The sequence below is a fragment of the Polyodon spathula genome, chromosome 12 (genome assembly GCF_017654505.1).
Source record: "Polyodon spathula isolate WHYD16114869_AA chromosome 12, ASM1765450v1, whole genome shotgun sequence".
Lineage (NCBI taxonomy): Eukaryota > Metazoa > Chordata > Actinopteri > Acipenseriformes > Polyodontidae > Polyodon > Polyodon spathula.
The window spans coordinates 7,638,959-7,890,354 of record NC_054545.1 but is presented as its reverse complement, the minus strand read 5'-3'; the positions used below and the strand labels follow the sequence as shown (position 1 = coordinate 7,890,354).

The window sequence follows — 251,396 nt, the reverse complement described above, 5'->3', positions numbered from 1 at the left end:
TGGAATGAGTAGCAGAAGTGCAGACAGAATCTCAGACTGATATTAGTGGTTCGCTTAGTGTTGGAGCAGAGATTAGCAGCTTTGGTGCTAGCATGCTAGCTGATATAAATAGTGCAGGGAGGCGCTTCTTTTATGGTAACATTAGACCAAGATTATTGCTAATTAGGAGCTGTGACACCAATCTTGTAGATGGAATGAATGTTGTCTCAACACCTACAATTTAATATCTTTTCAGATTTATATTTGCAGTGGTAGCTATGCATATAATATCATCCATATCTATACAAACTCAAGGGTAGAATAAGGAATAACACTAATAGAAACTTAATAAAATAATAATGTGATAATAGTTTGGATTAGAACTCTTTTATACAGACTCAGTTTGTCAGACTTTTTAGTGTCGTCGTGGTTATGAATATTACTTCACCCTAGTGTATGTATTTATGGGCCGCAATATAAGGTTTTAAAACCGAACAAAATTCATTCTAACAGGTATAAACTAGAATGCACCAAAATCAAATACAAACAGCTGAAAATGAATAATGTAGCCTATTAAAAATACAATAACAAACAGTGGGAGGGAAAGACAAAAATGTTTTAATTATTGACGGTACTAACCTCTGTCTAACAAATTAAAGCTCTTTGGTGTAATTTACAGCTAGAAGTAAATCACAAAGGACACGTGCGAACTGTATTTGGTAATTGACAGTTTTTAGAGCAGTTTTGCCAGGAGGGTATTAAGAATATTGAGAGTGCTAGAGTGCAGCAGCAGCATTTATTAAATCTCAGCTCTTGGTGACTTTCCTCATTTCATATCTGACTGTTATCATTGCAGTGCAGTGCTTCACTTTGCATTAACTGTGCACTGGCTTATATTTAATGTTAACTAAGGATACAGCTTAAATGTGCTTTGTGGTGCTGTGGATACATTATTTAATGGAACTGCTGTGTTACAATATGTTGCTGCTGCCAGATGGCAATCTACCATTTACATGGAGGTAAATTAAAAGTAATTTCCAGTGGTTAATATTCTATGGTAGTCAACCCCAGTCTAGTGTAGCTGCCAACAAATTGGCAGCTAATTAATACACCGGTTTGTAACTAAAGATTTTGCTGGCCTTTTACAAAATAAAACATCCAGTCTTTGCATTGGAAGGAAATTATTGATGAATCAGGCTCCATTTTCTTTATCTCCTTAAACACCACTGGCATTCAAAAGAACTGATCTAATCCCTTATAAACTTGTGAACAAAACGATAAACTTCCAAGGACTTTCCATAGTCTGTGGCCCTCTAACCTGTTTAGATTGTGCACCTCAGTGATGGTTAGGGATAAATCATGCGAACTGTGCCTGTGTGACTCCAGGGATGTCCTTAATAGAACAAGGGTAGAGATTAGGTTATAAACCTCCAGCATCTACAACTATATGTTTGTCCTACATATTGTGTTCTATATTTTCTTTAGTTAATCTTGCAGTGTGCTAGAATCCAGTATAACTTTTTTAACTTTTAGTTTATATATTCCATCTTCCCCCTGAAAAAGAAAACAACACCTTAAAAAAAACATGCTTGAGCATTAATAATATTTTTTATTTTATTATTTTATTACTGGGAATACCTATAGAACTGACCACCACCCCCCCCACCACCCCCCGTAATGTGGCTAAATCAATTCTGAAATCATTACTGTTTCATATTAAAACACTTCTGAGAAAAACTGTAAGTGGAGTCTGTGAATCAGTAACAAAAATACGTAGGCCTGTCAAATAACAGCAGCACTGTATAGTTCTATATGAAGACGTGTATAGGCCCAATAAAATTCACTTAAAAAAAAATTCTATAATATATCCATTGTGTTTGGAATTGCTCATTAATAAATAAAAAAAATAAAAATAAACATTAATTCCTGGAACATATTAACATAATATAATATTATAACATATAATAACATGATTATTAGTGCCACTGACAATATTAGCTCCTTGTTTGTACAGATCCACCCCTGTCACTAAGCTTTAGTAGGCTGTAACCCTCAGTGGGTTTGATGGTTTGCAACACAGTGGTCTTTACAGTGAAGGAATTCACTTCCTAATACCTCTTAGCCTCAACAAGTCCATAATATATGCATTTCTAGTGAAACTATTTGAAATGTAATCCCTAAATCCATGGGCTTCCTACATACCTTTATACAGGCAATGGTTAATTAAAATATGCCTTTTCCTTGTTTTATTTAACCAGAGGTTGTTTTGTTTTTTGTTTTTTTTTTTTTTTTTTGGGGGGGGGGGGGGTTGTATAAATGATCACACTGTTGGGTACTAATAACCACTGGTCTACTCGTTAGGTAGTTTAAAATTGACTTAGTGAGAAATTAAGTAAGCTTTTACCTTACAAATACCTATAACAACCCACTGAGAATACTACATCGAAATATTGCAACTATTTTTGTTATAGCAACCTTCTGAGAATTGTCCCTATGGGTGCACAGACCATAATCTCTTAACAACTGCAGAAATAGTTTAAAGAGCTGACCTTTTTTATGCAATCCCAGTGTTCATTTAAAACCCAAGTTTACACATTGTTCAAGCATTTTACATGGCTTGATTTGGAGGGGGAAACACTGAGCTTAAATGATCTCAACATGAAGAAATTCATCTTTAAAATGATGTCATACCCCTTTGCTAATTAAAATTAGAATGGAATCTGTCCAAAGCACAAACTCAACTAAAACAATTAGTTCCACTGGTTTTTGTTAGATTGTGGATAAGGATCCAGGCTGCAGTGCACCCCCTGATCAGAGCAGTATACTGCGGACTCCCCTTTGCTATGTGTTCTTTATAAATATTACTTGTGACATGTGCCTCTCCCTTTGTAGAATCTATTGACCTTTCTTGGTGTGCATCACTTGTGCTAGCTCATCCATCCTGTTGGTTGCCACATCTTCTCTGCAGAGATTCTAATGCGGCACTGAAGCTACTTTATCAGTGCTGGAGTGTCTAAATAATTTACACAAGGCCAAGTAATTATGCCAAGCCTGCTAAAAAGGAAGGGAAATTAGATTAGCTGAGATACAATATTTGACAGGTGAAAAGGCAGGTAGTTTGTTATTGGGATCTACAGGATAGTGGTATGTTGCATATAGCAGTCCTTGTCTGGGGGGGGGGGGGGGGGGGGGTTACTTTCGTTTTTGGTCAGAAAACTGAATGATACAGAAGAACAAAACAGCCTAATCTCTGGAGGTGTGTTGGGAGTCATTAATTGAGCTACTGCAGGATGCAACTCTGAGCCTTTACCTTCAGTTACAGTGTGTGATACCAGACAGATATAATTGGATGAGTAAAAGTACAAATGATATTCCACTGCTGTCTATGTGAAAATGCAGCTAAAACACAAATATCCCCTACGTTCCCCACAAGTGAACTCAATTATTCCATTTGGAGTCAGTTAGAGCAGTGGATCCCAATCCTGGCCCTGGGGACCTCCTGTGTCCTTGTTTTCATTCCAACTGAGCTCTCAATTACTTAATTAGACCTTTAATTTAACAGATATTTAGCTTAATTAGACCTTTCTAATTGTTTTTTTTTTTTTTTTTTATCTCTTTTGCAGGGTTCAAGTTACTTGTAAACTGTTGTCGCTAACAGTTTATAAGTAACTGAAATAAACACTACAAAACAACATTTTTTTACACAATGCGTTTTCTTCCCTATGAAGATCGTTTTAAAAATTGTTCTCATGCCTGTGATCTCTGGAGCTCTGGGTCTGAATTTGGCTCATTAGTCCAAATCACAATGCCACCGTGCAGTTTGTCATAATATGCCACAATTGGCAGCCTAGGACTGAATGACAAAGGGTGTTCTAGTCAGGACAGGGGGTGCAGGAAAAAGCTCGAAAATCTCCCTGCAGTGGTTACAGATCTCTGTCCTTTGAGTTCATTGTCCGTGAGGAGGATATGAAACTTTGGAAGGCATTTAGGCTTTGAGGAAGAATAGTAACACTTAATTCAGACACTGGAAGTGTTAATGAACACAAACTCTCTGCATAGCCCAGCTATTCTATACACTACAGTACCTGCTTACATAATACTGTGACTAACTGACAGCACCCAAACACACACACACACACTCGCAGGATAGCTGAGCATGGTCTAATAAAAACAGAAGTCATCTCTGTGCTGCTGCACAACTTGTCGACTTTTAACGTCTTTCTGGAAACATGCCTTTGTTGTGACCGGCTCTTTAGCAGGAAGAGAACTTTATCTCAATCACCAAGAAGTAGATTTTCAGTACTGGTATACATACGTCTATCAATCAGATGACATATACTCAAAAACAGTTTCTGTTTGAAGGAAATTGCAGTCATGACACAGCATATGTCATGTTTACAGATGGTTAGGGTTAGGTTTTGCACATTAAAGCAGTCCTTTCATTGGTTTGTGATGCCGACAGCTTCATGTTTCTTTCGTAGCAACATTTAACACGTGTCACGCAGTTTCAGTAAATCGGGGTGGTCTGTGATATATTCCATTTGAACGGGGAAAACTGTTCAACTGAAAGCATGAGGACCAATGTGACAATTGGGTGCTTATTGGGGAGTGGCCCCCTGTATAAAGGGGAGAAGGAGTTATGTGAGTGTTTAAACTATTTTTGAGCATTATGTAGTGAAGGGGAATGTTCAGACTGTATTGCTTTTGTGTAGCCCTTTTGTTTTGGCCTTTCTGCAGCTTCTGTCTGAGTCTCTAATTCCTGCTGGTAACATCTTGGGCCACAGCACTATCCTGTCACAACCAATATGTAGGATATGGCTATTCTATGGTTTTGTAAATTGAGTTTTCAAATTGAAGTAAATGTACGTGAAATTAAAATCAAGTAAGAAAATAGATTTTAACACATTGATTGGTGCATATTAAAGATGTGGACGTTAGACTAATTCCACACACCACAATGACTTTTGAAGCAAATCCTGCCTCTATGTACTGAACATTTGATTAAAACTTTTTTGTAATGTAATTAGTAATGTGTCTGAAATGGCAATCCCTTTAAAAAGACTTTTAAAAGGAAAATTAATTCTGCGCAGTTTGAAAACCTAGTATGACACAAGACCATTTAAAAGTGTATACATTTATTATTCAGTGATGTCCATTTTGTTTTGGCAATTTCATTTAAAATTGTGAAATGCAATACAGCCAACATCAAAGTAACATACTAATGAATGTCTATGATGCCATCTTCTATTTAATTCTATAATTCAGCTGAAAGAAACAAGTTTTTCAATAGCCAATTCAACTTAAAATCAGCCAATAGAAATCTGCCAATTACAAAGGAATCGTTTTTATTTAAGTAAAAGAATAATTTTTGTTAGTTCACAAAGTTTTTTAGGCAGCATTAAACGACAATGAAAACAGTGTCTTTTTTCACAGTTTATGCGTTATGGAATGTGAAGCGTTCAAAGGAGGTATGAATCATATCTGGAATTCAGCTTTCATTCTGTTGTGCTCAACCCTATCATTTTTTTTACAGGCTGGAACAACCTGTAAAATACTTTGTTGTTTATGGCTGTGAAAGTAAAAAACCTAACACTGCGTTCAAATACAGTTGCCAGTGTTTGTAAACAGCTCTGAGTAAGAAAGAATAAAAGGGTACTAATAAACTGCTTCTGAGGGCTGACTCAGCAGCTTGGAAAGAATAGGCTGTCACTTTTTTCTGTGAGCTGTATTAAGAGAGTCAATTAACAAGTGAAATGTGACACCATTCACCTTCAGCGTTTGACAGCGGGTTTTTTAACAATAATTGTATTGCTTGTGATTTTAAAATTGATGGTTGAAACCACCTGCTATTGTTTAAGTTCAGTTGATAGATCGAGGCTCAGCATTGCTAGATGTTAGTGTGGGATTATTAAACTGTTTGGCCCAGCTTGCATTTTGGTCCGGTAGGAAATACAGGTGCAAAGGAGGCAGTGGAGGGATGGGGGAGAAAGACTTGCAGAACATTTAGTGAAAGGTGGGCTTGTTCTGTATAGTACAGGGTAGCCAGCAGGGTTAGTGTAGCAGGCTGAGCCTCGCCCATAGAATTACAGCACGCCTTCATTTAAAAAGGTTACAGTAGGTTGAGGAAAGTCTCTATAGGCACGGATTCCTTAAAAAAGTGATTTTATTTGTATTTTACTGTGAAACCATTTGAAACATAAAAATGTTGTCAAAATGCTAAGGCCTCAGAGGGCCTCAGGGGGCTTCCGAGTGGCGCATCCAGTAAAAGCACTCCGCGTGGAGTGCAGGATACGCCCTATAGCCTGGAGTTTGAGTCCAGGCTATTCCACATCCGACTGTGGACGGGAGCGTGTCGCCCCAGGGTGTGGGGGGGTTTAGGTCGGCCAAGGTGTCCTCTGCTCACTGCACCAGCAAATCCTGTAGTCTGGCGGGCGCCTGCGTGCTTGAAGCTCTTGGGTGGCTGCATGCAGTCCGCAGTGTGAAAAAAAAGCGGTCGGCTGACGGCACGCACTTCGGAGAACAGCGTGTGTTCATCTTCACTGCTCCCGAGTCAGCGCAGGGGTGGTAGCAGTGAGCTGAGCCTAAAAATAATTGCATTGCACATATCAAATTGGGAGAAAATAATACAAAATAATTGGCAACGACTAAAAAAAAAAAGAAAAAAAGCTAAGGCCTCTGACAATAATACTTTTAATGACTACCTACTATAATAACCTTTAAGAAAAACATGATGGAATGTTCACGAGTGTGTGAGATCTTAGAATGTGATTGGATGAAGTACTTTGATTGGTGAGGAGCTTTTTAATAATCTTAACCTGTCAGCACCATTAGTTCAGTAGTAGCAAACCTAATCCTTAGTTTTATACTTACTACAGCATACTATTACACAGAACCCAGAAGATAATACCAACACTGAGTATTAAGCCTCATGAGGATGGCAAAAGAAAAGGATATTTTTGTTTTTGCAGCTCAATATTTTATCTGGCATACTGTGTGGCCAATTAGTTCCAGCAACAATTAAAGACTTACTTTGTTATTGGCTTGGGGTACAGATTTAGAAATGTAGATGAAGGGCAGAAACATCTAAGGAATAAGTGCACCATGAAGCAAGATCAAAAACTAGACAAATTGATCAAAAAATTTAATTGACAAGCAGGAAAATTAGCACCCGTCAATACCGACAACAGTATTACTTGATTTTGAAAACTACATTTGAGAACAGAATATGATTTTGTGAGATGGTATTTGTTCCTAACCTTCCTGCTGAGACAATACTATACTACTTTTTTTATATGGGATATGTTGAAATCTGCCTAAAACAGTAGTTTTAGGTTCCTGAAGCAATGTAAAATATTTAGCTTTAATCTCTGTTGAAACAGCACACAGTAACACACTTACTCCATCACTCCACAAACAGAACACTGGCAAAGACAGCTGGACAATGTTATGTGCAGCTTCTAAAAGGAGGTGACGAGACGTCCGTGGCAGTTTTCAACAATGTATTAAACAGTCAGTGATCGCCTTTACACCCACTGTGCTTTGGTAATGAAGGTGCTATAAAAGCAGCTATTAGAAGAGGCTCATTAGTATGATAATTAATGGTTTACTAGGCCGGGTTTCAGCTTCCTCGGTTACACGCAAGGGAACAGTGACAATTGTGCTGCTGTAACTGTATCTATTAATGGCTCCTCCGCTTTCCATTCACTGCAGTGTGTGGGGAAGGGTGGCACACAGAGCTGGGATGGACTTGGCATTACCAACTGCGGCCAAAAGAATGAGCAGGAGCACCACACAGGACTGGGCTTTTTAAGACTTAAAACCTCTTTAATTGACATAACTCATATTTGATACCAATCTGTATTTTTGCAGGCACAGTCCACGTACATATTTTCTCCTAATAAAAGTAACAAACTGAATTTGTTACAAGAGTAAAAGCAAGCTCCCACATTGCTCATAAAGGGAGTGCCTATCTGCATTGTAGCAGCAACAGCACTCCAGCTTGTTGGCAGTTTGCACACCAGATGCATGAATGCACTCTTCAATGTCAACCATAAAGCCTACTGGTACTGTCTTTGTGTTAAATTAACTATGGTTAGCAAATTTGCTTCTTTAATTGCAATAATGTGCATTAGTGCCACTGTAATGAGATGGCTGCCCCTGATCTTACACTGTGTAAGATACCTAAAATACTGAAATGAGACATTCTGCTACTAAGTGACAGAACTTTAAGCATTCTCCAAAAGGTTCTGTATTGTTTAAAAACATTAAATCGCTATTTCAGTAATGACATCTCTCAAGTAGGTGGGGAGGCTCTACCATCTCCCATTTGCTATTGAGAACTAACCACCTCATAAATACAACAAACAAAATTAATTTGTTATAAGTACCTCAGTGTATTCCTAGGGTATAGTCAGGCAGACATTTAAAACTAAAAGTGGACTGCGCAGGAGCCCGGAGGTTACTACAGTACACTGGAGAGGGATGTATCTTCGTCAAGCAGATCTTGAAGATCTTGTGTCTTCCATCTCAATTGCTGACAGGCATACCTGTAGATTTCTGTTTTCTGCTCAATATATGTCCATGGGTGGTAGCCACATATACGGATTCTGTCAAGGGAATCCACTTCCTTGTGGCCTTTCCAGAATAGATCCAGCCGGACTTCATTACAAACAGAAAAGCTTTTTTTCTTCCAATGATTTGAGAAGGACAAGTTACATAGTGGCACAGACATCAGAGCGAACATCACCTCACCTCTTAAAGAACCAAACTCAGGGCTGTTTTACAGATAACACTGTGTTCTGTTTGCAAACAAAAAGCTAATTTTGACCTTTTTGTGCTGTATGGTTGAATTCCAGTCATGGAAGGCAACAACTGCTGTCCCTACAAGCACAACTAACAACCTCAGCCCTTGAAAGCATCCTTCTAATTCTTAGATGTTGACCACATGACTTCCTTTCTCTTTCAAGATATCTTTTCCCAAATCTTATAATCCTGTGTTGCTAAACTATTGACAGAAATCAAGTGTTTCAATAATCACCTTTGTAACTGAAGAGGCATGTGGATTATAATATTTAAAAAGGCACCGCAGTAAAAAATAAAAACAATTAAAAATCAATGCAGTAAATACCACTGAAGGCTCACAATCACTGCACTGTGACTCGAGAAAGTTAGTTTCAATTAGAACATCTTATTTCAGAAGTGAGCCTGTCCTTGATGGAATACACTGGTGCACTAATGTTTATTTCTCTTTCTTCCCTGTTAACTTGCCATAACCTTTAATGTAAATCCTACTGAGTAAATGAAGTGTGGATACAGGCATTCGTTGTTATTCTTGAATTACTCTGCATTACAACATGGGAGTTTAGCAGCTGGGCACATTTGAAAAACACTGCCCTTTTAAAGAAGGGCTGTATTGAAGCATTCTCACGTAGGATCTGTTATAGCCTCTGCACAAGCTTTATTTGCCCTGATGAATTGTAAATGCTTGGAAACCTCAATCCAGATTAAGATTATTGGTTACCACGTGGTACATCCATTACTCCCCTTTTAATCCTCTGAAATGTGATTCGCCAGTGGGGTAGTGCAGCTGTGGACAGTCCAGTGGGAAAGCCCATACAATTGCTAATTCCACAGTTCCATCCATCTTATCCCAATTAACTGCTATATAATAATATAGAAATTGTATTAAAACTAAGACTATGACTACTACTACTACTAATAATAATAATAATAATAAAACTAAAATAGACAAAGGGTCAATGTTTACCAAGTGGACTAATACTACAGAATGCAGATACTGCACTGTGTTTTTGTTTCTTCAATTATTTGACTTCACACCCTTAAACCACTTTTTACAGTCTGAAATGCTTCATAGTTACTCCACTATGAACTACGAACTATGAACCTCACTAATCTCAAATGGCAGTGCTTAGGCTAGCTGGATCAAAGTTTCAGGCACCATGGTCAACTCTTAGCTTGTATCCCCTTCAATCGGTTATCATTATCTTGGTCTTAGCCAGATTTATGAGGAGGTGGAACATCTGCTGAGGTTGCCTGCAGTATGACATGTGATCTGCCAAGGTTTCAGAGAGGTCAAGGCAGACACTGGAATGTGGAAACTGGGGGTTCATTTGCACCTTGAGTGATAATGACGAGGACACTAAATAATTTGCTAAACTGATATAAAATGAAATAGAGAGGAAGGCCAGACCCTTGCAGCATTTAGCTACAGTGTGCTATATTGCTGATATACACTGGAGTGGAGATGCTTAATATGTGGTACATAAAGGGAACTTTCAGTTTAGGACCCATTATTAAGACCATCATTTCTGATGACAAAAGTGCCATAAGTGTGAAATCGCAGCTCACAGGATTCTATGCTTACAAGCAGATACATGTAAATATAATGCAAGCACACAGGCATTCACACATAACAGGAAAATACACACAGCTCCCATTTATTAGGGGACGCTTCCAAGTTATTGTACTTTCAGCACTATTTACTGTACAAAAGGCATTCCTAAAATGTTTCAAACATCCCCTCCCTACTTGAACAAATTAAAACACTGATTCTGAGAGCAGTAAGCCCATACTTAACAGACTGAATACCATTTCCTAAAAGGGTTGATAATGACTGACAGAAATTGGAGAGAAAAATGTTTCCAAATAATTCCAAATTTAACCGCAAGTGGAAGTACAGTCGCATAGTGTTATTTAAGAGAGCAGGGATTAAAGTGCCCAGCTTTGGAGAAGGAGGGATCATCAGCTGTTTCTCCAGAAAAACCTATTTTTCTGATCCCTCTAGAGAAAACAGCAAGTTTGACAAGCTACTGCTTCAATCCAAATCTACCCGTACAAAAGTGTAAATTACAGAACAGCATACATCGCTAAGGATAACAATCATACAACTCAAGAGCTTTAAAATAATCAAGGTTATCTTAATATTGACATGAACCACCCCTTGATGACTAGTATGTGTTAATCCTGACCTGCGCAATATGTTGTATGTACCTCTTGGATATCTGTTCTACAGAGCGGAAATCCAAGATGGATGATGAGGTAGAATCCATTTCAATAATGACTGGTAAGATCATGCATCAAAAAAACAAAACACATTTCTGCTTGTAAAAATGAAAATCAGAAAATGCACCAAAAGAGGTCACTCTTCTTCATTCTGCTTAGACGTCGTTCAAACTGTCAAACACTGCACAATGAAGTCATGTCTACTAAAGCAGTTGTGCAGCAGTGTTACTGCATTGCTTTAACACAATGAGTGTGTTATGTAAGGGATTTAGTTGATTTGTTATGTATCTAAACCCATGTGTTCCTTTAAAGTGACATTTCTCTATGGGATTTGCAACATCCTTCTCCTGTTTATATTCACTATCTAACAACTACATATGCCTGCAGTTTCCCAGATTGAGTGCAGTTGCTTGTATTCTCTAAGGCATCTAGTTAAGATATAATTTTAATGAGAGTACATAGAAAAGGGTGATTCCCTAAACAGCACCCCTGTGTTTATTTGATTCTGTTTCTCCTGGTTTCCTGTTTTCAATAGGCATCTACTAGTGTGGCAACGTGACTTTGAGTCTGTTCCAGCCCCGCCTCCTCTCTGCTCCAGGGGCTCACCGCATAGGAAATGATTAGATAACAGAAATAAACAGTTGTCTTTCTGTACATCCTATTATAAAAGAAAAAAAAAACAAAGAACCAAAAATATCTTCAACATCAGAATTAGGGACGAGAGAATGCTGTTAAGCAAATAAGAGGTAAGACAATTGATTTTTAATCATGGCTTGCACTCTATGGTTGCACAATACTGGCATTAAATTATTGCATGCAATGTGCTGATACAGTAGTGATACAAATAATATTCTGTTTCATTCTAATTCTGATATGTGGACAGTCGTTAAGTTAGGGATGTGACACTGAATACACATGGCGTAAATAGCCAGTAAAAAACAAAAACGTTATACAGTACTTTTGTCAGATGTCCAGTACCATCTTTGTATTTTGGGCACCTATCGTCATTTGGGAAGTATTCTTTCTTACAGGGTAGTAATGACTTTGCCCCTTCTGGAATGAGGAAACATGCTGAGCTTTTGTTTTTTGTTTTTGTCTTTTGGTTTCCAATACTGGTTAAGGTGTGAAAAAACGCCCCCTGCCAATTGATCCCATTGACTGGTGCACTTGCATGAGATTTCACCTGCCTGTCAAAAAAAAAAAAAAAAAAAACCTACAGTAGATCTCCATCAGGGAGCTCCTGATGCTCCAGTTTCAATGCCCTGCAATGCAGACAAGACTGCTGTGCACTGGGGCTGTCATCTCCAGGTTCTTCCGTAGTCTGGCTGTCAGCACACCTCCACAGTGCAGACAGACAGAAAGGGAGTGGGGGTGTGAGGTGGCTGCTATGAAGGGTGGTGCTAACTGCAGTACACTGCCGCAGCCCAGCCTGATTAGCAGTTTCTGTGTAGCAGGGAGCATGCTGCTGATCGCGCTGGCAGATTAAAGCTAAAAACAACATCAGGTTGTAAAAACATGCACTGTTAACTCAATCTCTTCTCTGCCAGTCTGCCACACACCAGACAGAGGACAGCAGGAGCACCTACAGCGAGTGCATGGTACAGCAAGCGAAATCTGTAGTACACTTAAAATGTTAACTACAAACTATAAACAAAGGTATAAGTAAGCAAGACAAAAGCAGTTTCAAATGTTGTCTATTTTATACACAATTTACTGTACTGAACAGTAGCAGTTGCATTATTTTACAGCGCTATTCAATATACAGTTCATTATTACCACTGTGGGAAAAAAAAGTTATCCAGGGGTGGTACATATACATGAAATCACCAGCTGAAAATGGGAAATGCTACAATATTGATTGCTGGTGTGCTAATAAAATATGATGTAGGTTAGTGAATTATTATATTTACTAACTATCTTATCATATCACAGTACAGTATAAATTACATTTCTTTGTTGCCAGTGTATGACCACGTATGCTCAAATTATGGGATAGGTGGGGTTGTAAAACCTGTAACACAAGGAACCCAATACAGGTCTATCTATAGTATATATTTATATGTGGGTGGTATTATTTTTACCAATAACAGGCTTTTCATGCTGGGATATGATGTAATACAGTACACAATAGCCACTCTGATTCATGACTGCTACAGATCAGCAACTTCCCTCAACTGAAAAGGCCTAATGAACTGCTATCCCCTTACTGTGGCTGGCGTGCTGTGCTTCATTTACGTTTGAAATATTTATGCAGAGTCTAATTTAACCCTCTGGAGCTGATCTATCTGTCACTCACAAGGAGAAAACTTGATGTGCAAAATTGTACCCACTACGATAGAGGAGAGGCAACTGGCACACGGGATTGCGACATGTCGGCTATGCTCAGCAGTATTATAACTAGATTTGTGTTAAACTGTGTGTGGGGCCTATCCATATCTTACCGGTATATCTTCGAGTCTGAATTATTATTTTATTAAGAATTTAATTTATCTATTCAGCTATATGGTTGTTCATCAATCTGTACTATGCAAGGATAAACCACAGTCAATAGCTGTGGATATTAAGACAGGATTACATCAGCCACCCATTCAATAGTTATCTCATGACTACCTATGAAAATAAGGGGGTAATGCAATCCAGTTGAATACCCTGGTGCTATAAACAGCTGTGGCTTATCCTGGTGTGGTATAAATTGACCCCAAAGAAATCTGAATTTACAAGGGTCATAGTTTACTCACTCAGTAACATTCTCAGCTTAATATTCTCATATGTCTTCCAATGATTTCTTTCTGAGAATATTTTTAAAAACAGCAATCTCATTCTTTTCCTAAGCAGCCATGCTCAGCCTTGCACATTTTAGAGTCCTCCATACCCTAAAGTGTGATGCAATTGAAAGGATTATATTATGGTTATAAAACATCATAAATCTGGGTCGAGTTGAGATATTGACACTTGCCTTATTTAGGATTGGCAGGGAATCTGTCTTGCAGAACAAGTGTACAGTACTTGACAGTTTGAAGAAGCCCTTTTCTGCTGGGGTTATTCTAATGAAGGTAACTAGATAAATTGGGCACACAGTTTGCAAAGCTTTGATCAATAAGGCTTCCTGAAAACCTGAACTCAGTGTTTGGGTTATCCAATCAATTTACCATTTATTAGTCAGCTGAGACCTCTTTTTCAAAACTTGTAATCTGGATAACAGTAATACGGACTTTGTAATCCTATAGTCTTGTAATTATATTATATTCTGAGCCCTTCACACACACACATATATATATATATATATATATATATATATATATATATATATATATATATATATATATATATATATATATAAAATCTGACCCTTTTTAACCAAGTTGCCATTTATTGAGGATTCAAATTTAAAAAAGCTCAAATTACAAATTTCCACCAGAGCAACATGATACTGGGAGAAGCTGCATTAATAATTCAAATGTCTCACCTGGAGAAGCAGGTGCATTGCTGGAGATTTTTAGCAGCACAAAGCTGCTTCTGTAAGTGGCCTGTGAATATTGAATGGATAAAGTCATACTTGCCTTACCAAGCTTTCTTTGAAAATCATGCACAAAGTGCCTCTGTCATTAGAGATTAATCTTTAATACACTCAACCAAACAAATGCAGAACACATTAATATGCAGCAGTGTGTGATGAACAGATACACGCAGTCAGGAGAAGCTGTCTTGCACAATTACAAACCAAGAGTTCCTTTTACAAGAACAAGCTGCGTTCCCAGCTCTGTGGGAGTTAGTAAACTGCTTGTGTCTGTTAAAATCACCCTGGATTACTGTGCCAAAATTAAATGTCTTACAAAATAGGAGGAGGTGGCGTGGACGTTGATCAGAGTGTACAACAGAGGAGAAAAATCTAAAAAAGCAGTGGATTGCATATTTTAAAATGGCCTAAATTGTATTGAGCTGTTGATTATTTCTGCATGGCACCCGCCTCCCCCATCCTCCATGAACACTTACGGAAACAAAACACAAATTATTTTTCTGTTGTTGTTTAACATGACTGCACCAAATCTCAATGTGTTGACTTTTGTTGTCCATAACTACAGTACTGTATAAATACTCAATTGTAGTTAATACGGTCTACATTGAAGAAATTGTGAAAGACTGCCAGTTGATGTTTATGATTGGTTTTATCCTATAAAGAGTTTAGGAAAAAAAAAAAAAAAACTGAGACAACCTTGTAGACTGTTTTAAGAAGTTTGGGTATTGTTACCACTCTTTTTCTGTGGTAAATTAAAATGTATACTGAACTTATTGTATCTAAAGCCTTTTAGCATACTCTATGTGTACTGTATCAGCATGCCTTTATTTCTTTCAACACAAAGTCAAATGCTATTATAGCCTCCTATTGTATCCTGTTGGTGACATTTTATTCATGTGGTCAGCCATCTCTTCAGATTCTGTATTGAAATCTCTAATTATTTCATCAAGTCTCCAGTTTCAGTCCAACACAGCGACCTTAACAGAATAATTACAGATAATGTAATTGCCACAAAGCACACCAAAGGCAAAAGTGAATGCAAAAATGTTGACAAATGTTCATCACGCAGGTTTAATTGTCCGTTTTTTTATTCAATAAACATCTAGCTGTACTTGACTGAGATTTAGGCATAAAGAACGCCAACCACACAGCTCTCAACAAAAGCATGCCGTCCCTGCTCTAGCCAAAGCTGCCAGCAGGCGTGGGTTAGTAGCATCATCACAAGCCTGTGATAGACTCGCCCCCACACTCTACACTGGTGTGTAACATCATTAGTGGACATGATTTGTGAATATTGTACAGATCAAGGTTTAGTGTTCCCATGAAAGGATCATACTGGGGCCCTGGACAGAACCAGACACTCCTAACATTTCGACCTGGCTGAGCATGTGTAGAAACAAAACTAAATTTTTATATTCTTTCAAGAGTCAAATTAAGACAGTTTCCAGTCAGGGTGGGGCCTGTACACTAGTTGAAGAACTCCTAACATCATGGACATCCCATTTTCCTCAAAGTTTTGGTCTAAATATTACTCCATTAACCACATGCTGAATATATGGCCAAGACAGCAGTTAAGCATCCAAAACAGAACTGTTTGGTGTATAAAATGCCTTCTTTATCTAGACATATTCTATATATGTTAAGATATAGGTGATAAGAGCTGGATTTCAACAGTTGGTGGTAGGCCTAGTCATATTACATTATCCATTCATTTGTTTTTGACTGAAATTTTTTTTTTTTATTTCGTAGAGGTTAGAACATTATTGTAGGCAGACAGAAAAATAACAGATTACGTAAAACTTGAAATACATTTCAATGACATTTACTTAAGTTTCTAAAATCTGTTTCAAAAGAGCATTTTTCCCCCTCGCTTGTTACTGCTGGGTTTAGATATTCATGGCCATCCACTCATGCAAAATACACCTGCCTGTTGGTGTGTTTACCAACATTACTGCCTTTCTAAGTTCCAGGTTTGCTTGCAAGGCTTAATCACTTGGGGACTATATAGAGACACCTTGTTAATTTGGTTGTACATTTGTAGAAGGCATGTATTAAGTGTTTTGCCATCAAACCTAACCATCCCCGGCTGGATTCAGAAGAATCCAAATATTTTCATTTCATCAGAAGTAACAAACACAAACGTACATGCTCATATATATATATATATATATATATGGTCACAGCTGGGCACCTCTTTTCACTATAGTGCACTGCAGGACATGGGAACAATTTTGAAATACCGACATGCCATCCATATTGTTCTTTCATTATTTCTTTATTGTTTTGCGCACGCTGAAAATTCCCATTCCACTTTTGGAATATTGACAATATTATTACAGCCTTTTGTTTCTTTTCTGTTTGCATTTCATTCTCAGGTAAACCAAATACAACTTGTACTATACCCACAATACAACATTGAGTGGAATTAGCACATGTTTTAAAACGTCAGGACTGTGCTCAACTCTCAAGCTGCATGCATGAAAAAAATGGCCAGCCCAAACAGTATTCCTAGCATATTGAACTGCAGAGTTCACCAAGTGCTTTGTTTTTTTTTTTAATATAGTTTTTGTTAAGGTAGTATAGAAATTTGTATTTGATGTTTTACTGATTTCTGGGGACAAGACCACCAATCATTACATGCAGTTTTTTTTTTTTTTTCTTTTTTTTGGAGAAAAGATTTTTTTCTTTTTTTTTTTTCCAACATTCAATAATGTTTTCTATACAGAAACAGTATGAATAAATGAACATTTTTGCAAGAGGTAAGTAAAAGATTCAACAGATTTTTCTTCTAAGAGGGACAGGGGAAGGTCAGGAGGGCTTCATTTTGCAGTCATCATTTGTACAAATTCTGTAAACAGAGAAAAAAAAAAGTACAAACTTTACATACTATTTCATTAACAAAAATAATAGGATTCCTTGATGCAGAGTTTTTTTTCCCATACAAGTCACTTTAGTCAAAGGGAGAAGAAATTAAGTGGCTTGTGGTATTATGCACTTGCAATAACCCCACAACATTGATTTTATATATCTTTATATGATTGTGTTTTTTCTATAAATGTACACATTTATCTGTACATATTGGAAAATATTGCAGGTGTAAATATGATAGGGGAAATATAACAGCTACATCACAGGACATCAACACATTAGCTGTACTAAGTTATAAAATACTGGATTTTGATAACCATGACAAACTAGCTATGAGCCATGCTTAGCCATTTTAAAACATGTTACACATGGATTTCCCCCATTACAGACATCTGATGTAGATCTTCAGTTAAATATCTGGCCAATTAGACAATACAAATCAAATAGGATTGTAATCCCAAATAAAACTAGAAAAAAATATGGAATTATTGTAAGCACTTTATTAGTATTTTGTTTGCAGCAGAGCTGTGTCTGTCTCAGATTGTTTAAGCTTAATGTAATAGTTTTCCTTCCACGTGTGTGTGTATATATGTGCGTATATGTATGTGCAGATATATATATATATATATATAAAGCATTTCATAAATAAAATAAAGAGCAAGCAAGTACCAATGAAATGTATAACAAACACATTACCCATAAATTAAAAACAACAAAAAAAAAAAATCATTCAAATTCTGTGATCTGTTTTGTGCTTTAAAATCACATAGGTCTTGTAAATTGTTAGTGCAGACATTACAATACCAAATCAAACAAATATCTGTATCACGGAAACATCATTAGCAAAAGGTGCACCGAGCACACTTCAGCCTGACTGTTTGAAAAGATATCCTAATAAAAATGTACCTTCATAATTGACTTGGCCATCTCCGTCAATATCTGCTTCTCTGATCATTTCATCTACTTCTTCGTCTGTTAATTTTTCTCCTAGGTTTGTCATGACGTGACGCAATTCGGCTGCACTAATGTAACCATTACCATCCTGAAAGAGACAAAACATGTGATCTTGTTTGCAGATGCAGATCTGGCTGTGCACAGATTACAGCAGCACGCACATCTGAAATGATTTAGTTTGCAAACTGCATCATGGACTGAAAGCTAGTTTATTAAATATAAAAACACTGTTCCTTATAAAAACAATGTTTTGTTTTTTCTTCGTATGCACCTTGTCAAACACCCGGAAGGCTTCACGAATCTCCTCTTCACTGTCTGTGTCTTTCATTTTCCTGGCCATCATGGTCAAGAATTCAGGGAAGTCAATTGTTCCGTTACCTTGAACCAAAAACAAGAACCTTATTAGCAAGTCAAACACATCCATTGAAACCCTGATATCTACCAGCAATGCACCCGGTCTTATTTTAGCTTTAATCATCATCTTACTGCATCCCAACTTGACCTACTCAAAATACACACAATGGAAATATCCAAAAGAAAGAGGTTTATTTTCAGGATTGCATACATATAGAACATCAGATATCCTATACTTATCTTAATTGTAGTGCTCTGTAAATATTCCCCGGAACATAATCTTCAGAATTTTAATATGAATGAACATCTGCAGTGCTTTGTGTAACAGATCTGTACAGAGGAACACTTGTATCCTATCAGCTTTTTGCAGAGCTGCAACACAACTCATTTCCATACTCAAAACCCACTCTTAAACACCTACTTATACTGCCATGCATTTTCAATTAGGTTACCTAACAAGGCAGAAACAAAGACAAGCTTTTGATGTAGTTAAATGAACTTTTAAACTGAATGTGAGGCAGGTCACGTGCAGATGACATCATACCAGGTGAGAAATGAGTGCCACATACTACCCTATACACTACTTATAACCTAGTAGATTGAAGTAACCCTCTCTAAACCCACTTAGATTATGTTAGCCACACACACACACACCAAGAAAAAGTGGAAAACCTAGACCTGCACTCAATGTATGTACATGTAAAAATGCAACATGTGGACAGACAGGTTCCATTTCTCTCAATAACATGCAGTAAAAGAAAGTCAACCACAGTTGGATACAGAAGGCGGTTCTCTATCTATAATTTCAAAGTTTATGTTTACTGTACTTGAAGGTAGGCAGGCTTCTCCTTATTAATCTTTGTCACCCTCAAAGAAATGCCCAAACCAAATTTCATTAAAAATGGATACAAGGTTATCTCGACATATGTAAAGATGTGTCTAGATATAATCCTAACTTCCAAAACCAAAATCCTACCAGTTTAAGGCTCATGGAATGTCACTTGACAATCCTGGAATAGCACCCTCGTTTGTTGTGGATTTCTGTTCACATGCCAACCTCTGTCTGTATTAGGTATCAAGTCCTTCCACAAACTCAAAGCTAACAATTTAACACTGTGATTTTCAGCAAGATCCTAATGAAATCTGAAGCTTTTGGATTCTAGCCCAGGTTTTTTCTCTTTGTTAGGTTTTTGTTTGTGGTTCTAGTCTAATTCCAAGGGGCAATAAATCCCAGTAAAGCTAAAATCAACACTGACTGAAGATCTACAGTAAGGCAATTGTTCTAGCAAAAAAAGGCCTTTTATGTCAGTAAATACAAGCTTGAAAAGTAGACCTGTGTCACAAGTAAAATATCAAGTTAGTGTGCGAGAACCTGAAAGTTATTTGTGCTACAAAATCAGTCATTCCGAAGTAATGGTAAACTGGTTTGAAAATGGTTGAATGTGCTCTACCCCACAGCTTTTAAATACAGAAGGTATAAAGCTGTTTTTACACCACTAGGATTGAGGGTAGGAGAGAAGGTATGTTTTTTAATATATCTGCAGCATCAGTTCTCTACTGTTAAGCTTTACAAATAACCCTTACCCAACAAGTCTGCTTAATTCTCATTAAAAGGTTGCCTGTGGCGGATACTGTTTTCACACACCCTTTTAGTCCCCAAGTTGTAATTCTGTGTTCCCATCGCCTGGTGAACAAGCAAATCACTCCTTCATACCACAATAAGGAACTAGTCCAAAACTCACAGCGTGAGGCTATATGGCGAAATTATCATGGTTTCAAAAAGGACCACTGAAATCAAGCTACTGTAATTTTGATACAGACAACTTTTTTTACGTTTAAGATTCAAGAAACTACTCTAGCAATACAATCACACACCAGAGCCTATGGATGACCAATCAAACACCAGAGCCCTACGGATGACCAATCAAACACCAGAGCGCTATGGACGACCAATCAAACACCAGAGCGCTATGGATGACCAATACCCAGTCGATCATATGCTTGAAAATCGGTTCAAATTGTTACTGTAGTAATGTTTAGCAAATTAAATCAGGTTTTTACTAACCCTAATCATAAACCTAACCCTTAGCTAAAAATTAACAATGTTTGTTAACAGTTAATAAACTAAAAAAAAGATGACCCTTAAAATAAAGCGTGACCCGCTCTTTAAATAACTATTAAGTTAGGCACTCAATTATATTCCAATTCCCACTTTCAATTTAGTTTTACTATCTTAATTAGTCTACACACTTAGTCACTATAAGACCTGGGCAACTATCCAGATTCATATATATAAAAAAAACATTTAAAAATCGTAGTTCGTCCCAAATCAAGGAGTCCTCACCAGCCAGGAAATTCTTAATGTTCCATATCATGGGATAGTGTTGAGCAAAAAATAAGTAAGGCAAAAACATTCCACTAGTGGCCTGACCAGATTCCACTGGAGTGACTCGCAGTAAACAAAACTGAAAGTCAGGAAAGTGAACTTCAGTATTGAAGTGATTCAGCATGGCTGGCTTTCCACCCTCTATTTCAACACAAACCTACCATCTGCGTCCACTTCGTTGATCATGTCCTGCAACTCTGCCTCTGTTGGGTTCTGACCCAGTGACCTCATGACGGTGCCCAGCTCTTTAGTCGTGATGGTGCCATCGCCGTCCTTGTCGAATAAGGAGAAGGCCTCCTTGAACTCTGAAAGGGAGGAAAAACAAGGACATCAATAAACAACTAGTTGTTTCTGATAAACCAATGATGCATGAAGTCAGAATGCAACCCAAGCAGATCTGTTTTGACTGCAACGCGAAATAGGCCTCATAGTGCTTTCTGCATTGATCCTGACGAAACGAGCCACATAAGCAAGTAAGACTGTAACAAGAACAGGAATAATCCACCAGTCTTAAGAAATCATTAACTTCAGGTTCCCAAGGAGATCCAAAGGTCACTGATCTGTAAATACTGATTAACATTTCAAATTAGGCTTCTTGTAAATAAACATTCACTTACCAGCAATCTGCTCCTCAGTCAGTTGGTCAGCCTGCAAAGAAAGTGAAAAGGACACATTATGCACGGTAGCTTCCAAAGATCTCATTAAGAGATCACCACATTAAGCCAAAACCACAAGCAGATACAGTAGAATCTCATGTCACCGCAGGCACGGGAAGGGCTGGACTCTCCCTCTGGTAGGCAATAGCAGGGTGTTCCTCTCTGCCTTCCCCTCTAGGCCTGCCTAGGTAGCTGCACTAAAGATTAGGAGATTAATGCTGCCAGTTCTTTTATTTGCACATCTGCCTCACTCCAATGTTCACTTTATTTGTCAAGTTTTGAATAATAAAATATAGCAGGGCTGCTGTTGAATATCAGGTTTGTGTCTAATACTGTGTGTAGCTGGTAATCTGGGGTTGCGCTGCTAAATGCTTATGAAAAAAAAAAAGTATTAAAAAATATTAGATCCAAGGAGCTGTGCTGTTGAACCTCACACCTGCTAACAATTCTGTATTAAACAGAACAAAAAAAAAGTGTAAAAGTAACCATTCCTATGGTGCCTAATAACAGTAAAATGATATGTTACCTATGGACCCTGTAAAATCTGTCTGCAGTGTGTACTTCTGTTTTCACTTTATGGATTGCAATCCATTATTTCCAAAGAGTGTTAAGGGTTTCTTTTTTTATATGTCTTTGGGGAGCACAGTAGAAATTGGTACAGTATTTCACAATACAGCTAAGCAACCTCACACTTCCCGGCAACAACAAAACCCACAAACACTACCAGCTACACAGCAACTACAAGAACGCCCTGTGGCACACAACACTTAAATCAAACCTTGTACCGCCTCACCCATTAATTACGGGGAGAAGACTGGTTACTCTTTTTGTCCTTTCAGAAATTCCAATGGTGAAATAAACTTACATTTCACATCAGTCATAAAAAGCCTTGCGTTTTTTTTACTTATCCATCATTACATACCAAGCTAACATGTCTATTACTATTTATATGAACTGGGTACAATACAGCAAACTATTCAACTTTTCAGATAACGTGGCTTGAACCCGGCCAGAAACTACTTAAAATATTTCAAAATATCTTTAAAACCCTACTAGACGGATGAGAATATAGAGCGGCATGCTGGTTAAGTGTGTGATGCTCACAGACGAAACACGCTGTCCTGCTTGGTTTGGTCAATCAGACCGTTCTATCTTTTTCATTCATCTTTATTAAAACCAGTTAAAAACGCACCCAAAAAAGACTTTTTCTGAAACTTGCGCACTGCACATATCCGCCCTGTTCTGTCCATCTGTAAAATGTATTTTATTTCTAGCAATGCATGAACGGTACGCATTTCGATCATCTAACGGATTTGTTTTTTTACATATATCTTCTTACAAAATACAGTAAATTCAAAACGACGGTCGCCACTGAATGATCAAAAAGTAACAATCCACCTCTAGCAGAATACAAAAGAATGTGGAAAAGCATACACTCCCCTTGCGATAAAACGCATTGACATCCGTCGTAAAATCACAGTCAACGGGTACTGACTGTACAGTATGGGAGTACCAGTAATAGTTTTAAACCCGTATGCAATTTCTTGATTACATGCAATACCTTATCACTTGATAACATCGGAATTATTTTCAGATTTAATCGATACATACCATGTTTGACTGTTCTTGTGCCGATTGCTAAACAGGACTAATATATACAGCTTGCACACGTTGGCACCAAGACCTCCACAGCGTACTGTAGGTGTGTTAGCGTTCAGTCTGTAGCTATATAACAGTGTATTCCTCCGCCACGCAGACAGTCCTCACTTCTTTCTTACTTCTTCACTGCAGGAAAAGCGAAGTCTCCTCCCACTACAACACCAACAGGGCGGGAAACAAGCTTATTTCAACATTACAGCAGCGGGTGGGCGCGTCATCGTCATCAATACAGCATAATTACTTGTAAACCATTACCTTGCATAAAGTTTGCTTAGCATGTAAAAAATACTAAAGTGTCACAAAAATGAACTCCACTTCGATACAGCCTGCAAAAAAAAAAGAAGTCGTTGTTATTGTTGTTATTGAAAGCTGGAGAATATGTGTAAGAAACCCTTTTTAAAAGGGTTTGTATTCTGACATTAGGTCTGTTTTCCCTCGTATAAAAGTTAATCTAAATTAATCTAATTGCCATTGATTTGACATATACAGGCCAACTATACTGGGGATCTGATAATAAGTGTGAATATATGTGGATTAGCATATAAATCTGTTTAGAACATGAAACTAATACATATATTAACTGGATGTTTAAATCACGAGATTCATATTTAAAGAAGACGGAAAACTAGAAGTAAAGGTACTAATTCAGTTGTTTCATGGTATATCTGAACAAAGCAGTGACTGTTATTGTCCAAAAACAAAAAATATATCGTTTTTTGTTGCCTACTGCAGCACATACTATAGGGTTTTGATTAGACCAGTTACATTAACTTCAAATCTCCAATCTATATACATTTATTTTTGTATTTCTTATCTGTCATAAAATAGAACCCTGCCTACCAAAAACTATTGCATTGTAACAGGGATGTGCTAACTGGAAAACACTGTAATAGGTTAGCTTCAGTATATAAGTGATCTGTTTTGCTGTCATGTCAGTGTTAACAGCAATGTGTTGCAGTGCTTTTACGTTTTGGACTCTGCACCCACCAGTGGAGAAGAAAACTATACAAAATACCAACTACTGGTAACCATATTGTTCTAACCAGTGTGAAGCATTTCCTCTTTAGCTGTGCTTTGTTGGTGAGCCCTACAGTGCAACTAATGCATGCTGTTGGTGCAATCTATTGTAATCTGTGTTAACACATAATTAGAAAATATGGGCTTGTCCTTTACAATGTAAGTAAGCTTTACAGTTGCATGCATTTGGCTTCTAGAACAATGGCCAAGGCCTATATAATGTTTTCTATCAACTGTTGTGTTATACTATGTTGTGAATTGCTACAGTACATGTGTTCACACAGCTTTTAATACAGACTTCACTACTGTATTACATAATATCCTTATTCAGAACACCCAGTATTCATAGTGCCCAACACAGACCATAGGTGCACCTTTTTAAAATGTATTCTCCTATTTGTACTAACCTATTTCTCTGTCTTTTGTCAAACATTAAGGTACCCAGGGCACACATAAACTGCTTGCATAAATGCAATGAACAAACTCCCCCCCATATATATATATATATATATATATATATATATATATATATATATATATATATATATATATACATACATACATACATATACACACACACACACACACACACACACACAAAATTAAAGGGTATACATTCTTAATTACTACAATACGTAACACGCGCCAAAAAAAAAAAAAAAAAAGGAAGAGAAACCGCGTTTTGTCAATTTCTTGAAATTAGGGACTATTTCGGCGGAAGGGTACACCTTGCGGTTCTCAGGAGAAGGTTTTAAGCACCATTTACTAGTTGACGCTAAGAATTTGTTACAGATTATGTGACGCATTGTTTGATTGGTGTAAACGGACCCGCAATTTTTAGCTGGATGTGTTGCTTCCTGTGATTGGCTACGTTGGACCTGCAATGCGTCAAGTAATGATGGTTAGGGCGAATCCGAAGCGAGCGTGTTGGATATCAATGGATACGAGTACAAGTGTGTAGTGTTCGGGTATGAGAATATTAAGAAGTGTAGGTTTTGCAATATGGGTTCTAAATATCATATAGCTTAATTCATAACCTCCAGCACCTATTTTGTTGCGAATTGTAACCCTTTGAAAAACAAGAAGACAAGAAAAGAAACTTGTGACTGGGTATCATAAACTTAGCCTAAAACTTAAGCAGTAGAGTATATCAGAGAAGCATCATTATTCAGAAGAAAAGTATCTTGATGATACTTTATAAATATTTTATACTTACTAATTCAAATGTGCAACTTCCGTTAATTATTTTCAAGTTTTGTTACTGTGACAACTGACTGATACCTTTTTGAATACGGCACACATTGTTTTCCATAAATTAATTAGGTGTGTTTATTTTTTTTATTTTATTTTTTCTCTCGCTATACATATATGTTTGCTGTGAAACCTAAAGTACTGCACTGGTAAAATTAGTATCTGCATTTTCCCCAGTGATTGAACGTTATTTTTATAGTTTCCTTTTGGAGTTTGAACTTTGTTTTCATTTCAACATTACTTTAAAAAAAAAATAAAAAAAAATAAAAGCTTGCATAGAACTAATGAGCTATACAAGCACTCAAGAAAACTCTAAGTGTATATATTTCGAAGACTACTAACTAAAAGCCATTCACTACTCCTATTCAGAAGCTCTGCGTATTTTTTTTTAATACAGGAACTTGCAGATGGGACTTTGATTCAGTAGTTTGGCATTCCACCAGCTAGAAGAATGATGGCTGTACTGCAGTATTCAGTATACATTTACTACTTTACCACTTGACCGCATACATATTGATCGAGACCAAAGTCAAAAGCGACTGATCGCTAATTCTTTCAGAATTGAGTAAAGTTCAGAGCATAACCACTCTTGTCAATCAATTTTAAGTGATGTATTACACTACCTACAGGTACATTAGGGACATGTTTAGCAAATCAGCATTTAAGAAATTCGAAAGAGACGCATAACTTAAATTTGTTGTAGGTCCCAGAGTAATTTCTGACCAACCGTGCATGTTAATATGTTGTAATTTGCTGGAATACTTTTGATTAAAAAGAAAGCTGGGAATTTCTTTCTTTCTTCTGACCTCTAGCGGACTTTGCATGTACAACTTGATTTTCGGCACTGAAACGTCAAGCAGAAGACATAGAGAATAAACCACTCCGCTATTTGACGTAATTATTCGGTCAGGTAAAAAAAAAAAAAAAAAAAAAAAAAAAAGTTTTATAATGAATTAATTGTGATAGTGTAATTGACATACATTTGTATGGTCATATCAAAACAGACCCATAATGACAGGACTAAATTACAAAACACCCTAAACAAGAGCTGTAAAGAAAATGAAAGTTGCCGAAAAACATTGAATGTACATGTAATTCTATACTACACAGCTATCTGAGATAAGCACTGCTACATTTTACACAATATCTATGAAAATCAGATGCATTTACCTTCTACAACGTGCATTTATTTAGTTAAATACATCTCTCTCAGACCTACTCCAGTCCTGTTCTCTACCTTAAATGCACTCCACTGAGCAGCAAACAATAGCCATTTCCAATAGGACAATAGGACTAAAAACAGAAAGCAGTAATGAGTTCATTCATTTATAATATATTTATATATATATATATATATATATATATATATATATATATATATATATGTGTGTGTGTATATATATATATATATATATATATATATATATATATATATATATATATATATATATATAGAACTATAGATACTTGACACTAAAACGTTAATCGTGGTACAAACATAGCAAAGTGGGGCAAAACAAAAATGAATTAATTGCTCTTTACTGATTACTGTTTTTAGTCGAACTGCTAAAGATTGGAAAGAGCCGTTTAAATTTAGAAAATGTAATTGCAAAGCAAAAATTAACATATATCATTATAAATTGTTCATGCGCCACCATTCATTGTATAAAGCAGTTGGTAACTTGGATAATAATAGCTGTTGGCGGTCTGGTGTAATTATAGAGATCTCACTACACAACAAGGTTTCAAAGTATTAATATAAGAAGGAAGCTCGTTTATAGTCAACTTGACTGCTATGCAAGTGTAACCAGTCGGTTGTATTGGGACACGCACACTCCTTTGATATTAAATATATTACAAAACATCGTTGTTCTCATCAAATATTTAAATAACACATTTTTTTAACTGCTGTAATTTTACACATACACGCAGAATTCATTAAAATGTATAATTTGTTCTCTGTCATACACCACGTTTTTGTTGATCTATTCATGCATGTAGGATACCTCCTGCATGTACATGCAGCTTTATTTCAGATCGTACGTCTTATGAATTTTAAACAATTCACTAGACTACCAATGTGTAAGTAAAACATCATAAAGAACTACAACTCCCATAGTGTCCCTATCCAGAGGAATTTCAATGACGTTAAAAGTAGTCGACTGTTGATATGTTTAAGTGGCAATTGCTGTATGAGTATGGCACTTTTTCCAGCTTTTGCGGGACTGTCAAGTAATAATAACCTGAAGAATGAAAATTCATCGAAAGGTAACTAAATTGAAGTAAATAGAAAATCGCGATCACCTTAATGTAGTACTGTTTGTGTTGGTCAAATCGGTAGAGCAGCGCATTCGGCGATGTGTTGCTGCTTGAACGAGTGTGTACCAGTTGGATGCACAGTTAGGGATACGGAATAGCCGGGTATTTAATTCCAAACAAGTTACTTAGGCAGAAGGCGAATAATCATATACGATGTATGTGATTCAAGCCACCGAACCCCAGTCACAGTACTGTGAATCCGGAGATATTTTAACGTGAACCCCGAAATAAACTATAGTTAAGAATTTTTCATATACACACGCTGGGTACTCAGGACTGTGCGGACTACCCCGAAGCTGAAAAGCAGCATTTAAAACCGACACATCCAAAACGTTAAGGCGATATTTTTTGACAAGCTACCTAATTAGCGACGGGTACCGATGTTTACTTACCGGTGCATTGCCACATACGCATTATAGCTTTAATAATTCATATCCTATATATGCCATTTATATCCTGCGTCATTTGTGCCAAAATCTAATATTTAACTGACCCCTTTAAGCAGTACCTATTAAGATATGGGTATAGAGATTGATTTAATGTGTTTATTTATTGCCAGACATTATTTTATCATTTTGAGGCTGTAAGCTGTGTTTATAATTTTAATGTGTTTCTGCAAAGGTAAAGACTGGAATTAAAATATTTTACATATATTTAAAGAGACCGTTACAATTTCAGGGTTTATAAAATATATATTTACTAGGCAAGTGAGTGAGGGGAAATGCATTTATGAATTTGTTCAAATAAATATTTTTTAAAAATGTGGGCGAAAATACTGTTTTTATATGAGGTATTAAATGAAATGTACATTAATATATCTGTCTAAAAACAAGTTGTTTTGTGTTATTCCAACTCAGGTGGGTTGCTTGACCCTCGATGTCAATGTCTTGTGACTCTGTAGCCCCTGACAGCCCAAGTTTAAGTACCTTTTAGTTCCTTTTCAGTGTATAAGTTTCTTTTTTTAACATTGTATTTAAAGTCTCTGGTTATCAACCATAAACTGAGGTAAAAACTCACCAACATTTTTTGTTTTCATTTGATTGAAAGGGAAAGAATATTGGAATATCCATCTTGAATTTGAAAGAAATCTATGTAGTTCCTGCACCAACTGTACATAATTTTAAATGTCCTTTTTGAAAAGTGCTGAGCAGGACCATGTGATTGATTAATTAAGTTTCTGGAAGACTAATTGAGAGGAGGTGAAGCTCACAAACCTAGCACACTTTCCCTCAGTATGACAGCAGAGGTTTCTAAGAAAACAAGATTAAAAGTCTGTTACAGAGTATGGAAACCTGTCAGTTTGTTCTGAATGAGATTTCCCATAGACTGCTCTATGGTGCCCTTGAACAATATAAATGACTGTGATATTTTGTTTTGAAATGTGCTGCCGTGAGAGCTGATAAATCCTTGGCTTAAAGAGCTCAGGGAGCTGATTGCGATTGATTTTGCATTCTTCTTTCTTCCCGCAGGGTTGGACTGGCTAAGCAATCAAAGCTTCCGCACTGAGGATGCGTTAACACTGCACCAGCACTGTACCAAGGGGGAGGAACGGGCTGTTCAGAGTTCAGCCGACCCAAGGTACAGCATGCAAACGATACTCGGCAAACATATTTTAAAGACTGCCTGTCTGTAGTGACCCCTCTGAAAAATTGGTTCAGTACATGATACGTTATTATGACATGCTGACTGAGATGAATCTGGTTTTTACATACTTCAAATGTAATTCAGTCTCTGTAAGGCTTAGGAAGCAAATGAAACCAGCACACTCACTTACTGGTTGTCATCAACATATGTATAAAACACATCATATGCAAATGCACAGGTGCTAGGAGTCCACGAAAGATTTGGACAACATTGGTGAAAATTCAAGGCAGTTACCTTGTTCACAATGTAGAGCATGACAGACAGACACAATCAGTGCATGGGTTTATATTTCGAATGAAGACCAAGGTGGCTTGCCTTTTAGTTTTTTGATAACATTTTACAGGAACTACCTACAGATCGAATATTTTCAGTGTTACAACTATCTTTTTTGTTTTTGTTTTTGTTTGTTAGTTTGACTGTTGATCAACCGCCATTGGAAGAACCTAATGAGGATGACTTCCCAAAACCTAAAAAGAAGAAAAAGGACAAAAAGAAGAAGAAACAAAAGAGAAAACACAAGAAGAAAAGCAGAGAGGAGTCAGAGAGCAGCAGATCTGGTTCTGACAATGATTCCCCCAGGGGTCACGCGAGTGAGGCTTCAAGACTTGAGCAAGAAACAGAGAAGCCAAGGTATTGCATTCACTGAGGTCAATTACTGGACAACCTTTAATATTAAAGAGCTTAACATTCTCCTAAAAACATATACGTGTTTAACATTCCCAGTAAATATGGAATGCATAGTTTTGTTAACCGCGGGATGACATCATGCCAAATTTGGCCGAGTGCACTAATGTAGTGTAATATCTCAACTGTCTCCTGGAAAAGAATAAACTGTATTATGACTCATTTCTTTACTGAGGATCTTGTATTTAAAATACATTCTTGTGCCATTTAAAAATTCTGTCAAATAAGAACTAGTCAAGCCCATCCCATTATCCCAGTTAAATGAATGTAGGAATTTTCATTACAAATCTGTACTTGGAACTAGAATGTGTGATGCCTATGCCTAAATGCATTATACATGCTGTGCCTTGGCACCAAATATCCCAGTATTATATTTCAATTAATATTTCTTTCTGTTCAGATTGAAAATGTTTGTTAATGAAGTATGCTTCATTTAACTTGAGACTAACAATTAAAACCCATCCTACTCAGCTGAATTTGACCTATTTTCTTCTGGGAAGTACAAAATACCTGCAGCATCTAAATTTGCTGTCCCACACATGACATTTTATTTTTGTTATGTGAATGGCATCCCTGATGCACAATATGTAAAAGCAACGTATCCCAAGTACGGTTGCATAACAAATAATAAGGCTGGCTGACTATAGCGCTGATAATGTAATTGGCACATGGTATGTGAGGATTGAACTTAGTCATGTTTTTCAAGGAGCATTATTAAAAGCGCAAAGACATTCTGGAGGACAGACTTACCTGCTGATTTCCTCCCCCAGCTAAAGTATTGGGAGGCGGTAATCATCGAGGAATGAACAACACATACCTCTTCCCAACACGGAATTATTTTTTAAATGCACAATATCCTTCCCTCCCCTTCTGGGAGTACTAAAATGTAACAATGTACATTACAAATGTAAGTTAATTAATGTAAATGTTTGAGACAGTACTATTGACGTCTGTGCCTGAGAGAACCTCTTGACATGTCAACGACTGCGACAGTCAGGCTATCTTCAACTTGTCAGTGCAATTCAGTCCTGCTCTGCTGGGAACATGCTGTCAAAGAAGCGTTCCAGCTCTTTGGTGCATCACATAGAAAACTGCCAAGTGTCTGCATTTCTAAGTTAGTGCACAGGATTCTCCTAGACATAATACAAAGCAATTCACTCAGTGAATAGTTATTTTGAAGCTGTTAAATTTCATGTTAATTAGATTTATAAGCTAAAAATATTATGACCCGTCTATTTTTTCTTTCTTTTTTTGTGTTTTAAGGCAGGAGCAAATAAACCTTCAAGGTTGCTTTGTTTGGCTTGATGACCTTCAGACCCCAACAGATCGCCCTTTCTGTGTTGATAAGAAAGCAGACCATGCCAACTGGGAGTATAAATCACTCTATAGAGGAGACATCGCTAGGTAAAGTGTTTTTATATGAAGTGGGATCTAAAAGATGACCTATCGGTTAAATGGGCAGCAGTTATTCAAATGCTGTTTTCTTGTTCTGCCTTTAAATAGGAAAGTGACACTTATTCCCCAGTTTTACTGTCCCTGTAATGCATTGCTTTTTGTCTTTCTGCATGTATAGCAGTACTTCTTTCTACCCATTACCACAGTTTAAAAATAGACACTGGATTAAGACCAAGTGTCAGAGGTGTTTCATTGTATACATCATTGCTTCTATGGTATAGGTCTTGAAAGTTCCCACATCAGTGCTGAAATATTGGCTTATAGAATCTATTTTACTGGTGTAAGTAGAGGTGCATATAAGGTATATGTGATTTAAGAGTGTCAGTGTTTAGATCTGACGCTGTTAAGACAATTAAAGCAGTCTTGTTTAATCACAGTGGTGCAACGTTCACCATTGACATGTTTAAATGAACTCTGCACAGCACACTTGCTTCTTGGAGAACCGATAATGGAGCATGTTCTAGTTTTATCAATAAAAAGCCAAAACATCCCACTGGAAATGTTAATTAAGATTCTGATAATGAATAAGCGGTCTATACTAGATTGTGTTTTTTTTTTTTTTTTTGTTTTTTTTTAACATATCTTGTTCTGCTAAAGAAACATCTGCTCATATGGGTTGTTCCCTATCGCTTTTGCTTTGTTGAAGGAAATGATATGGCAGCAGCACTTCTGAGCATGTTAATGCTTATTGAATGTGGCTCACAATTAGTTAAGCCCCTGTGCTGGCAGGTTAATAGTATCAGCAAAGTAAGCTTTTGTTTAGGTTCAAACTGTTTGGCCTGATTTATTTCAGGTACAGGAGGAAAGGAAACTCCTGCCTGGGCCTAAACCCAAAAAGGCATTTTATAACTTGGTTGGATTCAGCATCGGAGAAGAAAAAGACAGAGAAGAAGCAGGAGCGGTACTTCAGCAAAGCGGGGCGTCTGCTGCTGAGCACAGAGGGGTTCCCAGTGCACCCCGGTGACGTGGGCCCAGGTGCCAAGCAGACGCCTGTCACTAGTGATTTCATGGCAGTCTCTGACTGGAAGGAGGAAGATGTCAGAGGCCCTGCTGCCCCAGCCTGGGTCAATCCCCTGGGGGTTTATGATGCCTCCACCACCCTCTGGCTTCAGGGAAAGGGTCAGCCAGAGCCTGAGAACCAGCAGGCCAGGCCAGCGGGGGCGGCTGGGAATGTAAACACTGCGATGATCAGTAAAGTGGAAGAATTCAACAGGAAGCTAAGAGAAAACCCAGAGGATGCCAAAACTTGGATGGAGTTTGTAAACTTTCAGGTACAAAGTCATGAGAGGAATATATTTTATTTATTTATAACATGTAAAAGAGCATTCTTAAAACCTGCTGGAACACCAGTGCCAGTTCTTCCTTTAGATTAGCTGTCTCTTTGTGGCATTTGGGTAGAAAGAATAACTTCTGCATACCTGATATATTTTAAAATGTTTTCTAATTTCATAAAATTATACCAAAGTATAATAAGAAAAATAAGGACTTATTTTTTTTGTTGATCTGTACAGTTTGTTTCTGTTTAGCAGTATATTATTGAAGGTGGTTTAACATTGAACATTATTAAATTAGATTTTGAGAAAATTGTTTAAGGATTGTAAAGTTGTTATAGAGTTTATTAGTTCCTAATTAGTATAGCAATGAATGTAGCAGCCAAAAAATTTGTCTACTTGACTGCTACTTATAGTTTTACCATGGTTTATTAATTCCTTTACACAGTAAACTGAGAATTTATATTTATCCCTGCTTTACTTGTTAAATTGAGTAAAAGTCTTTTGAGACAAACTAAATGTATTGCAATTTTAAACCCTCAGTTTGCCTGCCTGTTTAACTAACATAAATAGTACAGCTTGAAAAAAAACAACACTTTAATTAACATTAAGAGACAATCAATTCCCATAATGCACTATGTATGTCCAACAGTCCAGCAGGAACATAATCAATTGCTGCCATCACTCCCCAGTTCCTGTCTTGATCTGGAAAGTTTATTCCAAATTCAACTTCATGATGAGGACTGCAACTCTAGCATGCATTTATTAATAAAAACAGTTTAATTACAAAGGCAGGCTTCAGCTAAGGGACAGTTGCATCCTCAAATAGGCTTTGCGAGAATCCTGCGGTTCAAAACAGCCCCGGTTTTAAATGTGAAGCTCCATGATTCAATGCCAGGGGATTTTGATACTGTACTGTGTCCTGTCTGATATGATTCGTCTTACAATAGTTGTGGGATTATTTTTTGGTTTTGGAAATGTCAATACACACAGCACAGACAATCGCTGATTTTTCTTTCGGGGTTTATCTATAACTTGATTTTACTCTTGAATCATAAATTCATGAACATTTTCTTCTGTGACATTTTACAAAACAAAACCTTCAAAATGCCTTCAGTATTTTATATCGAGTTTTATTTGTTTCAAAGGAGAATGATAGCTGTTGTACTTGATTATCAGAAATGTGGATAGATTTAATCAGACAATGTAAGTCCATAAATACAGAGATACTGTGTCACTAAGTTTGAACCATTTTGTGTCAGTAACTTTATAATGCTGATGCTGCCATAGTATGAAACAAAAATGTCACTCAGTCGGAGTTAGTGTCTTTACAGAGTTGGTTTACAGCTGTGTAATACGATTTGTTTTACACATTCAGTAAAAGTGAACAATTTCACTGCCATGTTGTTTTAACCTCTGATCATATTAATGATGCAGATCTATTTGACAAATTTCCGTCCCCTTTACATTAGGCTCTGGGGTGTTTCGTTTTTGTTCACAAAAACAAATTTCTATTTTTTTCAGTAGCAATAATAGCTTTGTTACACAAGTTGTCCACGCACTGTATATGAATCGTATCGTTTCTTAAGTACTTGGGTTAACACTTTTTTAATTTTGATCCTGTAATTAGGATGAACTAATGACAGGACCCAGTCCTTTCACCATGAGTGAGAGGGAATCAGAAAAGCGGAAGACATCCCTCAAGGTGACTCTTGAGAAGAAAATCGCCATTTTAGAGAGAGCCATTGAAAGCAACCCTAGCAGTGTGAAGCTGAAGTTAGCCAGGCTGGAGCTGTGCAAGGAACTGTGGGAACCCTCTACAGTGCTCAAAGAGTGGAAGAAGCTGGTCTTTCTGCATCCAAATAACACAGAGCTGTGGAAGAAGTACCTTCTATTCTGTCAAAGTCAGTTTAGCACCTTCTCAGTGTTAAAAGTCAATAATATTTATGGAAAGTGCCTTACTACCTTAGCTGCAGTTCACGATGGCTGTATGTTGTCCCACCCTGCACTGCCTGGTACAGAGGAAGCCATACTAGGTAAGAATCTATCTAAGAATATATCAACGTGAACAAAAAAAAAAGCATTTACATGTACAGCACCTAATGTGTAGATTAAAATTCCTTAGTTGTAAAGGGTCTTGTGCTTAGCTCCCAAGTAAACCAATATATGTGGCAGCTAAAAAACATTGTGAAATAGTTGGGTCTTGAATAGTGGAGGCAATTACTGCACACTTGAAAATAAGATGCATATCATCAATTAAAAATCTGCATCCGAAAAATGGTTTTATTGATTCAATAATATTTCCTTAATATTTAATTTCCTTCATGTTTAATATCTTATCGTGTTATCTCTGTTGTGTTTTGTATTTTTGTTTCTGCTTAGGTCTTTATCCACCTGGCACACTGACTAATCTGCTCACTTCAGGGCTTTGTTTTAGTGGTTGAATATTAGTAAGTAAGCTGGTAAAATAGTGATCTAATAAGAAACAACAATAGAGACTGATGGAGAACACGCTTAAATGGATATAAAGCAGATGAGACATTATTAAGAAAATGTAGATGATGTTAAAGCAATTGTATCAAACAAAATAATTCCATAAATCGTCAATCGTAGCCATTTTGCAGTTCCTTTAGCTACACAGGACTAAAATGTGCTGTTTTAAAATGTACACATTATAGTACAAATGTGTTTTTATTTTTAAACATGACTTCTGGAGCTGCTTTAAGAAAGAAAGCTTTCCGTTTTAAAGCCTTATTCTTGGGTTATCAGTTTGCACTGACTGGATCATCTAACCTCAGCAACGTTTTGAAAGCCTGTCAGTGAATAGGGGAAGCAGTTGATTGATTATTGACGGGAAATAATCCAGTAAAGGGACGGGGACAATTTCATTCACGTGAAATGACCCAGGAAGTACAAGACCATCTGAAAGCATGGTTTGTGAACAGAGTTTTGTCTAACGTAGTGTAGTACCAGACATCAAGTGTTGAAATGAAAATCCATGTTTTCTATAATGTGTTTTATTTAATTTTTTTCCAAAACTGCCCATTTGAGACCTATAAAATGAATAGGTGGGCAAGGTGGAGAAATTATATGGAATTATTGTGTTAGCTACAATTGCTTTAAATATCCATTTAATGTGAGGCAAAAGCACTAACTATGCATTTCATATAATGTGGAAAATCTATTGTTTTGGGATCCTTTTATGTTTTGCAAGAAGTCTGATACGAAGTCCATTATGCACAAGTGCTATAATAAATTGGGTGAGACTTTAACCTGTACATAGACCATGTTAAAAGGAAGCCTCTTGGGTCTAGTTACCATTGGCACTTGTCATTTTGTCAGGGTACACTGTATATTGAATTGTTTGCTGTACTATTTCATGTTTTGAATACCAATTATTAATGAGCGCTCAAGGAATGAGAAGATGCAGGGGTTTATGATGTAAGTAATGTGTTTTATTGTGTTCAGGAAGCTGAGAATAATTCTGCTTTTGAAGCAAAGAGTGGGTAACGGTTTTAGGTTGATTGCAGAACAGAATGGTGCTGACAATGTTACTGATCCATGCAATGACTGAAGGTGGATCACCAGAGCCTTAGGCTGAAGGAATGGCCCTGCAAATTCAAGTAATAATGCCTTTGGAACTAGCGCAAAGTATCCACATCCATTAACAGAATTAAACTATCAATCAAAAAAAAGTCAGGTTTCAATTCTGCCAAAAAAAAAGAAGGGTAGCTACAGGGGTGCTGGAACTACGGGTGCTGAGGGTGCGGCACCCCCTGGATTGAAGTGCTGTGCACCTGCTTCCATCATATACAGGGGTTACAGTTTTCTTCATTGGCTTTCAGCACCCCCACTATAAGAAATACCACTGTTATCAGAAATATCAATAGATTTAATATAGCATTTAATATACTACTTATTCTGTCATGACAGTTTAGCAGTGTGTGTGTGTGTGTGTGTGTATATACACACACACACTGTATTTGAATGTTGTTAACAGATGCCACCTAGTGTTCCAGATAGATATTGACTAAAGTAAAAGAAGGAAAACAGTATACTGAGTCGGTTCTTTAATGTGTCATTAAAAAGTTTTTTTTCTATTACAGGATAACTTTCATTTAACAGAAACATAAGCAGGATTATTTCCTGAATTGCTACATACAGAAATGATGCTTTATTTAACTAAAACAAGCAGTAGGGTATTTCATATACAATAAGTAGTTTAATTCACAGGTGAGATACCTTCTTCTGCATGAAAAGTTTTTTTTTTTTTTTTTTTTTTTTAAAGAAATATTTCTTCAGCAGTGCCACTTCCTGAGACAAGCTGGCCACTCAGAGAAAGTGATTTCACTCTTTCAGGCTGTCCTCGACTTTACTTTCTTTAAACCAGATAGCGTGAAAGATCTGCCGACCAGAGAGCAGGTAAACACATTCCTTATACATTCATTCAAGTCTCTCCTTTGCATTTACTAGGAATTCCAATCTGCTTCTTTTCCACATAATTATCCATACAGATATTGTTCACAGTTTATACCTAGTTTTAAACACTTCCTTTGTTCTACTGTGTACTTATATAATGTATGTACTTTCACTTACAGTAGGTCCAGTGGTGACTAACGGCACACTTAACTATATATATATCTCTGAAAAAATATATTAATAATAACATTAATAAATCTTTTTTTTTTTTAAAGTGCACTAACTATTTTTGACAAATTAGTAGTTGGTCCACCCCTACTGAGTTCCCTTGACAATGTGAGTATTTGAGTTGCTTCTAGCTAGAGAAGCTATAATCTAGTTGATGTCTACTTTACACTGGAAAATATGCAAGGCCTTTTGAATGCTTCACTGATTTAATGTGGTTGTTTAAAACCTGGGCTGTTTTCTTACAGCATACAACTATACCTCAAGCCTATTCTAGTCCCTGCTGAATGTGGAGTCAAAGAGCTCTATAGCAAAGATTTGATCTTCATTTTTAAGCAGCTGAACAATAGATACAAGGAAACTAACACAATCAGCCTTTTTGAATTAACACACAAGGCAGCCTGGAGAAGTTACTGAGATTGTATTAGCCTTTTATAGAACAAGTAAGACCATGAAGTTGTTATACTATCATACTTGAACAGATACAAGTATTGTATATCTGGTTTAAAAAAAAAAAAAAAAAGTACATTTAATAAAGCACAACACAAACACAACTTAATGTGCCCTTTTGAAGGTTGTGTGTTCATATTCTTTCTCTTGGGGCCTTTCTGGTTTCGAATTACATGGTGTGATCTTGCATATTCTGTCCTGTAATGAATGAATATTTTTCTAGTTTGCATGCGGCAGATATTATTATTGTCCATTGAAGTTGACCTTTATAAGCCTTAGAACTTTTTGTATCAATTGCACGTTTCAATTGAGGACTTCAGTGCAGCCCTTGGGACCGTGGAAATTAGACTTGTAGCTTCAGAGTGTAATTACTGTAATTTAAACATCACTGGAATAAAAAAACATACCCGTGCAAAACTGTTCCATAGTATAATGCACTCTTCTGGAGAGAAGTGTTTGATATTTCACAGTATTTTTTACCTCCTTTTTAATGGCCTCCCGAGTGAGAGCTGGGATTATGGGAGTGAATTCCTTAGGCTAAACAACAGACTATATTTACCACAGGAAGTGTTATGGTAACGGGGAAATTTCTTTTCTACAGTATGTTGCTTGGAAAATGTAGATCCTCACGTAAAAAAAGCACAAAAATATATTCGGCATGATCTGTGATAATGTTGCTAATGTTGATGTAAGAAAATGGATAGTAAAGCCTTGGTTTTGACTCCTTTGTTATCTGATTTAATTAGGGTTCTGAACAGTCAGAATGTTGTTTCGTTGCAGCTAAGCTACTGCAGTATCTATGCTTCTACCGTGATGGTATTTTTTGTTCTTTGTGAACAGGTTGAATTTTTGGAGCCGTTCTGGGACAGCGGGGAGCCCCGCTTTGGGGAGAGAGGAGCTCGAGGCTGGCAAGCCTGGATGCACCAGCAGGAGAGGGGGGGCTGGCTGATACCAAACGAACAAGGTAGGGGACGTTATAAGGATTTTATATATGTACATCACGTTTTACCAACTAACATTTCCAACAAATAACTAGGAATTGTGTTTATCCTACGATACTTCTAATGCCTATTGCTAGTTTTTTTTTTTTTTAAGTTTTTTTTTAAAATTTTATTTAATATGCTATCCAAAAACATTGGTATGACTGGTTTGTTTTCTGTTGATAGATGATGAAGATGAAGATATTGAAGATGATACTGAAGTGAAGGATAAGACTTTGCCAAAGTGGCGTATTTGGCTAGATGTTGAGGCCTCACGGGAGACAAAGAACTGGTTGCCATGGAGACCTGACAAATCAAAGGGTCAGTCAGAGGAAGACTGTGAGGACCCTGATAGACAGGTACATTTTGCCATATTTGATTATGAGATACATATATAGTGTAGGTCTAGTGTATTACATAGTCCCCTTTTCAACTATGTGGTATTGATTGTAAGCTTTTTTATGATGCATAACTTTGTTTGCCTTACAGTATCGTTAGCAGAAACAAGAAACCAGTAAAAAAATATTTAATTTTTCACTATTACAAAAGTGATAGCACCACGAGCTACATACCTTAAAATGTGTTCCCGGTAAATACTAAATAACAAACCTTCTATAATATCAAACCTGTTATTTCTAAATGTTTTTTTTTTTTTTTTTTTACAACAAAAATATTTCCTTTTCACAGGTTTTGTTTGATGATATCGGCCCCTCCATGATTAGAATTTTAAAACCAGAGCTCAGGTTTCAGCTGATGTCTTCCTTGCTGCAATTCCTGGGGATTCCGTCTGGATGCAGTTGTTCTGGTCCGGACTGGAGTATAACACTGGACGAGTGGTCTGTGTTTGACAGTGGACTGGCAACAGAAAGGCCTTTGACTTCACTGGACCTTCAGAGCTCTGGGGTGAACTGCATCGGGCACATGACCACTCTCCACAGTGTGAAAAGGAAGATCGGTCACTGTAAAGACGGGGAGGAATTCATACAGAATGTCTTCCATCAGGCATTGCCACTGTTCTCTAAAGAGGAAAAGTCTCTTCTCTCCCTCTATTGGCTCCAGTATGAGAAATTAAAGGTATTTTAGCTTCTAAAACCTCTTTAGAAAATTTTGCAATAGGAAGACCTAACATAACAGCTGTTCCAGGATCTCCATTACTGTTTTCATTGTTTTATTAGAGTTGCATTCAAATCATTGTGAGTTGCTGCTTGTCTGCGTCAAAAGTTCTAGCTTGATAGGAATTGATAATATAGTAAATTCCTATTGTTGATATGATGAAACTGGTGTTGATTCTCACCCTTATTCTAGTTTTTTTTTTAACTTGCCTCTCTATAATTGCCCTATAGGTTCTCCATTATCTTGAAAACAAAAACAAGAAGAAACTGAAATCTCAAGGGAAGAAAAGTAAGAAACTGGCCAAAAATCTCCTGAAAGAGGCTGAAAACCGGAACAACCTGGCTCTCTGGAAAGAGTATGCTCATCTTGAATGGTTGCTTGGGAACCTCGAAGACTCCAGAAAAGTGTTTGACACTGCCATTGCACTGGCCACAGGTCAAGGACTTGAGAATCCTGTACTGTGCAGTCTGTGCTTGCTGTACACACAGTTAGAATTGGAAGCCATGGAGGATGCTGTTGGGGGGGCTGCAGCTTCTCGGGCAGTTCATATTTTAACAAAACTTGCAGAGTGTGGACCGTACTCCGCCTATAAAGGACAAGTGTCTCCTGTTAATATCCTGAAAGCCCGGAAAGCTTATGAATGTGCATTCCTAGGCTGTTTAACAGAAAGCAGTCTGCTGTGTGAATCCACGGTGAGGGCAGATGTAGCAGCCTGTTTTGCTCTATTTCAGTATCTAACAGTGGGTATTGAGGCAGCTGACAGAGTTTATATGCAGGCTATTGAGAAAACTTCTGAGCTTTTCTCACATAAAAAGACAGAGATTACCAGTATGTGGACTCAGCCTACAGGGCTGGAAACACTTACTCTGATGCGCTCCATGCTGCTCAGGTATCACATGAAGGCCAATGTGTACCCATTAGGCCCTCTTCGAGAAACACTTACCAGTGCTTTGAAGCTGTTTCCTGGCAACCACCGCCTTTGGAGGCTCTATGTGCAAACGGAAAACAAGTACCATAACGCCAGCCGAGCTAGGAGGTTTTTTGACAGTGTCACAAGAAGCACTGAAATGATTACTCCCCGATTGTTTGCCATATATGCAGAACAGAAGAGAAAAGAACTGGTAGATTCTGTTCAAAGGTAAGAATTAAAGAAATAAACACATCAAAAATATTCTTCATAGGGTGGATCTTTTTTTTTTTTTTCCCCAGTTGTGCTTTAGGTGAACCATGAAGCATTTTAGAATCTCATTCTAAAAAGTTTAGCGTAATGAGATCATGATAAATTACAGATAAGTCTTTAAACACGAAGAGACAACATATACAATATAGGGCCTACAGTGACCTATCAGTATTTACAATTTTCCTTTTCACATACAGGCAATGAATTAGCTTACAACACAGAACCCAATATGATTAAATGTTGTGCTTGTTGGAAGTAGTTCAGTAAGGAAAGGCTTGCCAGTCTCTGATCATTGCTAAGCCTATATGAACCATTCTAGTCATGCTATTGTTTGTTTTAGTAGGGTGGATGTTGGAGTTTGTTCTACTATACCAGAAAGCGGACTGAGCAACCGGATAAGGCTGTTGTTTGAACATGCTGTGCAGAGCGACAGTGGAGCGCACTGTCCCTTACTGTGGAGAATGTACTTGCACTTTCTGGTAAGAGAAAACATTGGGACTTTCTTTCATTAAACCAATTTCAAAACAAGTATACTGAATACACAATACATTACCTAATGATTATCACCACACATATCTCAAGGGCACTTCAAAATATTGAATCCCCTGCAGTAACTGTGTAAGTACGATCTAACCAAATTATTCAAGGCAGCTTTTTTGTGAAATGTGTCAGCTTTGCCTACTTTAGCATGGAATATTGAAATTCTATTTAAAGTCAATCCAGAAAATCATCTTGCCTGCTTTATTGAATGTTTGCAGGTTGATTTTGTTCCCAACAGGAACTTTGTTTTGATAACCACTCCCTGTGTTGTTTTTTTTTTCTATAGGTGTCCCAAGGAAACAGAGAGAGGAGCAGGGGAGCATTTTACAAAGCTCTCCAGGACTGCCCCTGGGTAAAGGTAAGGAATCTGGATAGAGGAGGGAGTTTATTCATCAATCAAGCCATTCCCAGCATCTTCACATTCAACCTTTTGTTATACACAGGAGACTCACTGTAACATTATTTTTGCATTATTCTTTATTTAATAGGTAGGTTTTTTCAGTTAATTTTCCAATATTCATTCCTCGTTGGTAAAAGCATGTCGTCTTTCAACAGGGTCTGTATATGGATGCAATAGAATATTTCCCAGATCACATGCAGGAGATTATGGATCTAATGACCGAGAAAGAATTGAGAGTGAGAGTGCCATTGGAAGAAGTGGACATTCTCCTTGAAGACTGAACACAGAAGACTGGGCAGAACACGGGGACTTCATCATGAATCTGCTGGGGAGAACTGGTATATCAGTGTTTGGGTGATTACTAAAAGACTGTATCATATAATACTAAACATTTAGTTGTGCTTGTAAGATAGAGCATCACCAAAATCACTCTCTGAGCTTTATTTAAGGGAACAGACCTGTCCGAAAAGTCAGATTGATTACTATGCAATAACAACAGATTGAAGAAATTATTATAACGTTTGTACACCTGTTTTTGTGTGTTAAAATATGGTACAGTTTAAATATGGTAAATATTATTGAACATATACTTTTTTTTAATACATTATTTTGTATAATATGTACTGAATGTAATGGTACTATTTGTTATTAAATACTGTTGAAAAAAGGTTGTTTGTCTCAGAGTGGTTTCCTTAAAATGTTTCAGACAGCTTGCCATCCGCTTCTATCTGACGGTTCTATCAAGGGATCCTCATCCTTCAAACCGGTACCAGAGACAATGACCGCCTTGGTGTCCACCTGTAACAGACATGCCAAGAGAGTGCCAAACTTTCACATTTAACACCAGCTTGTAAAGACGTGTTTGTTTTTTTTATGCTTATACTCGGCTACCTTGCAGCTTTTACTCTTCTGTGTTTACCTGTTGCTGGGAAGGCAAGTAATTAGAGGCCAATGCAAATCACTAAAGCTATTTCAAGCGGGTACATTGCCCCAAGGCTTGAGGTATTTTAGCATCAAGCTCCCTGTGTGAATAATTCAACTTTAAGATATAATGACAAACTAAAGTGTTAATTGACCAGAGCTGACTGGTTTAAGATAACCTACTGCAGAGTGTAAAGGTGAGTCTTTCTGAAAATTGGGGACTCTCTTCTAATTTAGTAGTGCTGGATTTAGTAAAAGAAGCCCTGCAGAGATGAAGCTGAAAACACTCTTTATTATTTCTGTGTTGATCTTTCAAAGTACAGTTGCTGTGTCTGCAGTGCCAGGTGAGTCTGTCAAGAGTTCTGCAATGTTAAAACATTACTGAATTTAATAAAAAGTGTACGTGAAAGTACAGCTCTAGAATGTTTCCAAGATTAGAAATGGTGGCCCAGTGCTGTTACATGCTGGTACATTCTTTCATTTTTTTTTTTTTTTTTTTTTTTACTGATGCTGTAATCTGATTTTTGTGGTATTGCAATGCACTTTTGCATTTTTTTTTTATAGTTATTGTATTTAACACTGCCAGTAAATGATTGGGTAAAATGCACTGGAATATCTTTTTAGTTGATGTGTGAAAACTGAAATTAGTTTCAGTTCATGAATGCTCTATTGAAATGCTTCTGGTTTGTCATAGCATTCGATAAGTTCCTGTGAGTATTACTAAAACACCTTTTTATGTTTGTGTAGGAATCTTGAATAAAAATGTGTTTTTCTTATTTTAAATATTATTCCAGGTTATCCGATTCAGATACTCTAAAACTGTGAAGGGGTGATTTTAAAGTTAATTGCTTAAAGAGAAATTCAAAAGCTGGCTAAGATGGAATTCTTTGGTTGTGCCAGTACTTGGGAGAAGGCATACAATTTATTTATCTCTCATATTTTACTGAGAAGTTGACTGTTTTTCTCTTCTGCTTTTTAAATATTATTGTTCAAAAAGGGAAAACGTGTACTTGGGGAGAGTTGTCAGGGATGCTGAAGTTTCCAGTTGCACCAGTTTGATATCAGTATTATTGAGCATTGCCGTGGGTGTGTAAACCAACAAAGATCAATTTACTGTCTGTTGATGGAAAACATGCCGATAAGCTTGAAAGGCTTCTGACAAAAAGCAAAAAGAAAAAAAGTTAGCTATTTGATACTAGAAAACAGGTCTCTGGTCACAATCAGCATTAGCATTTACATTAAACAACACTTGGCAAATTGGACATTTTTTACAACAAATTTCTTCAATTTTTAACAAATGATCAAAACCCCACACACATCATTGTTTTATTAATACAACTTCTATAGTATATGCTAATGTACAAGTACATAATGGGAAATGCTCTTTAAAATGTAGCAGAATATGAGAGCAAATGCACCCGAGGTGTGGCGCTAGCCCACAGTTTCACCACCCTGTCGTGCTATGTTGCTTAAACACCACTCTGTTCTAAACTCCCCAGACCACAGGGAAATGTCTTGTGTTTTTATATTGCAGATGATGAATGCCCTGATGCCTTCCCAGCCCGGGAGAACTGTGAATTTGATGAAGTGTGCGAGGATGCCTTTTGTAAATATAATGAATATGTCACCTGTCACTTGAACAGGTGTGGGACCTGTGAGGCTGTTTTCCATGGCCACGATAATCACACTGTCAACTGTAACCAGTGTATGTTCAATGCTCGCTCCTCTTGCCTGTTTTCTTCTGTTAGATACTAAAACGTGGACCTCTGTGGGTTTTCAGAACTGGTGAAGCAGGCCAGCTTGAACTGACAGCAGGTTTAGTGACAGACCCTTTCTCTAGAACATTAACAGTTGCCTTGCAATACTCAGCCAGCTGATAAAACAGACAATTTGCTGTGCTTTTAAATACCCAAGTGTGCTCGTTGGATCATGAAAAAACAAACAAAGAAAAATACATTATTTTACTATAGAAATGTACCTTATTAGATATCAACAATATAATTAAAATACTGTTACAGCCAGCCAGTCCAAGTCTGTTGAAAAAATATTGTTTCAATAAAGATATTAAATTGCATTTTTAGTTAAAAGAATACTCTTGGAATTAAATAATAATTTTTCTGTTCAATTGTATATATTTACTACAGTGCAGAATATTGCAATATTACAGTATATTTATTTGTAAACAGGCATTGTAGTATACTCAACAGTACAGTTTTATTTTAATGTTCTAACATAAACCTCTCAGGTCTTATAAACCGGTGTGGTGTTATTTTGTGGTACATACAAAAAAAGTGGTACACTGTGTATGCCTGGGCATGCACACATGATTTTACTTAAGAACACAAGGAAACGACCATCTGCAAGGGGTGCGATGTACTGAGTTTGGCCCTCAAAATTCTTCTTAATATCATTTTTTTTTCACAATTATGCAAATGTATGTGACTTCAATGGATGAGTAACAAATTAGGTTATCTAAAATTGTAAACGTATATCATTTTGCAGGTGAACTGCAGTCTGTCTTGTTTGCAGTGACTTGTGCAGTACCATTCTCCATTGAGTGTATGATTTTTTGCCGTTAAACTGGTACGCGTACCACTTTCTGACAATGTACCACTTTCTGACTCTACACTGGTACTAATCCCCAGCCATCTGGCTGTTGGTGTGTGTGTGTGTATATATATATATATATATATATATATATATATATATATATATATATATATTTCCTCTAGTGACGCCAAAATGCAGGCTGATGCACCTGGAGATGCTTCATAAGAGTAAGCACGGGGGCAGTCCCCACGGGGGTCGCCTGGATATGGACAGTGTGTACGACCCAGAGTGTGAGAGGAATGGCACCTTCAGAGCCAAGCAGTGTGACGACGACTCCAACCTGTGCTGGTGTGTGGACAGCGCTGGGGTCCGGGTCACTGACAAGACTGGAGACGACCCGAAATGCGATCGACTTGTACGTGTTCAGTAAGTAAGGACGTACATTAAATGTATTGTTACAGCCTTGGATGTCACATGACCATTTTAGATAGTGGTGCTATTGTCCTGGTAAAGATGACACTGGATCAGTGTCCAAGGTTGTTTCCCCATTTTAATTTTAGTTTTGGGTATTCTTTCCCAGACATGTAAGTTTACTGTTGTAGCATATAAAAAAACAAACAAAAAAAACACTATTTGTTTGCTTTTGTATGAATAGTATAATCTATTTAACCGCCTGTAGTGGTTTGTAATGGTGCTTTTTGCTACACTGTGATTCTCGTTAGAATTGAATGGTCTGGATTAGTATTATTGTTAGGCATTCCAATGCTGTGTTAACCCACAACGTGTTGCAGTAGGAACCACTATTCAATGGTAGTTTGTCCAGCATTTTATCTTTATAAGACAAACCAAATAAAGGTGATCTATTATGAGAGCAAAACATTTATGAATGTAATTTTCTAAATCCACAGCCTCATCGAGATTTTTTTTATCTTCAAAGTTGAGTTTATGTTTTACACAGGAACAGAAGAGGAGGTACGAAGGTAGGTAAAGGTTCTTTTTTAGTTATTTATGACCTCAAAGATATAGCGCTCAAACGCCTAGCATAGAATAGAATATTTCCGGTTTCACTGTATGGTTAGTCACCAGATGTATAAGAGTAAGAATCTGTCACTTCAAATGAGATTTTCATATGTATGCATTGAGAAATTGCAATTACAGCCACCAAGAATCATTGCAAACATCATAAAAAGGTAAGAAGAAAAAAAATAAAGTATGTCATTTTCATTGTCTGACAGATTTAAATGTTTTAAGTGGCACAAACCACACAGGACCACACCTTTAGCTGTTTTACCCTAACATACGCAGTTTGTAACACTAGTTAACAACTAAGTCTACAGTGCAATATATTTAAATGTGTTTATTATTTTAGATTATAAATAAATACTAATTGTTGTTTTTACTGTTTTTTGTTTCAGGAAACTGGCCATTAAACTGGTCAAAGAATACACGTTTCCGTCCGTTTGGTTTAAGATCTTTTATTCACATCCAGTGTCATACAGGTACAAGATATATATAATATATATAATTATATATAATAATATATATATATATATATATCTTTCGTCTAGAAAAATAATATTACCGTATGCTTTTTATATTCATGGCATATATTCTGATATTTCAGTATTTTTCAGCTTTGGATTGTATTTAGTGTATCTTGCTCAAGCTGTAGCAATGCCCATGTGAGTATTTTCATGTTAGACAGGAATGAATGTGCTGGCAAACACACTAACCATGGTGGAAATCCCAATGTGTCTTTTCTAGCACCCAGTTTTTAATCTCACTGTAAACACTGGCATGGAAAGCTCCATACACTGGTGAGAAATTATTTTTGAATAAATTACAAACCTACAAAGATAAGTAACACTTTTTAATTTTTTTATTTTTTTATTACATTTTGGCTCAATATTATACTTTAACATTTTGTTATGGTAATCAAGATGTTAGGGATATTGTAGTTACAGCATCTCCCTGGATAGTAACAGTGAAGCAATTCAGATGCATCCCAGGGCATATAGAATCAATACAGGATTGGGAATAGATGCCATTGATAATCCCCTTGTGTGAACCTTACACAGGCCTTTGCTTGTGAGTAGATGGTTCTATACCACAATGGGTAGGGTCTGCTGGTTTGATTTTATAATACATTTTTACTGTCAACCAAATGAAAACTTGTACATGCCTCCTGAGAATCATTGGCAATTATTGGTAATTGTTTTTCCTAGCAAGAGACAATTTCTATGAGGCTTGTGTTTTGATCAGGGTTGTGTGACTCATTGATTTATAATTCTGTTGTTCCTGATGGCTGCAGATTCAAGAGCTGTCCCATGAGGTGTCAATCAGACTGAGTGAGAATGGCACCAAAGATCCTGTAGATGTAGCTACAGTGGCCTACTACATTGAGAGAGATGTAGGTATCACTAATGGAGGAATTAAGTAATAATACTGGATCACTGAATTATCATTAACATATTTTTATGTTACCTAAGAAACATACTTGATGTTATAGTGCAACTTGATGGTGCATGGACCTCCACTAGCTAAACCAGAGGACACAGTTACTGTTCTGTACTTTATCACTGATATCAAGCTGGAGTAAGCTAAACTCCAAATTGTTGAATCATAGCGCCCTATTAACAAAACTTTACGGGACTGTTTTAAGAAATGTCTGTTTTTGTTTGGCCCTTTTCAAATGTTTTAGAGGGGGTTAGTTAATGTTCAAAGCACCGTTTAACCTAAGTTAATGATTATAAACATAAAAAAACCTTAAAGTACTGATTTAAAAATAATGCCTACTCTGTACTCCTTTATGTGAAAGTGTTTATCTAGTGGTGTGAAACAGCTCTTATGTTACTTCTTATTTTCACCACTAGATGGACAAACCTACTAATGCCTTCATCAGCATGCAGTTTAGTCTCCATGCATGTGCTTCGCCTCACTTTCAGAGTCTACCACCAATGGTGCCCAGTGTCAATGGTGCTGAATTGTGTGGTGGCAAAGTTGAGACCATCGGATTAAAACGTTATGCAACCGTCTTTTGCTTACAGCTGAAGAAGAGCAAATTCTCCCTTGAAGTTGATGGCAGGAGCCTGGAAGTTGAGCGTGATTCAATCAAAGTCCTGTTCTTTGACAATGAGCCCCCACGCATCAACATGAAGACCATCTCCCCAGGGTTTGCTGCCATCATCATAGTCATCGCCTTGGCTATTCTGACAGGAATTGCAGTCTTTGTGAGTAATTAACAGTTTATACTTGTCACGGTGAGACAGGAGCACTGGGCTGCGTCCTGTTTTAATGGTCGTGACTTGGTTTGAGAAATAGAATCATGCCAAATGCCTAGCCTAGAATGGAGTATGATTTTCCTGTTTCTCTGTACGGTTAGTGTCCACATGTTACAGAGTAGGTAGAGATCCGAAGTACATAGGATGTTGCAGTGTGTGGTATTATGTACAGTTTCTACTTTATCAACCTTGCAAAATAAGATGATGTCATCAATGAAAATGTTAGTTCAAATAAACACCCCTTTCAACAGATTACAGGATGGAGTTCGTTTTTGATAAATACATATTCAGAGTTATCAGCAGGGGTTGCCCCAAACACATACTTTAAAAACAATAGGGAATCAACTGAAGCTCAATAGTGTATATTTCTGCTGTCATCCTCATTGAGTTTTAACAGTTTATTCCCACTGTTTAATTACCCACTGCCTTTTATTTATATAGATTTTTTTTGTAGGTTGTGGTGAGAAGGAGAGCAGAACAAGAGAAACAGAGGATGCAGTTTGAAGTCATTGAGGTAAGAAATTCTGACAGATATGAGATCTGGTTTGTGAACTGTATTGCATGTCACCACAATGTTTCTCTCAAATGATACCTCCATTATCACTCAGCAACTTTTGACAAGACCATAACATAGACATAATTGTCAGAAACTAATTAGCTAGTTTTTTTTTTTCTTTCAGGGCCAGGGGCTTGATGATTATCACCTTACTCAAAGGGAGACAATGGGCTACTACTACTACTGAAGAGTCACTAATCTATTTCATAGGCTGATATCCAGTTTGTACAGACCTGAGGTTGCAAACTTAGTTCTTCGCAATGCTATGCGGTTATTAAATGTAGAGTTATTTGTACTTGAGGATTTGAATAATGTTTAACAATATCTGATGATGCCCAGGTATCCAAAACTTTATATAATTCATGATCAGAATGTTTAAAAATATCTGTATAGGTATAAATATCAACTGTGCTGGTTTTGTGTGAATAGGGTTTTGTCTAGCACTCTAAAAAAAAAAAAAAATAAATAAAAAAGATTCTTTATAAGAGTTTCTTTCTTTTTAAAAGTAGGTATTTTTTAGTGTATTTAGAATTTTCAAACACACCAATCATCTACTCTGCAGTATTCCAGATTTTGATGATGAAGGGTTATTCACAATGATGTCAGCAGGTGGCACCACAAACATAGACTTTACAAGGGGGTGGATTCCAAATAAACTTCCCTTCAGAATACAAAGACAGGAGATCATGCATACCTGACCATTAGTACTTTGACAGATCACATTCACAGTATATGGAGCAACTTTAAACATTGTTACACTTCAAAGCAGGGTTTCTGTTGCATCATTTTTATTGGGCGCAAATTGCACTATACTGGGTGCTCCAACCTATGCTAACATTGCACAGATACAGCTGTTTCAGCAAGATTGTGTTTGGACATATATTAACAGATGCACTGTTAATGCTATGACAAGTAGGGTTAGCAGCACAAATTTATAAATCCAATTTTCTAAAGCTAATGTGATGTTTGCTAAAAATTGTTTATACGAATAAATGAATTTCAGAATGTATATAAATGCTAATGCTGTATGTTTAGATGTCTGGTAATTATTAAACAAAATCTGGGTAAAAACAATGATTTGTGTTATTTTCACAAAATAAAATGCTTGTTCGAATCAAAGACGTTCTAATCCAATATACTATTTATACTACAAACTAAAATAGTTCTTGTAAAAGTTCTCCAATCCATACAAATCACGAAGAGTTTAGGAAAAATTTTTTTTTAGTGAAACACTGTGGATAAGTAAATATTTAACATAAAACCTGACAAATGTTATTTCTGAAATGAAATATTTTATTGTCAAATAAGATGCTTTACAATGACTTAAAACCCTGCCCCAGCAAGGATATCACAATTCATGCAAACACTGAGTTTTATCAAAATCTCCTTGGTCATACAGACAACAGTGCTTGCTTTAATATACAGCGGTTTACATCCTTATGCAACGAGTATACTGTCAATACTATGAAGAGAAATGTAAAGGTTTCTTCCTTAAATTAAAGATAGAGTCCCTCTGGTGTGCCCTCCTGTTTCTTGTAAAGAACATTTTCTTTGGACTTTTTAAAGTCTTCATTTGTCACTTTCATTCTGCGTTCTCGTAATGCCATCAATCCACCTTCTGTGCAAATGGCCTGAAACAAAAAAACAAGTCATAACAAAAGCAATTCTCTCTCTCTCTCTCTCTCTCTCTCTCTCTCTCTCTCTCTCTCTCTCTCTCTCTCTCTCTCTCTCTCTCTCTCTCTCTCTCTCTCTCTCTCTCTCTCTCTCTCTCTCTCTCTCTCTCTCTCTCTCAGGAGTCTCTAATTATATATATATATATATATATATATATATATATACCCCCCTTGTCCGAAACACAAACCTATAATTGAGTTAAATTTAAAGCAAGCTTTGTGTTTGGATATTAACTCAATTTAAATATTCGTTCAGATAGTCATTCATTTTCCAAAGGCAATAAAAGCCAACTTATTGCACAGAACATAGGCAGCATAAGAGAGCATAAATTGTACATAAGTTGATCCTGCATTTTAACTATTTTTTATTTAATTTTTTTCTCATTCCTTGCCATTGCTGTTTCTTCACAGTAAGCAGTGGCCACAGACACGTTTTCATAAACTAATATCTTGAGGTTTACTTGTGCCTTTTTGTAGCTGAACAAGCAAACGAAAACTGAAATGTAACTTTAAAACACTCCAAATAAAACAAAACGTGGAAATGACATTGTAAAACAAAAAGGAAAAAAAAAAAAGTTTTGGTTCTTGTTTATTACATTCCCCATAAGTCACAACAACAAATATATATAATATATACAATCTATATATAAATCACTACACAACATTTCCAGCAAGTTGGGCACTGTATAAGCAAGGCATTTCAGAATGACGTGCTTGTTTTTTTTTTTCTGTCCCATGAGATTCAGACTCGCTCTAAAACAGCACAACAATTTTTTGACCTAGGTAGCTTTCCATGGAGATCACTATGCGTGTCCATGCATAATCTGGTTTGTTTACTTTTTTCTGTATAAAACTTTTAAATAGAGGCTCAAGAGCTGCTGTGTTGACCCTGTTTTTTTATATATTAAATTTTGCATATCGCAGAGCTTTTTTATTTTTCATTTTCAACTTCTGGTGAGACGGTAAATAAGTGCAAGGTATTTCTGTCATTTCTAGCAAATGCAAACATCTGATTTTTGTATCCTGACACATGTTAAATATTCGTTCAAATATTCGAATATTTGTCCCAGCACTGATTACATGATTTTGAGTAATTACTTTAAATCAAACTAAAAGGAAATCTATGAAACGTAAAGCATACATAATTTCACTGAATTCTGTTCCAAAATACAGAGTTAACATTTAGCTTCATGTAAAAGCAACAGCACACGTTGTCAGCTTTGCTTAAATCTATGCCCATCCTTATTCTATGTAGATGAGCTTATGTTATTTACCAGACCACTCCAGTTCACAGGGCACATGTAGTAGCCATTGTACTTTATACTGTGACTAACAAAGGCCACAACATTATTTATCAACATATTTTTTCTTTAGAAACAGTTAAAAACTTGCTCTAGTTCAATCTATGACAAAAACAAAACTCTGGAGATTTTTAATTTTACTACCTTTATGTCTGCCCCAGAAAGATCATCTTTTGCCAAAATTAAGTCATCCAAGTTTACATCGTCAGCCAGCGTCATTCTGCTTGTGTGGATCTGAAAGATTCGCTTCTTGGTCTTTTCGTCAGGCAATGGGAACTCAATTTTACGGTCAATTCTTCCTACAATGACAGGGTTAAATACAGGAGATTGTAACATCCACACCCAGGCACAAGTATAATATTCATTGTATGAAACAGAAAGGTTCAACTATTCAAATTTAACATCAGAAATGTATTAGTTAGTATTCTTAAAACATCTGGGTTATCTTTAAAATACAGATATAGTTTTAATAAGGATGCAGTAACATTACACAGGTTTACACAAATTGGAACTGCATTACTGCATCTACGTTTTCCTGTTATGTACCTGGCCTGATAAGGGCTGGGTCTAGCGTTTCTATCCTGTTTGTTGCCATGATGACCTTAACATCACCGCGGGAATCAAAACCATCAAGCTGGTTGAGCAGCTCCAACATTGTACGCTGAATCTCTCGCTCGCCCCCAGAATTTGAGTCGTATCTGAAAACAAAAAGCAACATTAATAATTGTGTCAACCTCATGTTTCAGAAAAACTACTGGTTTATTTAGGGGATGTCAATTATTGAGTGGTTTATGTTATGATTAGGGCTTTGTTTTACCGTTTTTATTAATTTCATTTTTTGGTGATTATTTATAATTTATTTTTAGCTATTTGAGTTCTATATAAATTGTTTTTTTCTGGGCTTTCGTTTTTTATATACTGTATGAAATTATTGTTTTGGTTACTTTCATTAAAGTTAACGTATTCGGAACGAATCAATGTGAAATACAAGTCAGGAAGGACAATGCCTAACTGCACTGGTAAAGTTTTTTTGTTTTTTTTGTATTGGGGTGGGGGGTGGGGGTTTATCGGTTAAAACCAAAAATCAGAAGCCCTAATTATGATCAATACCAAAGAACAACCAAAGAGAAGATGTGGGATCGACTGTTTAATAACTGAAATAATTTTAATGTCAAATATAGCATACAAACCAATCACAGGATGTTATTACACTTAAGTGTTTCCGTGTTTTTAGACATTATTGGAAAGTAAATGGTAATGAATCATATTGTACCTGCTATCTTATTATTTTGTAATGTCTGTAAACTACATCATACAATATTGTTCAATTATCCAATACAAAGTGTGAGAGGAAAAACAAGGCACAGCCATTGCTTACCTCTTTGTACCAATGGCATCGATTTCATCAATAAATACAATAGAAGGAGCGTGCTCCTCTGCCACTCTGAACAGCTCCCGCACAAGTTTTGGACCATCACCCAGGTACTTCTGAATTAACTCAGACCCAACCACTCGAAGAAAAGTAGCTGATGTCTGATTCGCAACAGCTTTGGCCAACAGAGTTTTGCCTTTTGAAAAAATATAATTGTGTAATTAGCCTCTCAACACCCAAGTGCTACCAAATTGAAGAAAAATAAATTAAAAGAGGATAATTGATAACTATTTTAATTTCTTACCTGTACCAGGAGCCCCATATAGAATAACTCCTTTTGGAGGCTTGATACCCATCTCTTCATAATATTCTGGATGGGTAAGTGGAAGTTCAACAGATTCCTGTGAGAGAAAAAACACAGTAATCAAACATCTATTCAAACGTGTACCAAGGCTGCAAATACAAATTAAAAGTAACAAGTATCACGAACAGGTCACCATGAACCTCCAGCGTGTGCAAAAGAATGTCCTAACCAACTCTTCTCTGTACATGCATAAAAGTGAGACATAAGGACAGAGGTATGCTTCCACTGAATCTTTGCCGTCGCTCCCCTCCCCCCCAAAAAAGAGTAAGCTATAACGTAAGATATAAATTGTCCTTACTTTGATTTCTTGAATCTGGTTATCTAGCCCTCCAATGTCTGCATATGTCTCTTGAGGGGCCTTCTCAACCTTCATGACAGTGACCAAAGGATCTGTGTCATCCATCAGAACTCCTATGACAGCATGAACCTAGCAAACAAACATATGCGTCAAGTGGAATCACAAATATGTACCATTTTCAAATGACAAAGGTTATATTCTGCTTCATCAGCAGTATTAAAAAAAAATCACTGACAAGCTTGTCAATAAAATGAAATACCAATTAAGTATGCCGATTTAAAATAATGAGTTATCAAATATTGCATTAATATTATTACCTTGTGGTTAAGTAGGACAGAGCAACCAGGCTCCAGCAGATCCTTGTCTACAAATGACAGAATACTGACATAGTGCTCTGAACCCACAGATGTAGAGACTATGGCATGGTTGTCATCAATGATCTCCTCCAGAGTACCCACAGACATTGGGGTTCCTCGTAGATCATCTACCTTTGATCTCTCTTCCTGTTCAAACAAACAAAATATGAATGTTTTACTGAACAACACATGTAATGGAACTTGACTGAGAATAACAGAAAACAACTGTGATAGACAGATATACTGGCACAGGTATAGAAGTTATCCACTGTAACACTCCATTCCAATCCATTTGTTTAAACTGAAATACCTCTTGCTTCTCTTCTAGGGGTTTCATTTGTTCTTGATTTCGGATAAATTCTTCTTCCATTAGCAAGTAATCTTTAATTCGCTCCAATTTAAGAAGCTTCAGTCTGCACTGAGTGTGAGGGGTCACTATGACAAACAAAGGACAATCATAAATCCTTAACAAAAAAATAAACCACATTTTCTTTATCTTTTACCTTTTGCAGTCGTGTCCAGACATGCTAAAAAAAAAAACAAATCTTGACAGAGAGATAGAGATGCTGTATATGAATTATGGTACCTATTTTCCCCAAACTATACAGTACTTTGATTTAAAAAATAAATAAATATTATATATATATATTTAATACCCAAGGGTAACTTGCTAGCCGCATCTGGTCCTTTTGATTTCTTCTTCCTTTTGCCAACTCTGGTTGGAATTGGTGGTTCATATTTCTTCTTCTTATCCTTCAGATTAAAATATTTGTGTTAGTCAAAATGGTTTCTACAGATTACTTCACAATTTCCTTTACTAATGTGAGGTGTACAATGCAGTACATAGGGAAGATCAAGTTGTTTAAATTGTTCTTGGGTTATATTTGTCTGGCTTTTCAGTTTTGCCAAAGCAAACAGAATACATTTTAATAATTCTATGACACTTAATTATTATTTTTAAACTGCAACTTACAACAGATATTATAAAAAGTGGATATAATTTCAGATATCAACTTAAATGTCAAAAGAAAAACTTTTTTCACCTTATCATCCTTCTTGCCACCACCAGGTCCATGTCCCCCACTCTGGCTTTGACCCTGAAAAATACATTTTAACAATGAAAAGGGAGAACTTCAAATTTCAATTAAAGGCAATGCTGAATTTAAATCTTGAACTTTGGTTTCCCAGTATAGATTTTAATCTTCTACACAGGTAATGTCATAATCAAATGCAAAATACATATCACAATGCAGACAAGGGCTTTAGAGGTAGTATAATGATGTACAATAAGAAAAACTTCACCCCGGTCAGGAATTAACAAAATTCGATCGTAGACTAAAGCGTATTCTTGTACCTTAACAACGCGTGCTTTTGTTGACAGCTATTTTACAATGTTTTATCAGACCATGCGAATGAATCCAGTTATTTGCACCCGCAAGTATATAGTTTTCATTTTGCAGCGTAAAATAAAACTACAGCTACTTTATTTAAAACAAAACAAACAAAAAAGTCAGATTAAAAACCAATACACATCGTGTTAATCTGTATACTGAAATGTTGGCCCGCTCTTTGTTTTTGTTCCTGAAACAGTACGTCATGGATATAATGTGTCTCTTATTTATATATACACAAGACATCGTGAGTTACAAATAAAATAATACGATATCTTACTTCAAAATAGCACCCCCCAAGCTACCAAAACATACCCGTGTAAATTGTTAAAATGAAGTACAGTACAAAATAACATCGGTAAGAGCTGGAATGATTAGACAAATCTGAGACACAGCCGTGTGGTTAGAAAAGAGCAATTATTTTGATATTCTAATTAGTCTCAATGGACGCCGTTCAATAAACAGAGTAAACGCTGCCACACCAAGTGTTCTTATTTTATTTCTAAACTAAAATATCTTCCTAGATCTCTGAATTTGCTCACTCACCATCCTTCAACGAAGCGGACTGTCTCTCAGGAAGTACGTCACTCTACGGCAAAGAAGTCTGGGACAAACTAAACCACAACAGGGTGAATGGTGAGATTTTTGAAAACGCGAACTCAAAATAGTTTTGAAACCTAATGCATTGACGGAGATTAAGAAACGAATGTGCTGCGAATAATACATTTAAAATCTACCAGTAACATTTCAGGAACACAAAAAAAAGACCAAGACAGGTAGAAAATAATATTCACTGTTTAGAACAGGTGACATCGGAGATAAACATGATGAAGCAAGGTTTCGTGCTTGAGCTAACAATGGCATGCTCAAAATCAAAGCTTATTGATGTGAATTATTACCTCGTTTTGGTAAAGGTTTTATTGTAAATAAAGAAATACAAAATATATAAAAAAAAAAGAAACACAAGCAAAAACGACATTTCTGCGTTCTTTACAGGCGTTTCCAACAATATGAAACAGCTGCGGGCACGAATGCCATCAAGAATTTACAAAAAACAAAGTGATTTATTAAAGCAAACAAAAAAAAGTAAATACATTAGTTAATAAATAAAAGACAAATAGTTTTCAGTTAAGCAAGGTCAAATAATACACTTTGTTTTAAATACTGTAACTTGTTTAATATTTTTTCTTGAATTCTAACATGTCCTTTAAACGGGCATATATTACCCAAAGGAGGCGATATTTTCAACTGAATTCAGTGCCTGGAGGAAAGAAAAATAGCAACAGAAGCGGCATTTACTCTGAACGAGTTCGATAATGAACTTGGTTGGCGTTGGGTATTTACTGGAACTTGGGGGCCTTTATTAATTAAACAGTGGTGGGATTGAGATCCCCAGCTGTTTAGATCAATCACATATACCCCATACGCTGTTTTAGTAATTTACACTTGTGATACTTTATAATGCAACTTGGCAGATGCTGTCTCTCATGGTAATAGTACATTTCCAGGAAATTGTTTCTACCCATTTTGAGTCTGTCTGATAAATACAGTATTTATAAAGCTGTGGTTTTCTGTAAACACCAGTGCCTGAAAAAGTAATCCTACTTCAAGCACTGTGTGTCTTTAAATGTTTTTAAAATTAATACAGATACCTTTTCTCTTTTTTTTGCAACAGAAGTCAAGTTTAGAATTTATTTATTTTTTTGCCTGCCAGAAAGGAAGGCACTTTGATAAATACAATATTTATGTCACAGCGTTTTCACTAACCCGCTCTATATTACTCTGTACTACTCTGTCTCCATGTCAGGGACAGAAGGGAAATGCAAATTAAAACCATACAGATGCCAATAAAATAAATCATGCTGAGCTTGCTGAAGAGGGTGCTTATCTGTTTATTTTGAACCCACTTTCATTCTTCTGGGAAAATTAATTTATATTCTGAAATGTTCTCTACATTTAGCTGAATACACAAACAAACCTGAATCATATTACAAACAGATAGACGCAGGTGTATTTCAACAGAGAGATCATTTTTTCTTCTACTTGACTGAAAAAGTTACCTATTTGAGGGCAGGGCTGAGCATCTCTGTAAAGAGTTTCGTGAGAAAACATGCTTTTAGAACAGGTGTCATTAATTCATTAGTGTCATCTAAGATGTGCTGACCTACATAGAAAATGATGGGAGAGCAATGTCTGGTTGTTGTATAATAACGCTTAATCACAGGGAGATAAATATACATTTCATGTAATAAGGTAAACATTCATAAATATCAATATGCAAAACCTTAACTAAAGTGTGTCACGTTAATCTGCTTCTATCGCTGCATTTATTGCATCCTTATTAAAAAGATGAGTCAATATGAGTCTGGATGGGTACAAAAAGGTACCACAAATGTGGATATCAAGACATCATGGTGCTCAGAGATTTGGTTTGCAATACTAGTATAATCATGTGTAGATGTCAGTTACATTCAAGGGTTGATACTTTTATTTATTTTTTATACTTCCACTATAGAGATTTAAGTTTCCCAGATCTTTGCAAGTAGAGAAATGTAGGTGATACTTGAAAATAAATTTAAAAAATTACATTGAAATGTGACATTTTCTTTGAACATACCCCAGTATGTGTAGCACTAATGCATTCTCTGTGATAATTACCCCTGCATTCAATATGAAGCGAGACCACTGTTTTCTTTGGTTCAGCAGATCTCAAAGTAGTTTAGATGTCAGTGCTAGAAGCACAGGAATGATAGTAAAATGGTTTCAACAGAGTTACTGTTGGTTAGGTGTTCCAACATAAACGTTTTCAAAGGTTTGTCTGACTCCTGGAACATTTCCTTCTATTTTCACCTGTTAATGTTATCTTCCAACTTTCCAGCTAAACAAATGCATGTCTATTTCAACATCAGGCACTGTAAGTTTCTTCGGATACAAATTGTTACACAATAAATATTTCATATTCATTTGTGGCTATGCTGCTCTTCCACACTAAGCACTATATTCTGATTCTTGTCATTTAAACTCTTTTGGGGTGATATTGGAGTCAAAGAAATATACGAGCAAACTACTTAGTGTTTGCATTTGGAACATTTCACATGCAGTAAGGATCTGTCATGGACCTTATCTGAGTAGCTTTTCCACTTGAATGGGAGCTGAGCTGTTAACTGTCTAGTTGTACTGATTTTACTCAAACACTTTTTATGAAGGGCTGTAGGGGATGGTTTTGTGTTGGGTCTGATGCTGGGAAGCTCAATAATAATTGAGTTCACACAAAACATGTTTCTTATATTAGGAGTCCTGGTAAACTGCAGTAAAAAAAACTGCAGTTCTGTCTATTATACAGTCAGCTGTCCGATCAACAGCTAGCTAGTAAAGCTATTAACCAAAAGAATAATCACAATATTATGATTGATTTAAAGGAATGGGAGTGTTCAAATATGATTAATTCTTGCAACATCCTACACAAATTTACCATAATGAAGAATAGAGATCAAGATTTTTTTGGAAAGATGGCCTTTGGCATGATCGTTGTCTACAAATAATTTCTTCGAATGGGGTGGTCGACTGTTTTTCCTTTCCTCTTGTTCAATGTGTGTTGATCTGTAGTCACTGTTGTTTCAGGTTTGATCTTTAAATGGTAATCCCCAAACCTAAACGTTATCTTTGAATTCTCATCAATATTGGCCTCCACAAATGAAACAAAACTATTCACTTTTAGAAATGACAGAATATATCATCGTCCGTGTTGAAAAAGAAAAATCTATTACAGTATATTCAACATGATAATCATAGACATGACAGGTACTGGCCTTTACTTGTTTTTCTCCCTTTACACCTGTTAAATATTTGAACTCATTTAAATAATACTTCCATTGGTACAAAATATAAAATATTTAACAAACTGTAATGCTAGTTTTACTTTGGTTAACACCAGCACAAAAAAGTATGACATTTGTAATCTATTCCATATTTCACAGAGCCATTCAGTATGTGGCTGCATTATTAAACAACCACACAGATATTTTAAGCTAAAGGAGAGCAGACTATGATTATTTACACCAGCTTAGCGTTTGATAGAGAGCAGATTTAAGCTAATCTATTCCCTGTTGGATAAGATTAACAGTCAAATCTTCCTGAGTTATTACAGGCTAGAGATGGAGTTCATGACCGATACACACTAAGAAAGATAAATGTCCCTCAGCATCTTAAATATTGTAAAATTTCATATTTAAATATTTATGTTCTTTTTGTAATTTCATTTACAAAGACTGTAGGCATTACATATCATTCAAGATGTTTAAGCATTCAAATGGTTCAAGTTTATTTCAACAGTGTTAACTTGTTCATAAATGAAAATGCTCAAATAAAATGTTTGTATACTAGGCCTGCAAAGTTTTATGCACATTTTCTTTTATTTTGCAGTGATTGATTTTTAGTTTGATACTGGCTGAATGATTAAGCAATGTAAATCACTGTTTTCCAAGAAAAAGGAGAGTTTACAGATTTCAAGCAATGTTTGTCCCCCTCTGTTCAATAGAAATGAAGATCTTAGATGTTGTATTAAAGTCAAGTAGTCTATCACAATGTGTTTACCAAGTGTAAATCTGGGTTGGAAGTATTATTTTTATCTAACTAACTTTTTTTTTTTTTTTTTAATCTTGCCAGATTTATTCAAGGTTTGACAAACGGGGACCATTTCACAAAGCTCCTGATGTAGAAATGACAATCATTGTAACCTGCTTAGAACCTGTCAAGAAAGAGCACATAAGTATGTATTTGAGTAGAACAGCAGTAGTGATTAACCAGAATTTCAAGGCAGACCTGTTTTTCATTTTTACTCAGTGAAACCCTGACGGCCTATTCACACCAGATGCAATGTGATTTGTCCTGCGATAGTGATATTTTTGCTGCAACATTACCTTTCACACCGGTGGTGGCAGACGCGCGCAATGTGATAGGCAACTCTTCTCAGATTGGTCATTGGCAATTTCCCTAGCTGCCACACCATGTAATTGCAAAAATAGACACCAATCCTATGTTTTCACATTCACTTGCTGAATCAAGTACGGTGTGAATAGGTCTTTTCAGTACACGGCTCCCTCCCTACGTATTTAGAAGTAACCAGCTCCCTACTGCCATGGAGTTAAATAGGCCAGCTGTGTAGCTTGAAAGGTATGTGAAATCCTTAATGGATGGTCAACTGGTGATCTACCTGATTAACCAAGACTGTAGACAACCACCAAGCAGCATGCACATAATGTCTCAATAATACAAATCAAGTATCTGCATGGTGACAATTCTATTTGTACTGCATAGTCTATTGGTCTCAAGTCTATAATTTCATTATGTGTTCACCCATAATTGTACTCCTACATCCATCAGTAAATCAAAGCTGTTTCTATACCTGGATTCATTGTTAAGTTGGTAGACTGTGAGACATTAAAAAAAATATTTTTTATAGAAAATTTCAGCAATCAAATTCTTGGGGAATTGTAATGACGGTGGGAAGCTAATATAAGTATAATAACCAAAGGGTTTTGCTTGTTAGAAAAGCAGATTATTTCAGTTTGCTGATGTATTCCGACAACATCCAAAGGAATGGATTTGCAAGTTTCTTTCCTGAGTCTAAATTGGAAGGTGATCTCTCAAAAGCATGACGTTAGAATTTGTTAGCTGTCCCAAAGGTCTATCAATCAGTTGACCAATCTCCATGTGCTAAGCCCTGGCTGCTTTAATGGACAGCTGTTTAATTACCCTTGGCAATCTTCAGTGTACCTTCACTTTAATTGTAATGCCTTGGAGACTGAGCTAAGCACCCTACAAAAATGATAGCAAACACGAAAAAAGAAAAGGAGGACACAGGGGGCAAGGATAAGTCAAGGGCAATTTTACTGCCAGCTGCAAAGCTAAATTGCTGATTTATTAATTAATTAATTTTTTTTACCTTACTTCCATCCACATACAACACACAATAAAACACTCACAGCAACTTTACAAACAGCAGGTAGAAAAACAGATCACAGCAATTTATGATGTGCCTTTCAGGGTTCATCATTTCTGTTCTAATGTCATTTTTTTCTGCCTCTGATACTCTGTACAGACATGATCTGTACAAATGTGTGGGTGTTTTAAAGGTCAATGAACTGGCAGATCATCGATTCTGAAGTCCCTAAAGTGAGGCTGGCTAGATTAACTTTTTACGAGCTGAACTCATAGAATGAACTAATCTATTTCACGTTTTTAAGTCAACACACACACACACACACACACACACACATATATATATATATATATATATATATATATATATATATATATATATATATATATTGCCTTTGCGGCACTCCACACTGAAATTTTGAAGTAAACAAAGCCATATGCAACTCTGCTGATTCATTTCAGGAAGAGGACAGCTGTATTAATCTGCAGTGTTTTTACAGATAGATCTTCTGTTTATTCTCAGCTGTCTAAATCTGCATCACACACTGTGGTTGCTGGAAGGGCTTTTGAAGTGTTGGTAATACCCGAATGCATTAAGTTTTCCACAGTATTGTATAAAGCAGCTTCTCTCTTCAGGATCATATTGATAATTCTGCCCAGCTGAAGTAAATCTAATTTCAAAAATCATACACAGTCTATTGTTTTAATTGTTATTTTTTTGTACAGAGTGGGTCTATAAAGTCAGTGCTTTGAAATCTCGCAGGTGGAGACACCAAGCACTAGTACTTACAGATCGTTCTTACAGAGCTAATCAATTCAATGTTTCTCAACTGTTTTACTCCGTTTTGTTTGTATACACCACATATTAGCTAACAGAATTTGCCATCTCATTCAAGTCAATACACAGTATTTCTTTAAAAGATTCCAATAATGTTTGTTATTGAAATCGATTTTTATTTATAAAGTCACAGAGAATTCTGCTAACTTTAAAGGAGGTGGTACAAAATGAAGCAATCTGACACAAAGTAATCGGAAAATAGCTAAAACCTGTAATCATCTCAATTTATTTTCTGGTGCCTTTATCTATTCAGGCAATGATTTGTGCTGCAGGAGAGGTTAAATGTTAAAAAGCTGGCATGGTGTATTATAATGGGAATGATAACGATCCTCTGCAAGACTTTCCTCATACAAAAAGAGAAACATTTACAGCATGATAACTAGCTGACTACATGGTCATTTTTAAAATTCATCATCATATTCTGAATAAGCCTGTCCCCTCAAATTAACATGAACCATGTGGCACAGTGGATTAATTATCTAGCCTATCACCTCTGGAGGGTCACAGGTTAGCCACTGCAGTGGACATAACAAAGACTGAAAAATCTCCTGGTTTATCATCTCTTCAAATTCAATCTCTGAGCTTTATCATGGAAAAATCATAGGGAAGAAGCTGGATCTTTCAAGAAAAAAACAAAAAGTGCAAAAAAACAAACAAATAAATAAGACAAGGCCAGCCATGAGGTGCCTTTGGATTCATTTAGAGAATGTTGTGGATAAAGATTTGACATTATACTTCAGGTATAATTTCCATATGTTGCACATTTATCACCTGTCAACACTGGTCTCTGCCAATCTGTTGTTCATGATTGCCAGGGCCCCTACTCCCTCTGAAAAGCCATTGTGTTGAGAGTTGGAGCCTGATTGCCTTGGATTACCATTGGCTGTCTCTGAAAGCTGCTTCTGCATGATGGCCAGGGACACCTTGTTAGCAGCCAAGAAGTCCTTCATTGAGATCATCTCACCAGACATTCTGCGGCCGTCAGTCTCGCTCTCATGGATTATGTCTGTTTCAATGGAATTATTCCGCCTGTTCCGGAAGTTACCAGGCATCACGACGTTCCTTCGAGACCTGAACACTTTTCGTCGGCACCGATGGCAGCAGCGGCAGTCTAGCTTCTTTAAAATCCAGTTCAGAATCTGCTTTATAACAATGGATATAACGTTAAATAAAGAGTAAATGCAACAGACCCCCATGAGGATGAAGACAAAATTACCCAACCTGTAGAGGCTTTGGTTCTCGTACCTCATGTGTTGGCTGCTGACCAGATCCCCAAACCCAATGGTGCTAAACGCCACAAAGCAGAAATAAAGTGAGTCAAAGTAAGTCCAGCCCTCAATGTCCGTGTACATGGCAGAGGCACAACAGGAGATGATAATGGCTGCCACACACAGGATGAGCATGACATAATAAACAGAGGGCTTCCAGCCAGCAAGGCTGTCCCGCCCTTCTGAGTTCCTTCTGTTGTCCTGGGGCATTCCCCCTTTCCACCGTCGCTGCCTCTCGTAGCATGCCTTGAGGATGTATGCCAAGACCGTGATCAGACGTTCTAGAAACAGGTTAAAGAACAGAATGGTAGCTGCACATCCGATAAGGCCATAAAATATCAGGAATATCTTCCCTCCAATCGTTGCAGGTGTGGTCATTCCAAATCCTGCAAAGTGTAAAAGGATAAGGATGGTAAAAAATGTGTTGAAATTAACATCATTAAGACTTTATCCCTGCCAAATGGCTAACTTATAATGGTCCCAAATTGTTCATTAATTAGACACAATATTGTAAGTTTCACAGTTTAATGGATTTATTTAAAAATGAGAATGTCACAAGTAAACTCATTTTTAAGTAGAGACGTTAAGCAATAATCTACTTTTAGAAAGCAAAAGTAATGTTTTACAGGCATCCCTCCTTCATTTTTTTTTTAAACCATCTCACTCAAATAAACATCATGGCTGGTATTAGCAGTTCATAAGTTTCTTTTAAGCTTTAAAAAGAAAATTGTCTCACAGGCAGATGAAGTTTACATGCTTCCAGAAACAGCAGACAGTCATGCACAATCACATCGAAACAATATCAAATTATTATTTATATCGGTGAGGCGAGAATTATCTTAAGAGAACAGTATTCCTCTCCTGCAGTTAATTTCTGTTCAGGAGGCAATGTGGATAAAAACAGCATATTAGTTTCAGACATATTTAGCTTCATATTGCCATTGACGACAATGACCATGGCCCTATTTCAACCTTACTGATGACTGCTGACATCTCAATGGGCAACTCTAAATCTAAAGGTAAATGTGTAACTTTTTGGATTAACTGATATGAGACTGCGCTGGTAACAGGGTTTGAACCTGAGATTATCTCCCACTGAGTTAGAATCTCTGCTGAAAAGAGTAGACTGTGAAATAAGAAGCAACCTAGCAGTTACCAAACTGGGAATTCATCCCGATTGGAGAAAAGCTTTTTCTGGGCTCAAAACCCATGATCTCATTTCACATGCTGTACAGTATATGTAATTACAATGTATAAACTGCCTGTTACACAGAGATGACATAAAAACTCTCCATATATATTTTTTATAAGCGTTACTGTTAGTCATATCCTCTGGTTGGTTATTGAATTTATGTACTACTGCAGGAACAACTGGCAAGGATGATAAGAATGGTGGAAGATACAACCCTATACCTGAATAATCCTTTCACAAACTTTATATTTATTGAAAAATACAGGTATTTAATACCATTACTGTTGAATGTAAATGAGAAGTAGTTTGTGGAGCAGATTCCCTTATAAACCTATTCATTGCCTGACAGAGACGACAAGGCATAACCCCCCCCCACCCCCCCATAATAAAATGGAACGAAATAAAGACTCACATAATAAAAGTCAGTTTTCCCACTGTGGAACACATAGGGATGGAATAAGTATTTTTTTAGCCTATTTAGAAAAAGAAAAACACAGGGAAAAAAGCTGCAGTGCTTCAGTCTCATTATATGTGGTGTCAGAAAGGAACATTAACAAGAAAGTGATGATCTGCCAAATTGAACTAGGCTCTGGGGCAAATATCTGGTGTCAGTGGAGCAGTAGATTTATACATGCAGGCCCTTAATAATACCAACAGGGCACAGAACACTATTACTGGTACTTATTTTATGGAAGAAAAACAAGAAAGGCACAGATGTTTTCTGTAGGCCAAGGGTTTAAAAGAGTTATGAAGAGAACATACAACAGTATAAAATTTAAATATGAAATATTTAATACATACATACATACATGTCATTCAATCCACAGCTTCCTACACTGATAGACATGACAATAGCCTTAACAAAGGAAAATTTCCATTGCAAATGTCTGGAAGCCTTGAGATGCGAAACACCACCACCCCCTCACCACGGCTTTTGCAGTGGCTATAACTGGTATTCATCAGGGTTTCCTCGTCATTGGTAGAGGAATACATAAACTGGCCTGGAAGCACACAAGCATGATATGAATTGGCATGGGTTCCTATTCTAATTGTTTTTTTAACCCCTGTTCCACCCTAGCAGGGACTGTTCTAAAATTCTAGCCAAACCACCTGTGACACGAGAATTGCAAATTCTACTTACAACAAAATCCAACTCCCTTGAGTTATCACAGAGCTTGTGTAATTGACCTTAACAACATCAACTTCCTAATCCTAATAAATATAATCCAGCCTACAATGAATGAAGCAAATGGTCAGCACAGAATGAATGGCAATGGCTGTGAGCAAGGAAAAAACCCTTCTATGGTAACATTTGTTTTTTTTCTTCTACTAATAAACATAAAACCTCATTTGAAACTAGAAGGCGGGTAGCTTATGAATAAAACTCTCTGATCACCTTAAGTCTCAAGCATTACACCTTTACATTTTGAAGTGACACACCCACGCAAAAGAAACACCAAACAGCCTCCCCTGAATAGCAAAATGACACTTAAAGGAGTTGAAAGGAATATTTTCTATCCTCTGAATTTTCATAAATTACTGCTCATTTGCACTCGCACTCTGACCAAGCTTGAGAAAGGTGGATTACCAGTACCTATTCTGAGATCCTTCTTTAAGAGTAAGAGGATTAATTAGGCCGCACAAGTTTCCATGAATGAAGAGAAATGTAATGAATGCTCTTCTATCTGATTTTATTGTACTGTACATGTTGATGTTTCCAAGAATCCCTTCCAATCCCGGTGTAATTAGTTTGCATCAAAACCTGTTCACTGGAATCAATGACTCTGGCAACTTTAATATTTCAGTCCACTGGTTTTCTTTCTAATCTTCCAGTTGCTGGACTGTTGTTATTCATTCTCTGTACTGTGTCTGTTTGAAGCTAATTACCATAAACATTATACAGTCCCACAATGTACATTGCCTACACAACACACGATGAATTCCCAGTAGATCGCTGCTGCTTTGAAGCTCCTTCTTTTCCCTTACAGACTGAGAGAACAGAAGCGTCCCCATGTTAAGTAGCTAAGCCAGCCCTGAATAAATTAGATATTGATACAGTATATACAGGCAGTTATTAATAAAGTAACCAATGTATCATGCATAAGAGAGCTGGAACCTTAAATAAACGTTCCCATGGTCAATACAGCTATTTTTTCTACGCTGAGTGTGTGGGCTGCTGTGTGTACTGACTGACTACTTTCAAACTTTAAAATCCCCTGTAAGTGTCTTCTTCCCTTGTTTGCACCATCAATGCAATCTGTGACAGCAAGGAAATATCTAGCAATAGAACAAAGCCTTTAACAACAACTCATGCTCTGTTAAGCAATAAATGCAGAGATGTTAATAACCGAACAAAAGTTAATGCAAGGCTGGCTATTAGACCTACTGTATGAAGTACATTCAAATACAGTATTACGCATGTTGATTCTTAAAATGAAGGGATCCTTTGAACATATTACTTTAAGGGATGGCACATTAATCGATTACAGTGATTTTATTGATTTTTTTTGTATATCGATTATTTATTGTAATGAACATTTTTATTAATAATCACAGTTATCATTATTGTGTTTCTGTCATCTGAAACTAGCATACATAATACAGCTGTTAAGGTATTTTATGCATCTCTCTTCCTGTATGCAAAGTACACCTTCCTGTGTCAGATTTGGTCATATATTTCAGCTACATTAATTGGCCAAGGGAAAAAACAAACATGTAGAGTCCACTGCAACACAAAAAACTCTGCTTAGAAATATGACAGTGCACAATAAAATCTATGGCATAAGATTCAGTAACTACTGTAAAAGCATGATGTGTTAGACAGCACACAATAATCCGTCTGCAACAAGACTGATGCTAAGATTGCAGGGCTGATAGAAAAGAAAAACAGGACATTCCAGAGCAGTTCACTGTGTATAGGAAACAAATGTAAATGAAAATGAATTCAGAATCCTGAATACATTAGGAGAACTGTCAAAGCTATTGTCAGGGTGTAGGAAAAATTAACAAGGCATTTCTAGATTACATTGACTATTGATAGTTTACTGATTTGAGATCCAGTTCTCTACTATATGGAAAGAACAAAAATATAGATTGCACAGCTTTCAGAGCACAACCTTAGCAATCTGTGACCCTTTTGTAAGAAGTTACTGTAAAATGATCAATGCCTATGCTACATTGTAATTGGCATGTTAAAATGGGAAAGCAGGACCTGATATTTCATGTATTTGAAATCATTATCCAAAGTGAACTGTGTGTTCAGGCTTCCACAGTTAAATACATGTCAACCACTAAGTAAAAGTATGCATTTAGGTGGCTGAGTTGTTGCTGTAGTTTTTCATTTCTTCAGGGTGCAAGCATGTTAATCTAAATCTTTATTCAAGCCTGCTTGCTTTGCATTCATTAGGTTTCCTCAACACTGGGGAGATGCGTTGATATCTTATCATTATCACTGATTAGAGTATTGGTGCATGAGATGAGAGGGTCGCAAGAATTGGTACAGGAAATAAATATTTTTTTTAAAGATATGCCTTCTGCATTTAAAACAGTGCAGTACATCTCTTTTCTTATTCACATGTTGCAGTGTTTTATGCAAGAACACATCTTGTGGTGTAGCATTACAATCTCTTTACCATAAAATGTAGTCGAGGACTATATGAATCAGTCTAATCAAATCAAATAGGATAACTAACCATTAAAGTTGTAATTCATTTTGTTAGACTAATTTGTATCACTTAATCTTGTAGACATGTTGCTTCTTCAGTGGTCAGTTGCTGATTAGTAGAGCCCTTACTCATTTTGCTGGTACATATATGTAAAAAAGGTTGATTTGTACATTGTAACACCTCTGTTCACCTTTCAAATCTTAGCAACGGAGGAAATCAAGCTATTGAACCCTGGAGGAAAGGGTCCATCTGGGGGATTCCTTGCCTGAAATCACTGGGTGCTTGAGCAGCAGGGATCATCGAATCCTCAGGGTTTCCTCCCTTACACTACTGGACAGCAAAGACTGCACTGCCAGTGAGACCCCAGCCAGACACATCAGGAACTTAGCATGGTCAGATCCACTGAGGGCCCATTAAATATGACATTACACATGGGAATAATACACTGAAGCAGCTCTGTAGTTTGTAATTGAATCCATCATTAAGTATCAATTATTTAAGTGAACACCTGCAAGCACTTCGAGATAAATAAAATGGAACTGGTTTGTGTTTTTAAAGACAGCCGGACCACACAGCTCTTCATTCCAGTGTGACCCTGTACCCAAACAGGTACACATGTGCATTGATTAAAATCAAAATGCCCAGTTTACAGAAGCAAAATTTTGTTTTAAAAAAGGTACCTGCAAGAATGTAAGCTTACAAATACAGTAGTAACACACATGTAAATGATCAAATTATGCATTGTTTATTTAATTATTTTATGTGAATTTTGAACTGGTTTTAAATACATTAGTAATCTATGTCGCTGATTGGAATTTATCTTAATTGATTGCCTTTTGCACTTAATACTTCTAAGCTCATTTAAGGAAAACATTAGTATTCAAATTAGTTTGCTAGCTTAACTATAATCTACATCACAAAACTCACAGGTTGGCACAATTGTCATTGATTAGTTGGGCCAACGATCAATTGAACTTGAAGAAATCTGCTCTCTCCCCCTTAATGACATTGGGATATGCTTGGGGGATAACGTGTGAAGCTTACATTGCATTGCAATATCCTGTACTGAGGATTTCAACTCCGGTTCTGCCAATCCTGCACCTTTGATGAGCACCAAAAAGGAATGAACATTAACTCTGCTTTCTCTGATCGACGTGTATGCCTAAAAATAGCGGCAAAACAATGCACGGTCACACAATCATTATAACAGACAAAGGCATAGTAACATGTAGTTCAATATGAAAAAATCAAACCACACACTGTACATCATACCTTTTGTTTCAGATCTCAACAGGTCTGTCAGTTTGTTTCATTTGTGAAAAGGAAAGAAGTGTGATAGATTTCAAATTGCATTCAATTCAATCCCAATAAAGTAGCCTACTCTCCTAATTTTAGAGATAATACTAGCTTCTCATTGGCAAATGAATTCTTACTTATGCCAAATGAGAGGATATAGCTACATTAATTACACTAGCAAAGTAAAAGAAAAGGACAAATATTTGCAGAATATAATTGTTGTTTTACTAAATTTACTGAATGCTGATTGATAGGAACTGCCTCTAGAGGTTGTTTGCTTGTATATTTATCTCCTATAAACACAGTGAATACATGTAGTGCATCTTTTAGATGACAACATTCTTGCTTGTTCTCTTTGTCTTTTATCTAAAGTTACTGTGCTGCCAGTGACTCCACAAAAGATCGCATGTAATTTAACATGTGGTGGAAGAAAAGGGGAAACAAAGAAGGCAGGCAGCTGAAATGTCACTTTACATTATCTGAATATATTCACAACACAGGATTTCCTCCTCAGCTCCAAATACATTTGCATAGAAAATTATAAAATTAGCAGGATACAGATATAGACGTATAAAGTTCCTTTTAGTTATTAGCAGTACTTAAATTGTGCAATGTACTTTACATTACATATACTATACATATAATTTTTAGATATATACAACTGGGGGCAGTTGTAACATTTTTTTTTTTTTTTTTACCTTTCTCTTCATTACACACAGATGGTTTGAGCTAGTTTGACCAGACTTTGATACAAACAACTTACACCTGTCCTCTACCAATCCCTATAGTTATCATGCTTTAAGAGCTGATATACATATGACAAGAGGACTTGAAATGTAAGGTTTCCGATGTTACATTTGACCCCATTGTCATTGTCATTTGTAACAGGGGGTAGGGTCAGATGTAACATTCTGTGAAGTATAATTAAATAAACAACAGCACATTTCATTGAACTCAAGAATTGAATATTTTATTGAATAAAATCAATTTTCAAATGAAGCAAATATGTTTGTTTTTATTTAACCCAAAAACTGAACATCTTTTTGAAAAATAAAATATTTCACATAAGGCAATTTTTTTTTTTTGTCATACTTTTAAAACGTTTTAACATCCCTAAAATTACAGGCCTTATCAAGCAAGAATATGTCACTCTGAGTCACAATTGTGACATATGAACATTTTTTTTCCTTAGGTGCAGGATTCATGTGCCCAGATAATACTGTAGTTCAGCTATTGGTCTATGGGGGCAATTGTAACACGTATTACAACACGTGTCCCAACCCAGAGAGCCATTACTAAACTTTATGTTCCAGTAAGAAACAACAAAACTAAGAGCAACCAATTGTGCCAATTGTAAGTACAGAGATTAGGGATGAGAATGCTAAAAGCATGGATCCATAAACTGGATAACAAAGATATAGATCATAAAAAAGGAAAGTGGGGAAAAAAATTTACTACTAGGTTAAAAATCCATTGATGTAGATAAAATCTCAGGGCGCTTCCACAGCTAGAGACATAAACTGAGCATGCGTCGAGTAACTGATGGCATTCTAGCTTGCTTCTGATTGGAGAAATTCAAGGTGTTACAACCGTCCTGTGTTACAACTGTCCCCGGTCTCCCCTATATATATATATATATATATATATATATATATAATATATATATCAATTATATATATATATATATATATAGGATCATACAATTATTTTTCACCGTAAGGTTAAAAGTGGTGGCATCCCACGTTTTTATTTTCCCTACACTTTACCAACTTACCTATAGTTGAAACCACCGTCCCCGCAAAATAAAAAGCTCCAGTAAAATCCCAGCGTGGTCGAATGTGATCAACACGGATCCCAGCAACGTTGGCGTCTTCATAATCCCTCAGAAAGTTCACCAGCTCAGCTTTACTAAGATTGTACTTCTGCGTGAAATTGTCAAACTTCTGCGCCCACTTCTCTTTTGCCTGCTTTTCTTTCGGCTGCTCCAGAGCTGAAAAGACAGCGGCACCACAGAGGAGGTAGAGGATGATCAATAGTGCCAGCAGAAAGAATCTTGCATTATCCTCGTTCAATGGACCAAAACTGCAGCAGCAGCAACATCGGCAAGCCATTATACCCTTGCTTATTACGATTCATGGATAGAGGCGTCTTCACGTTTAGCGCACAAATTGCACGAGAAACCTGTTAGAATTATTTCATTCAGCCAGGGGAATAAAATGTTTATTTTCTGGATTCTAAAAAAAAAAAAAAAAAAAAAACAACAAAATAACAAAAACTTGCTATTATTATTATTATTATTTTTTAATTAGTTCAATTCTGAAAAAAATAAGACCATAAACAAAACAAAATGTTATCCACCGAGTTGACTGCTGTGATTATTTTGCTTCATGGAAATCACCGTTATTAAGAAAAAAAATACAACCCATAGGATATTTTGTTTGGTTGATTTATTACCCCAATGTAGGTTTATACATCTTCCTTAATTCAGTATGATGAATTGGTGACATCTTTACAGGAACTCCCGTCGTTCTTGCTTATAAATTTCTTACATAATCACACAATCCATTCAAAACAGAAAGGGGGTTTAACAACAGTTTCCAGCCGAGTTAAAAATACGCGCATATCCACCGATAGCTTCTCATTGTTAGCTCTGGTAAACTCCACCGATCGCTTCTGTCACGGTTAGCCCTGGTATTAAACTTCACCGATCAATTATCTCTGGGTTATCGCCGGTAAACCCCACCGATCGCTTTTCTCTGGGTTAGCCCTGGTAAACTCCTTATATTTGTAGCGTAGTATGTTGCTTCATTTGTGCTGGATTCTGATTATTTTATTAACTATTCCTCAGGATGATGTTTGCTTTTTTGGTGACCTGCGCGTTTAGAATTTTTTTTCTTTTTTTATCCTTTGCGCAAATACATTTGCAGTATTGTAATGCTGTTTTTTTTTTTGTTTCCATATAGTGCAGCAAGCCCTTCCGTAACGAGAGCTTCTTTTTTATGCAGTTTTAGATGACTATGAAGCTACCGCTATAGCTGAACTTCCTTTTTTAGTTCCTCCGCTGTTTCGAGCATATTATTGTCCAATACGTCTGATTTCACCTGTCTGCTGGATGCACGAGGACTGTGCTTGAGACTCACATTTATGGCTCTTGCTACTGTATGCTAAGACAGCAGGGAATACCGTTGTAGGAGGATGGTGAATTAGCATTTAAAGAAAGCATTGGTCTTTTTTTTTTAAAGTATAAAATCATTGTTTTTTCAAAATTTTAGCAAAGACATATACAGACACAAAGTACCTTGAGAAACACATTACTCGGGTTTGAACCAGTAAGAGCTAACATATGGAAATACAATACGATGGTAAAAATGTGTTTCTTTTGAACTATTTTCGCGGATGAAGGATTTTGTACTTCTTAAACTTAATTGCACGGTTGTTTCCACTTCAGTATTTTATTGAATTGCATCCAATAGCTGTGGCTTTATAACATCTTATTTTACACAGACTGTATAGGGTCTTTTACCATCATGGTTCACCTTCAGGACATATAGGTCTGGCTGAAATACATTTGAAAGGAAGCATTTATCAGAAGGCTGATTGCTACAATCGAGATTGGCTTTGGCATCTTGAAAGTAACAAGCCGTTTACAAATAAAACGAGTATCTATAAATAAACAGGCAACTGCATTGTGTGGGTGTAATAGTTACACAATGTAAAATACATTTGTATAGTATATTAGATATAAATGATACTTTTTCACATTATAAATGTTTTCGTGTCTTTTAATGTACTGTGGTTAGCAGAGGAAGCATACCTGGTACAGACTGCCAGTGGACCTAGAGGCAGGAATAAGCAATTTCCTCTCAGTATTCAGAACATCGGTGTGGCTGGTAACATTATGTAACACAATTTTTGTTCCTGGGTAGTAAGTGTTATTTCCTAATTGCTTATGCCTCAAAAGTATAGAAAATGGCTATTGTTCCCCATGAAATTTACGTATTTTCAATGAGAAAGCGGGCAAATGTGTGTCTTTTCGTTCACATGAAGTCAGAAAAAAACAACATATGAATCCAAATTAACATGTATTTATACTAAAGTAATACAAAAATGACTACAAAAGATTTAGAAGTGAGTAGTTTTTCAGGATTTACGATTATACTGTTGTCTTCTTCCTCCAAGTACGCTCCCATGTTCTCCTTGAATTTATCAAGATGAACATCAAGGATATGGACTTTGAGGGACATCCTACAGCCCACTGTGCCGTAGTTCTTCACCAGAGTCTCAACCAGCTCCACCTAGTTTTCGGCCTTGTGATTGACCAGGAAACCCCGAACCACTGCGACAAAGCTGTTCCAAGCCTCTTTCTCCATACTATTGAGCTTCTTGGGGAATTTGTTGCACTCCAGGATCTTCTTTATCTGTGGTCCGACGAAGACACCGGCTTTGACCTTTGCCTCAGACAGCTTAGGGAAGAAGTCTTGAAGGTACTTGAAGGCTGCCGACTCCTTATCTAGAGCTCTGACAAATTGTTTCATAAGGCCCAATTTGATGTGCAGTGGTGGCATCAGCACCTTCCGGGGGTCCACCAGTGGCTCCCACTTGACGTTGTTCCTCCCCACAGAGAACTCGGTCCGCTGTGGCCAGTCCCGCCTGTGGTAGTGCGCCTTGGTGTCCCTGCTGTCCCAAAGGCAAAGATAGCAGGGAAACTTGGTAAAACTGCCTCGGAGACCCATCAGGAATGCCACCATTGCAGCCTCTTGATGCCATCTCAGAAAAATGCAGATATGTATCCACTTAGGCAGCTGGAACTAAACTGAACTGGTGAGCTTAAGGCCCCTGTATTTATACTACTATTTATATTACTGGAAAGTTCTAGAAGTTACTCCAAGTTTACTCAGCACTGAATCTATCTGGAATGTTCTGGAAAATAGGTACATTTCAAAATATCACTGTCCTGGTCACAAAAGCAAAGTCTGTGGGGAATAATATACTTATACTTTTGAGGCATAAGCAATTAAGAAATAACACTTACTACCCAGGAACCAAAAAAAAAAAAAAAATTGTTACACGGTGTAATCAAAAAGGGTGTCAGGGGTCATTGTATGCTCGTCAAAGAAAACATGAAACTGATTATAAAATGTGACAGGAAAAAAAGGCACAGTGTTAATAAAGGAACCTTATTAAAAATACTTTTAATGTGAAAGATTTAAGAAACAACTTTCAGCGACTGATCTCAATGAAATACATTATTTACAAACCACAAGAAAATTAGAAAAGGCATGCCAAATGACAATTATACAAAATAACAACGTATGTTTTTTTTTTTTTTTTTTTGCACATTATTAAAAAACAACAACCAATACTGAAATAGGATGTGCTGTATAGTAATTGTATAATTACAGTATAACCTATATACTTAATATACAACGCTGTGACAATGATTCATTCATTGTATTAATGTATTTATTGATTTATTTCTTTTTACAGCACCAGTAACGCAAATCACTTGAATGAACGGTTCGGTACTCCTCAACCCAGTCTTCCATTTCTCGTTGGTTCAGAGAGCGTTGGATGCAAAGCACAAGTGGTGTTGCATGTGAAGCAAGTGATTTATGAAGGAACCCAGATGTTCCCATGTGTATCTGGACCGTAGGTGTATGGGATGTTCCAAATCCAGGGTTTATCTAAGGACAGACAATTCAGGCTTAATACAATTTTAAACATATTAAACATCATACATTCCAGAGTTTGACCATGCATAGTATTGCTAAACCAAGTCCAAAGATATTACTTGCTGAAGCTTTCTATACTTGACTCAAATTAAATGAATGTTAGTATTCTCAATTTATTTGTGATCTGCACTGTGAGGAATATCAGGTTTAAAAATGTTACTAACACTGAAAGGACTAAAATAAATGATTCAGTGAAATTGACTGGAACGTGTTTTTTTTTTTATCCTGCAGAAGAATGTCATATTCTATGCTGTTTGAAGTATTTCTTTCAGTAGATTTTGTGTGTTCTCTCATCCACAAACAAAGTAAAAATCCGACAGAGAAATTAATATGACAAGTATGGAAACAAAAATACAACTGATAGTCTTTAATTGACCAGTCTGAGGATGTGGACCTGAAGAGCAGGATATGAAATAAACACAAGGTAAGTACTGCACATACAGAAAAGACACGGTACGAGCAAACACTTTCTTTAATTGTTGGCTCTGGGGTGCACAGATTTTGTGCATTATATACAAACACAGAGATCTATCCTCATTAAAGGTAACATTAACATTTAAATTAATACGTTGTTTTAAAAAAAAAAAAAAATACAAGCCATACAATATATTTATATAATGTACCCAGAAACTAACTTTAGGTGTATTTGACATGCAGGTTGACATTTCTAATTTACTCTAATTTTGTTGAAGGTAAAATCACTGAAACACAGGCAAGGGTCACACTAACCCCTGGAAGTCAAGGAACCTGTAAAATGTAACATCGAAAACTCAGAACCGTGCAGCTGCCAACTCCCAATCGCCTGCACCAAAAAGCGAACAACATTCAAGGAGCTTTAAACTCTTATTACTACTCTTTCAGAACATAAACCCAGTGCCCATGGTATCTGGTAATGCAAAACGGTATTAAAACAGAGAAGCAATCTGCTGAATAGTTAAAAAAAAAAAAGAGGCACAAAGCAATCAGAGGATGCTTCCAAGCAAACCTCTCAGTAAAAGAATGATTCACAATTCCATGATAGAAAGTGGAGGACTGTTTCTCTTTGTTTCTGTTGTTCAGGCTTTTCTATTCATTACACTGTGTAAAATTAGTGCCACAAAATAGTTCCTTTTTATTGGATGATCCTTAAACTGGCCTAGAGAGTCCTGTATACATCTGTGTAATCAATGTCAAGCCAATGCATTTGGTCTTGGACGCCAAAATGTCAGATGGCCACAATATGGCAGCCATATAAGGTCAAAGGTCAAAGTAAAGGGTGCTGTTACATTTTTCCCCAAGGATTTTACATATCACTGAAAATATGCAGACTGTATCTCAAATGCTGTTTGTGAGTTGTGTTTTGATATAAACAGAGGCAGTGAGTCTACTAATTTTTTAGGATGCTAAGAACTAGACTTTTTAGCACTAGGGATTGAGAGTTCCAATTCAGACTGGTTTTCTTCCAAAATGCTCTAAATATTCAGACTAATCTTTTCCAAAATGTCCTACATGTTTCAAAACCAGTGTGGGGTTATAAGCCTAGATGTACAATGGCATATTTACCTAGTAAAAACAAAACAAACAAACAAAAAAACTTCATTATCTCGTCTCTGCAATGTCAAAACATCCAAAATATACCTTCTAACTGTGAAGGTGAAAATGACTCTACTTACAAAATATTCTTGCAATAAATCTTATAACACAATATGTGTCCTTAAGACAATTCACTACAATAATGAAGACAATTACTCTTATTAACTGTCCTGGCACTGGACTAACATAATCAACCATTTCCTTTAAGAAATTGCTATATTTCAATACAATTTTTACTGCCTGGAGATGGTGGGGCGTAAATTGGTTACATCTTTCACTGAACATATCGACTGCAACAAAAATCCAATGGCAACTACTTAGGTAGATAGGCAAGGTAAGGTTTAAAATAAAGTATGTTAAACATGTAATTTTAAAGAGACATTTTGTAACAGAAAAATATGAACTGCTTTATATTTATCTGACTACCATGAGAACACTTTATTTATTGTTGTCTGTGTCATTTCAAGAAATCCCAGTCCCAGTAATGCAGAAATATTTTTTCACAACAAATCTAATGGGACCGCAGGAAGCCTGCTTCAGTAGTTTTGCTTCTAACACTGTTAAGCTAATGACAAAGCAAGAAATGTGAATATAAGTCAAATGCACTCATGCAAGTCATTTGGAAGTATTGTTGTTAAATGTAGTTTTTTTTATTGTAAAAAACTATAACTAAGTCATACAAAAAGACTTGAATTAATGTTTCAAAGGATGAGTGGATTTAAATAGTCTCTGATGACTGTTGCTATCATACAGTAGAGCTGCCCTGATGTGCTCATTGGCTCCACTGTATCTCAAGAAATATAGCAAATGAATGCAAAAGCCTTTGATTGTTTTTGTTACCCTAAATCAAGCCAGTAAATATATTAAATAAAGTCAGTATTTCAAACTTTGATGTACAATTTCCACTCTTCTATTTCTCCAAAAATGAATTACAAACCTCCAATCTTGTATCCTGAAGAATAATTTTATTGATTCCAAAGTACCTTTTTTCAATTACCAGAATGCTCTACAGCCGAGTTACAAAACCGCAAAAAAAACAAAAAACAAAAAACAAAAAAAACACTTAGGTGCTGCCATAGTAACAAGAAATGGTTTCTTATCTACTTAATAGTTTGATGTCTTTCTCTACATTGACATTCAAAGAGCTCACCTGTCTAACACCAGAGAACATGCACAGTAAGGGCAGCACAAGGGCAGCACAATGGTGCACAAGCAAAAGATATGCCTAAACTGGTGGTTTGAGCCCATAAAACACTGTCTGTAATGAGCCAGCAAGCTGGAGAATACACTTTGTGCATTGCATGCAGTTTCTTTCTTTCAATTTCCAAAATTTCCTTAAATTATTAAAATACACAACAATGCATGCAAAACAATATATATGCATGTAGTTGGTGTTGCCAGTGTGTAGCACTGAAATTCAGGATTCAATCTATCTAATGCATTCTTACATTAAATCACAAAACAGATTTCATAGGTTTGCCTGACAGCAGCAAAGCAAATGCAGGCTACCTTGATGACCTGCGAATCAAGATGTTATTACTTTAATCAAGAACAAAAAACCCAAAACAAAACAAAAATAAATACTGGAAGGTTCCAATCCACTGATATCATGTGATAAAAGTATCCAAGAGGGAAAGGGTTAATTTCTCCTCTTGAGTCTCCTAAGTCAGTGTCAATCAAGGTGATGTAGTGTACTTCTACTCCAGAACCCATTTTATGTACAGTGGCTTTCAAAGGCTATCAGATTGAATTGATTCCAATCACATTCCCTCAAGAGGTGTTGAGAACTCGGATGTCCAAGGAAGCACAGTGCACAACGTTTTCACGTAAAACTTCAGAAATGAATACCAGTCCCACTCATTCCCAGAAAATACCTAGGATACGGTTCTCTAATGTTCACATGGTAATTTAAGAAAAAAAAACGTGACATTTACAAAATTGCTGAAAGAAACAAGTTTATTATAACTCTCCTATAAGGAAATGGAATGCAACAAATATAAATGTGATTTATACTGAGTCCTAAATGACTATCAATGCAAACAGGCTTTGAAGTGCAATTGTGATGTCATTCTTTGAGTGGGGTTTTGCATTCTTGGAGCAGCACATCTTGATTTTCAAACAATTTGCATTATAACATTGAGGCAAAACTGTAAAATATTTTTTGAATAGGAGGTGGGGTGTCACAGCAGAACTACCGCAAGGCCTTGCTTAAACGTGGCTATACAAATGAAATACATGTGGCAGTGTTCACATCTAAAAAAACATCAAGGTGTGGATTAGCAAGGAAACTATTTTTAGTCTCTACTTCACGTTACTGTGGCTAAGGTAGCGAGTGGTCGTTCAACAAAAGCCCTTTCAGAAATTTCGTGACTACTATGATTTTGTAAGTCCTTTCTCCTTCCCCATAATTTCATGATCAGATCACTCCCTGGCTTTCAGAAACACACATGCTGAAATTATGAGGATTACCTTTGCCACTATAGCGCTCAGGGGGCACATCAAACGGAACAGGAAAAGACATGGCTGAGTTCTTGCTGCCTGAAAATTGATTTTTCTGAACTGTGAAGGTTTTCATATTCTGTGGAAAAAAAAAAAAAACATGGTTTTAATCATTTGAGGGGTTGCATTTTAATAGAAAGAGATCCTTTTGGGAAAAAATAAATGTTAAAATGCAATAAAAATGTTGTAAATGCAATGCCTAGCTTACACCTAGTAAAAAAAATATATAAAGAAGTAGGGTGTGTGCTATTTAGTATTTTTTGAAATAGTGTATCATCTTTAATTTTAGAGACAAAAAAATGTCTCTACTTCTTCAAAAGGCACATTCCAGTCAGTATTTCCTTAGGCTTTTAAGTGGTTGCAGGGTAACTGAAGTCTATCTCTGGTTAATTCACTGTATAGGTTTAGTTTATTTGCAGGACAAACAGACATATTCACAGACCCTTGCGCAATACAGTGCATTTGGAAGGAGCCTCCACATCTAAGAGAATGTGCCATTTAAATATCTTGCATACCTGCACGATAATGTAGTCATTCTGGTTGCCCATGATGGCCCTAAATCCTATTGGCATGGAGGTGACTCACATTTTTTGTCCAACTAGTATACCGTATCATTATCTCATTCCTTTTTCACCCAGCTCATTATAAAATTCTACAAACACTCAGATTTTCATGAAGAAAAAAGAATGTTTTTGTGAGCCTCTTGCTCTCCATAGATCACAGCAGATGTTTTCCCACAATGCCTCACCAAACTTGCCTCATGATCTTGCACATCTCTGGGCCAGACATGATTAGCCCATCAGGTCTGGCCTAGAGACTGCTAGAAAAGAAGAAGTTATGATTGTAGTTCTCAGCGTAAATACGCTTCCAATAAGAACCAAGATGAGGGCGTATAGAGAGGAAATTACTTTGAACCAACTTGTGTTGGATTTAACCAGATATGGCCAAATGTTGTTTTGAGACACATTTTTGTTTCCTCATTTATACTCTTATCTAGAACAACTTGCTTTCAGAGCACCAACCAGCTTGGGAATATCAGATAGACTGTACAATAAAAAAAGGAACATAAAGCAAGATGTATTTTATCAACTTACTGCTTACTGCACAAACAGTTAAGGAGCCAATCTGGAGAGTCTGACTACAGATCTGATAGTATACTGTATTTTTGAGTGACACAATTTGGGTAAGTAAAAATATTTAACTGCAGTTCCTTTAAATGTATAATCACATGGCCAATATGAAGATCATGTACAAATCATTAAATACAAATCTGTCATACCTGAAAATAAACAAGTAAATAAGATGTATGGAATGGAATCTATACAAATTTGTATCGAGCCAGAGCCAATGTGAGACTCCATCCAGACCCCAGTGACGTCCAACTACTTGGCACTGCCAGGATGCGAACCTATGCTCCCTTGACTGTATGACTCACCCTGCATATAAAAGTGTACTTTATATACAAGACAATACTGACCAACTGAATACACATTTTACAACAGAGTGCATGATAAAAGGAAAACTACATCAAAAAATGATCTTAGAGTGTTTTCTCAAACACCCACTGCACACAGTTATGCTGTGGAGTTTCTCTGATGAACAGTCTTTTTTTAAAAATCTGATATATAGAAAGCAACTGACTTTTATTCTACCAAAGGACTGTACTGTCTCATGCAGAAAAAAAGGTTCTGCATTGTTTTCTAAGTGTGGGAGACTGTTTATCATTTTTAATAACCATCTAGCATTCTTTATAAATAAATAATGAGGTGCTGTGGTCCATTCCCTCTGCTGTGACAAGGATTATTCTTGTTTGGTTACATGCAACATAGTTGTAAAATACTCATAACATAACTCATATACAAATCAGTAACTGCCAAAATACAATTTTGCTTTGGAAAGAAAATGACATACGAAAATGAAGGTCAAAGAGCCTTTCAGGAAACTTTAGGGAAACTTATAAAGAAATTACAATGTTCATATCCAACGAGGTTGCTCACTTCACTCAGATTCTAAGACCTTATATAAAGTGTCAAGGAAAAAGTGCTGGGCCACCCCAGATGAGGAGCACATAATGCACTGAACCACATCAGGCGGTGCTGATCTGCAGATTACCGATGGCAGTTATAAAAGGCAGTTTGATGCCACGTCTCGAAGAGAGAGCTGTCTGACTTCAAATGCGGTGTGATAGTTGAAGGCCATTGTAATTGTGGGATACAACACAGAGAACATTGAGCTAACTGGTCATCCCAAATAACAATGTGGAAATTCCACTCTAGACATTCTGCAATCATAAAGGGATTACCCTTTGGTTTTCCAGTGCTATCCACAAAATACTTAATGTGTATGGCTGGTAGCTGTCCAAAACTTTTCAAGACACTATATAATACTACAAATGATAACATTTAACATATATATATCTGCAAATTAATAAGGTTTATAAAAAGTTGTACTGGAGAGTTCGTCCAAAACTCTGCATGAAAAAAAGTTGACATTCAAGCAATTTGTTGTCAAATACTTCTTTGAATGCCCTCGTAAGTATTACATTTTCCTCGAAGGCTTGCAATGTGGTCGGGAGAACACATCTCAAACCCAACAAGGCACTTACAGTATAGACTGAGACTGCTTTTTAAAGTCTGATTTCATATCATAACCATTTTCATTGATACACGCTGATGGATGCACCTCAAAATTGCATTTGTAGCTGCTAAAAGAACTCTTAATAACATTTAATACATCAGCTGCTTAAAAAGTTAAAAGGTCTTTGCAAGGAGTTGTAATGCCTCTGAGAGAGCAAATATTTTGCTACGATTGCATCACAATCTCCTGTTATGTCATGTAATGTTCAGACATTAGATATTACTTTATTCAATTGCTTTAAATGCAAATTATAAAACATTGTTTAATTGAAAAAGAAACACCAAACGGTATTAAATGCATGCTGCAACACAAAAATATAGAATAGCCTAAGCTTGTGGTACTGTTGATAGAGAACTAGACCGACGAATATGGAGTGCACAGTGGATTGGCTACATAGTTACTTAATATCAGAATTTGTTGAAATTAAAAGCGCCTATCATTTTAGTTTTTACAATGCGTTATATTTTCTAAAGTCTGACAAGTTCATGGAAAGATGGAAATGTTTCATATTAAAGGACAATACAGTGCTCCCCCTTTTATAAGGAGGTTATAAGGCAGTACGGTCATGGCTCCCATTTCTCCCATAATGCCATTACACTAACACTAGTATTCTCATTACAAGGTGGAACACAAATAGCACAGTCTCTTAACTATGGCTCCCAACTACAGCATTATAATGGGGAGCACTGTATTGTGGTTGATTTCTCCAGTTTACCTTGCCACTAATTTTCATCAGAATATGAGTAAGTGTGTGTCTCAGCCATGGCATCTTCAGAGCATTATCGAGGAGCCCCCCCCAAATGAAACAATGCATATTGTATGTAATAATTTCCTAGCCCTGCACCAGCAGTAGCAGGCACTAAATGTATGTCTTCAAACTAGGATGCTCACATTACTAAGGCATAGATTCCCAAGATTTGGAACATGTGGGGGCAGGGTGGGGTATTTTTTTATACGATAAATGCACCTAAATTAAAATCATATTCTAGCATAGCCAATGCTTTTGCTTTACTTCCACAACCTTACATATGTAACAATACCCCCTTCTGTTCATCCATAAATCATTTTAAACTTCCCATACATTTCTGTAATCCCTTTTTGGAGTTGGCTCTCCCTTTCATTCAAATGGGTTAACAGGAGAATGAAGTGGTTGCTTAGCAACTTTTCAAATGGTTCTGAAACCCACTCTGATAAAGAGGCCTAATTACACAGTGACAGCAAGGTGTGGCGTAATTTGCAACAACTGCAGTGGATCTTCCCACTTCTACAAAGTGAAATGTATTGTTCTATCTGAATCAAGAAAGAAACAAGTATCTACAACAGACTTGCACCAAGGTACCACCAAGCCTACTGCCTGTGGTAAACAGGCAAGTATAAAACAAAACCTGAACAAGGAAAGTGCATCAGCAATAAATCTGTGGTCTGTAACACTCACTGCAGATCTCCTGCTGCTACAGAAGATACTTACAAATGCAGAAGGCAGGAAGAGAACACCCAGTTCATATGAACGAATCATTAGCTGGGTGTTGTTTTTCTCCATAGAACCCCAGGCAGCCTTCGACAGATTTGCACTGAAAAATAAGAGTTGATACCTAGGTTTTAGTATTGGCAGGCAAATGTTAAGTAGCATCTATCATGGGTACCTACCAAGGAGAGAAAAAGTCATCTTTGTACCCCCAAAATGTATTACAATTATCATAGTTGGGAATTCGTTTATTTTTGCTACACCACCTTTACCCGACCAAAGTCATTGTCATGTTGACAGTGCATTTCTTTCCCCTATTCAATTCTGAACACTACTGTTGCCCTGCATTATAACTGAAATGAATATCATTGTTGGTCCAGCTCTATACAGAATAGCAGAGATGTGCAGATTAATTATGCCAGACCATAATTCCAAAGTCTGTAAAGAGATAAGAAATCGACAATCTTAGGACTCTTACAACTTTTGAAAAACCTCATGTTTATTCACCAAAAAGTAAACCATGCTTGATCTGAGATGATCTGTTTGGAAACATGCTGTACCCCCACCTCATTAGCATGCTCTAACCAAGCACAGAACAAACACAGCTGATATCATTATTTAATATGCAAGTGAAGAGGTCGTTTAAGAACTGCTGTAAAAATAATTGCTTGGTTTCTAATGCATTAAATAAGAATCTGTCCACCCACTTCTTATTATTACACCAGTACCAAGAATACTGCCTCCACACTACTGACCTTCAGACCTGTATTTTTCAAAAGTGAAACACCCATTTAATTATAATTCAGTTTAAAGTATCAATTCAAGCATGCAATATATTAAAACTAGTATATCAGACTGTCAGCCTCAAGGAAAATATTCTGGTGCGAATTTATCAAATCCCTAGAACTTTAAACACTACATCCAAATTCTGCCTTCCCCTGAGATGCACAAGATTGCCTCATTAGAAAAGACAGCAGCCTCAATGGCAGGCACAATTATAGCAATGCAAAGCGTGGTGGCCTGTTGCTTTGATTCCTACGAGGACCCAGAGAACTTTTTCTGATGCCTAGCAATGAATGGTAACACCATGTAACAATTTTTTATTTTTTTTTGGTTCCTGGGTAGTAAGTGTTATTTCCTAATTATGCCTCAAAAGTATAGAAAATGGCTATTATTCCCCACAAACTTTGCTTTTGTGACCAGGACAGTGATATTTTGAAATTTACCTATTTTCCAGAACATTCCAGATAGATTCAGTGCTGAGTAAACTTGAAGTAACTTCTAGAACTTTCTAGAACTTTCCAGTAATATAAATAGTAGTATAAATACAGGGGCCTTAAGCCCACCAGTTCAGTTTAGTTCAGGCTGCCTAAGTGGATACATATCTGCATTTTTCTGAGATGGCATCAAGAGGCTGCAAGCATCCGGCAGACGCATTTTGCTATGTCTGCGGCCAATTTATCTAGACAAGAGCGAAAAAGTACTCCGTGGAAGCATCTGCTAAGATGTGTGAGGCCTACAAGACATATTTCGGCATGCCTGTCGGGGATCAAGACAAACCCTGGGCACCTCATTTCACCTGCGAGCACTGCAAAAAAACTCTGGAAGGTAAGATGGACAATTGTTGCTCGGAATTTTATATTATAAAATTTGTTCAAATTTTTAAAATTGTAAAAGTTTTTAATTCTAAAATGTTTTACAATTTTCAATGTTACTGAAAAAATATATCATATATGAAAAATGTTGCAAGAATCTCTTACACCTTAGTCATGGGTGAAATAATATTTCATATTTTTGTAGGATGGTACAGAGGGGAAAAGAGAGACATGAAGTTCGCTATCCCAAGAATTTGGCGGGAACCCACTGACCACTCAAGCAACTTCTACTTCTGCATGGTGGACCCTTCCAAACGTCGGACTGGCAAGAATGCACCTGCTATCACGTATCCGGACCTTCCTTCATCCATCGCCCCGGTGCCACACTGCCATGAGCTCCCCATACCCACTCCTCCGGAGAGAGAGCAGCCGTCTTTAGAAGAGAGCAGCAAGTCAGAGAGCGAGGAAGACATTGTAGATCCAGATGACAATTTCAGAGGTGGAGCTGAGGAGAGAAACCCATACTACCCCAACCAAAAAGACCTCAATGACTTGATTAGAGATCTTGGTCTTACCAAGTCCAATGCCGAGCTTTTGATGTCTAGGCTCAAGCAGTGGAACTTGTTGGATGAAACTTGTTTTTCCAGCTTCTTCACCCGTCAAGATGGGCTCTGCTTCTGCCACAATGTGACCACTCTGTTCAGGGCAATTGGAATCGCCTGTAACCAGAATGAGTGGCGCCTCTTCATTGACAGCTCATCCAGGAGCCTCAAAGCCGTGCTGCTCCATAATGGTAACAAGTACCCGTCTCTTCCCCTGGCTCACTCGGTGCACCTCAAAGAGGATTACAACAGCATCAAGACCTTGCTGGACGCCTTGAAGTATGATGAGTACGGCTGGGAGGTCATAAGAGACTTCAAAATGGTGGCATTCCTGATGGGTCTCCAAGGTGGTTTTACCAAGTTTCCCTGCTGTCTTTGCCTTTGGGACAGCAGGGACACCAAGGCGCACTACCACAGGCGGAACTGGCCACAGCGGACCGAGTTCTCTGTGGGAAGAACAACATCAAGTGGGAGCCACTGGTGGAGGTGCTGATGCCACCACTGCACATCAAATTGGGCCTTATGAAACAATTTGTCAGAGCTCTAGATAAGGAGTCGGCAGCCTTCAAGTACCTTCAAGACTTCTTCCCTAAGCTGTCTGAGGCAAAGGTCAAAGCCGGTGTCTTCGTCGGACCACAGATAAAGAAGATCCTGGAGTGCAACAAATTCCCCAAGAAGCTCAACAGTGAGGAGAAAGCGGCTTGGAACAGCTTTGTCGCAGTGGTTCGGGGCTTCCTGGGCAATCACAAGGCCGAAAACTAGGTGGAGCTGGTTGAGACTCTGGTGAAGAACTACGGCACAATGGGCTGTAGGATGTCCCTCAAAGTCCATATTCTTGATGCTCATCTTGATAAATTCAAGGAGAACATGGGAGCGTACTCGGAGGAGCAAGGCAAGCGCTTCCACCAGGATATATTGGACTTTGAACGCCGCTACCAAGGACAGTATAACGAGAACATGATGGGAGACTACATTTGGGGGCTGATTCGTGAAAGTGATTTACAGTATAATCGTAAATCTCGAAAAACTACTCACTTCTAAATCTTCTGTAGTCATTTTTGTATTACTTTAGTATAAATACATGTTAATTTGGATCCATATGTTGTTTTTTTCTGACTTTATGTGAACGAAAAGACATAAATTCACCCGTTTTCTCATTGGAAATAGGTAAATTTCAAAATATCACTGTCCTGGTCACAAAAGCAAAGTTTGTGGGGAATAATAGCCATTTTCTATACTTTTGAGGCATAAGCAATTAGGAAATAACACTTACTACCCAGGAACAAAAATTGTGTTACATAGTGTAATCAGACAGATTCTGACGAGCACTACTGTACCTGTTTGGTTTTCATTGATTTTTGCAAGACAGTAGTGTGGAACATCAAAAACACAGCAGTGTCTCAAACAGTAAAATTCAAGTGTCAGTGTTAGATTGTAGCAAAAGAAGGGCTTTTTTATTGCTGTTTCCAAAATCTGTAGTTCAGAGCAGTCCCAAGTGATTCTTACAGCACAAAGTAAAACCAACACTGAACCACAATGTGAGGCAATGTACATCTGACAGTTGAGCACAGCTACACTTCTGCTTCCTCTGATGTAAGATAAGTTGCTTGAGAGTAACACATTACAAGTCCAAGGGAATAGGCAAATAATATTGTCCTAAGCTTTGTGCGCAAACTACACACTCTATTAAATGCATACTGACTCAATGTCTTAAACACAGACCTAGATCATTTTATTGCTTATTTTATATACACACATACATTTCATGACAAGAAGGAATTAAAAGTGTTTTTTTGCAGTTTGCTTAGGATTGCTGTGTTCTTGCATGTGCTGATGTGTTCTTTTATATACATTGAGTACACGTCAAAGATGATACAAAAAAACACCATCAAAGTAAAAAACCAGAGAGAAAGCAGTTAAACATACAATTCAAAACAGAACAAAGCCCACATCTCTCTTTTTGCAAATGTCCTCTTGAGAATGGAGCAGAACAGTCTTTTTGATTGCTGCATATTCTGAAACAATTTCCTATTACTCCCAGACAGAGACAAGATAGTCATCTTGTTAATGAATTTTCCACACCTCAAGTTTTCGTTTCTAAGCAACCACTGTGGCCAGGCACTTTTTTCTTCCTGATACCCTGCTGTCAAATCACATGATTCTAGTGAATGCAATGCATCTAATTTCCATGATTATTATTACTAATCTTTTTGTGATCGGCTTGGGGTTGTCTTGCGAATGACCCCACCGTGATGCTGAAAATTAACTTTACCCGAAGCTACTCTCTTGGCTTATGATGTCACATGACCTGTCAATTAAATATCATGTGTAATTCCCTGGAACCCAACACTCAAAGGGCTCAAATGCTGCCACAAATTAGTCCACTAGGGTTTGCTAACACTTGGTTACTTACACATTAACTAATTTAAGAAACAAGAATTGTTTATTAAAAAAATTATCAGCAGGGCAAGCTCAAAAGCTTAATGCTGGCGACAGGGTTTTTGCCTTTAAAACACACGCTGAAATTACCACATTTGGTGGCAGGGTGCGCCAAGATAAAAAAAAAAAAAAAAAACATCACAGGAGGTCACCATGGAGAACACGAAGCACCTCACATAGTTGGTGATGTAGGTCTTAAAAACGAAAATCAGAATCCATCAACACCAGTCAATTAAAATATATTTACCTAGTCACAATAAACCAAGCGAGTTCTTTAAAGTGTGGAGAGATCCTGGTGTAGGTCTTTATATGTGGCATGGCATGGGTTCTTCCTGTCACATCAGCTGACCATTTACTAGAAAACATTAGAGTTATACAGCAAGGTGAATTGGTTACATACATCACCCAGCACAAAGACAACAGAATAGCATATGATAACACAGTTTAATAAAAATCATAAGACAGTTGTGTTATATATAAAACTGCAAACAACAGCAAAATAGAAATGCAGGCCTTTAAGATGAGCCATAAACTGATGGTTAAAAAAAAAGAATCAGTACCAAATTAAATATGACACTTCACTTTTGTAATAAAGGAAAAATATATTTAAAAAAGAAATGCTCAGGCAATTATTGTTCTTATTATTCATTGTACTTGCAAACCTCTACTCAGTGAGAAAGAACACATTTGTTTAAGCAGTTCAGTTTCTATGGATGACTAATCCTGGTTAAGACACCAGATGCATTTGCATCTGAAATCAAAGCCTGCATATAAAATAACAATGACATGCATATTCAGTAATGGACACGGACACTGATGTGATTTAAATCAGCCTTGCAGACAACACTTACACAATTACTGAGTTCTTGTGCAGATTTGAAGTGCTGTACTTTTCTCTTTTCATGTTAACAAAAGGGTTTCTAATTAAGTTTAGATAAATTTTCTTTGCCGAAACAGGAAAAAAAAGATCACTTTGCAAATGCAAGACCAAGGATTTAATGTGTCTCACAAATTCTAAAGATAACACTATGGAAACTATCACAAAATATAAATATCCCTTAGGGCCATAGGGATGTAGAGGAGGCAGGTGTACTGTCAGAACTACTCCTTCAATTGTACTGAAATGACCTTCTTTAGCAAAAGCCAATCAGCGCATCCCAATCTGGGGAGACAAGCCATCTGACAGTCTGTCTGTATGTCACAGTGACATTTGTACATATCTGTAGAAGCGCTTATTTAATTCTGATGGAACTTGTGGTCTGAACATTCTTTAGCAGTATCAGAGTAATTTTGCATTTAAAGATGTGGAAGGGGATGAATGCCCCATATCAGTAATACACAGTGGCACAATTTTACTTCAGACACTTTCCCAGAGTTTCAATATCAACAGTTGTATGTATTATGGTTTCAAAACAGTTAAATCCCAAAAACAAATTTGAAAAACAAAACAAAACAAAAAAAAAACATAATATAAATATAATGAGTGCCAGTATTGCCTTTTCTGAAGTGCTTTGCTGGCAAGCTATGTAGCTGAGACTCTGCGTAACAGATTATTAATGCTTTGAAGAGATGTTGCACCAAGGCATAAAAAGCTTTGCATTTTGACAGCTACATATAACTACTCTGGGCTGGCAGTTCTCCTTAAGACTTCTATGCAGAGATGTGTTATTTTCAACCCTGTTAATAAAGCACATCTGCTGAAATGAGGCACCAGTATGACACAGAAGAATACTAAACACACAGTTTCTTCAGTGCGAGAAAATCACGAAATGTGTCTTTTATGAAATTATCAGCATTTTCATTTTCCAGTCCCCACTAAACCAAAAAAACAACATTACACTTCAGTTCCAAATTGAATAAGAGAAAGTTTGACAAATGGATTGTCCTTTGAAATGTAGCTGAAAATGTTATGTGTTATAACTAGTTAGCACATTTTCTCATATTTTGTCAATAATGACAATATTGTGGAATATACACAACTGACACTTATTAAATAAACAAATCTAATAATTTCATGATAAAGCTAAACAGTGTTGATGCTACCATGTTAATTCATACATGCCTGGTTTCTTTTGGGAGTCTTTCTAGACTCGGTAACCATAAGTTAGCAAGGAATAATAAAGGAGTAATACAAAATGCAATGAAACACCTTTTTTTCGGTGATTTTATTTAAGGAACATGAAGCCAAACTCAAGCAGCCTGTGCCACTGTGCCAATCAAGGACCTGCTGTTTAATCCAGTTATTGATCCCACAGTTTTTTTTTTGTTTTACCCTAGAAAAAGTAACATCAAATAATCTGTTACAATATAGCATACATTTGTCTTGTTTTTTTAAACTATATTAAATGTATAATGGCCCAGTCCCCCCAAAAAATCAAAGATCTTACTTACTGGAAGTATGAATGAAGCCAGAGTTGTTTCTGTGCTGTCTGTATACTGTACGGTAACGAGCCACCAGCTGTGGAGCGACAGAAACAACGTCAAATTTGAAAACAAAAAGCTTTTTCTTTCTCAAAGCCATATACACTCTCTTCACAAGTATTTTAACTGACAGAAGAAATCTCTGTAACTCCTGCAATTCCAAATGTAAACTATAGTATATATAATACAGGGTCATTGCAACTCAAGTGGACCAAATTCTACAGAGGCGTTTCATCCGTTTCTGGTTGATGAAACATAAACCAGAAGTGAACGAGAAAATACTGCCGGGCAGGTATGCAAATAAGTGCTGTGCAACTGAAGGTGAGAAAGTGTGTGAAGGACCTCTGCCCTTCTCTCTGCGTGTCGGGTAATAACATTTGTCTCACTTTAAAGCTTGTTTCAAGGGCTTCCCAACACAAAGTAATGAACTGATGTAAGTCACTGACCTAAGGGTGAGTCATTTCCATGGGCCCAACTGATCTGGTCTGAGCATATAGCTATAAATACATTTTTAATTGAACTTGTATTGCAAATATGGAAAATCAATGTACTACATGGCATTTTTCATTAAAAAATAATGAACACAAATGCACATTTAATTAGGTTACCTGGATAACCTTGCAAACTTGTTCTGACATTCTCCACCGTTGGATATATCTATGTAAAAAGAAAAAAAAACAACAATTATTTAATCCAGGGACAGAAAGAGCCGTAAAGCATACAGCAGTTTCAGCCATACTAAAACTATAACATAGTTTTATTGCAAGCTGGATTAGATAGGTAGCAAGGCTAGGTGTGCCTTCATTTATTTTTTCATGTGTTAAAAAAAAATATTAACATTTAATTATCAGGAAAAAAAAACACTCCTATTTTTAGATACAACAGCAAATGAGTTAGTACCCTGTTCTATAGTGGAGGCAGGTATACAAAACTCATTTTTGTGAGCCATACCTTTAAAAACTTGTGCCACCATCAAGCTTCATTACAATTAGATGAAGGCCTCTCAAGGCAGTTCGAAGTGTAAGCGTTATATTCGTATGTGCTTTCACTATATTCCTGTAGCTGGGACAATTCATCCACAGAAGGATAACACCACCTAAGGGAGTAACTGGGTTCTTTTTTGTTGAATTGCTAATCATTTTATAAGAATTTGCCTCTGGTTAAAAGTTCATTCGGAAGGGATAAAAGCATTTTAATGTTTCACTACAGTATTTGAACTGTGCAGATGCAATAGGTCTGAATGGACATGGAATTGTATATGACAACAAAAGCCTTAAACAGTTGACAGCTATCTTAAAATCAGCTATCATAAAATCTATCGGCAAAAGGGCTCTTTTTTAAAAATGTATTTATGAGCAACATCCATCAAGATAGGATGATCACTATTCTCAAGTAAATAAAAATGTAGCACCCAGCCCATGACCCGACTGAAGCTACAAGAACACTAATTTAGCCTGTTTTGACACTTCCTAGAATTACTTGAAATAAGTATGAAAACAAAAAGACAGACACATGTGTCAAGGCTCAATTATTAAGTTCTGAAATAGCTTATGTATTTTGTTTCTCACACAAAAAGAAGCTGTTCATATTCACAGTATTAGTAAGCCACACAGAAGGAAGACTATGAATTTGCATAAAGAAAGTTCATCAACACCTCTAAGATTACATCCTCTGTTCAACTGCTCACCAAGTGAAGTGGGATCTCGTGGTTGGGTGGAAATTTAACCCCTTTTTGAAGAGTCGTGAGAGTCTGCTGAAATTCTGAAGTTAACCACTTGGTTTTATCTGCCCCCAGTGATCCAATACTGGAATACTGACCAATAACAGGCCAGGTCTCCTCACCAGAATCTGATGATGCATGTTCGCTTAACAGCTTTTAGGAACATAAACAAATACATAACTAGATCAGGTTTATTCAGTTCATAAATCTGGTTCCCTACCATTATCACTTCATCATACGTAAAACATTATACATCTTCAATTCTTCCCCCAAAAAACAACCAACATTTAAAGCATAAAATACAGTACTTTTTATAGTTAGTTCATTATTTATCATCATTTAACATGTTCATTGTTCCCTCATGAAAGCGACTATGTTACAGCACTATCGCAACAGCCAAGACAGATGCTGAAAAGACTGAAGATTTGAATAGGCTACTGAGAGGTACCTTCTAAACTTCAGCTTTTCTATAGCCTGCACTTACACTTGTAGTGCAGTAGAGTTTTTACCTCATCCAAGGTAGTATCTAAATGTGAACAAACCCACACTTATGTAGCAGATGTATTCTACTTAGTCCTCTAGTACAGGCCTGCCGCGGGCACCACTTTGAGGACCACTGCTCTAGTATGTAAAGATCTGTAATAATATAGCTTATGTCCTACTACCTCATTTCTCCAGCAGGGGTCGGCAGGACCAGCAACACAACCCGTTCTATCACCATGCTTGACCTTTCTAATAAAAGGTTGCATTTAAAACATGGTTTACAAATAACAGTAAATCCAAGAAGAGTAAAGAAATTGTGAATATCTGTTATAACCACTTATTTGATAGATCATATCACTATATAATATCCACACCAGACCTTTAAACAGTTATACCTTCCTGAGTTTGAGGTGTCCCCACTTCTCTTTCTGAGCGCCTTGGTATCGCCCTGGACTTGACCCAATAAGGTAAACCCTGACAGAAGTTAAACAGCGATGAGTCAATGTGTTAAACATCCTTTAACATACACACTGGATATATGTGTAAAAAATAACAACCAATCATTTGGAGAGCAAGTAGTGCTGCAGTATGTTCTCTTTTTCAGAGATTCTTCAGAGATTATCTGCGCACACCTTGCAACGGACATTTTTATATGACCCTCATTACTGAAATTCCACCTTGCTCGGGCTTATTCGGAAAATGCTCAAAAGTAAAACATACTGGTGACTTAAACATTCCAAATATCCATGTGTGCAGAAACAGTAAAAAACGGATAACATGCTAATCCAGAGAGTACTCCTTTAAATAGGCCCTGTAGTAAGATTAGTGTAAATCAGGGTCTGTGAAACCAGGCACAGTGGGATGACACACTCTAGTCCTCTGCAATAGGGAGTGTTAATAACATAATTATTTATATATGAGATCTGATTATTACCTAGTTTCAGATAAATCATACTCCTTAATATGATTTATCCACTCATTCAGGGTAGGAGAGCGGTACGATGCAAGGTACTCAATCAGGTCGTGTTTGAAGTTTGTACAGGATTCCCCAGCTGTGTCAGAGCTTCCTTCTGGTAACTTGGGATATAGTGGACTCAGCCATATCCTAACAAAAGAAAACAGTTTAATATATACCACTCCGGGTCTCCAACCTGCTGACCCGCTATGTCCCTGCCTGCAAGCTGAGGTCCTTTGACTTTCCGGTTATACCCAATGCTTCCGGTTATACCCAAGCAAAAGCACGCAACACTGGGAGAGCGCTCTTTTAGCTTCATGGCCCCGACTCTCTGGAACTCTGTCCCAGTTCTAGTGCATGTAGCTCCCACAGTCGCTTGCTTCCAATCAACTCAAAAAACCCATTTGTTTTCTCTTGCTTTTAATGCTCTCTAAACTTGGTATCTGTTACTAGTTGTTGTCTAAATTGCTATTTCAGGTTTTTCATCTTATCTGTATGATTCTGCTTGACACACGCATCCACAATGTTTACAATTCACATCCTAGCCTTTTATTTAATGTATTCTGGCTATATTTAATGTGTTTGCATAGTTTTTTAATGTTGTACTTAATGTACTATGCCCTGTATTTCACTGTATTTAACGTATTATGCATCGTTCCTCACTATCTTGTAAAGCGCTCTGTGATGGTGGTCCACTATGAAAGGCGCTATATAAAATAAATATTGATTGATTGATTGCTTTCCCGCTGGAGACATGCAAATCAGCTCATTCCGTAAGCTAACAGAATTCATTCTCTCCAATACAAAAAAACTGCTAACATCTTTAAACAACTGGACGTAGCCCTGCAACACATACCGGTATAAAATCATCCAACAATCCTGAACAGCTGTGACAGTAAACACCTTGTTTTAGTTCAACAGTCGTGATGGACAGTTTCTGATTTTATGAGGCATGGTTTCAAAATAGACCAGCTTCTGTCAGTTATAAACTCCATCTACAAACCTGGAGTTGTTTTAATAAAGATCACTAGGAAATGCAAGTTTCACCGACACTAGAGTTGTCCTCTCCTGGCCCCTAATGCTTCTGCATCCTTGCCTTGTATTATTTAGGCAGCAAGGGTACTTCCTCTAGCATGTCAAAAAAACCACAGAGATTGCTGAACCTGCATTAGGATTACATTATTTATAGATATACTGTACATACTTAGTGAAACCAGGAAAAGCAGCTTTGATGTTTGTTTAATCGTGCCTTTCGAAATGCCTGTGAATATCTGAATTTTTAAATGCACTGCACCCTACCTTCATGAATACAGAGGGGAATTCATGAAGTATAAGTGCATCCTTAATATATATATATATATATATATATATATATATATATATATATATATATATATATATATACACACACACACACACACACACACATCTTATATATATATATATATATATATATATATATATATATATATATATATATATATATATATATATATATATATATATGCTTTAACAGCTTTTTATTTTTACATTTCTGTGAATAGAGAGTTGGTTGTGTTAGCATCCCTGAAAAACCATCCCTGAAATTGCTTGGCATAGACTCTTCAAGGAATGGCTACAACAGCCTCCCAGTGTGGTTTACTGGTATAAGATAATTAAACCATTGCATTTTTACAGCATGTATTCGGATTACTACCAATAAATTCAGGGATTAATCTATCATTGGGCATATTTTCAAACCAAATTTGCTAGTCACTAAATTGTACAGTCTAGTTGAACTCTGCAATTCACCACTGCCAACGTGACCTACAAATGAAACTTCATGACATGCCCCCTGGTGTCTGATAGTTAAATTAAAGAGTTTACCTTGTTCTATTAACATCATCGTTTAAGCATTTTACAACCAAGCATGTTATAATTCAAGTATTTCTATAATCTAAAACAAATCATACCTTTCTGTGACAAAATACAGACTATACTTATAATTGAAACATATTTACTGGAATTACTCACCCTTGTGTTTTCTGATACCAGTCATCGTGGATGAGGTTTGATGTATGAATTACAACTCGAAAACCTTCCTCATATAATAGCAACATCATCTTCCTGCAAGATGACAGAACAATTTAGAGACAAACTACTGAACACTTCATTGTATTTTGACAACAATTTTAATCCAACAACATGTTGATGCCTAAACTGTGTACAAGTGAATTACAATCTTCCTCATCAATTAAAAAGATAAAACACACTTCACCAATCTAGTCCTAACCTCCTGTATGCATGTAGATGATATCATTTAGCATCAAACTGTAAATGTGTTTGCAGTCTGTTTCCATAATCTATTAGAAGCATATTCTTCCAAATAAATGAAATAGAGAAGTTTCAAACATGAAAGAACTGACTGCTTCAAGTCTCACAATAGAAAGTACAGTATATACATTGTACAAATTTAATTTCTTAATTATACTGCAAATCTAACAATAGGGGTTTCCAACACAAGAATAAGCTATATGGATTGTTAAATCAGTGTTTCTGAGTCCAGACCTGTGCTGGTAACTGGTACACCAATATTCTGATTGTGCATAACACTGTATGGTACTTTGCAGTGTAAAGAAGAAAAAAAAACCCCCCCCCCCCCCCCCCCCCCCCCCCACTCCACTTCATTACTTTCTGTTGATGTTACTGTCATTGCTGCACATTACAAACACATCAGAGCACTTTGTGTCTGCTGGCATGGTTTTAACGAGCATTGCCTTTGAAAAAAAGTATCTGCAATGCAAAGGAACCTCTTCAATTAATAATCAACTGAGTAAGCATTTCTGTATTGATAAAGTTACTACTACACAATAATGAACAACTTAGCATTAAAAACAATTAATAAGCAACAGGTGTGCTTTTATTCTGAAGGGTCATTATGGCCTAAGTCAGTCATAGTTCACTTTTACTTTGACCTGCAACTGCTGCAAGTTGCAATAAAACTCAGCAGGAAGGAGCTGACATTAACTTTATAAATATTTATGCAAGGATACCCAGGTTTATTTCCATTTAATGGCTACCAGTATATCATGTTGACTGACTGCTGAGTTAAACACATTAATGTGTTATACCTTATCGAAAAATCAATCAACCGGTTTTATGTTTTATTGCCTCCTACATTGCCATAAGAAACAGTGCTTCAATTCTGTAATTAATCTTTAGATTTTAGAAAAATCTGAGAATCCAGTTAAGTTTGACAGTGTTTATAGAGAACATTAATATGCAGGTTGTGAAATTATCCTCTGGGGTATTACTGAAATACTTTATCATACAATTGTGTAGATTGTATTGTGACCCTACAAGCAAATAAGGGTAGTGAAATCTGAACTCACTACCAACTGATAATCACTCTTTTATTACTTTTTTGAATGAAATAATAAGAACAAACTAAAGAACAAAAAATATTAATCTCTTTTTTTGCACAATTAGTTGGGAATCTTGTCGTTTTTAGAACTAGACCAAACAGATTATTATCAAGATAAAATACTTACGTATGATGAGTCCCAAATGCTATATCTAACTTTGCCTGTAAAAACGAAACAAGAAACAGTTGGTTAAGAAGTTCTAGGTGAAGCAGAGTGGCATATGATACCTATCTCTGTGGTTGATTACAACACTGGAAAAGACCATGTAAAATAGATGGTGATTCAATACCACCCCCTGGTGGAGAAAGAGAATGTATACAAGCACTAAAATGAGGATAAAGCTCTTCAAAGTAATTCGTTCAACAGAAAAACTAAACATATCACATAATACATTAATATATTTATTTACTAAATTTATTGTTTAGTTCTACCAGTGGTGCATCACAGGGATCGGTATTAGGTCCTCTGCTATTCCTAATCTACATTAATGACTTAGATTCCTGTATAGTAAGCAAACTTGTTAGATTTGCAGATGACACAAAAATAGGAGGAGTGGCAAACATTGTTGCAGCAGCAAAGGACATTCAAAATTATCTAGAAAAGATTCAGAACTGGGCAGACACATGGCAAATGACATTTAATAGAGAAAAGTGTAAGGTACTGCATGCAGGCAATAAAAATGTGCATTATAAATATCATATGGACAATACTGAAATTGAAGACGAGATCTATGAAAAAAAGACCTAGGAGTTTATATTGACTCAGAAATGTCTTCACCTAGACAATGTAGGGAAGCTATAAAAAAGGCCAACAAGATGCTTGGATATATTGTGAAAAGTGTTGAATTTAAATCAAGGGAAGTAGTGTTGAAACAGTACAATGCATTAGTAAGACCTCATCTAGAATATTGTGTTCAGTTCTGGTCACCTCGCTACAAAAAGGATATTGCTGCTGTAGAAAGAGTGCAAAGAAAAGCAACCACAGTTATTCTGAGTTTAAAAGGCATGTCATATGCAGACAGGCTAAAATAATGGAATATGACTACGTGAACAAAGAAGACCACATGGCAACCTGATTCAAGCATTCAAAATTCTAAAAGTTATTGACAGTGTCGACCCAAAGGACTTTTTCGACCTGAAAAAAAAACAAGGACCAGGGGTCACAAATGGAGATTAGATAAGGGGGCATTCAGAACATAAAATAGGAGGCACTTTTTTACACAGAGAATTGTGAGGGTCTGGAATCAACTCCCCAGTAATGTTGTTGAAGCTGACACCCTGGGATCCTTCAAGAAGCTGCTTGATGAGATTCTGGGATCAATAAGCTACTAACAACCAAACGAGCAAGATGGGCCGAATGGCCTCCTCTCGTTTGTGAACTTCCTTTTGTTCTATGTTCTTACGTGAACTCTACCAGACACAGGTATAAAAGCAGTCTTACCTGACAGAGACGCACGTGTTCATAAGGATGAGCTTCCTTATGCAGTCGAACTTTTGACTCCCGTTTCTCCCCATGGACAATCAACAGAGGTTTTGACCTTAAAAAGAAACTTTTAGTTGGAATATATTTGAAACTCAACTGAAGTAATTTCAAATCTTTGCTGTTGTTTATTAACATCATGTCTTAAGATATACTGCAATAGAATTTTTACTGGGATGCGATTAACTTTTTGGACTCCCTGAGCCAATGATGTAAGCACAAATAAAAACATGTTTCATTAAATGCATCTGTGAAACAAAGCCCTAGTTTTTAAATCTTTACAACAGAACACATACTGTAACAACGGAAGACTTACCTGAACTCAGGTGGATACTGTTTTACCAGCCATTTCACATCAAAGCAGTAATTAAACTAAAACAAAACAAAGTACAATTAACAAACCATAAGCAATAATAAAGATCACAGAACTATTGTAACATTACCAGCATCTGCTTTTACAAAAATAATTTGTTAACCTTTCATACCTGAACAGATGCTTTGAGTGTCCCAAAGAAAGGCGACAGAATGTCTGTTTAAAACAAATTGAAAAGTATGTAAATATGTATAGTCTGTCAAATAAACAACACCATTTGTTACAAACGTGATTCAGATCTACATTCTACCAATGTAGGTGTTCTCTTGAGTGCAGTTGGTACTGCATCTTCATTAACTGTTCCAGGTAAACAACGAAGAGGCAAGTTACTAAATGTGTAACATGCAGTCATTGTTTGCATCGCTAAGTACTTGGGCAATGTGACTGTCAATCATCTACATGATTCACTTTTGTTACCATCTATAACAGTTTTCTTGTCAGCTTGGGAAATAAAATGTCGATCTAGTGAAAAAGTAATTGACAGAATGTGCTGAAATTTATTGTGGATTTTTTTTTATTTTATCAATGATATATCTATCTATATCTACATATATTGACCGCAAAACACAAAAATTATACAATCACTATTCAAGTCAACACGTCTGTATTGGTTCTTACCTTTAATATTGAGAGCCCCAGCATTGTACCTGTTTGATATGCCAGTGACTTTATTCAGATAAAATCTGAAAGGTTCCCCTCCTTCCAGCAAATCCCAGGAGCTGAAAGATTCATCCAGCTGCTGCGAGTCCCCTGGGCTTGGGGAACGCCTCTCTGCTTCGGATTTCCTTCTCTTGGGACTTGGACTCTGCCGCCGAGTGGCTCTTTTACCTGCATGTTCAGACTCTGTCTCCTCATCACTGCTGGAGAGACACCAGCCAGAGTCTTCGCTCTCTTTCTTTCTTTTGACAACGGGCGTGGTCGTTCCAGAATCTCTTGAAGTCATAAATGAAAGAGGTTTTTGTTCACTGGCAGGTGCGTTCTTTCTTTCCTCAGATCTGGAACCTAAAAAGTTAGTATAAGTCTTTGCAGAAACCGTTGGCTTATTATGTCCACTTTCCATGTAAGACCTGTTTTTATCTGTCTTTGGAGAGCGTCCAGGTACCTGCTTCTCATTAAACAATGTTGTCTGTTTCCCATGACTTGTAGCTCTGTCTTTGTCAGGGTGCTCCTCTTTTTTCAAAGGCTGTAGACTCAGAGGAGCAGGGTCCTCCTCGTCACTGCTTGAGACAGTCCATTTCCCATGCAGACTCTCTTGAGACATAGCTGATCTGGAAGGACAAGGGGAAATGTTGTGTACATCATAGGAGAAACTGATGAGTGGAGGTGCCTCAGATAAGACATAGTTAGTTTTAACTTCAACTATTAACTAAAATTAAAAAAAAAAAAACATATCAGTGATATGCACTGAGGAAAATGGGTAACTGTGTAGACAACATCTCAAAGTGTTTGGTCTGCAGTGTGGTATTGTCAGATGTTAAAGCCATGTGACAGCGATGGATCGATGTGATCAATAAGGGTGCAGTGAAGGTTCAATCGGTTCGTTCCTCAACGTCATGGCAATATTTGCAAAAACAAAAACAAAAAACACCACGTGAAAGCGCACAACTCTAGTTGAAAGGTCAAGAACATAAAAGGACCGTGCAACCTTCTGAGACAAACAGAACTGCAGCGCTACAAGATGATACTCTGCGCCTGTGAAGCATGGCAGGGGATGGGCTATCTCACCGTGATTCGCGCCGGGTGCACTTTCACATTCCACACGGGGGATCTGTCATCAGGGACGCGCGACAGCTAAAGCACCCTCCATTTTTGTCCAGTCAGTATAAATCCCATTTTGACTTGAGAGTAACAGTGTTATATGTGCACAATACGTACAGTCATAGCAACACTAATACACCTGCTGTAATGCGAAACAATCTTGTTTGATACATATGATTGATATGTATATTTTTTACACAGTGCATTCATCATTTAGCTGCAATCATTTGAACAGAAATAGTGTAGTTTCTGTAAAAAATAAACTACGAGTCAGTATCGTTTTTATATAGTTAATATACATATGACAACTCAAGTGAACTTACCACTGTGTTCACAGCAAAAACAACAAAAGAATCATATAATTAAATGACAATGAACTCACGAAAAAAAAAAGTTCTATTAAAATTGGTGGCTACTGGTTCATATTTAATTTGACTAACATTGTAACGTTTACCAAACAAACATCCTTTGAATTGTAAACATTGGAGATTTAGAAAAAGCTCCGAATCACAAGACATCCATGCGTGAATTGGGTGCAACTACGTTTTACTTCCCCCGGAAAACAAATAACAAGAATAATATAATACTGAAGAGATGGTCAGAGTACAACAGTTCGGCGTTCTCTATGAAACTTGAGAATTAAAAGAAATAATGTTTATAATTCTATGTTAGTTATGTTAACCGGCTGTTTTGACCAAGTCGTTTTCTAGTGATATTTAGCGAAAAAATACCATTGGGAAAACTGACACAGTAGCGCATGTATCAACTACTTCATCATGATATTTGAGCCTGCCGGTTATCGAGCTAATGTTTTATGCTTTGTTAAATTACCAAATATAAGTGAGTCATTTGTGGCCCGAGCCACATTCATTTCTGTGATTTGTGTATTTGTTTCTTTAAGACGTGATGTGCCATTCTGACCAACCAGAGTGAACTGACGCTAAATCAACCTACCAGTACATTTTATAGTTTCTAGGCAACTCTTCAAAACTTTCGGTTGCACTGTATTGTGCTTCTTTGTGAGCTGTCTTAGTAGGCCCTATTTTGTTTTTTATTTTAAAATGTATTCCCACATCAAAGATTTTAATAGGCATGAGACAAAAGTAACCGATATTGAAAAAAATAAATTCGCTATGGTGAGTACCTAAAATTTGTTTACCGTACACTTACAACAAACAAACCAACAATTAATTTGGTATTTGGGTATCGTGTGATAAATAATACATCGTAGAATTATTTCTCAAACAAAGTACAGTAAAATGTATTATGTTACATGCTACTATATATTTAAATCGAAATAAACAATTAAACATGTACAAGTAGCATTAATTTAATAAAAAATTCCACGGTCACAAGCCTTTTAATGACTTTAATATTTTTTAATACATACTGTTTTATTAGTCTTTTCGTCATGAATATAAAAGGTACTTTTCTTCAAAATGCAAGGTATTCCAACATTGTGATGAAGATAAAAAAGGGTATCTCAGCAGAGAAGACGTTAAGGTCGCTGTTGTCATGTTATTCGGATATAAGCCTTCTAAGGTACAGTAACCATTTATTTTTCCATACCTGACTAATGGCCTATGGTTGTATCAAAAATGTTTATTACTGTAGAATTCTTTTTTTTTTTTTTTTTTTGGTTAAAGAAAAGTCCTTGTAACCTTGTCCCCGGTTCAAATCCCGGCGCACTAAGTCACTGTGTGGCACTGGGCAAGTCATATTAACCTCCTTGTGTGCGTTTCGGGTGAGACTGCAGATAGTTCATACACCCTAGACTGTAAGTCGCCTTGGATAAAGACTTCTACTAAATAATAATAATAATAATAATAGTATTGTATTTCTGTTTCTCACATTCAGCCTCTTTTGTGTTTTTCCTTAAGGGATATTAAGTATACCTCTTGGACTAGAGTTCACATTTCCATTCTCCAGGGAGAACACCCTTGAGATGCATTATGCCATTAACAAGAGGAAAGCAAGCACAGCCGATGTAGTTACAACCTGCCTACACAGGCTACACAGTCATCTGTATTTTTTAATAAAAGTATAAAAAACACATAGCACACCATAGCAAAATATGGGCACAGTTTCGAAACCAATAGTCAAACTTGAAAAAACGTGAAAAACGACCTTTGTAATACTTGGTGGAAAATACAAAACACTTGAGGGATGTCCATCACTATGACTTCTTTTTTTTCGTTATATTCCATGACAAAGACAACATTACAGACATTTCCTAGTACTGAAACTTAAATAGTATTGCAAATAATGTATTCAGATAAATTGCTTGCAGTGCTTATTCCTTATGCTTTCTGGTTGTATGTTCAATGAACTTTGCAGATGCTTATTTTGCACATTCAGTTCTGTAAAGACAAATGAGAAATATCAGCATATCCCAAATTAAACAAAGCAAAGAACCAAAAAGATCTTGAAAAAAACAAATAAAAAAAAACTCATCTTATTCAGCACATTGAAAAACAAGAGAAAGTCTACTATTGTCTGCGTAGTTATATAGTACTAATTTATAACATCTATAGACTGTATATACTCTATACTTATTGTATTTATCCACTGGGTGGCGCCAAGAGATTAAGACTATTTTGATTCAAAGGTTTGCAACAACAATTTACAACTCTGATATTCTCACACAAAGCTGGAGATTATAATCTATTTTTTTTCTCTTTTTCTGTTGCAGACAGAGACAGATGTAATGATGGCTTCAGTTATGCAAGCAAACATCCCTGGTAAGATTCCTACAAAATACAAGATTCATTTAATTATAATACTTTTACGAACTTTACCTTCCAGTAAACAGTACAAAAGGGCACCACTTATTTAAGGTTTTGTATTGTTTGTAGAATAATGGGTGTGTGTTTATTGAAACTAAATGGAATGTATTGTATTTTGTTTTGACAATATTAGAAGCAGATGATGACATTAAAACATTAATTATGAATGTAAAAAAAAAAAAAAATTCAAACAAAGGGTGAATTAATAAAATCTTTAGGGTTTTAAGTGTGATTATAATCAGGGATTATTTATATCCATTGCAGGTGATTTGACAAGCAATACCTCAGTAAATAAACCCAAGTATAAATGTATGGACAGGCATTTTAAAGAGGGATAGTAAGTGGTTGAAGGTCTAGATTAATAAGTAATTGTATCTTGTTTTAAGTCGTGAGAAAATTGCTTCGGTATACTGCCCTGTAGGAGAGCTCTGAATAATCTAGTTAAAACAGCATGCTGGTGTGATGAAATATTCTACCATGAAATCTTTCTTTGAGGAACCAAAGAATGAAATTACTGCTTGTATGTATGTTTGTGAGAACTGTTATCCATGACTTCTGTTTTCCGATTGGTTTGTGCCTAGATTGTATGCATTTTTGCATAGAAATTTATTACAAAAAGTTATTTCAAATTCCTTTTAACATATCACTTAAAATAATCAGTCCTGTTTTCCGCTCTGCTGCTAACACAGATAAAACAGTGCTGTTGTGTCTTTGAATGTGACAGTGAGCAGTTAGAAAAGTGTACTGATAATAAAGGCATCTAGGCATTCTCATGTGGTGTTCCTTGTACCCAGTTTTAAACCTGATCAGAAAATATTGGTCCAATATCAAGCTGCTAAACAAAACAAAAGGGCAAAATAATGTTGCTTACTTTGACTTTTTAAAAGCAATTTTGAGATGGGCGACTCCACAGTCTAATAGAGTGATCTACTTTATGCCTTACTGGAGATATGATCAAATGGTCAGTTTACTTAAACATGTTGTGGGTGAATGCACTGAATGCTTTTTGTTTAATTATTATTATTTATATTTTATTTTGCCTTGATTGCAATAGTGAGTGACTATAGTTAAAGGTAAATGTATCTTTTTCTCCATGGATGCTGGCATTAATATTAACTTGGTATTAATATTCCTTAGTTATTAAGAGTGACTGAATCTTGGTCATGGTCTCTGACTAGTTTAACTGTTGAAGGCTATATATTGTGATTGTGGTTTTGATGATCTATACATGTCTCAAAATAGGGCATTAGCATAGCTTTATCAAAATCAAGTTGTAAGATACTATTCTAAACTTGCAGGTCTTGATGCCAGTATTAAGCATCCCTGTAAGAGTTTGTTAATCTGCCACCACTGCACCTTCTACTGATTTAATATCTCATAAACCATTTAAGATGGCAAGTTCACATTTTCAGTGTCACGGAAACTGCAGGCAAAATCTAATGACATCCTTCACTTTGACCTGTGACCTAAGATGACAGCCATATTAGGGTCATTGTTTCTAACCTGGATATATCAGTGATACAGCCATTTTACTTTGTTTACAAACCATTTGAACCCATGGACTATGGTAGCACACATGCATTGTTTAGTTTTTCATAGTACTGAAGCCTGTGTCGTTTACTATGTCTGCCTTTTAACCTGTTCTCTCACTGGACTCCACCATGACTATATTTGTTGCCACTTGTCAGAGCATGAGTATGATTACGTGTGTAGACAATTTCGGAATAAGTATTCCCAACATTCTCAGTACGGTTCCCAACACAGACAGAATGGAGCCAGTTAAAAAAAAAAAAAAAAAAAGTTTTGCTTGCTTTTAGCATATGATGACTTACTTGATAAAAATGTCCTATTCCATATATAAACTGAATTTAGACTGCATGAAAATGTAGACGGTGAACTGTGTATAATTCTAAAATAACTCCAATCCCTTTTTTTTCTTTTCCCAAAGGTATGCCTTTGGATCATTTTATAAGTCTCATGGGAAGAAAACTGGCAGCGCAAGATAACTATGAAAAGACGAGACAGATCTTCACAGGATTTGATATCCATTGTATGTTTTAAAATAAATGTCATAAATAAATAAATATATGAACGTACATTCCAAATCAATTTCAAGGTGGTAGTATTTAATTAACAGCTTACTAACAGGGAATCGGATGTTCTTGTTACATGCTTCAGCTGTATTTTAATTCTATGATGTGTTCTCCTTTACTTAGCTAGCCCATTTCCTTAAGATTTGCTGTGACATTTGTTATTAATACACATAGGCTTTGGCAAAGAGAGTTGATACTCTTTTAATTCCTCATTGAATGCTTCTGTATCGCTGCATACTGTATCTAAATTCTAATCATTCTCTACATGTAGGCCTTTCTGTTACATCATCTCCTTAGTTTATTTATATGTACCACAAGTCTGGTTTGGTCAGTATGGGCTTACTGCTTAAGCTATATTGCATTTACAGTTTCAGTCATGTATTGTGTGTATGAACAGATTTAGTCTGCATGTCTTTCAACACCAAATTTGAATTGCTTTGTCTTGCCTTGCCTCAGTATTCCTTGCAATATGATTAAAAAATATCAGGTTCAGTTAAGACTATACATTCCTTTAAGCATTGCATATGTAGTAAATCCAGTATTTGGTTACAAGAAATATGCCTTTTGGCATCTTTATGAAAAGTAAAAACTAAGTAAATTCCCCTGAGAGAAAGTCAAGTCTTGGCTGTCCTTTTTCTAAAACAGTGAAGACTGCTGTCTACCACCTTGGGGTCAGATTATGTTGGTTCAGCCTGGTCATTACTTAGTTTAGTGACTTCCAATAAAAACCTGGTGCTGCAAGATATATTTTTGTGGGTCAGTGGTCCAGTAGGAGCTTTTGGTACTGTACTTTGGGTAAGACTCCTGCCTACTCTGTGGATATTAAAGATCCTGTATCATTCTTTCAAAGAAGAGCAGGGTTTGGCTCACAATGTACAATATATTGTATAATAAATCATGTAAATAATAGTAATCTTCAAACAAGGGATAGAGACATGTTAGGAGTGAAGTGCCACTGAACCCACAGTGCATAGTTTTTTGTGTACATACAAGAATTTAATTGTATTTTACATAGACAATACTAGGGTTTGTTTGACCGTAAGATTTATTTAAAGAATTATGATGGGTAATGCTTTTGTTTTTTCCGACGTTAATCAAGCTTCAAAAAATCTTTCCATATCTGTTGCCAAAATATGACACTAAATCTTGCATTGTCTTTCTACAATAAATATTTATTATATCAACAGCTTATATGCTTTTGTTCATGGGCCAAGTTAGCTCAAACTAATGTCTTTGCCTTTTTTTCATTTTAATCATTGACAGAATGCCAAACCCCTTTTCACTGGCTATATGGAATATGCCATTGGCATTGGCAAAGGTTGAATACTGCTTCACATTCTTTTTAAACAATGTAAAATTTAAATTCTAAATCCCCCCCCCCCCCCCCCCCCCCACACACACACACACACACACACACACACACAAATATATGTATTATTTTACTGTATATGGTATTCACATCAACTGTTAAACCAAATCCCATGATACTTCAAGTACAACACCTTGGTATCTCCTGCTAGAGGTGGTTAAGAGTGTAGTGCTTGACCTTTTCTTTAGCCATTATTTCTACTCCGTTGGATACTGGATTATATCTAAAAACACTAGTGAAATCCACACACCAGTACATTATCTATTGAAGTCCATGCCTTCTGGTGAATCCGGAGGAAATGGGGTGTGTGATATCAGATTGAAGGAGAAGGAAATATGATATCTTCTTATAATCTTAGATTACAGTTAAGGTTCTCTGTCACCACAATCACTTCTTATTGCTTCATATTCTTATTGCTTTGTACTCGGTACGCCAATCAGTCAAGGTCAATCACATTACACCTGTAACCTGGGTCTAAAACCTAGCTGAATTCTGAATGCACAGAAAGTACATTATCGTTTCAATTGGGATTTATTCACCACCTCAAATTGAATTGAATCAATCTGTTTATTTTTAAGGTCGTGGATTTTTGACTATGGAAGACTTCAAAAAGGCATTTGCCTCTGTTGCACCCCATTTACCCGAGCGGACGGTACAGGAAGCGTTCAGGTTGGTTACATGTTAATTACTGTATTTTACACTATTTTTTTTTTTTTTTTTTTTTTTTTTTTTTTTACTAACAAAGGCATATTTTCTGAAAGAAATAAGTTATAACATTGCAGTTGCAATTTGCCTTTTTCACTTCCTCTTTAAAGTAGAACCCATCATATTTACTTCTGGCTGAGGGTTAAACTTTAGAGAAATGTGCCTTGCCTATTAATCCTTACATGTGTCTGACCCGAGATCCTCACAGTGTAACCTTTGTCATTAGTAGGCACCGATATAGCTGACTGTCTTTCTCACAACTGTTTTATGACCTAAGTTTTTATTAATATACATTACCGTCCATGCTATGTATCACACGCACGCGTTAGTAAAGTAATGCTTTCTGCCATACAGATATGCAAACCACAAGCATGCTTTAGTGTTGGGTTCACATAGGTCTTCCTGTGATTTAAGTCAGGTTGCTGTTATGTGCTGAACTAGTCCACCTCTGAGCTGTGTCATCGTTGATTTATTTTGAATTAATGTCAAAGTACCACTGATGTCAGATTACCAGGACTAGCTGTCTGGTTAGTTCTTGGCAAGGATTATAGAAAATCTAACAAGTGGGTTCATTGTGTACACATTACAAGTTAACACTCGTCTTTCTCCCTGCTAAAAGCCTTTCCTATGCAGTAAACAGTGTCTGATCAGTTAATGTTCTCAGAATGTCAACAGTAAATATTATGCATGGAACATTTTAGAAAGCAAAAATGCATGTTTTTAGAATGCTTTTTTATTTTGTTTTTTTACCAAAGGGATCCGTTGTGGTTTCTTGAATTTCTTAGAAAAGCAAAGAAGGTTTAGTATTTCATTTAACTGCAAGCCTTTACAGAATTTCCTATAAAGGATAATCAAAAGTATAAGAAATCAGATTTTCATCAAGTGCTGTTCCTGCTGAAACAGCTGAAACACAACAAACACCTTGTGGACACACCAGAAAAATGGTTTGGGTGAACTGAGATGGTTACCGGTGGATGACCAATAAAAATGCTTAAATTTGAAAGAGTATTCAGACAACAAAGTTGTATATTGGACAACATAAACGGTTGCCGTGGATTTGTCCTTATTTTGCTGCCTATAAACGTTTGTGATTTGCAGCGACTGTCGTGCTGCATGAGGGGAAGAAAACAAATTGATAAAGTACTGCAGTGTAGATCTGCAAGCTCAGTGCTGTATTTAGGATAGATTAATAATAAAGTGAAAAATAATATTCCTTCTGGTGGCTCAGCAGATGAATCATGTGGTTCAAGAGTGTCCAGCTCTCTCCATGTAACCTGAAAGCATGAACCTTATGTGTCTTGTATTTTTTTTTTTTTTTATTTATTTCTAAAAACAACACCCAAGGCCTATCCTTTTTATCATAATTATAGGGAAACAATGGACTGCCTTTTGGCTTGGTGTGATTAACAGAAAGCTGGTGTCTTTTTTATTTTGTGTGTTTTAGGTTTATAGACATGTGCTAAATGAATGTAGCACATTTGTCTTCCTGTTGCTAGTTGCTATGGTTACAGAGTATACAGTGCTGGTATCGTCACACCTTTGTGGGCCCTGCAGTAGTTTGTTCTTTTGTAATTCATGTTTCCTAAGCAACTATCTGTCATCAATTTTCCATAAATACCTGAAATACAGAATCTCATAGTCTGTGAAGCATTATAATCAAGCTCAATTTTGTTGTTCCAGTTGTTAGGTTTCTTTTCAAAAACTGTTATTGAGCAATTTCTTATCAGAAATGTTATATAAAAAAGTAAGTATTTTTTTTTCTCCCCATGTATAGCCACATGTTTCTGTGTTTTTTAAAGTGACCGTGTGTATTACCAGAAACTGACAATTCTTGCTGCACAAGATATCAGAAACGGATGATGCCACATCGACCCTACAGGTCAGGCACAAACCAGTCTTCCAGGGTTTAGTTGCTTGGCAACATATGCTACTTACGCTCACCTGGTGTCTGGCAAGACAGCGGGAAGATGCCTGTTGATCTACAGTCCTCCTGGGCTGGTGTGTGGTTTACAGTTGTGAGGGGATGTTCAGCTGGCAAATTTGGGGGAAAAGGGTGTATTTTGTTATTTTTACTGTAAGGTTGCTTCTTACTTGTTATCCATAATTACCTTTTCCATGATTTATTGGACCTGCTGCCTTGCTGCTCTGGCTTTTTCTCCAGAACCATTTCTAGTATAACCATCTTTAAATCTAACTCTGACCTTGTGACCTAAATGCATTATAATAAACATGGTGAAATTGGATTCAGTAAGCAGTCTTTTGATGTACACGTATAACTTTGTGTGTTGCAAGAATAAATGACCTCTTCAAGTGAAGTGTTTATTATATTCTTTCTTCAACAGCAAGGTAACACTATTACATTAAGTACAAGCCCCAATAACCTGTGTGTATGATTATTATCAAGAGCTGTAGTGGTGAAGAAGATTGTGTGTCTTTCTAAACTGAAATTATTAACCTGTTTTACAGCAAACTACTTTCCTCATGTTTATATAAACACATGCCACTGTCTCGATCAGGGGTGCATAGTGATAGATCCGGATGGCCATTCCATTCAAGATTTAAGTGCAGAATGGAAATCTTAAAAAAACAAGGGTTTTTTTTGTTGTTATTGTGGACTAAAGGTTAGATGACTAATTTAATTACAAGTTTCACCTTCAACACCTGTGCAAACTGCCTTGAGTGATGCATTTTTTTGGGGGGGGGGGGGGGGGTTATATATATATAGTATAGTAGTTGCCTTTTTTTTTTTTTTGTATTTTCTCCCAATTTAGAATATCTAATTATTTTTAGGCTCAGCTCACAACTACCACCCCCGCGATGTCTCGGGAGCGGCGAAGACGAACACACGCTGTTGTCTGAAGCATGTGTCGTCAGCCGACAGCTTCTTTCACACTGCAGACTCACCGTGCAATAACCTCAGAGCTAGCGGAGGAGGACAACACAGCTCTGGGCAGCTTACAGGCAAGCCCACAGGCGCCCGGCCAGACCACAGGGGTCGCTGGTGCTTGGTGAGCCGATGACAGCCTGGCCAACCTAATCCCCAACCTCCACTCCCCTTGGGAGCCAGGTGTATGTGTTGTTTTTTGTTTTTTAATACTTGGGGAACAGAAAAATGCAGCAATTGTATTATTCATATAATCATATTGAATCTCGAGTACTTGAAAAAACACCTTACTGCCTCTCGTTAACAAAGCAATTGTCAGTAAGAAAGCTCACAGGTGTTGAAGGTGATGAAATTAGTCTCACTAATTAATCTCTAACCTTTAGTCTCATACTGATGCAAAAAGCCCTTGTGGGATATTGAATCCTTCCCATTCTAGCTAAAAATATAACAACTAAGTGCTGTACTCTCAGACATGGGGATTAAACATGTTTAAATGTCTAAACTTCACATTGGATGTTTTTGTAACCAGTTTAAAAAACCATAAGAAGCAGCCCTCCATTGGATTGATTTTTTAAATGATTTACTACAAGATTGTCAGACTACATGTGTATATCAATTATGTGTATATGGATAATACTTTTTTCTAAAACTTAAATATAGTAGCTAAAGAGGGGGGATATTATCAAAGTCCCATAACCACCTTTGCCAACAATACTCATACAATAGTATAATTGGCTGACAATTCTCCACAAGGGCTGTTGAGTTTCGGAAATCCTCTAAAAGATCACTAGCAAATTACCCTTACTAGTGCTCAGCATGAGCACATTTATTGCATATTCAAAGTTTGCCCTTTTCTTTTGCCACAGTATCAAGGTAATTAAATCTCTTTTGTACTATTGTGAAAGAAAGTATCACCACCCCTGTAGTTTAACTTCTTGCCTGTGGGTGCTGTGAGTTCATAAATCATGTAAAGTACCTTTTATTTATTTATTTATTTATTTATTTATTTTACTGTTGACACAATGAGCTTAATGAAAGCACAGTAAAAGGAGTCCTGTCTGCAATACATCGCCCATTAAAAAGACCACTAATGGATCATTGATGTGTGGCTTTTAATACCCAAGTAACTGATGAGTGAGCCTCAACCTAGCTTGATTTTTAATATAATAAATTGTGTAATATTTAACAGTTGTTGAAAAATGTATAAAGGTACCTTTCCATCTCTAATGAAAGTAAAAAATGGGTTCTGTTTTAGGTTGTAGCTGAGAATGATTTTGTTTTCAGAAACCAGAATGCATTTAAATATACCATGGTGGTTTAGGGAATTGCTGTTCAATTACAAAACTGTCACAACCATGAAGCCTTTCACTTTTTAATAGAGAGTGCATTTGTGTATTTACATTCTTCATGTATGAAATATACTGCATTTAACTTTCTAGCTGAGAGACTTGTTCTGTCTACATAAATTTAGATTTTGTTGTTTGTAATAAAATATGACAAATACCAGGTGATTTGTCATACACTGTCCTGCATTCCCAAAGCTATCGGTCAGAGGGCTATATTTTACTGTGACAGATCTTTATATCTACCTCTGTCTTAAAATATATAAACTGCTTTTCCAAAAGCTATTGCCAGATTTTAAGCATTGGACATACATTTCTTATATTCAATGTTGTCCATTTTAGGAAGAATCACCTTTAATTAATGTTTTCACAATGTATTTTAGTAGGTATAAAGCAGAACAAATCTAATAAATCTAAAACCTCTAGATTAGCTCGCAATAATGAATATGGTGGATCTACAGTACCATATATTCTCCTTGTATATTTAATGATAAAAATACATTAACTATAGAGCTTCATAAATCTTATTTTCTTAAGGGAAACTTATGTTTCTAATGAAATTATCGGTGTAAATGAGGCAGATGCCTACTTACAGAAGGTGGAGGGGAGGGTTACTCTAATAGAGATATTAACGGTAGGTTGATATGTCTATCAAGTAGTACTTTAGGTGGTCTTTTGGATTTGGGTGAAGTACACTATTATGAAAAATCTAAAATACCAAAAAAAGTGTACATTTTAATTTACTTTTTTTATGACAGAGCATTTAGTGTTTCTTTGAGGCACATGATCATTTCTATCCATCTCTTGAGAGAGAGAGAGTTCTCAAACATTTTTACAAGGAATCAGCTTGTAGAAAATGTAATGCACATAATTTTGTAAAGTGATATAGTATTTCTGAGATTTTCCTTAACTTCTTGGTTTTAGTTGGGTACAAACTTTGTTTTTATTTTTTATCTTAATGTAAAAAGTGTGTGCAGTCTAGCACACACTGTAAAATCCTGTCTACAGGAACTCCCTGAACTGACCGTGGTCCCAATTGTTCAGTGTTCTGTAATGTTAAGGATTGACTAATTTATTACACTCAAAGTGATTCTGTAACTTCTCTTTCTGTATCTATAGTGGTTTCATATTTGAATACTAAGAAAAAGCAAGAACTTTGAATGAAACTTTGTTTACCAGGGTAGATAGAGAGTCACAAAGAGTGTATTCTAATATACATGACAGCCATCGAGGTCCGTAAAAGAAGGTACTGTACCTGATATTTGGTCTCCACACTTGTGAACCTTTTGTACGGTTTATATATTCATGTGTGACCCGGGGGGGTGTGGGGTGGGGTGGGGTGGGGTGGGGTGGGTCGGTTTTGGCCAAAACCAACCCCTTGGCACAATCACATCAGATAGCTGTTCCATGACCAGCTCCATATTCCCTTCTTGCATATCATAACATTGAATATCATAATATTGAAGCATGTGTTTTATGACAAGCCCTATATCCAAGCTTATGAAATGTTTGCTTTTAGACATGAATAAGTTCAAAACATGATTTAAATAAAAATAGAAAAACGGCCTGTAAGGACTTTGATAGAAGATATCTGGTCTGTGTTGTGTTGTACACATTTCTCTCAATTGGCCAGGCAAGCAGTTATTTCTATATTGGGAGTTAGAAGTAAAAGTGTCCATTACCATTACATTCAAACTTGCAAAGGTCACTGTTGCCTTTATTAGAGCCGTGTACATTTGAGGCCATGTGGATTGGCGTTCCACACTGAGAATCATATTTAGGAATTCACTGCAGGCTTTCACAAATGTAACAGTGAGATGGTTTAACATTTTTTGTATTATTATTCATCTGTCTTCACTGTCAACAGAATTTTGGATACAAGCAGAAAACCTCATTTGATCCAGAGATTATAAGGAAGCAAGTACATATCATTGCTGTTACGATAAGCATAAAGCTTTTTTGTGAAGGAGAGTAACACAGTACATTCATTTAAAATGTTGCCAGGCTTGTAAATGAATCCTTTCTCCTGTACTGTAACTGTTTACTGTAGCTGTCATGGAAATGGACCATTCATTTAATTAAAATGGTAATTCATTACCTTTTGGGTTTCAGTGTATGTAAACATATATCCATCTCGCTCTATTAAAGTACATAGACTGAAAGAGCTGTTTAGATGAGTAGGTAGAGAGGCATAGATTCAATATTTGCGTTTAAAAATGATGTATTCTCCTCATTGCTAACGTAAAGCATATATCCGCTCGCTTATGAAAGGTACATAGCCTTGAAAGATTTGTTTTGCATATCCAATATATGGTTCAGCAAAAGTATAATCTATCATGAGTGCCAAACAAAATAAATGTGTTGGTGGAGGGGGGTCCCAATAGATTTAATTAGCTTAAAAAATAGCACTGTTCAGCCTTTTACTTTTGAAGTTTTTACATAATTATTGCCAGATATCTGAGTGAATTTATTTCTAAAACATTTTTTGATAAAACTAATTAACTATATATTAATTATATATATATATATATATATATAATATATATTATATATATATAATATATATATATATATATATCTAGATTATATATATTAATATAAATATATATATATATCTATGGTTTCTTTGAAGAAATCAATAAATTTGTGATCTTTCTTTTTTAAAATAGAAGAAGTCAGAGGAAGTATCTTACAGACAGGAAAACAGGCCCATTACATATTTTAGTCATTTTAACAGCCCAGGGTATATGTTAATTTTTCTGTGTGCACCTGGACCCAAAGGGTAAGTTAATTGTGCACAGTTAGATACTATACCATAGAAGATCAGGTGAAATCACCTGCGAAGTGGAGACGGTCCTATGTACAGTTTGTATGTCACATTTCATATTTGTCCAGATATCTGGAGAACTGCACAAGGAATTGTCGTGAAACTTGGTATTAACATTATTTAGCAACAGTTATTGTTGACCTGTTTACTTTAAACCTGATGTTTATTTTATTCACTTTAAATGCCATTAACTTTAAAGAAGGATACACCTTTGCCAATCAATAATATTGGGTCAGATTCATGTTTTGTTTCTGTTAAATTAATTGAGAAGCAAGAAGTTTTTCCATGTGCCTGAAAGATAGAATAATTGACTAACTCTTTTTTTTGATTTTTTTTTCCAATGGTTCTATTGTGACATTTATTGAACTTTTCCATCACCACTGGATTTGCTGCAAAAATGTTATTATTATTATTATTATTATTATTATTATTATTATTCGTTAAATAATTTATTTTTTATAATAAAAAAACTCGTGAGTGGGGGGGGGGGTTTGGGCAGTACAATTCACACCATACTGTCTGGACATAATAATAATAATATATACTGTACTTCTCTCCTTGAGGGGAGTCTGTAGGTGCAAACCCAGTGCCTCACCTACTAATGCTATTATCTCATGAATAAATTAATTTATTTTTATTGCATTTATATAGTGCATTTTATACAAAAGTATTGCAAAGCACTGTACAGTACATAGCAGAAAAAAAAAACATTGATATATAACATATTTAAACAACAGTATACACAATACAAAAGCAACAATTTTAGTTACATTAAAACCCACTAAAATATAAAGCCATTTTATAAAAGTGCGTTTTTATTCTTGACTTGAAAACTGTAACGGTCCCAGCTTCCCTGACAAACGAAGGCAGACCATTCCATAATTTATGAGCTCTACAAGAAAAAGCCCTACTTCCCGTGTTGCTTTTGTTGACCATAGGAATAACCAGCAGCCCCTCATCTTGTGATGTTAGAGTGCTGTTTGGACGATACAGGGTCAGTAACTTCTGCAAATAACTAGGTGCTAATCGATTCAGGGCCTTGTAAGTGAACAGCAAAATCTTAAAATAAATACTGCACAGGGAGCCAGTGTAAAGAGGTGAAAACAGGGGCAATATGTTCTGGTTTTAGTCAGAATTCTAGTGGCAGTATTCTGAACAAGGTGCAAGCAGGATACCACGTGTTTTGGGACACCAGAAAAAAGTACATTACAATAATAAATTCTAGATGAAACAAAGGCAGGCATTAGTCTCTCGGCATCAGATACGGAAATAATTGGTCTAAGTTTGGCTATATTTCTCAAATGGAGGCAGCTGGTTCGAGTCAGGCTATTCCACTGCCAACCATGGATGAGAGTTCCAAAGGGGCAGCACACAATTGGCCAAGTGTTGTTTGGGTGGGGAGGGATTAGGTTGGCCAGGTGTCCTCGGCTCACCGCGCACCAGTGACCCCTGTAGACTGTCTGGGCGCCTGCGGGCTTGCTTATAAGTTGCCTAGAGCTGCATTGTCCTCTGAGGTGGCTGCATGACGGGCCTGCAGAATGAAAAGAACTGGTTGGCTGATGTCACACGTTTTCGGAGGACAGCGTGTGTTCGTTTTAGCCGCTCCCGAGTCAGTGTGAAGGTGGTAGCGGTGAGCTGAGCCTAAAATAATACAATTGGCTATGTCAGATTGGTAAAAAAAAAAAAAATGGGTAAAAATTAATAGGAAAGGAATATACTACTAATTTTAGCTGACAACTTCATATGTTCAGGGTTGTGGAAAATCCTCAAGCACATTCTAACAGCACCCTTCACTTTGGCCTTTGATCTAAGATTGCCAAAATTTTATACTCTAGTAGCATTTTTTATCCATGTTGAAAACCATGATTTATAATGGCAATTGGAGAGAATACATATTTGCCTGTTGTAAGACAAAATGGTCATTTGCTTTTCTTCATAACAGTGATATCCCACGTGTGTAACATATTATCAAGACTGATATTCTTTGTATAGTAATTGGTCCCTTAAGGTTAAGCTATCCATGTTATAACATGTTAATCAGTAGAGTGTTTAAAATGTTGCAAAGGGTAAGAAATACGGAGTAATTAATAGTTCCATGATGCCAATCTCCAGATTACTTACCCTTTGGACCAAAGAATAAAAAGATAAAGGAAACGGCTTTAATAAAACCTAGAAATTATCATCATATCAATTTCAATCAAATATATATTTTTTTAATTTTTTTTTTATTTTTAGGAAATAGTTTCAGTGTTTGCCTAATATGCATCAAAACACTCATTATCATATAATAGACATATCCCCCCAACTCAACACGACACAACCATCATGACTGTTAAAATAGAGATAATGAAGCTTTCTTACCTTTGTATAAGTTAGTGATCAGCAGATGTGTCAGCCGCACAAAGAGCACAGCATGTGGTTTTTACTAACTCTACTGTGCAGAATATATATTTTTTTTCTATAGGTAAATATCGTGACTTTCTTCCTATGAATCGGGACACGGGACTGTCCCGACCATATAGGGACCATTGGAATATATGTGTAACTTTTACAGTATGTAATACTTTAGTGTTGTACGGTATGAGCATGTTTGTTTTATAAATTCATGACAACTTTTTATTTTTAGTTTATATGTTTGAAACACTAGTCTTGCCATTTATTAGTTAAGAAAAGTAACATTTATTTTGGGTTGGTGACTACGGATTTATAGGCACAATATTTAGAAATTAATAAAAGCAAATTGGTTTTGTTTTTATTCTAGCATGTGCTGACCGTGAGTTACACTTAGTCGCTTTCACATATGCTTCAGTTCTTATATGCTTGTGCTGGGTCCAGGGTTTCGTGCCTACTAATTGTTGGTAGCTGCATGCAGATCTTTGCCTAGCCATGTTATATAATCTTCAATTTTGAAAAATACCATTTTTTTCTTCTTTTTTAATTCTGTAAAAACATTTTACATTGTAGAAGAGATAAGACAGTTAAAATAGTAAATTTGAATTTATAGATAAGAAATGTAAGTTATTGTAAGTTACAAATTACAGGTGGAACCCCAGTTAGACAAGCTGTTTAGAAAGATGTGATACTGTATTGCTTTTTTAATTTTAAATGTCAAATACTTTGTTTTTGTTTTGGGGGAAATATCCACACAAATGTAAGCATAAAACTGAAGGACCAAAAGCACTATGGAATACAGCCTGCTGTTTTGAGAATAGTATTGAAATTCGTTTTCAGTACTGTATTCAGTTTATAGTTAAGTTTATAGTTTTTCCTTTTTTTAATGTTTAAAAAAAAAATTGTGAAAGCAATGAACTGATATGTATGTGCTTACAAATAATAAAACAGTGCTTTACTTGTTTGAATCAGTTTTACATTTAATATACTTGTATATAACGCTTCAATACCGCTGTCAGATGTGCTTTGCAAAGTGATGTTGGGGCAGAAAAACACTCATTTTTAATTAAACCTTTAGAGTGTAATATATGTACATGTATTGCTATTTTTGTAAACCTCTTAACACTCATTAATGTGAACCATTGCTATGTTCCCCAGCTGTTCCGATGAACGGGCTTCTACTGTATATTATTCTTAGTTAATTTTAAACTGCTGTTGAAATGTTAGAGTGCGTTCCGGCACATTTTTTGGTGGGACTCGAGCACTGGCACCAATACATATACACCAACATTAGTCCACCATATGCAACATAAACATAAAATACACACAGGGGCGGTGCACACTGCCACATGGCAATTTCATGTTTTCTTTAAAAATGGCTTCAGCAGTTCAAAAGTGAACATTAATCATCTGTTCCAGGTTGTAGGTTGCTTCCCTATAAGGACAGGCAAGCCTGTGATTTGCCTGTTGGCTCGGTAACAATCACAACATACTGTAACAGAGAAAAGGATGCAGGCTGCAGTAGGTGTTTTAAGAATTTGTTAGACAAGCCCAGCAGAGAGTCTGGGGTCTAATGGGTTAAATATAATATCCTGTATATTTTCAGTTCAATGACATGCAAAAAACATAAATTTAGATTGCAAAAAGTAATGGCTCTTGGCGATTGTAGAGTGCATGAAGGTAAGCTCAGTCAGTCAACGTTTGTGCAAACTACATACAGATGTTCCTGTTTCCTGTAAATGTAAAATTCCAAACCTTTCATAAAGCGAATAATGTTTTTATGTAGAAACAGTCTTGTGTTTTGTTTTTTTCACTTTTGGATGACTAGCAACATTTGTTGCTAAACAAGTAACTAAAATTTATATGTGTAAAAATGAGTTCCTCATCAAAATTAATTGGAAGGTTGCTAAAAATTTGCAAATTTCTGAGTTTTCTGAATTGATTGGCTAAGAGAATTGTTCATGAAGACAAACAAACTATTCTTCCTATAGCACTGACTATGCCTGTGTACATTGTCAACAAATGACCTCATCCCTGATAAAATATCAAATTATAACAATCTCTAAAGTTCAATAACTCCCAGGCCTGTTACTAAGCATGAAAATAATGTTGCACCTTTTTAAATACACTTTTTATTTATATAGTACTTATCTATCGTAAAACTCTTTTGCTTCTATAATTATTAAAACAATGCGTTAAACACTATAATGAATCCATGTAGCAAAGCCATGGAAACTGTAAGCTGCTCTGCAGTGTAATAACAAGGATCCCAGCAGAGGCCTCCTCAGCTTGCAGAGCACTTGTCATTATAAAGCAAACTTGTTTAGTGGTGAACAGGCCATGCGAGTGCTTGTTGTTTATTTGATTTATGTAAGAAATCATTTTTTTAGAGAAATATCACTAGAAGCGTGTATACTCTTCACATCCTGGCTATGGCGCTGTATAAACTGTATGAAATACATCTGTATTTATTTAAGTAAGCTTTTGGCTATAGTTTACTAATTGTCACTTGCTTCAGTGTTCACATGTGGTGGCCTAACTAGTTGAATCTTTTTCCGTGTTTTCTAAGTCTACAAAAATAATAAAAAATGATCTCTTTGATCAACTGATTAATGATTCTAACTGTGAAACTTGTTGCTGTGTATCTAGATTGTTTGTCCAATTATGTGTCACCAAGGTATGAAGGGGCCCATGGGATATTAAAAGGTACTATATCTATGTTGTTGTTGCAATGATTAATATTCTTTTCCTATTAAGGCTATCCCCATTTGACCGCTTGTACCTCCCCAAACACCGGAGGCATGCCTAAAACGCCTACAGGTTTTCCTGGAATAAGTGCCAGTAAGCTGTGCAATTGGCACACACCCTTTGAGCTACCATGTGCAGGTTCCCCAAAGGAGACCACTAAATTGGCATTGAGAAGTAATTTATTCTGTCATTTGGAAATTGCAGTCCAGACCACTTATATTTGATCCAAACTATTGGCATTAAACATGTATTCCAAGATCAGTAACTGTGGGTAAAAAAAGATACAGTAATTCTCTTGTATCTAAACTCCAGATGGAAATTAAAGGCAGTCCTAACAGAAATAGAGGCCAGCTACAAGGTAGAGTAAGGTTTCTGTGTAAGAAATCTCCACTCTTCTTCAACAAGGTAAACATACACATTTTACTATATCGTGCAACAGATTGTAGTTTTGCAACTGGAGTGTTTTTTTTTTTTTGTTTTTTTTTGTGCACCTGTTTAAGCTTGTTTAATCTTGCAGGACATTGCTACATTTCAGTAACAAGCTTATTGTTCACTATTAATACAGGAAAAGGTGCAACACCATAAAATGGATCATAGATCAATTTTCCATTCTTTGTTATTTAATAAGAACAAAGTAAAAACAGCAAAGTTTAAGCCTTCATCAAGCTGCGAGAAGCTTATGGAAATCTTGCGCTACCTTATGACTAGCTTACATTTCTATGGTGTAAGGGATGGCTTTCTTTTGTTGTTTTTCCTTTATCATGTCTCCATTTTATTGTAATTTCGCTGATTTTGCCAAGACTTTAAATGATCTTAGCAGTAAGGGTCAATGCACATCACTCTGTTGCATTAAGTGATCTTGCAGAGAGACAGACTGATGGGTATGTCTTTGAGCATTAGAATCTGCTTGCACTTTAGATGCCAACTCTTTCCAGTGAGCGAGTGTCTTTCATTTCTGTTTACTTCATGTGTACCATGAGAACTTGACTAGCTGGATCATATCCCCCAAATTAAGTGCTAACCTTAAGTATGTTAGCTTGTGATCATTAATGTTCTAAACAGATAAATGCTTTTAGAAAAGAAATTGCTCAAATCAGACGTGCTTCTGCTATAGATGAAATTCCCACTGTCCCATCTGTCTTGCTGACACAACATTGGTTGCCATCATTGTTTTTTACAGCTTCCTGCTCCCCCTCCTTTGTCATTTTATACTTAAGCAGATGGACGCACAGTATAATGGGTTCCCATTCTCTGTCCAGTCGATGAGAATGAATGACACAGCTCTCCATGAAGAGATTTGGCAGATGAATTCTCAAAGGACCTGTAGTCTGTTAGAGTGCCCCGCACAGTGGCCTGCAACCCTTCCTAGATTGTCTCTCTTATATTTGGAAAATGGTTTAGGATTGTTTATGGAAAGACAGCATTACATTTCATAAAAATAACTTGTTTTTGTTTTCAAGCTTAAAATGTTTGCTGAATACCGACGATTGGAATTCTATAACTGGAAACATCAAATGCTTGAGAAATCAAAAGCTCTTCTAGGTTCTTAGAGGATTAAATGATTACCATCTCTCACTGCTCTTATAATCAGGTTCAAAATGGCACACGATACATCTACTGAAGTGATTATGTGTTTGTCACTGATGCAGCGTAGTGTAATCTGAACTTGGACTTTGCAAAATGTAGAAGCAACTTTACACCTGCTTTAATAAATAACAAGAAAACTTTGCACTTCAACATCTAATGAAATTTCAGTTACTGTATTTCTGGCTATTTGTTTTATATCAATTATGCAGGCTTCCTCTGGACTGAAGCAATGGTGCTTCAAAGGATTAGAACCATGTGGGCTCGCACTAAAACAATCATCATAAACTGAGCTGTGCTGCAACGTATTTTTATTTCATCTATTTTTGGGGGGCGAGAAACGCTTTATGCTTTACTGATCATCACAGAATCATGTTTTAGAACAGTGGCATACATCCTTACTTGGCATATTAAAGCTAGAGATTCAGTAAGTGGGGGGGTGGGAGCTGTTTGCTTTGCATCATTTTAGTTTCTTACCATATACATTTGCCATGATAAAGGTACGTGCTGAAGCAGATATTGCTTCTGTATAAAACACACTGATTTTCTACAGATTTATTTTAATTAATTTAGCTGCAGCACATACCTAAAAGTGATTCAGAGACATGCATATTCTTATGACACTGTAAAAATATTTCCCAACATAAAACCAATGTCACCTTACAATAATTGAGTTTGAGTTTAAGTGTTTTAAAATAAAATATCAAACAGAACGAAATTTCAATGTACCATTTGTAATTCATTAATATGAGAGAATTGGTCAGGGGTCTGAATACTTTTGCAAGGCACTGTATATATAGATAGATAGATAGATAGATATAGGACAAAATGTGTGTGTGTGTGTTTAGATTGATTATAGGACAAAATGCATATTTCTAGATTGTTTTATTGTTTAACTGAAACATGTTTGTCTTTTACTCTTGTGCATTTGAAATGAGTCCACAGTGAAATGGTTTGTTCCACTTCATCCTCCCTCTTGCCTGCAAGACATTATGGGGTGATTTCCCACTGTGAATCTGTCCAATTAGCATCCTTGAATCCCTGAAGTTGGTTTCTCTGTGTCTGTAGACAGTCAAGAGTAAACATCAAGATGTTCTGTGTTATGAGCCACGAAGTTTGATAAATACAATGTGTAATTAAAAATGATAGTACCCATTCAAAACAATGGCATCTGTTTTTATGATCATTTGAAAATACACACATTTTAAAATGAATCTTTTGCAATTGTTCTAGATACATAGATCTTCCACCATACACACTGCTTGTGATATGTTAGCTATGCCATTGTTGTCATTTACAGGTTTTGAATGCATTGATTACCTATGAACATTACCTAGAACAAAAAATCAAAAAAAGGCTACGCCATAAAAAAATATGCAAATGCTTAAACCAGTTAAGAGAAGGGATTATTAGGGATGTGTTAAGCTGTCTAGACATTACAGTGACATTAATACACTAGTATGAACACAAGACTAGGTGATTGAATAGAGGGCAGCATTTGAAAGGACAATAAAGAGCTGTACAGCTCAAGGCAGATGATTGCAGTAAAAACACTGTCCAAATGTGACAGTTTTATTTGGAATAGTATTCTCTGGGATTTTTTAAGGCATCTTTAGCTTCTCTAATATAATGCCAGGATACCATTACACATTGAACTATGTTCTATTTGATTTAAAGTAATGGTGCTGAACAACAGACTAGCTTTTAGTGTGGCAGTCTTTAACAAATGCTGTGTATTTTCTAAGGCTCTGTTCGTTGACACCTAATAATACTAGCTGTGAGACTAATCTTTTTACATTTTATGTAGTTCAATTACATGGGCATAGTTGTACCTCCTTCCAGGCAGAGTTTGTGTCTGTGTATCAGATTTCTGTCTTCTTCACTCATTGGGGATAGTATTGTATTCAACTGGGTGATGTGGTCGACAGCATTAAGAGCTGTTGCCAGTTTATCCTTTACTGTGAACACAGTAGAATGATAAATTAATGACTTCTGTTCAAAGGTTTGTTTTTTTAAATATAAAAGTCATTGAGTCATGTGGACCAAGGAGGGTTGCATGATTCTTGCATTAATTAATTATTTGTTGTTGAAAAACCCTTTTAAATGATACTAATATTATCAGCCTAAGTCATCCCGTCATGGAAAAAGGAGATCAAAAACAAATGTTTTAATCATGTGAGTTCCACAAATCTAATTTATCTTGTTGTGACAGGGCAGTCCTCGCCCCTGTTTGAGTCTAGGCACAGTCTGCACGTGAACTATTTGTGAAACACCCAAATATACATTTTAAATCACCCATGCTACATAACCCAAACTTAAAATATGCACAGGGGCAGGTGTACCCCATCATACGTGAATACAAGACTGTGGAAGGGGTGTGGGTAATTCACTGACTAGGAGACAGACAGGTGTACTTGAAAACACCACACAGGTGCCCAGTTTTATTTTCAGACAGTTCTTACTTTTTCCGGCAGAGGGCACTGTTGACCGTGGGCTGCCTATCAACGATGATAGACAGCACCACGGAAATACCACAGCTGGTACGTGAACAGGACGGGCACTCGCAGGTGCTCAAAGAAATAATAATGAAAACAGAAGGCGAAAACAACAAGGGAAAATAAAACAGTAATAAAACTTCAAATAAAAGGTGCTGCACTCGGCAGCGTTATCCCGGTCGCCGCTACCCGCATGACCAGGATCACCGTCCTACTCTATCGGCTATCTAGCCTGCTCTTTCACAATACGCCGGGGTCTGCCCAAGGATTCCCCGCTCTCTCTCTCTGTCTCGCTGTGATTCTTTATTTTTCTCCCGGCTGATTCCCGGTCCCGAATCAAAGCTTCCGCACTCTTAGCGCGTCTAAGTGGGCAGACCTGAGGAAATAACAGAGCGTTATTTTATAGGACCGACAATCATCCAAGACCCGCCTCTCAGCCATTCAGAGAGGGGGAAAGTCCACACACACACTTTCCCACCTCCCCGTGTCACTGCCATGACTCACAGGCGGTTGTTGGGCGACTGCCGCCCTCTTCCTGCAGCCCGTGAACACGCCAGCAGAGTCAGCACAGATCTCTCCCTGTTACAAAGACCTACAGTACCTGGGACCCTGTTAACCAGCCCTGTATCGTGTCATGTATCATAAACCACAAAAGGGGAAAACACATCCCAAGAATCTGGGCCTCTTAAGTTGGAATGACTTGTTTGCTCAAAATCACTACATTGATTTATTTTACTGTGAATCTTAGGGAGGTAAGTACAGGTGAATGGATTTACATCATATTTTGGTCATATTTGTACTGAATATCCCAGCACAGGGTTAATACACTATTATGTGTATTAGGGGATGTGTTTTGTTTTTGTACACAAAAACACAGATATCAAGTTAATTATATAAGGGTCTGTAAAAACAAAAAGAAAATGCTGAATACAACAGCTGAGTTAATTTTTTACTTCCTCCATCAGCATCAAATTAATTTAAAATTACAGTATGTTACATTGGCAATACTGTTTCAACACTGTAGAAAGGGTTAAAAGAAGGTTCTGTGCTTTCAAAGAAAATATTTGAAAGACAAATCTTCTTCAAACACACTAAACAGATGCCACAAGCTGAGACAACTCCTAGTTAACTTTTCAAAAACAAAGGCAATGTAAATTAACTACAACAATTCACCAATTAAGTTATTTTAATTGTCTGCTCTACTCAGCTCTTGTCTGTGGCACCTTATCATAGAAGTGCTGTATTAAATTACGTACTGAAAACACAAAAAAACAAAGTAATTCTTGCAGATTGTACTGTTGTTAAGGACTAAACCTAATTTTAAACAATTAAAATCACTCAACCGTCATGTTTCTGACCTCCAGTAGAAACCTCTGGAGTATGTACTGCATTTATATTAGGAATAAGTGGTTTGTACTGTATTGTAAGACAAAAAGTAAACCTCTTGCCTTTTAGACAAAAGACTTACAAAAGGTCATTTTCAAAAGCTGCTGACTGAGGTATATGGAGCTGGTTGGCTATTATTTATTTATTTATTTATTACCTCTGAAAGGAGATTTTTATTAAGATATTAGGGGGGTATACTCAATTAATCTGAATGGTGACAGATCTAAGCCAGTTGGGTACAGATTGAATATAGGAGGCTGTATGGATAAAGGTGTCTGATAAATAATAAAGGCTCTTCAGAAAATAACTTGGTACAAAACCAGTTCTGAGGTAACTTCTTTAAGAACATTTCTGAAATGTTTGCTTACTTGACTTGCTTTCAAGTTTTACCACAGAATTTATGATTGAGTGGTTGACTTATTTTATACAAAACATTTTTCTCAGTGTACTGTTCAGCACTGAAGCAGATGGTATACCTTTTGCATTTAGCTTTTTGTGTGTGTGTGTGTGTCTGGCTTTTATATTTTCATATATAACACCACTCCTACGTAGGACACTGAAATAGGTTCAGCCATTGCTAACTAAACCACTCTGGAACCCTGCTGGAATCCCATCAACAAAAAGGCTGGTCCAAGCACTCAGAAACACTGGCTGGTTAATCAGCAGAGAAGGCATCTTGTTGGAAAAGCTGTCATCCTTACATCTTCAATTGGCGGATCATTTCATCCCCAGCAGGATCTCTTTGCGTGAAACGTAATTTGTCCTCTCTCTCTCTCTCGGTTCAGCTCTAATGTAATGGCAGTTCAAAATTCATTGTGAAACTACTGGAGAGAAGGTGTGAAACTAGCCAAAAATGACAGTAAGATTTTCTTGTTAAACTTTTTCCCTACTGATAGAAATTTACACTTCATATACCCTGTGAAATAATATACCAGCTTTAAGCTGCGTTCGTCATTTACACCCAAGGTGCTGTCAGTTGCCCTGATTGTGATAGCCTGGTGGCGTGCTTGTAACCAAGACTCTAATAGGGCTGTAAGGAAGGGAGATGAAAATACTGTCAGGTTTTTTTGAAGGGTTCTGCTAGATGTATAAAGTAAAACAATATTCCTGAACTTTACATATCTTCACAGATTCTGGTCAGGGTATATTCAGTACATTCAATTTTTAGGTTGAACAGTGTGTGTGTGTGTGTGTGTGTGTGTGTGTATATATATATATATATATATATATATATATATATATATATATATATATATATATATATATATATATATATATATAAAATTTGACTTTTTTAAATTGAATAATTATAAAGAAGACACCTTCTCAATGAGGGTGTACTGAGTTTTGTGGTGTGATTGTTATAAATAGAGAGCAACCGGTAAACAATTCCTCTCATTAAATAAAAGGTGATTGCTTACCTTGACATTACATACAGATATTGCTGTATCTTAATAGAAGTAAGTAAAGTTGAACAGTAATTATGAAGACATTGAAAAATGACAGCTATAGCAAATGGCTTGGGATAACATTCTGTTACTGGGCCAGATTTAGGGATATGCATTGGATTTGAATACATTGAGTTACCCATAACTGAAACATAATGCACCTTGAGCCTTCCATTATGGAAAGTTATACACTTTTCAAAGTTATCTGTCCTTTTGATAGTCCTTCCATGAAAAATTCCAATCTTTATTAGCTGTGTGGGAATGTTGCCTCCTTCCCCTGAAGGAGTGTCCGAGCCAGTGCGACTGTGGAAGGTCTTGAAACAACACACAGAGTGCAGTTTCAGGTGAAGGGGTAACTGAAATGTATTCACAAGTAAACAAAACAAAAACTGGTTCTTGAAATGAAAAATGGGTACTGCCCCTTTTAAAAACAGATGACTATTTACAAAATATATTTATGGGTTCCAGGGAGAAGAGGTCGCATATACAATCATATTTAACCAAAGTCAAGTCGGTGAACGAGTGCAGGTACTTGCTCTGCGATCTTCTGAAGCAATGTATACCTGCTCACGCTGCAGGAGATCAAGAAACAAAAGTTTATTTTGTTAGTTAGAACATAGGTGGCTGCGCTTTCCCAACCGGCGGAGAGGGTGCCCCTTTTGTACACCTGGATTCAACGATTATCCCATTCCCTGGGATTGAAACCAGGTGCACCTCATTCCCCTCCCCAAAGTCTCCTAACAGGATGACTCCTACGGAATTTTAACCCCGTAGTTGCCAGAGATTGTTGGATGGACAGGTTCCTCCTGTTCCCTCTGCTGGTGGAAGGTAAACTTTTCAGTGCAGGGATTCCATCTACCCTGCCACAGCAACATCCCAACATGAGCATGTTATTAGAAATATTTAGGTCATAAAAGCAATGTTAAAAAAGAGATGCAGCAATAAACAGCTGCTTTATATTCTAATATGATAACTGGTTTGTCTCTCTTCAGAAATGCCTTCTTCAACACCTCTTGAAGTTGAGGGCCTTTCTGTATAATAGCAACTCAGTATTAACTAAATTGAGTGAATTGCAAGTAATGTCATCAATTGTCCTTTTGATAAAAGATCTGGTATTTACCAAGCAGCATATTTATTATAAAAATGTCATATTTCATACAATAAATCCAAAATGTGATTGCTGCTTAATAAAAATGTGTGTGTTTTGTTTTATGTAGCAGCTTGCTTCGTTCTTCCTTGGCTAACCTAGGTAAAGCAAGAGATGTCTATTTGAATCTTAAAATGACTTATCTTTGCCATCAAAGTTCAAACAGGTTTCTATCTGATCTAGTTGCATCCTATTCCACAAGAGGCTTGGCAGCATCTGTGGCCTATTTGGCTTGTATGCTCCCTGAGGAGAGGTGTGGAACTGCTGTGGAACAGCTCACATTTGGATGCAGTCTTGCAGGATGTTCATTAATAGGCAGCCTCTTTTCCCTCTTGGCAACATTCTTTCCCTTCCGTCGTCGGTTAATATAGAATTTCCTTCTTTCCCTAGTGGTGCTCCTGGAACTCTCTAAGCTGTGTGTATGTAAAAGTGTGAATGCTTATGTATAAAAGAAGTTCCACAAAAAAAAAGATATATTATAACAGACATTTTCCAGCAATGTGGTTGGCCCTTGATTTCAGATTTCTTCCATTTTGTCTGACCATCAATTAAACAGTCCTCTGATTTGATCTGAGTGAAATTTAGTACCATAGGAAGGAGATACGAAAAGTTTCCATGTTGGTTTAATCCTTTGTGGACCTGGTCCGACATTACAATTTCCCCTTTCAGGGTCCAAAATTTTCAATGTTGGACCCTGTCATCAAAAAGACATCAAGCGTAAGTCTCTAGTAGTTTTTACTCGGAAAAAGCCGAAAAAAACTTTCAGTGGCCGAGTGAGACTGAAAAAAAGGGGAGGGGGGGGGATCTGAGCAATATACATAACCCCTGCACCACAGAGGTAGCACGAACATAAACAAACAAGATAGCTGCTTCCGCATCCAGCGCTCAAAGAATATCATTGACATTTTCCAAACTTTTTGAGATGTTATAGTAAGAAAATAATGACTTGGATCACATTATTGCGGAGTTTCGTGAACAGGAGATGATTTATCAGTATGCACGACTATGGAGAGGATTGTGATAAATACAGCGAACATGGGATGGGGCGGGGCTGAAGATTCAGTACCGGGTGTCCTGTTGATATGCAGTGCCTTTTAAACCCGTTTTACTGTGAAAAAAAACAACTTTTAAACCATGTGTGTAAAATAAACAGCACGTGTGAAAATAAATTGGACCTGACACGCCTGACAGGCGCTGAATAAGTGGACCACAGAGGTTAAAACCAGGCTAGGTGACTGAAAGGAACTTGTCTATTTAATCAGTATATAATCTGGTAGAGCAAAGAGCAATGAGTTTGAATGAGCTCAACCTAGTTTTAAGTGGCACTATGTAAATAAGTAAAATAACCAGCCTTACAGAACTGGCACTGATTTGTCATCTGCAGGATCTTTCCTGTACTATCACTGCACATGTTTCTTTAAATCTGAATTTCTGGTGCTAGACTATGTATATTGTACTGTAGGATGTTTACAGCCTAATACATACATTCTGATGACTCTGGCCAATACTGATAAGTTGATTAGTTAAAATATTCACTAATACATTTGCCACACCAGTAATGAGAACAACATCCTGAAGCCATGCAGAATCATTCTGATAATGATGGTACTCCAGCTACAGCAGTGTGGTAATTAGAAGATCTGCATGCATCAACAAACCTTCACTGGAGCTCACCATCTAAGAAAATCTTAATAATAAATTACTGTGGGCTAATAACTACTCCATGCCACTAAATTCTTCTGTCCCACAATGCTTATCCTAAAATAATAAAACAATCATCTAATTTTAGGTTTTTAATGGAGTTTTTAATCTGTAGCCCTGTGTGGAAGTACAGTAAAAAATGTAGCAAAGCTGGTGTGTTTTTAGAACTTGAAACAACTACTGATAGTGTCTTAGTCTAGTCTTCTCAATTTATTTGCTGTTATTTAGTCAGATATTTAGTAAACAATTTTTTTTATAATTAGTAAACTGGCTGTCATTATTGAGAGAATCAAGTATGTTTATAGTCTCTTTACAACTAAATGACATGCTAAGGGTAATTTTGTATTTTTTTGCAAAGGTAAATGTTTAAACATATTCTGACCGGCAAAACCTTTACATAATAGAAAATGTACATCTTAAAACCAGGAGACCTGCAGGCAAATGCCAGACTACATTGATTGGTGTTAAAGCACTGATACTGTTTCTGCAGATTCTCCTTTTCTTGCTATGGGAAACTGACAGAGTGTAATTAGTGCTACAAAAGACATATATTTTTATTGAAATCTGTGAGATGGAACAAGGGAGCATGATTTTCCACTTGCTGAATGCCTAATGTTTTAATTCTCCTCGCTGTTGCTGCCAAATTTCACCCACATCTGCTGTTTCCTCAGTTGATCGGCCTGAACGCTGTGCAGTAAAGACTATATTGAATGGGAGAGCCTGTAGACAAGCACAGGACTGTTGAGGATTAAGTTCCCCAAGTATTTTCTGACCTGTTTTTACCCTTAATACTAAATATGTGATAATATGTAAGAGATAATTTTGGCTCAGTTAAAATTTTCCATTGATTTGGTATATATCTGAAGGCCATACTTTAGTTTACATACCAGTAAATTGGCAAGAGGGTACGTTCTCCTAAAATGTAGGGTTTCTTCTGACTCTTACCTTGATGTATGTTATTAATTAGGAGAAACTATTCCCCTGATTAAAAGAAATAAAGAAACATACAACCCAAAACCAATATAAATTATTATCATTAAGCAAAAAGTATATATGGGCCTTGTGCTACCAGAAGCCAGTCAGACTACAGATGTGAGTACGATTATAAAAATAAACCAGGTGTACCACACAAGCCATCCTGAGGCCAATGACAGGTCTCTGAAGGTGTGTGTTTATAATGTTTGCGCCTGCTTTGTATTCCAGATCCCCGCCCAATTCCATGCTCTTTTCTTCATTTGAATACATTTCAATAGCATTTAAATGGATTAATGATGACAGAGTGTTAATGTGGTAGCGGGTGCAGAATGCCAGGTGAAAACCATTCTTTACATGCACTGCATTTTTTGTGGCCGCCAAACATAGATGCGCGTATCCTTGCATCAGCCACTTTAGTGAGTTATAATTCTACTCACATTCAATTGAAAAAGTGCTGGTAGTGAAGCTAATTATTTTCATATGAAAACTGGGAAAGCTGAGGGAATGACTCGGCACAGGCATCACAAAACTACCACCTCTATTGACGCCAATCGAAACCTTTTCTGCAAGTCTTCATTACGTCCAGTGACTTTAATTGAAACAGTGCTGAGCTTGTGATGAGGGCTTGTTTTCAAGTACTCTTGGGTCCTCTAGTTATACAAGTGCTTTGGTCTTTCCTTTTTTTCAAGGTCCTGATTGTTGTGGCTTGGTGACAGGTTACTTTGCTATGCTTTGGAAACCTTTGTGACCTCTGTATATCGACATTTGTCCTGTACTGTATGTTTCTGGATATAGGAATTTTGAATCCTTTTGAAAGTCAATGCAAACAATTTCTGCTTGTACCATTGGATAAAGGATAGCTAGGCAACTATATTTGAAAATGATTAACTCTGACTGCATATACAATTGTATATCCACTATCCAGATAAATGAAAATAAATTAAGTAAATGTGAAAAAAAATGTAAATCAAACCCCCCCCCCCCCCCCCCCCCCCCCCCCCCCAGGATCCTATTAAAATAATTTAGCCATGTAGGAGAAGTTATGCAACCGTGTCATGAAAGTTGGAGAAAGATGATCAACATGAGCGAGAAGACACTCCACCCCTCGCTCCCACTTTTTGTTTAACACTGTGGTCAATAACATTTTCAGAACACTAGTATCATTAATAAAATGGGAAAGTTACATTTTTAGTTATTAAAAGCTTAATTTGTAGTGCATTTAACTTTTATTTAGTAATTTGAACAATTCCACACATTTGGCTTCAGGTGCATTTGTTCCCAAAATATCAAATTAGATTGTACTACACTTCTCTGAAATGGGAGACAGGTGAACTGTAAAGAGTTTTGAAAATCTATATGGTAGTTGCCTATTAGTTACCAGTTTGAGAAATGCTGAGTTGTAAACTTTCTTGAGTAATGTCATGTTTGGACTGATGTTAAAAAGTATATTAAGTTATGTCGGTCATATATTTTTTTTTTTGTCTTAGTGATTTGTTATTTGCAATAACCAAAAAGGTTATGACAAATTGTAATAAACCAAAAAGAGGTGCACATCTGTGTGATACCAACACAAGAGTCACTGGGTTTTTATTCTTTCTGTGTTTTATATTTAAAAAAAAATATATATATATACACACACACACACACACACACACACACACGAGCAACCCTGAAAATATTAATCTTTTAGTTTAAACAATGTAATTTTTGGATTAAATGCAGGGTGACTGAAGGGACACATGTTTTGAATCCTGATTGGCAGGCATTCCATAAGAAAAGCCGGAGTAGACTTTCATGAAACCAATTTGAAGCAGCTTTTCATTAATTGAAAACATTTAAAACTTTCAAAAGGCCCTGAAGATAATAGTTTGTTTGCTTTATTAAATCTTCACCTAACCGAGCCAATAATTGTATTGACAATGTGTGGTAGTGGTTGTTATTGGTTTAATACATGCTTTTATTTTTTCTAATTTTCATCAACAGGGAAGTTGATCGGGATTCTGATGGTCATGTCAGCTTCAAGGATTTTGAGTTTGTCATCAATTATGGGCAAGATGATTTATAGCCCCTGGATGCTGCTGTTTCACAAAACAACTGCATTCAACTGGGTTTACTTCCACAACAAATCTGATTTGTGGATTCACCCTTTCCTTTGTGGAATTGACCATGATAAAATTACTGTCTTCATAGAGGATGCATAAATTGCATGTGTGCTACAATATTCAATTGAGCTTTTTGTACAGAGGCTGTATAATAGTAATCTGATCTGCAGAGGGTAAGTGATTGTACAGAATTTTAAAAACTTCGATCATAATAAATATTCATTCAGGATTTATGTTCTGCACTGAATAAAGACGATTTTATTATTCATAATACACACAATTATATAATATTCAATACTTACCAAGGTCAAGTTCATTTTTTTGTTCTTGGTCAGATTGCTTTTGTTCTTTTTGTCAGATTGAAACATTACTGGTCTTTTTTGCTTTTACAAAAGTATTAGTTATATATAAAATAAATGAGATGGCCTATACATACTCTGATCTTCCGTGGCTAGTAATCAGAATATAGCCGAGACAATCCATTTGAAAAGTGGATGGACCGCATGTCAGGTTTTTTAAATGAAACCTGGTGTCAGATTTCATCCAACACTGTTCAAAAGATTGCATAAGCATTTAGCCAATTTCATATGTGAGGGCTTCAGAAGCAGCATAGCCTAGATTATATCATTTTGAGAAAATACAAACAAAAGTTTCAATTGTTTCATTATTGTTTAAAAAAAAAAAAAATCAACTGTCAAAGTTTAGTAGATAGTAGGTGAAGGATGAAATAAAATTGTGTGAAAATGGTATTGCAGACAGCCCTTGGCAGCATGCCAAGATTCCCTGTTCTAAATGTAATATTGGCCACTTTGGTTCTGAACCACTTATTTTATGTGCACTCTAGTGTCCGTATAACTGTAAATGACTACTGACACTGTGCAAAATCAGAGTGCATTGTCATACTGATGTATTAAAATAGAGTATTCACAATTTCTTTCTTTCTTTCTTTTTTTTTTTTAACGCCACAGGCTTACTTGACTGCTTTTTGTGTAAGCAACATGAATGCCAAAAAGTGCAGTATTAATTTTATGTTTGATTTATCTCCTGGAGATTAGCACACACATGCCATTTTTAATTGGCCATTGCTATTTTTTCCCTCTTGTTAAAGCCTGGTCTTCATCTTCAGGGATTGCTGGAATGAATCAGCTGCTGGCTGTCAAAGACTGTTTGTGTGCAGTGGCAAGTGTACTGTATGTAAACAGAGATTGATATAATAAGAGGAACAATTACATAAAAAATATTTAGGTTTTCTGAAGATTTTTTTAATGATACTGTCTGCCTTAGGTGTAATTTAGACAGGGGGCATGGAGGGCGTGTCCTCCTCACGCTTTCAATGATGGGAAAATGTCCCCCTCACATTGCAATACTAAAACTTTTATTTCACGATAATTTATTGGTATAATCACTAGTCAGTATAGAAGTCAATGGGAAGAAAAATGGGATCAGATCCAGGGTCGCTGGAGCTGGATCATGAGATGGTGTTTTACTACGAGGACCTGGATCAGGCACCACTGATCCATGATGTTACACTTTAACTAGGGAAATTGACCAATGAGAAGTGAGCATACATGGCGCGTAGTTTAAAGACCACAGCTGACAAATTTGTATACAGTCTGAGATCACAGTAATGACAAAAATGGATGAGCAACGATAGAGGAGGATGCACTACTACGATGTATCCAAAACACAGGGAAATGGTTTAAGTTTGTAATTCACCATAGCTCATGTTATATAATTTACTAATGTTATCACACTGAAGTTTCTGTCTACTTACAGTTTAACTTTTCGTTTTAAATTGAAACAGTAAATTTAAAACAGAAAAATGACCTTTGTGCCTTATGCAAAGAAAGATAGACATCAACAAAAAAGTATTTACCAATAACTTTTCACACAATTATTATAACAAATTAATCACCATATATTACTGATTCTAAATTATTTTGCGTGTTTAAGTACATCGCACAGACTCTTGCATCTCTATTTATCAGTGTTCCAAAAACTCATTCTTGATCACATTTTACTAAACATTTTTAAACTAATAAACAATTACCATAACGAACATTATCCTATTCATCATAGTAAAGTTGAGTTCTTACCTGTAAACAGGAACATGTTTAAAGTTTGAAACTCATTGTCTAGAGCTTGGTGTTATTTACATTATCATCGATACACTGCAGTTTTAAGCTACATCTCCATATTTTAAGTGGATGGAAGCTGAAAATACTTTTTAAAAACACTCTTTTCTTATACCAATACGGTATGAGCATAAATAATAGCACAACTGTATGCATCCTAAGTGTTTCAATTATAGGGAAACCTCACTGTTTCTAGAAATATATTTCAAAGGCAATTCTCATCCCTCATTAAATCTGCATTATGCCACACTCGCTCTAGTGCTCGCAGAGTTGAGCAGGGGCCGGTGTTCCAATAAGGGGATCTGATCCTGATCCAGGCTCCGATCTGGATGGAGCTTCAGTGCTGTTTGAAGACTTAAGCCATGGCTTTGTAATTCTATGACTCAGAAGTGACTGAATAATATAGCTATTTGCCACACTCATCACTCATGACAACATTATGCCAATAATTTATTGTTTTGAATGATTGTTGCAGGAATGTCTTTGGCTTTTTTAATTAGACATACAAGTTATGCAATGTTATGTTATACTCGTTTGTAACATATTTTATTATTTCAGATAGAATAATCTTCATGCATGCACCAGCTACAGAAAATGTGTCCGCCCCCCCGTCCCCCCGTCCCCCCTGTCCCAATTTTGAAACCAAAGTTATGCCACTGCTGTCTGCACCACACTCAAGTTAAGTGACGTTTGCAGTACTCAGCTGTGCTGGCTGAAACTGCCTGACCCTTTATGGAAATTAGCAAGAAAACTTCTAAGCATGAAATATCATTAATCAAGGATGACAGATACAAATGAGGATCCTTGCTCTCTGCTCTACCTACTTGCAGATACAAAGTGCAGAGTTAAACAGGAAAGAAGGGAAACCTACTGTTCTGTGGGTGCAGAAAGCCTTCATTTCTGCAAATATGCTATGTTCAGTGTGGGTCTCCCTATAAAATAAAGTACAAAGTGCTGCAAGAATATCAATTTTAATGTGTGACAGTTAAATTAACCTTATATTGATGCCGTAGATACGGTGACTGAATCCTGGTGTGATTAATATAACACCATCAGATTTGCATTTTTTCTACTCATTTTGACCAGTCAATTTAGTATACAAAAACTGCACAGGTGTCATAATCTCAGAAAAGAACATTAGTATCAATTTTTGCATTGTTTTGATTATCAATACTGCCCTGAGATAAGATGGAGATGTAGTGAGATTCAAGACACTTAACAGCTGGAAGGAGAGAGAGCTAATGAGAAACACGGGGCATCGAACACCCTACAGTCATTCAAGCCCTTGCTTCCAGTATGTTTTGTGGAAATTCAGGATACTCTTTATATTACTCTTTCAGGTACCTGACATCACAGACCATTACTGAACTGAAGAATTATGAAAGGCAATTGTACATTGAAGAATATGTAAGAAATCTTGCTGTTCAATTCATGCCTTTTATTCCCTGTAGTAAGTTTTTGTAGTTTTTGAAAATACGCCAGTTGACACGTGCCTTATTCACAAGCCTGCTGTCATTGAAGAATTCAAACAGTTATAAAATGTAAGGCAGTGTAAGAAATATATCGATTTTGGGAGGCTGAGCCTATTACACATGACTTACAGATATTTTTCTCATCCGCTTTCTCTTAAGCCAAGTTTAGCCACACAAGATCCCTAACGTTATTGAAAAGAACGCGGCTGCACAGGTTCTGATTTACTAAGATGTGAGCCCTGGCACAAAGCAAATAGAAGTCAGAGCTCAAGCTGTTTTCCATGCTTTGACATCCCAGATGTGGATCTGACAGTTCTCTTTCCAATAATGTTTTGTTCTAAAATGTAAAAAGCAAACATACATGTATTTCAAATTGATACCTATTAAAATACTGAAATACTAAAGCATCTGGTTTTACTCTTAGCTTTGTGATTCCTTTTTGTTAATCAGAGTTGTTCTATTTTCTCTAAAACCACCAAAATCCTTCAGTTAACCATGGCACTTCTGGTGTGGTCCACTTATTAAATTGAAACTAAACCTGCTCCTGAAGTATATAAACATATAATTATATGTATTAAATTAATTTACCAGAATAGCCTTTCAGAACCCTATCCCAATTTAAAAAATGTTCACCAAATTTAAGTCACCATTTGGGACTACAGTTATGATTATATTTCTGTCAGTTAAACATAAAAGTGAGAGTATTTTCTGATTTTGGGTGCCAGAAGATCAACCATTTCAATGTTGTTAGATCACAACATATGTGCAATTAAAAATAGTTGAATCATCAGATTTTCTTTTGTACTCTGTGGTTAACATAGAAAGTGTTCAAGTTTCGAATACTGTTTATATGTAAGGTCTACCCTCTGGAATACATGTTTGTGCTTTCTGCTAAATTCTGTCCTTAAAAATATATCTGATCCATTATACTGTAGTTACTACTGCTTTTAATATCTGTGGAGGTGGTGTACTTTTACAGTACATTGTTTTCACAACATGGAATATCTCGCATCAGTAAATTTGTTAAATCAAATTACCATACAATAGGATTTGCTAATAGATTAAGCTGCCCCTTCTGTTACTCTGGGTTGCTTTGTGATTTTAAAAAAAAAAATTTGTACAGCCAAAGGCTCACTCAACAAATGTTAATTAAAAGCACATACAGATTAAAAAATGTTGAAATCCATAATACAGGGTACCCTGCTTAGCTCAATTAGCCACGGTAAATAGTGCTATCAACAATCAAAGGTATAGTTATACGCAATTTCTGTTTGGATCGGTTGCTATAGTATTAAAAGGTAACTCGGCACAGGGTCTATGACCTTGAAGTATCATTCATTAATAGTGAAGCAATTTCCCTATTTCTAGCCCAAAGTGCATTTTCCCATTCATTAATACTGATTAATGGGCAGTTGCTATTTACTTTAACAAAATAGAAATACTAGTGAGTACTACCCTATCCACACTGCCTAAATAATGCATGCTCAACATGCACTGAAACCATGTGATTGTCATTAACTTCCTGAGTTTCCTTAACATTTTTACAGACATGCATATAAAGAGACCTACTAGACAGTACATGCACTGATGAATGTTTAATTTTCACAGCCTTGAGCCCGGTAGTTAGATCTGTCACAATTAAGATCAATTGTTAAGACTGTATGGTATTTAAAAATGTCTAACACTGCTGAATAAACTTAAATGTATTAATCCAATATGCTGGTTTGTGGAACTTGGGAAAGGGAAATGTGTTGCACGTCATTATATTGGAGCCATTACACACTGGTCTTCCTAATAGGATGGTCAATGCTTATGATTGAGCTGAAGCTGGAAAGTACAGGAGTGCACATTGAAGCAACCCTCCTTCATTAACTTTGAGGGAATAATCCTGTGTGACAACTGAAGAGGACTAATAGCAGCTAATAGCTAAGCGATAAACTAATTGTAAAATGGTTAAACATACATGTATTATATATTCAGATAAATGACAACTGGGTTACCATTTCAATAACTGTCCACTGGTAATTTTTACTTGTTAACTGCTTGTAAATCCCAACACCTTCTAAAATCCAGTGTTAGGTATAATCAGATAAGTTTAAATGGTTTTTAAATTTAAAATTTCTTGTCAATATAGTGTATACTATCTTATGTGTAGTGTTAGGGTTTGATATTTTCAACCAAACTCACTGGAACCAAAAATAATCCAGTTTAATAGTCAGCATAATGCATAGTTTCTACTAGTTACCAAATATTACCTGTTATTGGAATATGTTTTTAAAATTTCTGTTTCTTGTTTCCAGCATATAAACCACCTCTGTCTCCTCATGGCAATGACAATTAAGTCTATTTTCATTATTATATTCTCCATGACATACCAAAACCATACTGTATTTGTTGGGAGGCATTCTATCTTCTGGATATTTTTTTTCTTTCAGTGATAACCTCTTTCCTTTGTTCTTGTTTTACTGACATTGATGTGATGATTCATGTAGTCATATGGAAAGGTGACTTTTACAGTATTGCAAAGTAAAGCCTTTTATAAATCCTTTGTGAGTAACACCAGTCGTGGGTTCTTAATGCTTCAAGTCAAGTCATTGTCAAGTACTTCAGTGCTATCCTGGAGGAACACTATGAAATATGTTTAACCCTTGGCTGACTACAGTACATTGAGTAGCAAATCCAGTTTGCCTGATAGAGGTGTAAAGATTTCTTTAGTCCTACTGAATTTGATTGACTGCAACTGAGATTTCTTATAGCCACCAGATGGCATTGTATCCTATGCAGAAATAACATCAACGTGGCACTTACAGTATATAGTCCTACAGGAGGAAAAAAATACTCAAATCATAATTTTAAAAATGGTAACATTGAAAGCAGCAATATGAATAACTGCCTTTGTGCGATGCCTCTGCCTACTGGTTTAAACAGGCAGAAGTCTGAATAAAGGCAAGAAGGACTTCCAGAAGCTAGGGGAAGATGCCTATTCACCCTTAGTACACATTTTCATTAGTATTCAAGATGTAGCCAAGGACATTCAAAACTATAAATAAAACGCAAAACCTTACAACTCTAAAACACTGTGAGTTTCAAATCATGTGTAATATTAAAATCTTCAAAACTAAATCATACATGCCTAAAACATTTTACCCATGGGAATCAGTTAAGACAACAAGGAAGCTAAGTGCACTCAATTTCTTCCCCAGAAATGATAGGCAGCTTTGGAATGCAACTGTAATATTTTAGAATGCTTCTTTCTGCTTTATAGTTGGTCTCCTGCACCCTCTCAGCAACGCTGTCCGCAACCCATAGTGCCACCATTACTCAAAGCAAATTCTGAAGTGGGTGAGCTGATTATACTCCAGGGTGGATAGGATGGATTCCGAAGCAGCAAGAGAGAGAGGAAGATCATTACTGAGCAGCCTGCTCAGCCTTTACCTTGAAGGTGATAGTTGAGAGAGCATTTTGTTTTTATGTGTTGTTCCCTCAAATATCACATTTGCCCAATTTTTTGGCCTTTTTGGAAAAATACAAAACGACCATACCTGACATATACTATTGCTTCTGAAAATGGAAAAAGGCTTTGAGCAATAAAACTGGACATAAAAATAAAATCTGTGCAGCTCTAGCAGTTCATACAGGGACTGTTCCTTGAGATTAGTGACTCCCAACATACTTGAACCATAATTTAGTCTGATACATGACTGAGCAGCTAATTCCCCATTTTATATGTCAGAATATAAGGAAAAAACACAACTGGAAAAACAAAAATGCATTGAGTTTTAAATAATTGTACAGGTGTATGACATTGACATGGAGTTCAAGAGCAAAGAGAACCGTCAGTGATAAAGCTACCATAACTTTGTGTAGGCATGTAGGTAAGCCGTCAAAATGACGACATATCAGAGTCGCTCAAGCTCCTCTGTGATTGGACGCTAACTATAACGTCACAGGGTGCCGTTCGTCTCCTTTGTGGATTCCCCCCACCCCCAACCCCACTGCAAGATTTTAAAAATACAGTGGTTACAGATTACAGAACAAAACTCACAAAATGTTATTAGCCTTGAACAAGCCTGTCTGAAATATTCACAAATTCTCTGTCACCAATATAATCCCAAGCGTGCAGTGTATTGTATTATGTTTCAATAAAAGCTTTCTCTCCTGAAGTGGGACAGAGAGAGGGTGGGAGGGGGAGAGTGGAACGAGTATGGTTGCTATAGAGACAGATCCGGTGGCGTTGTTGAACCATTTTTACACAGATCCCAGGGGGCTGAAGCTCCATGTAAGTTTTCAACATTTTCAGTCTAATTATACCACACTGCCCCACGCGTTATCGCTGTCATGACATGGGGCTTAAAGGTGGTGAGTATTTTAAAAGACTGCAATATTTATATAGTCGATTGGTTTATTTTATTTTGTCATTACCCATGGCCTTGAGAAATATTATTAATTAGTTAACTACTTGTGCGACCTCTCTGTATGTAGCGGATATCTGTGGTTAGAACAAGCAAAGGAAGCATGCAAATGTAATATATGGCACATTTAGGCTATCGTATATTATCTATACGGTACAGTATTAACACGTTTTATTTTACGATACAACGCCACTTTTATATCATAAAAAATATAAAGAATACTGTTTAGTTGAGCGGCTGTTTTTTCTCCACATACATTTTACTTTACCTTGTTACTGCATTAAAATATAGACGTGCTCAGCCATGTTGCTTTTGTTGTCAATATTTATTGCACGTTGTATTGGGACTAGTAGTTTTTCTTGTAATGTTTTCGGAAATATTCTAGACATACAATCCATAAAGTATAATAGTTTTTTTATTAGATTACTATTGCCATTGAAGAGCAAATCACTGCTGTAACTAAGTAAGATTTGATCTTTACCTAGTGCGCTACCTAACAAGTAACATATATCTTAGTAGTGGGGATGCTTTAAATGCTGCAAATGCATTGAAAGAATGTGACATAGACTAATGTACTATAGGCAGTGTATTAATTTAGTTTTTTGTATTGTTTTATATTGTGCAACAGCTGAAGTCCCATCTTTTTAATGAGAAGTATAATCGCTAACGCGTCTGCCATGACATAAGGTAATTGGGGGTAAGTATAAAAAAAAATATTTTGGTGTAAACATTTTCTGCTGCTCTCAGCTCTAATCCCTGTGCAGCAATATGCCAAGAACTGGCTTTGGCCAGACTTTCTATTTTGAGTACAAATTTATGAGAGTGAGTGAGTTTTTTTGTGGAAATAAAATTACATTTAAGATGTCACAGAAAAACATATTTGAATTTGCACTGGGCTATTCGATTCCGCTGTGACTTCTATCCTTCAAAGTGTCCACTATTGGATTGGAAGTCAACTCTCAATGGAGAAACAAGAGCCATCAAATTTGTTCCCTTAATCTCAACAATCTGTACATTTAAAGAAAATTGATGTGGAAGTGCTACTTTTGATATGTTAGGATTATTTAGTAACCTTTTTTTCCTTAAGGCTTGTCACCAGTCATTTAAAAATTGCTAGGCCAAACACAAAAAAAATGTAACAGTCGGTCTGTTTGACCTTTATACACACAGTTTTCGTTTCAAAGATAAATAAACACATAAGTAAACATATTAATGCTTCTAGTAACAATTCAGTGGATTTTATGTCAACAAAAGGATATGCAAAATAACTTTTGGGTGTAGAAACTAAATATTTTATGGTAAAAAAAAAAAAAGACCAGAAAGTGTGTATTTTATCAATTTGCTGCAAAGAACCCAGGAGGTACAGCTAGTTCCTAGGTACAGTGCATATTATGTATGTGATATCTAATATCATATTTAACAAGTAGCTGAAGACTAAGGGACCTGTCTGTTAAGGTTCAATACACAGTTTTTGAAAATTCTATATGAATATGAAAAAGTGTGATATTTTAGTAGCCTGAATTGCAAATAGTGGTGAGGTATACAGTTAACAATATTTGACAATAATGCTTCAGTAGTATTTACAGTTGCTACACCATTTGAAATGGTTATGCATATCCAAAAGGTTAAAGAAACTTGTACTGTAATATACTGACGTCTACTAAAGTTTACTCAAGATTTGAGAAACCGTAAAGGAGCAACAGAAATATAGACTGATCAAAATGATTATTATTTAAACCCCATTGACATTGCACAGATTCTTCTTTTCGATACAGTGATATCTTGGTAGAAAACATTTGTCCTCACAGTTCCTACTTCTCAAATGCAAATCTGTCTGTCACTAACATAACACCGCTTCATTGAAATACCCACAACATATCCACAGACAAATAATTGTTAAATGATCTGACTGAGTCAGTTAAACTAGAAAGAATGGCTCATCTATTAAACAACAATACAATTGAGTTTAGTTTGACATGGAACCCAGTGATTGACTTGCTGAAGGATTGAGAAATGCTGTTCTGTGAGATAATTACTCCTTACCGCCTGTGGGATCGGATTTCTTTTTCTGCTTTTAAGGGTAGATTGTGAAGGTCATGTTTTTAATTGTTTGTTTTTTTGTAAAAGCTACTTATTTCTTAAAGGTTTGCCTGTTGTGTTGGATTTAACATTCATCATTGTTTTATATCCTTTATAACTGTGCTATATGTTGTTTAACTTAACCATAAACTAAAATTTTGATTGGAGATATTGATATGGGGGTGCTGAAGGCTTTTTTCAGAGCCACCCTGTTGACCTGACATCTTCAGATCAGTTTCATTTTTCAGAGACTTGTAGCTTCCCTTCTCCCTTTGACCTCAGTAATACTTCTTTTGTCTGCTACAGCCAAAAGCAGTATATGGTCAGACATTCAATAGGCTAATTATTCTGTGCATACCTGAACAGAATGCTGTCATCACTCATATTTTGTGAACGTGATCACCAGGCTATGGTAATCCATTATAATTACAATATATGCATTGTAGCTATGTATTTGGGTCCAGAATGTCTACAACATGTAGCTTTTGGTAAAGGTGAATGCTTTGTCACACTTCTGATGTGGGTGTATTATATAAAAATACATAAAGTAAAAATAAATAAATAAACAGAGACAGTTTAATGCTATATGTAAACATGTATACTTTTCCAGAGCTTATACTGTACATGAATTCTAAATTACAATTAGGGTCCAGAGGTTTTCAGTAAAATGTAAGTACATCTAAGGTAAAAATATAAATAAATAAAAGGTAGAAACTATAATGTTTTTATGTGGCTGTCCACACATAACACAACTTCTTTTTGAAATGCAGTAATGCCTGTTGATATTCTCTAAGGGAAAGAACGGAAAAACTGGAGACATTATTTCAAGTAACCATAGGGAAACTAGGACCCAGCAGAAACTTTCTTTCTGTGTGCCTCCCTCAATTCCAGAGCACAGCAAAAGCTCAGTCAGAGTGGAGACAGAGCTAAATATATGTTGTATCTACTGTGGCCACAGACAGAAATATAGAATAAAACCAGAATGGAAGGATTAACCAGTGGGATTTAAAATTGGAGCGAAAGCAGAAGCTCATGCAGAGGAGGCTATCTGAAGAAGATCAGGATTAAAAGGTTACTACTGTATATGATTGTTGATTCCTGGTTTTTAATTTGGCACTACTAGATTCATCACTGCACACTGGGTGGTTATGAATGCTCTTCCAAATAAATTACATGCGGGACATGTATGGTTGTGTATTTTTTATTTATTTTTTAAACAGATTTTAGGAAGGGGTGGCTTCTTGATTAGAAAATTGTGAGTAACTTGTTCAATTTGATATAGGTTTATTGTGTTTTAAGGATTGTCATTTTATTTTTATTTTTTTAAATCATAACAAATAATTTATATTTTGCCCTTAACTTTTTCCTCAAAAGAAATTCAAAGTGATTTTTAATCCAGTGTAGATGCTGATCTGTGGCCTTGGCCTTGTTGTATTGGTAAAAGTTTAAAATGTCTTGGTACAGAAGTACATGTGACAATGCTGTGGGTGTAAACAGATCAGAATGTGTGAATGTAGCAGTAGTTCTATTCTTAATTAGCCCTTTGGCCCTTGCTCTAGTGGAACTGGAGCTGTGAAATAAAAATGTTAATTTTTATATTGATGATAGCCATGTGCTTTTCTACTGGATTAAGTGGAGAATGCAGTAAATTGGGTCGTTAGTTTTACCACAAGGAGAAAATAGTACTGTGAGCCACTGTTAAGGAAATTGAATAGTTTTTTGTTTGGATAATTCAAGTGGGAATTTAGTAGGCGGTGTGGAAGCCTGTGTTGTTAATCAGGAGCTATTATCAGATAATGTACATTTTAGATCCTTCACAATAACTGCAGGGTTTGGTTCTGTGCAGTGTTTGGTATCAGTTGTGTGGATTGTTACCCTTTTAGCTACACATCTACTCCTACAGGAATGAGCCCCTTCTAAACCCCTGTAGAGACTGTCAGACATGAACTCTCTCTATTGTATTAAAACAAAGCTGTTTTCATTCTAGAATTATTTTAAATGGACTCTTAAAAGCCTGATGAATATGATATAAGCTACAAATGAAATGATGTTAATGTCATTCTGTTTTCAAAATGAAAATGAAGTGATAGCTCATTTTAAAGAACACTTTTCTTGCGATATACAACTGACAGAAAGTTTTATGTCCGTTAAACCAGATAGGTATGATATTGTGGTTATCCAGGGTGTTACTGTACAATATTTGTTGTATGGGTAACATTCCATTCCCCATGTTTATGCCTTTGATTCAGTCAGCTCACATAGCCAGCTGCATGGTTGCAGTTCAACGCAATTGTTTTGCCATCTCTTTGCATCCTGATTTTATTTCATTGCTGAGGTTTATCAAGCTGGTGATGTGCTTTTTAATCTCAGTGATGCTGTTGTACATTATTATGTTGAAGGATTATCTAATACTGTAGTTGTGTGTGTTTGATTCCCCTTGCTTTAGGAAGATTTATTTCTTGTGTAATTCATACTTTTTTTTTTTTTATCTGTACAAATGTTTTGACTTCTCTTAAAACAAAATACAGTGCCGTAACAAATGCCTTATGTATGGTTGTTACAGTTCCAATGTCTGATGTTATACTCAAGCAACATTCAAGTGGGATTTTGTATGTACCTCTTTTGTTTTAGTCAGTGTTTCATTTTCTTTCTCACAGTAAGTTTCTTATAGGCCTCAGTTTTCAAGTGCCCCCTCATGTGGATGAGAAGTGCAACTTGAGTTTTATACGCCTATAAAAATAGGTGCCCTGATTGGTTGCTGTGTAGAAACACAGGAAGTTCAGGGTTTCTAATAACCACACAGAGACACAGTTACCATAGAGACAAAGATAAGCCCCCCTTTCTGAAAAAGAAACGTCTGCATGTCATCACAGATGCCTGCAGAAAACGTTAGCTCCTGCCAGTTCTCCCATTAGCATCTGCTGAAACATTAGAACGCAGCTGTCTCATGAAGGTCAGTTTTTTTTTTTTTTTTTTTTTTAAATGTATTCTCTACTAGCAGTTAGTTTTGTAATAATTCAAAAAAATTTGAATAAGTCATATTCAGATCAGTATTTTTTTTCAGGGACTGCTTAGGGCATAACTTTATGTGCTCTCTTCAAAACCTGCAGTGCTCCACTAACATAGGATTTATTTTTTATTATAATTATTTTTTTTTGTTACAAGTAGAAATGGATATATCATCGAGTCAGTTTAGTTAGTCAGATTGCTATTTTTACCTCCCTAGTATATAGTGGTCTATCTTACAGCATTGCTAAGGGTGATCAGAATATTTCATGAGTGAGAGATTTTACTGTATATCTATCTGTATGCTGATGTCAAGACTGACAAAAGGTTTGGAAATCCAGCCTTGCATGAGTGAAAACTAACTGATAAGGGAATTTTAATTTTTGGTTTTGGTTTTAGGAGTATTAGGAAGCTTTAAATGCACTTTATGCCCAGTAACATTTGAAGGTCTTACTCAGTTGTGTTTATCAAAGCAGCTGAAATATGAATTCAGAACTGATAAGTTCATTAAGTAATCAATGCAAATAGTTTTCACCGATTACAGTGAGTGATACTGTATTTTTATTGTATTTAATCTGGTTTGTTTGTCTAGTGTATACTACCAGTAAAACTGAAGTTTGAGACTGTATTGAGTATAGCAGTGTTATGCGTAAAGGATATCCTGTTGACAGGAGGTTCTGTTATCTGAGGAAAGGTCCGTTAGCAGGAAATGTGTCAGCCAGCATGTTTTCTGTAAACTAAAAGGAAGTATAGTGGATTAGTTGGTTTGATTACAGTACGCGGATAACTATGGACAGCAGATTTCTTAACTTTTACAGACTCTTGAAAAAGTGTTTTCCCCAGTTTATTGTCGTGCACATAAGAACCATATGTACATTTACACATTTGTTGGCTGTCATTATTTATAGTTCCATATTGTTTATTTTAGTCAATATTGAGATATTAGATATTTGTTTTAACATTGGTATTATCCGTAACCCCTCACCTGGCACCCTGCTCTTAATCTTTGTGCCTGAGATAACTGCTAACAATATCCAGGTTGAGTAATTGCACTCCTCTCTATTCTGACTGCCACGTCCATGTAAAATCATAGCAACCTGCTTTACAATGCAAAGTATTACCATCCTTCCCATAACAGAGGAAGCTGACCCCAGGCTACATAACTTATATCTGGAAAGTTTCTGCTCAACAACATATTTTCGTGACTCAGTGCAACCTGAAGTTTTATTCTTTGCTAATAGATTAACTACACTGTTATAAACTTGAAGTCACCTTACTTTATGGTGCAAATGCTGCTCTGGTTTCTATTGGATATGTGGATTAAAAGGTCATGGGTTAATTCCCGACCAGAGGTCTAGTGGGACCAGAGCGTTGTACTTTTTTTTGGTATTAATGCAGACGAGCCCAGGTTTTTTTGTATAATGGTTGAGATGCTCACTTGTGTGAGGTCACCGGTTCGTGCCAAGCCTCCACCCTGTTACACATACAACAGGCTAATATTAACTGTTGTCACTCACTGTCAGACATTTTGCAGTGCATATGCCTCAGTTACAGATCACAGGCCAGCAGGCAAGGTCCTTTAGGGTTTTTATTTATTTTTTTATTAGGATAATTTGTAATGTTACAAGGTTGTGAAAAACAGCTTAATTCATCACACCTATTTATTTTTAACCAGTGATCATTTGTATTTTACAATCTAACCAGGACAAAGTCTTAAAGAGGCTACCATTTGCTTTTGTACACACGTTGGATTATGAACAACTTTTGGATTTCTTATGAGGAAAATGTTAAGTGTTAAACATTGGTAAATGCATTTATTTTTCAAGTAAGTTGTTTTATATATCCAGTGATATATGATATGTGTACATTACACATTAGTTACAGTGCTACAATTTGGTAGAAAATAAGCTTGTAATTTTGTAACCAGCTGCAGGTATGGAAGTAAACAATTAAAAGTTAAATGAGAAAATATAGATCAACAGTGTATTTCCAGTTCATTCTAAATTCAGTTATATGTTTTAAGTACTAGCACAGGAAATATCATGGCATTTTCATTCAAGAAATCGGTTTCTGTTGGATGGCTAAATTATGGCAGTGCCAAGCTGGACATTTGAAAAACGCCTAGCAAGAGCAAAGTTTTGCAAGTGCTGTTTAACAGTGTAGCAGCTGCATGAGTCCTCTGATGTAGCAAAAATCACTTCTACTAAGTGAAATATGCTGTAGCTTTTCTTACTTTATTTTATGCAAGGCTGCAGTCTGGGTTCTACAGGTCGATGTAATACTTGAGAAAGTATATATCATGGCAGATGCTATTGTTCTTGTTTTTTCACATGACGAGAGCATTTAGTTCCCATCAAGCAGGATTGTGAACATTCACAAGCTAAAGTCTTAGGTTGATTTCTCACAGCAATGCTACAATCCTTCTGGCTATTCATGAGTGAGCGTAAAAACAAGGTTTGTAAAACTTCTACAGTCTGCTTAAGAAAGCACCCAACAGACATCATCTTTGCTAAAATTAGATTGATTTATAAAGCTGCAATTCTTAAATGAAGTTATTGTTTTAAGGTTGTACTGGTACTTTATTTTCACTGATGGCTGGCTATGTAACTTACACATTTCACCTGGTTAAGTCTAAGGGCCCAATTCAGTTAACTTTTCAGCACCCTGTGGGGAAAGACCCAAAGCAAGGAGCAGAGTGATTTTGGAGAAATTTACTCAAAATGTTGCTCTGTGTGTAGTCCTTTTCTTTTTTTTTCTTTCCATAATTTCCACAAACCTTTCTCTCGGCTAACCTGGGGTTTTTAAATTATGGTGCAACAATTCTTAAAGCTAACAACAAAACAAACCAAAACTCTGAGAAACATAGCATAGGATTTTTTGGCATTGTATGCAGTGATAGCATAAAATATTTACACACAGTTAAGGTACTTTATTTTGTAGTTTTCTAAAGCTGCTATAAAATAGGACTATTTTGGGGGCTACAGTGATGTTGATGTCAAAATAAATATTTCTCCACATATATATTTTGCCCAAAAGTTAATTTGATTGAGCCCTTGGAATAGTGAAAATTGCATTACTTGACCACCTTCAGAACATACATCTTTTTACATAGTCCCCTGACACCACTCCGTCACCCGACCTCTCTAATGTGGTTTTACAAACTGTTATTTCATTCTCCCCTCCCCATTCAGTGCCACACATAATAGTTTTTTCTTCGGTGTTCATTTTGCCAAGTGCTCTTGGTCCACTTGACCTGTATTCAGTCAATAACTATTCATTTACCCCTGCAAAGAGACAAATTTCAAAAGCAACAGCACCGAATTTTGTTTCATGAATGAACTAATCAGAACTGGAGACAGCAGTTACTGGTGGAGTGCTCAGTGTTCAGCCAAAATTATCATAAGCTCCAGAAGCAAAAGGATTGCTTTCATAAGTGTATCATAACAAAATGCTCATTTGTTATGATTTAAGTGCAAACATATATTTATTCAAAAAACTTAATGAAGGAAGAGTATTATAACATAATATGAGAGGTTGCTGGTTTGGGCTGTCAGTGCCAGTTTTCCATGGGGAAAAGAACACATGATTTATTGTGACAAATTAATAATTGTCAAATTATCATTCCAGATGTACATCTAGATCTGTCATTAAAAAAAAGCTATATAATTTAATTAAAATGTTTCATTCAGAATTTCAGGACTTTGGAATGTTGTCAAGATCTGCAAAAATTGTGAAATTTTGGTTTTACAGAGATGCAATTCAGTTTTTGCTCCTCTTTGAAAACAAATTATTTCGACCAACATGTTTTCTTAAAGAAACTACCGGTAAAGTTCTCTGTAAACCAAAACCATGTTTCACTGTGATTCATGGTGGTTTGTTGGTACAGAAGCAGATTTTGCTGTTTTGCATAGCTGTCAGCCAGGAATTGACACATATGCAAACGAGATTATGAGAGCATCATTAATTGACCTGCTACTTTTCTATTGGTATTACTTTTCTATATTATACAGGATGGCAGTTTAGCCCAAACTTCTAGAGAAATGGGCTCATATATAATATATGTGTGTGTGTGTATATATATATAATATATAAAAATTATATATATATTATATATATATATATATATATATATATATATTATATATATATATATATATATATATATATATATATATATATATATATATATATATATATATATATATATATATATATATATATATATATATATATATATATATATATATATATATATATATATATATATATATATATATAATATATATATATTATAAATATATACTATAATATATATATATATATAATATATATCTATATATATAATATATATATATATATATATATAATATATATATATATATATATATATATATATATCTATATATATATATATATATATATATATATATATATATAATATATATATAATATATATATAATATATATATTATATATGTATATATAATATATATATATATATAATATAGATATATACTATATATATATATATATATATATCTATGTATATATATATATCATATATATATATATTATATATATATATATATCTATATATATATATATATATATATATATATATATATATATATATATATATATATATATATATATATATATATATATATATATATATATATATATATATATATATATATATATATATATATATATATATATATATATATATATATATATATATATATATATGTGTGTGTGTGTGTGTGTGTGTGTGTGTGTGTATATATGAGCATGAGCACATGGACAATGCTTGTTCACAGCCCTACAGTTCCCTAGCTGCTTCTTTGAGGAATATCTCTGTATCAGCAATTTCCCCAAGGTGGTTGATCAAATCATGCCAGTATCACTTCTCACTTTTTTTTTCTTTTTTTGGCAGATTATGTCAAACAAAATCTATCTATCATAAGGCAACATGACTTTCAAATGCCCTTGAGGTCCCAAACCATTCCTTCTCTTCTTGAAAATGAGTGCATTTGCATAGCTTCAGAGTTTAGGTACAATCAGTAAATCAAGTAATATATTGTTACTTATCTACTCTGTAGACTAGATACTAGGCCTAAGAGGCACATAAAAGGCACCACAAAAATTCATATTTTATTTGTGCTACGTTTGCAACGAGAATTTATTTACACAATGCTTATTCAGTTGTACATTCTGAATTACGGGGTTATATTTCAAATTTACGAAGTAATGCAGCTGTGTTTTAGAATACATAATTTACAATCTGTTTAAATAAAGCAATTGTTTTCTGAATAGTTTTCAACCTCTATATTAACAATGTAAGACACAGGAAATAAATAGAAACTTGGTCAGACAAAGGAGTGAAATGAGAAATGTGACAGAGAACTTCTCAACAAGCTGTTGTCAGCTAGTCCAGTAACAAACCACAGTAATGAGTAGATTCATAACTTATAACAAGTAGATTAGTGGGATGTAGTCGATTGGTGATTTTGATTAGGACATATTACATTTATTACAGTTTCATGAAAATGACTTAATGAACACATTGAAAAAACAAATGTGCTGGGTTACAACAAATTTGCCATGCATCATGTCAAGTGAAGTTTCTCATTAATATAGGGTATTGATGTTTTCATAGCGTTACTACAACCCCAGACATTTATCAAAGGTAATTTGAGGACTCTGGCTCATAAGTGATCGCCTGTATTTTTTTTTCTTTTTTTTTTCTTTCTGTAAACTGAGCCGTTATGAGGGGACATCACAAAGAATACACAAATATAAAGAACAGTAAAGTTTTAACAAAATGAAACACATTCTATTACAGTTCTGCATTTAACCATGATTGTTGCAAAGCAAATGACATTAAACTCTTGAACTCTGTTGCCTGAATTACAGTAGGTATGCTAAACAGGGCGTGTGCTGGTCACCATGCTTGTAAAAAATAAGACTCTTCTGTTAACCCTGTTGCTATGGTGTTATCAACAAGAGCAAACTTTTGGTTTGTGAAAATCAGCCACAATGCTGTTTGCAGAAGATAAGTTAAAATGAATGAGGCTTTAGGGACTCCAGAGTTAAGGCCCTTACAACATGCACTGAATTGTTTTCACATTAGCTAAGCAAGAGGTGGAAAACCTGCTTTGAAATGCTTGAGGAGCTTTTTAGTAATGCTTTTTATTTTTATTTGTATTTTACTTAAAGGGACTAGATACTATTGCTTTTAATTTCTATTGCACCTAGCCATATGTTGGAAAGTGTATTAGCAGTTCTAATGTTTAATGGTTGACCAAGGCCAGATTAAGTATTTGAGAAACCCAGCAGGAGGGGCCCACATCCTGCCCTCCTATGATGACTAAAAGATTGCAATATTAATACTGGAGTTGTGCTGGAAATAAACACAAAGAAATGTTTACATTTTTATATATATATATATATATATATTAGTGTGTCATTTTTTTTTTTAAAGATGTCATGTTTAGTATTGATGATCTGTCAAAGACCTTTCTTATCTGACGAGGAACCGGCATTGACCGAAGTTTGTAATGACTGATTAACCTAGTTTATGAACCTGTCTTGTATAGTTTGTCACTGAATCAAATACAAATATTTTTGTATTGCAGTGACCAATAATCATCAGTAGTACGGTACATTAAGAACACTGTCATTATTAACTATAACACATTAACTTTGCAATGCTCTTGGTAGCAGCATATTTACTTTCAGCCAGAGTGGTAGGCATATGGGTTTTGGCTTGTTCTGCAGTTAGTATACTTTACTTTCTATTAACTGTACGGTACATAGCATCTGTGGTGCAAGTGGGGTGAAGGAATGTGCACTTTCTTTAGTCGATACTGTTGACTGCAGTATTAACCTCAACCTTGACTGCCACTGTCAGCTATGGGAAAGTTCAAGCCGTGATAACTCAATGCAGAGGTCTTGCTGACGCAGGCAATGCCTGCAGGTTTTTGTCTAAAAAAAAAAAAAAAAAAAAAAAGCCCTACTTTCTGGTATTCTTTGTGATTGAGAATTAATTTTGCATCTTCTATTTAAAAGAAAGGAAAGGAACTATCGCAAGTTTGTGTTATTCATCTTAATACCAGTGATCAATATTGAATAAATGTATTATACACAAGGATGTTTTTTATTTCATTGTAAACTGTTAAATGTTGACAATAAATGGCTCTTCCCCAAAACAATAGAAAATTGTATTTCAGAAGTCATATCACTAAGAGAAGAGCTCATAGTTCATAGTGTGTAATGCTTATCGGATCAAATCGAACTTTCCATAAGCTTGCCATTCCCAAAATATCCTAATTGCTTTACATTTTTTATTAATGGCTATTTGATTCTTATTATCTCTTACTTTACCCATTTGTGAAGTAAAATTTTTTAAAGATACTTTACAGAATCTGCTTAATTTTGGGAATAAACAAATACCCACCATACTATCTTTTGAGTATGAATGTAGGGTGTATTTTTTTTGATTAGTTACAGAACCTAGAGCATGTATCATTGCACTGTTTGCAGACAGTATTGCCATTGCGTTGTCCCTCTTAACCTCACATACAATTGCAGGAGATTAGAGAGCACAATTGCAAAATATATTTCATCAGTAAGCATGGACTTGTCTTTTCATCTCAGACAAATCAGTGAGCTGTTTAATCCCATAGGCAGGCTGTATCATAACCAACACTGTGATTTAAAAAATACATTTAAAAAAAAAAAAAAAAAAAACATATTATTGACCGAGCCTAATATTAGTGTAAATTACCGTTTGAATTAGGGAGCCTTTGGACCTCTGATGTATATTGAGACTTTGAATCTCCAACCAAGTCTTGCATGTTCCTGATGCATGTTTTCTACGGGGTTGGAATAGAAACTGGGTATTTTCATGGCATGTTAATCTATCTAGATCAAGTAAAAGTCGTAAGTAATGATAAATCCTGCTTTTGCACTTTGAAGGCATCAGCTGCAGACCAGAAGCTTGAGCGTTGCTAAGCAACTCTGTCAGAGGAGGATTGTCGGATTTTCTACCACTGGTTATTCCTAAAGCTGCAGTAGAAGGTATAAGCACTGGTAACACATAAACAACCCAAGAGGTGTCATCCTGGCTTTTAAGATTATATGTCTTTTTAAATAAGTATATTTCAACACTACAACTTGCACTGTACCTTGTGAGTGTTGTAATCATATGTACATCTTTTTCTTTAAAGCTTCAGATTAGGACCAACTGCACATTTCTCTGTTCACGAGTCATTCTTGCATGATGTTTTTTGTGGAATTCAGTTAAAGAAAAGAAAAGAAAACACCTTTACCCATACACATTTAAAAATGGCTCTTACTGAACATACCAGTACTTAATATTTCAAATAAGGGCTTTGCAGTGGGTTTCTGTAATATTTTATCTTCTAACAAAAATGTTTTATTGCTGTTTTGCTTCAGAAACTGTAACAGAGATTGAGGAAGTCTTGTACAACCACCTACTGCTGCAAGTAGCGTCTGGAGCATGTCTGTTGGGTTAGGAGTGACATAGTAACTGTTCAGTCTCTGGAAGATCCTGTTTCCAGATGATCTGGAAAATAGCATGCATACCATTCTAAAATACTGTATACAGTATGTATTACAAATAAAAGACTATTGACAGGCGTTTTTCTGTGTTGTATTAACCATTCATGAATGAAAACCTCATTGACACAATGATGGAGATTTGCTTGTACTTTGAATGCATTTTCAAATTGCAGGTTTTTAACCCTCTGGCTAGTAAACCTTTAACTTCAGCAAACATTTTAGTAATGCATGGTGCATTAGTCAGCCCGGGATGACACTTGAAATGGGTATTCTCAGAAAAAATAATGTGAACAAACAACAAATTATAAGTCTGTTTTTCACTGTTTTTCCTGGCTTTGACAATTTTACTGAAGAACATCAACAGAGGATTTGATCTATAGGGGTTGTGATCTTTGATTTTCTGTTTTGATTCTTAATACATGTACTGTATACAAGCCTATGTGCCCCATGTTGTTTCAAATTTTATTCCAGCTTGATGTTTCTGTTCACAAAGCACAGTCAGCTGATGTTCTTGTAGGCTTTTAAGTTTGTTTGATTATTAAAGGGGCTTAAATGGTCTTACATATTCTAGTCTAGTATTTCTAACTTGTAAAATGATGGTCTTTATGTAAAAAAGGGAGCTAATATTGGTTTAACACTACGTGTATATAATGTTCACTTTTCAAGAAAGTATTTAATGTAGCTACCACTAACTCAAAGATTCAATCCTGGCTTCAAATGAAGCAGTAAAAAAATCAAGTTAACCTTACTTATAGTAAACCCTAATTAAATACGCTGCCATCCAACAAGCTTTGGTACACTCTGCACTACTACAGGGTTCTCCCCAGGAATTCTGCATAGCTAGGTGGCAGAGCATTATAGCCAGGAGCACTTTTAATGGACAAATAAAATTGCCTTACCTTAAATATATAATAAGACAAAGAATTTGAATAATTATAAGAAGAAATTGAGTGATTAATAATAATCCACTCATTCATACACAGGCTACACTGTTTACACATGACACCTCCCAATTTCTTGCAGTAAAAAACGCCATTTCCATTTTATTCTCACTTAACTATCACACTGACCATCATAATATTTATTTATTTATTTATTTTTTTTTTTACGCACTGGCCCCTCTTGCGGTTCTTCCAATTTGCTTTCTACAAGTTGGTGTTTATTGCCTAAATCAGGTTGCTCTTTTTCATTTTCTGCATGCTGTTGTTTTTTTCTTTTTCATCATCCATTTCGGTTTGCTCACTTCCACATTCATCGTCACTGTTTTTGCTTCCAAAATAATTGGTCATTTTTTATTTTTTAATTTTTTTGCAGTTTTAACATTTCAGCCTCACAAAGTGCTTTACCTACCCCTTCAACTCTCTGATTGTAGTGTCAAGACGTAACACAGCAACACAGCTGTCGTTTGGGTCCATGGTACTTTATGTTCACCCAGCGTGCGCAAGTGATCTAGTCCGCTAGCAGACAATTGGTCCTTATTGTTAAAGGCACAGTAGTATCAGCAAGGTGAGCGGATCTAGGTCTTTCAGCTGGGTAGCGACAGCCACTTAGCCGAGCAGCCCGCCTGGCTGAAAAGGCCTGAGGAGAACCCTGGTATACCATTGCTTCTCCAATGGGAATGCACTACACTCCTGGGTATTGTATGATCTCGTAAGATGTGGAAACAGAAAGCTATTTCATAATGTTCCATGTAGCTCAGTTAAGACTCTGTCAGTCAATTTGAAGACCATGTGAAGATCACCATCAATCAACTCCTTGTTTAGACCGTTTTATACATACTTGAGAGATTGTAATAGAACTATTTCACAGTAAGGTATGCTGATACTAACATATATCTTATTGCAATGGAATCATGCAGCACTCCAACACACCTCTGGCACAGCAATATGAACGGGCTAACATCAATCCCTAAGAAGAACATTTATACATTATCAGTGGTGAAGCTGTGTGATATAATAACAAGAAAATAGATTTGAAAACACAAAACTCACCAGAGGGTGGACATGTATTAACCAAGCTGTTTTTTTTATTTTTTTTATTTATTCTTTGCTGCTGCTTTTTACAATACAATGGAATGTCAGTGACAGTGTCAATAGCTAGTTGTGTGAACTGAGTTAAATAGTATCATCCAACTATTAGGTTGTGCACTTCTGTCATGTTAGTACAATACATTTAAACCGTGCTTGATTAAACATTGATTGGTAAATTATTGTTATGTTTTTTATATTATAACATTGGTTTTGTTTGTCAGTAATTGGTGCTCAACCTATGTTCAGTTCCTGTCTCCTTATATACTCATATTCATAACATAAAAGACATTATCCATCCAGGTGTGAAATTGAACACCACTTATAATTTTGAGTAATTATAGTAACTGTAACAGAAAATATTAAGTGTAATCATTTTTTTTTATGATTGTATACAATTATTTATCCTTGTGCATGGAAGATATAAGTTAGATTAAATACCTGTATAGTGAATAATTGTCTCTTATTAATCCTTGTGTGGTATGTACTGGTTAACACTGGCAACAGGGAAATTCCCTACAGTCCCTGTGTATATATTGTGGACCCAGGGACCAAAGGGGTTATGTCTGCACATAAGCATGTGTCAGGTGTGCATTTTTAAGATCTTGATAATCGCTAATTGTGGTGCTAAGACTCGGACATTCCCTACTATCATTCTTGAGAGCTATCCTCAGAACTGCAGCACTTGGTGAAACCTATTGGAAGACTTTTCCACAAGCGGTACTGTACCTGCATTTATGCAATTTTGTTATAAATTCTTATTCATGGTGATTATTGAATATGGGTTGAAACAGTATAAATATGGTTATTTTAGTTGATGGTTTTTTTAGGCTTGGTATTTAAATACTAATGTTGAATTGTAGTAGACCAATGCAGTTTACATAAAATGTGTAATTTGTAATAATGAAATGTTGCAGATTTGTAATAAGTTTAGCACTTGTAAAAGGCACCAGATTGGCAGAAACGGGGACCCTGAAATAATCTGTTTATCCACATAACACTTATGTGTGAGCATTCAGTCATTGACCTTTTTGAGTGACTGCCAAATAAGGTGCTAATTATAATATCCATTATCACAAAAATCTTGAAGTCTGTACAAAAAAAAACTGGTTATGGTACTGTTCCATGACTGGAATCATTTAAAACTGATACATGATTCCACATTAGATGTGATTTCAAGAAGAGCTTTAGTTTTTTGTGTCTTGTGAGCTTAACTTGGTTAAAGGACATCTGGAAGAAGCCAACCAAATCCCTAAATAATGATTTTACTTCATACTGGGATTTTTACAAGTTTAAGAGCCAAGATTTAAATAAAAAAAATGAGTAATTGTTATGAAAAAGCCTTTATACCAATAGCAAAATATTTAATTAATGTTTAATAAGTACTCGCAACACAGTGCCGACATAACTCTGCTAGCACTGCTTCAGCCCTGTATCACTGCTTTCCTGACTGAGTTAATGGGTAAAGTAACACTGTGATGGACTCCTTTCAGAATCTTACCAACCATGCATTCCAGAGGTACAGGATTTTATTGTCATTGGTGCATGAAGGAGCGCTTCTGATCCAGCTGCACTGATTAAAGATTAAGACTTTACAACATCAATTTTGCCCTCTCAACAGAATTCAGAATTCAGCTACATATAGCGTAGTGGTACGGTAACTCTTTCTGTGCACTGAAGATGCTGCCGCCATATCCTATTTTAGCATTATGCATTGCAATGTTAAACAGCAAGACTCGCTTACCATTCTATATTGTATTTTGAAGGGTTAATTTACTAAATCATTTGTATTCGTTTAACGTTTGTCATGTACTCTTCAAACGAGTTTCTTTTCCTATTGCTATATTTTTGTATACTAGTTGTTTTTCAGGAGCGAGAAGGTGACTGCTTATGTATTTGTGTTCATCCTGAAACTCACGGTTTCAGACACAGCTGTTGTCATTGTAATCCGGCATTGATTCAAGCACTGGCTCAAATAATGAGCTAACCTGCTCAAGAGTCCCAGTGGCAATCAAGCTGTAATAATTATAACCCTTTTAAATGCTCTTGAGATACCTATATGATGTAACGTCTTTAATTGCGTTGTTGGGCATTATTTATGTTCTATATGTATTTCAGGTGACTTGGGGCCTGTTTTTCAAAGTTTTAACTTTTGATCAGTCAAATACATTTTATACTGTATTCAGCATGGGGATAATAGAGTTACCATCAACAGGATAGGACTTTTAAAACACTTCTGAGCTTCGGGAAGGGGTGTCCTTGATTCCGATTACAATTCTATAAGTGAAGTGAACAGGAGCATTGGGAAATGTCTCAAAAACACATACATTTATGAATCATGTTAGTTATGTTTTTTTAAGACTCTGTAAAGTATGAAATGAAAATGTGTTTTTTAAAGCTTGATTCAGACAGGTGCAAGACATTGTGATACTGTATGTACAGTACTAAAAGATAATATAGTTTCCGTGCACTTCAGTTTTCTTAAATGTGATTTTCTATTCTTTAAAATAGATTTGTTTTTAAGGGTGATTTCTACACTGTATCTGTCAGGCTACCCTGGAGACTTGTTTTCATGTTTTTTAAATTCAACTTTATATATATTTATTTTTTACTTCAATTACTTTTAAGTTTGTCAGTTTGGCTACAAACTTGTTCTTGCATGCTCCGTATCCATAACCTTTAATTTAAAGATACGAAGCCTTTACTTTTAGACCAGTGACTGAACAGTATTTGTTGTTCCATAGATTTACATTAGGTTTTGTATTTATCTCCCCAAATACTCGAATTTGAGGATTACACTGACAGTCCTTTACTCACAGGAGACAGTTTCTTTAATCAGTACTTGCACTTTCACATTGAATAAATACAAAGAGTAACCTTGACTTTCATTCAAAGAGAAACTATAAACGACTATACAGCAGACCACCTGCAATCCCTTTCACGTGACGCCCATAATAAAAGCTCCCTCTTACCAGTAAGTAATAAAGCAATTTAAAATATTTTGATAACATTTTTGTTTTTTTTCATTCTACAATGCAGCTTATACTGTACATTTGTACCAGGTCTTGCATAAAACAAGTCTGTACATAGCATCTGAGAACATAATACCATTGAACTGGTTAATAATTATGGTTGACAGAACAGGAACGTTTTGAAGTTGGGTTTTTACTGATACAGACCCTTTTCAAATACTACTCTGTACTTTTCTTTTACTTAGTTGCATTATATACAATGTAGTTCTTTTAGTGATGTTGAATAATTGTATCTCTTGTATGATTGGGTAGTATTTCTTATTAATGCAAAGGTAAATATGTACTGTCATGCCCATATCTTTATCCTCAGTTATTTTTTTAATGTCCACAAAGCATTATATGCAAGCAGGTTATTTTATTTTATTATAGCTGTGCAGTAGATGGAGTTAGAATTACTGGATCAGTGGGTGCGCTCTATTCAAAAAATAGTTGTGCTTGATTGAATTTTGAAGTCAACTACACAGCCCGGTCAATGGTATTCATGGTGGCTGTGTGTCATTACTAGTTAGGCTATACTATTGCAGATTTGATTCATGTTTTTATTGACCTTGACTTTAGTTTAAATATTTAGTCTGATACTAAAAATAAGAACAAAAGCTAGCTTTATATGAACTGTTTTACAGTTAATTGTACTTTTGAACAAAATATTGGAGTTTAAAAGAGGAATGGACTCATGGGGTGGACTAAAACTTTGAATGACTCAACCTGACTCGCTTCAACATGGCTCAAATAACTGGTTCTTTTGTCCTGGTGGAAGCCTTGTTTTCAAAATGAGAAATGCTTCATGGATTACCTTGGGGGGAGGGGGGTAACAACTTCAACCCAAAGCATGTAACTCATTTGTTTACAGCACTGGCCTGCAGGACAGAATTTATAAGGTTGAACTTGCAGACTCATTAATCTAAACTGCTAACTAACTGTGTTGTCACCAGCCTTAAGCGCTACAGATCCTTTATTTTTATAAAGCAGAAACCCTTCTGAGACTAACTGGGACTCAACAGTAAGGGCTTTATATTTTCACACTTGTCGTACTGTAAAATGTGAGTTATTTAGCACCATGGATTTTTTTCTGGTGTGAGAAAGACATTAAATATAACCCTAATCTCACGGACCATAATGAGAAGGAAGTTTACACAAAAAATAGTGTTTAGGATTGTAACTGATATTTAAAAAAAATGAATAAATAAAAAATCTGTTATCACAGTTTTAGTATTCTGTTTACTTGATCCTCTTAGCCACATCATACTTTGTATTGCAGATACACACAATTCAGACATGGAGGCATTTAGCAAAGCTGTTGTGGAAAAATAATAATTTTAATGCAGTGTTAGACACAAGTGGAAATGAAGATGAATGTTACTGTTCCCCTGTGGTTCATGGGTGAAGGAATTAACGCAGCTTGTCACTCTACCCTAGCTGTGCTGGTTTCCAAGGCAACTAGTATGTACGTGTTTCAGGCTAGCCATAGTGACATACTTGCAAAAAGCAGCAGCCTTCTCTGTTCTAATATCATGCAGTTGTTCTAGTAACAGACAGTGTTAAACAATAGGTGGGATTGGGTTAGGCAGACCTTACGATAAAAGGTGAAAAATATAGTTGTGTTGAACATTTTATGAAGGATACAGAAATTTAAAATATATGCGGTGGATTTAAAATATTTTTTATTGATATTTTTGTTGTTGATAGGTAGCTGTACACATAAAAGGCATATTAAGCGTGCCAACTAGCAATTTTGAACTGGAGTCTGTTGTGTGAACTACTGACGGCACGTGATTGTTGCTTGTACCACTTGTTATCCTATAGCCTATAATATGAATTCTGTAGTTCTTTTTTTTTTTTTTTTTTTTTTTGGAGGGAGGCAAGTGAGAAGACATTGCTCTTCAGAACTGAGCTTGATTGTATACTCCACAGTGCCTGTGTTGGGTTACTGATTGGATAATCCTTAACTGCATCTCAGTAATTTTATGTCACAGAGCTGCTGCTATAGATTGCTACTGTATCAGTCGAGCTCCTTGCTCCTCCTGTGTCAAGGGAAATAATTATATTTAGTAACATAAGGCTAGGAGGAGTTCAGTGTCTTGTGAATGAGATGCAGGCTCATAAAGTACCACTGTGTGTTTTTTAAGCAGGCCTGCTTGTAAAGTTCTCTTTGGACTAACCTTGCGCAGATACAGGGTATACCAGAGCCACATAAAACTCAATCTTTAGTAAAAAAAAATATTACAGCTTTAAGCTATGCTGCTGCACTTTGTGTTCAATTCCATCTATACCTTTTCTCATTTGAAATGCACAACATGTATTAGTCAGCATTACTTTGTGGCGTTTTGATGACACCTCCCAGATAACTGATTAATACCTGGGCCGTTAGGACTTCATGAATGCAACTAAGTGCTGATACAGCTACCATACTGAACACTGAAACTGCATCCCTTGAGCAGCTCCTGAGTGTGGTTAGCAAACTAAAAACCGATTCTGTATCCCGAAAGCCAGACCATAGGGAATGCATTAGAAAACCTCTTCAAGGGTTGGCAAGTATGACTGTAGAAATGAATTCAATCTGGAAATTATACTTTTTATTCTCCTCAACAAGTGCTGAATTGTTCTTTCTGTCATGTAAAGCCCACATAAATGTGCTAAATCTTCTTCCTAACAGGCCTATCACTATAATTATGTACAGGCAAGGTGTCTGTATCTTAATATCCACACCCCAGATTCAGATTTTTCTCCATTACTGAGATTGTGCTTGGTTTATAAATTAATTATATGCACACAGAGAGCATTTGATTTAAAATGTAATTGCTTCATGTACTGCAGTCCTTGTGTAGATACTACAGAGTCCAAGGATTACTGTGAAGAACAACATATTATTCATAACACATGATAGATACACACACATTGCCAAATTGGTGTTTATAGCTGATTAAGTAATCCAAGAGGTAATTGCAATTTGAACATAGTTTGAAATAGTTTCCTCCTGCAAAGATGAAAACTGTCCAAGGAAATTTGTTTTATTTTCCGTAAATCAAAAAAAAAAAAAAAAAAGAAATCAATAAAATAATAATATAAGTGTTATACTAGATGGTACCACTGCTTGTCATGCCTAGTAAACTATTACTCAATACTTTGCTTCAGGCATGAATTTATTATATGCTTCAGAAATCATACAAACATAGTGTATCAGCTGTGATTTTAAGTCCATACTGTTTTATAAATTGTAATGTAGTGTTTTTTTTTTTTTTTCCCTGGCAAGATGTTTTTGAATAGCAATTGAGAAGCTCTGTTTCTCATCAAAAAACCCAAAACAAAACCAATACTTAAGCCTGGTGTACGTATTGATTAATGGACAATTACATTTCTAGTGCTATAAAAATGTAAGAAAATAAAGGCGCAAAAAGGTTGTGTCTCTCTGCTAATGGTATTTTCCGGTGTAGATAAGGAAAGTGGTAGACTCCCAGTATACTTCAGATCTTTACTTGGTAGTAATTAGAAGAGGTACTTTGACCTGCTCTTTTATTTGCTTTTTGCCTAGGCGTTATAAGTGGATTTTATTGCAGGGAAAAAGTTTTATTGAAGTGCTTTTGTTTTTAAATGGCAGTTTCCTGAAATAATCCAAGTTGTGTATTCTAATCTTGCTCTGTCCCAGTGTATATGTGTTGCATTGTGATCTGGTGCTATAAAAGGTAGGAATCCCTTTTCAGCTGCTGATGTACTGGATTTAATTTTATTTTTGACAATATTGTGCCTTTTATTAGAATACACTGACATTTACCCATCAGTTAAAAGTACCTTTTATTTTTCAATTTGTATATTAAACAGAAATTAATATATTTGTATCCTTCAGGCAAAACATAGCCTTAGTCCTTGTTGTATCATAATATTGCACCTTCCCCACAAGTCACCCTTGTGAATTAGGTGCTCTTCTCTTCTTAAGGGCATTAAGAAATGTAACAAATATTTCAAGCACAATAGCTTTACTCAGTAGGTGGTATTCCATAAGCTAATTCACATACAAGTTTTATTAGCTTTTGTATAGATACAAACTTATAAGGTAACCTGTTTATAAAAATCAGATTAGAAACCAGTGGTTAAAGAAAGGGACTTGTTATCAGGTTCCAGGTTCAATCCCAGCCACTGACCCTGAGCAAGTCACTTAGCCTCCCTGTGCGCCGTCCTTTGAATGAGACGTAAAACAAACAAGGTCCTATTGTAAGGGAATGAAGCAGCAGTTGTGATGCATAGTTCACACCTAGTCTAAGTCTCTTTGGATAGAGAAGACTAAAAGACTAATTCATAACTTTTTGCATGTTTTACTGATTCTACATAATATCACAGTAGCTTGTCACTCAATTGTCTTTAAATCCGGAGAATACTGACCTGATGGATGTTATTATGGAAATAAGCACTAGGGTGTTCAAAACCTGTTGCAGGAAGCAGTAATAGTTTCCACCAATGGGATACGAGATCATCCCGCTTGTCAGACAGGTTACTGTGGCAAGACATGTGACACCTATTCAAAGAAGTTTAATTGGCAACACCCTTCACAAACTAGAGGCCCTGGAATTTTGTCAAGTAAACAGTGGAAGATAAGTCAGGACTTGCCATGTTTTACGTAGATACTGCCTTTTCTCTGTCTTCTTGCATCCACATTGCCATTTTAAGAAGCAGGGTTTCTCTAGAACAACTAAAGTTACAGGAACAGAGCTTTGGAACTGAAGAGGATTGATTTGCAGATGAAAGTAAAACGGGTGACTGCACACCAGGTAGGAAAGTCTAAGGTGTTGGTTTCTCTCTCTTTCTGAACAAGGGTTAGTTTGTAGATCTCTTCCTGTCTAGTAGGTCATCTAAATGAAGGTGGAATCTTTGAAGTGACATAATAGATGTATTGCTCTATCCAATTTAAAAACTGTTGTTTAATTACTACCGAATTACCAGTGTAAAAACACTGTAAACATGTTTTATGTTGCCCACTTTATCATACTGTTTGCATATTTTAACTGTGTTGAAGGTGGTTTGCTATAAGTGACCATGTTTGTCTTAAGTGATCAATCTGTGCAAACAGAAGATCAGGTAATGAGAATGAAGAAATGTACTCTAAAGTAGCTTCCACTGGGACATGTTTTTTTTTGTTGTTTTTTTTTTGTTTACTGTTTTCATGTTTATACTGTTTATTCATGCTTCCTTGATTTGAAGTATTTTAAAGTGTTGTTATTCACAAGACTGCTGGGAACTTTAAAAGAGCTTTTAAACTTTGCTATGTGGATAAATGGCCCTCAGCAAGCTTTATTTATGGGAAACAGGATGTTGCATGCTATTGTATAAAGGAGTCTTTGGGTTCTACATTTTAATAAATCAAACTTTGCAATTCAGAATGTTTGTTTTATTTTTTTCCCAAACATTTGGAAAAGGACACAAATCTTAAACTGTAAATAATAATCAAAGAATAAGAGCAATGCAAAACAAATTAAACATGCTGTTTTCACCAGCTGTTTAACAATAACAACAATAATATTAATAATAATAATATAAAAAACCCCACTGAGTACAATTCCTCGTTCAAGAACAGAACAAACTAATGTACTGTGCTGCTACCGGATTATATCAGGTTTTAACCAAGCCTCCCTGAGCCTTCCAGCGTGGTGTTTAAAGTTTACTTTGTCGTGTCTCTTGAGTGGGATCAGTGCTTTAGTGAAATAATTTATTGTCAGCATGAAGGGGCTCATTAGTCGCCTTTTCAAAGTTTTTAAATGAGTTTTTTGGTTGTCATTACACAAGTCTCCTGTTTGGCTGAACAGCAAAATGACAGTTTGGCAGTTGGCTGGCTCGTAACAGGGGCAGGCTGCTTCTTTTCAACTCTGGATTTGCCTTTTGTGTTTTATAAAGGCCTTCTATTAATGCATAGTGCAGGGCCAGTAACCCTGGGATTAAACATCTATACAGTGGAGTAGGAGGGAGGGGGTTTTCCTGCTTTGTTGTTTGTTTTTGTTTCTTCTTATGTGTTACATGCACATTTATGTGGCAGTTGTATTCCCTCTTCTGAAATACCTGCATTTGCATGAAGGCTTTTGTTGCTCTCAAAATCCACATGGAAACAAGCTGAAACAGGTACTAGTGCTACTTAGTCCCTATTTAGTCCCTATTTAGTCCCTTTGGTTAACAGCTAATGGGAGATCATGTTGGCCCTCTGGCTGTTTATGTATAACACTGTTGGACAATGTTCTGTAGCTGTATTAGCTGAAATAGTCATTTCCTTCTAAAGCTGTAGCCAGGGTTTTATTGAAAGGTTTCTAACTGATCATAGAATATACAATATTGTACTGTATTGTTTAATATAATAGCTAGACTAATATATGCTGTGTCTGGTGTTTTTCTTTTCTAACCTGTATTTATAACTTCTCTATCAGTGATTTAAGAATGGTGATCAATAGGGATGTCACATTTGTGAAATAAATTAACCTCCTGCTGATTTTCCTAGATGAGGTTTTAATAATTCTGTATCGCAACAAAAGCAGACCTGTAATGCTTTTCCCAGTTTTGAAAGAATATATACATAGAATATCACATTTTGTTTTTAAATGACTGCAGTGGTATCTTCTTTCTGTGTACTAGTATAAACCCTGTGAAGGACACACTCTTTTAACTCATCATATTAGTTGTTTATTTATTGTTTTAGTTTATTTAATTGTCAGTATGTTATAAGGATACTTGCCCAGTTGTGCAAACGTGAGAAAAGTGTGTTAGTTGAGGATAAAGCTGATTAGCTTGGACACCTCATATTTTGTCTTTAACAGACAGGAATGCTTAATTATCCCTAGCCCATTTCCATTAATGTTGTTGCTGCTTCTGATGACGCCCAGCCCACGTCGTCTGCCCCTCCCCCCCTCTGGTCATGTGTGCCTTTTTTGTTTGCAGTGGAATAGTTTATCACGTCTCAACTAGTGCTGCAGACCAAACACACAAACACGGGCAATCTGAGAAAATGAAAAGTGCTGATGTTTGAAGATGGCTGGCTAGCTCTTTTTGTCATACTTTTGGTGTTAGTATTTGGCTTGGGCTAAACAATACAATGGATTGTTTCACCAGGATCTACATTGGAACTTTGATTCCAACAAGACTATTTTCACTTTAACCCTTAGGTGCCCAGGTAAGAGAACAGTTTTCAGAAACTTACACGATACTTTTTAAACGGCACTATTGGAATTGCAAATAGCTCTAGACCTCAGTTTTGTTTAATAGAGATAGAAATACATTAACTAAAATCTACACGATTGGTGTCTGACAGTATTTATTTAGTTGTAGTCAGCTACCACAACTTACTTCATTTAAATTCTTTACTTATTTTGTAGGTAAACAGATCTTGCTACTAGTAAAAACGAATAAGGACCTAGCTATTAAGCAACTGTTCTCAGTTAATAGACATGTGTTTTCAAGTTATTTTGCTTATGCATGATAAATGCATTCAAAATCAAAACATATTTTAAGAAAACTGGTCAATTGGTGGATAAAGTATTTGGTTGGCTCAAATCTGATGCATGGTCTGGTGGAAGTCTGCTATTACTAATACTTTATTTGGCCTGGTATTTAGTGTTTTTATTCCCTCTAAGGAAATACTAAAAATGAACAAATTAAGTATGTAATTAAATATTGCAGTTTCTAAAAACCTGCTTTCCCTTCAGACTCCTTATTGCATCTACTAATTTGAATTATGTTTCTGCTGGGTGTTGTTACAAATGTAGCTAGCTTAAGTAAGTAATCATTGGAACAAACATTTGAACCTTTTTTTTTTTTTTAAGTGCAGTAATGATCATTAAAGTGAATCAGATAATTAAGGAAGAAAGCTGTAGCTCGCTTACCTGAACTGCATGGTTCAGTTTGGTAAATGTCTTTTAGGGGTTTGTTTAAAAAGTTTGTTTAGAATACAAAAGAATTGGAAAGAATGGTGTATTCGATCCCTTGGGATGCAACTGACAGTTAAGCAAATTAGGCACCAACAGAGCAGTGTGTTGCTATAGCAACAGTGCAATTAAATTACTTTACTGTCAGCCATAATATAATTTTCCTGTTCAGAGGCTCATGGGACTTGAACTTCCATTTGGTTCAGTTGAATTGTATCCAGTAATGGACTGTACGGTGGCAACATTTTATCTTTCACATGCTATATTCAATAAATGTTGGCCAATTGCACTGTTCCAAATTGATAAAAAGTGTGAACAAGATTTTATTGACAATTATTTTCTGAAAACAGTAGCTAATAATGTCATTGTACTGGAATTATCATGGTCTGTACACCGTTTGCTTTGAATAGGTGTAAATGGCAACATGTATACAACACATTTTTCTCTGTTTTATCAAGGTTGTATTAGTAATTTTAATTTTGGGATGCTCAAGTCATGAAGAAAAGAAGAATGTCTATGCAGTTTCAAGAAAAATAAACTAAACCGTATACAAAGCACATTTTTTAACAGATCATGCGAAATCTAAGAATTTAACCATGGAAACAGTGACTGTTTCTGTAATGAAATGTTTATGAATCGATCAAAATAGAAGTTGATTATAATATAATAACATGTTTTCAAGCCATGTTAAAAGTTCGAACAATAAACTTTATTTTGCTAAAGATTAAAAAAAAAAAAAAAAAAAAATTACGTAACAAAACAAAATTGCTTGTATTGTTGTTCATTCTTTTTTCCTGACTGTGGCATGGTTTTGTTTTTCCACAGGAGTCTTGGTCTAAATGGGTCCAGTCATGCCTCCCAGCAAGAAGCCGGAAGGTTCAGGAATCAGTGTTTCCAGTGGACTGAGCCAGTGCTATCCAGGAAGCGCTTTAACCAAGGACCTCCAGGAAGCTGAGGAGCTGGACTTAACACTGCCCACCATCAAATTGGAAAAAGGGGCCATGGAAGATGAAGAGTTGACAAACTTGAACTGGCTTCATGAGAGCAAGAACTTGCTCAACAGTTTTGGGGACACTGTGTTGCGGAGTGTGAGCCCTGTTCAGGAGATTGATGACGATACCCCTCCTTCCCCCGCACATTCAGACCTGCCCTATGATGCCAAGCAGAATCCAAACTGCAAGCCTCCGTATTCCTTCAGCTGCCTCATATTCATGGCCATCGAAGATTCTCCTTCCAAGAGACTGCCAGTAAAGGATATTTACAATTGGATCCTTGAACATTTCCCTTACTTTGCTAACGCCCCCACCGGGTGGAAAAACTCTGTCAGACACAACCTGTCGTTGAATAAGTGTTTTAAAAAGGTGGACAAAGACAGAAGTCAGGTATGTTTTTAATCTTTTACATTTTCAAGCCTGCATAGGCTTTATTTGCACCAGGGTACTAAAAAAATGCTGTGATAGTTCATGCTTACAGGCAGATTAAGAAAATGTTTGTTTAAAATGGATATAGACTCAATTTAATATACCCAAGTGTTACATTCTGCAACTATTGTGTTTCATTCTGCTTCTGTTCCCTAATTCACAGTTTCAGTTCCTGGAGATTTTACAGTATTGGTATTTTAAGAGACATGGAGAAGACCAGCTGATCTAGTTTTGGTACCACTTTCCCATAAATTGAAAACAAGGACAGTGGTAGAATTTCTTTTTTCAGTGTGTCCAGTGGTTTTTATTTGTTCCTGCTGACTTTCCATAAAGTTTTTGGGATCTGTTTGTCAAGTCAAGTTTGTTGTTATTGTTCACAAGAAAAAGGAAGTTTCCTTAAAGGGTCCTCTTGTACTGTAACCTGTTTGTGTTTGCACAGCACTGTATCATGACGCAAGAACCCCTGGAGTAATTTTAGTTCAGAGTAATGTTCAGATTTGAAGGTGAGGTTCTCATAGCCTAAATAGTGCACTAACTTTTACAATTTTTTTTTTTTTTTGCGCAGCAGAATTTTCTAACAGGTGTAGCTTGAACATGCTGTATCGATTCAGGGTTTCACATTTTAGTACCTTTGTTTGTTTAATTTGCAAAGGAACATTAGCTGGCATGAAACTGAATTACTCAATTATTGCTGAGAAAAGGCTATCTTTGTACCGTATTGACATTGTACTTCTACGAATTGTATTTCTATATATATATATATTTTTTTTTTAAAAGATCAATAACACGGACAGTATTTTTTGTATTGTAATTATTTTGAAGTGTTCACAAGTGTGCATTAATATATCAAAATAATATGTGGATTAAATGGGTTTACAAATGTCTAGTCTTAATTTAAAATACATTTTATTACACCAAGATAAAGGTCCTATATTGAGCTAACCAGATGCATTTTACAGACAGGCATGCATTCTGCATGCCCGCATTATAATGTAACAAAGTGCCCGCCCCTGTGTATATTATCTGTTATGTGTTGCGTGTGTTGTGTTTTAATGTTGGTGTATAGTCATTGGTACACGGGATATAAACGGGTCTGTGTAACACGAGTGTTTAAAAATGTATATTTGTATTTAGGCACGAGGATTGCACAGCACTTCACGTGCAAGTAAAATGTAATAATATGTGAGCACGGGGAATTGCACTTTATTAATTCACGTGCTGGGATTCAAGTGAATAATTAATTGGTAATTGAATCCCAGCACAATAGTATATATAGATGCACGTTGTCACATACTGGCGGTTGGGTGTTCGGTGAGCGGAGAACGGGATTGGAGACGGAGGAAATAAGTAAGTAGTAATAATAACAACAAAGTATCCGCTCACCGTGTTTGTCAGTGTCTGTCCGTGCACCGTTTTGTTAAGTTTAGTCTGTTTTTGTTTGTCTATTTATTTTGGCGTAGAGTGCCGTGTCCTGTGTTTTTCGTGTTTGTGTAAACCTTTTATTTTGTATTAAACCGGCGCCAACAGGCGTCTTCATCACTTCATTTCATCCGTCCTGTGTTTTGTGTATTTCATTACCTTTCCTGGTTCTGACGCCGCCCACTTCGGCCGTCTCTGTGACACGTGGTGTCCTGCGTGGGATTTAACAGCGCCTCCAAGCGTCAGACCAGGAGAGGTTTTTTTTTTGTGTGGGGAAAAAAAAAAAAAAAAAAAAAAAAAAGGGGGCGTCTTTGGATTACAAAAAAAAAAAAAAAAAGAAAGAAATGGGGAGAAGCAGGAAAGAGGATAAAGAGGTGAGGGACAGGGAGGAGGAGTGCCGCCTAAGGGCCAGACATCCCCGGCGATGTAACCAGTCCTTGCCGGGGTGCCTCCTCTGCAACCAGGACCATCTCTTTGCCAATTGTCCCTTCCGCTGCCCCTACCAGGAGGGAGAGGAGGAACTGCCGCAGGAGAGGAAGGTGAGGAGGTGGCAGAGAAGGGGAAAGGGGAAGAGGAAGGCAGAGGTCCCACCGCTGTCTCCACAGCCGCACCAGTCTCCTGCAAGTGAGGGAGAGCCGCACCAGTCCCCTGCAAGTGAGGGAGAGCCGCACCAGTCCCCTGCAAGTGAGGGAGAGCCGCACCAGTCCCCTGTATCAAGGGGAGACTACACGCCGCTCCCACCTCCACCACCAGGAGACTACACGCCGCTCCCACCTCCATGGGCAGGAGCAGAGCAGCAGGAGCTGCCTCTGCCTCCGCCACCTCCACCGGCAGGCGCAGAGCAGCAGGAGCTGCCTCTGCCTCCGCCACCTCCACCGGCAGGGGCAGAGCAGCAGGAGCTGCCTCTGCCTCCGCCACCTCCACCGGCAGGGGGAGAGCAGCAGGAGCTGCCTCTGCCTCCGCCACCTCCACCGGCAGGGGGAGAGCAGCAGGAGCTGCCTCTGCCTCCGCCACCTCCACCGGCAGGAGCAGAGCAGCAGGAGCTGCCTCTGCCTCCGCCACCTCCACCGGCAGGGGGAGAGCAGCAGGAGCTGCCTCTGCCTCCGCCACCTCCACCGGCAGGGGGAGAGCAGCAGGAGCTGCCTCTGCCTCCGCCACCTCCACCGGCAGGAGCAGAGCAGCAGGAGCTGCCTCTGCCTGCACTCCACCCACCAGCAGAGTGAATGCCTGCTGGAGTCCCTGTCCACCAGCAGAGGGTGAATGCCTGCTGGGTCCCTGTCCACCAGCAGAGGGTGAATGCCTGCTGGGTCCCTCCCCCACCAGCAGAGGGTGAATGCCTGCTGGTATCACTTCCCCCACCAGCAGAGGGTGAATGCCTGCTGGGTCCCTGTCCACCAGCAGAGGGTGAATGCCTGCTGGGTCCCTGTCCACCAGCAGAGGGTGAATGCCTGCTGGGTCCCTGTCCACCAGCAGAGGGTGAATGCCTGCTGGGTCCCTGTCCACCAGCAGAGGGTGAATGCCTGCTGGTATCACTTCCCCCACCAGCAGAGGGTGAATGCCTGCTGGTATCACTTCCCCCACCATCACGAGGAGAGGAGCTGGAGCTGCCTCTGCCTCCACCACCTCCACCAGGGGGAGAGCAGCAGGAGCTGCCTCTCCCTGCACCACAAGGGCCAGGACTAGATGCTGGCGGTCCTCAGCAGCCCTTGCATAGGCTGCTGAGGGAAGCACGGGGAAGAACCTCCCGGCTGCAGTGGCCGAAAAGAGGGCCAACACCCGCACCCCAGCTTGTCCTGACTGCCAGCCTCGCTTCGCCCAGGGATGCCAGCCTCGCTTCGCCCAGGGATGCCAGCCTCGCTTCGCCCAGGGATGCCAGCCTCGCTTCGCCCAAGGATGCCATGCCTCGCTTCGCCCAGGGATGCCAGCCTCGCTTCGCCCAGGGATGCCAGCCTCGCTTCGCCCAAGGATGCCAGCCTCGCTTCGCCCAAGGATGCCAGCCTCGCTTCGCCCAAGGATGCCAGCCTCGCTTCGCCCAAGGATGCCAGCCTCGCTTCGCCCAAGGATGCCAGCCTCGCTTCGCCCAAGGATGCCAGCCTCGCTTCGCCAAGGATGCCAGCCTCGCTTCGCCCAAGGATGCCAGCCTCGCTTCGCCCAAGGATGCCAGCCTCGCTTCGCCCAAGGATGCCAGCCTCGCTTCGCCCAAGGATGCCAGCCTCGCTTCGCCCAAGGATGCCAGCCTCGCTTCGCCCAAGGATGCCCGCCGCTCTGCATCGCCTGGGGTTGCCCGCCGCTCTGCATCGCCTGGGGTTGCCCGCCGCTCTGCATCGCCTGGGGTTGCCCGCCGCTCTGCATCGCCTGGGGTTGCCCGCCGCTCTGCATCGCCTGGGGTTGCCCGCCGCTCTGCATCGCCTGGGGTTGCCCGCCGCTCTGCATCGCCTGGGGTTGCCCGCCGCTCTGCATCGCCTGGGGTTGCCCGCCGCTCCGCATCACAGCCGGAAGTACTGTGGCCGGAACCCCACGAAGGGGAGCTGCCGGCCACGAAGAAGGGGGAGGAGGTCTGGAGACCGCCAACCCCAGCAGCAGTTTCGCTGCCGGAGGAGGGGGAGGAGGTCTGGAGACCGCCAACCCCAGCAGCAGTTTCGCTGCCGGAGGAGGGGGAGGAGGTCTGGAGACCGCCAACCCCAGCAGCAGTTTCGCTGCCGGAGGAGGGGGAGGAGGTCTGGAGACCGCCAACCCCAGCAGCAGTTTCGCTGCCGGAGGAGGGGGAGGAGGTCTGGAGACCGCCAACCCCAGCAGCAGTTTCTCGTGGGGGAGGTCCGGAGACCTGCTCCCTCTGCAGTTTCTTCCCTGCAGGAAGAACGGTGGTTGAAGCCCCACCAAGGGGAGCTGCCGGCGCCGAAGGAGGGGGAAGGTCAGGAGACCACACCCCAAGCAGCCTTTCCGCTGCTAGGACTACCCTGGCAGGAGAATGCTACCCTGCTGACAGCATTACGACCTGTGGGCCCCTGGAAGCCTCTGGTCCTGGCCAAGGACTTTGGGCGGGACTTTTGGGCTTTTAAGGGGGGAGGTGGCCATTGAGGCCATGTGTGCTTTGCACAGGAGGGGGTATATGTAACAAAGTGCCCGCCCCTGTGTATATTATCTGTTATGTGTTGCGTGTGGTGTGTTTAAATGTTGGTGTATAGTCATTGGTACACGGGATATAAACGGGTCTGTGTAACACGAGTGTTTAAAAATGTATATGTGTATTTAGGCACGAGGATTGCACAGCACTTCACGTGCAAGTAAAATGTAGTAATATGTGAGCACGGGGAATTGCACTTTATTAATTCACGTGCTGGGATTCAAGTGAATAATTAATTGGTAATTGAATCCCAGCACAATAGTATATATAGATGCACGTTGTCACATACTGGCGGTTGGGTGTTCGGTGAGCGGAGAACGGGATTGGAGACGGAGGAGTAATAAATAAATAGTAATAATAACAACAAAGTATCCGCTCACCGTGTTTGTCAGTGTCTGTCCGTGCACCGTTTTGTTAAGTTTAGTCTGTTTTTGTTTGTCTATTTATTTTGGCGTAGAGTGCCGTGTCCTGTGTTTTTCGTGTTTGTGTAAACCTTTTATTTTGTATTAAACCGGCGCCAACAGGCGTCTTCATCACTTCATTTCATCCGTCCTGTGTTTTGTGTATTGCATTACCTTTCCTGGTTCTGACGCCGCCCACTTCGGCCGTCTCTGTGACACCCGCATTATAACCTAGTCTTCCCAGTACTTGCTGTATCCCATTTTATCAACTTCCCACCCTATAAAGAGTAGAGAAATACAGATCTGTGTCTGTTTGGTTGATGTGGAATTAAACTATATGTTGAGAAATGCACCTCCCTTCAGTACCAGTCTGAATGTTAAAGCCTTTCCTTGTGACTTTCAGAGATCATTGCCATCTGGTCCTTGGCTGCATGGAAGAATATTTTTGTATATGTGTCCCCATGGCAACTGGGTAGCAGTTGACATGGAAAGTAAGCAGTTGCTGTAGCAACAGAGAAACCGATGTGGCAGCCTCTCTATTTTGCTGGGAAAGGATAGCCTACCAGCGCAAGAGTAGTTAAGGCACACAGTGCTCTAGGTGTCAGCAATGATCCCTTAAACTAGTCATAGCCTGTTTAGGTGGATAATGTAATTTACTTAACCTATTAAATGCCCTTTTCAAGTTCAGCTGCTAAGGCAGTTCAACTTCATAACATAATGTATGCTTGACAACTGGCTGTGTTGCAGCATTTTTACATGTATGTAATTGCAAACAGTAACAAACTCTTTTTTTTTTATTTACAGTAACGTTGTGTTTCTATATTTTCAGTATTCTTTTAAGAATACAATATTGAAAGAAAGACTCTGCTAATCTGCTACAGTAACACTTTTTGAAAGGATACACCTTTCATTTTAACACTCCAACCATAGTTGAAATGAACAGGAATGTATAGCTTCCTGTGAGACAGAACTCCCTCATGGATCATTGCAGTGTGAGAGAGAATTATTCTGTGCTTAATTCTCTGATGGCAAAAAAAGAACCACAACTGTGCTTCTGGGGCAATAAATAAACTCAAAGGTTATTAATTTTATTATGTTAACCAATCATTTCCCATGGATTAGTATTATTTAAGTATAGTACTTACCCCTTTTAATTGTAGTATTCCAATTTCTTGGCTGTCACATCAAACGTTTTCATTATAAACTGCTAATTTAACTGCTGCTGTTTTTTTTTTTTTTTTTTTTTAAAGATCAATTAATCAACTGCTGTCTAATGATTTTTAAAGATAGTGTATATAAGAGAGAGACTTAAAGTATGAGAGTTAAAGTATATGTTTATACGTTCAATAGGGCATCTTCTTCACAAAAAATATTGCATGTTTTCTGCTTTGAAGTAACCTATATATTGTTATTGGAAGAAAATGAGTCATGGTGTGTTTATTTCTATCCAGAATACATCTCCCAGACATTTGGTCAGAAGCAGTGTGATTGCTCATGTTGTGTTGGGAATGAGGTCAGCTATGTCTACCTCAACTTCACTAGTGTAAATTATGATTCAACGAATGTTTGTTACCATAGCAAAAGACCAGTTATAAAACAGTCCTGGAAAGAACAGTAAAACTGCAGCAGATAAGATATTGCACCTAACAAGGAGGCTGTGTGGTCCAGTGGTTAAAGAAAAGGGCTTGTAACTAGGAGGTCCCCAGGTCAAATCCCGGCTCACTCATTGTGTGACCCCGATCAAGTCACTTAACCTCCTTGTGCTCTGTCTTTTTCGGGTGAGACGTTGTTGTAAGTGACTCTGCAGCTGATGCACTGTTCACACACCTTAGTCTCTGTAAGTCACCTTGGATAAAGGCGACTGCTAAATCAACAAATAATAATTCTTGCAAAAAACTTTCTGTGACTTAATACTGTACAAAAAGATTTAAAGTCTAAAAAAATATTCCTAAAAATACATTATTTGTATGTATTGTTTTTGCTATTTGTACATTCAAATAGGAAAGGAGCTGTCTTAGGAATGTATACTGTACATCTCATTTAAATAACAGAAGACGAATGTTAAGGATTCGATTCTAGGTTTTTCATTTCAGGCCTCCCTTTGTAATGCTATGCCTTTCGTTGGAGTTTTGAAATTTAAAACTCAGATATTTGCTCCAGTGCTAAAAAGTTTTGGTACAGTTCTTGTTTGTATTTATTTTATTTAAATATATTTTTTTGCAGTAAATGCTTAGAAAATCAGGCTTATTTTATCATGAAATTAATTGAAATGTACATGTTTTGAAATGTATATTGGATAATGTACATATTGATAATGTCCTTAATTTAAATAAATTTTTTTTTAAGCCACTTGAATTTCAAAGGCAAAGCGATCAACACTTTTTAGTTTACTATTTAAAGCAAGAAGTTCAGATCGTATTCTAATTTTTATCTGATGTATGACACTAGTCTTAATTGTGTTGTGCAAATTTTGTTCAGCTCTCTGTATTGTAGGTGGCACAGTAGGCTAATTGACTATACTTTCATTTTGTCAGCATTGAAGGGCTTGGTTTATTCTGGCACACATGTCACAGGCATAGTTAGTTTAATTGTCTTGCACTACTGTAGCTTTCGGTTATATTGGTCCATCACATCACAAGCAGCTACACATGGTTGGTACATTTGTCAGTCTCTGCTTGTGAAAGGAATGAATGACAGGGAATGTTAAGGTTTGAGGTGTAGTTGCAGATTTGAATACAAATGCCGCATAACTTCCAGTATGTTTACAGTACATGAAACTTGTGCTGTAGCAAGACTGTCACTCAGTATTTTAACTCTGGTTTGTACTGTTCATTATCGGAGTTACCAAGAGCTCATACATATTGTGTATTCCAGGGTTCATAATAATAGTGCTTACTGTGCAGTTGTGATCAATAAGAACAGAAGCACAGTGCAGAAAAAAAAAAAAAAAAACATGTCAGCAAATTTCAGTGTGTGGACTAGGAAATGAAGACACTTAACCTACTGTACAGTTCTTGCATTTTTTAGGTCATCTCCATACTTGTGGACAAGAATCTAGAAGGTACTCTACAGGTCAAGCGCATGCTACAGTACTGTATGTTACAGTAGTGTATGTTGACCTTAACAGTTTTTAGCTATACAATCCAAGTACTTTCCCACTTGTGGATTTTGGCAAACTTAACATCTTGGATATGCTAACTAACCTTTGCTGCTAAATAACTTTCCACTGCATCATACATGGAACATTGTGTAGCCTATGTTGCTTTTCTGACATGAAAATGTATGGCTTTGCAGTTAGTCTTCCCAGATGAAAATTCTTAAAATGGAGTGTTGACAAATGGATTTAATAGCGTGCATTGAAGATAAAATAGCAGTATTTGAATCACTGCTGCAGTTAATGCCTTTCAGTCTTTTCCAGTACTTATCCAATGTGTAATAAAGGGTGCCTTTTCACTATAAAATAGATCGATTTTGTTTAGTGCTAGTGCCCCTCATTTATTTATTTTTTTATAATTATTATTTTAACTGGATTGATAGAAAACCAAATGTACCTTAAAGTTTATGGAGCTACAAAATAGTTCTAGGAAATTACCTAATGTGTATTTCCATCATTTCGTAGATCTTACATTTTATATATGAAAAAAGCACATATTATTATGGTAAAGTAGAATTACATTTTTTTTTTTTTTTTTTTTTTTTTTTTAATGGTAATGTATTTTAATCTGTTGGTTCAGAAAACGTGTCTTATCGATCTCTGCAGAAACTTCAACGCAACGCTTCCGGTCAATTTTAAGAGGTTGCGTGAAAGAACAAGCTTGACATTTAACACATGTCAATCTTCTCAAACCCCAAGAAGCAACTTGCAGGTGTTGGCTTTGGTCCTTCAATGAGAAGTGCAGCGTGGAAAAGAGTGCAGAAAAAATGTTATGAGAAAAAATAATATGAAATACACATTTAACCTAATGTATGCATATTTCAAATAGGAAAATGTGAGATCTACAAAGTGATGGTAATACACATTAGATAAGATTTACTGGAATTATTTTGTTAGCTAAGAGTACTTCAAGAAACAAAACAGTACAGTAGATGTTTTTCTCAGTTATGATTGGTGTATTTAGAAGCTAAAAGGGTCAGAAGTCACTTGATTTAGTTGTGCAGTTGATAATCTACCTAGACTGCTAGGAATACTAGTTACAATAGGATGTGATATAACAAGATATCAGTTACAAGATAACAGATGCAATGACCTTGAAAGTTACTATAGAATCTCTGTCTTTCTTTCTCTCCATCTCCCTCTTCATCTCTCTGTGTCTATGTATGTATATATAGATACACATACATACTGTCAGTGTGTGTGTGTGTATATATATATATATATATATTAGTACTGTGCAAAAGTTTTAGGCAGGTGTGAAAAAATGATGTAAAGTAAGAATGCTTTCAAAAATAGACATGTTAATAGTTTATATTTATCAATTAACAAAATGCAAAAAAGAAAACTCTACATCAAATCACTATTTGGTGTGACCACCCTTTGCCTTCAAAACAGCATCAGTTCTTCTAGGTACACTTGCACACAGTTTTTGAAGGAACTCGGCAGGTAGGTTGGCCCAAACATCTTGGAGAACTAACCACAGTTGTTCTGTGGATTTGGGCAGACTCAGTTGCTTCTCTCTCTTCATGTAATCCCAGACAGACTTGATGATGTTGAGATCAGGGCTCTGTGGGGGCTATACCATCACTTCCAGGACTCCTTGTTCTTCTTTATGCTGAAGGTAGTTCTTAGTGACTTTCGATGTATGTTTGGGGTTGTTATCATGCTGCAGAATAAATTTGGGGCCAATCAGATGCCTCCTTGATGGTATTGCATGATGGATACATATCTGCCTGTACTTCTCAGCATTGAGGAGACCATTAATTCTGACCAAATCCCCAACTCCATTTGCAGCACCAAACTTGCAAGGAACCTCCACCATGCTTCACTGTTGCCTGCAGACACTCATTCGTGTACCGCTCTCCAGCCCTTCGGCAAACAAACTGTCTTCTGCTACAGCCAGATATTTCAAATTTTGACTCGTCAGTCCAGAGCACCTGCTGCCATTTTTCTGCACCCCAGTTCCTGTGTTTTCGTGCATAGTTCAGTTGCTTGGCCTTGTTTCCACGTCGAAGGTGTATCTTTTTGGCCTTAAGTCTTCCACGAAGGCGACTTCTGACCAGACTTCTCCGGACAGTAGATGGGTGTACCAGGGTCCCACTGTTTTCTGCCAATTCTGAGCTGATGGCACTGCTGGACATCTTCCAATTGCGAAGGGAGGTAAGCATGATGTGTCTTTCATCTGCTGCAGTAAGTTTCCTTGGCCGACCACTGCGTCTACGGTCCTCAGCGTTGCCCGTTTCTTTGTGCTTCTTCAAAAGAGCTTGGACAGCACATCTGGAAACCCCTGTCTGCCTTGAAATTTCTGCCTGGGAGAGACCTTGCTGATGCAGTATAACTACCTTGTGTCTTGTTGCTGTGCTCAGTCTTGCCATGGTGTATGACTTTTGACAGTAAACTGTCTTCAGCAACCTCACCTTGTTAGATGAGTTTGGCTGTTCCTCACCCAGTTTTATTCCTCCTACATAGCTGTTTCTGTTTCAGTTAATGCTTGTGTTTCAACCTACATGTTGAACTGATGATCATTAGCACCTGTTTGGTATAATTGTTTAATCATACACCTGACTATATGCCTACAAAATCCCTGACTTTGTGCAAGTGTACCTAGAAGAATTGATGCTGTTTTGAAGGCAAAGGGTGGTCACACCAAATATGGATTTGATGTAGATTTTTTCTTCTGTTCACTCACTTTGCATTTAGTTAATTGATAAATATAATCTATTAACATGTCTATTTTTGAAAGCATTCTTACTTTACAGCATTTTTTCACACCTGCCTAAAACTTTTGCACAGTACTGTGTGTGTGTGTGTATATGTGTGTGTGTATGTATGTATGTATGTATGTATGTATGTGTGTAATATATATATATATATATATATATATATATATATATATATATGTACTCGCACACACACACACTGAAGAAAAATATAAAGCAATTTCAAAGATTTTACTGAGTTACAGTTCATATAAGGAAATCGGTCAACTGAAATAAATTCATCAGGCCCTAATCTATGGATTTCACATGACTGGATTTACAGATATGCATCTGTTGGTCACAGATACCTTTTTAAAAAAAAAAAAAAGGTAGGGGCGTGGATCAGAAAACCACTCAGTGTCTGGTGTGACCACCATTTGCCTCATGCAGCGCGACACATCTCCTTTGCATAGAGTTGATCAGGCTGTTGACTGTGGCCTGTGGAATGTTGTCCCACTCCTCTTCAATGGCTGTGCAAAGTTGCTGGATATTGGCGGGAACTGGAACACGCTGTCGTACACATCGATCCAGAGCATCCCAAACATTCTCAATGGGTGACATGTCTGGTGAGTAAGCAGGCCATGGAAGAACTGGGACATTTTCAGCTTCCAGGAATTGTGTACAGATCCTTGCAACATGGGGCTGTGCATTATCATGCTGAAACATGAGGTGATGGCGGCGGATGAATGGTCACGACAATGGGCCTCAGGATCTCGTCACAGTATCTCTGTGCATTGAAATTGCCATCGATAAAATGCAGTTGTGTTCATTGTCCGTAACTTATGCCTGCCCATACCATAACCCCACCGCCACCATTGGGCACTCTGTTCACAACGTTGACATCAGCAAACCGCTCGCCCACACGACGCCATACACGCTGTCTGCCATCTGCCCAGTACAGTTGAAACCGGGATTCATCCGTGAAGAGCACACTTCTCCAGCGTGCCAGTGGCCATCGAAGGTGAGCATTTGCCCAATGAAGTCGGTTACGACGCCAAACTGCAGTCAGGTCAAGACCCTGGTGAGGACGATGAGCAGGCAGCTTCCCTGAGACGGTTTCTGACAGTTTGTGCAGAAATTCTTCAGTTGTGCAAACGCACAGTTTCATCAGCTGTCCGAATGGATGGTCTCGGACGATCCCGCAGGTGAAGAAACTGGATGTGGAGGTACTGGACTGGCGTGGTTAAACGTGGTCTGCGGTTGTGAGGCTGGTTGGATGTACTGCCAAATACTCTAAAACGACGTTGGAGACTGCTTATGGTAGAGAAATGAACATTCAATTCTCTGGCAACAGCTCTGGTGGACATTCCTGCAGTCAGCATACCAATTGCACACTTTCTCAAAACTTGAGACATCTATGGTATTGTGTTGTGTGACAAAACTGCACATTGTAAAGTGGCCTTTTATTGTCCCCAGCACAAGTGCACCTGTGTAATGATCGTGCTGTTTAATCAGCTTCTTGATATGCCACACCTGTCAGGTGGATGGATTATCTTGGCAAAGGAGAAATGCTCACTAACAGGGATGTAAACAAATTTGTGCACAAAATTTGAGCGAAATAAGCTTTTTGTGCTTATGAAACATGGGACCAACACTTTGCGTTTATTTTTGTTCAGTGTGTGTGTGTGTGTGTGTGTGTGTATATATATATATATATATATATATATATATATACAGTACTTGTGTGTGGTGAACACAAAATATATTTGCGTTTACATGTGTGTGTGTGTGTGTGTGTGTGTGTATATATATATAATATATATATATATATATATATATTATATATATATATATATATATGTGTAACAAGTTTCTCATATGTTATACTGTAGATATTTTTCTAGTGTGTATAGTGTCAATACAGTAGTCACCTGTATGGGTTTATTGTATGGTATGGGGAAGTGTCAATCTCTTACAATGACAAAGTCAGTTATGCAGACTACACTAGTTATCCCAGTCTTACTAGCACTGCAGGGTAACGGATATTGTTCTTTTAGTCATTTGGCTCTTCAGCTTAAAATTTTACCAAGTTACAAAAAGCCTTCAATAATTCAAGTCTAAAATAATTGGATAGTTCTATTCGCCTGTCTTTGAGAGATGGGATAGAAAATCTGTAAAAAGTCTTAATGCGAAAGATGCAAGTTTCCCCTGTGTTGCATTTGGCACTCAAAAAATAAAAAAATAAAAAAAATAAAAAATAAATCCTGTAGAGATGGGCAGACATTACAGATCACTCTTGGGAAAATCAAGCTTTGCTTTCAAGACATTTTGGTACCATTCCTGTAAATGTGGAGTTCATCTTCACTGTAGCCAGTACTTTCCTGTTTTAATACTGAGTTTGGAGGCTCTGAATTGCCAGCAGAGTTTCTAACTCCAGAGGACCGTATTCTCTTTCCACAGCGGAAACGTGTGACAAAAAATAGTTTTCGTAACATATTAACATGACCTTTTACAAACTTCTTTTGCTGCATTGGCAATTAACAAAAAGTAGGTCGGTACAACATGGATGGGAGGGAAAAGTCCTTTATTATTTAAATTAATTGTAAACAGAGTCATTCAATCAGTGTTGTTCTCTGCACATGTTTCCTTAGTGTTATAAAAACTCAGAAGCCCATGGTGACCTGTGGGTGCTGTTGTGCTGATTCAACAAGACATAAATGGACAGTGCAGGCCTGAGTGTTGTGGCTGAGTGCCTCTGGGACTCCAGTTCCCTGCCATTACTGTTACTGCTCACACTCATACTTGTAATGAAATCGGGACTCTAGGGGTTGGAAAGGGTGCCCTTCATCAGTGGCAACTAAGCACATTAGAGATTCCTACCATTCATTGACAAATGAAATACTGTACTTACCATTTTAAAAAAACTGAACATTTTTTTGCTGAATGTTACTTTCAACTCCAGACTTTTATATCATAATAACCCTTTTAAAATAAACTCATTGGGTGCCAGCAGCTGTAAAAGATGGTTGTTATGGAGCAAACAGAAAAGTAATGTTCTGTAATATGATGATAAATCTACAGCATGCCTTCAAACTGACATTATCTTGCATTTGTATTGCTTACAAATATGTTCATTCTCTAACATTCATACTTCGCAGCATTGCAAATGCCAGTCAGAATCAACTGCTGTACATGTCGATCTTATTGGAAATTCCCTATTTAAAAGGTCACTTTGATAGTAAATATGGATTTAGGGTCAGCAGAACTGGATTGCTCAATATTTAAATAATGTAATTAAATAATTTAATATGCAGGAAATAAACAGTATAATGTCTTCCAAATCCCCTTCATGCTCTAAAACTAAGAACACGTAATTACTGTAAGGAATGTAGTGTTTTGTAGTTTTTTTTTTTTTATTATTTTTTTTTTGTAGTTTTATTTTTTTTTGTGTTTTAGTGAAAAATGCTTCAATTTCACAGTTTCCGTACAGATTTTAGCCAAAAAAATAAGACTATTTTGCATAGAAGTTGATAGGATTAAGTGCATTGGTTGTGATGAAGCATTGAGACTTCTGAGAGAACAGGGTTCTTAGTGAGTATGAAAAATTCCACTGCCAGACTATCAAACAGCTTTTATACACTTCACGGCTGCTTGTTGCCTAGGCAACCAGTGTAATCCAAGTTTTTTTCTTTTGATTGGAGACTCTATTGACTCCTGCCATTGAACATGCATTTGGAGCAGCACGCCAGCTGTCACATGAGGAAATAAATCACTAAGAAAGTGGCCTAAACTCTATTGATTTTTCCTGATTTAGAGTACATTTGGAAATGTAGACCAGCAGGGTTACTTCACAGAGAAGTGAATATGAATAATCTGATACTATAGACATTAGGAGCAATATAGTCTCGGGGAATATTGCTTCAGGTAATCGGTTTGCAATCAAAGTGCAATACATGGATTTACATTTTCTTTTTTCATTATAATAAGTTCCTAAAACAAATTATTAAATGTGTACATCCTTGTAACAGCCACTTTACAGTATTCTTGAAGCTACACTATATCATTTAATGGATTACACTGAGTTTAGCTTAAGACTTAATTTTATACTGTATATATTTTAGTACTATAATTGACAAACTAACAGTATTCTCAGCATCATGATACAGGATTTGTGTGGCATACTTGGAGTTGTGTACAACGATAACTGGTCTGTTTCACATCACATGAAATTAACTCAATGTCTTTCATGTGTTTTTTTTTTTTTTTTTTTAGATTAAACTGAACTTTCTTTAACTTAATTTTGACACAGAAAAAAGCAAGGACAGTTAGAACTGTAAAGGAACCTTTTGATGCAACAGTTAGAAAACAGAGTCCTCCTGTTTGCTTACAGATAGCAGAAGTCAAAGTGCTTAAACACAAGACTCTGGACAGGAAAGTAAATATTGAATGTTGGTGTAGGCCCCTTTTTACAGACTTTAACAACGTGGCTTTTGGTGTTTGACTAGAAAGATTAAAAAGAACAGTGTTGTGGACAAGTCAGCATTCTCATAACCACGTGCTGTATTAGTTTGAAAAGTACAAGTATGTACACAGAAAGCATGAACACAGAAAGCAAAACATTATATACGTACTGTACGGTAGGTCTCTCTTTTAATAACCCTGACTATACTGTGTGTTAAAATGTATCCACTAGAACTTGAATGACCCCAAAGTGCAAAGCTACCTGTTGTAAGATAATAAATCTTGCATATATTTTATTTCCATTTAGAGCTAAAATTTTGAAAACAGCTTCATGGAACAAAATTCTGCATTCAATTACTGTTTTTTTTTTTTAATTAAAATGCTAACTTCCTTGGTTATTACACCTTACAGTATAAAAAGTTGCTTGCATTCTCATCATGTTTTGCACCATAGACTGTACTGTAGATGTGAATTAGACCATAAAAAATGAATGGTCCACATTTGCATATAAAACAAATATGGTCTGAGGTTGGGGATTGCTTCGCCAATGAATCGATGGATGATTTCTGTTATACACAGGCACCTAATGCTCATCAAGACACGAGGGGCATTACATTGTTTTCTACAGCAGCAAAATTTAAATGTGTTTAAAATATGACAGTTTTGTACAATACAATCTTAATTTTTTTTTCTCTCTCTCTCCACAGAGTATTGGGAAAGGTTCATTGTGGTGCATAGATCCGGAGTACAGACAAAATCTAATTCAGGCATTGAAAAAGACACCTTATCATCCGTACTCCCAGGTGTTTAATACACCTCCCACATCTCCTCAGGCATATCAAAGGTAAGCATGCGTTATAGCGGAAGTATGTATGGAAAACCTGTTCCCATTGGTGCTGATACTTGAGAATGCAAGCCTTAGAGAAGGCAAGATGCTCATCTCAACTTGGTTGTCAAAAAGAACAGAGAGATGCATGCATTTTGAGGTATAGTACACTTGTGTTCAGTTAATTCAGACAGAGCAAGCGGGTCCTTGTACAGAGTCAGCGAGCATGATAAATGCCTGTAGAACCTGACCTGCCCACCCCATTCCTTTACTATGAACAGTAATTCAGGAAACCAGAGAGACACAAACTTACATAAACCACTCAAACATGGCAAAGGTGCATTGAATGCTTTCTGATACCCCAGCACACTCAGACACATGCACCTTTGTTGTTGTTCTTGTTGTTGTTGTTGTTGTTGTTGTAATAGTCCCATTTTAGTGTAGAACTATATTTCAATGAGAATTACCTGCTCACACACAGGCCAGGGTACTGGACTGTTGATATAGCGTTTTACCTGAATTTATGGTTCTACATTGATCTTGTCAGATTGGCTGGATTTAATTTTATAAAAGCACAGTTTGATTTTTGTGAAAAACATTTAAGCCGCGTACATATCCTGAAACATCTGAATATATATTTTTAAATATTTATGTTCTGGTTTCTGTCAGAAAGCTTAAGCCTGTAAGAATGATAAATTTAAAGAATATTTAGGCTTTGGGATCATTAGAAAACCCGAATCATTAGTGTAACCAGGTTTAGGCATCTCTTTACATGCCCACAGTATATCTTCTATTAGAGATTAAATAGAACAGCTGGGTTTAGCAGTCACCTGCTGTATGTCTGCCCTTGCTAGTCGATTAGCGTGATGGTAGCCATAGTAACAGGAACGCCTCCATGATAACACATAGCTGAGACAGGTGCAGTTGCATCACAAGGCTATTTGTTGCCTGGCAAAAGGACAGGCCATTAGCGCAGAGAAATACGCTATTGCCCTGGCAACACACAAATCTCCATGGCAACAGCAGATGGCTTGCAGCCTATTTTAGGGTTGTTGTACCTGCTTTTGTCCATCTTGATAAAAATCCATGGGTGCGTGAATTATCTGAGATGACAACTTCAGGTCCAGTAGCTTTAGAAGATTCATTTAAAATGGATTTCCTTGAAGTGAAATAAAAAAAAAAAAAAAAAATGGTTTGGCATGCACAGTTAGACCTCTGTTGTTCTGCCATTTTTTTTTTCTTGCATGCACACAAAGTGCCATAGATTGTTTTTACAAGCAAGATTAATGCTTTTGTTTCTTTACATTTAAACATTCTCATTCCTCTGCCCTGTCTATTTTCCTGTACAAGCTTCTCACATTACTTTCCACCTTAATGGAAAATTATAGGATCATTCAGAAAGTTAGACAGCAATTGTAATGGAAATAGGAATTTAAAAATGATGAGGTTTCCAGATCTAACATGCTAAATGCGTTTATTTTATACACTGTGAGCTCCAGCTGTGGCTGTATAATTTATTTCTAAAATGCTTTGGCAGGCTGTTCAATTTACACAGAGCTCTTTTGAACATATTCAAAAGAAACTGGCTTTCAATCAGAAGTGTACAAAATTGTTAATACACAAATAGTTAAGCCACAGGCAATGGCCATATATTTATACTTTGTAAGGTAGAGGAGACAATCTAGAAATGTAGGATGCAGTAGTCTCTCTCTCTCTCTCTCTCTCTCTTTTTTTTTTTTTTTTTTTTTTTTTACACCTGTGAATATTTAAGTCATATTTAAGTTTCATATTTTTCTGTACTGGAAATGTAATTGTATTTTAATAGTATATTGAAGTTTGTTGCAGACTTGGTTTCTCATAGGTCTCTAGTTTCATCTGCAAAACGTTTTTTTTTTTTGCATTACCACAAACTATACAATGATAATGCTCTTCTACTAATTGCTGGAGGAATGGGCGATTTGCTATTTATTTTCTCAGAAATGTATGGATTCCACAGAATGTATTGAATCTTGCTGTTCCAGCTGTGAGATTTAGACTCTAAATTCTTTCCACTAAATGTTAGCTGTGTGTTTTTTCACTTTTTCATAAGAACAGATTCATTGTGAACTGCCTGGTTCACTGGAAGGCAGCCTTATACTGTGCCAGAATAAAGTAAATGTAGGGGGGAAAAAAACCCAAAAAAACATGGCACTAGTGATTCAGTGCTGGCACCAATTAGTCTTGAGATTACTGAAAGGGGATTGTAATTTCAAGGGTAAAAAGAAAAGGGAGTGGGCAAAGGGATTTGAAATGAGATTATAGAATCAAAAAGGAGCCTAGCTTTTGTCAGGAAATTAATTCAACAGTTACACTCAAGTTGGTGAGACAATCCGGTTTGAGAAGTAGAGTGTTAGCATTACAAACCCCCAGGACATGGAGCTAAGAATGGAATCAAAGACGTGTATGGATAAGGTTTCTGCTAGTGGCACATGTGTTTCAAATAAGAGAAAACAGGAATGCTTTGAGTTAAAATGTCCCTGTGGTTTAGACAAATGTTAACATTTTCAGTAGTCTGCTTGAGCTCTAGTTTACAAAGAGCAAAGGTCTATTTGGCACAATAGCTAAATAAATCAAGTTTATTTTCTGTTGCACAACAATCCTATTTAGGAAATGTGTTTTATTAATATATATGTCTATTTAAAATATTTGCAGATATACAGCACAATTCATTTTTATCACCTCCCAAAATTTATGAAGTCTGTCTAATAACAATGGGACATATATTTTCTTCAGAAAAAACATTGTTTTGCCAGTACATATGCTGACCTCTGAGCCTACAAATGTAAAATGTACTTGCGTAAATGTATACTGCTGATTTTGTCATTGTGGCCGGACAGGTTTTTATTACATCCTAAAAAGGGTTTAGTTACTGCAATGCACTGTTTTTTCCTCACACTGCAAAAGTTTGGTATGTTTGTTTTGCTATCCTAACAATTGATTAAAAAGAACTTGGACATTCTATCACAAGCATGTGGTGTCCATAGCAATGCATACCGTCACTGTAACATGATGCAAAACATGTGTGCGTGTCTAATATAAACAGATGTTCCCCTACCAATCAGCTACTGAGGAACCCTGTGGTGTAATGATAAAATCAACACCTCTGGGAGCAGAGAGCAATGGCAGAGGCCTACTTTGACATACTTTTAAGCTGTAAAACGCTTTCTATTTCTGTCTTGCAAGGCACAGAATATTATTCTTGTGCTTATCCAGACACACTTTACGAATACAGTTTTTATATTGCAAAAAAATATGATTTTTTAAAAGCATTGTTTATGATTGGTGCTTGCGCCTTTAAGAAACTGTATCGGAATACCTTTACATAAAAAGGTTACTGTAGTGCTGTTGGTAGGGGGTGAGAGTTGCTAGGCAACAGCTATGCTAATAGAGATGTTACCCTACTCTCCAGCTGCTGGCAAGAAACACTAAAATGTATTTTAATCGCTTCCTACAAACATCAGGATGGAGTTCAGACAAGAAATGATACAGCTGAAAAAACTTAACATTTTAATGTGTTGTTTATATGACCAAATGTGTGGAAGAATGTGCTGAATAGTTTGTCTGTTCACTTTTTTTTTAGTTTTTTCATGCTGCCTTCCAAGTATTCTATAGGATGTTCCTTCACCGATCAAACCAACTCTGAAGTCAGCATACTGTTTATTATTTCATTTATTTATGATCTTGTTTATTTATGTATAGTGTTAAAATTTATACAGTTTCCACAGAAAAAGTTTGTATTAAAGTATATATTGTGCAGCTCCCAAAATGTACAGTATGTCCTCCTGAGTCAGTACTTTAAGTGAACACTGGTGTTTTCATTTATAAATCCCACACTGTAGTTTTTTTTTTTTTTTTAATTCTGCGAAATAGTATGAGTGTTTAGTTCATACTAGTGTTGACCACCAAAAATGATTTATAATATAAAAACTGATACAGGGGATACAGGGACTGATGAAGATACGTACACAATTAATTTGCAACATCTTTGAACAAAGCAACATGACAAATCGATAGATCACAGGCTTTGTATGATTACATTTGTAGACATCTTTATCATTAAGGAACTGAAGCTGACTTGTCAAAAACACGTGTCTTGTTTAATGAGACAGATACCTTATTCGGAGCTAGTTAAGTGGCTTGATATGGAAAACATGAATCATGACTGCGTTTGTTTAGACCAGGTCTTTTGTCTACTTATAGATGTTAAAGGCATTAACTGTCCTTCTATGCTTTTGAAAAGTTAAATCTTCTTTGCCTGCTGGGATAACAAGTATAATTCAGTGTTAGGGAAGCTGTGCCAGGCAGTCATCCTTTGAACCAGATGAGAAAAAAGGTTCCAGTAGTACATCCAATAGATACATTGCCTGTAAAGCTGTAACACTGTCAAACAAAACACTGTAGAAAACAGAGAAAAAAAAATACCTTGGATCTATATAAAATGTAATAATAATCGAATAATCAGAGACTAAATGAGTTTGTGCCTATGGTGAACTATGTTGTCTGGTAGAGCAATAAGTTACTTATTTAAAAAAAAAAAAAAAGATATAGATAGATATAATCTATGTCTATTCACATAGGAGCATCTTTAACATTGCATGTGCTGTATTTACATTGGAACAATTGTGTAGCACACTGCGGTGGACTGTGACCTCTGATGGTGCGATGAAGGTAAGGCTCTACACATGCTTGTGGAAATGAGCAGAGAATAAGAAGCCTGATGTGCATGGGTGACGGCACACAACCAGCCTCAGCCCATGTTGCATGCAGAACGGTTACAAATTGAATAAAAGGTTACTATGAACAAAACCTCTGCTGGGCATTCAGTTCTTTCAGAACAACCTACTGACATGATTTCAGTGACATTATATTATTTGTTAGGAGGACAATGAAAATGCACTAAATATTACTACTATAAATAGTTTGCAATAAAACTGTATTTGCCACTGGCACACACTGTTAAGCTAAAAGCAATACTGTCTATGTTTTGTTTTAATTAGTGTCTGCCAATACTGTAGAATATATATTTGACACCATCGAATATATATTCCAAATGATGAGCTGAGTCTATACTGGTAATCTGTGCCAAGAACAATGTATTACTTTTCATTCATAATTATGCAACATAACTCACAATTATTTAATTATGGTTCATCTGCTGCCTGAAGTGTAAAGTAGTAATTTGCAGTTGTTGTACTGTGGGGGCGTAGAAGCATAGATAAACTGGAACCGATGCACAGTGACTGAAGTTAAAGATGGTTGTTTACATTTATATCTAAAAGGAACAGATGATCCTAGTCAGAAAGACTAGCAGAACAGCTGATCTTTGTGTTCTGATATAGACTGCAGTGTCATTTCTCGGGGTGAAACTGTATTTATTTCCATAGCTACTGTTATTTATCTAACTTGTTAGACTTGCAGTGTATGTGCTGGGAACCTACTTTAAAGGATAACGATAAAGGACAGATTTTTGTGCATATTGGAAAATAAAAATGTCCTTTATTTTGTGGAGTTTTTTTTTTTCATGTTATTTGTAAAATGTAGTGCTCATATTCTGAAACAGTGTGCCGGGAAGCATCATCAGCGCTTTCCCTCATTGCTAGGCAAGCACACCTCAATCATGGGTGCCTCTCGAGCTGAGACTCCTTATTGTACCGGCTTGTGATGCTTTTGTAATTGTCACTGGTGGTTAGTTTGAGACCACCTAACTCAACACTTGTGACAAGATCAGTTTAATGGGGTTTGAATTTAAAACATGATCCTAGGTAAGAAATTCTAGTTGTTGTTTTGGCATATGAAATTTGTTTATAGTAGATGGTATGCTGTAGTAGTCATTCTCCAGGGTTTATTTCATGTGAAACATCTCTAACCAACTCCTTCTGTTTCTTTCCAGCATGTCAAGTCCACCTATTTGGCCAGGGAGTCCATTCTTCAGAAAAAATGGAGTTCTTTTACAAGGTAGTGAACTCATGTAATGTTCTCATTATTTGGCAGATAATACCGGCATTCTACAAAAAGCTGATCAACCTGTTTTGGGTTTATTGGATTGATTTCATTGAAGTCTTTTGATTCACTTCAAAGTTGTACAAGAGGACTTCTTGGATATTTGTATATACTCAGTAAACCAGCCTTTTCGAACAATGGCACTAGTGTTCAGCACCTGGATAAAAAAAAGAATTAGATGAGTAGGTGTAATTAATATTTTCCCTGGTTATGAACAGATTTTGAAGAATTTCTTAAACACATTTTTGGCTTCTGACAACAATTCAATTCACTCCCCTTTTAATGTATATGTGTCTGGACAGATACAGTACTGTGAAGAGTTCACAGTTAATTACAGGGCATTTCACCCCAAAGTTTCCATTTTGTACCAGCGCACCTTGTTTACTGCTGTACTGTAAAGGGTTACAACAGGGGAACTTGGAAAGTTAGAAACTGGTCAGTTTATTTCTTCTAATGAAATTAAATAATGATTATAATGACAAATGGCCATTCATTAAAACAGTCCTTTAATATTTGTGAATAGGGCCTATACAACATAAACAATGTAACATTGCTCTATCAAATTGGCACTTCAGTACTTTGTCTTCATAGGTTTGTCTGGAGGATGTGTCTTACATCAGAAGGTCAAGTAAACACAATGGTAATCACTGTAGATAGCAAACAAGTAATTATCACCAATACAAATGAAATGTCTATATACAAACACTGAAAAAAAAAAGGTGGGATGGGACTCCGGCTGTGAAGTTATGGCTGGATATCTAACAGATTGAAAAAAAAAAAAGATTGAGGAAACTTGTATGCTTTATTAGTGGGCCTGGTCCATCCTTTGATTGTATCAGGTTTTTTTTTTTTTTTCATTGTAGGGTGCTTACTGATAAATGGACTGACTTTCATTCGCAATAATGGTGCCTTTTGAGTCCAGTCAATGTAATAAAGGGGTAAGTGGAAGTAAATAGGCACATAAAAGATATGAAGTGTGTCCTCTTTGTTGTACTACTTCGCTAATGGGTTGGTTACAGCACTGAAGAGCTTAAGCTATAAATGAAGCTTCCTTTGAATTTTCTGTACTTGTCTGGTGTTACAGGAACTAAATATTTTTAAATACTGATGGTGGCTTCAAGTTAATTGCTAAATATAGTGCAGAAAGATCCATCATGATTAAGTGATTCCTGAAGACTTAAAATCACATGTTCGAAGCTGCCGTGGTATGAAATTTAGATAAGTTAACAAAGTTAAACTTTTTTTTGGTTGCCATGGTTATTAAAGAGTACAAGTAGCTGGGTTCTGAAAAATATAGTGTTGTAAGCCCCCACATGTTGTTACAACAGTTTAAATAATGTACCTGTAATGTTTATTTTCATTGTTAACATCTTGACAATGTTTTACACTTTATAACTTTTAATGTCTGTTTCAAAGCTCTTTTCAAAACAGAATAACTGCTCTAGTGCACTGGGGTTTGAGATCTGTCCTCTAAATCACTGCAGGAAGAGAGATTTAAAAAAAAAAAAATCATAACAAGTACAGTGTATATATACACTGTGATATAATAGTAACAAGTTGTAGGGGTTTTTTTTGTTTTATTTTTGTTTTGTTTTTTAAACTAGTTTTTCACCCACATATCCCAAACAAGCACAGACTGGTAGGTGATACACTGAAGGTGCTCAGTTGAAATACCTGTGTAATTGGCGGGCTGTATTGTGTTTTGCAAACGTTTTTCTTCTTTGGGGTTAGCTGAGTTATTATCAACATGAAACACACGTCGCCACATTGAGGCTGTGAAGAACACCTGTGTTGTGTAACTGAAGTTAGTTTGGGAGAGACATGTGGAGTGATTGAGAAACAAACACAGGGAAAAGCTTGTGATTCTAACATCATTAACATCTGAATAAGGATTATGTCTACACAGTGTCTGGTTTGTATTCCTAACTTTTAAAGTTCATGTTTATGACAGATGATCTTTTTCATGTTCATCTCTTCTACGTAAAACAGCCATTACTAATATAAAATGTTTTCAAATCTCCATTTTTATTATTTGGTAGTTCTTAGAAAGCCAAACTAATTCTTTATAAATGTCAGTAAAATGACATAGAACAGCAGGTACTGTATACAGTAGAGTCCCAGTTGTGCTCTGACTGCTTGTTTTAGATAAGGACAGAGTAGCAGTCATGTATAAGCAGCACAAGCACCATACATACTACACTGATGAAAAACAAACATGTTTTTCAATGCCTGCTTAGAAAGTATGACCCATGACAAATGTGCTCTATCAAAAGCATGCACTTGATTGTTTTTTCACTGTGGTGTGGTTCTGAAAGACATTTTTATGACAAATCTTTTTTGAAGTCACTATGTAGCATATTGATTATTGCACACTTTATGGCTTACTTTTCGCTTACCTTATTTATGAATACTTTTTTTGTGATTGCCAACCTTTTTTGAATATTAAGTAAACAGACCTTGGTTCACTGGGGCAACAGCACTTACAAATTCAGCTGATGTTAACAAAGACAGTTTACTAAGGGTTTGAGTGCCATTAATTATACAGGCTGAAAATGAAGCCGCAGTTTCTGTTCTGAGCTCTGTTAGGCCACACTTGCACGCTAGATATTGTGCCATAAACCTCTGTCTTTTTGTTTAGTGCAGTGGTTAGACCTGCTTTAAACAGAATTATTCTTGGCAAGAGTTATAGTTTTGTATTACTTGATTAGCATTGCTCTTGAGCGAAGTACTTAATGCATTGTTGAAGTAACAAGAGGATGTACCCTGCAAACTCAACAGCTCTGAGTTGCCTCTCAAGTTGACAAGCAAATTACATTAGCTATTTCTAACTTTGTACATCTTAAATAATGCATTGCATTAGAAGTGAGCAAATGCTGTAGAGGCCACTGTAAATTCTCATCTGTATCTTCTAAATTAAATAAAAATATATAGATACTGTATGTGTGTGTTTAACTTCATTGTATATTCTTAGGAGGGTAATTATTGAAGTAATTCCTTAGTATGCATACTTATTACTTCTGTTCTGAACCTTTTGCAAGGGTAATTAGTGCCTTAATTCAGTGAAATCAACCGCTGTATTTTATTCTATGACCGGACATCACCGCACGGGGGGGGGGGGGGGGGGGGGGGGGGGGGGGGGGGGGCGGACTTTTGCAAAATAAGTGGAAAAGTAGTTATTGTCAACTGAACAGATTTTCTTAAGGAAGCCCTAATGATAATACAGTAACCCTCCCCTTTGTAATCTGCTGTCAAATAGGGCTTATTCAGCACTTTTCACCCTAGTTAAGGGGAATTGATTTTTGGAATCTTACTGCTTTTATATAAAGCGATGCAGCTTCTTTTGGAGACTCAGAACCACCTTTTCCAGATTTCATCTATTTGCTGAATGAGTGAAAACTCGGTACAAAGTCAGTGAAAGTACTCAAGGCTTTTAATCAGACAAAGGTATTGAAACAGTCTATATTTATTAAAGCCAAGTGCTTTTAACTGTGTAATAGTGGGATGGATGACACCACTTAATTAGTTGATGATTTCTGAGTCTAGATTATGCACATGTACCACAATTGGGTTCAGTAGAGCACTTTGCACTTTGGGACAGAAAGCTGTCTGACATAAGTGTCCCCAGTTGGGATTTGGAACAGTTAAATCAGATGAAAAGTGTGTAGACCATTCCCTTTGTCAGTGAAGAAATACACCACTATGATGTAGTGGGAGTAAAAAGAGACAAGCTCTTTTACTGATTCAGTATGGTGATAAGGGTTGAGTGCATTTTACTGTGCTGCTTCGTTGACTTCTCCATACATCAGGGTGTCCCCTGACAAGGTCAGAACTAGCATAATTAAAACTAGCGATGCACAGGTTAATTGATTGTTAACAGACCCATTTCATCACTAGGACCCTAGTTTAAAATGTCCATTCCAAGTATTGGTGTTCATAGCAACCTGAATATGATAAATAACAGTGAATGTTGTATAGAAATACTTTTATAATGATTCAGCATGATGTATATGTATGCTTTAATTTTGGAAAAAGAGGAGTATGTCATTAAACGGCAAGGGGATCATTATTGTACATTTTAGCAGAACAACTGCAAAACACATTTTTATCTACATTTTCAAAAGCAGTAATTTTAAAGAGGCATTAAGGAGCAAACCAAAGAATTTGGAAAACATTGGAGTGACTGATTACATGCTTAGCTTCAAGCAGTAGGAAAAGAAGCTGTGAAGGCTTTTTCCTCACTGATGCCAGTAAGTACTATTTTATTGCTAATAATTTTGGCTTGCTGTTGCAAATTTCTAACACAGTTGTGTCCTGAAAAATCATATGCACTACTGGATATATAAAAATAATAATGCCTGATTGATTGATTTTTTTTATTTAGTTTTTAATTATTTATTGTAGGCACAGCTGCAGTTTAAGTCATTAAACAACCATTTTATACAGTCGTTTGAGATTATACAGCTATTGTGTATTCAACTGGTCACAAGTAGCCTAATACAAAAATTATACATTTGGAGATTAGTCACTTCTAAGAGCTTCATGTTGCACAAATCTGGTAATGTCTCAGTAATGCTTTTCATTCTCTCTGCATTTGTCCTCTGATACAGTGAGTGCACCCTGAGTTTTCCACTCTACTGCAGTCCTGGCATTACAGCTGTATTTCATTTCTGACTGTACCCAGGTAGCTGCATTGTCTGGATAAAGATGGACCTTGTATCTTAAAGCAATTTCATTTTTTTTAAAGCCCATTCCTTTATTTTTAGCCACTGATTATTTGTATTATTCCTGGTTTGGTATGCATACTATAGGTTAACACAGCCTTTAATATTCTTGAGAGTATCAGACTATGGAGGAACCCGTTTACCTGTCTGGCTGTATGTACGGACGTACATTATTGCATGTACACATACAATACAGCTAACTGTCCCCAATATAAAACATTTTTCATCCGATTCTATATGGACTCAGTAAGCCACCTTAAAAGCAACTATCATGTAAAACTGTATCAGGTTATTGACATGTTTAATCTAATGTTTGTGTGTGTGTGTGTGTGTATATATGAATAAATGAAAACTGATTATTACTAAAAAAAAAAAAAAAAAATTAAAAATGTAGTTGATGCCATTATCAAATGGCCTGCATGTAATTGACCTCCATATTAGAATATTTTCATTTATAACGCCCTGGAAAAATAACCACCTCTGATTGGTTAAACAGCATCACATGACCGTGCATATATATATATATATATATATATATATATATATATATATATATATATATATATATATATATATATATATATAGCGTATATGCATGGCTTGCATACTAATGAGCCGCTTCACACTGAATAAATCACTATGCACCATGACAAACTGCCATTTTACTTGTTATTAATTACAAAACCACAGCCAAAAATGAGTGCCATTTCACCTGTTTACTTTAATATATTTGGGGGTGAAGCTCCACATAACTGGTACAACACCAACTTTCTGAGTGAAGACAGCAGTCCACCCTCCAACAGCAAGAGTAGACACATAACAGTAGATGAGGAACAGCTAAATGAAATATTAAGAAAACAACAAAGATTTGATAAAAACACATACAAAAAAAAAAAAAAAAAAAAAAAAACTACAGCATGGGCTGGTTAATGTACTTAAAATATGGACATTAATTTTATGGAAATAAGTCCAAAAAATCTCAACATCATTAAGGGAATTTTATACCATTTCAAGTAGTTCACGGGGGATTCAGTCTCCAGTTTTATAACGCTGAGCTGGACTAAATACATATTTTAACAGTTGCCGTTTTACATCTCTGCTGACAGTGAATTTAAAACCAGTAATAATGTATTCCTGTCAGTCAAGAAAACTCTTAGAAAAGCAGGTAACGACAAGGCCAGACACGACCCCCCGAATTACCGACCTGGATTTTAAGTGTCTGCAGGAAACTGTAGTACTGTCCCCTGTCACCGCGGTCGGATTGGTGCGTAAAGTCTGGTTCGTGCCTCACATATAACGAGTTTACAAACTTGCTTCAAGATCCGGCTTCAGATTCCATCTCATCTGCTCTCATTACTTCCTTAGTGTCATTTGAAACTCCGCCCATCACAGAAAGAGTACACAGAACTGCAAATGCAAGTCAAAAAGGAAGTTAGAAAGGCCAAGAGAGAAATAGAAATGAACATTGCTAAGGGAGCTAAAACCAATTCCAAAATGTTTTTCCAATATTACAACAGCAAGAGAACATTCAAAGAGGAGATTAAATGTTTAAGAGATACAAATGGCAAAATCATAGAGGAAGAAAAAAAAATAGCAAATATGTTAAATGATTACTTTTCACAAGTTTTTACAAAGGAAGATAGTGACAACATGCCCCACATGTCATCCAGTTCCTATCCAGTTTTAAATAACTTTAGCATAACTGAGGCAGAAGTGTTAAAGGGACTAGGAGCTCTTAAAATAAACAAATCCCCTGGGCCGGATGAGATCCTCCCAGTAGTACTCAAAGAAATGAAAGAAGTAATTTACAAACCGCTAACCAAGATCATGCAGCAGTCTCTTGACACAGGGGTGGTACCGACAGACTGGAAAATTGCAAACGTAATACCGATCCACAAAAAGGGAAACAAAACTGAACCAGGTAACTACAGACCAGTAAGCCTGACTTCTATTATATGCAAACTTATGGAAACTATAATAAGATCCAAAATGGAAAATTACCTATATGGTAACAGGGTACTGGGAGACAGTCAACATGGTTTTAGGAAAGGGAGATCGTGCCTAACTAACTTGCTTGATTTTTTTGAGGATGCAACATCGATAATGGATAATTGCAAAGCATATGACATGGTTTATTTAGATTTCCAGAAAGCTTTTGACAAAGTCCCGCACAAAAGATTAATTCTCAAACTGAACGCAGTTGGGATTCAAGGAAACACATGTACATGGATTAGGGAGTGGTTAACATGTAGAAAACAGAAAGTACTGATTAGAGGAAAAACCTCAGAATGGAGTGTGGTAACCAGCGGTGTACCACAGGGATCAGTATTAGGTCCTCTGCTATTCCTAATCTACATTAATGATTTAGATTCTGGTATAGTAAGCAAACTTGTTAAATTTGCAGACGACACAAAAGTAGGAGGAGTGGCAAACACTGTTGCAGCAGCAAAGGTCATTCAAAATGATCTAGACAAGATTCAGAACTGGGCAGATACATGGCAAATGACATTTAATAGAGAAAAGTGTAAGGTACTGCACGCAGGAAATAAAAATGTACATTATAAATATCATATGGGAGATATTGAAATTGGAGAAGGAATCTATGAAAAAGACCTAGGAGTTTTTGTTGACTCAGAAATGTCTTCATCTAGGCAATGTGGGGAAGCTATAAAAAAGGCTAACAAGATACTCGGATACATTGTGAAAAGTGTTGAATTTAAATCAAGGGAAGTAATGTTAAAACTGTACAATGCACTAGTAAGACCTCATCTTGAATATTGTGTGCAGTTCTGGTCACCTCGCTATAAAAAAGATATTGCTGCTCTAGAAAGAGTGCAAAGAAGAGCGACCAGAATTATTCCGGGCTTAAAAGGCATGTCATATGCAGACAGGCTAAAAGAATTGAATCTGTTCAGTCTTGAACAAAGAAGACTACGTGGCGACCTAATTCAAGCATTCAAAATTCTAAAAGGTATTGACAGTGTCGACGCAAGGGACTTTTTCAGCCTGAAAAAAGAAACAAGGACCAGGGGTCGCAAATGGAGTTTAGAAAAAGGGGCATTCAGAACAGAAAATAGGAGACACTTTTTTACACAGAGAATTGTGAGGGTCTGGAATCAACTCCCCAGTAATGTTGTTGAAGCTGACACCCTGGGATCCTTCAAGAAGCTGCTTGATGAGATTTTGGGATCAATAAGCTACTAACAACCAAACGAGCAAGATGGGCCGAATGGCCTCCTCTCGTTTGTAAACTTTCTTATGTTCTTATGTTCTTATGTTCATCATCACAGCTTGTTCTCAGTCCTCTAGTTTCTAGTGAAATGGCACTTTCAATTGAGAAATTCACAGTAATCGAACATGTGCAATTTATTTTTAATAAGCGAACAATGAATTCAATTAAAATAAATTAGAGACTATATTGTATACATGATAAAAGTATCTGGTTTTGTCTTACTTTAAATGTGTTTTAATTATTTTTCTTCCCACAAATCACAGGTAGCCATGTTATAAGTGGAATAAACCACTTCGGACCGTGCGGTTCCGATGATATATATCACTTCTGGGGTAGTTACACATCACAGCCCCAGGCGTGGTATATATCATGGGAACCACACGGCCCGTTGTGGTTTATACCTTACAAGTGCTGTAGGCACAGCCGTGTTTTGAAGTTTGACATGTCATATTTCATTAGTTCAGCACAATATATAATATATGGATGCAGTTTTCAGAAATGTATTTTTAAATATTAAATTTCTGTAATTCCTGATATTTTTGGCGGGTCTGCTTTGTATATTTAAACTTCATTGTTTTAATGGAGCATTATAAAGCTGTGACATCATTTAATCTGAAAAACATACTGTATATTTTAATTAAATTTCACATTTTTAACAGTATAACAGAAGTTGTTATATGAAAAGGTGTACTGCATTTTTTTATTTTGAGGCTTTTTAATTTTGGTCAAAATTTTAATGTTTTATTTCTTTATAGTAATAAAACGCGTTCTGAAGTCAGACATGGAAGGCATTACTGTAAAGTGTTTAATTGCAGTGTTCATAGAAAAAAGATGCATCCTAGTGTAAGTGTGGATTCATAAATATCATTAAAGCAAAATGTAAAACATGATGTGAACAATATGTGACTCTAATAGCTGATTATACAAAGAGATTTCCATCAGTAAGTGAATAGAGAAAGCTACTTGGGATTGCTTTGCATAGTGGGATAAAATAAGAGGAGTTTTTATTTGTCATCCCCCTCAGCACACAGAGGGATACTGTTCTGGTTGCAGATGTCGGCAGTCCCGGTTGATCAGTGTTTTTAGAAAACATTTTTTCTAAACCCATGGGTGCCTTGTACGGCCAACTAGAGTCACTGGGTGCCAGTTAAATATCTTGCATTCCAAGGTTGGCATTTTAATGGTTAGATACAACTTCTGACTTTAAAATTAGGTCTTTTTGTTTTTTGCTGACGATATAGGCCTACACGTTCAAAACCAATGGGTCACTCATCCCCTTATTAACGAAGCATTTGAAGCAGTAAACTGTTTTTTTTATACTGTACTTCAGTTGAATGCATCCATATTAGTAATTAATATTGGGTTAAAATTGAGCATACTGACATTTTGGATTGCAACCATAAAATGATGATACAGGATTATTATAATCTCGCCAATGCCTGTTGTAATTAAACACACTGTATGTGGGTTCTGTCATATCCTTTTATTTAAACATGTTTTACTCATCCTTAACTGTAAAACATACTTTACAGAGCAAACCCAAAGGGGAGGGCTTGGTTGTGATTTCAGCTTTCAAGTGTGTCACTCATCGCAGTAGTCAAACCTTCCATAATAGAATTTAGTTTTTGTTGTTGCAAATGGTGTAATGTGATATTTCAAGACTGTTCTAGTACAATTGGTTTATTGTTCTCATATTTGCCATCAGCAGTTCTATCAAAGCACTGTTGTATGTAATTGTGTGAACTGCTTTATGCAAAAAACATGTTTTCATTTACTTTCAACTAGTTTGGTGGATTTAATCAAATAATCTCAGTTTACCTCTCGTGTTCTTTTCTATTCTCCAGCTGCTTCTTAAAATAGCTCTTGAAGTAAGAGTTATGCGTTGTAGTGTGCTATCCTAACACAGCTATCCTTCTAAGTTAATGTAATACAAGTGTATAGACTGTATAGAAATTACTTTTATAAGCATACATCTGGTTACCATTACTGACCGTAAACACACCAGTAAGTGTATGTAGCTTTTTTTCTGAAAGGCAGCATTAAGCACAGAATGGTATTTCCTGTTTTACCCTGGTGATGTATGATATACTACTTTGAGGTATGTGAAATGTGAGTGGTTGCTATGGAAACAGAAAGCCTGGCTGAACTGCGGAAGGAAACTGCAGTCAAGATGCCTTCAGAGGGGAATGAGAAGAACAATAAAGAAGTCTGTAAGGCTTGTTAAAGACCTGTTAAACAATTTACTGTATGTATTGCACAATGGTGATGCTATTTAGAGATATAATCATGTCTCAAGTGAACTGAATGTAGGAGTTACTGTAAAGAATGTGTCTTATCCCAGTGACCAGAGTTAAGACAGTGTCTACAGTACAGCTTGTAGGCTAATCCCGTCTATGTGACTGCAGCACCCTTTGTAAACAAGTGTTATTGATTCCAAATACACCCTTTGCTTGCGTCTCTGCCACCACAAGCCAAATAGTACACTCATTATGTTTGAAACAAAAACCTTTTTCTGTTTTTGTTTAACATTTAACCAAACTGATTTTACTTAAATGTAAGGGACAATAATGATGTCTAATTTGCTTGCCCCTAAGTGTTCATAGAAAAGGAAAGATCAATTAATCTTGGTACAGGAAGCTTTTTTTCCCCTGTTATTGTGCAGTGTTCATTACGTTTTGAATCTCAAAACAAAAGACCTCATCTCCTCTATTGTTTGTGAATGTAGGTTAGCACAGTGCATAATAAGGACCTTCACTCTGGAGGCAGAGAACAGTACTGCGTCTGGGATGACATTGTTCATCTTTTCAAACAGAGGGCAATCAGCTCTGCATATCAATGCTAACCAATAAAGCATTGTGGAGAGAACCTGATTTACATTTCCAAGCAAGTTGTTTTTTTTTTTTTTTTTTTTAAATGTAACCATGAACAGTATTTTCATGACTCTATATCATAATTGGTGTACTCTACTTGCCATTTTAAAACTTCTCCTTACCCATTGTTTCAGATTTTCAAAGTGAGTCTGGTTAGTTTATTCAAAGTGAGTCTGATTTAGCTCATTCACTGCTGTATATTGTACTGTACGTGGCATAGTGATGCTAGAAGACAGCGAGTGGAGTAGTTTTCTTGGACTCTAAGTCAAGGCACAGCCATGAAAACAAATGAAGAAGTAACAGGTTTAAAGTATAGGCCCACTATATTTTGCATGTTTGACTTTTGCTTTAAATATTTATAGCCTAAATCATAGTATCCCTTGGCACGATTCTGAATTTGCATTTGATATAATGGCTAGTTGAGTTTAATGAAGCCAATTTATCAACGGGCTATAGTAGAATCTGGGATACTAGATTTTGTCATGTCAGATTTATTTTTTGAAGCTTTGAGCATAGTACCAACTTTTGCAATTAAAGTGTTGTTCTGAACAGCTTAATCCCTATCCACATCATTATATAAATGGTAATTGACCATTAGCTGGTTTATTACTGCTGTTTTCTTTGGTTTTGCCTGATTGCTTAAACTAAACTACATCTGGGAACCAAAGGTAAAAAAACAAAAAAACACCACCACCTACCTTATTATTAATATTATTATTATTATTATTATATTATTATTATAAAAATGTAGTCTGCTAGAATATACCCAGTTGCTTTTCATTGGGTTTCTTAAATGACTGGCTAGGCTAGTCTGGAAACTTAATTATTATGGAGCAAAACACTGAATGCTGTTTTAGACTAAGAAAACCTTATTGCTGTACAGTACCTTTCATAGGCAAGCTGCAAAGTGGCTAGAAAGACATGGAAATATTCTACCACAATTTACCATTGGTACCACATATTTTATGTCTGACATCAGAAGCACAGAATTATTGAGTTAAAACTCATTCTGACAACATGCATATTTTTGTATAATTCCCAAGAAAAAAAAAAAAGACCATGGTAATTTGCACTTCTATTTCTTAGAGTTGTAATTTTAGCAAATACGATAACAGGCCACTGTTTACCTTTAATTAACCTCCTTTAAACAACAAAAACCCTTCTGTAGAAAAATCAAACAGCAAACTCCAGGCAGTTCTCCCAGTTCAAGTCCTGTTGAAAGCTATGCAGTTGATTCAGTTTTGCTGTTCCCATGGTAACAGTGTAAATAGAGCTCAAAGTATTAAGAGACACCCTCTCAAGAGTTCCCATGTTCACTCAGAGAGACTGGCCAGCCTCGTTATCATTTCTAAATACTGGCACAGTCTGGACTTTTGCGTGAACAAAATACAAGCAGGCTGTGTTTATGGTGGAGTATAAAGTTATGATTGTACGCACAACTCAGGTCTTCTAGTGAAGGGGAAAAATACTGTTTCTTAAATGAAATAGTTAGAACTGTGGGCTTCATTTTACGTTAAGCTTGAATGTTTATATTACTGTACACAAAGCCTCAAAATGTAGTATACATTTAGGCATTCACTGTTTATTTTTATACATGTCAGTTAAAATCAGTACACGTTAACAAAGCAGTCTTGGAATATGCACTGGAGCGGCATACTGTATATAATTTATCCCTCTTATTAACACAAACGTGTATTTAAAATTTATTTTTATTTTTCTGTAACCTCCTTTTCTGTATAATGCCTTTTTGGGGGCACACCATAAACAAGTGGAATGTAATTCCTTTGCATGTGAGTGGATCATAGATATCTATCAGTTTTAGAGGTGATGGCCCCAGGTGAAAAGTAACGTCAGGTTGCACAGGTACGTCATTTGTTATCAGTTTAACAGCTGCAGCAATCAGTGAGCCAATGCACTGTTTAGATCTCTCTGACTGCAGGGGTATCAGCAGTTCACAGAAAACCTCTCAAATTGAAGGGGGTGGATATAATTTTTGTCTATGAATTCTGAGGTTTCACAGGTTTATTTTTTATGAAAAATTGTTAAATATTGATTACTCCTAGTAAAGCATTTTTGTATTGTGTTCTATCCAGTGGATGCTTTTACTTTCTGTGTTTCTTCATCTGCAAAGCACGTCCCCAGTGAGACATTTACACGTTCTGACAGCAGCTCTGAATTGATCACTGTAGTAAAGTAATCCCATTGCAATGGTGTCTATAAGATGTCTGTATGTAAATATTACAGAGCACTAAATTAAGGTTCTCGTATATAAGATATTGATATCGGTTGGCTGGGCTGGCTTTAATTCTATCCAATGTTGGTATTCATCATATAGTAATATTATATATGCATTATAGTACTTCAGGTAATAACATTAAGCTAAATGCAGGGGATATATTTGTAGAACAGAAGGTGCCAGAAGTATTAAGTGGTAGGAATTTGCCAACCTTGCATCCTTTTTTTGCATGTGATAAAATTCAAAATTGACTGACTAAAGAGATGAACAGTCCCTGCTTGCATTAACCAAGCAAACAAGCAACGTTCCCTTTTGAAACGCTGAATACGAGTTATTTTACATTTTTTATAAAGTTGTATATTGAGATTAGGTAGGGAGATGCACTTCTCAAAACTGAAATGAAATGCAGCCTTCACACCAAATACACTTGTAATCTAGAGGTTGTCAATTCAGTATTCATTTCTGTAGAAGTTAATCTTTCTTCTCAACCCTCTTCAAGGCACAAGTCATTTTATTTTCTCTTCACACACATTCAGAATAATTGTACTGTGCAGTGGAAACTGTATTAAAAGTAAGAGGTGCTTTGAGAAACTTGCTTGTTCTCCACAATGAGGAATGCTGGTACACTGAACCCCCTCCACCCCAATTCAATTAAAGCAAATGCAAACATATGGACTTGCTTAAAAATAGTGTGGGACCAGGAGAATTCCACTCTTGTATTCATTAAACTAACTGTCACAAAACCGGTCCCTGATTCACCAGAGGGTCAAGACAAATAAAGTGAACACCTTGATTTATTTATTTTTAACTAATCAAATGCAGGCCCTCTTAAATCCAGTGTTTTTGATTTACTGTTCATGATAAGCAATGCATGCGCATATATAAAAAGCAAAAAAAAATTGCAACTGCAGCAGTGTTTTCCGTTGAAACGGGTGAAACTCTGCTCGGCTGGCTAGTTTTATGACATAGTTTTCTCTAGGAGGCCATTCTGTTATGGAAAATAAGGTTGCTTTTGAACACCACACATGTAGGGATACACGTCTTTATGCTCTATTTACACTACCTGGAGCAATACTGAAGAAATGCATCTAAGGATTATAGTAGTATACTCAAAGTAAACTAAATTAAGATGTAATTACTTTAAACCAACTTCCAACTTGTACTCTGTGTGTGTGCCATTCATTTGAGCTTCTTTCACTGTCAAACTAGTCAACAACTTAAATGGCTTTTAATTGAATTTGTAAGAAGCTTTTTTGGGGGTAAATATAGAAAATAAAGATAAAGCTTGCTGGCTGTAGCAAAACAAGATATAGAGATTTAAAAACACAACAAAAACTGTTTAATCAGTTTAGTTTTGTAACTATAACAACTTTCTTCTCCTTTCATAAACAGCAGATACACGTTTATGTACTGAAGCAAAATATTTGGCCCAATGAAACAGTAATCGTTTTAAAAGGGGTGAAATAACAAAGTGCCTAGTATGTTAAGACTTGTGGCTTTTGATAGTACTGTGGCATGATTTTATTGCAGCCTGTCTGAAAGCAGCATCACCTGAAAAAAGCATAATGTACTTTACAGTTACTGCAACACTCCAATAATCTTGAATAGTTGTTAATTCCATACTGTGATTCTACTGTACCAGTAGCAATGTGCACACTACCATGCACGGAAAGGAAAAAAAAAGAAATACCCGAAAGGTGACCTACTTTATTCTTTTTGTAAAATGGTGTTATTGAAATATTAGAAATGTTAACAGAAATTTCAAGATTTGAGCCTGAAGTCAAGTTTGAATAGAACATGCCAGCCGAGCCTATAGAGAAGTAATACCATGTCTTCACAGTGTAACAAACAGTATAGATAAAAGCCAGCACTACAAGTTAAGTAAATGCTTTATGGCTTCATCTACACAAAAGGTGTATTGAACAGAAATTGGGGTGGACATTAGAAATGGTAAAGCAAATTTTCTCTTCCATTGGAAGATGGCTTTTGGTAAATAATTGCTCCTGCTTTGCTATTATAAATAAACAACTCTTCACTCAGTAAAGTCAACCACCCGTGTTATAGACTTGAATGTAAAAATTGCGCATCCTGAAGGTTTGTGTTTTATGATGTGAATACAATGGCCAAGATCACTCGGAAAGTACCAGAGATGTTCCAAAGATAGATATTTCTGTATTCAACCCACTACTACTTCATCCTTTTCTAGCAGCATTTCCATTATGAACTTTAATGCCCGGTTTGAAGGCTTATGCGTTAAATACAATTGAAGCTTGGTGTAGTTCTGTTGTTAGCGTGTTATCTATCTGGAACATGAGACTGTAAAAGTTTGATTTGTATATTCATCCATGTTCCTATAAGTACCTTCCCTGCAGTTATGTTATACACCTAAAATACTGCAATAGTTAAATTACAGATATTTCTAATGAAGTGTTAGTATGTTCGGGAATAGGTGTTCCTTGCAGTTCTTGTTAAAGATATCCTTCTGACCTGTTACTAACTGAGCAAGACATTTATTTTGTTTTTGCAATACACAACAGTAGCCTTGGTGTTGCAAAAATTGTAAGATTAAAAAAAAAAAGTATTTTATTATCCTTTAATAGCACAGAGAATTATTCTAATCTGGTCATTTTTTGTTTCATTAACTGTGAAAGATGTATGATAATTATATTGGTGATGTTCTTCTTCAAGTAAAATATTTCTTCAGTGATTTACACATTTGTTTTCATAATGCTTATGCTATGTTATTGACTTTCCCGGAAAGAACTTTAAAAATGTAATATTACATACTGATTTTGTTCAAAAAAACTATGCGATTGCTTACAGAACAGGGCTCCCATTAATACAGCAGAGTGCTGTTGTATTTCATACCCCCTATGGTCACAAACTTACTGCTGACTTGGTTGCTTGTCCTATATTACATCTTATACTGAGAGGTTACTGTAGTTAACTGTTAAGTGCATACTATTACTCCTGGAGGTGGAGAACAGATGAGCACAATTGATTATGATAGAGGACACACACAAGGCAAGGCATCATGTTTCAGTCTGAAAAAGAATACATTTCCCCTGTAAGCAATACATCTGCTTCCTTAGTCTTGTATGATCTCCACATAGTGTTCATAAAAAGTGTGTTTGTGTGATTAAAAGTTTATATTTAATTCAGTTTCATAGTGAATAATACTGCTACTGTAATTTTTTTTAATGAATTTTGTTACATTCTAAACTAAAAAAAAAAAAAAAAAAGTATTTAAATTGATTGTATAGGCCACATCTTTGAAGCAAAATATTCACCAGGAGCATGTTCCAGATTACGTCCCATTGAAGTAATGAAATCTCAAGCTGTTATAGTCTGTTGTAAATTACTAATTCTAAAACCTGTGGGTTTTGATTTTAAACTTTTATAGTTAGGTTTCTATTTTTTGAAAACCTTTATTTTCAGCAATCAAACAGGCTGTAACAAGACTATACAACACAAATTAGTGTGAAGTTCAAAAAAATAAATACAAGCCTTGACGATATGCCCTTGTACAGTAAGTCTGTAAAATCCTTAGCTGTTATAACGCACATAATTGATATGTTTCCTTGGCAGACCAATACAAATCTTTGTCTTCAGTCTGTTATTTTTTTAACCCTCATTAGAGGGGAAGAGATTAGTCCAGAGAGAGTGAAAAGTTAAGTATTAAAAGCTGGTCCTGAGCAGAGTCCTGTTGTAAAGACTGTTGCTAGGGCCATCTACCCTGATCTATTAATTTGCTTCAGAGGACTAGAAAAGTAGCCCATCCCAAGCTGCTTAGAACATTACTCCCTGTAGAGATTGTTCAAGAGTCCTCCCATAGGCAATCCAAGGCCTTTGGCCAGCATGTGTACAGATTGGAGGCAGGCTGCAACAAACACAAAATGAAGATCAGCGAGCTGTCTAGTGGGAGATGGGTTTTGGTTTTTGTCTCTTAAGGTGTCTCTTGTCAGGAGTCTGTAGCTTGCTCTCCTGAGAGCAGAGTGTTCTTTTAGTGTTTGATGCACAGAAAACATTACAATCACAGACAGACCTGAAGTTTAAAAATAAATAAATAAATAAATTGTATCAAGTCAGATTGTTGTTTGAGCAAATGCAAGTTTTCTCTTTTGATGGCCGTCATACATAGAATGGAAATACGTGTACAATCTTGTATTTGTTACTGCTTGTGGTGAGGGCTGCTCAAACCATGGAATTTAAAACCCCACAACTGAAATACTATATTTTTTATGCACAATAACTAGACCAAGTTGCAGTTATTTTCTTTTCTTTGACAAGATGGGTCGATCCCCAATTCAGTAGTTACTTGAAAGTAATGTTTTTCATATGGGAAGATATATGAATTTCACTGCATGATATAGATGAATTATATATATATATATATATATATATATATATATATATATATATATATATATATATATATATATATAAAATTCTGTCAAAAACATGATGATTTTGTTTTCTATTCCTGTCTTCATGGCAGAGACCCATAAAATTGTACACACCAACATGCAACCCACCTAAATGCATTAGACCACATATGCAAGAACAGTAGTCTTTTGTAAAGCACCGAGACTGATATTTAATTTAGTTATGCAGCATTATATTTGTAGCTGTAAAGGTGCTCATTAGTGTTCCAGTAAGTGTGACATAAATATTTTGTGCATTTCCTTTAGCAGCTTAATGTCAGTATTGGCAGAGTATTCGTCAGAGAAGTGCCGAAAGCATAACAAAGAAGGTTCCATTTGTAATTTGCATTAAATTGATTAATTTCAGATTCATTTCAAATACTGACAAGAAAAGAAGCACATCATTAGTCATTCAGTTTACCAGCCCAGCAACGATAATCTACCAAAATGTGCGTCTCTCTGTCAGTTCAGATTGTACATTTAATCTGCTCGGTCATGGCATAGGCGGCTTCCTCTGTCATGCAGCGTCAGTTCACCTTTACAGAGTTTTGCCCTTGGGGTAGCTGGGACACTCTGCCAGGACAGATGTTCTTTTCAGCTCATTTAGCGGCTGTCACTGACTTGTGTACAGTCACCATGGAAGCTGAGGGTTTCCGTGGCAACGATGCTGCTGCCTAATGGGCAAAAGTGAATATAAGTGCAAATGGATAATATTTTCCTTTTTGTAACCTACCATCTGTTTTAGATTAGTTGGCATCCTATGGAACACTGTTATATTAAGTCAATAAAGTGTCTTGAATGGGGTACAATAACAGGTGTTGGCACAATGTGTCGTCTAATCCGTGGAAGACTGAGTTTTTTTTCTTTTGTTTGCAGTTTAGCCTGCATTGTCAGTGGCGTTTCTATGTTGTATGCCCTCATTAACAAAAGGATAGCAATGCACATGTCATATTGTGTGCCTGCATTCTGTTGGTGTTTACTAGCTTGTAATTATCTAGTAGAAATTAATTCAATTATACATAATGTATCAAACAATTCCATATTTATATATATATATATATATATATATATATATATATATATATATATATATATATATATATATATATATATAATTTGTCTTTGAATTTGAATTGAATATTATACTAAATACAAAAATAGGTATCATAGGCATGCAGAAAGACAATGTTGCTAATGATAAACTATTTTTAAAATCATTATTGCCACTAACTGTAGCCATTAGAAAATAATTACACAATTCAATTAAAATAACACAAGTGTTGTCACAATGTACATTTACTAATAAAATTATTATGTACAAGCCGGATTAAACCATTTTAAAATCCCGCCCACCCGCCCCCCCCACACTGGCCCAATTAAATCTGAGGAAATGTCAAGAAAAACGATTATCAACAAAAAGAAAATCCAGAATCCAGGAGATTAAAAAAAAAAAAAAAAAAAAAAAGGATTTAAGTGGAATTTTCCTTTGCATTTCTTAGATCCTGACATTGATGCTGCCACTGCCATGATGCTTTTGAATACTCCAGACCTATCAGCTACTTGTGAGTATCATAGTAAGTTATCAGTCTGGAGCTTGGAGGAAGATCCTGTAGTTACAGAGTAGCCCCACACATTTTAAGTCGAGAAAGACCCCAAAACTCCCAATATGTGGAAAAAAGAATACAGGTCTTAATTCTCGGGTTAACATTTTTCAATTAGTATCGTTCCACAGCGATCTGAATTGAAATATAAAATGTTGTGAATTGCTGCTTCACAGTTATTTTATTCAACACTAATATAATTAACAATATTTTACAAAAGCTTTCAAAAGGGCCCAGCAAAAATAACTTGGTAACCGTCCTTAGTAGCGTAAAAGGCTTTGTATTTTTATTAGGTTTTCTTATTGCCACTTGAACTGGATACTAAATAGGCAATGTAACAGAGTATCCAAAGGTACCTTGATCATTTGGAAATGAAAAGAAGGTTTGAATATTTTCTGAGATACCCTGAAAGTGAAACTGAAACTTTTACCATGGTTGGTTACTGGTTTATAATGAAGTTGTAGTTGCATTGCTTGTGTCATGCAACAGTATGTGTGTCTCTAATTATTTATTTATTTATTTAATCAAAAAGTAAGGATGACAAATAAAAGGGGTGTGTGTACCTCAGTTGCAGCTTTGAAGTGAATCAAGGGCACCTTGGTTATGTGCTTGGTCTACATGTGAGGGCCAAATATGTGCTATTTGAGTGTACAGATTTTACACATGGGTCATTCCAAATCAAGTGGACCAGATTCCACATAGCTGCTAGGCCATTGTTGTAATTTGTTGAGAACACTATTGGGAACAGTTTTTGTTTTATTCATTTATTTATTTCCATTGAAGATCAACATTTATAACTGTGTGTGTGTACTGGTTTTCGGCAAAAATATGGTTTTGGATTTAAAGAATCTTAATTCTATAATTCAGGTATTTATGCCACTCACCCTGGGTATCCATGTTGTTTCGTCAGTCCCTCAGGGAGTAATCCAGAATGGAGCTCGTATTCTGAGCCGAGGGATATTTGCGGGCATCAGACCACTGCCAATCAATCCTATAGGAAGCAGGGCAGCTGCAGTAAGGTAAGTGTAAAGACTTAAGTATAAAGACTCAGTTATGTATACTGAGATTTGCATCTGCTGTAGTGCCTTGCTGTGTGTAGTACTGAATTTAAACTGTGGAAGTACAAATGGTTTTCTTTCAACTAATGTTAGCGTGATCATTGAGGTTATACTGTGTGTTTTACAATACAGAATCTTAAATTAAGTTACAAGGATAGACATTAACTTGGTGCTGAGGTCTTATATACACACAATGAGCAGGTAGTAAACACAGTAGTATGTCGTAGGAAACAAAAGAAATCCAACATATAAATCTGGACGCTCTCATGAGATGCTAGCTTGCCTGTATTGGTGGGTTGATACCCATGGTTTTCCATCAGCTGCACACCTAAATTGTACCAAGTTATTCTCAATCCAGTTGTTACTGGAAGTGGCTTTGTAGTGTGTAAACTGGCAACATGTAGGGGTGGGAATCACCATCACCTGTAATTGCAAATTCACATTCTCATAAGAAAAGAGATGGCTGGCATTGATTTAACTGATTGAATTCAAACTGGGAACGGAAGTGGGACTCAAAGGGAATAGTTATAGGTCCGAAAGTTTAACAAAATAAAAATTTACTATCATTTTGTGCAAGTTTTCCATTACTCCGATGCATTGTATTGCTTTTTTTTCTGTAGCTTGAACTTGAAACAGTTTTGCATCCTTCTGCTCTTGCAGTGCAATAGATTCTCAGTTTCAGAACATTGGAAGACTGGGAGGGAACAGCAAAAATGACCTCTGATGCATTACCCCCACCACAGAGTAAACAGAAACAAGCTCTGAGGCGGTTTCGATGATGCTTCTAGCAATTGTTGCTTATGGGTTGATAACAACCAGAAATCAGTGCAGAAAGACGAAGCATGTATGTAATGCCTGTTCATATGCATCATAGAAAAGGACTTAGTTTTAAGTTAATGCCATGTTGTTTATAATGAATACATCAAAGAATTGGAAGCCATGACTGCACTTCCTGTAACCTACAGAATTACAAACGTTTTCATTTTTTAAGAAGTTTGTTCCGGGACTTGGAAGCAAACATGCATACCCATATAACAGACAGCTGTCGCTACTAAATGAGAGGCATAACATAGTGTTTCTGTTATTGTACATGTAATGCTGCTGCACTGAGTTACCATTTTACATTTCATTTATATTTATTTGGCTAGACGTCCGTGAGAACACTAACAACACCAGTATTATAGTAAAAGTTTCTGTTCACAAGCACACAGTATAGTTTATTACACTTTACAGTTCTGTTTAATTAAAAGGTTTTTCAAGGTCTTCAATGCTTTTAAAGCCATAACGTACACAAACTTTCTGATTTCCACCATCAGAAACTTCAATTTACTGTTCTTCATAAAGATGAACGTTGTCAGACGCATTTGTGTTTGAATACTAAGGGGTTATACCATTATTTTAATGCTCAAAAGACCAATAAGAGACTAAATAATACATCTGAGTAAACAAAAACAAAACATGTGTACAGTAGCAACATTTACTGTGACTGTCTTTTTAATTTTTTTTTTACTAAAAACTAGAAACTTAAAACAAGGAAATAACTAAAACTAGCATGTCATATACTAGCTGTTAATACAGGGCACTTTTGTAGTGTGCTTGGTCACAGCAGTCTCCCTTGCTAGTTTGACATCCTTGTCTTAGTCTCAGACTGTTATCTGCTCCTACACTCAAGGCTAGTTATTGCATGTATATAACCATGCTGTTCAAACTTGCAAACATAGCCCAAGGGACTTTAGAAATACCCAGCTTTTGTGTATTATTCAGTTTCTGCCCCAGTGCAGTGTGGTACAGCTACTGAATGCTTCTATGTGAACAAATGTGAGTCAAGAAATAATAACCTTAATGATAACAGCTGAGTATGCTGTACTAATGCACGTTCAAACTCATGTGAATCTTTCATTTTGTCTAAATTTAGTTTTTATTAAAACAGTTTTGAATGAATTCTAAATTTCATCTAAATTTTTTCTAAATTTCTCTGTATAGTGTAACACAAGATCTTCCATTTTGTTCAGACTCAGTGCTCCAACATATTGGATTTTCATGAGGTTTGCTATAATTTATAACTAGTTCCAGCCAATTGGCTTCTCCTGCTAAGCATTTAGCATCCTCTAATGACAGCCCCTGTAGTGGTAATGCAACTCAAAGTACATGTGCCTTGTTCATCCAGAAGTGAATGACACTGCATTTAGACATTGATAATTAAATCAGATTGTCTTTGCATGCTGTGCCTTGGGTATAGTTTGAGTCATACATGCAGAAATTAGACAGACTGGGAAAGGCTTTCAGTAATTTATATCGTTTTAACCCTAGCATAGCAGTAAATTACACATTTACAAAAAATAAACTTAACTTTGCATCTTAATAAAGGTGATATTGATTAGCAAAACCTGTTTTGGAATTTTATGACTCTTGTTGATGTCATATTTTCAGTATACAGTTCTAGACTGCACCTGTCAGTGCGGCATAAAATGTATTTTTCATTAAAACATTCAAAATAATGCATTATTTATAATAGCTATTTCTAGCTCTACAGTGTTCCATTCCAGTGAGAGTAAAGTCTTCGGCAATAGACCTGTTACATTTTGCTTATTCCACAGTTAAGCAAGTACAGTGGTGTTGGTTGATTTTAAGTACGTAAGAAATGTAGATTTCTAAAAAAAATGGCATACGTTTATATGAATGTGAAAACGCTGTTGATTTTTGAATGGATTGTTTTTGTTCTTTTTCTTCCTAAAGGAATGTACTTGCTAACTGCCGGATGCGAAGCGACAGTGAGCCGTCCTGTGGTTCCCCTGTCGTAAGCAGCGACCCTAAAGAAGATCATAACTACAGCAGCGCCAATTCTTCCAATCACAGAAGCACCTCTCCCACCAGCAACTCAACCTCATCTACAGACGACCATTACGACTTCGCTGCGAAGGGCAGCCGCGATGGCAGCGAAGTGAGCGAGGGTAGTTTCCAAAGCAATGAAAGCCACAGCGAAACTGAGGAAGAGGACAAAAAAATTATTAAAAAGGAGACCAAGGATTCTCTTGCTGACAGCGGCTATTTGGCGCAGCACAAGAAAAGGCAACATTTGACAAAAGCGAAACAAAAGGTTTCCAGTGATACTCTGCCTTTAAAAAAGAGGCGCACAGAGAAACCACCCGAGAGTGATGACGAGGAGATGAAAGAAGCAGCCGGCTCCCTCCTTCATCTGGCAGGGATTCGCGCCTGTTTAAATAATATCACCAACAGGACGGCAAAGGGGCAAAAAGAGCAAAAAGAGTCTATGAAAAATTAGGACTGAAACATCAGTTTTAATGGAATTTACTATTTTTTTTTTTCAGGACATCAGGTGAATTCTAATGATTTGTGGCAATATCAACAATCACTTTGTTTTCCTATATTTTTAGAGCCTTGTTTTGTTTTTTTTTGTTTGTTTGTTTAAAGGAGCTTAAAGCCATAGCAAAACTTTTACTGATGCTCAGATAATTTAGACCCCAACTTTTTACGACCTGAAAATGAAAAATGAATTGGCCATATTCGTGGGAAACAAATCATTCTATGTGGGACACAAAACAAAATCTAAATTTACGATTTTGATTCAAGTAAGAAACAAAAGTAATCGCAATCCCTGTAATTCAGCAAAGTAAAGTTTTTGCACAGTTATCTGGACGTTTAGCTGTATCAATGTGTACGTGTTGGAAGGAGACAGTGATACATGATTTGTCGTGTTGTGGATATTTCTATTATGAAATGCATGCAAAAATAAGCAGCACTACGCCCAGTGTCTTTATTTGTGGCATATGGTCAAGAAACAGTAGTTCCAAATTATTTTTTTTAAGTTCTTGGTTAGCCAACAATGACAACTGCACTTAATTTACTACTGTGTTGTCACTGTGGCTGTTGTTGTAAAGACTGCTTGAATGGCCAATAAAACTGTGTCACATCAGAAAGTTATCGAAATGGAAAGAAAGAATTGGATACAGGTGATTGGTATTGTTTTCATCCATAGAATTCGGTCTTCTATAAATATATATAACATTACTTAAAAGCCATAAGCCTGAGGTTTCAGAGCAGTGTGCAGAAATATAACATGTCTTCTAAACTGCCTATGTAAAGAAAAAGAAAAAAAAAGTGAGGACAAAATTGTAATCTAGTGATTTATAAGAGAATAGTGATACATTAGTGGGGATCAGTAAGAGTAATATGGGATTGACAGAAGCTACAAGCCCTGCCATTAGTATTATACTGGCAAAAATTAAAGTTGACTGACAGGATTTTTCTTTTTTTTTTTTTTTTTTTTTTTTTTTTTTTTTTTACTGCCCTCACAATGGTCTTAGCAATTTCATCCAGTCAGGATACTGTATAAAGGTTACAATATTTTTATTTCTGAATTTAGCCAATGTAGCCAGCAGGATTTTGCAAACCGTGTTGCATGGGTTCTATAAACAAAAAGAAACCGTTTTTTATTCAAAGTTCATGTAAGGTAAATAATGTATTTAGCATGGAGCATGAATTATTTTCATATAAATATAGAACATAGAGAAAAAGGTGATGCCTCTAATTTTTAAGCCCTTAGGCCTAGTTTTTATTTTATTTTTTTGAAGCAGGATTTTAAAGTTAAACCTTCAGGGACATACACTGACTGTTGGGGAACTTGCTCTGCAATATGAAGACTTCACATTTCGGGTAGGGCTAGGATGGTTGAATATACTGTCTTGTCTGCACATTCAGCTGACTTTTGCTTTTAAAATGAATACTGTTAACATGTGTAGGGGTTATGATCTGTATGTGTTTTTGCTCACATATTTAAGGAGAAGTTAGTAGTGAGTGTAAATCCCTAGTAATACTTGTGTCTACGTTTTATTTCCCAGCATTTGAAAGTCCACAAATGTTTCAGAAAATCACTTTGACCACTGCCACCTGGAATCTGTGTTTTACACGATGTTCTGTTGTTTGCATTATTGTTCTTTTATTGCTTCATTCATCATGAAATATCATTCTAGAAGCTATTCCCCAGGTCAACAGTTCAACGTCAGTATTAATTCCTGTTGACCAGTCACAAAAACTAATACACACATTGGTTAATACCACCAGTTATTTGACTGCATTACACTAACAATCCAGTACTTTGACAATTTCAGTGCCAAAACCTGTTGGTTTAATCAATCACATTCATATCCCAGCTGTACTTTTTTATTGTTAAATATCCTTATATTAAGTGATGCAAACCTAGCTGCCACACATTAGATGTCTTTGTAGGTTTTAGAACTGGCCAAAATAGTTATGTTGAAAATTGTACACGTAAATGTAATCCTTTTCTATTTCAGTAATCATGGCAATAACAATTATACTCCAACTAGATTGGATCTATTAAATTCTTACACTTTGGACAATTGCAACGAACTGGAGAATGTAGTCCTTCGTTCTGTACTAAGTAGCTAGTATGCAGATCATCTCCAGCTTTATATTATCGTAGTACCAATTGCAATGAAAAAATACAGGGAACAAAGTTTGGGATCAGCTGATCCTCAACTTTTAGTACTGACCACAAGGATAAACTGTTCATTTCTTCTCGGTGTATGGGAATTGGCAGCGAGTGTGGGGAGGGAGGAGCACTGCATTCTTGTACTGCAAATTCCAATTATAATTCTAAAGCTCTATTGTATTCAGTGTTTTCTTACATTTTTATTAATTCTGTATTTGTGAGTAATTATAATACACCGGTGAAAAGACATAGGCGCAGTTTAAAGAGTGTATGAAAACTAAGACATGTTTAAAAGATGAAAGCAGGCAGGTGTTTTGCCAAAATAATTTTATTAAGCATACCATTTTAATCAAGTAACATGTTTGTAAAGTACCAGCAGTTTAAAGGACACAGTTTAAATGAATGTCACTGTACTTTATTTGATTTACATGTAGAGAAATGTGTTTAACTCAATGCTTTATTAATTCATTATAAGTAATTAGTTTCAAATGTTACAAATACACATCACATGGCTCCATTCATGTAAGTACAGTAACAAATTAGCACAGATCTTAGTCTAAAGAATTACTGGACTAATCTTTTAAAGGGTAGGTAATTGAGAACATATTAAAACGTACCTGCAGACTGTCTGGAAGCGCTCGATTGTGTTGCAATTGAAACTGTCCTGCAGTCTATCATTAGTACTGTCCATCCAAACTAAATACAAGATCCTCTGCAGTTAGTGTGCTACTTCTAGTTTGTTGCAATTAACCACTTGTGTCTGGCATGAGTAAACAGATGACAGATTTCCCAACATATGCACAGTAATTTAACATTGGTAAATTCATGGGTTACCTCTTTCTTGAAAGCTCATGTTAAAAAATAAAGTGGTGTGCACTGTGTTCACTGAGAGAACTGTTCTTAGCTGGGAAATCTTTTCAAATTCTAGGAGTGTGTACGTGTAAAATAAAAGCAACTGTTTAGTCACTGTTGAATAAATAAGGCTATCTGTGTGATTTAATGAAAATAATGATTGCGCAAACAAATCTGTGGCAACACAGTATCAAATGACTTGGCTGCCCCATAAGAATCTGGTGAAAAATGACTGCCTTTCTGTTAAGAAATTGTATTATGTTACTCACACTCACTATATAACTTGCCCTTTAGCTTCATGCTGTAGTAATGATATGAAATGGGAAAGAAATTTATACTAGCCAAGCAAATAATAGTGATAAAATGCACTTTTTTTTTTTGTAAACTGCCATTTTGTTTATTGTATGAAAGGAACTCTGAGAAAAAAAAAAAAAAGTTGTAGTTATTTTTGTTTTGTTCTGCAGGCATGTGCACTTGGCCAATCTGTATGAAATAAGGAAATGCTAATATGGAGGCATAGTTGCGTTCTATATTTCTTTTGATGTGTAATCATATTGCCAAAGACAAACTATTTCATCAATTATTGTAAATATCACTTTGTCCATTACTATGACAAGACCTTTTTTTTTTTTTTTCTGAAACCTACCATAAAGTTTCTGTGATGTATTGTCTTCCAGTTGCAATAAAAAATAAGAGTTGCATCAGTTGAAACACACTTTATTTATCTATTTATTTATTTATTTTACTTCCACTGCCTGAATAAAGTGGTGATTTTAAAGACAAAAATCAGTGCATGGAGTCTATTCAACTAATCTAAACAATGACAGATCTTTATACCATCAGCATTCAAATGAATAAAAAAAATAGTAAAACACTCCCAGAATGTGTGTGTGGTGTCACAGAAAGAAATGCCCTGAAGACGTGCAGGCACACTTTTTGAGGTGTTGGTTATCGTTGAACAATCTTTTTTGATGGTGGTATTATTAATGGTTTAGATCAATTGAATACATCCTCGTGTCTCTTAAAAGCACATTTGATAAGTTTCACACCATATGTACTTAATGATCATATTCATAGTATATTTGAAGTACAGTAGTGCAGTGTACATTAGAACCCATCCAATAATCAGGAAAATCCACACGGTAGATATTCACATGGTAGAACATTGATACAATGTCGATGGATACATGGATAGATAGATAGATGGTTGAGAATGTGTTATGGGACAAAGGTTGTCGGTGTAGATTGGGTAGTCAACCAGGAACCTTTTCAAAACACCTTGTTTGCATCACTCATAATTCATAGTTGCCATTTAAAAGCTGCATGTAGACAGATCTTTTTAATCGTAGGTCGTTGCCTTTTGGATTTATTTTACCACACCCATGGCCAATTCTGTTGCCGTGCAACCAGAAAAACTGGTGTGTAACTAAATACTTGCAAAGGCTTGTTTCTACTTGCTAGCTGACGAACGTTTAAAATATGAACGATTGCACTGATGTGTTGCCATGGGTCTTTTTTTTTTTTAAATAGATATCGGAGTTTCTAACTTGATGGACTGAAACAGTCTGTCACCGACTGCTTGGTTTCTATCAATCATGTTGAGAAAGGAAAATACCTGAGGAGACTGAAACATGATTTATTCTAAAATTCCAATTAGCTGTCGTGAGTACAAGATACATTCTGGCTGCCGAAATGATGACATATCAAACTAAAGGTAGTTTTATATCCAAACGTTAAGTGTTGGGATCAGTTCATTACTTCTCTAAACAGAAGAAGATGATTGCTGCTCTGTGTTTCATCATTTGCAATACTGTACTATTACAGATCACTTGTAGTAGCAGTTTGATGTTGGTCTTGTGGCAACATCTCCAGACGGTATACCAGTTATTTTATACAATGCTGATAGATTGTTTTATAGACTTTTTATAATGTGCATAATTAAATTATTTTAATTTGACTTCCATCCAAATTTGCAAAATGACATATAGGATATTGATTTGCCCATTAAGCACCTATATAGTAATATGCCAAATTAATATTGAAATATATATTCTGAAAACTACTAAAGGTGCAAATATACAATATCACCTTATTTCACAGAAGGTTTCTACCATGTTCCACATCAGTGCCATTCATCATTTAAATCAAGCCATCAACCATTATCAGGGCTGCATCATGCGGTGCAGATTTCAGTGTCTTCAGATCATGCTGGCTGTGTCTTTAAAACTATGGTAACTATATCGTCAATGTGCAACTATCATTGGCCAGACCACTAAATCATCTATTGGGTAACCATTGGTAGCATTAAACTATTAATATGCCTGTATAGATTGGTAAGGCTAGATTTATTATTTATGTTTGTGAAGATCAAGAATGGGCCGTTTCTCCATTTTATAATGCCTCCTCCTTTTTTAACACACACAAAATATAATGCTCTTTATTTCACCCTTTTCTACCAGCATATATAGTTTTTAAACATATTTCTGTGCACTATCCATTTTATTTTAACCTTCCCTGGGAATGCATTTTAACAATTGCATTGCTATCCTTACAGAGACTTTCCAAGTACTGTAGAAAATAACTCGAACAACTATAATAATCTGCACAGTTGCTAATGTTCATAGTTTTTGTTATTTTTTAAAAAGCTGCTACAAGGATATTATATAGATGTATTATTATGTAGCATTTCTGTTTATAATCTTAATATTCTTCATATTATTTGTACAATGTCTAGTAAAAGGGAGAGTAAGCCACATACATGACAGGGTCTAAATTATCAGAGCACCTCCACATCCCTGTCCTTACTGGGCCCCTTCCGCAGGGGAGAAGATAATGGTTTTATTCCCTATTTATAGTTATATGATGAGAGATATCATTGTGTCAGGGCTGTGGATGACTTTGACCAATTAGTCGTATGTCTCTTGCCCAGCAGCAGTATCATGCGATGATGTCATGATGATTCTTAGATTGAAGTAAGGTCAGTGTCTTCCTCCGATGTCATATTGATTCCTGCCTGCAATGTCAGGGGATGTGTGTGATACGTGGGCAGAAATGTAGCAGGAGGGTTATTGAGGAAATGAAAAGAAGATAGCAAAATGTATTTGAGAATAAATACACTTCTTGGTCAAAAAGGTTTTTATATGTCAAGAAAAAAAACAATGATTTATACAGACCTGTATATATCTACAGTAGAGCATACTATATGTTTTCTGGGTGTTCATTCAAAAGATAAAACTGTAAACCTGAGAAAAAGTTTGGTATCTACATTTCATATAGACATATGATGTATGTATATGATTTACTTAATGAAGTTTCATAAGTACGTAGGAACTATATATCATATTATATATATATATATATATATATATATATATATATATATATATATATAATATATATATATATATATATATATCTTATTAGAATCATCACAGTCTTAGTAATGAATAATCTCCAGTAGTGTTTTTTTAAAGACATTTGTTAATTCGCAACCAGTGCATATTATGTGACTTGACCGTGAAAGCTTAAGGACACAATCATTAAAGATGTTCTGCATCTCATCCTGTAATGAGAAATAAACAATAATTGCAAAGACCTTTGCAATCCCTATAGTAAACGTGTTAGTTGATTGAGCAGAAATCTGTGTCCTGTGTTTGAATCTGTGTAGCCTTACTGGACAAAACCCACATAAGCAATAAGGCTGGAAGATCTCTTATAGTCTGCAGGGATTTTGCTTTTAATTTGAAGAAGAAAAAGCAGTTTTCTGCATGTTGCTTCTGAAAATTGCTCATTTTTGGCTCTAATTGTTTCCAATTCCCAAAATGAATTATTTAAAAATAAATGGCATTGCCAAACATTCCAGAAAAACATCCAATATTTTTCCTGTCCGCTCAAATGACTGTGCATGGTTTGTGGGAATCTTCATTCGATGCCAAAACTATTTCACAATAGTGGCTTTATTAGTAAGGATATGTTGTTAATGTATGTTGTCAGGGTAACAAACAGAGGTGCCTGCTTTGTTAATAATATTGTTTTACATCTGATAAAAAGCCTATCCTTTGGGCAGTAAATTACTTTTGTTTGTCTTTGTGTTCTGCTTAGAGATGGAGTTTAAAAATCCATATGGTTGCCATGGAGCTAAACAGCACAAACTGAGATTAAAAAACTCAGTTGACTGGTTCAATTCTAGGCTATTGCACTGCCAACTGTGGATGGGAGCTTCCGGTTGGCGGCGCACGTTTCCGGCTCTTTGCGCGCCTCCTGGTGGGGGGTGGGGGGTGGGGGTGGGGGGGTAGTGGTGGGGGGGGTGGAGGTGGGGGGGGCTTAGGTTGGCCAGGGTGTCCTCGGCTCATCGTGCACCAGCGACCCCTGTAGTTCAGCCGGGCACTTACTGGCTTGCCTTAAAGTTGTCAGAGCTGCATGGTGGGTCTGCAGTGTGAAAATAAGTGGTCAGCTGACTGCACATGCTTTGGAGGACAGCATGTGTTCGTCTTTGGCGCTCCCGAGTCAGAGCGGGTGTGGTAGCGGTGAGCTGAGCCTAAAAATAATTGGCTATTCTAAATTGAGAGAAAATGATTTAAAAAAAAAAAACAGTTGGAGACTGCTAAATGTAGAGCGCATTTAACAGCATGGGTTTACAAATATTGCTTTACAGATGCAGATCTGGAGTACACAAAGCATTTGTCAGTAGAAAATTGTGAGTTTCAAATCCCAACTCAGTCACCAAGTTGTTGCATCTCCATTGGGCTGTTCTGATTCCATCATGTGTTAACGATTCTAACTCTCTGCTTAGACCTATTTCCGCTGCTTTTCTATTGTATTGTGAGATGTTATTTATGGGAGCAAATACTTTGAGCTAAAGGGTGATAGTATTTTAACCCCTTTGTCTATTGAGAGAAGAAGGGAGAGAGAAGACATTCTTTTCAACTGTACGTTACACCATACTGTACATCTGGAAAAGCCATTGCTGGTTGTGTGCCAAGTGTTCTTATTTAGCTGTAGTTACAACATTCTTCCACTAGGTGTCACTGTGCACTATGGAAAGAGGGCGTCAGTGCAACCCCCAATACATCCCCAGTCTGCAGACATGCTACATAGGAAACCTAGACAAGACACACCTGTTTCCACTGAACAATGTGTGGAGCTACTTAGTCTTGCCCCTATTATTCTCTATTTTATTGACCAGTTCATGTATATATTTCATATTCATTTGTCAACACACACACATATATATATATATATAATATATATATATATATATATATATATATATATATATATATATATATATATATATATTTACCGTCTTAAGAAAATACACATTTGTATTATTATGCTCTGACCGTAATTGATTTAAAAATGACAACCTTTCACATGGATTAACCTCTCAGACAAGGGCCCAGTGTCATGAACTCAATGATTGTGTTGACATGAGATACTGGATTTTTATCATTGTGACTCCTTTTCTCAGGAAAGAAGGTGGAGTTATCTCTGTGACCATTGCCGTTTACAGCTTCCATGGCTTGGATATTCTCTTTTCACTACAAATGAGGCTGCAGTAAAATGAATGTTATGTTTTATATATAATCACTCAATGGAAAAAGGGGAAGTGGTCTTTAAGAAAATGTAAGTCTGCACTCTGTTCTTGAAGTTTTGTCTGTCCCACCGAACACAATGGCTGGAATCTCTAGGCACCTTGCCATTTTCAACTCTTATGTGCCAGTTTTGAATTAAAACAACTTATATAAGCCAGTATTTGTTGATGATACATGTCTCTGGTTCAGATTCAGTACTTTTTTTGTAAATACCAGTTTGCACAGAACAAGGCAGAGGGTAAACTAGCTAAATTAGCTATTGATCCCTTTCAAAGCTTAATAGCAATCAAGCTGCAATGTATAGTCAAATTTATTAGGCTCACCTATATGAAAGAAGGCCAATTGATTTGCAATTAATTAATCAAGACCTTATTTGGAATAGTAATCTAACTTGGCAGACAGCTGGAATTACACTTGTCAAGAATGGATTACAATGACTGGATGTTGTAATTTCACACTGCTTGTATGGTAATGTTTTGACACCTAAATGGCATAAAATAAGGAAGCAGTTTCATTATAGCTTTCTGCTCATTTCATTGCAAGGATTCTGAATAAATCAGGCATATTCTCTTTTCTAAAGGAGATATTGCATATTGGATCAGCTAAGGCAGCATAACCAATATAATCAAGCTTGAGTTTGATTATATCAGGTTTTGCATATGAATTATTTATTTTCATTTGCATATATACATGTATATGTGCAGTATAGTGCACATTCCAAACACTGAGATAAGAATGTGATTATTCGTTAGATTGGCATTTAGCCAGAGTAAGTTGGAACGTGCTGCGCAATGTAACATTTCTATTCTCGGCTTCCACAGAACCAGACAAACAGAGCTAGTCTTCAGGGTTTTAGATGTAGTGGACTTTATGATCTTGAATTATCCATTTGTGCTCCATACATTCTGTGCCTGAAAGCTTCTCAGAAGTCAAACAGTGCCAGACAAAGCATCGCTGTCCCTGTCTATTAGAGATTGTCCAATGCTGGTCAGTGTACAATGTGTTTTGTTTTGTTTTTTATTGGTAGACATGTTGAATGGATTTTATTTTGCATGTTTTTTTTTTTAGTTGTTGTTTTTTTTTTAAATTGAATTGGATTTGAAAAACAGTCGCAATTCATCATAAGACTTCACTTTGAGGAAATTGAATTTTTCAATAATTAGCCCCTCTTTTTGGCAATATAAACACATAAGCAAAGAAATGACTTTTCTTTTGACTCACAGTTGTATCTCACCCCCCCCCCCCTTTCCACTCTCCTGATTCCCAATCACATTATTGTGTTACAGTTATAGAATGGGGCAGATGTCAGTCAGCACATTCATTTGGGACTGGTCCAGGAAATCCCCTTCTGCTGAACACAGATTGACCAGACGTTTAGACAGAGAACCCAATCCCCTAATAAATAGAAAACAGTGTGGGGTTCATTACTAGAGTAAAACAGATGTTCAATTTGTTTTTATATGTTAAAGAAATACATTGTAAACTGATCATCTTCAACCAGAAATCCTTATTTCTATAGTAACAGTTTATGTTGTATTAAGTGAATGGTTATCCTTTTTATTTATTTTTGTATCATTGAACATATTAAATAATTTGCAACACAATTGAATATACAAGTTTAGGGCATTGCAGAAACTGTTCAATGTGGCCTCTTGTATACTCAGTAAGGTACAAGGTACAAACAAGTTCAAAACCTTCCAGAAACATGAACAGGTGACCTTGCTGTGATAGGAGACCAGAGAGTTAACAACAATAAGAAATGTCCAGTGACACAATACCCTGTTAAACAACATTTATGCATTCCTGCATGCTGTGAACACTGCTGTGTTTTAGCTGAAAATCATCAGGTCTATGGCATTTTCTTCTGGGCACACTGTGTCTGTGTAAGCTACAGACATTTAAGGTCAGCAGTGTCAACCAGTCAGACCTGGAAAGATAATATCTCGATTACCCTATAACCCGACGTGACTACTGGTATTAAAACAGGTCTGACAGTACCACACACAGCTGGCTGGACAATGAGGTTACTGTATAAAAAGACAAAAAGAAAGCATTCAGAATAAACAAAGAGGTGATGGTTTCGTAATATACAGAGACGCCAAACATACACTAAAGAGCAAGCAAGCATCAAGGAAACTTGTGAAAACAAATACAAACGTACCCCGCCCTGATATTGAAGGAGTTGATGAATCAATTAATAAGAATTGTTACAATATTTTCAGTAATTGTTGTATTCTTCATGATCTCTTAATTCTGGGTGAGGAAAAACAAATTATTCTGAAATGGGCTGAACTAAACCTTGTCCAGTTCCCAGAGGCCTTGTGTAATAGAAGGCAGGTATAGGGTGATGAAACTGGAGAATCCATTTGTCTTTTTATGCTGCATGGTTCAAATTCAGCAAAAAAAAAAAAAAAAAAAAAAAAAAACTGCCTTAGATCAAGAACTTTCTGTTTGCATTGTATTATATGAACCAGCCAGAACCATGCTTAATGTTTGATTATGCCTAACCCTTTCCGAGCACTATTAATGAGTTACTTTTATTTCCCACTAAATCATGAATGATGCCACAAGAAAGTGGCACAAATCATTAAAGGTATTTGCTGCTTTAACAAAAATATACTGCTAGACTTTAATGTTTTACCTGAACAATGTAATCAGAGTGATGTTGAAAAGAGAACTATATTACTGTATACCTTCACTGTGCTATCTGGCTTAAGAAGCTCAGTAGAACCATTAAAAGGGCTTTTAATGAAGGTCCTACAAGTAAATATTACTGTAATGTGATTGGCTGTTGCAAACCCAACAAATCCAGGTCTGTGCCTTTTCGGTTTAATGCGAAAGATTCTGCCGCCACCTACTGGTGGAAACACTACAGTACAGTACTTACTTTACCCGGAAACAAAAACTGTGATTTTTTTTAATGATTGGAGTAGGTTATTTGCTGCATATTTCCCTTAATAAGAATTGCTCACAAATTATGTGATATCCATGAACAAATATTTTAAATGAATTAACTCTCTTACAAAAGCAATAGTTCCCCAAAATATTATTTTTGCAAAGAATGATTAGGTGTGTGGGCCATGTCTTGGTCATTTTACCCTGACCAGACCTTTGCTAAATATATTGGTATCCTTGAATAGAGAATGATCCCACCTTTAAATGCATGCATACGATTTTATCCTGCTCTGCAAGTCTATTTGCTACCACTGCAGAACAACTGGCAAAAAATACAACATTAACATGATTGCCGATTAATATTAACAAGAAAGAAAAGGACGAATTCTTACTTGTACTGTACATTAGACCAATAGTTACATTGCCTTCCCAGAAGGTGTTGGTCTCAATAACTCTGTACCCACACAATTGCTGGTTTCATGTTAGTTTCTAGTGTGCTAGAGCCGCAATGGCATGGCAATACAATACTTATAATATATACATAAGTGCAAACTGGTTCTGGAAAGTTGCCATGGTACAGTTGATTACAAGAGTCTTTTGGTTCATACGGATGTGAAAATGCAATGTTACTGCAGAGGTACCATTGTACAAATGGTTCAGTCGACTGCAGCTTCCCTTGTGCTAACACGTCTTTGAGCTACAGATAATGTACCACAAAAAGATATAAATATATACAGGCACCAGATGGCGCTAGAGAACCAGTTGTTATTTTCAGTGCTTAATGACTTAATAATATGCAGAATCAAAAATGTGTGCAGATGACAGTTTCCAACTCTAGAGGCATAATAGGGAACCTTTAGCTGACAAATCACATCACGTGTTCATGAATCTAATCTAGATACATCTGTGTCACAGGTTGCTATAGGATAAACAGCACAGACAACAGATATAAATATTGCCAGCAGAATTTTAGCACATTTTTATTCCGAAAATTTAAATAGATCTATTGTTAGTATTGCAGTTTCCCTGTATAATACACTATATAATATATATATATATATATATATATATATATATATATATATATATATATATATATATATATATATATATATATATATATATATATAGTTTTTTAAAATATTTTTAAATTCTCATTGTTTAAAATTCACAACTCTTGCAACATTGTGAGTTTTTAAAATATTTTTAAATTCTCATTGTTGGAAATTCCAGCAATCACCCAAGTCGTGTTTTTTAAACACCGTATGTATGAACTAAGTAGATAACGGAGACACTGCACCTTTAATTTTACACAACACATATTTTGCTGTTAATAAATCAAAGCTGTTTAACGAGCTTTTCCTCAGCAAAAACTTAATTCTTGCGTCGGTATTTCTGTAACCCAATCATAAATAACGTTTTTAGTTTATTTGTATTTATTTATTTGTTGCGAGAAATCGAATCTTTTCCCGTTCTGGTCTTTGCTCGTCAGCGCAGCCAATCGGGTACCGATTCTTAGGTTCCTTTGCCTCAGCGTGAAATCCTACACTAGGTCAAACAAGCGGAGCTGCGGCACAGTCAGAGTAAGTCTGGTGAGTGTCGTGGGTTTAAATGTTTTAAAACTTTTATTTTTTGTCTCTCGCGTGAAATTTCAGTTATAGTGGCGTACACGCGGACAAATATGTAATTGCATAATGCATTTTAGAATTTGTTTAGAGTATTCTCATCATTTCGTTTGTTATACAATTACGTTGTGGTATAATGTTTTACCAGGTTGAAATCCACATTTTCAGCAGCGGGTTAGTGGCTGGGGTGTTATTGCATATAGTGTATAAATGGTTTCAAATCACTTTTAATTAAAGCGTGTGAAGATTTGAGAATAAACTGTATCTAGGTATCACCACAAACTAGTTTTAAAAATGCCGTAGTGTAATTAATTTTTAAAAGGACCACTTCACAGTACAGTAGCGTAACATGCAGTGTAATAATTTGAAATACCGGTAACTATCCGCAAGTTTTTAGAAATGAAACAGCGCTTCTTTGTGATTTGTTCGCGAGTGTATTTCAGTTGTTTCCACCTGACGGAGTTGCTTTCACTACGGGGCTTCGGAAACCCTTCACGCATAGTCAACATAATTGTGCAGTTTGGTGAAATAAGTTTGCCGTACAGTATGTAATGCATTGGAAGTATGACAGGTTTAGTGTAAATGACACCTATACACTATTTGAATAAGAAACACTGGCAGAAATGGCCACACCGCGTGTGTTTCCTTGTATCAGTTAAACACCATGTCTTTATCGATACTGTATTTCTGAGCTTTGAAACATGTCAGAATATATATATATATATATATATATATATATATATATATATATATATATATATATATATTTGAATTAAGGCTCTATATATAACTTTTGAATACTAGTATTGAAAGAGTTTATCAGACAGTGTGAGTTGGGTTGTTGTTTTTTAAGGAGTTAATTAAGTACATTAAGGTTAAAATAAATAGTTTTATCTGAAGGTTACACCCACAGCTGCAATGCTTAATCAGTACAGTAGAACAATTGCTTTGGCTCCAGGACTTGCCCGTTCTCAGAGGTTGCTTGGAAGCGAAGGGGGCTGTTTATTAAACAACACAATGTACTGTATCCCCCATCCAGTGTTTAGGCTTCAAAGTCCAGTACATCATTTGAATAAGGAGAAGATATCATGCGATAACATTAGCTTTCAGCATACTGTATTCAAGACAGCTAGATAATTGAAAGGACATGTTGGTGAGGCTGTGAAGGATGGCAGATATTGAAAGGTGGCTATAATGCCACTTGGCATAGTGCAGTCCACCCACATTGTCAAGAGTGGGTGTAGCTGTTGGCACAGTAGTCCTGTTGTGCTGCCTCCACCTGCAGGATTTTTACTGTATGTCTTCCCTGTCCTCTCACTCACCCTGAATAACACTACCCCTGACACTGAGATGTATCGCTCCAACTATTGTTACAAGGTTCTTGATAGATGACTGTTTTAATGTATTCCTTTACATTTTGCAGAAACTGGTTCAAATTTGTAATGACTTCAGGTTTTCATTTCAGTAAAACTGGCTTTGAAATTAAAATAGCAATGTATTATGGGTATAGTTAGTCACCACCCATACAGATCTCTTTGGGTCTGGGTGGACTGCCTTTGTATTTGTCCAGGTTGCTGGCGTCCTTCCCAGATATATCATCAGGATGACTGTTCAGATGGGATGCTGACTTCATTAACTCACGCTAATCGACACATATATGAGTGGGAATCCTTAAGGGGATAGGGCTAGGCCTAATTAAATCACAAAATAAGATGGATACTTGTTCCTCATATTTGTTTAGACCAATGCGCTGCTGAATTCTAATGGACCAGGATGGTAAGACCTGGACTAGCGTTGAAGCCTGCTTAATCATCCCTAGTACCATCTACATTTATATTTTTCCTTTTCCAAGTTGCTTATTACAGTTAATTAATTGACTCAGGAAAGAGTTGCCTTTGGATTCTCTGGGGTTGTGTGGTGAAGTATTTTAAGGGCAGCTAGCTTTCTGTTTTGCTGTTAAACATTTCTGTCATGCTTCTGTGCACTATACAGAGCATAGAGATTGTCTATAATGAAGTATGTTGCTTAGATGATTTCTTAACTGTCTTGAATGTAGCGCTGTACAATAGATAACTCTTGAGTCATATACAGTATAGCTCTGCAACGTGGGGCTTTGGATTTGGAGGCAAAGGTGCATTCGGTAAATCAAAATGCAAAAAACAAGTGCTGTTATGAATTGATTTTTTATGGTTCTTGGGATAGTCAAAGGTATGGTTCTTTTAAACAATAAGGATGTGCAGCTTTATTTTATTTATGTGTTTATTTGGACATTGGAAAAGACATACTGTGGAGTGACTGGCATACATATGGTAGGTTATGTGACCCCAAAACTGTTCTGCATGCTGTACATTTCTAACTGACAGGTATTACGTGAGTGCCTTTTGTTTAGTCATACGTTATAGAACAGAGAGAGAAGGGCGGGTCGCATTAAGTCAACACATATTGAGTGACTCAGTTTATGCAAACATTTATATATTTAATGCATACCAAATCAAATATTCTTTTAGTCAAACCCTGTTTTAGTCTGTTGGTTTCTTTTAAATGTCTTGAAGAATTAGAGCATTGGACAGGTCTAGGATCATGTTCACTGAAGAAGAGGTAGAGAAGTGAGTGTGAATGATGTCAGAATAGATGGGAGGCGATTCCAGTATTTGAAGTGAGCTTTGAGAAGATGTAAACATTTAAGTGTGCATTTTGTAACAAAAAGAAAAACCTGTATTCTTAGAAAAATACTGAAAAAAGTTTTTTTTTTAAATATATATAAATCTTATTTTTTAAGAAAAATTGCAATAAAAACCTAAACTATACCAGCTCAGTGATATTACAATATTTTTTTTCTGTGAGAAACTTCAGTTTTTTATTTAAAACTTTTATTTAAGACGTGACCTTCACTGGCCTGATTGCTATGATAATTACTATATGTAGCCAGTAGTCTGGTCTAGTAAGATAATATTGCAAGGCCGTTCTGTTTCTGTTTGGTCATCCAGTACTCCAGGATCATCGTTCACTACTTGCTCAGAATAAATTACCATGAAGTTCAACTCTTAGAACAAGGGATCTTTACAGCATTTCAAGTGAGCTTACAGACTACCCTGTGCTCGACATTAAGCAGTTTGTTTGGGGCAGGTTTCCACCGGGAGCTGAATATTCAGGAATGTTTATGTTCTGTGAAGAGTGCATTGAAAACAGCAATTGAGGTCTTCTGTTAAATGTGAATTCTTTAAATAAACACCGTGGATTGAGCAGAACTTTGTAGATGATTTAGCACACGTCCAGTGAGAGGAGAGGAAGATGTATCTGCAATTGCTGGTGAGTACCATTTCAGAGACAAGAGAATAAAGCAATGTTAGTTTAGCTTGAAAACAGGATAGAAAATGAAGTTGATAAAAATATTAGCTGTGATGTAATACAGGAACAACTGGAGCAGCAGCATCTGCTGGTTCTGGGAACGCAAGGGACTGGGACTGGGAATGGAATTTTCACTGGTGAGCTACAAAGGGTGTTGACCATTTACTGTAGTAGTCTGCCAATTGAAACACATTGTGAATGATGTCAGAGGAGAGCCTTTAAACCAAAGGAAACAGGACAGAAGAACAGAAATGTTTAAGGTAGGCTGTACAGGATATTGTATGAAACTTAAAGCACATCTGGACCAGTACAGGTATGTTTCAGAACTACAGTAAAGCAATACAGCACTTACGTGTAGATCTTTTATTATTGTTTTATTGATTTTATGTCAGAGAACTCTAGTTCAAATATAACAGTAACACTAGGTAATATGAAATAAGTAAAGAAATATCCATCCATCCGTCCAGTATACTAATCCAAAGTCTGGTATTCCAAATCGAAACATAATCCGAGCTATGCTCTCACGGTGATAGCAGCTAAAAATACCAAACTTTAATATCAAAATTATGTGTTGAATGTGTAAAACATACACCATCTCTCTGTATATTAAATTGTAAGGGTTATTACTGCTCTTTGATGAAAAGTCAGTGTAAAAACCATTTTTAGTATGGACTGTACTGTGAAAAATGAATTATCCCAACAGGGTCCGGTCTCAATATTCCATTTCATGCTTAATGGGACACACTTTCATACTAATAACGTTGGGCTAGAATAGGCAGCTGGTTGTATCCACCCCTATGAGAGTGGGAGGGATGAAGTTTGTGACTTTGTTCCAAAGAGCTGGGATAGGATAGCATACAACAGCATTGTTTCATACTGTGAGATTATAAACATCAATGTGTGATGTGTAATTCCTTTACTGTCATTGAAATAAAAAAAATACATTTATATTGTTTACAAATCCAGTACAGTAAGTCAAAGAGTGCTTCCTGCAGGGACCTATGCGTTTCCTGTGTTTTTCTGTCACTGGAAAAGGTCCAAGGACACACTTTCCTTTGTAAAAACAGAGAAGAATCCTAAATGTGAAACGCTAACAGTTTCCTGACCTTAAAAAGATTGGTTGTTTTTCAAAAGCAATTCTGATCCCAGGGTCTGTCAGTGACGCTCCATTTCCTACAACACTCTGTGGAGATCCAGACACTGTTTCTTTCTATTGATTTCACCAGGGAATGTGTTTCATTTTGAACCTTGCATTGTTTTACGTACATATGACTTCACTACTATATATCCCCATCGCATGGGATTGTATCCCCGGCAGGAGATAATATTCTTACATAGCTACAATAAAATTAAAGTTATTAATGGATTGTACACTGTGCCACTGCTGCGTACTTGGCAATTCTTGTCATGAAAAGTGGTGTATCACACAATCAGCACGCTCCATAGAGTTTCAAAAGTCGATTTTGTAACATAAAATGTATCTGAATTTGCCAGTGCAATATATGTAGATAGATGTGGATTTTAAATGTCTGTATTGTAATAACACAGTGCTTCCTTGAAGAGTATATCGTTGTTTTCAAATGTCAAGCTACTTAACATCGTACTGTGTGTTTCCCCAGGTTCACATGCCGGTGATTGAAATTCTGCTGCGAGGATGCAGTGATGGCCAGTAATTGCCAGGCTAGTGTGTAGGCGGTAGTTCTTGTTACATAGTGCTGTGGTATGGTCTTTGCAAGTGGAGGGTTCGATTCAACATTACAGAACAATCGTTCTTCATTTTTTAATATTGTGTTGATGAGTTTAGTTTTTATGAAAGCTGACGGATTGGCGGTGCGACACACAGGCCCTCTCTGATGTGTGTGGGAGCAGGGGTCAGGATTCCCCTCACCTGACTGGAAAGGAGCTCCCTCTGCTGAAGTGACAGCTGTTGTTGGTAGGAAAAAAATGTTTGCTGTGCTGAAAGTATCTAAATTCACATGCTAAGCTCTTTGAATGTATGTTGATGCAAATCCTGCATGTAAAATGGGACAAGGGGAAACTTTATTCCAGGAATTGGAATAAAGTTGTTAGGATTTGACTGAATTACATTACAAAAAAAGCTACAAAACAGCAAAAATCGAATGTATGCTGTTTAAGGTACAAAACAAGGTTAAACAATTATACTGGTTTCTTGAGGTTACAAGAAAGTGCTATGTATTTAAAAATATAATCCATGGTAAAGAATTTTGAAATTGTGTTTTTTTGTGTGTGTGTGTGTGTGTGTTGGGAGTGGGCTGCATTCTGTGTTTATTGGGTGGAAGTCAGAATTAAATGGTATGTGTTGGAACCATTTTTTGTCTCTTCTTACTGTAGGAATGGACTGACTGCTACTGAGGAGTGAGAAGACTAAACAATCAGTTTTTAAAACAATGAGCTGCTAAACCCACAATGACATCAGTGGATACAATGCAAACCACTACACAGAGGACAGGCTGGGTTACTTTTAATGACGACTCACCCCTTACATCAGTACGATACAAGAAAGGTACTGTGATAGATCTTTTATTAACCTACTGTCAAATTCCATTAAAAAAAACCTCAGAAAACCCAGCTGTACTAAACTGTTCCTCTTTAAAGTCATGTTTCTTAATTACAGGCACAGGTCTTAATTGAAATCTGTTGGTGTAAATTATTTTACAGAGTGTTTATATGTTCATTCCGTTTCTGCACTTGTTTGTCAGCTGTAGAGCAGCTGCTGCAGTTTGTCGTTTTTATGGTCGTTATCCTCCTCCATTCAGGGAAATTACAACAGTATATATTTCTGTTTCCTGTTTATAATGAAAGAACCAGTAGAATACAGTTGTAAAGCGTTTGTGATATTGTACTGTAGCTTCATTTCATAGCCTCATTGACACACTGTGTTTAGGTTTCTTTGAGGTTTTAATGGGAAGGGTTATTGAGATGACAACAGTTTGGGGGGCCCAGTTGAATATAGTTGAACCTATCACACCAAGTGGGAAACTGCTGGTTCAAATTCAAGGGACCAGTGCTTGGAGATACGTTAATAGTATTGTATTAAAAGCAGTAGACTCTCATTTAGCCTTGTTTGGGACCTGATAGTTCTAAATTGATCTTCTACAACAGGTTTTATTATAGCAGAGAATATGAGAGTTTTGCGATGTACTGATATAATGTGCCTTCTGAATTGTTTATGTTTGTCTCCTTAGACATGTTATTTCTTAATAGCAGTCTGTCCTTGTCATGATAGTATCCATGAATTGAAGCCATATTTATGTATAGAACGTTATACAGTGTTATTCCAAAATCATTAATCTCACAGTCATGAATATTTACTGTATTTTTTTACACTAGCAAGACAAATCAGACTAACATTATAGTCAAGATTATATTGAACCTTTAACAAACTAGGGTGATGTTAGTAAGTTTCTGCTGGCATGGCAACTAGGGGTATCTTACCAGAAAACCCTTAAAGATTTGTCTTTTAGAGAGAATTACTGGTGTGGATGTTATGTGCCTGTAGAAAGTAATGAGAGATGCCTCTCTGCACATTTCTCCCTCAGATGAGAACCACAGTGTGGCTCAGGCAGACCCTCGCCCTACCCAGCAGACCTGTCCTCTGACCACAGCCCCCAAGAGCACATTATTTAATCCACAGTCCTCTCATGAACACAGAAGCTGGATCCAGTTTGATGACAAGCCATGGAGCAATGTGCAGCCACAAGCAACATGTAAGCACTGAGTGGGTCTGGACAGTTCAAGTTAAGGGGTAGAACAATCTTACTGGTTTCCTCTTGATGTAGTAAATACTGCTTGTCGGATCACACAGAAAACACACACATAAAATGTGGATGTGAAAGCACAGGCAACCCCAAAACTGTTGTATCTGTAGTAACAGTCTAGCTGTCATGCAGACAAGCTGATCTGCCATTCTTGTATGGGAGCAACTCCAAATGTATAACTGGGTAAAAAGTGACAAGTTTGGAAGTTTTTTAATAGCAATAAAACCCAATCTTTTTAACTACCTAATGCATGCAAAACACGGTTCTGTTACTTAATTACTGTATACCATTAATTGATGCAGTTTGCACACATACTATCATTAAGACAGTTTGAAGTCAGTTTTCAGGATTTCAGAATAGTGTGATGGTAGCTGGGAAGAAAATAGCTAACTGAGTAGGTATAATGTTACAGTACTTTGAGCCTTATATCTTCGAAGTTAGATGTTTTCCAGAGATCAGTTCTTTGCAAACCCCCTATACTCTCCATTGGAGAGCTGCACAAAAGAGTGTACATCTCTGTTTAGCCCTGTAGGATTTAATAGCAGGTAGCAACAATAACTGTGGTTTCCATGGTAACCCACTCTGCCATTCTCCTTTACTGCATTGTGCATGTGCAGTGAGGCTATTTTGATGTAAATGGGTGCAGCCCAAAGAGCTTTTGTAATGATAAAAAGTACTGCTGTTCAACATGAGAGAAGCAAGATCCCGACAACTTGCCTTCACTTTTACAATTTGAAATGTAGCTGGCAGAAGACTTTTAAGGAATTTATTTTAAACTAATTACACTACATTCCCATCTTATCTCCCAATACGAAAGACACTGGCTTCTTGTTAAATTATTTGTCTCATTTTATAACTAAGTTTTTGTTTAGTAATGCAGTAGACGTGCCGCAGCAGAATAAGCTTTTTTCTATTTTTGTGTTGTTTTTTTTTTTTTTTCTGCCTGCTTTGATTTCCAAAGAAAAAGTATTGATGGGGTTATTTAATAATGTATGTACTGATGTAGTGTTATCCACTACATTTAATTTTGAATTGTAGATTTCAAAGAAATATATGCAAGTATAATATTTTACAGTTTTTCATTACATTTTATTTTGTGTAGACTTTCAGTTACTTTCTGATACATTGTAGCTCAGTCAGCTTAATCTTTGAAGAAATAAATTATGTTTTGAACAAATTGATGAGACAAGCTGGGGCTGTATGGAAGTTATTAACTTCCCATACAAATGTGTTTGTGATAGCTATTCCACGGCTACCTTTCCCAGCTATGAAACCAGTCTTCAGTTTTCTACAGATTTGTATTCATATGCCATATCTAGTTCTTGCCAGTTACCAATCAGTCTAAAATGTCACAGAAAATGGCAGTGTGCAGAGAAATTGAATGCAGGCTAATAATGGCAGAGTGCAGTGTTGGCAAGGAAACAAGATGTTTCCATGGTGATTAATACATTACCTGGGTTACTTAATTTACTGAATGCGCCAAACTGTTTCTTTCATTCCAGCCAGTTTCAACAGTGATTGGATTATTCGCTTCTCTTACACAGTCAATAGCAAGAGATGAACACATAGTTTAAGCTTTATTTAAATATATTACTTAAGAATTAACAATGTTCATAAAATAAATTAATTGGACAGAATTTATTTACATATTAACAGTAACACCAGAAAAAAAAAAGCTTTTCCAACAAATAAAATCAATTACGATGGCCCTTTTATATTCCTGTGGAATATTTTTGACCAGCATCTCGAGGAGGTCTTGAAGAAGGAGATTTATTTTCTCTTTAAATGGTTACATTTATAATGCTGCAGAAGGCCCAGCTCAGCCTTTGAAGTTGCTTCCACATTAAGAACTGATGGTTGAGTTTTGTGGTGTTGCGTCTGCCTCTGTGTAGGAAGCCTCTTCTGAAATTATCGCTTCAAGAGCCAGCTGCGGATTGTTTGTGATCCAGTGAAAAATGGGTTGGCACATTTTAGTCTCTTCCTTAATGTTCTTCACCCACTTTTTGGCATGTCTGCTCCGCCTCCTGTCCTTTTTCCACTGGAGAAGTGAACAGGACAGCACTACAATAAGAAGACTGACTCCCAAAACTAAGAAGTAGATAACAGGCCAACCTAAACAAGAAAAGCAAACAAATACACGTTTATAAATAAATAAAAAAACCAACAACTCAGGATGTAATGGACGGTAGTCAGCATGCAGTTTTCAATTCTATTATTCACAGTGACCTCTTAATGTTTTATAACTAGCGCGATGATTAAGTGTAATTACAATTATGCTGCTGTTTATGTCAGCTTTTCAAAAGTACCAAGTAACAAAAACTATGATAATTGTGGGCAATTATTTAACACTAATACTTTAAAAGCTGCTACAATGAGAGCAGGGCCATAATTAAAATGTGATCCGAGGGCAAATTAAAATAGTCGCTGGTGGCTCATGCCTTTTATTTGTTGTATATCACGTATCTCATATGATGCTGATATTGAGTATATTTTGTATTTAAAAACTGGTGAAATTTAAAGCCCAATATGTTCTTTTTTTTTTTTTTTTTTTTTTTTTACTTATAGCTTATATAATTAATTTATTGAATGGAAAAAAATATATATGTTTGCGTTGCGCTGTTAAAATGCTTTCTTTTAAATTGATACAGGAATGTAAAATGCAGTTTTTGTAATATCTTTTGTAGATAAACAAGCACTATAGAAATAAAACAAAGTACTAAAAACTAAGGAAGCAAGTTGTTTATTTTTAAACAGTTCAGGCTTAAGCATAAAAATAATGTAAACTTAAAAAAAAAAATACTTACTGATATGAAGACTCATTTTAAGAAATCAGAGTTAATTCTGATAGTAATCTTTGTTGCAATTTCTGATATTAACAGAATGATGGATGCTGTCGGTTGCCAAGAGATGTAAACATTCTCCCTAAATTTGCATAGTTTGAATCATTCTGATGACATGGAATATTGATTCTAGAATCAGAATCTTTTACAGATGAAAGAAAAGGTTTATTATTTATTTATTTCTTTATATACAGTGCTCCCCTCTTATAAGGCAGCCCTTTATACTGTCAAACAGGTTATAAGGTGGTACAGTCATGGCTCCCATTTCTCCCATAATGCCATTACACTTGCACTAGTATTCTAGTTATAAGGCGGAACACAAATAGCATGGTCTCTTAACTCTGGCTCCAGGCGACACATTTAAAATGTACATTTAAAATGTCATTTCACCTTTTACAAAGATGAGTTCACAGAAAAGGCTGTTACAGAGAAGATCCAAGTACATTTCCGAGGTTAAGGAATTGTTTTTCGTTCTTTTCCAATTGGCAGGCGTTTGGTGGCTTATGGGAAATGATTGTTGCTGGTTCACACGTTGACAGTTGTTAATTAAGTGATTAAGTGGAGCAAACAACTATACAGATCTATACACAACAAACAGACACATTGGAAACTTGTGTGCCTCAGTTATCTGACTATTGTGTTGTTTTTAGGCACATCTGTAGTAGCCCCGAATCAGAACCTTTGCTCCTCGGTCAGCTTTTGGAGCTCCGTGCCCCCCTCTGAGAGCAGCTGGACAACACACTCCGAGGATCCCAGCTTTCTCAGCATCAACCCATCCTACACCGACCTGCAGTCAAATAACAGTGAGGACCAGCAGAGCAGTGGCATGTCAAGAGCTGAGTCACCAAGTAAGTGTTAATACTGTGATGTGAAACAGATTGTGAAATGAATACTTTTCACCATACAGTGTGTGCTTAGGCCATAGACACATTTTTTTTTTAATTTTTAGGATACGTAAGGTGTCCTAACTGAACCTTAATCACCTGCATGACAATTGAAAGTAGCGACAATTGCTGTATCAGCTGGTAATGACTGTGGAGGGCATCAGTGCTAATATAAAGTTGTTGTGTATGAAGACATGTAGGTTATATTTTGAACTGCATCACTGATGCTTAATGGAATTTTAAAGCAAGTTACTGGGAACCTGATTGATTGGGGTTTATAGTGATAGCAGCAAGGTGACAGGAGCAGTGTGTCTTTTAATATTTATTTTTAATTTAGGCCGATTTGACCTTACAGAATGTGAACAGACCCCCACTTCCTACATAGAGATGTTAATGTTTGTCATCTGGTTTAACAAGGCCACAAGGAGTTTACAGGAATTGTCAGTTCCTGAAAGGTGGTCATTTGACCTAATTATACTTCACCCGTTTAACTGCAAATGTCTGGAGTTTGGAGCCTTGTAGAAATATCACTAGTTGGAGCCTAAATGTGTTTTTAAAAATCCATTATATTTATACTGATTCCACTTGCTTGCCAGTTTAATATTAAAAAGGGGGTTCTACTTGCTGTTTTGAACCTGTTTTTTTCTAAACTTGACATTTGTTCCCTCATCTTTCTCACTGTGCTAAGTTTGAAATAGTTGCTTGAGTTAATTTTACCCATACCAATTAAGATTTTAATAAACCTCAATGATATCCTCTTACTCGGCTGAGCCATAACATTTCCATAAATATAGTCATTGTAATCATCAATTCAGGCTAGTGGAGCTCCAGGGCTGAAGGAATATGGCTTGGGATATAACTGGAGACAAGCTTACGATAAAGCGCTTTGGATTCTGACAAAGGAATTTCAGTCAGTTGTCTGAATAGACCATTTCACAGGGGAATTGAGGGAGGGTGTGGTAATGGGTTTTGTGGACAATATTGCTTTGTGTTTGCTGGGATGAGTACCATTTCCCTGCCTGCTTTGGACACATTTGATAATTAGGAAAGTGAAACACCTTTTTAACCGTTCATATCGTAGTAGGTAATAGCACACATCATCCACATTTTCACAGTAGTTACTGTAGAATACAGTTAGTGCTGTAGTGTCAATGTGCAGAGTTGCAGCCAAATATAAATATACAGTGTCAGTATGCTGCCAGGGAATTGGTTGTAATGAGATAACAACCCCCATGTGACTGTGACTATGCTTCAGGTTTCTAATCCATCAAGTGTATGCAATGGATCTAGTTTAAACTGAAGAAAAAAAAAAAGCCATCCCCATGGCAACCATGGAGACTACCACAGGAGAGTAAAGTAAAAAACAAAAATGTCTAGATTTATTCAAGTATCCAAGAATAAAAAGGAAAATAATAGAACTTAAAAAATAAATTATTGCTTAATTGTACACCAGCCCAACCTTTACAGCCAATCAGATTGCTCCGTTGTCATAGGGTATGTCATGATAAGTTATAAGGCTATGTCACGATAAATTATAACAATTTTGAATATTTACCTCTTTGTGTAATTATTGCTTAACCACCCTCACATTCCTGGTGATGAATTATTTGTGTGCAGGATATATTTGTTTGTGTGTTTATTTATCTTGCATACTGTAATATACTAAATTGAATGTGTTTAGTGAAGTTAACATATCTTTAAAACATTATATGAGCGATCAGGCGTGAAGCGTTTTCTAGTTATTTTTATGAATACCATCTGAAATTTCTACACTAAAAAGGCTGTGTTTCTATATTGTGAAATACATTTACCACTCAGTGAGAGTTTGACCCTTCAAGCAATAGCAAACACAGGCTTTATGAAATGTTAAATGTTCAAAGGCACGGTAATGAAAAAATCATTTGACATAATTTCTTTGTCAGCAGTGACTCGAGGAGCTAGAGGCCATTGTTGATTGAGTGCAGAAAAGCTGTCTGCTGAATGCATTTTGACGTTTTTCCCATTTAGCTCAGTCTTATTAAAATATCTAGTTGCAAATATTGCTTTACCAGTAAATCCAAGATTGAGGCTTCAGGTCATGTTTAGGTTCTTCCTCTAGTTTTTTTACTCTTACAGTAGCTCCAGTTGACTAATATCGCATGACTTTTTAACTTCCAGAAAATCATTACATGGGGAGAGTGCGCACTTTTATTAATACACAAGATCGTGTAAAGTGTTTGTTCAAAAAATAAATATTAAATAAATAAAATTGAATGAACACGTTTTTACCACTTGCTCAGTACATTCGGAGTTGAGTTTCCCCAATAAGCATTTTCCTGTATGTTCTTTGTTATATAACTCAAACCCACACACTCTTTGAACCATGCAGAGCTGTGACAGTTTAGGAAAGATACCGCCACTCAAAACTGCTGACTGCTCCTGTAGAATAAGAAAAATAGACCAGTAATCTCATGAACTGTCTTTTAATTAATTAGCCATGCTAGGGTAGTATTCTAGCGATGAAACAGTGGTACTGTATACATTGTCATGTTCAAAAGGTCAACATTGGTCTCAACCAGCTGACAAAAGTGCTTTTACAGTACTTTTAAGGCTGTGATAAACTAAACCTCAGTTTATTCTAATTAACTTTGTTTTTTTTTGTTTTTTTTACATATAAAGGTTCTAGAGACTTTCAATTTGAAAACATTTCAGATTAAATACTGAAAGTACAGCCTGTGTACTGCTACCTGCTTTCTTTATAAGAGTTGTTAAAAACAACACTGACTAAAAACCTAACCTTGTTCTTTAGCCACTTGGTCAAATACATTTGTGACTAGCAATACACTGGATAACTGTATCTGGTAGACTTACCCTTGGAGGTCTCTCTTCATATTTTAATCAGTTTTTTTGTGTCTGAAAAGGTTTCCATGGAGACTAGCTTAGAGGTAAAAGAATTTGACAGGTTCTATTTATTACTGTACATTGTTAAAAACACCACCCAGGGCTGACAGTAGAGAAGTATTGGTGGTCTCCGTGTTATTTCAAACAGCTGTGGATTTGGTAGACCACTGGTGTGTCTCAGAACAAAGCTTAATTTTAGTTTAGAAGTCGTGTTTTCCCTTTTTAAGGTTTTGACCACAGTGTGGTATAAAAACAAAGGAATTGCAATGACAGCATTTGATTTCACTGAGCCACGAGCAGCACTTGTGTCAGGTGAGAATCCAGTTAGAAGAAAAGTTACAGTCACACATATTCTGTTTATATCACCCTGTGCTTATTGCCATCTGAAATGGAAAGTCTAGATGTTATCACCTTCGTTTTTGGTTTTAGTCTCACGAAATGGTCCCACTGCACAGAATTGAACTGACTTCACTGTGCCTGGCTCTATTTGACTGAGGGCAGCATTGACAGCGAAATATATTAATTTCCCTCCTAAAACCTGACATCTGCAGTGCCTAGCTATAGGAACCAAGATGCAAGGTTCTTTTTAAGAACACTCTCCCTCCACTAATAAACTTTGATTGCTTCTCTGTGTGCGTTTCAAATGACTTCAAGTGGACTCACCAGCTGTTTGCATATTCATTTAGCAGCTGTTCTCACATTTGCTATATCAAACTGTGCAAGTGTGTAAAGAATAACAGTGTGTCTTGTCTGTTTGCTTCCATTACAGGTGCAATCTTACAATACAACTGTTTTCCATTTTTTAAGATGGGTGGTCTTCTCAAGAACATACTATGTTGGTTGCAACTATGAAAAGAATAACCTTTTCAATGTGCGTCTGGTGGGAATAAGAATATCTCATTCTGTTTTTGTTTCTGAACCCCACAACTGATTAGCAATTAAATAAGCCGTTTAATAAGTATTTTAAGCTTGAGTGAGCCATGAGCTAATTCTTTCATACCTTAGTGGGCAGCAAACATTAATCAGTGATGTATCCAGATTGGACAAGTTGTAAAATGGGGCAGTTCTACTTCTTTTGGATTGGCTTTTGTGAAGGTGGTTAAAACCGGGTTCCAAATGCTGGGGCCTCCTTGAAGCGCCTGCCTGTCTGCCTGACGAGTCCAGTCTCCTCTAACCTTTTTTATTTGGGACCTTTTAGCTGGTCATTCCGACATACCGATCTTCCGTAATGGTTTTCTGTCCTGTCAAGTTTCCCTGTAACCGGGAGTCCTTTTCAGTATTCCTTTGAGCTATTAGAATGCCAGTTTGAAAAAGAATTGTATTTCAAAGGGTACAGTTTTACATCACATGTTTTAGAACCGTACAGCATGTGTTTAAGATCTGTATCATAAAGATTGTTTAACAAGATCATAGTTTTCCCTTGAGCACTTCATTTTTGTTTTCCTCCACATGCATTAGGACTGCTTTCATTATAAACAAATAAGGTAAGCCAGTTGTGTCTTCCTACACAAACCAGAACTGTTTCAAATACTTACTAATCTATACATGCTCTGAAAGATGTGTATTTTTTTATATATTTGTGTCTATTGGTTGTTAATCAGACAGCCTGGCTGTAGCAGGGTCAGTAACTTTAATGGTGATGTTTATGGTACAGGTCCAAAAATGGGAGATGAGTGGGTGAAAGTATTGTGAAATATTGAATTCTTTAATTAATTTATGTGTGGCCATGAGGCATGAACAGAACAATACTAACACATCTATTGGGGAAAACTAATGCTGGATTAGAACAATAACACAAAACAAACACAGTTCATGGTTCAATTGTGTCCAGTACAAGCCTGAATTATCGCATGCCTCTCTATCTATAAATGCATGAACATCTTCTCTATGTATCTCATTGTGCTCTAAGCCCCCCCCCAATTGTTATCTAGAGGAAATGGCTCTATTTTACACTATATTGTGCAATGGGCTGAATTGTAACCGTGGCATGGTATTTATTGAACCTGTTTTAGTGAAAGAAGCATAGAGAGAATTTATATTCTGGGATCGATACAACCATTTGATCTTGAGCATCCAGTTCTTCTAACGCATACCCTGTCTGTTGGTTTCCAATAGTGTCTGCTTTCTCTGGTACAGCTGCTGCTGCCAATTGCCAAGAGGTCGGCAGTTCAAGTAAAGGGCCGTGATTCAGTGAAGCTTTAAACAAACAAACAATTAAATAAACGACATCCTCCTAGGATGTTATGCCTTTTTAGCAGTTTTTGGTTAATAAACCCAAGTAGCACCTGTTTGTGTCGATTAATTAACTGAAGCCACAGACATTCTGTTAATCTTGGAGCGGTGTTCTTTTCTGAATGCGTGACAGTTTGTCTGTGATTAACTGCAGCTCAGAACTTGTGGACTTTTCTATCTGTCTGCACTTTGCTCAGATATCATCAGCTTGGAGCCAAGAATCCTGAATAACTGGAAAAATCACTTAAACCCCACTCTGTATACAACACAACACCATGCTAGTGTGTAACAAGAGTTTTTGGCTGAAGGTTTTCAGTCGTTCACTACACCTGAGGTGAACATTTCACCCTTCAGAGCAGTCAGTGGTGTTGCTTTGTTTAGTTGTTAAGGGTCAAGGGTTGTTGTTGCTATGCTGTAAGAAGAAATTCAGGCTGCATGTGAGCAAACTGGAAACCACTGTTGTACAAAACAGTTACCAGTATGTATTTTCTGTTTCACATAGACATTTTAACAGTAAGTCACCTTCAGATATATCTTCCTGTCTTTTGTGCTGTGTGCAGAATGTAAAAACAGCAGCAACAACAAAGAGCTGCTGGAAAAGAGTCCTACACTGTCTATTATACCAGCACCTTTCAGGCCATTTATAGAAAAATAATCTGTTTAAGCTGCAACTGAGGCGAACAGAAGACTTAAGGTCAAGGTAATGATTGTGTAATGAGAGTGGAATCTGTTCCTCTGAATGTTAAAGTCTGGTTCAGATAGAGCTCAGTGTGCAGAACGTCTGGCGAGCTGAATGGTTTCCTTAAAGCTTTGCTTTTTGAGTTGAGAGAGCCAGGCTGTTTACTCCATGACATTGTAGTGTGAGTGACAGTACAGCTGTGTGGTGGGAACAAAATCAGTCTGTGTGCAGTTCGGAAAACAGAAAGCAGAACTAATGAAACAAACAGGTGGGGGTGAATCTCGCCAGCAGGATTCAGTTTTATTGACTGGATGGGAGCGACTATACTCCGAAAACCGTGGTTCCTAACAGATGTGGTTCTGGCAAGAGTATCACACAGCAACAGTATGCTGATGACAATGGTATAAAATACTTTGTCAGCAGTTTCAGTTTTCATCACAGACTGGGCGTTTCTGGCGTGAATGCATATGCTGTATTTTACTTACCATAATAACCAAGGATGACGCTATCAAAGTTGATTTAAATGTACTGTGGATATACAGTGGAGTATATGAATACTGTGATTGCCAGTGTTCTGTGGGAGAATGTCCGTGATACACTACTACATGAATTAATATACACCACTAAACAAAATCTGGCTTGCAGTTACGCCTTTGAGATTCTACATGCTTTAAAACCAGAAAGTCTGTATTGTGTGAATCTCTTTGTTTGCAGCCCCCTTTAAATATTTACATTTCATGACATTCTTCTGTTTCCATCCTTTTAATGCACAATGGAGTCACAGTCTAATTAGAATTTATTTTATTTTTTTTTTTATTTGCATGCAGACTGTCAGGCAGTCGGTCTCTAGGATCCACTTTGACACTGTTTAAGTTGTTGCATGGCATTGCATTTGTGCGCAGTGTTTGCATTGTGATGCCACTTGCATAGAGCTGCATGATCAATAATTTAGAACACCTGTTTCAGAAGAGGAAAATAAGGGAGGACCACTGCAGTATGCTTTACAACAAAATATGAAGGTTAGAGGGTGTCTTTTGAAACTTTAGTAGACCTGTGCTTCTCCCAGTTCTGGGATAACTAATTCAATAGTTTCAGTGTCTTGTACTGAAAATATATATATATATATATATATATATATATATATATATATATATATATATATATATATATATATATATATATATATATATATATATATTCTGATATATATCAATACATGTATCAGATAGTTTACAGGTCTGGAGGGAAGTTTTCATTCATGTACCTGTCCTATACAGGTCTGCAGTAAAAAAAAAAATAATAATGCACGTAACTTTTCAGGTTATTTTTACAATAACCATTTTCTATGACTCGCTTTGCATTCAGATGAACATCGAAAGGACTGTAAATAAAACTGGATAGCTCCATGACGACTGCAGTGACTTTACTGAGTCAATAAAGTGTGTACCAGGAAGTTAAAACTCCCACACAGGCAGTATATCTCTCTCCCTCTCCCTGTCTGTTCTGTCTTTTTGATTGTTAGCTGTGACCTCTCTCTCTCTCTCTCTCTCTCTCTCTCGGTGTGCCACATCTGTAAAGTCTATTAACCTGCATAGTTAGGGATCAGCCGTTCCCCAGACAAGCAGCCACAAGTTCTGCTCAAGCATGCATAGTGCCTACTTCATCACGTGACACCCTCAAAAACCATGGTGCTGGGAGCTTACACACAGGAAAATCAGCTCCATAATCATCAGGCATCAAACTGTACTTCTCCTTTTTCTTCTTGGTAAGTTTCTTTTTTTATAAACTACATTAATGAATGCCTGCAGAAAATGCTGTTCTCTTGATTTCACACAGCTCTAATAGTACTGGGTAGTTCTCAAGTTTATGTGAACTTGTAACATGATATATTGGCATCTTGAGTGCTAAGTTTTCCATATGAAAGAAAAGAACTAGCTTCTGTACTTCGATCTTGAGGCTAAAATAGCGTGGAAATCTTTCGTTTGTGTGAAATGCAAAAATCCACGTTGTCTTGCTCTAATTTCTTCTCTGATTTAATGTCTGTATTCTTTTTTTTAGTTTAGTGATCTTCTTATCCTTTGTGCTGTATGTTAATAAAGGCTTCCATTTACAGAACTGTAGATTGAACACAAGTATGTATTATTTTCTGTTTGAAATGCTGTATTCAAGCTCCATGGAAATATATACACCAATTTTTTCTTAAGATTTACATCTTGGAGTTCTGCTGTTTAAAAAATAGTTTCAGTACAATGCTATTGAGTTTTTGAGTATTGAACTTAATCGTAAATCAAATCTGTGAGCCTGCTTTTTTTGTATAAACTCTGATTTATAATACTGTTTAAAAAGGAACAGGTCTCGTTCTGGTCTGACCAGCTCTTCAGTTTGTAAATAGAGGGATTGTGGGACTCTGTAGGAGTGGAATGAATGTAGAAATGTGTACATATTAACTCTACAGTTCCTGGTAAAAAGAGCCTCACTGAAGTAGCAGGTGGATACAATGTATTAGGATTTAGACTAGGAAAGCCTTCCTTTAAAAATTCTATTACATTTTAAACAGACAGCAGAAGGCATCTTAATTGAGAACGGCGATTGTTACATTCAAAGCTGTCAGCTTCATCCGTTAGAATGAAATGGCATTCACATGGCAGAAGTATACACTGGGTGAAGCTGTGCTGAATAAAGCCCATTCTGTGCATATAATTTAGTTCTAAGAATATACAGCATTGCATTAATGTAATACTTTGTGGCCTTAAGCTGTCTTTATGATGTTTTTGCCATTAATTGGAATGAACATGTTTGAGGCAAAGCACTCGTCTACACCTGGCTATAAAAGTGAGATTAGACACTCAGTAGACATGTATGTACAGAACTACTCCTGGTCAGTCGTCTAAATATTTCTGTAATAATAAATCTCCAGTTGTTACTATATGGTTAACTCACATAGTAAAATGCTTTAACATGAGTTAAGTGTAGACAACAGCCAATTAAATCACAGTAATCAATGGTAAATGCAAAGTATAACTGGAGGAAAAGCCTAGGAAAACTTTTAGAAAGGTTTGGCTTTTTATTAAGCACTTGAGGGGCAGCCTCCTGTTTAACTGATCTTGAAGTGTATTTCGTTGTTAATACTGATTACATACAGTATGCGCTGCTGGGAAGGTGTATTTGACTGGCTCAGATATACTAACGTTTACCCAAAGTTTCTAGAACAGTGTCTACCCAAGAGACATGCAATGCTGATCACGTCGTTTCCTGTGATTTGGAAAGGTCACCTCTGCTTGGTACCTGTGTTCAATGAAAACAACTCTGTGGCCAGTTGTAGATAAATGCTGCCTTGTTTTCCACCGTGGCTGAGTATAAATGTGATTGTCAAGTCGTTGTCACGACGAGACCTCAATGCAGCGTGTTAGTAGCAGCCATCAGGTACTTATACAAGTTTGCTTTCCCTGAGTGTCAGCGTCTGATGCTAGAAGCGTTACATGCTAAACTGAAAACTTTACATGTTAGACTGAAATTAAATATTGGATTTTACAAAGTGTCGGAGAAGGAATAGCTTCTGAAAAGTTAAAAGGATTGTAGGATAGTATTGGTTAGCAAAAGGCATAGTTACTACCCACGGGGTACCAGGCACCAGGAAGACATTAACATCGAACATGTGGTGCTTTATACTGTATATGAGTTCCATAGATTATCTCCCATGATACACACACACCTGGCCATTTTCATGTTTACAGTATATGTTTAGTATACATACACACATATATACATATATATATATATATATATATATATATATATATATATATATAAAATATATATATATATATATAGAGAGAGAGAGAGAGAGAGAAGAGAGAGAGAGAGAGAGAGAGAGAGAGAGAGAGAGAGAGAGAGATTTTATCCTTTTTACTATGGCAGTTTAAGGTAATAAGGATAATTTTATTTTAAAAGTAGAATACAGGAAACTTGAATTAAACTGAATAATTTTTCCTTTCACTTGAATTAATCCCAAGGGAGCTTTGGTGTTACACTTAGTCAGAGACAGGAGCGATCACGTTTTAAAATCAAAGAGAATAGCATTACTTTTCGAATTGCATGGCACCACAGGCCAGTAATTTCAGATCAGTTTCAAAATGGCCAGTTTATTATAGGCAATGTGAGTAGTATCCACACAGTTACTCAGTATTTACTTTTCTAGGGGACTGAGTTGCTGTGCTTTTAGTGTGTGGTAGAAAGAACAGGCAGTTCACTGTCATTTCCACCCTGCCAGCCTGTCTCCTTCCATCTGAGTGTGAATATGAGGCAGCTGCAAAGCTCTGAGTCTAGCAAGGGCTAGAGCAAAGCCAAAAGTAAGGCATGATTCTTTTGTAGTTGTAAATGGCACCTGTATAAGGGAACAGCAGAGATTGGAAGTGACACTAAGTGGGATAAAAGTCTTGTAATTGTTCTTAGTCGTACACATATCTTAAAGTAGGACTGCTCTGAAGTTTAATCAAGTAATAAACAAAATTGATTTTTAAAGAAAATGGCTATAGCAATAAAGTATTGATTTTACTAGTACTGTATCCATTATTAATCCATCCATATGTCCCATCTTGAGAAGAGCTTATTCAGTTGTGATTAAACTTGTATAGGACATTTGTTAGCACAGTGACCTGCAGCTTCCTTGGTTACCCAGCCAATAGAAAATATCTAGAGGGAAAGGTAAAGACAAACTTGCTGCCTGGCAAGCGAGAGAGGTGGTCAATCTGAGATCTTGTTCAGGCTTCCGGAGAAAATATACACTTTATTGTTTTGTCTGTTAAACAGCTCATAAATCATGGTGCGCTAGAACATGGATATGTAGCAAACACTTAAAATAAGGAGTGTGTTCAGCGCTTCTGAGCTTTTCATGGTTGGGGTAGGAGCATTTTATCCTTTCCCTCTCTATTACAGTGGTTTTTGGTTTTTTTTAAGTTTTATTTATAGATAGAAATTGCAAGATATAAACAGTTTAGCCACAATCTTTCCATAGAGTTGCCATAGGCTGTAACTAACATTTTTTAACTGTGGTTCATTTTAGAGCTGGAACACATCCAGTACGATCACAAACCGGCCCCCCTGATGCTAAGTTGTCTGCTTAAAAGTGCCTGGGAAGATAAGATGACAGTTTATGTTAGGTTATTTTACTCTACGTGTTTAAAAACTATATCAGAGACAACTGAAGCTTCCAGTACCTTCTACACTACATTGTTGTGTGGCAACGTGGGGAAGACATAGCAGAAATCTAATTTATTATTTGAAGCTTTCCAATCAAATTAAATGTTTTGTCTTAGAAAAGAAAAAGAAAAAAAATACTTGGGCTTCATCATAATGCCATTTGCACTGTAAATATGAGAGTATTAGTTGACATTTTAAGGATGGAAACCAAGGTCTGTTGTGATTTGAAATATGGATTAAAAAGAGGTGGTCTTTTTTTGGAATATCTCATATTGAGCTTTTACAAGTTCTATAAATTGTGCAGAAACCATACCAGATCACGTGATAAAGCTGTGAACTGTGTGATGTGCCTATTGCTCATACAAACGTAAAATGCAAAAGGGGATCTGCATTACACTGTTTGTTTTTCCACCCATCTTTAGTAAACCCAGAAATAATTAGTTTTGCTGACTTTTTTGTGGTCACCTTGGTGCACAGTAATTGACTGTCTAATGTTTGCCAAATAATTAACCCTGTAATACCCAAGCATTTTTTTTAAATGAGAAAAGCTACATGTACTTTATGTATGTAACTAGACTTTTTTTTCTGTCCGGCAGCACATAATGTACTGCATATAGAAATCCTGGTTTATGAGGCTGTATTTTTATATATATATATATATATAGATATATCCTGTATATATATAAATATATATCATATAGTATATGATGGGGTATTTGTTCAGCTGGCAGTCTGTGAGTTTAATCCGTCTTGTTGTGCTGTTTGGAACGATGCCATGTCTAGAAACAACTTCATTCCCCTTGATTTGGACATCATTAAAACCTATCCTGCATATTGGTGTCCCTGAAACAAAAGCCAAAACGCTGACATGAGTCACCACTGACTGGCGCAAGATTCAGTTATCCCCTTTGGCCACCACACCACAAAACTCATCCCTAACTTCTATGGATATCTCGTCCTTCAAGTAATTTGAAGGACGCAAATATGTGTCCACATCCAGTGGCAGACTCATCAACACATTCTGAACCGCTGATATAAAACTCAAAAAATCTTTGTAATTTTTTGT

The 251,396-nt window shown here is 36.4% G+C and overlaps 8 protein-coding genes across 19 annotated transcripts in view; 4 read left to right on the top strand and 4 right to left on the bottom strand.

Moving 5' to 3' along the window:
- Positions 1–16,777: 16,777 nt before the first annotated feature.
- Positions 16,778–23,471, bottom strand: LOC121323988 (calmodulin-1). Its single transcript, XM_041265353.1, has 6 exons — positions 23,348–23,471; positions 21,698–21,728; positions 21,242–21,385; positions 18,612–18,718; positions 18,293–18,428; positions 16,778–17,366 (listed from the first exon to the last, which is right to left on the bottom strand). Exons 1-6 carry the CDS (start codon positions 23,348–23,350, stop codon positions 17,338–17,340), a joined length of 450 nt encoding a protein of 149 aa, XP_041121287.1. The 5' UTR covers positions 23,351–23,471; the 3' UTR covers positions 16,778–17,337.
- Positions 23,472–27,803: 4,332 nt separating this feature from the next.
- On the top strand, positions 27,804–42,921 carry LOC121323987 (nuclear exosome regulator NRDE2-like). 2 transcript variants are annotated; one of them, XM_041265352.1, is made up of 14 exons: positions 27,804–27,931; positions 29,452–29,560; positions 30,038–30,256; positions 31,574–31,714; positions 32,559–33,036; positions 34,667–35,072; positions 37,325–37,458; positions 38,971–39,094; positions 39,297–39,469; positions 39,798–40,184; positions 40,454–41,361; positions 41,747–41,882; positions 42,230–42,301; positions 42,499–42,921. In XM_041265352.1, exons 1-14 carry the CDS (start codon positions 27,856–27,858, stop codon positions 42,622–42,624), a joined length of 3,489 nt encoding a protein of 1,162 aa, XP_041121286.1. In that variant the 5' UTR covers positions 27,804–27,855; the 3' UTR covers positions 42,625–42,921. The 2 variants fall into 2 exon arrangements, with proteins under 2 accessions (XP_041121286.1, XP_041121285.1); XM_041265351.1 differs by having other exon boundaries at positions 41,744–41,882.
- An 8,005-nt stretch (positions 42,922–50,926) lies between these two features.
- LOC121324754 (26S proteasome regulatory subunit 4) lies at positions 50,927–57,008 on the bottom strand. Its single transcript, XM_041266908.1, has 11 exons — positions 56,953–57,008; positions 56,059–56,112; positions 55,672–55,768; positions 55,326–55,450; positions 54,977–55,162; positions 54,660–54,788; positions 54,302–54,398; positions 54,004–54,193; positions 53,172–53,323; positions 52,770–52,924; positions 50,927–51,282 (listed from the first exon to the last, which is right to left on the bottom strand). Exons 1-11 carry the CDS (start codon positions 56,953–56,955, stop codon positions 51,148–51,150), a joined length of 1,323 nt encoding a protein of 440 aa, XP_041122842.1. The 5' UTR covers positions 56,956–57,008; the 3' UTR covers positions 50,927–51,147.
- Positions 57,009–63,951: 6,943 nt separating this feature from the next.
- Positions 63,952–72,736, bottom strand: LOC121323872 (potassium channel subfamily K member 13-like). The gene is made up of 2 exons (XM_041265175.1): positions 72,380–72,736; positions 63,952–64,838 (listed from the first exon to the last, which is right to left on the bottom strand). Exons 1-2 carry the CDS (start codon positions 72,714–72,716, stop codon positions 63,952–63,954), a joined length of 1,224 nt encoding a protein of 407 aa, XP_041121109.1. The 5' UTR covers positions 72,717–72,736.
- A 3,098-nt stretch (positions 72,737–75,834) lies between these two features.
- Positions 75,835–102,458, bottom strand: LOC121324825 (tyrosyl-DNA phosphodiesterase 1-like). Its single transcript, XM_041267033.1, has 16 exons — positions 102,063–102,458; positions 100,600–101,249; positions 100,094–100,137; positions 99,925–99,980; positions 99,570–99,666; positions 98,256–98,290; positions 96,739–96,831; positions 94,705–94,875; positions 94,166–94,244; positions 93,255–93,440; positions 92,176–92,224; positions 91,538–91,604; positions 89,394–89,501; positions 84,514–84,616; positions 80,379–80,487; positions 75,835–76,289 (listed from the first exon to the last, which is right to left on the bottom strand). Exons 2-16 carry the CDS (start codon positions 101,240–101,242, stop codon positions 76,216–76,218), a joined length of 1,914 nt encoding a protein of 637 aa, XP_041122967.1. The 5' UTR covers positions 101,243–101,249; positions 102,063–102,458; the 3' UTR covers positions 75,835–76,215.
- A 114-nt stretch (positions 102,459–102,572) lies between these two features.
- efcab11 (EF-hand calcium binding domain 11) lies at positions 102,573–139,378 on the top strand. 3 transcript variants are annotated; one of them, XM_041267036.1, is made up of 7 exons: positions 102,573–102,875; positions 103,186–103,281; positions 104,432–104,480; positions 106,474–106,575; positions 108,566–108,656; positions 137,199–137,265; positions 137,490–139,378. In XM_041267036.1, the coding sequence occupies exons 1-7, from the start codon at positions 102,801–102,803 to the stop codon at positions 137,514–137,516; spliced, it is 507 nt and encodes a 168-aa protein (XP_041122970.1). In that variant the 5' UTR covers positions 102,573–102,800; the 3' UTR covers positions 137,517–139,378. The 3 variants fall into 3 exon arrangements, with proteins under 3 accessions (XP_041122970.1, XP_041122969.1, XP_041122971.1); XM_041267035.1 differs by having other exon boundaries at positions 137,199–139,378; XM_041267037.1 differs by lacking the exons at positions 137,199–137,265; positions 137,490–139,378 and adding an exon at positions 133,605–135,425 and having other exon boundaries at positions 102,575–102,875.
- Positions 139,379–144,726: 5,348 nt separating this feature from the next.
- On the top strand, positions 144,727–216,288 carry LOC121324491 (forkhead box protein N3-like). Of its 6 annotated transcripts, none has more exons than XM_041266449.1 (7): positions 144,727–144,892; positions 169,190–169,746; positions 185,751–185,887; positions 191,799–191,863; positions 210,891–210,953; positions 211,903–212,011; positions 214,787–216,288. In XM_041266449.1, the coding sequence occupies exons 2-7, from the start codon at positions 169,204–169,206 to the stop codon at positions 215,331–215,333; spliced, it is 1,464 nt and encodes a 487-aa protein (XP_041122383.1). In that variant the 5' UTR covers positions 144,727–144,892; positions 169,190–169,203; the 3' UTR covers positions 215,334–216,288. The 6 variants fall into 6 exon arrangements, with proteins under 6 accessions (XP_041122383.1, XP_041122378.1, XP_041122384.1 ...); XM_041266444.1 differs by having other exon boundaries at positions 210,891–210,965; XM_041266448.1 differs by lacking the exon at positions 144,727–144,892 and adding an exon at positions 146,694–146,774 and having other exon boundaries at positions 210,891–210,965.
- Positions 216,289–228,230: 11,942 nt separating this feature from the next.
- ston2 (stonin 2) overlaps positions 228,231–251,396 on the top strand; it is a 32,980-nt gene continuing 9,814 nt past the window's right edge. Inside the window, exons 1-5 of one of the 4 annotated variants that reach the window (XM_041265263.1) lie at positions 228,231–228,456; positions 233,457–233,770; positions 234,190–234,361; positions 235,398–235,565; positions 239,107–239,304. In XM_041265263.1, the coding sequence (XP_041121197.1) occupies positions 234,265–234,361; positions 235,398–235,565; positions 239,107–239,304 (463 nt within the window). In that variant the 5' untranslated portion in view covers positions 228,231–228,456; positions 233,457–233,770; positions 234,190–234,264. Of the gene's footprint in view, positions 228,457–232,862; positions 233,771–234,189; positions 234,362–235,397; positions 235,566–239,106; positions 239,305–246,709; positions 246,897–251,396 lie in introns of those variants that run through there. The other 3 variants (XM_041265261.1, XM_041265262.1, XM_041265264.1) reach the window with 3 other exon arrangements.

Coding starts and splice junctions, on each gene's coding strand:
- LOC121323988 (XM_041265353.1), bottom strand. Junction 18,429..18,611: donor CCTTCCGGGTGTTTGACAAG/GTGCATACGAAG, acceptor TGTCTCTTTCAG/GATGGTAATGGTTACATTAG. Junction 17,367..18,292: donor TGGCCAAGTCAATTATGAAG/GTACATTTTTAT, acceptor CTCTGTTTACAG/AATTTGTACAAATGATGACT.
- LOC121323987 (XM_041265351.1), top strand. CDS start 27,856: ATGAGTATGGCACTTTTTCCAGCTTTTGCGGGACTGTCAAGTAATAAT. Junction 27,932..29,451: donor GAATGAAAATTCATCGAAAG/GTAACTAAATTG, acceptor TTCTTCCCGCAG/GGTTGGACTGGCTAAGCAAT. Junction 39,095..39,296: donor GCTGATACCAAACGAACAAG/GTAGGGGACGTT, acceptor TTCTGTTGATAG/ATGATGAAGATGAAGATATT.
- LOC121324754 (XM_041266908.1), bottom strand. Junction 55,451..55,671: donor GGCTAGCAAGTTACCCTTGG/GTATTAAATATA, acceptor TGTTTGTCATAG/TGACCCCTCACACTCAGTGC. Junction 54,194..54,301: donor ATATGGGGCTCCTGGTACAG/GTAAGAAATTAA, acceptor TTTTTTCAAAAG/GCAAAACTCTGTTGGCCAAA.
- LOC121323872 (XM_041265175.1), bottom strand. CDS start 72,716: ATGGCTTGCCGATGTTGCTGCTGCTGCAGTTTTGGTCCATTGAACGAG. Junction 64,839..72,379: donor GACGGTGGTTTCAACTATAG/GTAAGTTGGTAA, acceptor TACACTTTGCAG/GATTTGGAATGACCACACCT.
- LOC121324825 (XM_041267033.1), bottom strand. CDS start 101,242: ATGTCTCAAGAGAGTCTGCATGGGAAATGGACTGTCTCAAGCAGTGAC. Junction 100,138..100,599: donor TGGGGCTCTCAATATTAAAG/GTAAGAACCAAT, acceptor TGTTTTAAACAG/ACATTCTGTCGCCTTTCTTT. Junction 98,291..99,569: donor AACACGTGCGTCTCTGTCAG/GTAAGACTGCTT, acceptor TCGTTTTTACAG/GCAAAGTTAGATATAGCATT.
- efcab11 (XM_041267035.1), top strand. CDS start 102,801: ATGTATTCCCACATCAAAGATTTTAATAGGCATGAGACAAAAGTAACC. Junction 104,481..106,473: donor TATGCAAGCAAACATCCCTG/GTAAGATTCCTA, acceptor CTTTTCCCAAAG/GTATGCCTTTGGATCATTTT. Junction 108,657..137,198: donor ACGGTACAGGAAGCGTTCAG/GTTGGTTACATG, acceptor TTACTCTTTCAG/GTACCTGACATCACAGACCA.
- LOC121324491 (XM_041266444.1), top strand. CDS start 169,204: ATGGGTCCAGTCATGCCTCCCAGCAAGAAGCCGGAAGGTTCAGGAATC. Junction 191,864..210,890: donor AAATGGAGTTCTTTTACAAG/GTAGTGAACTCA, acceptor TGCATTTCTTAG/ATCCTGACATTGATGCTGCC. Junction 212,012..214,786: donor AGCAGGGCAGCTGCAGTAAG/GTAAGTGTAAAG, acceptor TTCTTCCTAAAG/GAATGTACTTGCTAACTGCC.